The sequence below is a fragment of the Ictidomys tridecemlineatus genome, unplaced genomic scaffold (genome assembly GCF_052094955.1).
Source record: "Ictidomys tridecemlineatus isolate mIctTri1 unplaced genomic scaffold, mIctTri1.hap1 Scaffold_44, whole genome shotgun sequence".
Taxonomy (NCBI): Eukaryota; Metazoa; Chordata; class Mammalia; order Rodentia; family Sciuridae; genus Ictidomys; species Ictidomys tridecemlineatus.
In genome coordinates, this window is record NW_027522848.1 from 1,273,740 (window position 1) to 1,562,097 (window position 288,358).

Sequence of the window (288,358 nt, forward strand, 5' to 3'; positions counted from 1 at the left end):
TGACAGACTGTATTTATTTACTTTGGCTATTACTCAGTAGAGGAATTCCTGGATCGTATGCTAGTTCAATTTTCAAATTTTAAGGACCTCATACTGTTTTTCCTAGTGGCCCTATTATTACCACCTATAATTAATAATTAGAAAACACCTATCATTGTGTTCATTCATTGAAGAATCTAAGAACAGGAAACTGAGATAGAAGTGGGTTTATTGCAAAAGTGAGAGAGATATAGAGAGGACTTCTCTGAGAAAAGGGGGCCTCAGAGCTGGGAATCCAGTGGGAGTTTTGGCCTGTTCTTTTGATGGTCTCTGGAATTCCTCCTTTTCTTATCTCCTCCCTTGTCTACATACTCCTAAATATTATTTATTGGTTCCCCCTCTGTCCATGCATCTGTTTTAGTTTCCCTTTTGGATCTCTTGCTTGGGAGTGCTAATATGGAAGTGTCTATCTGATTGGGTCCCCCACTTGTGACCACCAGCACTTAGGTCAAGCAGGAAGTTGACCTCATCAGAAGACCCTCCCCACGCTCCTTTGTTTGGGCCCTGCCCAACCTCCTCCCTTGCCATCTTGCCCTGGTTGCCTAAGCCCTCCTACCTCTCCCCCACTATGAATCTACATCCCGCTAGCAATATACAGGATTCTCTTGCAGGCACTTTTTGTTTGTTTGTTTGTTTTATTGTTAACAGTCATTCTTACTGGAGTGAGATGATGTCACCTTGTGGTTGTGATGTGCATTTCAAAGATGACTGGTGATACTGAGCACAGTTTTGTGTGCCTATGGGCCATTTACTTATCACTTTTGAGAAATGTCTTCAGATTTTTTTCTCCATTTTGCAATCAGGCTATTTGTTTTCTAATTATTAAGTTCTTTGAGTTCCATATATAACCTCTTACCTGATACACAACATGCAAATCTTTTCTGACATTCTGTAGGTTGTTTCTCCACTCCCAAAACTGTTGCCTTTGATGTGCAGAGGATTTTTTATTTTGATTCATCTTGTTTATCTGTTTTTGCTTTTGTTTTCTCTACTTTTAGGGTCTTGTCTAAAAAATATTTTCCCATTACAATAGCCTTAAAATATTTAAAAAGAAAATTTTATTTTTTTCAATTAATCCCTGGTTCTCCTGCCTGGTAAGCAAGCATTTTACCACTGCCCATTTAAACCACTTTGAGACGATTGTTTCTGAGTAAAGAGCCACAGGGGTCTAGTTTCATTCTTTTTCCTGTGAATTCCCTACCCTGTTTTCCCAACACCATGTATAGAAAAAAATGTCTTTTTTTTTTAAGAGAGAGAGAGAATTTTTTTTTAAGATAGACACAACACAATGCCTTTATTTTTTTTTATGTGGTGTTGAGAATCGAACCCGGGTCATTCCTGTGTAGGTGAGCGCTTTACCGCTGAGCCACAATCCCAGCCCCCAAACTGTCCTTTTTCTACTGTACATTCTTACACCTTTTTCAAAAATAGGCTGCTGTAGGTGTGTGGGTCGAATTCTATGCTCTCTCTTCTGTTCCATGGGTCCATGCTTCTGTTTGAAATTCAGCACCATGCTGTTCTGATTACTCCAGCTTTGTCCTGTATTTTGAAGTCAAGTCATGGAACTCCTCTTGCTTGGTTCTTTTCATGCAGGATAACTGTGACTCTTCAGGAGCTTTGTGGTTCCATAGAAATTTTAAGATTGTCTTTTCTAGTTCTGTGAAGAATGCTCTTGGTGTTTTGGTAGTGATTACATTGAATCTGCTGATCTTGTTGGGTAGAATAGACATTTGAACAATATTGGTTATCTTTTTATTTGTGTGTGTGTGTGTGTGTGTGTGTGTTGTTGTTGTTTTCAATTTCTTTCCTCATTACTTTATAGTTTTCATTTTAGAGATCTTTTACCTCTTTATTTTAATTTGTTCCAAGGTTTTATATTTTTTGCAGTTATTGTAAGTAGTATTGTTTCCTTGATTTTTATTTCAGATGATTTGCTATTTGTATATAACAACTCTAATAATTTTATTTTTTTGTATCTTGCAATTTTGCTAAATTCATCTATTACCACTACTAGTTTTGGGTGAAGTCCTTGGAGTTTTCTAAATGTAACATCAGCTCATCTGCAAACAGTGAGAATTTTATTCCTTTTTTCCCAGTTTGGATGCCCTTCATTTTTTCTCTTGCCTGATTGCTCTAGCAAGCACTCCCAGAATTCCATTGATTAAAAGTCGTAAAATGGGCATCATTCTTCTGTTTCAGATCTGAGAGAAAAAAACTTTCAGTGTTTATCCATTTGATATGATGCTTGCTGATGGCTCATTTGACACACCTTTTATCATGTTGAGATGTATTCCTTCTATACCTAGTTGTTCAGCATTTTCATCATGAAGAGATGTTGATTTTATCAAATGCATTTTCTACATCTATTATATCGGTTTTGTCCTTCATTCTGTTAATGTGGGATATTACATTTATTGATTAGATAGTGTTGAACCATTATTGCATCCTTGAGATGCATTCCACTTGGTCATGTTGAATAATCTTTCTAGTGGGCAATTGAATTTAGTTTGCTAGTATTTTGTTCAGGATTTTTGTATCTTTATTCATCAAAAATATTAGCTGTGGTGGCTGGGGCTGGGGCTCAGCAGTAGCACACTTGCCTGACGTGTGTGAGGCACTGGGTTCGATTCTCAGTACCACATACAAATAAATAAATAAAATAAAGTTTTATCAACAATTAAAAAATATTTTTAAAAAATAGCTGTGGATTAGTTTTTGTGTGTGTTGTCAGGTTTTGGTATCATGGAATTGCTGGCTTTATCAAATGTATTTGGAAGAATTTCTTTCTCTTCTATTTTTGGGAATTACTTAAGGAGAACTAGAAACTGTTCTTCAAATATTTGGTAGAACTTTTAGCAGTAAAGCTCTCTTATATTGGAATTTTCTTTTCTGGAAGGCTATTACTACTGATTCAATCTTGTTACTTATTATAGGTCTGCTCAGCTTTTTTATTTATTCATGATTCAATCTGGCTGGGTAAGATATATATGTGTACGTGTTCAGGAATTTTTCCATTTATTCTAGGTTACCAAATTTTTGCAAATAATAACAAACATGGGTATCTTTGTTCCTAATAATCTCAAATGATTCTTTGTACTTTTGTGGTGTCAGTTGCAACCTTTCCCTTTTCTTGTCTGAATTTGAGTCTTCTCTCTACTTTGCCTAGTTGTCTAGCTACTGACTTTTCACCTGTGTTTAGTTCTTTGAAGAACCAGCTCCTTATTTCATTACTCTCTCGTGCTCCTTTTTAGTCTCTGATTCATTATTTGTGCTCTGCTCTGAACTTATTATTTATTTCTTCCTTTCCACTAATTTTGGTTCAGGTTTGGATACTAGATATTTTTAATACACTTGATAAACAAGAGTCTCCCAGGCTTGCTTAAAAATCACAGTGGACTGGTCATTTTTCTGGCTTTTCTAGTATATCTAACCTGGCATATACAATTTTCTGAGCCACAAAGCACATGCTTCTGATTCCTTCCTTTACTACCTTTCTTCAAACTATGGATTTTTCATTTTATTCAGATTACAATATCACTTTCCAACCTAAAAAAAGGCAATCTCCTGGGACAGTAGTGCCATCTCCTAAGAGTCAAGCTAAAAGCTATGAACCATAATTATGAACTCTTTCTCATGCAGCTGTGATCCCATCCTCACTGCACCCACCATGACTCAGCATGCACAGTCCCTTCTCCTGTGTCTGATCGTCCTCTGCCAGGCAGGCCCTTCCCTCACAGCAGGCCTGGCACCACCATTGCAAGGTGATGTGCTGCTGCGTGTAGGCATTGTTCAAAGGGCAGAGGGGAAGTGGGCTATGTCCTGGGACATGAGGTTGTTGTCCCCTCCACTTCAAAGGAGGGGAACATGCTCACCTTAAACAGGTGAAGCAGAGAGCTTGGGAAGGGCCATTATTGCTCTGCCAGCTCAGCCCTTCAGAGGGATGGAGAGGAGATGCCTAAAGGGTCCTTTCTTACCAGTCCAACCCGCCTTTTTTCCTCACAGGCACTCACTCCCTTTGCTATGACTTCTAAGGCAGCACCTGGACAGCAATGGTGTACAGTCCACGCCCAGGTGGACCAGAAGAATTTTTTCTCCTATGACTGTGGCATGGACAAGGTTAACTCCTTGAGTGCCCTGGGAGGGAAAGTGAGTGCCACAGTCACCTGGGAAGAGCAGAAAACCTCACTGAGAGATATTGGGAATACACTAAATCAGAAACTAGCTGACATTAAAGCAGAAAATGACATGGCCAGAGGTATGTAAGGATAGTCCAGGGACATGAGAGAGCTGATATTGGTTGAAGGAAATTGATTGTGTGCATATAAAAAAAAAGAGTTAGATGTTGGTCCCTCTAAAAGCCCAGACATAGCTGTTTTGGAGGATAGAACACAGCCAGATTAGAAGGAAAACAGGGAAGGTGGTACTGAGTTGGACAAAGGATTTGTTAAGAAAGGAGGATGATTTCTCTCTGATGGGGGCAGGTGTGAACACCCTGGAGGGCAGGATGTGTTGTCAGCATAAATCCAACAGCTCCTGGAAGTTTGGCTTCAATGAACAGATGTGGCTCCTTTTTGACTCAGACAACAGAAAGTGGAGAGAGATACATCCTGGGTCCAACTGGATGAAAAAAATGTGGGAAAATGACAAGGAGGTGACCGAGTTGTTGCACAGGTCCTCGATAGGTGACTGTAGAACCTGGATTCAGAACTTGAAGGAATGGGAGGCGGAGTTGGAGCCAACAGGTAACTGGCAGGAGGGGGAAGAAGTGGGATTCACATGAGATGCTGCTACGTGTGTGTGTGTGTGTGTGTGTGTGTGTGTGTGTGTGTGTGTGTACAATCCATCAAGCATGAGTCAGACCTGGGTTAACATTCATAGTTATAGTCTTCCTATCTTTTTCCCTTCTCACCTCCTAATGTGTCTTTTTTAGTGCACATTCTTTGGGTCTGACATGTGCTCGTCTCTTTTTGGAAATTCCTCTAAATCACTTCACATGTCAGCTTCTCCACCACCATCCTCATGGGTCTCCTCATATTCTGCCACCAGGAAGGATGAGTTGTATGGTCACCCAGGCTTCTCCCATTAGCTGTATGAGCCCCTTAAAGACATGGCCTGTTTCCTGTCTCCCTCACTTCTCAGGACCTGTCACAGCAGCTGCCACATAGCAGAGATCTGCCTTCCTGAATGACTTGGGGCAGCAGGATCTAAGCAGATATGTCCTCATATTTTGGTCTGAAGAAGGGCTAACACTTTTGTGTTTTCATTTCAGGACCTTCAACCACCACCCCAGACACAGTCACTGAGAAGTCCTCAGCCAGTACCTTTAATCACTGGAATTCAGTACCTTTAATCACTAGAATCCTCATCATAGGATGCATCATAATTTTTTTTCTGACAGGTATTGTAGGCAGATTGAAGAGAGGGATGGGGGAGATGGGGGAGCAATGAGGACAGGCAAGTAAATTCCCAAGATCCTAGTCTGTACCTTGACTGGTCCTTCCCATTCTGAGGTGAGACAGAAGAATCAGGCCTCCAGTCACTGGAAGCAATAGCTTGACCATGCTCAGCCCTGAGTTCTGAGAAATCCTCCCTGTCAGGGCCCAAGGGAAAGAGGAGTGACCATACCAAGGCCGCCTGTGGATTCTAAAGGGTTTTAGCTTATGCAGGTCTGGTTCAGACCAGATTTCTATAAGAGGGACACAGTGGGGCATGGTGTGGAGATAACAGGAACACAGGAAGAAAATACCCAATCCTGAAAGATGGCAGCATGGTATCTCCATTCAGTGTGTACAGAGAAAGGAACTTCATACCCACAGTCAAAGAAGAGGGTCCTGGGACCTCGGTCCTGGCTCAGTGGTAGAGTGCTTGCTTAGCATGTGTTAGGCACTGAGTTTAAACTTAAAATAAAGTTATTATGTTCATATATAAAAGAGAGGGAGAGAGAGGGTCCTATGGCTAATGCCAGGGTAAGGCACAGGGAAGGCCTTTCCCAGCCCAACCTGGAAGGCTGGAGTTCAGGGCTGCATTTCCACAGGAGGCTCATTTCCAGAAGCTGAGTTGAAAACAGAGTGGAGTCTGTTCAGGATGAAGGCAGAGGATGCCAGTTCTCTGGGGACTCCTACAACACCAGGATTGGGCTGTGGCCCTGGAACCCAGCCTCCTGCAGACTCCAGATCCTGAGCCAGCTCAGCAGCCCCTGCCTTGAGCAGAGCCTCTGCAGAGACTGGTGGGGCTGAGCAGCTGCTGGGGTCTGATGCTCCAGCTGACTTAACCAGAGTGGAGGGAGTAGGCAGGGCCAGTCACTTTTAGAGCTCTGCTGCTCCCAGGTAAGGAGAGGTTGAGGGAGAAGGGGGAAGAAACATGTCATCTGCAACCCCACCCAAAGTCTGGGAACTAGGTTCCATATCCCCTCTCTTTGGCCGGACTCTCCGCATCCCCAGGTCCTATGGACCCTCCTATCGGGGGAGGAGCAGACTTCCAGTCAGGGAGCAGATCCAGTCATTAGGGCTTCAGTCCTGAGACCAAAGCCTATAGCAGGGCAGGAACTGATTCTGGCCTGTGGGAAAGAAGGGAGGAGGGTGATAGAGGCTGTTGGATCCTTGGGTAATGGATGGAGGGAAATACATATCCCAAAGTGAGCACCCAGAAGAATTGAGATAGAATTTCTTCAGAGAGTCGAAGTAACACCTGTTTCTTTTCTAAAGGTGCTCCCAAGAAACTTCTGAAAATGTGATTCAGTTAAATAACTGGCCTTAACGGTCTTCTGCCCATCTACTCCCTGCTCTTCCTCCATAGAGCAGATGAAGATTGAAGTACAAATCCAGAGGCCTCCAGTACGTCATCATGTATTCTAACTTAGCCTACAGCTCTCCGTTCATATCCAGCATGGGTGAGGTACCCATGGGAGAGATGGGCTGGCTGTGAAATAAAAACTGTGAAAGTAATCTATCAAGAAATAAATACAAAATGGCAAGAATCATATTTTCAAAGCAGGGCATGACCTGTTGGTAAAGTGCTTCCCTTGCACAAGGCCCCCGGTTCAATCCCTAACACCACACACACAAAAAAAATTATATACTTCATATTGTTAACTTTTAAATAAGCCAGTGTGTCTTAATTGTCTTTTCGAAATATAGTTTACTTCTCAGTGTAGAGAGTAACGTAAAATTTTATAACGTATTTATTTAAATATAAAATATTAAATAACACCATTAATTTCCAATTAATTTGTTATTATTATATAGTTTAAGAGCTATTGTTGTAGAAACTTTTGTTTGAAGAACATCAGCTTAGTAAAATGTTCTTTTAAATCTTGTACTTTAATGACGTGTATATTTGGGAAATAAAGATACAATTAATATGTTATTAATAATTATCATAATTACACTGATTTTTTTATATTAACCAAGTTTAGCTTTTAAAGAAAAATTTGAAATATGGAATGTAATGTGGTACTTTTAAAATAACAGTTATTGTTTAAACAAAATTTTATATACCTTAAATCCTTTAAAACTAGTTTTTTTTAAAATAATAAAACTCAACAGACATAAAAAATTATTTTATTGGAATGAGAGTAGATTAATGTTTTCAGTATTTCTTATTTCTTTTATCCTTTAGTTAGAATGCCCAAGTAATAAAGGTCTGTGAAAAGATCTTATCTATATTGGTAAATAGGCCTCATGTCAGAAACTTAGCAGGATTTAAAGAGTAAAAATCTTTCAATAACTTCAGCTGATTGTGTTAATTTCATGTAACCAATTTAGCTATATGTAAACATTTTGAAAATTATTTTGTACATATTTTGTTTTAATTTACTGAGACATTTATAGCCTTTTACTTTACTGGGTGAAATTTTTCTTAAACCTTTCTATATAAATCACACCTGATAGAAGTTTAACTCCCAGCCCCTTGGTTCTCATGAGGACATAGAAAATAAAGGAATTTTAGATCTTATTTTATATTAACCAAATTACAAACACATCTAAAGTTTAAGTATATTTTAGTTAATAGGATCTGATGTTTTTATATTTAGTAGATGATATTTTAGCATCCAATGGATGACATTCTAGCACTCTAACCTTGCAAATCAATAAGTACCTGTTTTAATAAAGACATATAATTACTCCCCTTTACCTTAAATGTATTTATTCTTAACTGTAAGATACAAGACATCAAACAAATGTAGATAACAGTATTAATTATCTTTTTCCTGTTAAAGAAAATTGTTAGAAGCAAATAGATATAAATTTTAAATATCATAGGGATTAACAACTTTATTATTATTATTATTATTATTTTAATATCTGTATTTTATTTATTTATTGTGGTGCTGAGGATTGAACCGAGCGCCTCGCATGTGCTAGGGGAGCATTCTATCACTGAACCCCAACTTAATTATTTAACCAGCTGGAAAATTTTGAATTAATAATTTTAAAGATATCTTTATTTTTATCTCTCTACCCTATTTCAATTGAAACTTTTTAAATCAAGTGAATTAAAGCTATTTGGGTCCATTTTATGTTAATTTTAAAATATGAGCATGCTTATTGATTTATAAGTCAATTTTAATATCATGTAACATAGACATAAGCATTATGTACACACATTTACAAATCAGAAAAATAAAATAATTTTTATAACTTTCTGTAAGTGGAGCTCCAAAGGTAGTATGGAGTGGTACAAATACTTATCAAAGCTTTTATTTGATTTAACCTGTTTAGGAATTACATTAGAACCAATAAAACATTTATATGATTTAATTACAAGGCAGGCCTGCTTGGATGGATAAGCCACATTGAAATCTGACAATTATGAGAACACTGAAATAAATTATTTCAGATTGCCAGCTTCTTGTTCTAATAATTTTCAGAACTACTGTTAGCATCATCCCTAACAAACATAATAATCCATTAAAATAATCCATTAAAAAGCATAATTTAAATGTTCTTTATTAACTTTGGAATTTTTCTCATTTAACTTTGGCTATTGACATTTTAGTTGTTAAGAAAATGAGAGGGTTCCTGTCCTGAAGGCTATTGATGAAGCAATGAATTGTAGCTTGTTAGCTTTAGAGGGATTCAGATTTTGAGTAGAGGATCACCATAGTGTAATGGTTACCATGCCTATCTCACAAGGGTGAAGGTCACCAAAAACTATGAAAGTAATATATCAAGAAGTAAAGTCAAAAAGGCAAAGGTTATATATTTTCAAAGGTAGGTGTGACCCATTGAGCTGATCAAAGGGGTCTGACTTCTAACAAAGAATAGGCCCATGCTTGTCTTATTTATCGTGGTACAGATCAAGGGGGTCAGTAGATAGTTTTCAATGTGGTAGGAGGGTTGTTTTGGTGCTTGTTTCTTGGTGTTGCAAGGATCTTGAAGGAAATAGGTTGTTTGGTCCTAAAGCTGTGAGCCAAGACAAGGGCCAGCATGATCTGGGCTTTCTTGAACTGGGGAATTTCACCCAGGAGTTCCCAGAAAAGTGGCTTCTGTGCCTTAATGGCTCAAACAAACCCCTAATTTATATATGGTTCTTTTGCTTATTCACATCCAGTCAGGATTTAGAAGACCCTCAGGTATTTCACTTTTAGGGACACAATGGGCCTATACCCTCTTTTGCAAGAGATGGACTATTCTGATAGCTGCTTTCACTCTCCTGTCCATTGCAGCAGCCACACCCACTTTTTCTTTGCCACCTATTGATCCCCGATACCCCAGGATATGATGACCCTCATGAAGATCCTGTAACTTCAACTTTGAGCTTTTTTTCAAAAGACATTTATTCAGCGTCATGATCAGACTATTACATTTAGCAATCAACAGCCCGGGTGCCAAAAACAAAGTAGATTAATACCCTTTGTGGAATGCTTTGAACTTTTCACAGAACAGAAACTAAAAATAACCTGTTATACAATTAGTCGCAAGTACAGCCCTTGAGTTTTTTGCCCATACATATGAGTATTGTCTTAACCATGTCTTCTTTGTAGCAGCTAGGCCCTGCCAACACTGCTTGGCTGAGTTCACAAATCTATTGTAACCTTTAGCTTCCCTGTCACTTCTCTGGCTCTCCTCTCCTGCTAAGCTTTGTTTCCTGGCAGTATTAAAACCTTCTGCCACTGCCATGGCTACTGCTGCTGCTGCTGGAACCACCATTACAATCATGGTTTCATGATTTGGCAAATATTGGCCTCTACCACCATAAGGTCCAGAGCTTCTGCCTCCAAAGTTTCCACCCTTCATGGGTCCAAAATTTGATGACTGATTGTTATAACTCCCAGAATCATTGTAGCTTCCACCATCTCCAAAATTGCTTCCATCATTACCAAATCCATTGTAGCCATCCCCACTGCCACCATGTCCACCACCATCATGGCTGCCACCAAAGTCACCATGACCACTGAAGTTCCCTCCATGACCAAAATTGTCATTTCCACCAAGACCACCTCCACGACCACCACCAGTTTCCAGAACCACTTTGACCTCTTTGGCTAGATGAGGCACTAGCCACCTCTTGCTTTGACAGGGCTTTCCTCACTTCACAGTTGTGGCCATTCACAGTATGGTATTTTTGAATGACAATCTCATCCACAGAGTCATGGCCATCAAAGTTACAAAAGCAAAGCCCCCTTTTTTTCCACTGCCTTGGTCAGTCATGATTTCAATAACTTAGATTTTCCCATATTGTTCAAAATAATCTCGTAGGTGATGTTCTTCAGTGACTTCTTTAATGCCACCAAAAAGATCTTTTTCACAGTTCAGTGGGCCCCCAGTCTTTGAGAATCTTCTCTTGAGACAGCTCTCTTTGGTTCCACAACTTTTTTATCTACCTTGTGTGGTCTTGCATTCATGGCTGCATCCACTTCCTCCACAGGGGCACAAGTGACAAACCCAAAGCCTCTAGAGCGCTTGGTGTTTGGGTGTCTCACAATCACACAGTCCGTGAGTGCTCCCCATTGCTCAAAATGGCTTCTAAGACTTTCATCAGTTGTTTCAAAGCTCAGCCCTCCAATGAATAGATTCCACAGCTGTTCGGGCTCTTTAGGGGACACTGATTTAGACATGATGGCAGCAGGAAAAGAGACTTTAACGATGCTTTCTATGCTGCATCCGCGGGCAGAAAAGCCAACTTTGAGCTTTTTTATTGTGTTTTGTGATAGTTCAATTCTGCACTTTTCGTTAATGTGATAAGCCATGTCCTTCGCTAACCTGTGGAAATATACACTTAGCCTCTGGCTATTGGAACAAGAAATCTCAACAGTTTCCATCTTGGTTTGTGTAACCAAATATTTCTCCACACCTTGAGTTGACCTTTGTTATCGTTTAGAACTGGGGTGTCCCCCAAAGATCCATGTATTGACTATGGTGCTATTGAGAAGTGAGGAAAACTTTATGAGGACAGGAGCTGGGTCACTCTCTGAAGGGCTCTTTGTGTCCCAGGCCCTTTCCTCCCTCTCTTTCCTCTCTTCTCTGTCTCTCTTCCCCCCCTCGTATCTACTTTCAAAAAGAATAAATTATTTAACATTGCTACCATAAAGGGAGCAGTCTCTTTTGCCACAGATCCTACTGCTAGGATATTCTTCCCTACCTCAGACCCTAAAGCAATACAGTCAACCAAACTTGGACTAAAATTTCTGAAGCAGTGAGGCAGAAACTAATATTTCCTCCTTTAGTTTACTGTCTTCAGTAGTTTCCTCACAGTGATGGAAAGCTAACAACCTTGATGGTGCAAGCAATATTGTTTGTAAAATACCATGGCAGACTTTATTTTTAACTTCAGGGACTCTCTTTATATGTTTTGTTGTACTTAAATAAACATCTCTGTTTTTTAAACAATTTTTAATGAATTGACAATTTTTTTAATGCAATGAATGTGGTGGTTAATTTTATATGTCAACACACTGCCTAAGGAATACCCTGATAGCTGGTAAAACATTATTTCTGGGTGGTGTTCTGACAGTGATTCTGGCAAAGATTTGCTCTCAAAGCAGTAGACTGAGCAAAGTCTCCCTTCTTAGTAAAAGCAGGCATCATCCAGTCCTTTTAGGGGCTCATCAAAACCAAAAGTCATAGTAAGGGCAAATTCCTCTGCATGATCTGAGATGTCCATCTTTCCTGGTTCTGGGATATGAAAAACCTTCACTATTTCTCAGTCTCCATGACTCAGATCAGGACTTAAACTATCAGCCCTCAGTCCCAGGTCTTTGGTTCAAACCAAATTATACCCCTTGCTTTCTTGATTCTCCTGCCTGCAGACAAACACTAAAATTTCTTGGCTCCATAACTCACAAGCCAATTTCTACAATAAGTCTTTTGGTTCTGATTCCCTGCAGAACTCTGACCAAAAAGTCTTGGTAGAGAATGAATGATATTTTATATTTCCTTCATATTGTAGAGTAAAAACAAAACAAAACAAAACAAAAACCAGTGATTCTGCTAAATTGGTTCATATAAGTAGAATGTAAGGATCACTCTTAACAGGTAGTCTAGATTGCAATCTCAAACATTTTGCTGGCTCAAAACAAATGTTCTTGTGCTTAAGGTATGAAATTTTACCCCAGTGAACTTCACCCTTGATAGTGATTTTTTGTTGTTGTTGTTTTAACCGCAAAAACCTCAACCTGACCTCACTTTCAATTACTAGTCCTGCTGCTTCCACCCGCACCCAGAGGTCCATTGCCAAGTTGCCTGCAGATTTGATTGCACATAGCCATCTCCATCTTGAGACACTGGCCAGTGCCTGGGGGATGGGGGGCAGGATGCTTGCAGGTTTGCTGCCACCACCACCTCACCTCGTGGTGCAGCCAACTCTGTCTGGGGACACCAGCCAAGACCTAGATGTCCTATGCCAGGGTGCCTAGTGTTTGGCTGCCCTAAGGTCCTCCTGCTGGGAGTGCTGGTGGCCACCATCTTGCCAATTCTTTGCAGGGTCCCTCCTTTGAGCACATCCCTCATGGTCTTTCTGCAAGGTGAAATGGTGTTCAGATTCTGGGACTGCAACATGGCTGAGCCTGGGGTATCTTACATCCTTATCTGTCAGATAGTGAGTGGGTCTGCATGGGTCATTCATGTCCAGGCAATCCTGTGAAACTTCACAGACTAGGGGCATTTTGCCTGGGGGAAGCATTGGTTGGAAATGCTGAAGAGAGCCAAGTTTCCCAGCACCACTAGTCCTGAAGTGTCCAGCGACAGATGGAGCTGGTCAGAAGGTTGTAAGAGGGTGTGAGAGCATCTTGCTATCAACTTGCCCAGCCAACCAGTCTGGCCCCCACCAGACTGGAGCTATCATCAAACTCTAGATAATCCCACCTATCACAACTCTAAATGATCTCAAGTCTAGCCTATTTTGCAGTCATTCTAACATGTAGTAAGGTGGGATGCAGACTCTTATTTCAGGTAAGATGGGGATCCTGACAAAAAAACACAATACAACATTACATCTGAAACATAAATTAAACAAAGACTAAGAGAAATTTTAACTTTCTTTTTGTGAAAAAAGCAGCAAAATGCATCCCTGTTTTACAATTTCACCTTTAAACAGATCAGACTCTCATTATTAGCTTCCAAAAATGTATTTAAATTCCAATTCCAATGTGAAGATTAACACCAAATTATATATATAACTTATTCAAAATGTTACTTGATACAGCTATAAAACCTCAAATTACATGAATAAATACCAACCAAATTTGTTATTTTTATACAAATAAGAGATTTTGCTACACATAATTTTAGTTTGGAGAACACTAACTTTGCAAAGCTTTGCATTCAACTAAGTTTAACTTTAAAGTGCAATTTAGAATCCAGAGTGTATAGTAACAGTAATCACAGGTCTCTATGGATTAACAAAATCAATAGCCTTAAGTTTCTTATACATTTAGGAAACAGGGTTAATGATAAGAAATTGACTTACTCAAAGCAAACATATATAAGACAGGTCTTCAATTGAGAGCATGGTCCTTCAATGTCAGATACAATGTATAAAAGAGAGCACTTAGTGTTTATCTTGCCAGTAAACTTGCATATACTTTCATTTTATAAACTTTTAAAAAATATTTTTCAGTTGTAAGTAGACACAATACCTTTATTTTGTTTGTTTATTTATTTGTTTCTTTGTTTTTATGTGGTGCTCAGGAAAGAACCCAGGGTCTCTGTTCTACTGCTAAGCTACAACCCCAGCCCCTCATTTTATAAATTTTTACATAATACTTATACAAGGCTTAGATAGCCATAGTTCTCAGTATATGTGACTAGGTATAATGAATACATTATACCTAGTCACATATACTTAGGGTGACATCTATATTGGTAGGTTTAAGTAACAGTTGTTTGATTAACAAGTTACAAAGTAATTATTTCAGACTTTCAAAAAGATAAAAACCTTAATTACTTTAAGACTTAGTTTCCACAAGCCCAACAAATAGAATAAAATTATCTTGATAGATAAATTATAGCCAAATTAAACAAACACACACCTTCCCCTTCCCCAAACTTTCTGTAACTTACTTAGACATTCACAACTTTACATCCTTAGTTTTGTCACCTTTAATCTGGGACGTTAGCACAAGAATATTACTTTACCAGACAAAATATTTTCTCATTCAGAAACATTTCTCTTACCTTCTAATTTTCCATACTAAAAAATGTATTTCTATACCTGTAATTTTCTTTTATATTTACTATTTTGGGAACCTTTTTAAAATTTATATTCTGAAACAATCCTTATGAATGTTATCTGTGCATTTAATTTACATAACAAATTTCATCCCAGGAGAGGGTTGGACAATCCAACATATACAATAATTATGATTTAATCTTTTTCTCCTATGTTGCTTTCAATGACATTTTTGAGCCTGACCTGTCTCCATGAACACTATCACAATGCCATCAACTTTAAGTGAGTTCCCCACTGTCACTTGTACCCAGAGGCTCCATTTGGGCCTTTTCTTATACTAGCAGACTGATATGCAATGAAAGAAGCCCTTTCCATTTTTCTCTTTAGGAATTCTTGAAGATCCCTTTGCAGAGGCTGCCTATGGAACACAGGTTGTCCTTAGTTTCTGTCTTTTTCTTTTCTGGGTGCAGTTATTTGTCCTGCCAGACTCCCCAGGCTTTTAGTTTATGGGATAGTGTTGTAGCAAGAACACTGCTTTGTCCCAGTGATGAATTTGCCCTGGCCAAATGGAGTGTCCTGTCAGATCTTAACAATGGAGACTATTCCTGTCCCCAAGTCATAAACTGACAGAGCTGGGACCTACTATCACATCCTTTGTAGCCAGCGACCTCCACCCCCCACACACACCAGAACAAAATGGGCAGAAAGGCAGGACAGAGTCCAGGCTTTCTTTGGCTATTGTTCTAGAGCCCAGGCAGTTTTCTGTGATTTTCCCCCAGGTTTAGGGCTGGTGTCCATGACCCACAGTGAGATGACCTGCAGCTGACAGGGGCCAGGATGAGGAACAGTGCTAGGAGTTCCAGCTCTGGGTTTAAAGACTGAAATCTTTTGACCCTTTCCTCTGGTGTCTTGCTATCCTTGCACACCAGCAGCAACACCTTTGGCACCTTATGCTTAGTTCCTGATGGTTGAGAACCCTGATCTTCTTAAGTGCCTGCCCATACGGGATCCTTCATATACTTTACTCCTGATAGGCCTACTTCAACTTCTGAATTGTATAATAATCCAGAAAAACCATTCAAAAGTAAGACTGTGTTGCAGTAAACTGTCTTTCTCTTAGACAGGTTTATACCTATTCATGGTGAAAGAAAAGTAATCACTGCACTCGGAGCAATCAAGGGATCTTTATTGCAGCAGTGTCTGATTGACTCGGAGAAAAAGAGGAGAGAGAGAGGGCCCAGCAGGAGAAGGTTTTTAATAGCTCTTTACTGTGCTAGCTTCCTTGTTGGTGTACAGTGATTGGGTCACACTGTAGTTGATAAGGGTGTCATCTTCTGCCTTCAAGCAGATTGGGCATGGGCTAGGTGTGGGTTTCAAATTAAAAAACAACAAGAGGAAGTAAAGGGAAAAGGTGCAAAATAATCATCCCAAAAGGAAGGGCTAATGAAGGGTGGGAACCAGACAGGTGAGCGCTGAGTGTTCAGCCTGCCCCACAGCTAAAATTTGTTCAGCCTGCTCTGCAACTAACAGTACTTCCTTATATGTGAAAGGCACTGGGTTTGACATTTAGCACCACATAATACTAAATAAGATAAAGGTATTGTGTCCATCTACAACTATAAAAACTTATTTTAAAAAATGTAAAACCACAGAATGGTGCTGTAATTTGGTGGCAGAGCACTTGCCTAGCATGTGCAAGGCACCGGTTTTCATACTTAGCATCACATAAAAATAAAATAATTTTAAAAAGTAAAACTATGAAAATGGTATTACCTAATATTTTCCATAAGGTTAGTCCACTATTCAAGTTTGTCTGAAACATGAATACTGTTCAGTCTTACTGTGTGCACATTCATCATAGCCCAGGAATGGAACTTACTTGAACGGGAAATTAGAACTCACTGAGAACACTGAGGACTGTCTTTATCCTGGCTCTCTGCCCACACCCAGCACTCCCATTTTCCTGTTTCCAGGTCTATTCTCTTCCTCTAAGTCCAAGATTCACTCCACTTAGCTGAACACTAGAATTCTTGTCTCTGTTAAAGTTAGGCAGAAAATCATTCAGTACTTGAAGCTACCAAACATGAATGGCAATACAAGAGTGGCACCCAGTCTGAAGCAAGGGATGGTGATCAGAAAAACATGGAAAGGACCAGACATTGAAGGGAGGTTTATAACCAATTATTTTAATTTCTGACTGTAAAATTGATTCATACTGATCACACACCATTTGAAAAGTAAGAATACATAAATAACAAAATTAACTTACATGTACATTAACAACCCAAAGATAATTAGTGTGAGTGACATTAGGAAGATAGCCATGTAGGAGTGCTTCAGCTTCATCCTGCCCCTCCCATAAAAATTCACCCCACAAATATCCACAGACAAGAGTGACCGGAGACAAACATTTAAATCCAGAAAAGCAAGGTTCAAGTGGTAAGAGAGACCATTTTTTTCCCAAGTTCTCCCTTCCCCAGCTGGAATGAAACCACACATGGCCCATCCCCCTACACACCAGGGTTTCTACAGTGGAAAATGTGAGGTGGAGGTGGACATTCAGCTTCACCACCATTCTGGAGCCCTTCACAAGAGGCAGGCCCCTGTCTCTCCCCACTAAAAACATTGAGAAACCTTTCAAAACTGGATCAACTGTAGCATCTATAAACAAAGACAGAAGAGAGAGAGAACTCACAGCAAAAGATGTGTAGATATTGGTGGATGCCCTATGCTCTGGCCCAGGGCACACTGCAAAATTCTGACCTGGCCGGGCAGTTGTGGCAATCCTGGTCATATAGTGGTAACTAGTGGTCCAACAGGTTCTTCAGAGAGACCAATCCAGATAGTCTGATGGGACTTTCTGAATAGGATGCCTCTTGGAAAACCTCACAGGACAAAGTTAACTAGGAAGAATGGAGTAAGTATACATACTTCAAGCTTTATAGTGTACATGACAAATATACACAATATTATCTGTCCATTTTTTAAAATAATAAAAATTTAAGTTTCAGCCAATTAAAAATAAAACAGAGGTCAGTATGGTGGCTCATGCCTGTAGCAGCTCAGGAGGCTGAGGCCCTAAGTAAGCAACTTACTGAGACCCTGTCTCTAAATAAAATATAAAAAGGGCTGGGGATGTGGCTCACTTGTTTAAGTGCCCCTGGGTTCAATCCTTGTTACCTCCCCAATATATATATATATATATATATATATATATATATATATTTTCACATTTCCCAATCAATTAAAATATAGCCCATAGGGCTAGAATTGTAGCTCAGTGGTAGAGCACTTTCCTTGCAAGTGTGAGGCACTGGGTTCAATCCTAGGACCACATAAAAACAAAGGCATTGAATCCATATACAACTAAAAATGTTTTTAAATACTTATTTTTTAGCTCTAGGTGGACACAATATCTTTATTTTATTTTTATGTGATGCTGAGGCTCGAACCCAGTGCCTCAAGCATGCCAGATGAGAGCCTACCACTTGAGCCACATCCTCAGCTCCCAAAAAAATTTTAAATAGAATAAAATATACCTATAGACTACATAAATTTATCTCTCATGCAAGCCTGCACCCTCTGGCCTTAGCCACACACTCAAGATAAAAAATTTTATGGGATTATTTGTTATCCTCCCAGGGAGTCTTAACTCAATTTCAACACATGGGAATCTATTCTCCACTGGAAATTTTGTTAATTTTAGGCTCACTATGAATACTGTCACATTCTTGTTGAGAAAAATTGGACCGCTTTGCATTCCTACCATAGTAACAATTTCACTTCCCTTGTCAACGCTGGGTCTTAACAATTACAAGTTTTTACAAAAAAGTTGCCCTCGATGAAATGATGCACTTTTAAATTGGATCAATTTGCACAGCATTTTATTCTAGGAAATTGTATACAGGTTTAAACATGTATGATTATTGCAATGTTCTCTTTTTGCTAAAGTAACTAATGGGAGACCATCTTCATCTTCATCAAAGAGCTGGCTGCATATAAATCTGATGGACAGTCCATAGATTGCCATGCAGAAGGAAAAATAAAAGTCCTTATAAAATGAGCTAGTCTGGGAGGATCTTTAAGATGTAATATTTTAAGATATATACTGAGAACAGCTGAACGTATATGGGCTCCATATTTGCTTTGAAAATAAACATTAATACTAGACACAGCTCACCTTTCCCTAACGAGAAGTGTTCCCAAACTCATTCCAAGTTTTCCTGTCTGATGTCAAAAAATAAATGTATTTGAAAAGCCACTAGTATTAGTTATCAACTCCCCTGATTCTGCAGTGTCCGACAATCAACCTAGTTTATTGTCAAATTAGAACAAGAACATGATCCCAGCTCAGAAGCTTAAAGGTGTCGCTTGCTTTGGTAGCAAAGAAAAGCAGAGTGTGCTGGACATGACTAAGCTGGGCCCACTTCTCTGCCCCCTAGCTTCCCTGGGCCAGGTCCCAGGATCTGAGTGGGCGCCTGCTCCTCACCCACCTCCCCACCAAGTACAGCAACAGCTGCCTGACAGGACGTTACCACTAGACAAAAAACTGCTGTGCTTTTTTAAACACACATGTAAGAAAAAAAAAGAAAGAAAAAACAGCACAACTTGTTTGGGACGAAAAGACTTGCAAAACATGTTTTTGATAAAATCATTTAAAAAATTTTTTTAGTTTATTTATTTTTATTTTGTTATATGTGACAGCAGAATGCATTACAATTCATACTACACATATAGAGCACTTTTTTCATATCTCTGGTTGTATGCAAAGTAGAATCACACCATTCGTGTCTTCATACATGTACTTAGAATGATGATGAAGTACATGAAGATGTATGAAGGCACGAATGGTGTGATTCTACTTTGATCAAACCATTTTTATGGAAAAGAAAAGGGCGGAGACTAGAAACGATGATGCAGAAATCAAGGGAAAGCAGCCTCACTCCCTTCAGTGAAAAGTCTCGGGCAAGAGGAAAAGAGAAATTTCAGTAAAGTACTAAAGCGGAGGCCTAGAAAGTCTCCAGGATGCACGCCCACCACAGTGCCTAGCCCGGCCCACACCCCCGCGCCTCCCCCGCACCCAGAAATTCCCAGCACCCCCTGCTCACCCTTACCAGCATGCACAAATTCCCTGCTCCCCGCTCCCCACTCCGTCCCGAACCCCGCTCCCCCCTGCTCCGGGTGGATCCCAGAGCCCCACTCCAGGGCCCCAGCCCCGCCCCCTGGCCCCAGCTCCGACCCCTGGCCCCAGCTCCTCGGGACTGCCCGGCACCCCTCTTCAAGCTGCGCCCACAGAAGGTCTGTGCTATGGGCCACCCGCCTAGCATCCAGCTTCCCGCCTCATCCTGACTCCTGCCTCCTGCCTCCAAACCGGTCTTAGCCCAATGTATAGAAGTCTCCACGCCCAGCTCCGCTCTCTGCCCCCGCGCCCGCGGATCTTTTAAAAAGCAGCCGGCACACACAGGCACCCCCTCGCGCTCCAGTGTAATCCACACATGGCTCTGGATACCCTCACCTGGCTGCTCTTTTCTGTCACCCTAGCTCTGCTTCTACTGCCCGAGTGTTTCTGGCCGGCGCGGACCGGTGAGTTCAACTGAAGAGGACTTGGACCAGGTGGGACTGAGCCTGCGGGGGCGGTGGAGGGGCCTGAGGAGGGGACCCAGGCTCAGTCCTGCCATCAGGTGTACATACGTGATGCCTGTCACATGACTTTCTGCCACCCCTTAAGTTTTATCTTGTCTGGTTCTCATCCTCAGGCCATTGAGAGGAGCTGGAAAGAAAAAAGTAAGGGCAGGAGATGGGAGGGGCAAGAGGAAAGGAGAATGCAAGCTGGCAATCCCTGGTGATGTCTCCCAGCCTTACCGCTGTCTCCCCAAAGCATGCCTGAGCCACAGCGACCAGGGCCAGGTGCACAGAGGCGTGACCCCACAAGATTAGGACAACAGATATCCCTAGGCCCGTCTCTGCTCTACAGACTCTCATCCCAAGGCTCTTCACCCTTGAACTTCCCACCACACTTTGCCTGGGGATCTCAGAACATGCGCCCACAGAGCCTCAACTGCCACCAGCCACAATCACTTTTCTGTGATTCAGTGAGCTACCACCCAGCTCACCTCCCTTCACAGCTTTTCTCATCTAGCCATGCCCCATCCAGGGCCTCCCTACCTTCCCATCCACCTAGGAGACCCTAACCTCCACCAGGACCACCTGGCACCATATACCCATGCCTGAGGACATACCCTGCAAACATCCCCACCTCACCCACAGATCCTAACACAAGAGGAGGGGGCCCCATTTTTCCAAGTATGACCTTGGTAATGGTATAGAGCTGGGGTCATCTAAGAAACAGATAGTGCAAAGACCTCTTCAAACCCCAATTCTTTTGATCAAGTCCTAAAGATTTCAGACATTTTGCCAGAATAACAAAAATGAGTTTATTGAAGAGATAGGAAAAGGAAAAGGCAGCACTCTCAAGGGAGAGAGTGGGTTCTCTCAGAGAGGAAAGAGACAACCTGCCTCTCCTGTGTTCCAGTTGTATTGGGGATCCCAGGAAAGTTTCCTGCCCAGGCCCATCTCTTGGCATATATATATATATATATATATATATATATATATATATATATATATATATATATATATATACACACACACACACACACACACACTTTAGGTGTAGTGGGACACAATACCTTTATTTTATTTATTTTTATGTGGTGCTGAGAATCGAACCCAGGGCTCTGCATATGCTAGGCAAGCACTCTACCTCTGAGTCACAACCCCAGCCCACCTCTTGACTTTTGACTGACATCAGGGTGACATCAGATTTCAAGTTAGCTTTGCCATGACAACTCTCTCTCCTTGGCCCATGCTGACTGGTTCTAAATGGAATTTTAATCATTTTTATAGGTTTTATGGTTAGAAGGAATTATCTTTATATTCCAAAATCTGTTCTGTGAAACACCCTTCACATAGCTCTCCCTTCAAAGTAACTTGGGTTCCTCTTATCAACATTATTTTCTGCCTAAATTTCTTCCAGATAACAGGTACTTTGCTGAGGAATGTGACATATCCTGTCCAGCAGAGTTAGATAAATTGCTTTTTAGCAAAGAAAGCATATGGGGGTCAGCACAGTGGGACATTTTATAATTATTATTAAATTATTCTCTTGACATCATGTTCCCACCATTGTCAACTGTCTAACAGCAAAGGTGCTATCTATACGTTTCTGTTGTGGGAGCATCTATAGACTCCTGACCTTGGATCCTAAGCCTATGTAGTCTACCTCTTGGGGAGCCAACATCTTATAGTGGTATAAAGTAGGCACAAGTTGCAGACAGTAAAGGCAGACAGTAAGCACTTTCAACTCTTCAGAACACACTATACCTGTCCCTATATCAAATACTCAATTCTGCTTTACTGTGAGAGGAACTAAAGACAACATGAAAATGGATGGGGCACTAGATTTGCCCACTGTCCTAGTCATCTGACCCTAGATAGAGTGTCTCCAATGTTGGTGCCCATTCCCAGGTTGTCTTCCCCAAATAGTTGCTGGTTGTCACCCAGCAAGCACTTTGGCCCTTACCAGTCATCATCAGTGACCTCCTAGACAATGTTGATGCCCTTCTTGCCAGGTTTTTCATTTTGTTTTATTTTTAATTGCTACATATAAACATAAAATTATATATATTAAAGGAGGTGCCATGTGAAGTTTTAATACTGTGTGAGATTTAAATCATGTTAAATGTGTCTGTTGCTACAAGCATTTATAATTTCTTTATGGTGAAAACTTTCAAAATCCTTTCTTTTAGCTACTTGAGATACACAGGACTTTGTTGTTGTCTATACTCACCCCACTGTGCCATAGCACACCAGAACTTCTTACTCCTACATAACTGTAACTGTAACTTAGGACCCCTCAGTCAACATTTTCCCAGCCCTCCTTTTTCAATTACCATATACAGCCTCTGGAACCATTCTCAATTCTCAACTTTTGGGATCAACTTTTTCGGATTCTATCTTCAAATGAGATCATATGGTACTAGTCTTCCTGTGCCTGACTTACTTCCTTAACATAATGATCTCTATTTCCATCAATTGTGTTGAAGATAACAGGATTTTGTCCATTTTATGGATGAATAGTTTTCCAGTGTGTGTTTTGTATCACATGGTCATTATCTGTTCATCAGTAGATTGTTTCTGTTCTTTGTCCTTTGTGAATAGTGCTACAATAAACATGGGAGTGCAGGTGTCTTTGGCCTTTGTGAATAGTGCTACAATAAACATGGGAGTGCAGGTGTCTTTGATAGACTATATTTATTTCCTTTGGCTAATACCCAGTAGAGGAATTCCTGGATCATATCCTGGTGTTATTTCTTAATTTTTGAGGACACTCCATACTGCTTTTCCTAGTGGCTCTATGAATTGACATTCCCACCAATAGTATATAAGGGTTCCAAGCCAGCACTTATTATCTTTTGTGTATTAATAATGACCATTCTTAGTGGAGGGAAATGATATCTCATTGTAGTTATGATCTGCATTTCAAAGACAATTTTTAGTACTGAGTACTTTTGCATATGCCTGTTGGCTATTTGTGTGTCTCTTCTGAGAAATGTCTGCTCAGATTTTTCTCCATTTTTTAATCAGGTTGTTGGGTTGTTATTTTTTTTAGTTCCTTATGTAGTCTGGATGTTAACCTCTCATCAGATGTGCCATTTACACACATCTTCTTCCATTCAGTACAGTGTCTCTTCACACTGAAAATTGTTTCCTTTGATGTGCAGAAGCTTTTTATCCTGGTCTAAGTCCAGGCCTTGTGTAATGGTATAGTGAGGATGCCTAAAAATCTGTTCCTCATAGAACTTTTGATAACAAGTACAAATGTTTTCAACAATCAGCTTTGTCAGGCCTCTGAAAATCAATCAAAACTTACACCAACGTGAGGAGAATTTATTCAAGAAAAATGGCCAAATTTCAATAAGAACAATGAGATTTATGGCATGTTAACATGACCCATTCCCATTCCCCACACCCATCTTGGAAGTGGCCTGGAAATGGAGCGAGTGCACAATGTTCTAGGAAAACTAGCATCCCAGCCCAGAAGGTGCACTCTGGCCTTGGTGCACTCTGGAGTTGCCCCATTCATAGGTCTCATCATTATTTGACTACACAGAACTCATTCTTGGCAAAAGTGGGCAAGGGGAATTCCTACAGCAACTTTGTCTTATATATATATATATATATATATATATATATATATATATATATATATATATATATATATATATATACTTGTAGATGGATATAATAATTTTAATTTAATTATTTATTTTTATGTGGTGCTGAGGATCAAACCCAGTGCTTCACATGTGCAAGGCAAGCATTTTACCACTGAGCCACAACCCCAACCCCTACCTTCTCGTTTAAAAGCAAACTAATTTTATACTTAAGGGACTCCATCTTCATGGCCTAATGCTGCGACCTGCACTGCAGTTAATTCAGGAAACCAGATGAGGGGCAATAGGGGATTAGAAAAGACAAATAGATGGTAGAGTGCTTGCATTGCATGCACAGGTCCTGGATTTCATACTTAGCACCATAAAAAAAAAGACAGACACAGAGGGAGAGAAAAAGCTTGGACCTGGTAGATATTACACTCTGGTGGAGTGCAGTGACCATGAGTCAGCTCAGCACATTTATTATATGTTTTATCATTAAAAGGGTTTTGTGAGAAAGTTTCTTTAAAGCAAGCAGAATCAAGATCATAGCTATAAGCAGCCCAATTATGATAATTAGCTTGCACCCATAACTTTCTACCCTTGAACAGCTGGCATCTGAACCTCAAGGTCAAGAACTGGATAACTCTGTGGCTAACAACCTCCTATTGAGCAGGGTGTCACCACAGCAACTGGGCTATCTCAATAGCACCTTCTCCCTGAGAGTTCCCAAGAGAGGCATCACCTCTGTCACAGGACAGTTCAAGACTCATACTTCAGTCACCACTCCCAACAACCAATGACTTTGTCACAGGAGAAGAAATTTCTGGAGAAGGGGTCTGAGGATTCCATGAAGCAGGCTGACTCAGCTCAGGACTAGCTGAGTCCTTGGCATATGCATCAGAGAAGAATTTCAGCATGAGCCAGACAAAGATATAGACTGGGCTTTATTTAGGAAAGTAGATACACATCCAAGGGAGAACGCAGCTGACTTGAGTGAGGAGCAGCCCTGACTTGGGCTGGGGGCCCAATATTTAGAGATGAGCTGTACTAGAAGCTGGAGTGGAGGTGGATCCAGGGTGGGGCTGCAAAATTTCTCCCAAGTTTTTCTGCACTTGTGTATTTCCCTCATTTTACAAGGGCACGGGCCAAGGTTTGCAACTGTGTCTTCTGCATCTCGGTGGCATGATTCTGCACTTCAGTGGCTTGAGGGTGTTTCCCTTAAGATTCCATATTTCTCTCTCTTTATCCTAAATCCCTAATACACATTGTTGATTAGGTTTCAACATATAAATTTGAGGACAACTCAAATATTCAGGCTATAATAATCCTTCTGCTGAATTGTCTCACCAAATAGATGAAGAAACTTGAATAAGGCACATAGCCCTTGTATTTGTCACTTGAATATTATCAGAGTAAAAACCAAAGGCCTAGGTATCTCTATAGTCAGGCCAACCATTCCCTACTCTGTCCCCTGCTCACTTAGTCCCTACCCCAGTGCTTACTCGCTGGTCTTCAGCATATTGCAGAATTCTCTAGCCTAAGAGCCTTTGCACTGCCATCCTTTCAGACTGGACTGTTCTTCCCTGAGGAATCTACTTGTGTCATTCTCACATCTAGTTCTCAGGTGACACACCCTTCTATGCCTCCCCCTTTTGAATCCTTTATTCATTTATTCTTTATTTAATTTTTAAAATTGTCATATAATATATATATATATATATATATATATATATATATATATATATATATATTTCCCCCTTTAACCATTTTGTTTGTAAAGGTATCTATTTAAAATTGTAATACCTCCACCTGCTGGAACAGTCCTGAACCTTCTCAACCTGAGTTTTTCCCCTCCCCTCATTCTGTGACCTATTTAAACACACTGTGCCAGATTTTGATTGCTACTGTAATAAATTACATATATATATTCTTTCATTGTTCTGAAGATGTAAACACCAAACTCTCACAGGGTTATAATCAATAATCATTTCTTTGTAAGGCTGTATTCCTTCAGAAAACTCTAAGAAAGAATATATTTCCTGGCCTTTTCCTGATTCTATTCTTTAAGTCTATTGATGTGATGAATTCCAAAATCCTAAATGGAACACTGGACATCTTTTTTGTTTTAAGTTTAGTTTTAATTTACACTTCTCTAATTGCTAGAGATGTTGTCATATAGTTTTTGACCATTTGGATTTCTTCTTCTGTGAAGTGCCTGTTCATTTCCTTTGCCCATTTATAGATTTTGTTTTTTAAGTTTTTTGAGTTCTTTGTATATCCTGGAATATGATCCTCTGAGGTACAAGTTGCAAATATTTTCTCCCATTCTATAAACTCTCTCTTCATGTTCTTAATTGTTGCCTTTGCTGAGAAAAGGCTTTTTAGTTTAATGCCATCCCATTTATTGATTCTTGATTTTATTTCTTGTGCTTTAGGAGTCTTCTTGAAGAATTTGGTTCCTAAGCTGACATGATGAGAGATGGGCCTATATTTTTTTCTACTAGGCACAGAGTCTCTGCTCTACTATCAAGGTCCTTGATCCACTTTGAGTTGCGTTTTGTGCAAAGTGAGAGATAGGGGGTCAATTTCATTCTGCTATGTATGGATTTCTAGTTTTCCCAGCACCATTTGTTGAAGAGGCTGTCTTTTCTCTAATTTATGTTCATGATGCCTCTATCTTGTATGAGATAACTGTATATATGTGGGTTTGTCTCTTCTATTTGTTTGTCTCTTCTATTCTGTTCTATATATTCCCTTCATACTGGACTGTTCTTCATAAATGTTTTTATGCCAATACCATGCTGTTTTCATTACTACAGCTTTGTAGTACAATACAAGGTCTGCTATTGTGATGCCTCCTGCTTCACATTTCTCACTAAGGATTGCTTTGGCTATTCTGGGCCTCTTATTTTTCCAACTGAACTTCATGACTGCTTCTTCTATATCTATGAAGAATGTCATTGGAATTTTAATAGGACTTGCATTAAATCTGTATAGGACTTTTGGTAGCATGGCTGTTTTGATAATATTAATTCTGCCTATCCAAGAACATGGAAGATTTTTTTTTCCATTTTCTAAGGTCGTCTTCAGTTTCTTTCTTTAGTATTCTATGGTTTTCATTGTGGAGGACTTTTACCTCTTTGTTAGATTGATTCCCAAGTTTTTGTTTGTTCTTTTTTTTAGGTTATTGTGAATGGAATAGTTTTCCTAAATTCTCTTTCAGCTGATTCATCATTGGTGTGTAGGAATGCAATTGATTTATGGGTGTTAATGTTAAACCCTCTTACTTTGCTGATTTCATTTATGACTTTTAGATGCTTTTTGGTGGAGTTTTGGGTCTTCTAAATGGAGAATCATGTCTTGGCAAATAGGAATAGTTTGAGCTCTTCTTTTCCTATTTATGTTCCTTTAATTGCTTTCTTTTGTCTAATTGCTTTGGCTAGGGTTTTAAGAACTATGTTAAATAGGAGTAAGAAAAAGAGGGCATCCCTGTATTGTTTCAGTTTTTAGAGTGAATGCTTTCATTTTTTCCCCATTTAGAATGATGTTGGCTTGGGTTTAGCATGGATAGTTTTTACAATGGTAAGCTATGTTCCGATTATCCCTATTTTTATCCTGTTTTGAGCACAAATGGATGCTGATTTTTGTCAAATGCTTTTTCTGCATGTACTCACAGAATCATATGATTCTAGTCTTTAGGTCTATTGAATTACATTTATTGATTTCCATCTGTTGAAAAAAACCTTGCAGCACTAGAATTAACCACATTTGATCATGATGCAGTATCTTTTTAATATGTTTTGATATGCTACTTGCAATTATTTTATTAAGAATTTTTGCATCTATGTTCATCAGGTATATTGATCTGAAAGTTTCTTCCCTTGAAGTGTCTTTGTCTGGTTTTGGTATCAAGATGATATTAGATTCATAGAATGAGTTTGGAAGGTCCCTCTTCTTTCTTACTTCATGAAATAATTTGGTGTAAGTTCTTCTTTGAAGTTCTGGTATATTTTGGCTGAGAGCCTATCTGGTCCTAGGCTTTTCTTTGTTGATAGCATTTTGATGGTGTCTTCAATATCATTGTTTGAAATTGGTACATTCAAATTTTTTATGCCCTCCTGATTCAATTTAGTAGATCATATGTATCTAGAGATTTAAGACAGAAACTTTTGACAAACTGGTAAACTGTTTCCTTAAAGAAACTTCCTCCAATACCAGAGATCTTGAATAGCCTCCAGATCAATCATCCAGAAACATCTCTCCACATAATTGAAGAACTTGGCTTCCATTTTGGGAAGAGAAGGACCCTTTTGTACTTTCTTTCATTTCTGTTTTTTTGCTTTGGCAGAAGTGGGTCTTTGGTTTTTCAGGAGTTTTTCCCTGTGTTCTGGAGGATTCTTGACCTCTTGATCTAGGTGTCAGTGGTTTTTCATCTTCCCTGTTCTTATGTCATTGTTGTGCATTTTTAGCTGGAGAGTCACAAAGAGGTTTCCTCACTAGTGCTTTTATTTAGTTTCTTCATCAACAAAATCATCATCTTTAGTAGCAACAAGTTTTACTGCTTTCTGTTGAACCTTACTACTGCTTCTAGGGTCCAACTGCTTTTCACATTCACTAAAGAGCTTGACATCCTTCTATGCTTCTGACCTGGGATCTTCCTCCACAGTGTGCATAGACCAGGGACCACACTTCATATCAAGACCATACATGGTATAATTTTCAAGTCTCCAAGGGAAATTATTTACTGCACAGACATTTTTCAAAACTGCCACCATTGCCTTACTGGGACTGCCTTCATAATCCATTGCCTTTGTTTCAGCAAGGTGCAGTTCATTCTTTGCACCACCCATCAAAAGACCATTCTTAAAAATTACTTGTGTTCATTTTCATCATTATCCACCTGAAAGTGATCATCTTTGTCAGCCTCTATTTCTCAACCAAAAAGGTAATTCTGGGGCTCTAGGGCTCGTGTCTGTATTGACTGAATCTCTCATTGTGGGGTATTGAATGCAAATGGATCTCAGTCTTTAAGAAGACGGGTTTGAAAGGTTAGAGGTAATGGGACAGAGGAGAGTGAGGTTGGGAAAAAATACAGACATGGGAAGAAAGCAGATAGCAAAAGAGGCAGGGAAAAGAGAAGAAGCAGTATGTAGAAGGAAGAAACTCATATAACCTCCAGCAAGCTCTGCTTCCCCTACAGAGACTGGGTATTCACAGTGAATTTTGTTTTTTAACATCTGCATTTCTAATTTTTAGAATTCTATTAATAAGTAATTCTGTTTTGCATCACCTGCTAAACATGCCTTAAACAACCTTTTTCTTCATTGAGTTTCAATAGACTGGTCCTTAGTCCTCCAATGGTAGGTTTGGGGCATGCCCACACCCTAGAGGCTAATTTTGCGCATTTCTCTGAGACTTATTCTCAATAGAAAGTCTCCAGTATATTCCAGTAGCTATCTTCTTTTGCTACTTATGCTGCTAGTAGAATCTTGGAAGACTGTGAGTCATAAGTGTTAGCAAGAACTGGTTAGGGGTTGGGTTTGTAGCTCAATGGTAGAGCACCTGCCTTGCATGTGTGAGGTACTGGGTTTGATCCTCAGCACTACATAAATAAATAAAATAAAGGTTTCGTGTCCATCTAAACTAAAAATAAAATAAAAAATAAAAAAGAACTGGTTGGGAACAGAGAGAAGAGATTGGGGCTCCATGCTGGGCACAGATAAGTGGATACCTCTTCTAAAGAATGGGGAAAGGGTGTGGTTTGGCTAGAGAGGTTCCCTGGAATCTGATGATCAGCTCATAGGGCACCAGCCTAGGACACCAGACTAGGTTCTGTGCTCCTGTGTGGCAGCTCCCTTCTGCTGCCATGTTCCTGTATCTACTCCATGATGATCTGCCTGAACACCAAGACCATGATGAATTGACCTGTGATCCCTGATGCCTCCTTTTTCTCTCTGTTGGAAATACTGACTGTTCAGCTAGGTTTTAAGTTTCAGGAGGACAGATACCATCTTGTATTTTTTGTAACCAAAAGTTAGTAGAGGTCACTGAAAGTGCTTTCAGATTTTCTCCTAGTAACACTGTGCCTGTGAGGGGTCCCTGATAGAACAAGAGCATCCTACAATCTCAGTTAAATGTGACACCAAAATAAGGATCTAGAAGATTAAGGGGGTCTAGGATAAAGAGTCCTCTATCTGCCAGCCTGGCCCTTCAGAGGGAGTCTGAGAGTCACAAAAGGATGGAAACTAATGGCCCTCTTCTCCCTGTCCTGAACCTCACATCCATATTTCTCTCACAGTTACCCACTCTCTTTGCCTCAACTTCACTGTCAAATCTCAGTCCAGACCTGGGGAGTCCTGGTGTGAAGTGCAGGGCTCAGTGGATAAGACTGCTTTCCTTCAGTATGACTGTGAGAGCAATAAGATCAAACCTTTAGGTCACCTGGGAAGGGAGGTGAATGCCACCAAAACATGGACACAATTGACCGAAATGCTGAGAGAACTGAGGCAAGATCTCAGGATGATCCTGCTTGACATGGACTTGGAAAAAAAATAAGACCATGGGTAAGTATGGAATGGGGTGAAGAGATAAAACAGGAGAGAGGAAGGGATGGAGTGTACATGTGGAGGAGGCTCTGGATGTATTTGTGTAAAAGAGATTAACATTGGCCCAGCCTTAGAGGGATGTGGGGCTTAATGGGCAAGAAAGGGCAAATCTGGAAGAAAAGAATAAAGGCCTCTAAATGTGCAGAGAAATGCTCAACTTATTGGGAGGTGATGAATCTATCAAGAGTGAAAGATGATAGTTTTGTTGTGTATTGCAGGTCATCTCACCCTGCAGGCCAAGATGTCTTGTCAGTTTGAAGGAAAAAATCACATTGGTTCATTCTGGAATTTCAGCATTGATGGACAGCCATCTCTCTACTTAAATGTGATGCACATGGAGTGGACAGTGATTAATCCTAGAGCCAGAGGGATCAAGGAGAAGTTGGAGAATGAGAAAGAACTGACAGAACGTTTAAGGAAGGTCTCCATGGGAGATTGCAATCAGTGGCTCGGGGAATTCTCAGAGCACTTGGAGGAAATGCCAGGTAGAGAGCTGAGTTACTATGAAACTCAGCAGGATGGGAAAGATGTGGGAATTCTCTTTAAAGGTCTGATGACTTCCCTGTGGGGTGTGAGCATGTGCATATAATGGAAAATTTGATGGGCTGAATGACTGACTTCTTCATCGGCTTCTTGACTGGACAATCAGTGATAGCCATGTGGATTTGTCACTAGCCTCCTTTCTCATCTCACCTCCCAAGGTCTCTTCTTTACAGAAGCCCCCATTGTCCATTAATCAATGATGCAGTCATTAATGGTCGGCCAACTAGTTCCCAGGTATATATATATATATATATTTCTGTAAACTTCCAGGCCTTCTCTTGTTACAACAAATTGGATGGACTTTTGCTGTCCCCTCCAGTTGTAATGTGAGCTGTATAAGGACATAGCACAACCTCTGTTCATCTCTGTAGCCCCAGGACCTGGTAGAATAATTGTCCCATGATGAGTCAGTATATATGAGTTGAATGCACTGTATGGGGAAAACAGGTGCTGAACAATGGATATTTTTAATTTTGACAGGGATTTTGCTCTTTTGTTTGTTTTAGCACCAACATCAACAGTCCCAGTTACCAGTGGGTCTCCACGTACCTCATCTGTTTCAGTGACCAGCTTAGGGATCATCATTGTCTTAATTTTAGTCGTCAGTCATCATCATCTTCATGCCCATCAAGTTGTATAGGAAATCAACAGACACCATGAAAGGTGAGGAATAGTCTGTCCTCTGGCCTTTGGGTGGTGCTGTCTCAGTCTGGTAGGGCCTTAGGACAGGTGTCCCACCAGTTTCACCCAAGCCCCTGGCCACTGATATCTCTCCACAGAAGTAATGCCCTTCCTTAGCCTTGAGCACTGCCCATTCCACAGTAGTGCTGGAATGACTGCTGCTGAGTAGAGGAGGCCACTGTAGGTAGCACAGCAGTGCAGTGAGAGGAGGGACACATAGGAGTCTCCTCCTGAGTGGGGCAGTGCCTCAGATCTGGAGAATCTGGTGGGTGTTGGCTCCAGATCTTTGGTTGAGGAGTTATTTGCTCTCTGGGAAAATATAACACAGGTTAATAGTTTTCCTTAATGTGTAGAAGCTGTTCCATAATCTACTATGTCTTCTGTGGACCATGGGAAGGCAACATCATCAGACCACCCTTGGTGGCAAGAAGTGTCCTTAGATGACTGTCTCTACTCTGCCACTCTTTCCAACAAACTTTCCTCCATTTGAGTGGAATTGGAAAGCCTGTACTCATTTTCCTTATTTATAGAGGAAGATGATTTAAAAGGATATTTATCTTGGTTTAATGAGGTTTATCTATGTATTCACACTTATTTTTGTATATAATTAAGTTACTGATGGACAGAAACCACAAGTCAACTCTGCTAACTCACTAGATATTATGACACAAATGATTAAGGCCATAGAGTGAAGTGACATGTGGATATATTAACATCTTGTTGTGACACCTGGCACAAAAGCTCTTAGCAACCTTCATTGCAACCCAGAGGAACAAGGCATGTTCTGTCCAAGAAAGATTGGATCTGAAGCCCTGGAGGTGGGCAGGAGGCTCTTTCAGATATTCTTTCCTTAAGGGCTCTGCCGCAGCCTTGGGGATAAGGGCTGCTCCCCAGACACATCATCTATGAATCTTTAGAGCTGTTTCCCTCTCAATAGATAATCACTGTTAGAATTAATAATTCCTCATACTAAACATTGCCTCTATAAGTTACTTTAGTTTTAGTTTCACAATTGGACCTAGAGTGACACCACTGCTCTCCAAATCATTATTCTGTATTATTTTGGCATGGCCAGTGAGTAACTCACCACACAAATGCCCCTTCCCAATGCATACTTCTCAGTCTTCTCTAAAACTACCAGTGAAGTTCCCAGTGACTGAATACGCTGAAGCAGAAGGATCACAAGTTCAAAACCAACCTCAGAAACTTTTTTTTTTAATGGCATCTTTTTTTTCTTATAATATTTTTGTTTTGTTTTAGTTATTTATTTTTAGTATTTTTATTTGCTCTTTTTAATTATACATGATAGTAGAACGTATTTTGACATATCATACATACATGGAGTATAACTTCCCATTGTTGCGGTTTTTACATGATGTGGAGTTACACTGTTCATGTATTTATATATGAACATAGGAAAGTTATGTCTGATTCATACTGTTTTTCCTTCTCCCACCCCCCTCTGTTTCCCCATTTACCTTTGTCTAATCCCGAGAACCTCCCCTTATTGTGAGTCAGCCTGCAGCCTCAGTAGCTTAGTGAGGCTAAGCAAGTTCGGAAGACTGTATCAAAAATAAATAAATTTCAAAACACTGGCAGTATAGCTCCGTGGTACTGTGCCTTTGGATTCAGTTTCCAATATCAAAAATTTCTATTTCTTAATAAAAAGTAAAATTGTATAAGTAAATATTACCTAATATTTTCAAAAGATTAGTCTACCATTCATGTCAGTATGAAACACATGAGATCATCTGAACAGGTAAATGTTGTTGCCCCTGTACACCCAACATAGGAAGCCTATTTAAGAGCTGGAGGAGCACACTTGTTTCCTCTTGGAGTTCTCACAATTTGTCTTGAAAACTGGTTCAAGAATCTTTTACAAAAAATTATATTTTCCAAGTCTCATAACAAGAAGACTTAGGTAGTCCTTCTAGAACTCTCCTCTAAACCAGCACTTCTCAACTACAGATGATTTTGTCCATCAGTGGAACATTTGGCACTTTCTGGAGGCAAATTAGGCTATTACAACTGGGTAGAGGGTGTGAACTATCTGGCCCAAATGGCAGTAATTATCAGGCTAAGAAATCTCTCAGAATTTGGACTGGCCTGTGCCCATTGCCCATAACACATTACCACACGTCGCTCACATCCTCCTTGGGTGAGGAAGTGGGTACCCATCAGAGGGATGGACTGCTGTGAAATAAAAGCAAAAGGCAAGAATTATATATTTTCAAAGCAATGTCATGACCTGTTTAGCTGACCAGAGGGGTCTGACTTCTAACAAAGAAAAAGCCCATGCTTGCTTATTTATAGTGGTACAGAACAAAGGGGATAGATAGAGATTTCCTTGGGGCAGGAAGGTGGACAGGATGAGAGTGGAGACAAACAGGTTGTTTATCCTTGGCAGGTTATGCCTATTTCCAGTGGCTGTGTTTGAACAGGAGCTTAGAGCCAGGTCAGGATCCCAGCATGATCTGGGATATCTCCAACTAGAGAATTCTACCCAGGAGTCCTGGAAGACTGACTTCCCTGCCTTAATGACTCCAACATTGTACAGTTTGCATACAGTTCACACATGGCTCCTAACACATAACACAGTTCCAACAGTGGCCAATCTTATTGTCTGCACATTCATCAAAGCCCAGGAATGGAACTTATTTGCACAGGAAATTAGAATTTACTAGAATACTGAGGACTGTCATTATCCTGGCTCTCCCCAGGGGCACTCCTATTATCAGGTCTATTCTCTTCCTCTAAGTCCAAGATTCACTCCTTTTGGCTGAACTCTAGAATTATTGTTCAAACTGAAGTAAGGCAGAAAATCATTCAGTGCTTGAAGCTGACAAACATGAATGTCAATACAAAAGGAGCACCCAGTTTGAAGCAAGAGATGGTGATCAGAAAAAAATGGAAAGAACCAGACACTAAAGGGATGGTTTATAACTAATTATTGTAATTTCTGACTGCAAAATTGATTCATACTGATCACAGATTGTTTTAGTCAGCTTTTTCACTGCTATGACTAAAAGACCCAACCAGCACAACTGTAGAGGAGGAAAAGTTTATTTAAGGGCTCACAATTTCCAAGGTCTTATTTCACAGAAGGCCAGCTCCATTCCTCGAAGCTCATGGCACAAGAGTGTGACACAGGGAAGCAGCTCTCATGTTATCAGAAAGCAGAGAGAAATATTTGCCAGAAACAAATATATACCCCATAGCCACACCCCACTGTCCTTCAGTAATCACTCAGTAATCCCATCAGGTATTAATTCGCTGGCTGGATTAAGGCTATAACCCAATCATTTCTCCTCCAAACCCTCTTGCATTGTCTTACACATGAGCTTTGGGGGGATACCACATCTAGACCATAACACAGACCATTTGAAAATCAGTAATATATAGCCAGGTGCAATGGCACCTGTAATCCCAGCAGCTCAAGAGTCAAGGCAGGAGGATTGCAAATTCAAAGCCAGCCTCAGCAATTTAGTGAGGCCCTAAGCAATTCAGTGAAACTCTGTGTCTAAAGGGCTGGGTATGTGGCTCAGTAGTTGAGTGCCCCTGGGTTCAATCCCCAGTACCCCAAACAAACAAACAAACTTACATGTATGTTAACTACTCAAAGATAATTAGTATGGGTAGCATCAGGAAGATCGACAAATAGGAGTGCTTCAGCTTCATCCTGCCCCATTCATACAAATTCACCCAGCAAATTTCCAAAGACAAGAACATTACCCTGGGAGTGAGCCTAGACAACGTTTCTCAAGAAATGCAGGATTCAAAGGGTAAGTGAAACAGCTTTTCCCATGCTGTCCGTCCCCCAGCTGGAATGAAACCACACACATCCCCCTACACATAAGAGCTTTTACAGTGGAAAATGTGAGGTGGAGGTGGACATTCAGCTTCACTGATATTTTGGGGCTCTTCACAAGAGGCAGGCCCCTCTCTTGCCACCCCCCCCAAAAAAAAATTGGGAGAACTTTCAGAACTGGATTAACTGTAGCAACTGTAAGCAAAAAAAAAAGAGCCCACAGCAAAAGATGTGCATATCTTGGTGGTTGGCCTATGCTTTGGCCCAGGGAACACTATAAAATTCTAATATTTACCGGGCAGCTGTAGCAATCCTGGGCATACAGCGGCACTAATGGTTCAACAGCTGCAGCAGAGAGACCAATCCAGATAGTCTGATGGGACTTTCTGAATTGGATGCCTCTTGGAAAAACTCACAGGACAAAGTTAACTAGGAAAACTGAAATAAATATACATACCTCAAGCATCATATTGTACATAAAAATACATACAATGTTATCCATTTTTTAAAAATTATAAAAATTAAAGGCTCAGCCAACTAAAAATAAAAAAGAAAGCTGGGTGTGATGATGCATGCGTGTAATCCCAGCAGCTCTGGAGTTGAGGCAGGAGGATTGTAAGTTCAAAGCCAGCCTCAGCAATTTAACAAGGTCCTAAGTAAACAACTTAGTGAGACTCTGTCTCTAAATAAAATATTAAAAGGGCTTGGGATGTGACTTAGTGGTTAAGCGACCCCTGGGTTCAATTCCTGCTACACACACACACACACACACACACACACACACACACACATATATATATATATATATATATATCACATCCTCACATTTCATGAGCAAACAATTAAAATATAACTTATAGTATGCATAAAGTGTCTCCCCCATGCAAGCCTGTATCCTCTGGTATTAGCCACACACTCAAGATAAAGTTTGATTAGATTTTTGTAATCCTCCCAGGAAGTCTTAGCACATGAGAATGTATCACCCCTCCCCCCGGAAGTTGATGAATAATGTCACTTTTGTGTTAAAAATCGTTGTACCAGTTAGCACTCCTAGCATAGTAACAGTTCCACTTCCCTTTCCAAAGCTGGGCCTTAACAATTACAAGTTTTTACAAAAAAATTGCCCCGATGAAATGATGCAGTTTTAAATTGGATCAATTTGCACAGCAATTTATTCTAAGAAATTGTATAGAGGTTCATACACATATGGTTATTCCAAAGTTTTGTTTTTTGTTTGGTTAAAATAACTAACAGGAGACTTTCTTTATCTTCATCAACAGACAGCTACTTACATATAAATTGTCAGTCATTCCATTCATTGCCTTACAGAGTTAAAAAGAAAAGTACCTGTACAACGCAATGGTCTGGGACTATCTTGAATATGTATTATTTTAAGATATAAACTGAGAACAACTGAATGTATATGGGCTCATATTTGCTTTGAAAATAAGCATTAACCCAGCTCTCCTTTTCATAGTGAGAACATTGTTCCTATAACCTATTCCGAGTTTGCCTGTCCGATTGCAGAAAAATAAATGTACTAGTCGTCTACTGCTCTGATTCTGCAGTGCCCAACAGTCAATCAATCTTATTGTCAGATCAGAACAAAAACACAGTCCCAGCCCGGAAGCTTGAAGGAGTCTCTGCTTTGGTGGCAAACAGCTGGGAGTGTGCTGGACCTGACTAAGCAGGGCCGACTTCTCCGCCCCAGCTCGCCTGATCCAGCTTCCAGGCTCGAAATGAGCACTTTCTCCTCGTCCACCCCCCCCCCCAGTACAGCAGAGGTTACCCGACAAGACGTCACCACTACACACAAAACTCCTGTGCTTTTTTAAACACACGTTTAAAATGAAGGGGAAAAAAAGCAGCAAAACTCGATTGGAAAAAAGTTGCAAAACATGTTTTTGATAAAACCATTTTCTATGGAAAGAAAAGGGGGGAGACTTGAAACTCGGGTGTAGAAACCTAGGGAAAGCGGCCTCTGTCCGTTAAGTAAAAAGTCTGAAATTTATCACCAAACCTCTGCAGCAAAGGCAGGAGAAGCCTCGGGAAGCTCCGCTCCGCGACCTGCCCCGCCCTTAGCAGGCCTCCCAGACCTGCGACCGGCCCCGCACCCTGCTCCCGCCCCTGTCCTGCGCACCAAGGGTCTCCGTGCCAGTCCCGCCTCACCTCACCCCGCCCTGTCAAGCTCCCCGTCCCGCGCGCGGTCCTCGCGCCTCACCTCCGCCCGCCCTTGTCCTGGGCGCGGTCCCTGCGCCTCACCTTGCCCCGCCCCTGTCCCTTGCGCGGTCCTCGGGCCTCACCTCGGCCTGCCCCTCTCCCTCGCACAGAAGGATTACGCGCCCCGTTCCGCGCGTGGACCGCACACCTCGGCACCCTCTTGCGCTCTGTCTAGTCCAGATATGGATGTGGGTACCCTCACCGCTCTTTTCTGTCAGCACCGGTGAGTTCCCACATTACAATTTAAGGGGTGTGGCAGAGGATCACTGGGACAGGGTTCCAGTCCAGACACCAGATCACAGGACTGAGCCTGGGTCCCTCCCCAGGCCCCTCCACCGCCCCCGCGGGGTCAGTCCCACCTGGTGCAAGTGTCTGGCTCTTCTCCTGAGGCCCTCGAGAGGAGCGAGAAAGAAAAGGGCAGGAGGTGGGAGAGACAATAGGGAAGGAGACCACAGGCTGGCAGTCTCTGGTGACATCTCGCAGCCAGGAAGCGGAGCCAGAGCCACAACCCCCAGGACCAGGTGTGGTCGTGCACAGGGGCGTGATCCCCCCAGGGTCAGGACAACAGACACTCCCAGACCCAGCTCTGCTCTACAGACTTTCTTTCACCCACTGCAAACCCTCAGCATCCCAAGGCTGTTGACTCTTGAACTTCCCACCACACTTTGCCTGGGGATCTCAGCACATGCGCCCACAGAGCCTCACCAGCCAACAGCCACAATCACTTTTCTGTGATTCAGTGAGCCACCACCCAGCTCACCTCCCTTCACTCCTTTTCTCTCATCTAGCCACGCCCCATCCAGGGCCTCCCTAGTTCCCTTCCTCCTAGGGACCCTAACCTCCACCAGGACCACCTGGCACCATATGCCTCTGCCTGAGGACATACCCTGCAAACATCCCCCACCTCACCCAAGATCCTAAAGCAAGAGCAGGGGCCCCATTTCTCTAATGACCCTGGTGATGTTATACAGCTGGGGGTCTTCCTAAAAACTGAGGCAGCTGGAAGACCCCCATCTTCAAACCCTGATTCTTTTGATCAACTCAGAAAGGTTTCAGACATTGCTCAAAGTAGGAAAAGGGACATTCTCAAGGGAGAGAGTGGGTCCTCTCAGAGGGGAGAGACAAAGAGCACTCTCCTGTGCTCCAGTTCTTTCTTTGGGGGGTGGGGGCAGGAAAGTTTCCAGAGAGTCCCACCAGGCCCACCTCTTGGCTCTTGACTGACAGCAGGGTGACATCAGAATTTCAAGTCTGCTTTGCCATGACAACTCTGTCACCTTGGCCCATGCTGACTGGTTCTATCTGGATTCTTAATCATTTTTACAGGTTTTATGGTTAGGAGGAATTATCTTTATCTTCCAGAATCTGGTCTGTGAAGGGACACATAACTTGGGTTATTCTTGTCAATGTTACTTCCTGCCTGAATTTCCTTGTAGATAATAGTTTGCTGAAGAATAAGACATATTCTTTCCACTTTGGTTAGTCAGGGCTGCAGGTAAATTGGTTTTTGGCAAAGAAAGCATGTGGGGGTGAAGAAAGCATGTGGGAATCAGCACAGTGGGACATTTCATAGAATTATTCTCTAAACGTGTGTTCCCACCCTCCTCATCTGTCTGTCCCCTAACAGCAATGGTACATCTATACATTTCTGTAGTAGCATCTATAGACTTCTGACCTTGGATCCTAGCCTCATCTAACTCTTGAGGATCCAGCATCATATAAGGGTATAAAGTAGGCACAAGTTGTTTACTTTCTCCATAAAGGCAGATAGTAAGGGGTGGCAGGCCTCTGCAGGCCACACTATAACTGTCTCTATATGAAGTACTCATGAGAGCAACTGAAGACTACATGCCAATGAATGGGGCACTGGCATAGATTTCTATGCCCTAGTTTTCTCACCCTAGATTAGGGTATCTCCTGTGTCTCCAGTGTTGGTGCCCATCCTTATGCTGTCTTTCCCAAGTGATTCTGCAGATGCATATTTTATGCTCCTGTGGCTTCAGATGGTCTGGTGTTTAGGAGGGGTTCCTGTAGATTGAGGCCTACTGTACCCCCACCCACACTCACACCCTTTGCTGCCCAGTGGATTCTTCGGTTCATGCGGATTATAGGGTACACTTTCTAAAGCCACAGGTGTGAGCTCAAGGTGAAGTGATACACTTAGTAGAGGACAAATGTGTGTTCTCCAGGATGGGATACTATTTTAAACATATTGGTCTGGGGAAAGTAGTGTCAGAAGATTGTACTTGACCCTCTCTACTAGGGTATCCCTGATTCCACAGGTGACTCACTAAGTCCATGGATGATTCATTTCAGTTACAAATTCAGAGAATTTGAAATAACCATTGAATGGATCTGTGGCCCCAGACATCTAGGAGAAGAACCTGGGACAGGTCCATTCCTCGCCCCATGTGAACCTTGTCAGAACCAGGGGGCCATCATGATGCTTCTTGAGACAGGGTCTCCCTATGTTGCTTAGGCAGATGAACTTCTAGTCCTCCTGACTCAGGCTTTTGGTACCTGGAATTACAGACACATGCTACCATAACAGGATCAACTTTTAAAAATTTTTGTTATATACATTTTTAATGGTTGATTTTTTTGCCCATTTCATTAAACTCTTATTACAATATGATCATTTCTGTGCTTTTGTTTCTGATATGAGTGAGACATGATCTTTTTGTTACCTGCTCCCCATTCTTGGTATCTATTCCATTGTTGTGTAAGTGATCAATATTTATTAATATTACTTATTAATATTGAGTTCATTTAACAGTTTAGTAACAATGATCATGCAGAAGTATAGAAAAGATGTTCTTATATTAAAAAATAAACAGTACTTCTTAGTGAGATAAGAAATATTAGGATTCTAGTCAACTAGATCAAGAAGGTCATGGAGAGAGTGAATGTCCATTTTAGATTTTCCCTTGCCATTTTGTATAAATTTATTTAGGCTGTAATTCTCTCATTAGCCTGTAAAGGAAGTAGCATTCTCATTTTAGAACTGGGAAGATTAGAGTATTTATGTAAATGTTGAAGTTATTGTTGTAATTGTAGGGCTAGGTTTTGATCTAAACCTTCTACTTTGATCTCCTGCTGCTTCCCCTTTGCTTGTCAGACTTAAGTTCCCACAGTCCTTTCTGTGCCTTGAATAAGACAAACTGTTTCCTACTTGGAACCTTTGTTGTTGCTCCAGCCTGTTCTCTAATACCTGGGAAGCCCTTATGCTAGAGCCACTTGTGGATGATTCCTCTCATCTCAGGTCTTGGCTCAAATGTCTTCTTACAGTATAGTTTTGAAAGGCACCCTGTCTACCTTAGCTACTCCACCAAGTTCTCTCTGCTTTTACACAGCATCCTGTTTGTATCCTTCATACCACTAATCAATCTTACATTATCTTGTTTATTTGTTGGCATATTTATTGTCTACTTTTCCTTAGTAAGGTCTAAGGTCCAGATATGAGTTCTTGATAACTATGTGTATCTTTAGCACCTAAAACAGTGATTGGAACATTGTGAGTACTCGGTATGCATTTATTGAGATGAAGAAAGAGATAAAGGATGAGGAAGAGCTAAAGGGAGAGAGAATAAGAGTGAGTAATGAGAATCTAGGTACAAGTTTCCAACTTTTTTCTCACTGGATGATTGACTCCTATTGGAATAAGTTATGTAATTACAACCTGTTCTTTTTGAATTTCCTTATTTAGGAATCCAATATGCCATACTCCTTTTAACTCAAATCTGCAAGACTCCAAAATTAAAGTCTGAGTAATTAGAGTAAAAACCATGGGTTGCACAATTAATAATGCTAAATATTCACCTTGAAATAATTGCAGGTAGTCACTAGGAACCCATAAATTGGGGAATGAAACAATAAATTTCATAAAATACTTTTCCAGATACAGATAGAATTGTAGAACATCTGTCTGTAGGCTTACATGCCAGAAAGTAATCAACCAGGACACAAGAGGTAATAGCATTATGTTGTTTGATGACTTCCCTGAGGAGAAAGTCTGCTGTGTGTGTGTGTGTGTGTGTATGTGTATGTGTGTGTACACACGTGTAAAAAATATATATATATGCATGTATATATGTATTTACACATATACAATAAATTTCATCATAAAAGGAATATTAGAATTATAACCTTGCTTCTACAAACCTTACCAGTGTGATAAGTATTGAGGAAAATCTACTGAGGATAAAGAATAAGATGTGATTATCTATTTCTCTTTAATTAGTCATCTTCAGTATCAATCTTTTAATTAAAATACTTCAGGAGAAGAGGTATTCTCTTTCACTGGTACCTCATATCACCTAGGACCTTGTACATTGGAGAACTATTTTATGGTTCATTTTCTATGAGGGCTCTGAGACTTTCCTTGGAGATCTTACAGTACTCTGAAAATACTGGTACCTGCAGTCCACAATGGACATTTTTATTTTGCTATGACATTCAGTAGTCAATTGCAGAGTCTTGAAATGATAGTGAAGCTCGGAATTTAAAATACATATATTAATGTGTGGTTAATACACTATAAAATATGATTAAAAGTATCAATTTAAGATATAACATATAAGACTAACTAATATATAAGTCTAAGATTATGATATAAGTCTAATGTTGGTCTATGTATTTTTTCTAGTCCTAAAGAATATTCTCACATATAATAAAGAATTTCCATTTGATGTTCAGCCTGTCCCATTAAGGTAAATAAATAAGCATCCATATTTTATCTTCTGATTTTATTATCTATTTTATGCCTGTTTTTCAAATATTTCTGTATTTTTTCCCTATCAAATTTGGTATTGGTGATATGGCTGATACCATTGGTAGCAATGAGATGATTGACATTGACATTTATATCAACATTAACCTAATAATCAGCATCTTATCTGGGAAGTTAGTGGCTATGAGGGTTAGCTGGTGTATTAAGTGGAGTAGCTCACTAATTTTTCTGTCCTTTTTTATATAGGAGAATTTCAGCCCCTGGTGAGGAAGAGCATTTGGAATTTGAAGAAGATGAAGAAGAAGGTGGTGCTGGAGCAGGGTCTCCTGATTCTTTTCCTGCTAGAGTGCCTGGTGGGTACAAAAAATGTACATTATATAATTCAAGGTCAGGTGTTTGGAACTTACTTTTGTACTTGTTAGTGGCGGGTAAAACATCTCCAGGTTTGCCAATCTTAAGCAAATTATCATGGCCATTCTGATAGCAGTAGCTAATGGTTTATTGTGAAAGTATCTTACTATTTGTGTCAGGGATCCTCAAAACATCCCGGGTTTAGTGATTGGCTAGGAAGACCCACAGGACTCAGCATATAGCTGTACTCACAGTTGTATTCTGAGTCATTACAACAAGAAAACACAAGAACAAAATTAGCAAAGGGTAAAAGCACACAGGCAAATTCCAGAGGAAACCAAACTTCTAAGAGTCCTCTCCCAGCAGAGTCAAATATGTACTTGATTCTCTCAACATTATTTCACACCTGTAAAATGAAAAATATTGTCTATTGGGGAAACACTGTAGAGATTCAGTGCACAAGACACTTATTGGGGTTAGCATGAACCAAAACTAAAGACTCCAGGAAGAAAGCAAGTGTTCAGCACAAACCATATTGTTTGCATGGACGGTTTAGGCACAGTGATCTTCTTAACAGGGCATGATGGGAATCCTGCTGAAATCCAGGTTCCCAGATGCTAGCCATGGACCAACATTGTAAGTAGGCTTTCTAGAGTAACTGTTTGCTATGTTAATTCTTTTCTTTATATATCTAGCTGTTCTTTAAATAATCATACATGATTGTGAAACCTGGACCTGGAGGAACAGATACTATACAGTTGCCCTTAACAGGGAAATAAAGAATACATAGCAAGTTCTTTTTATTTGTGGAAGATTTGACAAGGTTGTAAAATACCCTAGTCAAGCACCCTGAGTGAATTTTTTGCCTCTTCCACTTCTATAATTTCTTCTGTTCTTATACAGTGCACAGTTTTTACTTCTGATGAACTAGTTCATTTTTTGGAAGTGTGGAAATAACACTGTACTATTGTGATGCATTTTTTATGCTTTATGGTATAATTAAATATAATATACATATCATCCAGAAAACTTCATAATTAAAGTCATATTCCAGTAATTTAAACACTCTTTGGTAGAAGACGTTTGAAATATAAACAGTATAGGCTTAGACAAACAAGATACCTGCGCTTTTGAGTCTAACATCTGCCAATCAGTAGTTGAGTGACTGTACTTTTTTCTTTATAAAAGGAGATGTTGACAATGCCTAATTCATAGGGTTACAATGAAAATTAAGGCACCACATACAAAGCATTTGGCATGATACTTTTCATTTGCTGGGGTAGTGGTGGCTACTGTATTTTCATTATCACTTCTAAATGGTGCTAACAGTCCTACACCATAGGGTTATTGGAAAAATTACAGTCACTATAAAATGTTATTGTTAGTGTTTCTTTGATACAAGGTAATTATTTCCAATCTGTTTGTCCTTATGAAGAAAGAGCTATATTTTACTTGTCATATTTGTAGGAAATTTCAAGATTGCTGAGATGATGAGGTAAATAAATTTGCTAAAATTTTTCTGTATTTTTTATTTCCTTTTCAAACCACATGCTGTACTTGAAATAGATTCCAGTTCTATAAATTTCTGGTTTGATTATTTGTTCACTAGCTATACTTCTGTAGCAAACAAGATCCTTGAAGCAGATGATGTAAGTCATGAAATGGACAGATTAAGGTCTTTATGGGTTTCAGGTTGCTGAGTTGAAAAGAAACTCTGTAAATTAAGTCTATTTGCTATGAAAGATTAAGCCCAAAGTAATTAGATTTTTGTATTCTGATATAGCATTTTGGTATTTTATTTCAGAGATACAGAAAGCTCACTAAACCTTTCTATTCCCTGAATTATTTTCCTCAAAGTAAGAAAGAGTACATATAGTTCAATTGGCTATATTTGATTTTCGATCATATTTTCCAGGGCCTGTGTCATTATAAAATTAAAAATGTCATTGAAGGACAATTTGACCTTTAACTTAATTGTAGAATGGGGAAAATTGTTATACTGTGGACATCCAAGATTTCATTCATGATAAGGCTGTTGTGTCTATATTATCATGGCAGGGTGCTCCTAAGAATTATAACATTTTTATTATCTTTATTTTATGTAATTTATATAATTGTAAGTTTGTTGTATTTTTTTTTTTTTGGTACTGAGGATTTAACACAGGGGTACTTTACCAGTGAGCCACATCCTCAGCCCTTTTTATTTTTCATTTTGAGACAGGATTTCACTTAGTTGCTGAGGGCCTCACTGAGTTGCTGAGATTAGTCTTAAACTTGGGATCCTCCTGCCTCAGCCTCCCAAGTCACCTGGATTACAGGCTTGTGCCATAGCATCTAGCTTATTATGATCTTTTGAAAAAATATTGATTAAGGTGTCCCTTACATATATAAAAGGCATCTTTTTTTAGTGTGCAGCTTTATGAGTTTTGACAAACACACATGCTAAACACTACTACTGTTAAGCTAATGAGATGAAGTATAATATATGACTATGGTATGACCAAGAGTAGTTTATTCCCATTTAAAATTAAAAATGAATTTTTATCCAACCTTTCTTGAAAAGAATAAAAAATTGTTAAACCTTTCTTTGACATTAATATCATTTTCAAAGCCTTCAATTCTCATAAGACAAACAGTAACTTTTGTGTACTGCTTTAAACACTAACTGGCTTAAGTACAAATAGTAGTTTAATTTTCTTAAGGTAATCTCAGTAGATTTCATTTAAATAGAGGATATAAATTTATAACCTATTATTTATTACCTGAAAACTTATTTATCATTTTGAATATTAAAGCTTCTAAATGATAAACCAAAGTAATACAAATAAAAAAAATAGCTGATCAGGATTATATGCTTATAATCCTAGCTACTTAAGAAATTGAGGCAGGAGGATTGCAAGTTTGAGGCCAGTGGGGGCAACTTAGAGAGACTTTGTCTCAAAATAGAAAGAACTAGGGATGTAGCTCAGTGGTAGGGTGCTTGCCTCACCTGTGTGAAGCCCTACATTTGTTTCCTAGTACCACATGCACAAATAGCCATGACACAATTTTAGACAAAATTTAAAAAAACATTTCTGAGTGACCTAAACATAAGCCTAGCAATCTCAACATTATTCTAAATTTGTATTGGTTATTCATCTTTTATATAGTCTTAGATATGTACAAAAACTGTTTTTTGAAACTCAAAATGAAGAGTGAATCTTACTTCTTTAATATCAAGCCTGTACTTGTTTCTTTCCTGCATAAATATTCAATTCTGAGTTGAACTTGAGAGTTAAGCAAATATGGATTTCATTTTCAGCTAAAGTGCAGTGTTTTTCTTACTCATGCATATAGGAAGTTGAAAACTGCAACAAAATATTCATTGCTGTTCCATGAATATTAGGGCATCCTTATTTCACAGAATTTCAGAATATATTTAGGGTTAAGCAGTAAATACTACCAAAGTGTGCAGTTAAACTCTGGCTCTCCGTGCACTTCCTTTCTCTCAAAGTCTCAAATTCTCAGACTGAGCCGAACAGTCAGAGCCAGAGTCCCTTATCCAGTCATGTACTTATATTGAAAGGAAAGGAAAATACCATTCAATGTTATCTGGAAGTTCTCCTAGCTATTTTTCAATAGTTTTAAGGCTTGTTAATATTCTATTACTCTCAAGCAGTTTTGGAAACATTTTAAGATTTCTTTTTTATAATTTGTCTTGTTTGTTTGTAGTACTGGGGATTGAAGTCTGGGGTGCTCTACCACATAGCTACATCCCCAGCTCTTTGACTTATTTTTTTTTTATTTTGAAACAGGGTTTTGCTAAGTTGCCCAGGCTGGCCTCTCCTGCCTTAACTTGCCAAGTTCCTGGGATTACAGGCATGCACCACTAAGTCTGGCTAAGTTTTTTTTAATCCATGAATCTTGTCACTTGAAGTCAAAAGGTTTTCTCCAGAGCTTTGCAGAAATTGGTTTATAGGAAATTTCTATTGAGTATGCTCTTCATCAAGGCTCTAAGCAACATCTGGCCTGCTTTGTCTTGAAAGTCCTCTGGCCACTCAAATTTTTAACCCAACACCTGTAGTAACTCTTCCTTGCATGCTAAATGGCATCTGTGTATGAAGCATATACCCACTGATTCATCTTAGGTTTTGTGAGAGTATTTATTATTTTTTCCAGATATGATGGTTACACTTAAGAATTCAGCCATTATCCAAATCACATATTTCTGAACACAGAAAAATACATATTTCTAGTACCAGTCAATAAAGAAAATAAAAACAAGAATATATTCATATAACTTATATACAAACAACTTTAATCAGGTATAATTTTTCACAGACCTAGAAATATTATTATTTGAATGCTAATGACCCCTAAGATTTTTATCAAACTTTTAATATAATTTCAAAGTGAACAAACTTCTTATGATTTTACTCTTTATCTTGAAAGGTTGGACCAGTTTCTCAACTACTAATCAGTTACCAACCAAAAGAAATTGTGCATGTGTTTTCATATTTTCACACAATTTGTATGTGTGTACAAATTGCAGATGTGCAGTACAAATTGCAAAATTTTTCTCTTGCTAGATTTTTAAGACCCATTTCATGTTTTGTGCCATTTACAAAATGTTATGACCAAATAATGATTTGATAATACCATTATTTTAAATTATGTTAAAATTATCCCAAAATAATAGAAAATATTATTTTATATATATCATTTTTATTGGATTTTAAAATTACAAAGAAATGTGCACTTAAAAAATGTGTGTGACAGACTTTGAATTTGTAGTATCAAACATCTGAATTTAATTACAAGTATGATAAATCTAAAACAAAGAAGACATAAATATATAATCACACACATATGATAATGCTTAGTTTACATTTTAGATATCAGGTTCATCTCTGTCCTAAAAGTATGGACAACAAATTTTGTACTCCTTATTCATGACATTTAATTTACCAAGCACCAAGGCAAAATGAAGACTGACTCACCTCTTATTGAAGTAAATGCCTGTGACAAACATTTGTACAATATCATGTAAAAAGCAAATTCAAATCAGTGTTTTAAAAAATATAATCTTTGGTAATTTTCCTCTTTTAATGTTCTGACCTAGAAAATGATGTACTATTTTGGAATGAAGACTGTCATGCCATTTCCAATTTTGGACTAGAAATTGTCCTTATAGTATGATATGAGATATAAACAATAGAAATTTTTAAAAAGCAAAAATAAAAAAGTTGAAAGAAAAGAATGACTTCCTCTTCTGCATGTGAGGACAGGGTCTTAAGGATCCCATTGACCTTCATATCCATGTCACTCCAGACTCATCCTCAGGCTGGTGGTCCTTTCATTGTCTGATTCTCCATGATCTCTATGGCCATCCTACTTGATACTTAGACCTTCATTTTTCTCAGCATCCTCTTGGAACAAAGAAGTTATGGGCAGGGGGTGGGGGGCTTCAGATGTTCTCCCATTGTTTTTCTGTACCTGTTGCAGGTAGAGTGGTGCTTCATTGCTTGGTCTGTGTCAGTGCTGTGGGGTGACCAGCAGAGGCCGAGGCCTTACTTGCACAATTCCCTTTCCTCTCCACAGTGGCAGTGGCTGTAACATTCTTGGCTAGGTCAGACGCTTTTACACAGTTTTTAAAACATTCTTGAGGGAACTTGTCTATGTTTAACAAACAGCCATTTGGGGGATCCATAGCTACCTTCACAAATTGTTTTCCACAGATGAAGCACAATGAAATAGAACAACTTGAGTTTTTACCCAAGTACCACCTGTTAATAAACAGTTTCCATCAACAAGATGGACTTTTTGGTATCCCCTATTACAGTAGTGTGGTAAAATGGTTCCAAACCTTCTAATTCATTGTCATTACTTTATCAGAGTTGTCTTTAGGTTTAGGCTTAGAATCTTCCTCTCGCAGAAAATCACACTGAATTGAGTAATTCCTTCCAACTCTTTTTGACACCAGTGAGAGCATGCTTGCTCTGGTTGGTGCATAAGAGGTGGTTGGGGGCAGATAAGTCAGAAAAAGACATGCTTTCTGTGTTCAGTACAACTTGGGGCTCACCAGCTATCAATGGCTTCCTTTGTCTTGCAGTAAAAACTGAAAGTGGAATTAACCAAATGAACACAGTCCTGCTGCTCACTGCTATATGAGTGTTAAAGACCTATCATATTGCTATCTGGGCTGCTCAGTCTCTGTCCATTCCTGTGAATGTGCATTGCCCAGTGTACAAAGTTCAAATGTTACTCTTTTTTAATCACTCCCTTACTTGGAGTTCTTAGTGACAGCTCAATAACATCCATGGGATGTTATTGAAAACTTGGTTTGGACAGCTGTAGCCATTTAGAATTTTCCATATTTAAAAGTATGAGGCATAAATAGTGGCCTCACAAAAATGTCTATATTCTAATCCTGGGAACCTGTGACTGTTATGTTTACATGGCAAAAGGAACTTTGCAGAAGCTTGAGATGGGGAGGTTCTCCTGCAGTTCCTTTTAAGGCTTTAGGGACAATTAAAATAAAGATGTTAAAATGACACATGATGGTTAAAAGCATGGACTCTGTAGCCAAACTTCTGTGTGATTATGGATAATTTGTTTTTCTATGCCTCACTTTTCACCTCTGAAAAATAGAACTAAACTATTGTTGTGAGGATTAGATGAGAGGATTAGGATAGTATGTGGCACATCACAAATACTCACAAGTGTTAGCTATTTCTTATTTACATAGCAATTCCATGTGGAAGAACATTTCTTCTAATCTTTGCTCTAGATCTGAGAGCAGATGATCTAGCTGGAATAGCACAGTTTACACTGGATTGTGTGTAGTGATTTCTTTCTTATCCTTGTTAGTCTTCGAATTTTATGAATGTAGTTGACTTGTTCTCATATTACACTATGTAATTGGATATGTTAATTCTTCACTTAGAAATCTTCCTTTTAATGCATTGGCTCAATTTACAACTATCATGGTTTTATCTTTGATGCAAAAACATGCATATAGATGGTATGGTATTATTTTAGCATTTGATCTTCTTTTATGTTTATTATTTCTTCACTCATTGATATAGATTCTCTAGCCATTTGTTTACTAGAGCATGATAACCTCTAGAACTGAAAATTCAGTCATTCATTCAATAAAATATTTCTTCAACAAAGATCTGTTTATTCCTTGTGCATACTACAAAAGGAACAGTTCCCACACCTTTCAGGATGCTTATTGTGTAGTCAGCAAGACAGAGCCAAAAGCACATGATTATGATTAGAGATGTGCACCAATGTCATAGGTTGGCAAAAAAGAAGGGCTGAGGGAATTCAATAAATCTAGCCAGATTTAGGACTCACTGAGTATGTAGGAGTTGACCATGCAGAGAGAGAGAGCACATCATAGACCATTCTGAAACACCTTAAATAGGCACCTTTCTATGTAATCTATGATCTTAATTACACTCAGCTTCCTTCATAATGGAACACAATGTTTGCTATTCTACCTTGAATTAAACAAGAAATTCAGACTTGAAATCACTGCCTCCATATTAAATTATTCGAAGCATAATGATTACATTAAACCTTACTGTGTAGTCTCAGGCAAAAAGATTGTTGGTAAGGAATGTAGCATCAGCCCTACCATTTCAACTGAAAGACCTAGATGATGACAGGTTATAAAATTGACTCACCCCAAAGTAACAACAAGTTTAATATCAACTTGGAAAAAAATAATCTTAACATCAAAAAGACTTTGAAAGTTGTAAAGCAATCATCTTTTGAATGTCAAAAAAGGTAGTAAAGAGGTAATACATAAAAGAAGTAACATTCTTGGGGGTTTTGGGGGGTGGGGTGGGGTGGGTTCTTTTTTTGTCTTTTTTAGAACTGGGGTTTGAATCCAGTATTTTGCAAATGCAAGGCAGACACTTTGCCACTGAGCTACATCCCAACCCAACATTCTTAATATATAAAGAAAAATTTTAATTGTAATAACCAAAGCAGAATACATGAGAGGAACAGACAATATGAGCGAGCGCACGAGCGTGCACACACACACACACACACACACACACACACACACACATTTAAAAAACATCCGTTAAACATAAAAAGATACTCAACTTTATTTTTAATAAAAAACAGAAATTAAAGCTACTGTTGGTGAGTCTTAGGGGAAATAGGTACTTATTAATCACTGGTGGGAACAGAAAAATGGTGAGGTTCCTTTGGAGGGGAATTGAGCATTCTCTAACAACATATAAGTACATATTTTTTCCTTAGCAATCCCATTCCTGAGAATTTACTTTGAAGATGCACCCCCAAAATACAGGAAAAAGAGGAGGAAACATTTGCATATACACAAGATTCTCTGTTTAGGTGTTTTTTATAATGATAAAAAGTTAGAAATAAAGTAACTGCCATATGAAGATTGACTGAATAAACATAGGATGCTGTAGAAAATAATTCAGAAAATCTCCATGAACTAATGAGTGATTTTTCAAATTATTGTTAGCAGAATTTATCAAGGTAGTTCACATTAGCAGATTAAGGGGAAAGATTTCATAAAGTTGTCAACAATGCAGAAAAAGTTTTCAGTTAAGTTTGAAATACAGCCTTGATTTTAAACAATTCTTGTCAAAGAACAGAAAAACATCCTTAACCTGATAAAACATGGCTACATGACATTTACAGCCCAAAATCGTTTAATGATGAATTTGAACAAAACAAGAGTGTCTATTACTTCTTTTCATCAGCATTGTTTTGGAAGCTCTAGCTACTGCACTAGGACAAGAAAATGAAATATAAAAGGGGGGATGTTCTTTATTTGCACATTTATGAATATATAGAGAATATATGCAAAAAACCTATTCATAACTCATTAATAAGATAATGTGGTTCCTGGATAGAAAATCTGTACAGACAAATCAATTTTATCTCAAACAAGTAATAATTGCTTAGAAAATGAACTATTATAATATTTATAGTAGTATTAAATAATATCAAGGACCTTATTATAAATTCAACAAAAGAAATATAAGAATTTTATGTAGAAAATAAACCTTTATTGAAAGAAATAAAAGAATATCAAAAGGAAAAGGAAACTGGAGCAATCTTGAAATTAGGGAAAAAGATGGAAGAGTGACTTAATAATTGTTATGGTTGGTGAGATGTTGAATTGTACATTCTCTTTTACTTTTTTCATTTCTCTCAATTGAATTGTTTATGAGAATGCATTTTATAAAAACAGTGAAGTCATTATTCTTTTTTTCATTTGTTCATAATAGTTATTCTTGACATTAGATTCATTTGGACTAATTATAAATGCATGGGATATAATTTGCTCCAATTAAGTCCCTTCACCCTCCCCATCCTCCCTCCCACTGTTCCCTTTCATCTACTTTACTGATCTATTTATTTACATTTTTTAAAATTAGTATGTTATAGATATTCAAAATGATGAGTTTCATTATAGTATATTCACATATGTGCATTGAAAAGTTAATTTGGTTTCATTCCACAGTTTTTCCCTACCCACTCCCCATTCCCTTCTTTTTCTTTTATTGATTTTATTTTTTTTAAATACACGACAATGGAGTGTATTACAATTCTTATTACACATATAGAGCACTTTTTTTATCTTTGTATAAAGTATGTTCATGCCAATTCACGTTATACATATACTTGTTTTTTTTGCATTACAATTCTTATTACACATATATACCACAATTTTTCATATTTCTGTTTGTATATAAAGTAGGTTGACATCCAATATGTGTCTTCAGACATGTACTTTGGATAATGATGTCCATCACATTCATTCCACATTCATTAGGAGGCTAATCCCCTGCCTCCTCCCTTTCCCTCACTCCCCTCTTCCCTATCTAAAATCCATCTATTCATCCCATGTTCCTCTTCCCTACCCTATTATGAGTCAGCCTCCTTATATCAGAGAAAACATTTGGCATTTGTTTTTTGGGGATTGACTAACTTCACTTAGCGTTATCTTCTCCAATGCCATCCATTTACCTGCAAATGCCATAATTTTATTCTCTTTAAAAAACGTTCATAGTGTATATATGCCACATTTTTAAAAATCCATTCATCCACTGAAGGGCATGTAGGTTGGCTCCACAGTTTAGCTATTGTGAATTGTGCTGCTATAAACATTGATGTGGCTGTGTCCCTGTAGTATGTTGTTTTTAAGTCCTTTGGGTATAGTCCAAGGAGAGGAATAGCTTGGTCAAATGGTGGTTCCATTCCCAGATTTCCAAGGAATCTCCATACTGCTTTCCAGATTGGCTGCACCAATTTGTAGTCCCACCAGCAATGTATGAGTGTACCTTTTTCCCCACATCCTCTCCAATACTTATTGTTGTTTGTCTTCATAATAGCTGCCATTCTGACTGGAGTTGTATCTTAGTTTTGATTTGCATTTCTCTGATTGCTAGAGATGTTGAAATTTTTTTCATATATTTGTTGATTGATTGTATATCCTCTTCTGAGAAGTGTTTGTTCAAGTCCATGGCCCATTTTTTGATTGGGTTACTTGTTTTTTCAGTGCTTAGCTTTTTGAGTTCTTTATATACCCTAGAGATTAGTGCTCTATCTGATGTGTGAGGGGTAAAAATTTTCTCCCAGATGTAGGCTCTCTGTTCACCTCACGGATTGTTTTCTTTTGCTGAGAAAAAAAACTTTTTAGTTTGAATCCATCCCATTTATTGATTCCTGGTTTTAATTCTTGTGCCATAGGAGTCTTATTAAGGAAGTTGGGGCCTAACCCACATGATGAAGATTAGGGCCTACTTTTTTCTTCTGTTAGACGAAGAGTCTCTGGCTTAATTCCTAGGTCCTTGATCCATTTTGAGTTAAGTTTTGTGCATGGTGAGATTTATGAGTTTAATTCCATTTTGTTGCATATGGATTTCCAGTTTTCCCAGCACCATTTGTTGAAAATGCTATCTTTTCTCCAGTGCATGTTTTTGGCACCTTTGTCTAAAATAAGATGATTGTAATTTTGTGGGTTAGTCTCTGTGTCCTCTATTCTGTACCATTGGTCTACCAGTCTGTTTTAGTGCCAAAACCAAGCTGTTTTTGTTACTATTGCTCTGTAGTAGAGTTTAAGGTCTCATATAGTGATACTCCCTGCTTCACTCTTCCTGCTAAGGATTTCTTTAGCAATTCTTGGTCTCTTATTTTTCCAGATGAATTTCATTATTGCCTTTTCTATTTCTATGAGGAATGCCATTGAGATTTTGATTGGAATTGCATTAAATCTATATAGTGCTTTTGGTAGTTTGGTCATTTTGATAATATTAATTCTGCCTATCCAAGAGCAAGGTAGATCTTTCCAGAAATAGTAAATGAATTCAGCAAAGGAGCAGGATATAAATCAACACCCATAAATCAAAGGCATTTCTGTATATCAGTGACAAAGCCTCTGAGAAGGAAATGAGGAAAACTACTCCATTCACAATAACCTCAAAAAAATGATACTTGAGAATCAATTAAAGAAGTCAAAGATCTATACAATAAAACTACAGAACCCTAAAGAGAGAAATCAAAGAAGATCTTAAAAGATGGAAAGATCTACACATTCCCTTCTTAAAAGGAGAAAAGGAGGAGGAGGGAGGGAGAGGGGGAAGTTGGGCAGGGTCAGATCAGAATATGATAACCCAAAGGGTGGGGTTTGGCCTGCTGAGAACTTCTAACTGAAGGAGATTGGAATCTCAAAAGCAAGCTCAGCAGCAAAGCCTTTGCTCTCCTCCTGCCCTCCTGTCCGTTCACCCTTCTCTCCCAAAGCCAGTCATAAAACCTAGAAAGTGCTCTCTCTCTCTCTCTCTCTCTCTCTCTCTCTCTCTCTCTCTCTCTCTCTCTCCTCTCTCTCTCTCCCTCTCTCTTTCCTTCCTTCCCTGCTATTCCCTTCCTGTCCCCCTACCCTCCCTTCCCCCCTCTCTTAAAAACCCTCATTCCAGACAGGACCTGCCTTAGGTCCAGAAGGAAAGAAGGCCAAGAAGATGACCAGACAGGGCTTGCTGGGACCCTGGCAGCCTTTTACCATTAGCTCACACCCCCTTTTCCAGTCATTTCTACATGGCCATCCATTCTTCATGGAACATAAACATAAAAACAGGAGTTTTCCCTGGATCTCTAGGTCTTTATTTCTGAAGGCTTTTAGGTCAAATAAAATTCTATTAAATAATTGTAATGATTTTTAAAATGTAAAGATATATACTAGTTCATAAATTAGAAGAAGCAGTTTATAAAGATAGACTCTTTCTGAAACTCATCTGAATTTTTATTGCAGCTATAGAATGAAGATACTGTATTAGTGGTAAGAGGATAAACAGTCCGGTAAGACAGAATAGAAAACTCAGAAAGTGATTGCCACATGATTTATGATTGAAGTGGGACTGCAGATCAGTGGTGGAAAATGTCAGTCTTTTTAATGAGTAGTGCTGAGACAATTGAGTATTTATGTGAAATTGAATGAAATTAAAGCCCCTACTATACACTGTAGTCAATAATTCTGTGTGACATATGGAATTAAGTGTGAATGGCAAAACAATAAAATGCTTTCAAGATAATACCTTTATGATTTTGGAGTGGGGTAAGTTGTCTTAAATATGACATAAAAAGCACTGATAGTAAAGGAAGATATTAAGAAATTTGATATTACTAGCAGTAAGTATTTATCATAATCAGAAGACACCATGGCAGAGAAAAGTCATTCTTAACATTCAAAACTAATACTTGGTGTTAGAAGTTAGCAATGGTTGCTATCTTTTGGAAGAGTGAATTGGATATGGTGGGGGGAAGGACACTCCCAGGAGGCTGATCATATCTTTCCTAGATCTGATACTAGTTATACAGGTGTATTAACTTTGTGGAAGTTCAGCAAACTGTACTAACAATTTGTACATTTTAAAATGTATATGCTCTACTTCAACAAAAAGTCTTTATAAAGGAAAAGTACTAAGAAGCTATTTGTAAAACATTTGTCCAGCAAAATAATAGAGACCTCCTACAGCTCAATAAGATAGATATCTCAATAAAAAATCGAGCAAAATAATTGAACACACTTCAGAAAAGAGGAAATCATATATTTGATTTATTCTAAAAGGTGCTCAACCTTATTAATCTTCAGAGGAATGCAAATTCAAATGATTGATTTCTTTATACCAAAATTGGCTAACATGAAGAATCTGAGAAAACAGTACCTAGTGAGGATGTGGAGCAATGGGAACACTACTGCACTTGGGCTAGGAATAAAAATTGGCACAACCACCTTGGGAAATGGATTGTCATTACATAGTAGGTATGGAGGTAACATGCCAGGTGACTTAGTGATTCCTCTGTTTCAGAAATGGGTGCTTATGGGAACCAGAAGATGTTCAGAAGAGTATTTATTATAGCCTTGTTAACTATATCCAAACACTTGAAGTAATTCAAATGTCTATCAACACAAGAATGTGTACATAAACTGTAGCATATTTATACAGCCATGTACTACATAATAGAATGAACTTTTCTGCAGAAAAATTCATATATGATATACATACATGTGAATATGTATGTATATAAATATAAATGTATACATATTCACATTTTTCATAAAATTTCAGAGGTGTTTTTTAACTCTCTGAAGTTCATCCCAGATGTCCAGGTACAAGCCCCTCTTCTAAAAGTACCCTCATTTGTCAATCAAAGAAGATGCATAAAAGGTATTATGTATATATTTAATGATATCAGCCTGAGCCCATTTAGGTTTGTTAATGCAACAGTGGACTGCAGCCTCCAGGCCTTCCCATTATTGCATTTGTCTGTATTGTCTTCATATTTGTTTAAATTAGAAAGTAATACATTTTTAACAGCACTGTTGAGGTATAATTTGCATTTCATAACATTTCCCTTCTGTAAGTATAAAATTCATCGATTTTTGACACCTCTATAGAGTTTTGCATCTGTCATCACTATACAAGTTGAGAACATTCCCATCACCTCCCAAAATTTTCTCAAGCCACATTTGCCATCAATCAAATGTGTATTTTCAAATGTAGTGTGTTTATTGCTTCATGTATTTCAAATAACTCATCATTAAAAGTAGCATAACACATTGTTGAATAGAAACTTGAAAAACATCAACCAAAATCTTTTGTTAAGTGTATTTTGAGGTTCTGTATACATACTTGATTAAAATCAGCTTATTTGCATCTGTTCTCTATTGCTAGTTTCAAAAAAGGGAACATACTGAACAGTTGATTTCTTCCTTCATATGTCCTTGGTGGGTGAATGTTGTCATGTTGTTCTGGGTAGGTTTTTAGTTTTAAAAATTTTAGTTGGTTTTGGGGAAAATGTTCAGTTATACAAATGGCCATTTTATATGGCAGTCTCTATAGTACTAATTTCTGAGAGAATAACTCATACAAAATAGAATGAAGAATAGAAGTTAGACTATATAGTTAAATTAAAACATAAATATCAAATTGTAAATTATTTTCTTTATTAGGAGTAACTAAAGAGAAGAATGTATTGATCAACTCTGATATTAAATGTCTCAGACTTTAGAACAGTATAACAAGTATTTTAAAAGCTTTTCTCGTCTTTGTTCTACCACTTCATATTAAGATGCTGAGTATAATATAGAAGTACATATGGAATATAAATATTATGTGAGCATATTATACAATTATGTATAATTGGGCTTCCTCAAGTAATCTTTTTAACATACTTTTATTATACATACTATATACTATTATTATAGAAATGATTATTTCTGCTTAAAGGTGATTTATGGTTGGGAAATGCAGATATATTATGTGTAAAATTAAATATTTTTCTAAAAAAGTATAACATCAGATGTTCATGAATTTCGGAAATAAAAATACATAATGCCTAGCTAGTTCCTAAGAGGTAGGCTATATCTTCTGTTTGTCAAAGTATTTACTCTGAATTGTTGGTGGAGCTAACTTTTACTGAGGTTTCTCTGTTGCCAGGTACTTTATTACCAAGGTTGCCATCAGAACCGGGAATGACATTACTCACTATCAGGATTGAGAAAATTGGTCTGAAAGACACTGGACAGTGCATCGATCCCTATATTACAGTTAGTATAAAGGGTAAATAACTGGCAAATTGCATTATGTTTTTTCTCATATGGGACAAAGTTTTTGACAGGGGATGGTCTTGTATATGTGACAACTTACTTTAATGCATTCTATAATGAGGCAAAATCCTAGAAGAGATCATAACAGAACATAGTTCGAAAGACTTACAAAAAATATTTCCTACTTATACACTCACTTTTGCTTTTGAGTTTGTATAGATTTTTGCTCTTCAGATTCCATCTAATGTGCAGACTAAACATACACATTGTCCTTAACAGCAGCTACAGTCTTCAGGATATAGATTAACAATAGCACCCCTCACCTTCTCCTATCCAGTCTATATTCATTTCTCTCCACAAAGCCCCATTTCCTATTTTCCCATCTCTCCTGCTTCAGCCCCTTCTTCTTCCTGTGCTACTGAGGTATCTACTTAGGTGAATCCTACAGAGGCAGATGAAAATCAGGGGACAGGGAAGTAGGGTGCAACCATAACATCCATGCCCTGAAAGCAATCCCGTGGGATGATGATGTGATTAAGGAATAAATTATACCATTTTACAGAAATAACTATAGTTAGTACAAACGGCTTATTTTAATCTGTAGTTTTGCACCAAAGGAACAGATCGGTGCTGAAATTAAATGGAGGAACTTTTATCAATTGCAGAAATAAAGTCAGATCCATGGGTTCATTAGTGCTAATTAAAAGAAAAATATGACCACAAAGAAAAACATTTATTTAAAGAACATAATCCACAGCACTAATACTGGTACACTTTTAAATTCCGAGGTTACCAGTTATCAAATATATAGTGTACCGGAAAATATTTACATTGTTTGATAGGCCATTTATAAAACTGCATACTCATTGAGAAAGTATACTTAAAACACAAAAATATTTAATGATGTTGTAAATGTTAAATTACCTTTGCATATGTTATACTGAAATATTTTTATGTAAATATTTTTTTAATTATTAAATGTACTAAATTGTTTTTTGAGCTTTTTGAGACACATAAATGAATAACACATAAACACTGAGGAGTTATTAAATGAGTCCATGTTGAATTTGACTAAACTGAGATTTTTAAACCCGGAAAATTAAAACTATATATAACGTGCCATCTGGTTGTTGTAAATTCAGGGTATGTTGTAAACAGTATAACCAGAATTTAGATAATATATATGAAAAATTATTCATTAACCAAAGGGTTTTTGTTGGCTGTTCTCATCCATTTTTGGTTCTTAACAGGGAAATTATGATAAGGTTAGGTTTAAAGGCTTTTCTAAATAAGTCATATACTTGATCAAAGTTAGAAATTGGTGGCAGAGCTCCATTGTGGCAAATTATATACTCCAGATTTTTTTGGCATAGAAATATATAGTGGGATATTCCCTATGAAAAAAAAAAACATGTTTGTTCTTTTTACCACTTCACTATGAAGATCAAGTTTTGTCCACTTGGCCATGTAAAGGCTTCCTACCACTTCACTATGAAGATCAAGTTTTGTCCACTTGGGCCATGTAAAGGCTTCCTTGTCCCCTTCATGAGGTCTCCTATCCAGTCTATATTCATTTATCTCCACATACCCCATGAACTTTAACAACTCTCACATACTTGCTCACACCAAATAGGAATCTCTTAGCCTGAGAATCTCCTCTCAGCTCTTTCCATGCCTCTTTAGGAACTGTAACCTTTGCAGTTTCTATATTTTCCGTCTGTATATGTGAATGCTCATAAGCAGAAACTTAATTGTTTCTCCAGATCTGAATGACATAGATTTAACTCCTGTGCAAGATACTCCTGTGGCTTCAAGAAAAGAAGATACATATGTTCATTTTAATGTGGACATTGAGCTCCAGAAGCATATTGAAAAATTAACCAAAGGTTTGTAATTATCAGTTACTGACTTCTTAAGGACACAGTACTTATCTGGGTTTGTGTTCATAGTATACTTAACACAAGATCTTATGTCACATAGTTATGAATATTGACTTAAAGTCAAATCAAAAATTTTTTTTAAATATGAGAATTAGCAGTTGCATTATCTAGTTGTGTAATAAATGTGGTTAAATATTATTTGATAGGGAAGTTTTTCTCATAATACAGAGTTAAGGAAGCAGGTTCCCTAATAATTACCTTAAGTCCTTTTAGGAACCTAATGATTACTTTCTAACAGTTAAAGAATTATTTTTTTTTCTTTCAATAAGATGCATTGGGTAAAAAGATACTATAACTGGCAGTTAGTTTGTAAGAATATGGAAAGGACAATCTGGGCGTGGTTTCAGGAGGGAGAGAAATGATATAAGGTAGAATTTTTTTTAAAGGAACTCTTAAATTTCTATTCTATCTAATACAGGTGCTTATTGAAACCATTTCTATAGGTACTGCTGATACTTAAGTAACTTCTGTTTTTCTTGTGGTATTTAATATTTTATATTCTTTGGTAGTTTATGATTCTACCTGTGTACATAACTTACATTCTTGCTATACATTTTTGTTGTACTTTGTAGAATTAAATGATATGGAGAAATGTCACTCAGACATGCTAGTACCAGAGCTTGGAGTGACAGCCACAGTGAGTTATCAACAGTTGTGTCATCAGACTGTTTGACACATGTTACTTTGTAAAATCATAGGCTTCTGGTGACACATAAGAAATGTGTGGTCTCTGGCTTATGTTGTTTGTTTTAATTCCTTAGGTGCAGCTATCTTCTTTGATTTCAAACACTACAAGCCTAAAAAAGGTTTACCAGCATCAAGTGTTTTGCTTTCATGGAGATGGATGAGATTAAACCTGGGCCAACTGTAATAGAACTGTAAGTGATATACATATAGGATTCATACTGTTCTAATGGTTACTAGTTCATGTTTCTTCTTAGTCCCTCTTATCGAGAATGTAACATTGGAGTAGATCAATCATCAAAGTATTTTAAATCTATTGTGGTTACAGATACAAGAAACCCACTGACTTTAAAAGAAATTGCAATTATTGACCAAGAAACCACTTTATCTTCATCTACATCAAACTTTGCACAAGGAATGATTCTGACATGAGTAATGTGGAATTTCTGTGAATTTTACCACTCAGTAGAAACCATCATAGCTCTGTGTAGCATATTCATCCTTCAGGAGGCAGGAAGTGAACCATATCTATAGGCCAGTGAGTCCATTGCAAAGCTGTACCACAGAACTAAAGTCCAGCACCTCATTGTTATGACTCCTTTAGATACAGATTTATTGTAGATTTTGAAACTTGTTTTTACTTTTCTATTAATTGTGCAATTAATAGTCTGTTTCCTAATTTACCACTGTTCCTACCCTGCTTCCTGGAACAATATTGCTGTGGTAGGTATGCTCATCTTCAAACTTAATACAGCAATAAGAATGTGCTAGAGTTTACACATTTGCTCACTTTTGCTCCAATATGGTCTTTTGATTTGAATTAACTTCAAACTTTTGAATTGAAGTGGGTAGGATAGTATTAGATTGCTTTGAAAGGAAATTGGATCAGTTATGGTCTGTCTTTTAGGCTGTTCCTTAGAGCTGGCCTAAATTCACCCTCATCTGATAGTTCTACTTAGAAATAGTGTGCCTTGATCAGATCAATATCTTATATGGGAGTGTTCCCCAGATTGTAGCTGTGATTTTTTTCCAGATGACCAGATTGTTTTTCTGAAAGTGAGCATATTTTTAGTCATGTTGATTAGTTGTTCTATATCACATTGCTATTGTTTCTACGGTTAACATTAAATGATTCTAGGGTTAACATTAAAACTATCTCTCTCAGAATAATTACAAATTTTTGAGTGGGTTTACGTCGTCTAAATCATGTCATCTAAAAATAATTGAGTCAGATGCTAATGAGATACTGCAGGAACAACTGCTGTTTTTCTGACAACTGATTGTGAAACCTTAAAACCTGCATACCTTGTCTTTATAAAGTGATGAGTATGCAAAATTTGGAAAGATATTCTATTTTTTTAATATAGGTAGATACGACTGCCATTTATTTCCTATTTAGATATATTGACATTCATATGAAAATATGCAGGTTATTAGCCTATTATAATTTCACTATTTACATTACTTTTAACTTGATGAGACATATATAAAACTGTCATAGTACACAAGGTGGATATTTGATACACAGAAAATAAAGATTTGTGAGGAGCTTTTTTGTGGGTTACATGTAGAACCCATGTATTTTAATATTCACTATTTTAAATGAACAATGCATGAAGGGAATGCAATACTTGACCTATTTTTAAACTAGTGTAAACCCTAATCATACCATCAATTTGCTTTTTAAAACGAATAACAGTTATTTTAGCCCTTGCACTTCAAGAGATCTAGTCTTTAATTTTTCAGTTGTCTGTTAGGTCAGTTTTGTTTACTAGATGAATGTTAATAAAACTATATGAGCCTGAAAGAATTCTCAACCAAATTTAGTCTTTTCTTTCATCTGGATTGGGTTAATTTCACAAGTGCAAAAATAGTTCAGTATACAGTAGTTCTAGGAAATGAAGAATTTGCCTTAATAAAATGTTCACTCAACCGAAACTCTGAGTAGTCAAAATTTCCAGACTGTAAACTTCTCAAGAGAAGGGCCTCATCTTCTCCATGTCATGTAAACTTTCCAAGGTGCTTGGCAGCACTCTACTCTGTACCCTGTGGAGTGCTCAGTACCTTTTTGTTTGATGTTACTGATGTTTGATGTTGCTTCCTTAAAATCTACTATTAAAATGTAGCAAAACTGATACATTGTTCTTTCTGTTTTCTCATACTATAAAATATGTATATCAAAGTGATAATTTAAAAAAAACAAACTTTTTTTGGTTGTAGATGGACACAGTACCTTTATATTTATATGTGGTGCTGAGGATCAAACCCAGTGCCTCACATGCAACCCCAGCCCCTCAAAGTGATAATTTATATGAAGAAATATTTAGCATCCTTCACATAAGAATGCTTTTTTTTAACCTCGATTTATTTATGTGGTGCTGAGGATTAAACCCAAGGCCTTGCCTGTGCTAGGCAAGTACTCTACCACTGAGCCACAACCCCAGCTGCCACCAAAGAATGGGGTTATATGGAAAAAAAAGAGGATGCTTTATATGAATGTCTTTCATCAGCATTAAACAAACTTAAATTGAACATTGTCGTCAGCTTAGCTTTAATTCAGACCTGATTGACCAACCCCCCCCAAAAAAGGTGATTTTATCTTGAAGCAGTTAACACAAAGCAATCTGTATCTCACAAATTAGTTGTTTAAATTTACTTTCTAGTGTGGGAGGGGATGAGTCACTGGACAATAATTACAACTATAGCAGTAATATTTTCAGGTTGAAACACTACTGCTTCACAAATTAAATGATTTTAGTAACTAAACTGAAACACAATTTGCTGGAGAGGACTTCTAAAACTTTTGAGATACAAAAGTATAATTGAATCAGGGGACAGTATTCTCCACACAACCTGTATATGGGCAGATACCTTGGGCTTTGCTACAGAAGTGGTACAATCAATCAGATGGATGTAAGGAGAGGCAACTATGGGTGGGTTCAGAACTGCTCAGATAAACTATGTAGAATGCATTATAACTTACTAATAGAATAAATACAAAAAAGGCTTTAGAGGGAAAACTACTGTTGCTTTGAATAAAATAATAAATCTGCCTTTCCTTGAAAATCTATCTTCCTAGCTGACATCACCTTTATTTAAATGCTATTTTAAAATTAGAAGTTTTAGTAACTTCAGCATTGCCTTGTGTCCTGTAGAGGTTTAAAGATACATTCAAAATTGGTGTTTGTGACTTAAATTTTATTTTACATGGTTAAAAATGGCATAAGCTATTATATGGTTTTCCTCTTACACACACAGCTGCTGCTTCTAATATTAAATGGAGGTTATGTAGATTGAATTCTTCCTAAAGGACTCAAATTCTTTTTATTCTGAGTTATCTTCAGTAGTTTAGAGATTTTGTTTCACACTGAAGCTTTTGCCCCTATTTTGAGAATACTTAGGGGACATAAAAAGAACAATGATATGTTATGTTCTAGGTTTTAACAATCCTATTACTTTCTAGAATTTAAAAGAATGGAAGAATATGGTCTAGCAGTAAAAAAAAGTACTAGGCTTTTATAATTTTATTTAAATCTTAAACCTCTTAAAATGTACTGTTAAAATTGCCGTAATTAATATTACAGTTCTGGAGAGCTAGTTCTTAGAAACATTGTTTTAAAGACAGTAGTTACAGATTCAGGATTTGCTTTAATTGATTTTTAAATAAAATATATTTGAGTATCTATCAAAAAAAGAATTTAATTCAGCCCATATTTGCTGATTATAGACATTATAAGTTTATGAGTTTCATTCATTCTTAGAGGATTATACTTTTCTAATTTTTTTTATCATATTCCTTGAAAATCAGTGGCAAGGTATGGGAAAGAGAAGAGTGTGTTGTGTACATTTTTAAAAAGAAATTTCCTTATTTTATAGACACAACATACCACCTTATATTTTACTGTTATAATGCAATAATGGCAAAAGCAGTAGAACTTCAGGTCAAACAACTCTTGCTACTAATGTAAACTCATTCTCAGAAAACCATTCTCACATAGACAGTGGTTAGAAAAAAGTACAGGAATGTGCTACAAAAATAGAGCCACAAGACTTCTCACAAGTAAAAGAAATCCTCTATAGAAGTCCACAGTTGACCAAGGTCCAGCCTCCTTAACAGTGAGCAACAGGGAATATGCTGCCAAGTTACCATCTTCAGTTCTGAGAGTGAGTTTACATGCTTCCCCAATGGCACAAAGTCTCATGACGATCCAATGAATCAACAGACACTTGGGAAATATTAATAAACAATTTTTTATGAACTATTACAACAAAGAACTTCAGCAAGAAGGAAAATGAAGTTTATGATCTTTGAGTAAACATTTTTAGTGTAACAGTCTCTGCGACCAGATATTGAAAGAGAAAAAAATCAAGCTTATAAAACACCATTTCTCTGTTATCAACTGCAATACACTAAAAATAGGATAATGGAAATACATGTTCTTAAAGCATTTCCACAAGAAATGTCCATAATTATGACATTCTAAATCATTTAGCAATTGTATATGCTACATTAACTAAAACAAAGATATTCCTTATTGCACATTTTAAAATTGGAAGAATACTCTAGCTTAAGTGGGGATATTTAGGGGGAAAATATTTTGGCTCAAAATGTATACTGCGCCAAGGCAGCTTTATTCTAAAAACATAAATCTTTTAAAATAAACTTTTATATTTTGAAGCCAATAATCCTTTAACTCGATGAATAGTTCATAGTCCATTTTCTGACTAAGTGTCAGAGGTTAAATTTACAGGCCCTGTTTTAAGGCCTGTGAACATCCCTCACACCTGAGAATCAGGTGTAGGTGGAGCTTCATCTTTAAAGCCTGAATGCATTAAGTCTTTTGCAGCAGGTGGTGGCCCATAGTCTTGGGGACCATGAGTTGGAGGTGGTAATGGGGCACCAGAAATGAAGTACTCTCTTGGTCCAAATGAGCCTAAAGTTCTAAATGGTGCTGGTGCAGGTTCTGGAAAAAAATCACGAGGGTCAAAAGGCAAATCCCGTTTTCCAGGTGAAACACCTGGTGCATATTCTCTGAAGCCTATTGGTGGATGAATACCAGGACCTGGAAAATAAAAAGGAAGTTATGTAAATACCCAGAAATTTCTGAACTAGGGTGATTTCAAGTATGTTGATATTATAGTCTTTAATTTCTCTCAAGCCTAGAACATCAACTGGTGAACATCCTGACTTGCCAGATGAGGCAAACTGAAATGGAACAAGTTTAGGTTATAGACTTTGGCCAACCAGCCATGAAGCAACATATTAAGGATTTAAATATGGCTCTACCTAGCTCCAGGCTTGTCGTTTTTCTTTTCCTACTATATAATTGCAGAATTATTTCTATCTCACAAGAGCTCCATTTATATTTGGAAGTACTATATTACCATGAAAAGATGATAGATTATGAAATAAGAACTTTACTACATCAAAGAAATTTTGATAAAAGGAAATCCCACTATTTATTACTCTATCCATTAAAAATTCATGAAGTATTTCAGCATGGACTTTACACATGCCATCAGAATCAAGGTGCAGGCCCTCCAGGAAAAGGCCTTCCACAGCCACCTAATTAAATCAGCAACATTTATTAGATCACTGTTAAATCCTCCTCTTTAACACTTCCCTCTGACTTTTCTCAAGGTAAGGAGGGTTTGACTTTTCCTTTTCTATATTCTATAACCTACTGCTTATGCTTCCATTATGGGTGATTACAAACTTTATGTTGTAGGATTTTCATATCTGTGACAAAATTTTAAGTTATGGCATGCATCTCATCCACCTTTCCATCTATTGCAGTGCATATCAACAGATTTTCAACAAACATCTGCAGAAGTAATATTTCTGGCTTTTCTGTATATAGCCCCTTATCCTTGTCTATGAGAGATAGCTATTGCCTATCTCAGTATAAGATTATGTAGTGTCCCATATGTGCCAGAAAACTGGAGGAAAAGTTAAAATGTACTCAGCTTTATCCTTTCATTGTTAAGACCTGAGATAGCAACCAACTGTTTTAGCAAGCAATAGAAGTGGAAGATGAATGTGATTTATAAGTCAATCACTACTATTCAGATCATCATACCAAAAGGTGGAGGAATTGGCTGAGGCCCAAAAGGCCCACCGAGCTGAAGTGGCAGTCCATACCGAATGGGAGGTGGTGGAGGCCATCCCATTGGGGGTCCCATGGGGGGGCCCATGAAGGGTACCCCTGAGAAAGGAGGGGGCCCATTCATAGCCATATGAACCTGCAATTTAAGATTTGAAAGAAGTTAAAAGTTTTAAAATTCCTATGTATTAAGACAAAGTACCAACACCGATAAAAGCTAAAACCCAAAACAGGCACCTGTCCAGAGAACACCATCAGTGCAACAAAACTCTACCCACCCCTCCTGTGTATTCCCACTGACAGCTTACAGAAGTTGGAAGGATGCCACAAGAGGGACCAGTTTGTTACTGATTATATCTGCACAGGAAAGGGAAAGGCAAGAGGACTGGCAGAGGTTGTTAACAGAGGTGATTTCTGACCAGTATGTCATGTTGTATTCACTACAATCTATTTCAAAGGGACTCCCCCCCTCCCCATCACTTCCCTTTCATCACAATAGCTCATTACTTCCATATTAAGAATGAACAGAATAAAATGAAAAATCCATTCTCTACCCATGTAATAATAGCTACTATTCAGAGTATCTTCGGTAAGTCTTTCATATATTATTCAACCTCTGAGATCTTTAAGTAGACTGTCTTGTTTTAAATAAGAGGGAACAAAAGCAAATGGAATATCATAATTTGTTGAAGGCCACACTGCATATTAAAGAAACTCAATCCCAGGTTTGCCTCCAAGCCATGCTTTTCCCACCTCTACTCCTCTCTAACAATGGGTCTTTGCTCTCTTTTAAATCTTCTACTACAAAGGGGTTTGGGGTCTTATCTAAGCTGCCCTTAGATTTCTCCAGAGATGTATATTCCTAGAATATATATACACTGGAACTTGAGAAGTATTTTCCATCACAGTGCTATATACACAAATTAGGAAGAAAAGGCTTTAATATTTACTTTCATTTACTGTACACCATTTGAGATATTGATTTATCATTTCATATGAGTAGTGGGTTTGAAACTAAACAATTAAAAATTTATTTTATTATAGAGCTTCAGAAGACCTACCAGATATAATAGCAACACAGTTACAAGAGAATACACTTATGTGAACAAATGAGACCATTGCTTGGGACTGGCTCAAGAGGTCATTTCAGATTATCATTGTTTCACTGAAACAGTATTTCACTTTCAGAAAATCTGATACCAATCTAATTCAAATCACTCAAAATAGGGTTTGCACAAATGGAGGAATTCTTAAATAACATTCTTCCAAACAAAAATAAAAATGATGAATTATATAATTTATAATGAATTTACTTTGCCTTAGAAGATTCAACACAAAACACCATATAAAGTTAGAGTGATAACTTTTTACATTCTGTAGTTCATTATAGTTGTACACACTTAAGCAACATTCCCAAGTTAAGGAGAAAAGTAAGCTCAATATTGCATGCAGTTTAAAGCAAACAAGATCAGTGTCATGCTCTGAATATCCTTCCCAGAAATGCACAGAATAAAACCCAATTCAGTTCTCAACCTCTAAGTACTTACTCCAACTGGATGCTCAGTCAAAGAAGTAATGGTGGAGACTGAGGGGGTCTCAGGTTCTTGGGGAACAGTTTGCTTTTTAAAAAACAAATGGGATAGTACAAATAGAACACAAAGAAGGATAAAGCAAAGAGAAAGTACTGTAGGAAAGCTACATGTTCCTGCATGACCACATGATTCACAGTAACTACAAAACTTACCTTGCCCTCATTCGTCACCTTAGCTGGAGAAGAACTTCTGGAGCTGCTGTTCATGTGAGCTGGACCACATCCTGGGTCTGTTAGAGATCAAAGAATGGATTCAGACTTATTCTAACATGAAAAGAATAAAAATCCTCCATCCACAATTACAGATTCTTTGAAATTACTTGGTCCTTTACCAGAGGCAATGGGTTTCCCAGATGCCTCAGAAGACCAGTACGAGGTAAAGGTCCATCCATTGACCCTTGGGAAAGAAAGATCAGAGCCCTTGTATGTATTTTTCAGAAGAAATAAACCACTGGTGGACAGGTCAGGGTTCAACAATAACTGGAAAGCAACATTAAAAATGGGTTGCCCAGGGGTTGGGGTCATAGCTCAGTTGTAGAGTGTTTGCCTAGCATGTGTGAGGCACTGGGTTTGATTCTCAGCACACATTTAAAAAATAAATAAAGATATCATGTCCATCTACAATTAAAAATATTTTTTTTAAAAAAAATGGGTTGCCCAATACATAAATCACAATTTATAAAGAGACTTAAGAAAAATAAAGAACTGCCTTGGGTTGATAGAACAGCAGATTAATAAGTACTGGTCCTAAACTTTAAGCTATAGACTTGAAGTATGTGTAGGCTGTTTTTTCTTTAGTCTGTATAACCTGAATTCCAATCTTACCAAGGCTACAGTCCTATTTAGAATTGGAAATAAGACTCAGTATTTCATGTTGGAAATATGTATGCTACATAAAGTTTAAGGCTACTTTTATAATATTTTGGAAAGGAACACCATAGAGATTTAATTTAAAGATAAAGGTTTACACTTCACAGTGTAAAATTTAAAAGAAAAAAACAATACAGGGACCTCCAGGAAAAAAAAAATGTTTTCTATTCTAGAACAGATTTTACAGAAAACATTCACTAAGATAACGTAAGAAATTATCTTCTATGTATTGTACAGGCCCAAATTCTATGTTTTTATTAGAATATTCAAAAGGGAAAAAAAAACAAAACCTTGAAGCAGTTTACTATAAAGCAACATGTGAATGCTCACCAAATCCGTTTCTGGGCATATCTTTTCGATTAAGAGTAGCAGAAGGAGGTCTTCCAGCTGGCTCTGCTGTCAGTGGAGGGGAACATTCTCTATCACTCACGGGGGATGGACCAAAAGAGCCATTATGGTTCAGTGGACCTAAAGACAACAATGCCGTGTTACTACTTTAAGGTAGCCTTCTCCCTGACACCAACCCTCACCTCCTGCTTTAGCAAATCATTCAGATTATTTCATAATCATTACAGACAGAAATAAAAAGTAATTTACATACATTCTGCACCAAGAAATAAAATAGCTCCTTTTACAAAGTGCCCCCTACCTCTCAGAGGAGGATTTTGTAAATTTGGTCTTCCCGGCATAGGTTTTACAATCATGGGTTCATCTTGCTGCATTGCCATCTTTTGGGTCATTTCCAATAGTCTTGAATATTGAGAAAGAATGGGCTGAATTATGAAACAGCAATCTATTCCTTCATAGATAATATCTAGCATAACCTTAAAACACTATAAAACATATAGTAAGATACCAAAATCACATACTTCTGTCTCAAATTAGCAGCTTCCCTTTTCTCTTCAGCTATAGCTCTTTCTGCAGAACGAGCTTTGAGCTATTAAAGAGAAAATATTCAAATTCAGTTGCGGTAGGCTATGCACAAAATAAAGAAAATGGGGAAAAAATCTTACCCAATTATCATGAGCTTTCTTCTCCTGCACAGCAATCTGAAAAAGACAACACATTAAAAAATATGTTTTTAGGGACTCATTATAATAGCCTATAATTGTCTGTATTAGATACAAAGAATTCTGCAACTATAGGACAGTATTAATTACTACCTGGTTTTTAAATGAGCGCTCGGTTTTCTGTAGTTCTTCTTCCAGTTCTTCAATTCTCCGCCTAAGAATTACAACAATTGAATAACATTTGAAACATTCTGACCATTTTCCCTTTATTCCATCAGCTATACTTTTAAAGACTTTATCATACATAAGAAAAACATTTCTATGGTTATATGAATCCAGTGTGATCAAAACTAATACTAACTACAGACCAGGTGCAATGCCACATGCCAGTAATCCCAATGATTGGGAAGCTGAGGCAGGAGGATCACAAGTTCGAGGTCAGTCTCAGCAATTAAGTGGGAACCTATGCAACTGAGACCCTGTCTCAAGGGAAAAAAAAAGGTCTAAGGATGTAGCTTAGTAGTAAAGCACCAAAAATAAATAAATAAATAAAATAAAAACCTAATACTAATAACTTCTTTATCATTTAATTGCTAAAGATTCTGAATGATAAATTATAATTTCTGTAACTGTTCATCAGTGTGTTCTCAAGTAATTCTGCTAGAAATATCTTCCTCCTTAAAACATTTTTTATTTTTTTCAAATTATATCCATAGAAGATTTCCAAGGTCTATCAAATGCCACACTTTTGTGGGTCTTGATACATCACACAGCAAACTGATTTCTTAAAGAATTACTACAACAATCAAAACCCGCAGAATTGTTTGCATTGACCAAGTTCCCTATGATCTTTCCCCCATTGGGTGTAAGTAAATTTTTTGTTAACATTTTTCATTTGTAAAGTTGAAATTTATTTTTTCTCCTGTGTGAATTGAATGTATTCATATCCTCTCGTTATTTATACTTCCATGCTATTTTCTTCTATCTACATAATGTAAAAAAAGATTAAAAAAGAAAGCTAACACTAGATCATTAGACATTGACACCCTCCTTTAGAAACTGAACTCACTTGTAATTTTTAACTTCCTGTACAGCGGAAACCACCATTTCATCTGCAGCTGACAGCCGCTGCTCTTTTTCTAGTCTCTCATATTCTTCGTGGCTTAGTTTCCTAAAATAAAGCCAGTTATCAAATCAAAAGTTTCTCTTTGTAAATATCACTTCCCACAATTCTATAAAATGCTTAGGCACATAAAATAGAAATTCAAACCTGCAATTTCGTAAATCAAACTCTGGCAAATCACTTACATTTTCTAACTTCTCCTCTTAATTCTCTACTTACCAGTAAATAAAATAAATGTGAAAACAACATGTGCCCCAGGGGCAAGTATCCTGTGTGTAAGATAATAAAAACTCACTTTACTTCAATGTGGAAGATCAGGACTGATCAACCTAACATAATTAAACATATTAGGATAAAGCAGGGGATAATTCTTTTCTCGTTTCTGCCATGGGTAGGACACTAAGTATATCTTTGTCATGGAGGAACTCTTTTCTCAATCCAAGACTGGTACCATAATAAAGATATAGTCAGTCAAAGAAAAAATCTTCTAGAATATGTCTTTTTAGCTATGCAATTAACGACAGAACATTTTTCACACTTTAGATATCTATTTCAAAAGAATTGCAATTAAGCAAAAAGACAAACCTGAGTTTTGATAATGTCTGAAAATAAGCCAAACTGACCCACGATCAGAGTATTATCTACTGACAAGTTTTAACTCTGATCATGAAACTCAAGATGTTCATCTACTGAGACAAAGGTAGCCACATTTAATGATTTAAAAAATACTATTTTCTGCTATCCTTGTATTACTTTAGCCATAGTTCCAATTCAAAAGATAATTAAATTGAAACTTAATTTTCCATAAATCAGAAGAACTATAGTAAAAAAGGATTATTGATACCAAATAGAAAAAGGGGATTATATATTCTTATATAGCTTCTCATTTAATTCTTCAGCAAGTATTTTATGAGTGGCTATAATATACTAGTTACCTTGTAAGATGCTAAAGAATAAAAGATCTCACTGTTTCAGGTATAAATGACACCTAAAGGAATATAATAATTTTCCCCACTGGCTTAAGAAGGAATATGGAGAAAACTGAATCTTGAAGGACAGAGAGAATTTTGTTTCCAATTATCAAAGAGTTAGTCTGAGAGCACTAAGAACAATCAAAACATCTTTATAAGAATATAAAAATGTGTTTGAAAGGATCCAAGCTAAAAAGGCAGTGAAGATATATGTATGTGGCCAAGATCCATTAGAAAAAGGAATCTCAGAATTACAAGTAAGGCTGGCACTTTAAGGTACTTTTCTCCTAGATTTACCCACATATTGAAGATAACACAAAGATATAATGAGTTTGAACTAAGCCTTCATCAAATTCCTGGGCTTAGAGGTAAAAACAAGTGTTTGGGGCTACAAATAAAGGGACCCTTAATAAAAGCCCTAGCCTTTGAGTTTAGATTAGAAAGTACTGCACACTTAAGTGATGAACAGGCAAAAAATCCAAAAGGAACAATACTGAAACATTGAAAAGACAAGTCATTTTTGAATTATCTTAATTGCTGACTAAGTTTAAAGTGACAGACAATCTTACTCAAGTAACCTCAACACTTTTCTATAAAAAGATAACTTCATCTTAGTCCTCAAATTTCATCTATAATTATCACAACAATGTTAGCCAATCAAAACTGATCAGGCACTCCATAAGACAAAATTCTGTGAGAAAAAAATCCCACAGAAAAGGAAACCACCTAATGGGGTTATCCGCACATGTTTTAAAATCACTGTGCTTTATATACTCAAAAAAGTAAAGTCAAGATTATGAATTTCAGGTTTGGGAATATAGTTTAGTTGTTAGAGTGCTGCCTTGCATGCACAAGGCTCTGAGTTCAAACCCCAGCACCACAAAAGAGGAAAAAAAAAAGATTATGAATTTTGTCAAAGGATTAGAAACTATAAAACCAAGAAATAGTTGAGTGTGGTGACCTACCTACAATCGAAGATACTCAGGAGGCAGAGGCAGAATGATGAGATTAAAGATAGCTTGGAAAGCAGTAAGACACTAGTCCCTTATGAGAAAGAGCAAGGAGTCTGGGGAGGTAGCTCAATAGTAGAGCACATGGCTCAAGGTCCTGGGTTTGAGCCTTAGTACTGAAATAGGACTGGGGTTGTGGCTCAGTGGTGAAGCACGTGCCCCACATGTGTGAGGCACTGGGATCAGTCCTCAACACCACATAAAATAAATAAAATATTGTGTCGGGCTGGGGATGTGGCTCAAGCGGTAGTGCGCTCGCCTGGCATGTGTGCAGCCCGGGTTCAATCCTCAGGACCACATACAAACAAAGATGTTGTGTCCGCTAAAAACTAAAAAATAAATATTAAAATTCTCTCTTTCTCTCTCTCTTAAAAAAATTCTATAAAAAATAAAATAAAATATTATGTCCATCTACAACTAAAATAATATTTTAAACCCTGAACTTTTTAAAATCCTAAACTCAATGAATGATTTTAGCAGCAGATTTGGGAAGTAAAATAAATCCTAGCGCTTTTAAGACAGGTCAGAAGAAAATATCCAGAAGAAGTAAATCCAGAATGTAGGAGGCAGGGGAAATCAAATTCTAATATGCATTATTATAATCAGAAGAGAGAATGAGGTAAAATCAACATTTAAAAAAAGACTCAAGAAATATTTAATGGTCCCAAACAACATAACTGCAAGAGGAAAAAGTGGGTGGGGTGGGGAAAACTACACCTAGGCACTTCCCAATAAAACTGATAAAAAAACAGAGAAATGACTACAGGAACTAGGGGAGGGATAAGACCAAACAACAATGATAATGGACTCCATAAAGAAAAAATTTAGAACAGATGGTAATTAATTGGATATTTTTAAATTGCTAAAACTAAGTAACAGTCAAAATTCAGTAGCCAAAAGAGAGATCCTTTAAAAATGGAAACTGGTTTTAACTCTAATCATGAAGTTCATGTCAACCTAATACAGATTATAAAGGTAGCAATATTTAGTGGATAAAATACTATTCTGTTTATCCTTGTACTACTTTGATACACTAATCAAATCTATCATTAAAGGACAATGTTCAAATAGAATGTAAATAATTTCAAATATGAAACCAACAGTGTAGAAGGCAGAACTACAGAAACTTTAAATATGTGTATAAATTGAATGAATGTCTTATGGAGTTCACAGTATATGAAGTACTAACATACAATGCCACAACAGTTATCTGATTCGGGAGCTACTTAAAGCCCATAAAAAAAATAATAAACCTATTAATCTATGTCAGGTTTTTATTAAATCCAGAATATATACCATGGCCTTTAAATTATGAGAAGATGAATAAAATTATAATTATAATTATATAATTACAATTATATAATTATAATTCCATTATAATTTATGATTACATCAAGCTTATACAGGGGATGAGGAAAATAATTAAAAATATTTAAACTATTAAAAAGATACAAGGAAGAAAAAAAGAACAGGTCATCAAATAGAAAGCAAATTCTTCATAAACCACAGGCACATATTGACATGGACAGACATATTTTAGAAAGTCCACTCAAGCAGCTATAGAGAAAATTACTAAGAATTTGAAATAAATTATATAAAAATATAAATAATGGAGAATGAAGACAGATGACCTAGGTTAGAAACAGAAAAGATGACACAGGCATGAACTAACATAGTACCTGGGGATGAGTAAAAAGAGTACAAACCACAGATGATGACTGAATGAATTTTGGAGGAGTTGAGGAAAATAGTGCTATAATTTAACTGCATTACAAAGAAAATTAATTGCCATTTAGGTCATTCATATTACTAGTAGGGACAGAGAAAACAAGTGTTCTCTTAAATAAAAAGTGATAAAATGAGAAATGTTTCTTTGAAACAGGCCAGGCATTTAGAACTGGCCTGAACAAAAATTTGAGATTCTAAAAAGGTCGCTTGGAGATCACAGAATTTTAGAAAAGTTAATGGGAAGGTTTCAATATTTAATGCATTAATTAGGCAACAGAAGTCAAAATACCTAAAAATAGTTAGGTCTATAAGAAGGTCTGTCTTTGCTTTAACAAGATATATATATATATATATATATATATATATATATATATATATATATATATATATATATATATATATATATATATATGCCGAAGAGTAAAATCAGGTGCAAACAAACAAAATCTGACACAAAAAAACCTATTTTTAGAGAATTCAAGTATTTTTGTGGATTAAAAACTTCAAATGAACTTTCAAAAAATAACTAGCTCCACACTGAGAAGATTAATATATAAATATATACTACAAACAAGTACTTCTGTAATCATAACTCCTAAGGTCCTTGCCACAGTTCAATTTTTAGTGTGAACATCTGAGATATTCAAGTCCAAAACTTGTACCATCAATAAGTAAATATTATTCCTTTTTGAAGTTTTTATTCTACTAAAACATGTCATTCCAAATCACTCAGTATTTTTAAAGGTCCAGAGTTAGAGATAAAAGTTCAAAACATTAGAATTACATAACTGATTACAATGAAAGGTAATTAAAATAAATAGTGGGATCATAGAAAGGGCCTAGATCTTTTGAGAGGTATTTCCACATCAGTGACTGTTAATACCAGTTTACCACTTCCTGCCTTCATATGAATTTGACAATTGATTACGATGTCCTCACAGCCTTAGTTTATGGTTCCAACTACCTCAGGACTCTTAAGACTGACGATGGAAAGAAAAATGCAACTTATAGGACACAAAACACAAAGGAAAAAAGACAAATCTCTACTTATTACAACTAGAAAAAATTGTAAATAATCTTAAGAAAAGATAAAATTATCTGTTAGTTCACACAGTGATAACAATAACAAACAATGAAAATCTTACTTTTGTAGTGCCATCTCATTTTGCTGGTAGAGTTCATTTAAAATCTCCACTTTCTGCCTAAGAGTTTTGCATTCCTCTTCCAGTTCAGCTTTAGAAGACCGTAGTGAATTGCAGTCACTTTCTAATTTCTTTATTTGGTCTGTAAAGGATAAAACAGCTTATCTCTATATGTGTACAAGGACTTAAGAACTTGTTTGAGGGAGTAGTGCCAAGAAAAGTAAGAAGCATGAAAGCAAGAAGCCATTCTTTATCTTTCCAATAAAATTTTAAGTCTTTTCATCATGGCAATTTCTTCTCAAGAAGAACCCACCTTCTAGATTACATATTGTGGACATCAAGGTGCTTTGCTTAAGTTGTAAAAGTTTTAGATCCTCTTCAACTACTGATATTGTAGTTTGTGTCTAAAAATTGCAGAAAAGAGAGGTATTCTTAAAAGTGAGGCATAGGAAGAATTCACAGGCACTATGGGACTCTTACAAAGAACTATACCCGAGAGACATCCATCATCTGCTTAATTTGATCTTTGATCTTCTCGTTCCGATCACCTAAAAAACAAAAGACTTTTAGCTTTTCCTTTCCTTACTTTTAACTCTATATTCTCCTAACTTCCCCAAACTAAAGAATGATTGTGTTCAAACACCGGAAGAAAAAAAAATCAATTAAATAATTAAACTGATTAGACTAATGACTTTTAAGAGAATTGCAAGCTTAGATTTAAAAAAAAAAAGAAAGAGGTGAATTTCAGACTGGGGTTGTGGCTCAGTGGTAGAGTGCTCACCTAGCATGTGTGAGGCACTGAGTTTGATCCTCAGCATAAAAATAAATAAAAGTACTGTGTCTGTTTTTTTTTTTTTTAAAGGTGAATTTCTAGTTTGCACAACTAAAATGTTATCTATGTTATTCTTGTAAGATAAAAGCTTTTCTTCTCTCTCAGATCTATCTTCACCTGGGCAAGTAAGTGTCTTGTTTTGAAAGATTCAATCCTCTATTTTCTCCCTGAATCTACTACCAGGTGTGGTTTGAAATACTTGCTATGTAAGCAATATCCAACTTGGGAGAAAACATCTGGAAATATTTTCCTCATCAGTAAACACTGTTACACTCCCTCTCTAGCTTTCTGATAGTCTCTAGCCTCTGTTCTCACAGCCTTAGTTTATGGTTCCAACTGCCTCCGGACTGACTGTGGACCTTAAAACCACAGAGCCATAGAGATGATGAGTATCAAAATCAAGTATCATCTGCATAAGTTAATAAATAAATTTCTCTTACTGTACAATGTTCAATACTTAGAGGTATAGGATGTGACTATTGTAGCTGCAGTGTACTTACTAGTTTTCAATGGGATAGGAAAAGTCAAGTGTTCTTCATATGCCTATTGCTACATTATACCCCAGCAACCCACCTCTGCCAATGCAACAGACATATCTATAGATCCAGTGATATGTGTCTACAACCCTGAAGCTTAAGAAGAAATTCAGCCAGCTGAAAAGTGGCATCTGTATACTTAATTAAAGACAGGAAAGAAAAAAAGGATTCAACCTCCCTGAGACTGATCTTACCTGCTAACTCTCCATTGGTTAATTCATCTGACTCATCTCGACTTTGATCCTCAGATTCAGATTCACATTGTAACCGATTCAACTGTGTGATGTAATTAGTTAGAGCCTAGAAAAGAAGCAAAAGGTTGGAAGACTCTCGATTTTAATTCAAAGATTTCAGGAGAATTCATGAGATGAAACATGTATTTGGAGTATAAACTTACATTAATAGTATCATCTTTAAGACTAAGCGTTACTTGTAAATCTTTCTGTAACTTCTCAAATGATTTCATTTGTTCACTGAGCTCAGCGTGTGATGTACTCCAGTCTTTCACTTCCTGCTGCAACTGAAAAGTCAAAACACATGAATTCCTATGGGTTAGGGAGGGGTTTCTGCACTGGATACATCAGGACTACAAGACTTAGACAAAGAAATACAGAGCCATACTCCTCGGTGGCCTCCCTCAATCGAGGAGGTTGAGACCTTGGTTAAGGAAGAGGGCAGAGTGGCCTCAACTCTCACAGCTGCAGTAAGAACATCAGAGCTATCAGGAAGTTGACCCTGTTTATTGCATTCCCCAGAAAATTGCTGCCAATTCAAATAATTTACCTCCAGCAGGAATGGCTGGGCACATATGACTGTCTCCTAAATTTAGATTCCTTATCATGTAATCTTCCCTTGGCCGGTGAATCAGTAACTACTCAAAAGAGGATCATAAAATACTTAATTTTCTGGTTTAAAAAGTTTCTTTGAGGCTATGCAAGTTAATAACTGATTGACATTTGATAAGAAAAGCAATAATCCAAAAATCCAAAACAGATGGAGACCATATATATGCACTCAATTTGGGGAGCATTGTTTAAACTTTGCATATCTAGAAAAGGTCCTACATGAATATTCCTTACCTCAGAAACAGATCCAAAAAAGATACAAGATAATGATATTCACTTCTCTAGTTTACATTATGTATGACATCAAATTTTATTTACCTGCTCTTTCTTCTTCTTAAGCATGGTATTTTCTTTCTGAAGCTGACAGCATTCCAACTTCACCTTCTCTTCACAAAGCTTAGCTTCATTAAGGACAATGTGAAGCTAATGCAAAACACTACAGTTAGTGAATTAATTCCAAAGAAAAAACAAAGTTATACTTTCCCAAACCACACATCATACAGTTCTCATTTTTTGCACATTTTAGCACACCTCAAATTTTTGGTCTGCAACAAAACTAAGATATAGTATTAATATCCGTTAGCAAGAGTTGGCAGCTTTACCTCTGAAAGTTCAGAAGTATTCACTGAAATGACATCTTTAAGCTTCTCTATAGTTTTCTTATTTTCCATTATCTGCCAGGTGAAAACAGAACACAAAATATGCATTAGGATTTCAGTAGAAATACTGATATATATGTGTGTGTGTGTGTACACACACATATATATACTAAAAAGATAAACACAACAAAATTTTTGTCAAGCCATCCCATTACATTTCAGGTAAATGCAGGGGATCCAGCTTTGGACTAAGCAAAAAATCAAGAACTGAAAGAGATGAGGGAAAATGAAGTCATAAATATTTCATGGCATCCACAACCTTACTGTTTATGAGATAACCAGAAAAAAAAGGTCAAAGTATAGAAAATCATAATGCAATAAGTAAATAAAATGTTTTAAAGCATAGAAAATTAACTAATTAATTACTGTTTCAAGTAAACCAGTTCAAATTAGTAATTTTTTTCTAGTGATAGAGAAAAAAATTTCCCAAGATCATTTTTAAAATTTTCTTATCTGAAGTAAAAAATGATAAAATTTAAGGAAGAATAGACTAATCTCACATACAGAAGAAATCCAAAAAATTTATAAATATACCCGCTCCTTAAGGAAGTGGATATAACTCTGCAATCTTTGTTTGCAATGCCTGGGATTGAATCCTGGGCCTCATGTATGCTAGGCAAGTGCTCTACCATGAGCTGCATCCTGAGCTTGTAACTCTTCATACTTTAACTGTGGGCTGTGCATGGTAACTTCCAAAGAATACAATATGAAAAGGATTGGAAAGAATTTTTACAGTGGAGAAATCTGATAAATACTACCTCAGCTAGGTGATCAAGCTTACTTGGGGGTAGGATATTTTAGAACACACTCTCTACTATCTTTTGCAACTTTTATGTAATTATAGAAACTTATAAAAATTGAAAATGAAACATGAATTGAAAATGAAATAAATTTTTTTAAGTACAGAAAATTGATTAATTCATTACTCTTTCAAGTAAAAAGTAAACAAATACTGTTCAACTGGACAATAGTTTTTTAGTTGTTCTGCATGTTTCCAAGGGCAGAGCAAAGCAATATGAAAATTATCCAAGGTTGAGAATAAAAATATTTCCTAGGCCCATAAAAATAATTTGTTGTATCAGTACTTAAAAGTTCCACAAAATGGGCAGAAGTGGGTTCAACTTCCTTGGCTCCTAATCTTACTTTAGTTAACAGCTAGACTAAGTTTAACTTAACCAATTTTACAAAATATTCCAAAAGCCAAATTGCAGTAACACTTAGCAGCAAAACTCTTACCAAGTCCTGATTCTTAGCTTTCTGTTCTTTCTCAGATTCTAACATAACATGAAGACTTTTAGCTCTCTCATCCAGAAGTTCATTAGCTTTTTCAAGAAGCTTCATTTTATCCTGGAAAAAATAGGTGTCAAGATTACTCACTCATTACATTTACTTTTGAGTTTAGAATGTAATTCCCCCCAAAAAAGGGATTTTTACCTTGTAATTAGTTGTTTCATCAGAAAGAATCATTTTTTGTTTCATGGTTTCTTGAACCTGTTTCTTTGATTCCTTCACCTATGCAAATAAAGCATTCAGAATTAAGATACACAAATTATAGTGCTACTATACAAGTTACTTCCAGACAAGTGACCCTTTCCAGAAGAAAGCAGTACTTAATACATGACTGCTTAGAATTTGGATGATTTGTAGGAAATAATGAAAAAAATTTTAAAATACGATTTTTAAATTAAAACAGGTAGAAATGATTCAAGCTAGAACCAAAGGAGAAAGAAACAAAAAAATAATTATACCTTCTGTTCATAATTTGACAATTTCTGCACTAGTTCTTCATTTTCTTTTATGAAATTGTTCACCTTTTTGGAAATTTGCTGTTCATTGACTAAAAGGGGGAAATATACAAGATTATTACAATCACTAAATGAAATTCAATTATTCAATCTACTAAAAGCAAAGACATGTTATATGGTACTATGAGGAAATACTTCTTAGCATAGCTATTATGCTTTTAAAAAGAAATCTATGCTTATTAGCAATAAGAGTATAAAAATTATTAAAATTTAAGAAAAATATAAGAACAATGATATTTTGCTTGGTGCAATGGTACACACCTGTAATCCCAGTGGCTCAGGAGGCTGAGCTAGAAGGATCCCAAGTTCAAAGCCAGCCTCAGCAAGAGCGAGACACTAAGCAACTAAGTGAGACTTGGTCTCTAAATACAGGAGGTTGGGGATGTGGCTCAGTAGCGTGCCCCAAAGTTCAATCCCAGGTACCCCTCCCATCCAAAATGATATTTAAATTTAAGCTTATTTCACAGATGGGAAATACAGTAAAGTGTTGTAGCTTGATATTCCTCCCTTCTCAAAACACTTTCTTTTCAGAAAATGGAATCATTTAATTCTTTGCAAAGAAAAACAGAAATGAAAACATACTGATTCACATTAACATTCTTTAAATTATCTACTCAATTACTTTATGCATGATTAAATCATTAGCATAGAAATACTCTTCAAATGTAATACATCTGCATTATATCAATATTCAAAGTTAATCTGCCCCAAATTAAAACTTATCATCTCCCTATCCACAATTTGTTCCTCCTCTTTATCTCCTATCTCAGAGTTGGAACCATCATCATCTACTCTATTATCCATGCTAGCAACCTAGGAACAGTAAAATTTTCAGGAGGTAAAAAAGATAATAGACATTAAAAGTCACTGTATCTACTTCTAACATACATAAAACACACATCAAACACCAATACAAAGGGTTATTACAAGTTTAAGAGACCTAAAAATTTACCTTGATATACTCTATCTTTTACCTAGAAGAGAGAAAAAAGATTAAATTTGATATCAAACATCTGCTCAATAGAAACAGCATTCCTAAAACAACAATCAGAATCATAACCAAGTGAGAATTTAATAACATTCTGGTTCAGGATAATAATTTATAGGATTAAAAATAAGTAAAGGTTAACAAGCCTTTTAAATTTAATTGGTAGTGATATTTCATAAATAGCCTCTGACATAAAAACACTAAGATATGCACCTTATTTCACAGTAAATATGTGTGTGTGTATGTGTGTGTGTGTGTGTGTGTGTGTGTGTGTGTACTCAAAATCATTTACTTGACAATTCTAAATAACCAGGATAAAGTCTAGAAACAATGACTATTCAAAAGGAATCTGAGGAAACAATATTAAAGGCATAATCTTTGTACTAAGATATGCCACTTTCACTCACAAGAAAACATCTTAGAACTCCAATTTAAATTTGGCTATTGGCTGAATTTAGAAACTAAGAGGCTACATCATCTTATTTCTGCAAACCACTAAATGTATAGCAAGAATTCTGAAAGGGAAGACTGCTAGAAGAAAATGCACAAGAAACAAGAGAAATGACAATTAACATATTCTGGAAAGGACAAAAACAATCATTTCCAAAAGACAGCAATAAACTACCTGATAATAAAACGTAAGCAGAAATTTTTTTAAAACATCACTAAATTTCTTTATAACTTAGCATATTACTTGTCCTTTCAAATGTTATAAATGGTGATGGGATACTCAGATGTGTCCATGGATCATCCATGGGATCTTCGTAATAGGAAATTGCATTCAGAAAACTCCAACACAGAAAGAAATGAACATTTCTTTAATGTCATAGCCTTGCTAACCTTTTACTCAAAATGACAACAGAGGAAAATGGGAAGTAGCATAAAAGCAGTCATCTAAGGTAAGGACTAAAGTTCCAAAGTCAAATGCTGAAACTGAGGAGCAACAAGCTAGGAACCAGATCCCACATAACCTAGTGAAAAGAGAAACAGGTACCAGGGTTTTTGAAATGAAAGAAACAAGAGAGAGAAATATAAAATGTTGTCATGTTTTTCCCTTCTCTTTATCCTTCTATTTCCTTTTTCCTTTTAGCTGAGAAAAAGTTCAATGAGATTAGAAAATTCCTCACAGGAATCCAGGCAAACGATTCTTCTATTTAAGAAGGGAATACTTTCTAGGAGATTTTACACTCAATTGTACAAGGAGAGGAAACTTATCTTAACAATGATATGTCTGATATAATTAAGAAATCAGAAAAAGAACAATCAGATTTGAAAAGATTTGTATCCAATGCTTTTGACCTCTTTAACTGTTAGGCTTTTCATATGCAAAGTCCATTTACCTAAAATAATTTTCTTCCAATTATGTTAAATAACTATGAAACAGAATGACCTACAGTACAAACATAAGTATGTATAAGCACATATATATATATATATATATATATATATATACACACACACACACACTTATACATATATGTACACATATACACAGAGATAGACTAATTCTGCTCAGGAAAAAAAAAGACTTAATGAACAAAACATTTAATGGATTTTTGGACAACACATAATCTATACTTCCAAATAAAAAGGTATGTTCTGAACATATGATCAAATCATAAAATCTGGGAAAAATTTATATAAAAGACTGGAAAAATTATCTCATCTCCTTTTTCTCATTTTACTGTATTTCTTTGCAGCATTTCCCCCTGTTTATATGTGTTTATATTAACATACAGTTCATCAACATTTAAATCTTAGTTTCTGCTTTTTTTCCCCACTTCACATTTAATTGTGAGCATTTTCTGTACCTCAAAGCTTTGAAATAAATACATCTGCCTACTATTCCATTAATTGAACATACAATAACCCCTAAATGAATTATGTTGTGCTAAGTCTTCAATCTAATACACTGTTCCATTGAAAAACATTACCAAAATCTTCAAAGCATAGTTATTTCTTTAAGATAGATTACTAGACATATATGCTACATAAAAGGATATTTATCTAACCTATCCCATCTTTTATCCCACTTTTAAGACTTCTGATACATATGAAACTACTGGTCAGGATGGCTGTAAGAATTACCAGTTCTACCAACTGCACCCACACTAAATTATTTTATAAGGTTAGTTTGACTTAAACCACTAATTTGTGTTTTAGCAACTGAAAAAGAAAAAAAAGGGGGGGGCAGTGACTATATAAAATAATCCTTGTGCTTATGTGCTGAGGTATAAGTAAGTTAATTTACTCACAACAAGAACAGTTCTCCAAAAAAAAATGACAAAGGATACAATCCCAAAGAAAACAGTGAAAACTACAGGCTTCCATGGTAGTCCATAAAAATCAGGCCCAGGTTGAGTATCATCAGGCAATGTAGTAAACAGCTGAAACAGACAAATTAGAAGAAATGGGAAACCTTAAATTTATAACAAAACAGTCACAAAGAATCATGGCAATTCTAAACCAACCTCCTCATCAGAAATCAACCTCCTCAATATTTTCCAATAGCTTCTTCAAGAGAGAGGATACTGGCAGTCTCACATTTTTTGTTGGCTTGCAGTGTTTTCAAGTATAATGAATCTAAATACTTTTTTAAAAAATATTTATTTATGTATCTTTAGTTTTAGGGTGGACACATTGTTTTGTTTTTATATGGTGCAGAGGATCCAACCCAGTGCCTCATGTATGCTAGGCAAGCGCTCTACCACTGAACCACAACCCCAGCCCGAATCTAAATACTTTAAATTGAGCATACATTTCCAGTTTGTAACAGGCCCTATATCATCACATTGTCTAACACCTGGCTAGAATCCCTCTGGATCATTCTTTTCTCTTAGATAACCTGGTTTTTATAATTTAAAAAATTCATTTAAGACAAAAACTTAAATATATGAAAGAACTAATTAATTTTATGGCAACAAATAAAAACAATGATGATATAAGATTTTAAATCTTACTTCCATTCCACTCTTATATAAACAGATAAGTGACATGTAATTTCAGACAACTCTTGAAAACTGGCTTAAACTTCTCTGAATTTAACATCCTTCTATAAAATTCAAAGCCTAATTTTAAATGGTTGCTCAAAGGCAGTGCAGTAAACACCTGCCTATTCTTCCCTGTTTTCACCGCCCTCTACACGTAATAGGAGATAACTGTCATTTGGGCCCAATTCCCCAGCAGTCTCCGTAGGGAAAACACCTGTAGTAACCTTAGCTGTTTGGATTGTTGGCTGCATTTCGGAACATACCATGAGGTTGTCACCTCTATTCCGTCAAAAAAAAAAAGTGCAAGTGGGGAAAGCTCAAGTACACTCTCACCGGCCTCGCTTAACAATACACTCAAGTCCTGCCTGCCTTGGGCCCGACACACTCCATTTCTCCGTTGCCATGACAGTCAGTGCACCCACTCCGCCAGAACTCAGCCACCCGCCTGCCAGAGCTGGGGTCCCTCCCTGGGAATGGGACCGTCACCTCCAGTAGCTTGGCAATGAGGGCTGCGTAGAGCACCGACAGGGGTCCCAGGAGCTCCGGGTCCCCCGGTAAAGCAGTGACAGAAGGCACAGTGGCAGGTACTGAGTCCATGGTGTAGGGACAGCTGAGCGGAAGCAACGCTTCCATGCAGAACAGCACAGGACCCTCTTTCACCGTTTCCTACTTCGGTAGGACCCAGCGCAGGGGGCAGGTACTGGGAGTGAACTTTGCCTTCCTCCACCGCAGGCGCTTTCCGCCCAACGCAAGTAAAACGCGTCATCAGAGGAAGCCCCTGGGCCCACAGCAGTGAGAGGACAGAGGATGCAGAGGGGCGGGCAGGGAGTGGAAAGAACCAACTGCGGAGCCCAGCGGGGGACAGCGCAAGGAGAGCCCAGCAGAAGAGTCCAAATGAAAGGACTCCAGAAGGAAAGAGGCTCACCTGTCCCCGGAACTGGGAGAGGACCAGCGATTTAGAAGGCCCTGGAGGAAGCCAGGGAACTAGCAAAAGGGGATTATAGGCAGAGACTAGGAAAAAGGAGAAAGTCAGGCCTCCCAGCTCCTCCCAGAGCAAAACCCTTTTGTCAACGTGTTGAGACACCAGGTACCTACCTGCCCCAAAAGTGCAGACAGAAGAGGAGAAGCTTCTCCTGCTCCCTTATAAAGGACTACTGCTTGGACTGGGCTTTCCTTCCCTGCTCAATCCAGTCCTGTTACTTTCTCCAATTGTGGATGACACTCTTTTTAAAAAGCCTTACCCTAAGGAATCATGTCATTATCACCCCACTCCGGTGGCTTCATTTCTGGATGCCACATTTTAAGGTTGCATGACTTGTGGAAAAGAACAGAATCATGAATAGCCCCCGAAAAGCACGTGCTAAAAATTGAAGAAACTGGGGACGTTTAACTTGGGGAGGGAATGAACATATGTGGATCTTTAAAAATCTGTCATCAAGTTGATTATAGTCAATTCAAAAGAACAAGAATAAGCAGGAAAGCACTGAAAAAGAAGAGCAATGAAGGGTACAGGGAGGGCAGACTATATAATTAATTCATGTACCCTCGTCCAAGCCCAAGAATACATAGAGATTGTGGGACAGAAGAGAGAATCCAGAAACAGAACCAACTGGACACTTGGGGTACAATAAAAGTTAGTTTGGGGAAAATAGACTTTCTAATAAGTAGCGTTACCACATGGAAAATTATAAAATTGGATTTTTCTCTACTTATTCAAAAGATAAACTACAAATGGATAAGAAACATGAATGTAAAAATAGAAAATAAACAAGTACTAGAAAATATTGGGTGAAATTTTCTATGTATTATGAGTGGGCAAAACCTGCCTCATTGAAAAAATCTTTCCTGGCTGTATCTAAACCTGCTACACACACACACACACACACACACACACACACACACACACACACACACAGTTTGACAATGACAACCTGAGAAAAAATATTTGCAACCTATTATTGTCCAAAGAATCATGTTCCTGAAATATAAAGAACATTATAAATAAAATGGCCAGCAAACCTATACAAAAATGGGCTGAAGAAATAAACAGATCTCAGGAAAAGAAATGCAAATAGCTATAACATATGGAAACATGCTCTGCTTAGCTCATAATGAACAAAATACAAATTAAACCACACCAAGATACCATTTCTCACTTGCATTGGCAAGATCCAAACGTTTGACCACATACTCAGTAGGTGAGAGAATGTGGGGGAATACAAATTCTCAGATAAGTATACAAAATGATACAACCCTTATGAATGAGATTTGGCAACATCTCCCAAAACTGCTTATATATTTACCTATTAACTCAACAATCGCACTTTTTTTTTTAACTTTTTCAGTGCTGGGGAAGGGTATCTAGGGCAAGTGCTCTACTGCTGAGCTATAGTCCCCCAGCCCTAACTTCTAAAGATACTGGGAATACAACAACAAATGTTTAAAACTTGTATTTACAAAACTATGTTATTCAAGCATTAATTATAATAATACAAGATGGTCACAAAAGGCTGAAACAACCGTCATCAATGAAAGTTGTTGAATAAACCAAAGAAGAAAGAAAATAATTTTAAATACTGCTAAGAGCTGGTTTCCAGAATATATATTTTTAAAATGAAGTAGAGAAAAATATTTGTAGAATACTAATTGTATCTTAGAAAGTGAAAAAAGATGAGTATATTATTTCTTATAGCTTTGAGGTAAAATTGACATGCAATAAATTACATGTATTTAAAGTGTGCAATTTGATAAATTTTAACATGAAATTATGAAATCACCATTATAATCAAGATAATATACACATCCTTTACTTCCAAAAATATTCTCATTCTCTAGGTAATTCTGCCCTTTGTCACCCTTCCTTCTTGCCCCCCACTTTCCCATTCCTCCAGCAAAATGTCTATCTTAATAGATTGCTTTGTATTCCTCAAGTTTTATGTGTATGGGATAATGTATTTTCTATGGCTTCTCTTATTCAGCATAATTTGAGATTCATCTACATCAGTTTATCTATCATCTATTTTTATTGCTGAGTAGCATTTCATTATATGTACATACCACAATTTGTCTATCATCTATTGATAGACATTTGGATTTTTTTCCAGTTTGGGGCTTTTACAAATATAAAATTCCTCCTATTGCTATATAACTTATCTTTTCTTTGGAAAAGAATGGTTGGATATGACTGGTATATGTTTACCTTTTTAAGAAGGTGATTCTACCACTTTATATCCCCACCAGCTGTGTACCCATCCAGTTCCTCCATCTCCAACCACTCAGCACAATTGTCTTTAATATTAGATATTTAATAAGTGTGTAGTGGTAACTCTTATGCTTCAAAATTGCATTTCCCTGATAATTATGTCAAGCATTTTTAATGTCTTTATTTACTATCTGTTTATCTTCTTTGATGAAGTGTTATTTTACAGGACTATATTTTTTCTAATGAGTTCTAAGAGTTCTTCATATATTCTTGATGCAAGTCTTGATAAATGCTTTACAGTAATTTCCTCCCAGCTTGTGTTTTGTCTATTTCATTCACTTCAAAGTGTATTTTGAATTACAGAGGTTTTAGTTTGATGAATCCCACATTGTCAAATCCTTTTTAATGCTTTTGTTGTCAAATTTAAGAAATCTTTGCCAAACCTAAGTTCAACAAAAATTTTTCTCTTATTTTTTTCCTAGAGGTTTTGTAGTTTTGAGTTTAATATTTAAGTCTGTGAGTTAATTCAGGTGTCTAATGCAAGGCATGGATCAATATTTTGCATATAAATATGCAGTAATTTCAGTACCATTTGCTGAAAAACTTCCCATTCTCTACTTGTCTTTCCATCTTTGTCAATGACTGTTGCCATATATATTGTGTATCTATCTCTGAATTCTTGGCTCTGTTCCAATGTTTTGTCTGCAATCCTGATTACTGTAGCTTTAGAATATTTTTTTTCTTTTTTTCCTCTTCGTATGGTACTAGGGATTGAACACAGGACCTTGCATATGCTAGGCAAGTGCTCTACCACTGAGCTACATCCCCAGGCCTAGATTAAGTCTTGAAGCCACGTATTCTAGGTCTGTTGCAATCAGTTTGTCATTTTCTACAAAACTCTGCAGGAATTTTGATTGGAATAATGTTGACTCTGGTGATTAAACTGGGATGAATGGACACCTTAGTCTTCTGACTCATAAATTAGGTATATCTCTCCATTTAGGTTCTCTTTAATTTTTATCAGCAATATTTTATAGTTTTTAATATATACATTTTAGTTTTTGCCACGTTTATGTTTAAATACTTCATATTTTTATTCTATTGTACATGGAAATCTTTAAAATTTCAATTTCTAATTATTCATTGTTAATATATAGAAAATATAATTGCTTTTAGATGTAAATTTTATCTGTCAACCTTACAATAGCTTTTTTCTAGATCATACCAGATTGTATCTATATATATTCATGTTATCTGAAAATAAAGAGAATTTTATTTCTTTCTTTCCAATCTGAGTGCATTTTATTTCTTTTTCTTGCCTTAGTATACTAGCTATTTCCTTACTGCACCCCAGTACAATGCTAAATAGATGTAATGAGAGTGGACATCTCTGTTTGGTTTCTGATCTTGGGGAAAAGTATTCAATTATCAACCATTAAGTATGAGGTTAGCTGCAATTTTTCAGAGGATATTTTAAGCTCCCTTCTATTCCTAGTTTGTTATTTGTTTTTCTACATCAATAATAAATGCTGAGGGGCTGGGGTTGATACTCAGTGGTAGAGCACTTGCCTAGCATGTGTGAGGCAATGGGTTCGATTCTCAGCACCACATATAAATAAGTGAATAAAATAAAAGTCAATCAAAATCTAAAAAAAATTTTTAAATAATAATCAGGGCTGATTTTTTTTTACATGTCGATGGGATTTATTGTCACCTACTTGTACATGCACACAAAATAACAATATAATTTGGCCAATATTACTCCCCAACATTTCCCCCCTCTGCTATATTTTTTAAATGCTTGTTTTGTATCTCTTGAGCTAAACAAGAGTATGGGATATGTGTATGGAATAATGTATTTTCTATGGCTTCTCTTATTCAGCTTTTAGGTACATCAATGTGGTAAATTTCATTGATTTTCAAATGTTAAATAAATTTTGGATTCTTGACATAAATCCCCATCATCAGTCTAGTTTTTGTCTATGATGTATTTTCCTTTTACATATTGTTGTATTCGACTTAAATTTTTGTTTAGAATTTCTGTACAGATTCATTGGAGATCTCTTGAGAGGTATGTGATTTTCTTTTCTTGTTATATCTTTGTCTTGGTTTGGTGTAGTGATAACACTGGCTTCATAGGAGAAATATTTCCTTGCTTTAATATTCTACAAGGGTTTAGTATTACTAATACTATTAGGAATTAGTATCATTTCTTCCTTACAGGAATTGGATCACCAATAAAGCTATCTGGGTCTTATATTTTTTTCTTTGTAGAAAGGTTTTTACCTATACCTTCAATTTCTTTAATAGTCAACAAGGTTTATGAAGTTGTCTGTTTTTCTTGAGTGAACTTTTGCAATTTGTGGCTTAAATAGAATTTCTTCATTTCATCTAAATTGTCAAGTTAATTAACATAAACTGTTCATAATATCCCCATTATCAGTCTAGTATCTGTGAAATCTGTAGTTATATCCCTTCTCTGATTGCGGATATTGGTAATCTGTGTCTCCTCTTTTATTTCCCTCACTAGATGTTGATCAATTTTATTCATCTTAAAGAACTAGCTTTGGGTTTCATTGATTTTCTCTTATTTTCCTTTTTTAAAATTTTACTGACTTATAGTCTTTATTATATCTTTTTTTCTTGCTTACTTGGAGATTAACTTATTTTTCCTTTTCTAGTTTCTCATAGTAGGAACTAAAGTCAATGACTGGAGACTTCTTTTTTAATAAAGCTATCTTGGGCCTGGTAGTGCTATAAATTTTCCAATAACGCTTTAGTGACATTGCACAAATGGATATGTTGTTTTCAGTTTTATTGAACTCAAAATATGAATTTATTCTTTGATTTATTTGACTCAAAAATTATTTAGCAGTGGGGGCTAAGGTTGTAGCTCAGTGGTAAAGTGCTTGCCTCACATGTGTGAGGCACTGGGTTCGATCCCCAGCACCACATAAAAATAAATGTACTGTGTTGTTCATTTATATATATATATATATATATATATATATATATATATATATATATATATATATATATATTTAGCAGTCTGGCACTAAAGTTTTCAAATATTTGAGAAATTTCCAGATTTTTCCATTATTGATTTCTCATTTTATTGTGTTAAGAGAACAAGCTTTGCCTGACTTTGAATACTTTTATATTTACTGATAATTTTTTTAAGATCCAGAATACAGTTTATCTTGGTAAATGTTCCATGTGCACTAAGCTCCTTGGGAGTTTTCTATAAACGTCAATTAATTTCAAATGGATGGATTGATTATGTCATTCACACTTTCTACAATCTTACTTTTATTTTTCATTTTCTGCCAATTGCTGAGGAGAGGATATTAAAATCTCTAAATGTAATCTATAGGATTCATCATTTTCCTCATAATTCTATCAATTTTTATACTTCATGTATTTTGAAGGTCTAATATTAAAAGTACAAGCATTTAAGTTTATTATATAATCTTGACTGATTCCTTTATCATTAGGAAATAACTTTCTTGAGTCCCGATGATATATTTTGCCCCACAACCTCTTTTGGTTTAATGTAGCTACTCCAGATTTCCTTTCACTAGTGTTTAACATGAGATACCTTTTTCAATCATTCTAATTTTGACTTCTTTGTGTCTATTTACAGTGTTACTCCCTTAGACATCTATTTGGGTCTTGCTTCTTTAGGCAATATGACAATCTCTGTTTTTAACTGATGTATTTAGATACTTTCCACTTAATAGGATTACTGCTGTGCATAGGTGTAAGCTTAATATAATCTTCTATTTGTTCCTTCTGTTCTTTGTTCTTTTTCTTTTCTTTCTGTCTTCTTTTGCAGAAATACCACTATCGGTATTTTTAGTGATTCCTCTATTGGCTTATTAAGCTATAACTCTGTTTTCTAATCTTAGTGCTTCAGGGTTTAGAATGTACATCTTTAATTTGTCACAATATACCTTCAGATGATACTGTATTACTTCACATATTCAATAAGAACGTTACAATAATTACTACCCTTCTGAGATTTATACTGTTGTCATGTATTTTACTTTACATGTTTTCTAAATCCCATACTACACTGATGTTTGTCTTTAAACAGTCAATGACTTTTTAAAATGTTCAAATAAGAAAAATTATTTTAAATATTTATGCACACAGTCACCATTTTCAGTGTTCTTTACTCCTTTATTCCATTATTTCCATCTGCTGTCTTGGTGCAAGTGTAGGGTGAATTCTTTCAGCTTGTATGTCAGTACAAGTCTTCATTTTAGAAAGATATTTCACTGGGCATGATATTATCAGCCAACATTATTACTCTTCAAATATATTAAAGGTATCACTCCACTATATTCTCTTATGCCTAATTTCTGACAAGAAATCTGATGTCATCCTTAGTTCTTCTCTACATAAATGTTTTCTCTAACTGCTAAGATTGCTCTTTATCACTGGTTTTGAGCAATTTATTTATGATATAATATACCTTGATATAGCTTTATTCATGCTTTTTGTACTCTAGTTCCTTTTAATATCTTGGATCTGCAGATGTACAGTTTTCACAAATTTTTGAAAATTTTTGGCCATCATTTCTTAAAATATTTTTCTGAATACCTCTCAACGCTCAACTTGAAACTGTCCCACAGCTCACTGATGCTCTGGTTCACTTTTCTTTAACAGAAGAAATTTTCCCTGTGTTTCATTTGGGGTACTTCTCCTGTTATGTCCTCAAGTTCACTAACAATTTCATCACAAATGCTTATTCTGACATTAATCCCATCCACTGTGTTTATCATATATTTTCAACTCTAGAAGTCTGATTTTCTTAAAATGTATCTTCTATATCTCTTTTTACCTTTTTAACACACGAAATATAGTAGTAATAACTTTTTAAAAAATGCCATTACCTCATTCTAACATCTCCGGCAGTTCTCGGTTGGCTTTGATTGGATGATTCTTCTCCTCATCATTGTGGATTGTATTTTTCTTGCTTCTTTGCATGCCTGGTAAGCTTTGATTCGATGCCATACATTACGAATTACTATTCTTAATATTTTGTATACAATTAAATTACTGGAAACAATTTGATTCTCTTGGGTCTGAATATTTGCTAGGTATTACATAAATTGTAATAGTCAGTCCGAGGTAACGCCCTTCTGATTATTCTACCCAACTTCCTTAGATAGTTTTTTCCAGGTGCTATTCTGGTCCCTGTGTTAGGACCTGTTCCTTCTAATCACTTAAGATTGTTTCTCTGACTTGCTAAGCAGTTTCATCACACTTATGTGCAGATCAATACCCTGCTGAACACTCAGAGAGCCTTTCACAGATTTCCAGAATTGTCTCTCAATGTAGCAACCTTCTTTTGGTACTCCACCCTGTGAATTCTAGTCACTTCGGTTTTCCTGGAATCTCAGCACCATCTCTCAATTCAAGGTATCCTCTGGTTCTGCCTGACTTCCCCTTCTTTGTCATGGCTTGGGAATCTCTTAACATAGTAAAAGCTGGGAAAACTAAAGAGCTCACAGCATTTGTTCCTTATGTTTCCAGAATCATTCTTTGTTGCTTGATCTTCAATGTTGCTGGATCTTCAAATTTTATCTGTTTGTGGGTTTTTTTTTCATATTTATTTTAGTTGTTTCAGTTGGGAAGGTGAAGCCAGTACCTATATAAAGCTATCATAGCTAGATGTAAAAATCATTTGCTTTTCTTTTTCTTTTTATGGTGCTGGGGATTGAACACATGGCCTCATGTATGGTAGGCAAGTGCTCTACCACTGAGCTACATATCCCTTTTCTCATTTGCTTATTTTTTTAATAACAGAATACATAATGAAATAAATTTTAAAAGTTAACTATAAAAGAGAGTAACATCAGGGTAGACAGAACTGGGACAAAAGCTAGAATTCTTTCAAAATCAGGCAGGAGAATCACAAGTTCAAAGCTAGCCTCAGCAACTTAGCAAGTCCCTACGCAATTTAGTGAGAACTATCTCTAAATAAAAAATAAAGAGGCTAGGTATGTGGCTCAGTGGATAGGAGCCCTGGGTTCAATCACCAGTACTAGAAAACAGAAACAACTTATTTTTACAAATTAACTTTGGCTCTTCTAAATATTTAAATAATTGTAAAATAAACAAAAAAATCTTTATAAAGTAATACCTAAATATTGAAAGCAAAAATGAAACAACCTGTGACATCAAGTTGGTGACAAACCACAGAAATGAATTAGTTCAAACATACCTTAGTGGGATATAGCTTAAAGACAAGAGAATTTCATTTCAGGAATACATTCCTGAAAGTATTTTAAATAACATAAATATAGTCTTGTGTTGCTTAATGATGGGAATAAATTCTGAGAAACACATCTTAGGCAATTTCAGCATGTAAACATCATTGAGCATACTTATACAAACCTAGAAAATATAGCCATTTCCACACGTAGGTATTCATATATGGTATATCATCGCTTTGGGGATAAAAACCTATAAGATATTATTATACTGAATTCTGTAGACAATTGTAACATTGTAAATGTTTATATATCTAAACATATCAAAACACAAAAAAGATATTAAAAATACTAGGTGACAAGAATTTTTTAGCTCCATTATTATGCACTAATGACCAAAATGTCATTAAGTGGCACAAGACTGTAAACAATTATACTGATGTCATTGAAAACTGGAACTCCAACATCAGAGAAAGAAAACACAAATCTAAGATAGATGAAGTGAAGTAAAATCTCTCCTGAATTTTCATGGGAATTATCTAAATGACATGATGAAAAATCCCCACATATTTCTGAGCTTCGTTCACTAAAAAGGCCTACAAATGACAGTCAATTTGAGCAATAAGCAATCCTAGTACTTGGAATGTAGCCTCTAAATATCATTTCCTATTGAAAGGAACCAAAGTTCTTTTAGAGAAATAGTTCCTTCAAGGTCTGGACAGGGAATGTTTAAGATGAACTTGGAATATCTCATAGTTCAAAAGCAAGGGAAATAGGTAACAATGACCACTAGGTGGTGGCAAAGGGTCCCAGGAGCCAAGATAAAGAGGCTTCTACAAGGCAAAAGGGGGAGAAATTGAGCATCAGGTAAGAACAATTACTATTCCTAACTGGATTAAACACACCAAATATTTTTAAATGCATGACGTCATATTGACTCTTAAATAAAAGTTAAAAAGATTTCAAAAGCCCCTTTGGGTATCATTTGATAATGCTAGAATACCACCTTACTATTCTGAAAAGTAATGAAGAAAAGGAATCAAATGTTTATCTCCTGCCTTAACTATACAAACCAAATATCTGTGTAAAGAATAATCAATCATAGCCAGGCGTCGTGGCACACACTTGTAATCCCAGTAGTTCGGGAGGCTGAGGAGGGAAGATAGCAAGTTCAAAGTCAGCCTCAGCAAAAGCGAATTGCTAAGCAACTCAGTGAGACCCTGTATATAAATAAAATACAAAATAAGGCTGGGGATATGGCTCACTAGCCAAGTGCCCCTGAGTTTAATCCCCAGTACAAAAAAAAAGAAAGAAAGAAAGAATAATCAATCATAAATTTTTATTTGTATAGGCATCCCAGCCTTTAAATGAAGAAAGAAAAATCCCAGCAACTCAGACCATTGCTATTTTGCAACCTGTAATATATTAGCAAATCTCACCAAGGTCACTGTTGACTAGTAGTCAACATCAAAGGAGAGGACATGCAGATGTCAATGCAATATTTTATTAAGTTTTCATAAGAAACAGAATTGAACCTAAACCTGACTACCAATTTCCAAGAAATATAAAGCAACAGAGAAAGGCTGAGGTTGTTAGCTCAGCACTTGCCTAGAATGCATGGAGCCCGAGGTTCAATCCCCAACACCACCAAACAAACAAACAAAAAAAAGGCAATAGAGAAAACAGGTTAAATTGTTGTACCAGGGGGATGTCATTTATTCACCAAAGCTACAATATATCCTAGAAGTCCCACAAACATATTTTTTTCAATTATCGCAAAAAGTTACAACAAAAGGATAAATCAATAGAGAGTAACTTATATGAGACTTGTTCTCCCACTGAAAGCAACCAGAAAGTTGGAATATATATATATATATATATTTTTTTTTTTTTGGTATCAGGGATTAAACTCAGAAGCACTTGATCACTGAGCCACATCCCCAGTCTCAGCCCCATTTTGTATTTTATTTAGAGACAGGGTCTCACTAAGTATAGCACCTCACTTTTGGCTTTGAACTCATGATCCTCCTGTCTCAGCCTCCCGAGCCACTAGGATTAAGGCATGTGCCACCATGCCCAGTGAAAATATATTTTTAAAGAGCTATTTTTCAGATAGAAAGCCACAAGGGACATGCAACTGTCACCCCTAAGAGCAGGAGAACAAATAGATGAGCATTTCACCTGGAGGCACCCTCTAGACCTCAGTTTGGGAAGGGGAACCCAAATAGGGCATAACAGTCTCACTGAGGAGAGAGAGACCAGAGTTCCAGGAGATTAAGCAGCCAAAAATATGTAGAGAAAACTACCAGAAAGATGGGAGCCACAAAGAAAGAGAGTTCCAGAAATCTGCATGGAGGTGGTCTTCAGTTTGGGGCTACATTCTAAGCAGTACCTGCGAGGGCCAAGAACAACTATAAGCTAACCAATCCCACAGTTGGCACTGAGCTGGGAGAAGTCTGGATTCCAGCTAGCCAGAGAGAGTTGACATACAAAAACAGTATGGTCAACAAGCTCATGAAGAAGTATTTGATCCAGGCATCATGGCACATGTCTGTAATCCCAGCAACTCAGAAGGTTGAGGCAGGAGGATCCCAAGTTTGAGGCTGGCAACTTATCAAGGGCCTAAGCAAGTTAGTGAGACCCTATCTCAAAAGAAAAAAAAAAGTTCACTCAATATCATTAATTATCAGGAAATAAACTCACAAAGACATACCCACTAGAATGGCCCAAGTGCTAGTGAAGATGAAGTCAAGTGGAAGTCTCCTAAATTGCTGGTGGAAGTATAAAATGATTATGGTCATTTTTTAGCATGGCTTGACAGTATCACATAAGATAAAAACATACATTAAACGTAGGAGGCAATTGCACTCCTAGATATAAATGAGTCCATTTATAGTGGCATATATATGAAATAGTACTGTAGGAAAAATGAATCTATAGTTTAAAAAAAAAAGTTATCAGTGGTTGCCTGGAACAGGTGGTGAAGGAACTCACTGGGAAGGATCCCAAGGAAACCCCTTTTCTAGTGAAAAAACTGTTCTATATCTTGATTATGGTAGTTTTTACATGGGTATCTACATTTGTTAAAACTCAGAGTGTGCTTGCTTTGGCAGCACATATACTAAAATTGGGACAATACAGAAAAAATTAGCATGGTCCCTGAGCAAGGATGACACCCACATTTGTGAAGCATTCCATAGTTTTGTGGAACCAACCCTTCAACAGATGAATGGATAAAGAAACTGTGGTACATATATGAAATGGAATATTACTTATAGCCTTAAAAGAGAAAAAAATTACGGCATCTGCGGGTGAATGGGAATATCAGGTTAAGGGAATTAAGCCAATCCCAAAAACCAAAAGCTGTATGTTCTCTCTGAAAGTGGATGCTGACCCATAATGGGGGTAAGGTGGGTGGTAAGAGGCATGGAAAGAATGGAGGAACTTTGACTGAGCAAAGGGGAGGTAGGACAGGTGACGGGGCATAGGGATAGGAAAGATGGTGGAATGAGATGAACCTTATTACCCGAGGTACATGTAGGAATACAAATGTGTTGTGTACAACTAGGAAAAGTTTTGTTCCATTTATATACAATGAATCGAAATGCATTCTGCTATCATGTATAACCAATTAGAACAAATTAAAAAAAACTCACTGATATTAGCTATCAAGGAATTACTGTTAAGTTGGGTGATGGCCCGTGGGTTCATTATACTACTCTCTGTGCTTTTCTTTAAAGCTTTTCTAATTAAATTTATTTTTTAACTAGTACATAGAAACAAACATTATAATTATTGAAGTAGGTAACATGACATTTTGATGCATGATTACACTATGTAACGTTTAAATCAGTTAAATATATCTACCTCCTCAAACATCATTTCTCTATGGTAAAACTTTCACAACCTTTTCTTCTAGTATTCTAAAATGTACAGTATGTTATGGTTACCTATAGTCCCCTACTATTCTCTCTGCTCTTATTTGAAAGTTTCCATGATAAAAATACTAAAAATAATTTTTAAATTAAGATATAACTTCAAATATTTAAAGGATTTCTATGTAGAAAAGAATTCAGTTTTATAGAGGAAATCATGTGGAGGAAAATTTGGAGTCAATACAAGGATGAACTAGACAACAGAAGAACATATAGCCTTGTAAGAGAGTGACTCATGCTAGGAAATACTGGTGTACAGGCCTCATAACTACTCGTCAGGGCCACAGTAAAGAAAATAACAGCAATGAGTGAGAAACTAGACTAACAGCCTTCCAAGGTTTCTTCTAACACTAAGATTCTACTAAGATTCCATTGATCAATGAACCTGATTGGTGCACATCTCCCAAACACATCAGAGCCTATTACTCTCCAGTCCTATCAGATATCATACTACTTGTTTAAGATTTTACATTGATTTGTTCATAATTTTTGCATATATTTGTTAAGTCCTTTTCTTAAGGCTTTCAAAAATCACAATCATGCCTTACACCTGTTAGACTCTTTTAGTCCTCACACAATGTCCTGTACATACTGGGCCATCAAAATGCCTTTTTGAAATCTCCTTTCAAATCAGTCTTTTAACATTGTGCCTCTTCTTTGCCACTCACGTCTATGTCTTACCTATCACCGTACAATCACTGACACACCTGCACCACATTCGTGTCCCCTGACCTAGACCTAGAGGAGGGCTCTGTGAATACCTAAAAATATGAATAAAGAAATCCTTTCCATATCGTGAGGCTGTTAACTTTCCAAGTGATGCTGATTCATTCTGATAATCAAATTATGACTGTGGAAGACTGCTTTAATCACTGGAAATATCATTATTCTAACTGCCTGGCTTGTACATACCCCTTACCCAGATGGCTGCCACCATCATGAACAAACATGGAGCCAACTGAAAAATGATTTGTTTCTCCCCACCACATCTTTTCCACCCTGGTGGTCTTTCCTCCCCAGGTATTCATTGATTTATACCACCTTCTGACTGCCTACATGAGAATTAGGGGGTGCGTAGGGGTAAAACCCTTCAAAATGCCAGACACCTCACCAGACATTTTACCTTGTCAAATCATTTAATTCTTATGATTGGAGTAAGCATTATCTACATTTTTCAGATGAGGAAAACTTTTTTCAAAAGTTTACTTATTTGCCCAAACTTCTAAATGATAACCTTGGGATTTGAAACCACATCTACCTGGCTTCAAAATCTATACATTTTACAAGGAAAACAACAACATCATCTTTCTTACACAAGCCTTGAAATAACACAATCTACAGGAAACAACTTCAGTTGAGGAGGATTACTGTCACAAAGGCCCTAGGACCTCCAACCTCTAAAAGCTTTCTCATTCCTATAATTAAATTCTAAAAGTCCAATATCAACAAATACCAATGGGGGGGAGGTAAGTCCTAAAATGCTTAGATAAGCTTCTAGACAGATTAAATGTCTTGTTTGAATCATGATTTTCTTTAGAAAGATCAGCCTTAAGTGACTCTTTCTAAGAAACAGATCTAACCTAATTCCTTTTCATTCTTAAAACTTTCTAAGGATCCCCACTATTAATGGTCTAATGCTACTTTGGCTCATGACTTCAGTTAAGATTTGCTGGCCTCTCCAACAGGCCCATCCCCCTCCAACTTCACACTTTACAACACCAACTATTCACATTCTCCTGCCCTCCCCAAATATCCTTTCTTCATGTTTCCATTTCTCTGAACACATTTCTTCTGACTGCCAGCTTCCCCCACCACCCCAGCCTGTCTAATCAACAACAAACCACATGTCAGACTCCTGTTTGCCCTTTGCCTGTGCTTCAAACACATCTCAACCACTTTCTGACCTTATTGATCACCCTTCCAACCATAATAAATGCATTTATGGACAATAATGTTCTACCATCGAATAAATACCTCTCTTTCTGTCATTATCTTACTGTGTTTCAAGTGAATGCTGTTATCTCCCTGCCAGAATGAAAGGTTCTGAGGGGAAGAACCAAGTTTTTATAGGTGTGCAAATGTCCAGCCTTGGTAGACAGCAAATCTTCCTCATGTGCTAAACCAAGTAGCCATTAAAGCCACACCCCTATGGCTTTTGTTTCAGGAGCTATCTACTCAAAGGATCAGGAGTAATTTTCATAAAGACATTTTAAGTTCTTCACTTCATGACCAGAAGCCACTTAAAAACTAATAAATAATCAACATTCTAATTGAAGAAACTATGTCAAACTTACCATCTTAGACAAATAAAGCAAGAATGAATGTAACAAGAAAAGTATGGTGGTGGCATCTTCTGGCTCTTCCACCTTTATCTCTAGTTGGTTTTCTGTATCAGCAGCATCAACAGGAGTACCTTCTGTTATAAGTAGCTCTAAAATTGAAAGGGGAAATGGCTATTTTATTTTATGCTATAGAATAAGAATTGTCTCTCTTCAGTTTCAATATTCATCGAGTGTTTCACTAAATATATGAGTCACAGTGCCTGGAATATTTGGCTCTCCTAAAGACAATTAACACAGAGAAGAAAACTTCATAATCCTAATTAGAGCTATTAGACCCTTCAATTATAAAATGAACAATCTCTAGTCTACTCTCCACTACTTCAATGGCCATAAAACTGCTACCAGAACAATATTCACTCAAGGGAAAATTTAAAACCAGAGATATATAGACCAGGGTCACATTCAACAAACATGGATTTAGTGCTGGTGAAACCTTGTGTTTAAAATTTTAGGAAAGCTGAAATAGAGGGAGTCTTGGTTTGCAGATTTGCAGGTGGAATGAGCCAAGGCTTAACACAGTATCTGGCACCTGGCAGAGATACTCAACAATTATTTATTGAATGCACAGATGACAGCTATTTAAAAAGAACACAGAAATATCAAGAGAGACTAAAGGGAATTGGATACAGACCTGCATTGAGGCTCTGTGAATGAGGTAGAATTCCAGTAAGAACTGAGAGCTTGTAGGGGTGGAATTTCAGTATGAGTTACAGCCTGGGGTACGTTTGATTAAACAGCAGGAGTCCAACATGCAGTTATTAAGAAGTTGGACCAGTTGCTTCTAAGGTCTTTCTCAACCCTGAGATTCCCATTCACTACTATTTTTTTAAGCTTTTGCCTAATTATTTTTAGTTTAGTTTTTGATGGACCTTTATTTTATTTATTTGTATGCAGTTCTGAGAATCAAACCCAGTGCCTCACATGTTAGACAAGCGCTCTACCACTGAGCTACAACCCCAGGCCCTCCATTCACTATTGGTCTATGAATTTGACTGCTGGTGAAGTCTGCACCATAGGCTCAGCATCTCAGCAACCTGAACGGGCTGGCTGAGGCACCGGCAGAGCCGGAGGGGACACACGCAGGGTCCTGAGGCTCTGTCACTCCTGCGCCCCACCCGTCATCCTACGACCCCCTAGCCCAGCCCACGGGGCAGGGGACCGGGGGATCAGAGCCCCATGCGGCCCCAAAGAGCCACCACGGAGACCCTGGGCTGCCCGCCCACCTGTGGACTCACTGCTGCATTCGTCATCTGCACAGAGTTTGTGCTTCCACAAGGGCCAGCCGGTGCTCGGGTCCAGTTGGCCCGGCACTCGCCAGGTCAGCCACAGCACGAACAGCAAGAAGAGCAGCACTGGCGCTGCAGCCATGTTGTGGTCACCTTGGGGAGTCGGTGACAGGGTGGAGTAGGCTGTGGCGGGCGTCAGGGGGCGGAGGCGGGGCTCAGGGGGGCGGGTGGGGTGGGTAGCAAAGCACAGAGGGGTGGCGCCCGGGAAGGCTTAAGCCTTTCCCGGGTGACACCTCAGCAGGGATATCTGGGGGTCAATCCACAGACTCTACTGGAGAACACACGGAGCTGGAGCTCCGTCCTTCTCTAGTCAAGACCTTCTCATGGACTGAAGACCTTCTCCTCTAGTCGCTGCCTTGGCAACTAGAACTCTCCTTCTCGTCCAATCACCTGCCTTTGCTCCTGTGACCTCACAAGCGACCCTCCACATGATTCTAGTAGTCACCCACCCATCCCCCCCCCCTGCCAACTGGTCCTTTCTGGCTTTCCTTAATGTCTCATTTCTGGTCCATCCTAAACTAGCCCACTCCACTTCACCATCACTCCCATCCCCCATTCCTGGTCTGGTACCTCCTTTTCTGAACTACCAAATCCCACCCATGACTTGTCACAGCTAGTCTATGGTTCCAGGCTCCCTCCCCTTCAATCTCTTTGAGGTTCCTTGAAGCCCCACCCCAAGATCCCTCTGATTAGGAAAGGGGAAGGTGAATAGAACTGTGAGTGAGGGTGTAAACTGGAGACAGTGGCCTGCTTTTTTTTTAAGGCGGGGACAGGTGGGGGCAGAGAGATGGACATTAGTCTTCAGGCTAAGATCTTGAGATTCTTATCTTTATCCGTAAGGGAAGAAATTATTTAATTCAAAAGCATATTTTTAATTCTCATTTTGTGCTACCAAAGCCCTAGCATGGTGTGGGAGTGGATGAAAATCAAAAGACAAGATATCTGGTCCTGGTCGGAAAAAGTCCACAACTTAGTGGGAACCAACTGACAAAACCGATTGTCAGAGAAGAAAGCTAGTAGCTAACATTTCTTGAAAGCTTTATGTCCAGTTGTTATTCTGAAGGAAATTTTATTTTATTTTTTCTGACCTCTAAGAGGGATCTTACATTTTTCTACTTCCCTTTCCAAGACTATTCCCTCTTTTGCACTGTGTAATCTTGAATTTAAATCTGAATTAGTTGCATTGATTTTCCCTTGTGTTAATAGTCAAATTATGATACAATTTGAATTATTGAAATGCATATGGAGGGGTTTCTTTTCTTATTTTTAATGAAAACTCACGTTTTTTAAAATTAGCACCTAGGGGACTATAGGTGGAGACTTAATATGTAGAGTCATCAGCATGATAATTGTGATTAAATAAACACAAATCAGTTCATGACAGATGATTTCACTTACTATTATAATCAGCTTTCTCCTCTATAAAACAGCACAATTAGTCCTAAATTGACATTCACTAATTGTATATTAGAGTTTCAAGGAAAACAATGAAGAGTTGGTAACTAGCATAATGATTGAGATGTGTTTTGACATCAGTAATTATTATTATTTTTAAGATGGGGGTCTTGCTATGTTGCCTAACCTGATCTCCAACACCTGGACTCAAGCAATCCTCCTGGCTTGGCCTTCTGAGTAGTTAGGACTACAAGTCACCAAACCAGCCCAGTAATTATTGTTTAGTAGATCTCTTTTTGGACACTAAAATCACTACTAATATGATTGTATATGTTTGAAATTGGTTTTAGGAGCAACATACAGATTTGATGCAATTCCCATCAAAATACCCATGAATTGGTGTGAATATACTTAGTATACAATGAGAGATATGAAAAATTGTGCTCTATATATGTAATATGAATTGTAAAGCATTCTGTTGTCATATATAAATTTAAAATAATAATAATAATAATAAATGTCATTTTTCCAGAACTAGAACAAACAGTCCTGAAATCCATTTGGAAGAATAAAATATTCAGAATAGCCAAAACAATTCTAAGTCAATAAAGCAAGCTGGAGGCATCATCACAATACCTGACTTCAAATTGTACTACAAAGCTATGGAAATAACCACTGCATGGCTCTGTCATAAAACCAGATACATAGACCAATGGGAAAGAAGAGAAGACACAGAAAAAGATCCAACACAGTTAACACTCATCTGATTCTCGACAAAGATGCCAAAAACATATTGGGAGAAAAGACAGGCTTTAAACAAGTGGTGCCAGGAAAATTGGTTATCCATATGTAGACAAATAAGATTAGACCCTGTACAAACTTGAAAGAGATCAAAAGCCCAGGAATTAGACCAGAAACTATGCAAATCCTTGGAAGAAAATATACATTTGAGACTCCAGCATATAGGTACAGGCAATGACTTTCTTATTAGAACTCCTAAAGCTCAGAAAATAATGACAAAAGTTAATAAACAGAATGGCATCAAATTAAAAAGCTTCTGCACAGCAAAGGAAACAATTAGTAACATGAAGAAAGAACCTAAGGAATTGGAGAAAATATATTTGCTAACTACTCTTTTTTTTTTAAGAGAGTGAGAGAGAATTTTTTAATATTTATTTTTTAGTTTTTGGCGGACACAACATCTTTGTTTGTATGTGATGCTGAGGATCGAACCTGCACTGCATGCATGCCAGGCGAGCGTGCTACCGCTTGAGCCACATCCCCAACCCTGCTAACTACTCTTTGACACAGGATTAATATCCAAACTATATAAGAAACTTTTAAAAACTTAACACCAAAACCTCAAATAACCTAGCTTAATTGGGCAAATGAATTAAACAGATACTTCTCAAAAGAAGAAATAAAAATGGACAACAAATCTATAAAAATGTTCAACATCATTAGCAATTAGGGAAATGCAAATCAAAACTACAGTGAGCTTTCATCTCACTTTAGTCAGAATAGCAGCCATCAAGAATATGAACGATATGGGGCTGGGGTTGTGGCTCAACAGCACATTGCTTGTCTAGCACGTGCAAGGCCCTGGGTTCGATCCTCAGCACCACATTAAAAATAAATAAATAAAAATAAAGGTATTGTGTCCAACTACTTAAAAAAAAGAATATGCACAATAATAAATGCTAGAGAGAATGTGGAGAAGAAGGGACACTTTTTTCTCTGTTGATAGGATTATAAATGAATATAACCACTATTGAAATCAGTATGGAGGTTCCTCAAAAGACTAGGCAGGAGACCACCATATAACCCAGCTATACAACTACTCAATGTTTATCCTAATGAATTAAAGTCATAATACTAGAGTAGTACATGCATACCCATGTTTATAGCAGCACAATTCACAGTTGCCAAACTATGGAACCAAACTAGGTGCTTATCAAGGATGAATAAATAAAGAAAATGTGGCATATACACACAATGGAGCTTTATTCAGCCATAAAGGTGAATTATGTCATTTGCTGGAAAATGGATGAAACTTGAGAACATTCTGTTACACAAAATAAGCTAAACTCATAAGATCAAGGGAGCCTATGTTTTCTCTCGGATGTGGAAGCAAGAGAGGAAAAAGGAAAAAAAAGTGAAAATCAAATGGAGATCAGTAGAGTGTAGGAAAGAGACCAGGAGAGGGAGGAGTGAAGGGAAAATACTGGGGAATGATATTGGCCAAACTGTAGTGTTATATTGTGCATGTGGAAATATGTAACGACAAATACTGCCATGATTTACGACTATAATGTATCAACAAAAAAATGGAAAAAATAAAAGAAAGCAAACAAAAGAACAAAATTGCTTTCATGTATATATGTATGTATGTATGTATGTATGTATGTATACAGCCTAGCCAAACATCTATTGTGAGCATAACATTAATACTCTGGAACAGTGTTGAGCAAATCATAGCTGTAAGCCTGACACTGTTTTTTTAAATTGTTCCCTTTATTCCTTTTTTCTCTTTCTTTCTTTCTTTCTTTCTTTCTTTCTTTCTTTCTTTCTTTCTTTCTTTCTTTCTTTCTTTCTTTCTTTCATTCATTCCTCTCTCTCTCTCCCTTCCCTCCTTCCCTCCCTCCCTCCCTCTCCCCCCCCCTCTCTCTCTCTTTCTTTCTTTCTTATTTCCCAGGCTGGCCTGAACTCCTAGGCTCAAGTAATCTTCCTGCCTCAGCTTTCTGAGTAGTTGTGACTGTTGGAGCACACCACGGTGTCCAACAATGACACTTGCTTTTGTAAACAAAGTTTTATTAGAACACAGAAGCTTATATTATTTACCCATAGTCTAGGCTGTTTTTGTGCTACACTGGCATTTGAGTGGCAATTAAGACTTGCCTACAAAGTCTAATATGTTTATTATCAGTCTCTTTTCAGAAAAAGTTTGTTGATCCATGATTAGATTATAGACTAAAGTCAGCAGAATGAATACATAAACATTTCTTTTCTTACGACTAAAATTGGCTGTATGAAATGAGATAAATGATCTATTAATTGCCAAGATATATGTCTCTTCCCTATAGAAAGTGTGTATTCAGGACTAGAAATCTTGGCACTGTGTCATGTCAAATGTAGGAAAAAACCTGGCAGTTCATTTTGATGAGACTTAAGAAATTTCTTTTCCAGGGCATTTTGAGGTGTATCTAAAATTTGTAGATAATACAGGGAAGAACATTTTAATCTGCAAATAGATTATGTTCATTATTAGTTTGTAATCATTTCACAACTATCATATAATATTAAAGCATCATTAGAGACTGCCTATCATAATAGAAACTTTTATGACTCTAGCCATTAACTTGTATTTTTCTACTTATTGTAGACCCATACTTTTAAGCTAGTGCTATTGGTAAAATATATGATTATTTAACTCTGATTGCCTTACTAATTTTGACCAGTTTATTTTTCAGATATCCATTTTGGGGTTTACTCTTTCAATTAATTTTGGGTTCCATGGGCAATGAAATTGTTGTTGAATATGTAAGATGTTGCAGTTTCTATGTAAGTTCACCTAAGTTCTTCTACCACTATTGATGGGCAAGGATATAACTAATTTAGTACTTTTACTTGAAACTGTTATAGTTCTACTGTACGGGATTTGTTTTCCTGACACAAAAGAGTATAAAACTAGAAAAACTAAACATTTTCAGGTATTAATTTCAGAGGGATGAAGCTCAAGTAAGATGGTGGTCATACTGAGTTAAGGAGAAAATTATCAAAGTGCAAGATTATCATAGTGGTTGGAATTTTGTGGACAAGAATGTCTGAGCTATTTATGGTGGGTGCAATGTGATTATGTGTGTGTGTTAGAGAGAGAGAATACTAAAAGCCTGGAGGAAATTTATTTTTGATATGAATGTACCAGATGAGACTCTTTAAGGCTTAGCAGAGTTTGACTGCTATAAAGGAGACTGAAGATGATGCTAAATGGCAATGTTGGAAGAAATTAGGTTTTCAGCAGAGTCAGGTTGCAGCAGCTTCACTAATATATCAGGTACTTAATTAAGAGTTCATAAATAAGCCTTAGCAAAAAGAACCACACAAAAAAGAGTAAAGGGAAAATGGTAGACCTAAATTTGAAACCAAAATTGATTCATGCTGAAAATGTATGAGGAAGCCAGAAAGGAAAAAGGAAAAGAAAGGTGTGTGTGTGTGTGTGAAAGGAATCTGAGGGCAATCAAAGGGAGATCAGTAGAATAGAGGAAAGGGATCAGGGGAGAGAGGAAAGCAGGTAAAAGAGAAATACTCAAGAATGATATTGGCTAAGTTTTATCACTATATTGTACATATGTATGAAAACATAACAACAAATCCCACCATTATGTACAAGTATAATGCACCATGAAATATGGAAATAAAGAAAAATACCAAACCTAGTGAGGCACGGAATATGCTTATAATCCCAGTGACTCAGGTGGATGAAGCAAGAGGATCACGAGCTCAAAGCCAGCCTTAGTAAATAGAGGTGCTAAAGCAGCTCAGCAAGACCCTGTCTCTCAATAAAATACAAAATAGGTCTGGGGATGTGGCTCAGTAATTGAGTACCCTGAGTTCAATCTCTGGAACCAAATAATAATAATAATAACAATAATAATAATAATAATACCAAATCTAATATGATCAAAACAATTCACCAGTAATTAGCCTGCATGACACATAAAACAGAATATCCTTTATAGGAAGAAAACATAATCCAGACTTCCTATGATGTATCATCTATAAATGACCAGAATATAATTAAAAAAATTTTTTTGGTACCAGGGATTGAACCCAGGGGTGCTTAACCATTGAGCCACAACCTCAGCCCTTTTTTGCATTTTATTTAGATACAGGGTCTCATTGAGTTGCTAAGTGCATCCCTTAGTTGCGGAGGCTAACTTTGAACTCTTGATCCTCCTGCCTTAGCCTCCTGAGTCGCTGGGATTATAGGCATGTAGAATATCATTAAATTTTGCCAGAATGCAAAGAAGATAGAAAAATGAGAACCACAAGAGAAAATATCACATATAAAAAAAGTTCCGTGAGCTGACCCAGATGTTAGGATTAGCAGAAAAAATTTAAATAGTTTTTATAACTAATTTCAAGGAGTTAAAGAAAAGCTTAATCATAATGAATACGTAGATATGGGTGTCAACATATAAATGAAAAATTTCTTTTAAAAGAAATAAAAAGTACGGTATTGGAAACGAAAAATTTATGAAACAAATCTATCATCAGATTGTATAGTGCAAAAACAGCAAAAAGTTAACTTGGAGATAGACCAATAAAAATTATCTGGTCTAAAAATTAGAAAGAAAAAAATAGAGACTTGGTTACTATCAATACAAAGTGACCTAACATACATATAATTACATTTCTAGAAGAATAGAGGCATAAATTGTACAGAAAAAAAATATTTAAGACAATGATGACTAAAATTATCCCAAATTAACAAAAAAGATGTCAAGAGATTTAGGAAACTCAGTGAATACTAAGGTTAGTTACAAAGCAAATCACATCTAGATGCATCAGAGTCAACTGTAAATGATCAATTAGAAGGAAAAAGGTCTTGAAGGCAATTAGAAAAAAGTGGTGTGTTATGCATTGGTAAAAATGACTAAAATGATAGCTGACTTCTTATCAGAAATGAGAGGTTAAAGTTAATGGAAAGGTTTAAGGTGCTAGAAGACAAAAACTGCTAATCCAGGATAAATCTCTTCAAAACTGAAAGCAGAATAGACATTTTAAAATAAATAAAAAGTAAGAAAATTCAATACCAATAGATCTCTACTATTAACAATGCTAAAAGAACCTCTTCAGGATAAAAGGAGATGATCCATCAGGTAGAAACAGATGCACTGTGTGTTTTAGTTAACTGTGTAATAAACTTAATGGTTTAAAATAAAAATTCTTTGTTATTTTTTCCTTATTCTATGATTTGGCTTTACATAACCTGATGAGTCCTTTGCTCTAGGTATTTATTACTGCTTATGTGGTTTCCTTTCGCAGGGATTGTTTAACCAAAGGTAGAACTGACAAAATCCTCCTACCTCAGCCTCCTGAGCCACTGGAATTACAGGTGTGCACCACCACTCCCGTCGGAAAGCGAAGCAAAATCCAAAGGACCACCAGGTAAAGTGACATCTTACTCCCCTAGTCCAGCCGCCGTCCCCTCTCCACAATCTCTATTTGCAATGGAAATCTTACACCTTCTGGATGGGACAGAATGATGCAAATCTCTGGCCAAACAAATGGGAAGGCAGCATCCTATAGTCAGTTCTTGGTTCACTTCCGTTAGCCGGTAGCGGCTCAAGGGGCGGGCAACTTCGTTCCAACCTTCAAAGGAGGAGTTGGGGCGGGGCTAGGTTTTGCGCATGCTCCCAAGGCAGGTTTTGGGGCATGCTCAGAGCAAGCCCACGCTCACAATTTCCGGTGAGAGCTTTCTTCTGGAGTGGAGGCGGTTTCCTGCGGAGCTCCGGCGGTAGGTGGGTGAGTGCCGCGAGTATAATTGCGAGCTTACTTGTTTAGAAGACAAAAAGGGTGTGCTTGGATTTACCCGTGTTTTCCTTCCGAGTTTTTTCCCCTTATGCTCTAAAACCTTGGGTTCTGGGAAATGAGAGCCAGCTGGAGAAGCTTTGGTTACTGTGGCAACCATGTGTTACTGATTCTGGTTTTTGAGGATTTTCCTTCCGAGTTTTTTCCCCTTATGCTCTAAAACCTTGGGTTCTGGGAAATGTGAGCCAGCTGGAGAAGCTTTGGTTACTGTGGCAACCATGTGTTACTGATTCTGGTTTTTGAGGATTTGAAAAGAGAATTTGTGTTATAACTCCTCAAAGTACATGCTGGGTCGCATTCAGAGTCACATATTATTTCAAACTTAGGTGTTTAACCCCGGAAATTGACTTTAAAGGATTTAATTCTGGTAGTAATGTGGAAAAGCAGTATTTTAGGCAGGGTAACTAGTTAGAAAGCTAATGCAGTGATTAACACAATTTCAGGGTGTTGTAGAATTCCAGAGAAGAGGAAATATTGTAGAAATTCTAGGTGGTAGGATCAGAAGCTTTAATGCTTGGGTCGATGTGGGAAATGAGGGAGAGAGAAACTGAGCCTCTTGAGGATTAATTCCAAACTCGCTTTTGCATTTGTATTTCTAGTTTCGTTTGCCACCTGCAATATCATTGCCTCCTACCTATCTCTTGTCCTAGTTCTAGTCATGCCTAGTAGTTTTATGTTCTCTGAATTTCCTTGTCCTCATTTTGTGTGTGTGTATGTGACCTTGGACAAGTTTCATAATTTCACTCCCTTAGTTTTTTCAACATAATGTGGAAGAAAACAATTAGTATGTAGTGTGAGTGTGTGTGATTCTGTGTGGGAGGGATAGAACCCAGGGCCTCATGCACACTAGTCAGGCACTGTACCACTGAGTTACATCCCTAGCCCCAAATTAAATAATAGACCAGGTATGTAGTAAAGATCCAATAAATATTAGCTACTACTATTTGTATTGTATTTGTTATTTGCATTTTATTGTTTCTTTCTCTAGGCTTGAATTTTTTAAAATTAAGGGGAAATATCTTTATGTGCTTGGAACATAGTAATAGTTGAGTAATGGATTATTTATTTTGGCTGCTTCTGACATAATTAAATGCTTTTTGGGTATGTGGGGGGGTACCAGGTGTTGAACCCAGGGGCACTTAACCACTGAGCCACTTCCCCCAGCCTTATTTTGTATTTTATTTAGAGACAGGGTCTTACTGAGTTGCGTAGGGCCCTGCTAAGTTGCTGAGGTTAGCTCTGAACTGTGATCCACCTGGCTTTAGCCTACTGAGCTGAACAGATTACAGGCCTTGGCAAATTTATTCTTTACTTTAAAAGAACTGCCAGTTGCAGGTTGGAGTTGTTAAATGGGTAGAGTGCTTGCTTAGCATGTGTGAGGCACTGGGTTCAATCCTTAGCATCACATAAAAATAAATAAATTAATAAAGGTATTGTGTCCATCTACAACTAAAATATATATATAATTTTAAAAAACCTACAATGCAGTTAGTTAGCTTGTCCATTTATACAAAAAGATTCCCTGTGGTTTTGATAGGAATGATAGGACTCTGTAGACTAGTTTAACAATAGTGGTCTTCCAACCTGTGTATCTGAGGTGTCTTTATATTTATTTGGGTCTTTTGAAATTTGTTTCAACAATATTACTTTTCAGATGGAACTTTTCATCTCTTTCGTAAAACTTACACCTTTTATTTTTAGTTTTTGATGCTTTTACAAATGGCATTGTTTTCCTAATTTCATTGTTTGCTTCTTCATTGTAAATTCATTTTTTGTATTTATCTTGTACCTGGCAACATTGATGAATTCATTTATTAATTCTAATAAATTTTAATGGAATTTTAGAATTTTCTAGACAGAAAATATAGTTTTCCTTTTCAGTCTAGATGTCTTTTCTATAATTTGCTGAAAGCCCTAGCTAAAACCTCCAGTATAATGAATAGAAATAGTGAGAGGGGACATTCTTATCTTGTTCTTGATTTTAGGGAAAAAAAGCATCCAATCTATCACTATTAAATTTCATGTTTACTGTGGGTTTTTCATAGATACTGTTTAATCAGATTGTGGAAAGTTCCTAGATTGTCCATGGTCACAAGATGATCATGTAGTTTTTGTTCTTTGGTCTACTGATTTGGTTTAGATCAGTAGATCTTTATTTACATTAAGAGATTTTCAGTTGTTAAGCCAACCTTGCATTCCTAGAGTAGATCCCACTTGAGCATGATGTATTATTCTTTTAACAATAGCTCAGTTTACTATTGTCTTAACAGAAGTTCTCAATACTAAACGACTTTTCTCTCTTTTTTGTTTTTTTGTGATGCTGGGTATTGAACTCTGGGCCTTCACCAAATGACTTTAAAAATTTTTTTATCTTCGAGCAGATGAAAATGATTATGCATACAGTTCAGCAACCCAAAGTATGCTCAGTGACAGCTGAAAGACATCTGTAAATATTTGTGGATTGATTAAAACTCCTGGAGTTTGGGACCCTTTTTTGAAGAGTTATGTAGAGGTAAGTAGACTTTTCATAAAATTGTATTGGTTTTATTTTTGTCTTAAGCCTATGCGATATTGCATTTCTAATTATCTTTATTGATCAGGAGGAAATTTAATGGAGAAAATTGTTAGGGTTAGGGGTTAAGGGTTAAGGGTTAGGGGGTTAGGGTTAGGGTTTAGGGTTGGTTAGGGTTAGAGGGTTAGGGTTAGGCGTGAGGGTGGGGGTGAGGGTGAGGGTTTAGGGTTAAGGTTAGGGTTATGGTGGTTAGGGTTAGGGTTGGGGGTTAGGGTTAGGGGTTGGTTAGGATTAGGGGTTAGGATTAGGGGTTAGGGTTAGGGGGTTAGGGTTAGGATTGGTTAGGGTTAGGGTTTAGGGTTGTTAGGGTTAGGGTTGTTAGGGTTTAGGGTTAGGGTTGTTAGGGTTTAGGGGTAGGGTTGGGGTTAGGGTTAGGGTTAAGGTGTTAGGGTTAGAGGGTTAGGGTTAGAGTTAGGGTTAGGTTTAGGGGTTGGGGCTAGGGTTAGGGTTGGGGTTGGGGCTAGGGGTTAGGGGCTGGGGCTAGGGCTATGGCTTAGGGTTGGGGTTGGGTTTAGGGTTTAGGGTGAGGAGTGAGGGGTGAGGGTTTTGGGTTAGGGTTAGGTTTAGGGTTTAGGGTGAAGGTGTAGGTGTTAGGGTTTTGGGTTGAGGGATGAGGGTGAGGGTTTTAGGGTTAGGGTTATGGTTATTGTTAGGGTTAGTGTTAGGGATTAGAGTCAGGGGTTGGGTTTAGGGTTAGTGTTAGGGTTCGGGGTTAGGGTTGGGGTTAGGGGGTTAGGGGTTTGGGTTAGGGTGGTTTTGGTGGTTAGGGTTAGGTTTAGGGTTTACGGTTAGGGTTAGGGTTAGGGTTGGTTAGGGTTAAGTTTAGGGTGAGGGGTGGGATTAGGTTTTAGGGTTTTGGGGTTGGGTTAGGGGTTATGGGTTAGGGTTTGTGTTTAGGGTTAGGGTTTGGGGTTAGAGGTTAGGGGTTCAGGTTAGGGTTAGGGTTGTTAGGGTTAGGGTTTAAGGTTTAGGGTTAGGGTTGTTAGGGTTAGGGGTAGGGGTAGGGTTGGGGTTAGGGTTGGGGTGGTTAGGGTTAGGGTGTTAGTGTTAGAGGGTTAGGGGTTAGGGTTAGGGGTTATGGGTTAGGGGCTGGGGCTAGGGTTAAGGTTAGGGGTTAGGGTTGAGGTTGGGGCTAGGGCTAGGGGTTAGGGGCTGTGGCTAGGGCTAAGGCTTAGGGTTGGTTGGGGATGGGGTTGGGGTTAGGGTTTAGGGTGAGGGTGAGGGTTTGGGGTTAGGGTTAGGTTTAGCTTTAGGGTTTAGATTGAGGGTGTAGGGGTTAGGGGTGAGGGTGAGGGTGAGGGTTTTAGGGTTAGGGTTTTTGGGTTAGGGTTTTAGGGTTAGGGTTTTTGGGTTAGAGTTAGGGTTTTTGGGTTAGGGTTTTAGGGTTAGGGTTAGGGTTTTGGGGTTAGGATTTTAGGGTTAGGGTTAGGGTTTTAGGGTTAGGGTTATTGTTAGGTTTAGGTTTAGGGGTTAGGGTCAGGGGTCAGAGGTCGGGGTTAGGGTTTAGGGTTTAGGGGTTAGAGTTTAGGGGTTAGGGTTTAGGATTTAGGGTTAGGGTTAGGGTTGGGGTTAGGTTTTAGGGTTTAGGGTTAGGGGTTAGGGTTATGATTTAGGGTTAGGGTTAGGGTTGGGTGTTAGGGTTAGAGGGTTAGGGAATACTCTCATGGACAAAGCAGATAGCAGGCAGTCTTTAAAAAATTTTTAAATTGAGTTATAATTAGTAAATTGGAATATACGGGCAGAATGTGTCAAAAATGCATTTTTGGAGATCTGTCAAAAAAGCAAAGTATAATTTATTGTATCAGTTTGAATTTAATCTTGATTTTTCAGATGATGTCTAAATGTTTATTTTCATAATAAGCTTATTTTCATAATAAGCTTCAGTTTCTCATTTTTTGTTGTCTATGTGAGGGGAAATGCTGAAATATTTAGTTAAGAAAAACACTTTCAATGGAAAAATTGTAGACAACCAGTTTGGATGGCATGCATATTTTAAAACCAATATTGACATGATTCTTGGACATAAAATGATTCAAGCATAGAAACCAGAACTGTTATTACCCAGACAAGGGATTTAAGTGCATACTTCCCGTGATACTTCCTAAGAAGTATGACAACTATTTGTTTTCAGCTCTGACCCAGTGTTCAGGAGTGCCTGTTTCTTCAAAAAAAAAAATCTCCCCAGCCCCTCAAGCAAGAGAATGTTGACCATGAAGGCAGCAAGCAAAGAGCTCAGAAACACAAATTCAGGACCCGAAAGCCCTCAGTTACATTACTCCCAGAGTGCTAAATACCTGGAGGCCTTTAGGTTACAGGAAGAAAGTTCAGGAGGGCTGCATCCTTTCAACAAGACTGTCAGCAGCATATTTATAACCTGGATTTCTAGTTACTGTAGACCAATAAATAGACTGATGATTTTTTGCAATTAATTATAAAGACCCTGATATAGAGAACAGAGCAGCCCCATATTAGACAGCACCAGACAAGAATGGTTTAAGACACACTGAACATAACCCTAGACCAGAGTCAGTTAAACAAAGACACAAATCCTAGCCCAACCAGAAAAGATACAAAAATATTAGTACAAAGATGTGATTGTATATCATACAGACGTCTCCTGAAGTGGAGGTATTGTAGTGCACTAGTCTGAGCAGAGTTGGCTCAGATCCCAGCTTTGGCATTTTCTAACTATTGAACCTGAGAACAGGAAACTAGCTATTGTGTGTCTCACAGTGGGACTTACTTTATTTGAAAGCCTCTACTCTGGTACCCACCAGGTTGCAAATGGACAGCAAGTAAGACCTATTTTTCTTATGTTCCTCATTCTCTTGTTGCCCTAGTTACTCCTTTGAGATGAACGAGTAAGATACTGTATATGGTTCTCATTCTGCTGTGTCACGTTCAAATAACCTTTATGTTTTCTTCCTAACCGCAGAGTTTAAAAATCTCCTCTGGTCAAAGTCAAGAAGCAGTTTGTGGAAGGATCTTCCCTTTGTATTTTCCATGAGAATGTGTGTGGTAGAAAATTCCTGAGCACATGCAGAGCACCAACTGCAAAGGAGTCTGAGAGATGTAGTTTTCAGCATTCAGACTATGAACCAATCCCAGGTATTGTCCACCAAAGTCTGTAAAGATAGGTCAAGTTGGAATGGTCACCAACTGCTGGAAAAAGATTAAGAAATTATTAGAAGTGCTAAGGAAATTAGAATCATGCTTTCAATGTCTTAAGAATTTGATTTTCCCTCAAAGATCACATAGATTGTATACTACTACCATTCTAAAAAATTATGTGTTTATTTTACATTGTATTACACTAACTGCCTGTTATGGTTTAGATATCAAATTCTCCCAAATTCCCATGTGATAAAGTGCCTTTTGAGGGGTAATGGAATCTTTAAGAGGTGAGGGGCCTAGTAGGAGGTCATTGGGGGTGTTCCCTTAAAAGATATACTAGGACCCCAATCACCTTCCTGCTCTCCAGCTCATCAGGAGCTAAGTAGTTTTGCTCCACCATGCACTCCCACCATGGTGAGCTGACTTGCCATTGGCCCAGAGTCTTGGGGCCGACTGATCATAGACTGGATCCTCTATGAGCTAAAAATAAGCCTTTTTTTCTTTATAAGTTGATAGTCTCCAATACTTTTTTATAGTGACAGAAACCTGACTAAAATACAGTCCTTTTACTTTTTTTATATTATAGGTCTTAAGAATGTGATTCAAGAAGAAAATTGAAAAACAACTACATGAATGCTTTATCTAGCTGTATAAGAGATTCTTTTTCACTTCATGGGTGAAAATGCTAAATCTGAAGACCAATGAGTCTTTAAGTCAAATAACTATTTTATTAGTTTTCATACAAGGAATGATGGACAACCTGTGGTCAATTATGATCAATTTAGCTTAAGCCATTTGGAAATAACCACAATTTCCTATTCAAAGTTATCTGTTCCAGAAATTATGGAATGACATTATCCACAATATGATATGAATTAGATGTCATAAACTTGAGATTTCATAACCTATGAGTAAACATTTGAGAGTAAGGCAGTTGGATTTATAAGCAGTTAAAACACAAAATAAAAATTTAAAGGCTGGTCTACAAGTTTTAGCTGGTCATTCACGTTTCCCTAATGTTTCTTTCTACTTGCCAAACAAACATCATAGCTCCTTTCTCATATCAAATGTCCTCTGCCATTTACTTAGCACTAGGACCACACAATAAACGAGCACTGCATTCTCACTTTCCAATCTCATCCTACTGTTATCACTAACAGAAATCCTTATTAAGATTGATATGTTGCTTCTGGGACCCATGACAAGCAATCATTTACATTTACTTAAATAGGGAAAAAGAAAAAAAAAAACTCTACTTATAAAACTAAGGAGTGGAACACAATACCCTCACCCCTCAGAATTGTGATTATTCTAAACCCTAGGTCTTTCACATATTTTTTCTTCCCATTTATGTACACCACTTTGTCAGGTGTTTTAGTCATCATTTTTACTGCTTTGACAGAAAGACCTGACAAAACAAATTTTAAAGGAGAAAGAATTTATTTAGCCTTCAATGTTTGAGAGGACTTCATCCATAAATGGCTCTGTTCATTGTTCTGGGCCTAAAGTTGAAGCAGAAGGGCATGGTAGAGGAAAGAAGCTCAGGACTTAGCACCAGACCTCAAAGAGACTTGTTTGAACCTACAAGTGTCTAGTGACCTACCAGTTATTTGTGCCCAGTCAGACTGCAGCACCCCAAGGGCATGAACCGGTGATCTATTTCCTTCAGCCACTCTCCATCTGATTATGGTGATAGCCAGATTAATCCATATCAGTTGTCAGGTTAAAGCTTTCATAATCTATGGGCTGGAGTTGTTATTCAGCAGTAGAGTTCTCCCTACCATGTGTGAGACACTGGGTTTGATCCTCAGCACCACCTAAAAATAAATTTATTATTTTTTAAAAAAAAAGCTCTCATAATCCAATCATTTCACCTCCACATTTCTTTGCATTGTCTTACATAATAGCTTTGGGGGGATACCTCATATCTCAAACATAACCTCATGCTTCTCTATTTGTAAAGTATCTGTGAAAACTAGAAACATAAGTGCATAGTAAAGAAACGTCCCCTCATCCTTAAATGTCAACAAACACAGACACACACACACGCACATACACAAATGAATATTTGTGCTTCTTTTTTAAAAATTTTATTTTTTAGTTGTAGGTTGACACAGTACCTTTTATTTTTTTTTTATTTTTATGTAGTGCTGAGGATCAAACCTAGGAGGATCAAACCCAGTGCCTCAAGCATGCCAGGCAAGCGCTCCACCTCTGAGCCACAACCCCAGCCCCTTGTGCTTCTTAATCTCAGTTTATTCAAACAACACTCATTTTAAAGATATATCTGGCTCCTAATTTGAATGTATTCCTGAATTTATTTCATTTAAAAAATGTGTTTACAAGGGATTCTCTCTTGGTAGTTGCAGAAATGGAAACTGGACATAGTTTCATTGGGTGTATAAAAATAATTCAAATGTCATGCAGTGATTCTGTTTTTAATTGGACAACTGGGAGCCTGGGATGAGGAACTTTAAGTAAAGATTGCTCAGCATCAGTTGTTACATAAAGCTGCCAGAGAAGCAAAGGAACATTGTAAATGAGTCCTACTACCTCAGGTCTTAGAGAAAATTTTTAAAATGTCTGATCAGGGAAAATTAAAGAAAATTAAAAAGAATGTATGGACAAATTACAAAAGAATACATGTAATTAAGTCAAGTCATAAGGAGTTTAATGCACATTGGTATGTTGCCTTATAGAGCTATTTTCCTTTGTTTAAATATCTGCTTTCTAGTGTGTAAGAGAAAAAAAAAGTAACACTTTTTGGAGCTTGCAATGTTTGCATAAGATTGCTCATAGGTTTCTTGCACCAAACCTTATAATAGCAAAGTATATTTAGTTTTATAAATTACTTATAAAGCAAAGTATAATAGCAAAGTATATATAATAGCAAAGTATACACAAAGTATAGTTTTATAAATTACTTATAATAGCAAAGTATACAATATCAAAGTATTGAATATTTCTAGTATTATGGTGGTTTACATCAAGAAATCAATGATTCTCCAAATTCTGAAATTTATTAAGATTTAAAATATGATTTTGGAGAATATTACTTCCTTAGAAGTTTCTCTGATAGTTGGGAAAATAGAAATTTTACAGGACATGAAAGCTATAAGTGTCCTTGGAAGTCATCCAAACCAATACACTTGTTTTATAGCAGAAAAACAAAAACAAAAGCAAGTTACAAAGAAATTCAGTTGATTGACTCAGGATTGGGCAATTAAGTAGCATAATTACATGTTTCAAACTTATGTGTCTAGATCAGAGTTTTACAAATAAACTTCACCTTAAAACAGTTTAAAATGTTTAATGTATTCTTAGCATATTCATCAAAAGTAATATGCATCAAGATTTTTTAAATTAGGAAAAATAATTATTATATTTTCTCAAAATATGATACATGTTTGAAATAAGAATTTAATACATCCAATAATGTATATATAACATCATACTGATATAATGCATTTTAATATGGTTAACATTTTGAAGTGATACATAGTTGCTACCAATTATTCATTGCCATTTTCATCTCTATTCATAACCCTCCCCAAACCACTTTCCCCACTCAGAATAAATTCCAAAGTCTTTGCAATGTCCACCATTCTCACTGCTCTGAACATCTTTAGCTTCATCTTCTAACTTTCTCTTCTCCTCCCCAAGCCCACTGGACTCCTCAACCATCCTACAGTTCCAAGGTCATTAACACTACTGGCCCTTATGTTTGTTCTTTTCTTGACTCGGCCACTAGGTAGTCCATGGCTCACTCACACGGCATTACATCTGCTCTAACAACTACTTATTCGAGAGACCTTCCAGTAATACACTGTGTAAAATTTTATCCACTCATGTCATTGCACTCCAACCTCCTAAACTGCTTTATCCTGCTCTCTACACTTATCATAATCTAACCTATTAAGTGTATGTTCATTTCTTTGAGATGGAAGTCCCTCAACATCAGTTCCACAAGGGCAACTACCTTGTCTGTTTCATTTCCTGCCAGACACACAGTGTTGCTGAGAATATATATTGATTCAATATATTAGGATTTCACCTAAACTCAAACACTTCATGGAATTCGTTTTGAGAACTGCATCTTCAAGCCATTTTCTAAAATAAATAAAACAATTTCAATTTTATCTTGTTTAGTCATATTTCCACTAAACAAAACTACTCATCCTGACTAGTGATACTTAATCCATATGCAAAATATTTGAACCAAAAAAGGTTGATATATATAAAAATAAACTTTAATTAAATTTTGATAAGAAATATTTGAACCTTAGCTAAATGGCTTAAACATATCCATGTTTATTTGTTTGAAAATGTCATCTAAATATACCCCACAATGAGGAATTATATTGTTTACCATATACATTAGCAATATTTTAGAAATATAAATACTTTATGTAAACTTAATGTCACTAATAATCCTTACCATAGGCAGATTCTGCTTCTTGTAGATATGCTCTGAAATCTTTCTTGGACATCTATGCTTTTAATAGAATAAAGCTTCTGAGCATTTAAGTATTTTGAATATTCTTGCTTCTCATCATAAATTACTATCTCAAAAGAGTTTAATTGGAATAGATTTTAACTACCAAATGTCACAGAATGGAATGATAATTTAGGAGCATATTTGTACCTTTAAATACATTTCCACTCATTATGTCCTCTATCCGATATTGCATTAAGCCACAGAAAAGGTGACTCAGACATGCCATTAAGATTGCCAAGGCTTAAAAAGCAGTACAATGGATAAAAAATGTATTACTCAAAGGTGTCAAAATGGAACCCAATTATGCTTGATCTTAATAAGTCCATTACAAGCTATATTAATTAATAAAGCTTGTCAATCATTAAAAGACATTGTTTAGAGATATTTAATGTGTTGGGTTATTTTAAGATATGAACAATTGAAATAAGCTGTCAGCATATGTTCAAATGACAGTCAATCAACTACTGTTTATTGAGTAAAGTGCTGAGTGAAGGACCATTATAAATATGAAGATGAATAAAGATAATTCTTGCTATAAAGGAACCAGAATTCAAGTTGACTGTTAGTCTTGAATTTTTTTTTATTTGTAATTAGGTAGCTAATCTAATTTTTAAATTTATTTTTGATTTTTCCTCTCTCATTTTTATATTGCATATGTATATTTCCTTCATTTACCAATTAAAAATAAATTATAAAACATGCTTTTCCTTTCTTTTCTACATCTACATAGTATTTTGTATTTATATATGACAGCAGAATGAATTACAATTCTTATTACACATATAGAGCACAATTTTTCATATCTCTGGTTGTATAATATTTTAAGTGTTTATTCACCCAAGCTCATAAACTGGATAGAGGAGGTGTAAGTTCAAGTTGCAGTCTAACCCATGTGACTGACAGAACAAATGTACAAAATAAAGGCTCAGACCACATCGGCATGTGATGTTCTCATTAATGTGCACCTTTCCTTGCTGAAATAAATATGAGAAGCAATAAGTTAGTGTTCCCAACTCTCAAGTAATGATTCTTATCATTTTCCGGGAATCTATTAAGGCATGAAGATCTTACACACATTATATAATTTTCAAAGTAATTCTGAGGCAGTCATTTAAAATAATTTAAAGCTGATTAAATTGATGGAGAGAGATATTAATAATTTTTGCCTAAATTACACAATTAGAAATTTTTATAAAGATCTATAAAACTCCAAAGAATATAGGCAGAGCTGCTCCCCAGATATTTCATGTACAAACTCATTCACTCTCACAAAAATTTAGTGAGATATGAATATGATTTCTAAGCTCACTCAATCTTTGAAGGTCTAGCTCAGTTTACTCAAATTCTTTACAGTGGCAGTTCTGTGTTCACTGATATCAAATGACCTGTGAGTTTCCACAACTTCTCTCTTTTCATCTTCTGATTGACACTTATATTTTGGGCCAGATAGAACAGAGGTATAATATAAGAAATTCTAGTTCTTCAGACACACTATAAGCATTATTTAATGTGGTAGTGATGTGATATCTCCAGAAAAGTGTAGGTCAAATTCAATCATATTCAATAAGTAATCATTGTGAACTTTATTAGTAAACTTCAACTCCCTGATAATTTTACTTTCTCATGGATAGTTCCCTGAAGTATATCCCCTGAGTAATTTTATAAACCTATACCTTGAAAATTGTTCTATGCAATAAAAAATTTTAACTATGAAGTAAACACATTAAATTACTCATATTTTCCATTATATCAAAAATTAAATTACTCATGTTTTCCATTATATCAAAACAATCCAGCTGTTATATTAGTAAGTGTACTAAAATGTATAATTATATATTCTAATATATATGTTGAACACATATACATTCACTCACATATTTTCAAAAGTTACCTCAACTTTAAAAAAAAAAAACATGGTAGTTGTCAATTGACTTTTATTTTATTTATTTATATGGCATGCTGAGAATCAAACCCATTTCCTCATGCGTGCTAGGCAAGCACTCTGCCACTGAGTCACAACCCCAGCTCCTATATGAGCATTTTTAAGATAATGCAATTTAAAATAGAGTTGTAAGTTTCATAGTTTAATAAAATAACAAAAGGCATGCTTTATACGGGTCTTTGTGACATATGTGTCATTAGGTAGAAAACAAGAATGATGAAGGAAGTCTTGAGACTCAGAATGTGGGTCCAGAGCCTAATGGTTCTTTGAGAAGTGTTCATTCCTTTCTCTAGGAATCCTCCATTCTCTGATACCCTAAGCCAGCAGATACACAGTATAAAAAAATGGCTTAACATGAAATTCTAAGATACAAGAGCTAGTCATCCTAGGGGCTTAGTATGGGCCAGCAGCACTCTAGTCTTTGAGACATTGCCTGTCAGGTCCTACTATGGTTTCACTATTAGATGTCTCAAAAAGCTCACATGTGAGACAATGCAGGAAAGTTTAGCAGTGAACTGACTGGGTTATGAAAGCCTTAACCTAATCAGTGAGTAATCTCCCCTGATAGGGAGTAACTGAGTTGTGACTGTAGGCAAGTTGGGTGTGGCAGGAGGAGGTGGGTACTTGGAGGTGTGCTTGTGGGGTATACATTCTGTCCATAGCAAGTGGAATCTCTGTGTGTGCTTCTCAGTAGCCATGTCTTGACCTGAATTCTTCTATCATATCCTTCTGCTGTGATGTCGTGCATCCCCTGGAGTCCTGAGGAATGGAGTTCACCATCCATGGTAAGAGACATCTGAAACTGTGAGCCCCCAAAATAAACTTTTCTCCTTTAATTGTTCTTGTCAGGTCTTTTGGTCTCAAGAATGAAAAAAAAAACCAACTAAAACAGTTCCTTCTGACAGCATTGGAAAAGCAGCCCATCCTTCATCAAGGAACAAAGAAGGAAATATAAAAGGAATTTATTTCCAGGTGTAGTTCTTGGTTCTCCTGTTAGAAAGTTGAGGGCACCTTGTGGACTGAGTGAAATGGTGGCTGCTGTAGTCAGCTCAGGCTGCCATAACAGCATACCACAGACTGTGGGACTTAAACAACAGAAATTCATTTTCTCACTGAGAATTCCAAGATCACTTTGCCAGCCAACTCAGCTTTTCATGGTGGTTTTCTTCCTGACTTTGGATAACCATTTTTTGCCTCTATCATCACATAGTAGAAGCAGGCAGGAGGGAGAGAGGAGAGAGAGGAGATAGAGAGACAGACAAAGAGAGGGAATTTTGGAGGCTCTTATTATAAATACACTGATCCCACTGGATCAGAACTCACCTTTTGACCTCACTAAAACTTAATTAAAGGTTAAATAAATCCACTCAACCCACAGAAATATGGTAAAAGATGATAAATAGTTGTTTTAATCCACTGAAATTAGAGAAAATTTTTTACAGTAATAGATAACTAGATACCCCTATTCCAATTTGTCATGTATATATAATAATATCAGACCTGGCCACCACATGGGTGACTGTGTCCATGAAGGAACAATTCAAAATTCCCACTCTTCTTTGCGCATCCATTTTACCATCTGTGAAACATCATAATAGGACTAAGTCAGATTTTTTTTAAAGAGAGAGAGAGAAAAGGAATTTTTTAATATTTATTTGTTTAGTTTTTGGTGAACACAACATCTTTATTTTTGTGTGGTGCTGAGGATGGAACCCAGCGCATGCCAGGCAAGCATGGTACAGCTTGAGCCACATCACCCAACGAGGATTTTTTTTAAATTGTATTGATTAAAAACAAATGACACTCTGGGGGATAGCTCATGTCATTGCAGTTAGATGGTGGCTGGGGTTGCAGTCATCTGAAGACTAGACTGTCCTGGTCATCCAAGATGGCAGCCTCTTGTGGCTGGCAGTAGTGGTTGTTGGTCAATCAGTATGCCTGCATGTGGTCTCTCCTCTTGGCTTGTAAATCTCATAGCACGTTGTTTGGTTTCTCAGATGGAACAAGTCAAGACTAAGTGATCCAAATGGAAGGATACAGAAGCTGCTAGGCCAGTTGATGGCTGAACCCAGAATGGACACAACTTCTTTTCTGCCATATTCTAGAGGTCTGTGTAGTTGTAGATCACCAGGATTCAAGGAGATTAAAAAGACTTCATTTCTTGGGAAAGCAGCAGAAAGTAGGTGACAAAATCACATTGTGGAAGTGCATGTGGGGTGAGAGATATTGCAGATGTCTTTGAAAAGGGGTAAGGCCTTCTGATATGCCATCTTTTATTATCTTCCTCTAAAAGAATTTGCAAACATTTGTGGTAACCTGCTGTGGGAAGTGAATGAAACTGTAGCCTTTCCTCTCCAACTCTGACAGTCCTGGGGACAGGAGGAAGAAGCATCTTAGTTTACAGAATCATAGAAAGGGTGAACAATGCTTCACTCTCTGGCAAAGCAGGAGTATTAAATATTTTTAAAAATATTGGTTACTGGAGCAAGCATGTACATACTAATAATGGAATTTTTAAAAACTTGTATTTTGGAAATGTTCATAATAAAACATCCTGTACTTGAAATTAAAAAAAAAGTAAAGCCCCTCCAAACATTGTCAAATAGCAGATTTGTCAAATAGTCAAATTTAGAACTTCATTACATGAATGTGGGAAAACACAAACATTCAACCCACAGAAGGAACTAAATTAATGGATGGGGGGAAGTTGTGTGAAGATGGAGGTTTGGGATTTCCTACTAGTTGGAACTGTGGGAGCAACAAAAGTCATAGAAATCAGAGTTATAACACTGTATTAGCATGGCAGGAAAATAGTATTACCTATACTATCTACATATTTACAAAAATTAAACAGACTTCAAAGTTATTAATTATAAGTTGATGAAATTAAACAGGTATTTATACAAATAAGTCTATTTAACTGTAGATAAAATACATAATGGGTTTTATAGTAATCCAATGTTTTCATTTGCATTAGGCTTTTGTTGTTGTTGTTAATCTGGAAATAGATTCTAAGAGTAGTACATTAACAAAATATTTTAACATTCACCCTTATAAAATGATAATAAAGGACCGGAATTACTAAGGAAGTAAAGACCTGCTTATTGTAAAAACAGACTAATTTTCCATGTTTATCTTTTCAGTATAACATCATCCATCATTGTTAGAAATCTTATGACCATGTGCCCACCAGTTAATTCATTGACATGCAGACCTTTGACATTTTTATTTTTCTTCACATAATCTTTCCATTCCAAATTGTCATAAACAGTTTTATTGGTGATCCTATCCTTTGAAGAGCATCTTTTCTCCCCCATAATATAATGAAAGTAAAGACAGATTACTGCCCAGAAAAGGTGGAAATACCCTGAAAGCCAAGAATGAATAAAATGATCTCAAAGAAGGAAAAGTGAAAAAAATACAAATGCTTTTTATAAAAATGTTTAGCTTTCTATAAAGTACTTGAATTCTATATAAATAAAAGAATTAATTATACATAAGTACAACCAAAACATTCAAATTAAATTTTTTTCAGGATCTATATATCCTAATATCTTCTACGTGGTCATTAAAGATGAATATCAAATTTTTTTAAAGTTAAAGGAGAAAGGTAGAAAACATAATGTCATTTAATATTCAACTAACATTGTCACCTATGTCAATCCTGTTTTGGTAATAATCATCAACTATATAACAAGAGAATTTCTATTCCAATGTTACATAATATTCTATTTTTTTATAAATTTTACGGAATCAATGAAATAATAATAACAGAAGTATCATTATAATAATAGAAATATCATTTATTATAGATAAATAATATTTATTTCATATTACTACTAAAGAATTTCAAACTTTTTATTTAACTTTGCTTGTGCTAATTTTACTAAGTGTAACAATTATAAGATTTTCCTTTTATGTGCTTCAACTTACTTAAGACACCATATGCCATGTGTATCTTACTCTGGAACCATGTTTATAGATTTTGTGCTCCGGCCCTAAATAACACTTAATGAAACTAAAATATGTGCTTTGCATTTGGCTAGATGTATACAAGGGTTATACTTCCATTGTACATGATTTTGAAAGATTATATAAAAAAAAACATTTTCTAAGTATAAATACTTTGTGATTTTTCTAGGTATAAATATTTTGTAATATTTATGAGCTGAACACAATGAAGATGGGATGATTCATTGAGCTTTGGTATTTTGAGGCTAAGAAAAAGCAAAGATAAAATAAATAAATAAAAGAACTCAAACCAAAGATTTATACTCTTACACTTATCCACTGAAATAAAGACACATCATAATTCAAATATGTCAGTTGACAAGAAATAAGCTTACACTTACAAAAACTGACAATATATTTATCTTAGAGAAGTGTAAATTAATTAAAAGTTTTAAATATGCTCATAATTATCCTTGACAGCTTCTTAAATGACTTCCAGTTATCCCTGCATAGGGTATTAGTACTCTGGTAATCTCTTGAGTATGTAGTGGACCTAATGATTTGCTTCTCAGGAATTAAATACTGCAAAAGTGATGTAGTCCCAGCAACTTGGGAGGCTAAGGCAGGAGATGATGAGTTTAAAGCCATCCTCAGCAATTTATCAAGGTTCCAAGCAACTTATTGAAACCCTGTCTCAAAATAAAAAATAAAAAGGGCTGGGGATGCGGCTCAGTGGTTAAGTGCTCCTGCATACCAAACAAAGAATCAAACAAACAAAATTTTTAAAAATGGTGTGGTACTACCTGTAATAATAGATAATCATTTTTTAAAAAGTGTCCTAATGTCTTGGAGCTTCTTTTGCTCATTCTGATGAAGCCAGCTGCTGTGTTTTGGCCTGTCCTATGAGGAGTCCACATGGCTAGCAGCATCAATAGCCACCAAGGAACGAATTACCTTACTCAGCCTGTGAGACATGAACCTGATCAACAGTCACTGAGAGAGTTGGAAGGGGAGCCAACCCATATTCAAGCCTGAGATGATGCTTCAGCTCAACTCTTGCATTGCAGCCTGTAAAAGAAGGATCCACCTAAGTCACATCCATATTTTGGATCCACAAAATCTATGAAATAATATGTGTGTAATATTTTTAGCAATTAAATTTTGAATAATGGCATACAGCCATTGATAGCTAATATAAATAATATTTTACGTTAGAGTCAAAATAATGTTCTATTTCACAAAATGGTTATAATCTGCCATTTTTCAATATTTCTATTCTCTAGTCCTTTGTTACAAAATCTGAGAATTTGGGAAGAATGTAAATATAAGATTCTTTATTATTATTTCTTTGTTTAAATTGTATCTCACTTACTTCATTGGATTACTAAATTAATGCCTAGATTTGATATTAAATTAGTAAATAAGAATTGTAAATATTACATCATACATGCATAGACAAGTACCTAGCTCAGTGCTGTTCACTATTAAAAATGTTAGAAAAGAGGAGGAAACAGATGTTTGTAGGGGATGGAATGCAGGGAAAGCAAGCCTGGAGTCTCAGCTTAGCTACTGTTTATTGGCCCATTTGGGATTTTCAGATGGACCAGAGGGGAGTGCTTGGGGGCTAAAGTTTTCATACACTCCAATAGAAAATGTTCAATCTCTCAGCATCTTTCACGATTTTTATTTTGTTTATACCAATTTATAAATTTTGTTCAAGATCAATTCTTAAACTTTCTGTAGGAAAATGTTTAGTATGTCAGAATAAAAATAAAAGTGTGAAATACACATTCACAGCCATACATTTTCAAATTTAATAAGCACATGATTTTGACAGGGCTATAATTTGAAAATCTGAAGACAAAGGTGTGGAATGATGAAGGAGCACATACTCTGAGTTTTGTATATTAAAATTCAAAAATTTAGGAGAAATAGAGAATACTGATATGAAGCATCATTTTGCCAAATTATCATAATAGATTAAAGATATTGGCAAATCTTTTGCTACTCCTTTCATTGAGAGTGCAGGAAAAATTCAATTCCCCTTTAAACAAGCTGGATTAATTAATTAGCTTGGCAAGTGGAATAGGGTGAATTGGTCTAGGATTTTCAAAGAAGAAAGGGCTCTTAGCTTTCACCAAAACCTCTTATAATGCCAACAACTATATGAAGCCAGCAGCTACTTAAGAAACTCTGAAACCCTGAGATCATATAGTGAAGAAGCTGCAGGTAGGTCAACAGTGTGAGCTGAGTCTAGCCTTACAGCTATACACATTGTGTGGGTGAAGTCATATTGGATGCTGCAGACAACTCTTAGCTAATTGAGTGTTATAGAGTAATGACATTAGAAGCCGAACAATTACCCAGCTGAACTCTCCCCCTAATTCTTGATGGGTCATAATAAAATGGTGGTTGTTTTAAGCTACTTAACTTTGGAATAGTTTGTTACATAATAATCAATAACTGGAAATATCAACATACTTGCCTAATTTATTAACATAGTAATTAATTTATTAATTAAATAACACCCCCAAAAAGAGAAAAAACATTTTGCAATATTATCTAGAAGTGACAATTAAGGCTTCTCAAATACATGAGATTAAAAATGTCATTGGAGATCTAGAAGAAAATCACAATAGATAAATAAATAAGACAACGGTAGTCTGTTCAATATGCTAATTGTGTGACTTTAGAGAAATTCTATATTCTGCTTGAATTCTATATTCTGCTATGTAATTAAATATGAAAATGAATAGAAAAACGTGTGAATACAAAATACATATGTGCTTGTGTTATGATTATTATATTTGGATATAGAAGTTATGAGTTAAAGAATACATTCATTTTGTTGTTCCATGTAGACTGCTACATTGAATGAAAAAAATTTCATGCCTGCTTCTAATAGACAGGATAGACATAAATAACCAGATCAAGAATGTTCCTGAAAAGATTCATAGCTCTTTATATAGCATGTATGTTAGTACAGAAATAATAACCCCCTGACCCAAGACGAGAAACATGAACATATCTTTCTTCAGGTTGATACTGAAAACTAACAAAGGTATTAGTTTGGTGTACAAATTCCTACAGCATTTTCTTTTTAAAAAACCTCAGTTCACAGAACTATCTTGTATACTGAGTAGGACCCTATGATAGATATATTCAACTTGATAAAACTCTATTGATGATTTTCCATAGTGATGCATAAACATGGTTTTCAAATAAAGGAAAGAAAAACCTAGGCATATAGAAGATTTAATGAGAAGGATCCATCTGGTAGCTGCTTCAATCACAGTTTTTCTTAGTGGCAACCACATTTACTTGTTCATTTCTCAAATCTTTTTGTGTTTCCCTCATGTCCCCAATATCAGGCTTATACTACTACTTCATGATTTATGTTTCTTGGATAATGAAGACATTTAGACATTTTCTGTTGACAGTTTTTCAGTAATGATTAGTGATGAGAGATAGATTGTGTTTCTCATACTGTTCCATTCCCTTGCCTTTCTCCTTAATTATTCTTAGTTTCTTAATTCTACTATTCAAATTCAAATGGTACACTTAATTTTTTTATCCTTAAACAAATAATATTAAATTTTAATACAAAATACTTACAAAATCCTGATTAACTCAATTGCAACAATTCAACATAATATTTAATAATTTTCTGAAAATGTATCAGTTTTAAAATTAAAGTTTTTAGGTATTTTTAAAATTATTCACATGTGATGACATCAGTTTTCCAGAATGTACTGATCAGATATGTGTATTTTAATCCAGATCATTTCCTTTAACACCCAGTAAAAATTTTTTTCAGTGAGGTGTTTTGAAATATATGTATTTTAGAAGAATCATATTGGAAAAAAAAATAAAAGAGATTTTACACTGAAGAAAATTCCTCGGTGTGGCTTGTTAAGAAAATATGTCTCCTCAGTCTCAGAGGCTGGCACATCATAGTGTGATACTTTCTCTCTACTTGTATGAATCAGCATGATGCCTCAGCACAGGAAATCTATAATGTCATAATGTTCCTTAAATACCACCAAAAAGGTAATTTTCAAGTTAAGAAAGAAACAGGCACTTTTTGTTAGGAAAAAAATAATTAAAATATGTTTAAATGTTTTTATTTTTATAGTAATTAACAATAGACAAAATGCTTAAGGTCATCTCTACAGAATTAAGTATTAATTACAGAATTTGCACAATGAAAGTGTTTTTGTTTTTTTCCTTATTCCAATTACCTTGTTTGCTTCCCAGATGTTATGGTTTAGATATGCAGTGTCCTCCAAAATACTCATGTATGAAACAACACAAGAACATTCAGAGGCTAAAGTATTAGATTATAAGAGATGTGGCTTAATCAGTGAATTAATCCACCAATATGGATTAAGTGGGTGGTAACTCTAGAAGGAAAAGTGTGGCTGGAGGAGGTAGGTCACTGGAGCCTGCCTTTGTGAATTATATTTTGTCCCTAGTGAGTAGACTTCTCTCTCTGCTTCCTGATTTCCATATCCCCTTCTTACCCTTCTGCCATGATTTTCTACCTTACCTTTAACCCAGAGTTATGAACTCAGAAAACCATGGATTGAGACCTCTGAAACCCTGAGTCAAAATAAACCTTTCCTTCTCTACATTGCAACCAATAGCTGATTAAAACACCAAATAAAGTTTCTTCAACAATCTGTAGAGATATACCCTTCTTTTCTTTCACATGAAAGGTGAACATTTAATTTTGAATAATTAAAGATAAGGCTTTGTCCATATTACATTCAGTGGTTAATATTTTTCCTTCTTTTCAGTAGATAGAGGCAAATGTGTTTCTATTTGTTGCTCACAAAATGAAGATGAGTTTCCTTTGCCAGATTTTCTTTCTGAGCTTTTAAATGCATGACTAAAGATAGTATCTTCTTGGAAAAGTTATATGTGTTTGATTTCTCATCTACCTGTGGTGAAACTCTTAAACATTTCTCTTGTTTTAGTTTTCAAATAATATATTTCCTTAAATATTTCTGTTATATCACCATTTCACACATGTTTTATAAACAAAATAATTTCCAGTTTTTAATTTAATTCATGAAACTTTAGTATCTAGCAATAAAACACATTATATGTCCTGAAAATATTCTCATTAAAAACACCAAAGTAAGATAAATGATATGGAATAGTCACAGTTTAAATGTGTAAGTAGATCACTAATAATTAAAATAACTCTATTTGGGGAGATTCACAAATCTTCCAAACGATGTCACATGACAAAGAGAAAAACTCATCCCTTGACACATAGAATTAAAACTATAAAACACAAAAGATGCCAGGGAGATTTTAAACAGTGACAGAAAGAAATAAAAGATGACCAGGACTAACACCAGAGTTTTGAAAAGTCATTTTCAAGAAAGAATAAATAATACCTTTCAACCTATGAGAAAAACAATAATTGAAAACCTATAATTTTGTACATGGTCAAAGTATTATTATAGAAAAAAGCAGCATATAAACATTCGCAGAGAGGTAACATTCAAATCTGAGAAAAATCTCAAGCATGTCTTTCAAAAGGAAAACAAATACTAAAGGATAAAAATGAGTTATAAGGAAGAAAGATCTTCAAGGCAATAATACATTAATTTCAATGCAAAAAATAAGAGAAATGTGTGATTCTGGGCAAAAATAAATGTAAAAATATAGGAAAAACATCCTCCCATATGCACACTGACATAAAGTTTCACTAGCTATACCGGCATCCCCTACCCAATCTGTAGACATGAAATTTGTCATTCATATTAAGGATATAGAAGAGATTTCAAGTGATATGAAAATACAATGACTTTCCCTATATGGATGAATGTAAAATTTGTATGACTTGGAAAATTTCTTCTAATAGTAACTGAAGAAAAAAAATATCATATAACAAGTAGAAAATGTTTCATCAGAACTTTCAAATCTATCCCCCAAAAATACACACCAAAAAAAAAACTATTAGGAAAAAAATGGTGATTTAATTTTAATTGTCAAAACATTCAAGAAATTGATAAGTACAAACTAAATAAGCCTTTTAAGAAAAGTAAGGGAAAGCTGTTACCAAATTAATTCTGTTAATACTATGTAATAGAAAATGTTTCTTGAAATAGCCAATTAGCTGATTGTTGTTGATCAGCAGTTGGATTAGAAGTTTATACTAGAATGTAAATCAACACACTGCTTATTTCCCTGAGAGAGGTTGGCTTCGAATGTCATTTCAACTAAATTGGCATGCTTAGTTATGTAGTTGATTTACAAAGGAAGGAAGGAAGGAAGAGAGAGGGGGAGGGAGGGAGGGAGGGGAGGAAGGAAGAAAGAATGATGAAAGTGGAGAAGGAAGCAGAGAGGGAGAGAAATGAAAGTAATCCAATAATATGAACAAAATACAGCTACAGAAAATTGAAGGAAGAGGAAACGTGATTTGTGTGTAAAAATATTTAATCTCAACAGTAATATGAGGATTGCAAGTTAAAACTACTATAAGAAACCATTTCACACTAAGAGATTGGGAACGTTTAAGTCTGACAATAACATGTTTTGACAAGGATATGGAGCAAAAATATTTCTGTGTCCTGTTATTGGGAATTTAAATGAATACAACCAATTTGAAGAGTAACTTTATGATATCTAGATAAACTTAATATGTATGTGTGTGTATATATATATATTTTTTTTCAAAACCCAACAGTTTTTCTCTAAAGAGGCAGCTGTACAAGGCCATATGCTCATAGAATCACTTATAATAAAGAAAATTTAGCAGCAACCTTTAAATTTTTATATTTAAAGGTAATTTATATTTACCTTTATATTTTCATAAAGTAAAAAGGTTCATACATAAGTGTGTGTATATTTATATGTATATACACACATATATGTAGAATTTATTCAATATATGTGAGATGGATGATCATTAGTAAGATAGTCAAGGTGTATTATTCTCAAAATGACATTGAAGAAAAATTAGCAATTTGGAAAACAATATAGACAATAAAACATTTGAATGGATTTTAATAAAATAGATATAAAGTATATTTTAGAAATAAAGCATAATGTAAGTTCTTACCAAACTGTAAGAATACTGAATTAAGCAAAATGATTACTATTTAGAGAATATTTCAATGGAATTGAAATATTTTATTTCTTAAGTGATTGAACCACACTTATTCTTTTAAATATTTTAAGACTACAATTTTTGAACAAAATTGCCATCAAATTATGCAATATTACACATATTGAGCTCAATTCAGTGGAAGTGAGAAAAGTTGGTAATATTCTAATGAAGAAAATGTTGATATTAAGTGGACTATGTATATGGGAAGGATCTTCTGAAAATTTCATCTGCCTAGTAACAGGAGTCTAATTATTGTGCTGAATCAGAATTTCAGTAGTAGAAGCTGACCTTTATGAGAGGAAAAAATCTGCTTATGACTAAAGCTATTGAGATCTTCAGGAAGACAAATAAAACAAGATTGAGAATAATGGAATTTGAACCTTCAAACTTGATCTCAGCTAAGCTCAGCTTTATTAATTTCAGCACTTACAAAACCTACACTACTAAAACTCAATATTTTATATGTATGCTGTATCTCTTTAAGTCTTTTAAAATGTTTTTACAAAAATTTCAATGAGAAAATTATTAGTATCTACATGTATCTGCATGTTTGTGTGTACATACATATGTATTATATAAGCACATATGTGTTTACTTTCTAAGAATGTCTAAGAGTACACAAAATTGTGAAATTAACTAAAATACATGAAAACAGAAAAGTTAACCCACAAAATTGTGAAATTAACTAAAATACATGAAAACAGAAAAGTTAACTAAGTTAGAGATAGAATACCTCTGTAAGTAACTTGAATCAGATCCTGTAACATTTGATTCAAATGTATGATATGTCAAGATCATTGTATTGTCATGAGCAACTAATTAAAAAAAGAAAAATAAATAAATAAATAAATAAAAAGAGTAGAAAAGAGGAAATGAATATCAGTTCTGCCTATTTAAGCAAAGTTTCTAAAGTCATCTGGTGCACTCTATACATTGCTAAGAAATCCATATGTAGTAGCATTTATAAATCTTTTACACAGTGTTTAATAAAATCAGTAGTTTTTAACCACATTATCACTGAGAGAATTGAGCCCAATGTAGGGCAAATATATGATCTTAGTTCTGGATAGAAACTATGTGTCACATTGTTAGTTGGAATTACCTACTGGTATTCCCAGGACAAAAGGTCTTGTCAGGGCATTGTTTCATCAGAATCTTCATCATCATTAGTACTACCACCACGATTAACACAAAAAAAGTTATGTACAATTTAGAAAACATTTAAACATGCTTAATAACTCTTATGTATGAGTGTGTGTGTGTCCAGGTGGATGGATAGGAAATATCTTTTTAAATTATTTTTGATCTGAGATGGATTGTATTGTTCTTGCAGCAGGATTGACTGACAGGTCTTTTAAGCAAGAAATCAGTAGTTACTTATACCTTTTGCCAAAGTCAGTCTAGTTGATTTGAGGAGAGTAGTTTGTAGAGGAAACTTAAAGAGTCTCAGCTGACAGATGATGATGGTTTGTACTTAGTTGGAAAATAGTTACCAAAGATGTTGATTTGAGATTTACTACCATGTAAAATGATATCTAGAACCATGGGATTTAAATGACAACACCTAAAACATAGGAATTGAGTGGAAAGAGAAAAAGTGAGGGATAGGATCCTAGTGGGTACTCCACTACTTACAGGATGATTCTAGAGTGAACCTCCAATAATGGTGCATCATCTTTAATGGAGGATGGTGTGGAGTAGCCAATTAAAGTGTTCTAAGAGGTAGATAAGAGTTGGATAATTTTAATACTGCTTTTTATCTACGTCCTTGGAAAAGTAGCAACCATTGTCTGATGTCACAGGTGCTGACTTTCAAAATACTGCTAGTCCAATGAGGTCCACATTGTTCTGGGAACAAAGCTTTCTACTTTGTATTCAGGGTATTTACAACTAGATACCACAGCATTTCCAATGTAATTCACTTAGAATTGTAACTGTCTGGGTTTTACTTCTTAATAACTTTAAGTCCAATGATGAGTCCTAAAATTTTTATTACAAGTATTACTGTATAACACATGAGAAAATTTTCAATTAATATTCCATCAACAGCTGGGGGTATGGCTCAGCAGTGCTCACCTAGCACATGTGAGGCCCTGGATTTGATCCTCAACACCACATAGAAATAAATAAATAAAGGTATTATGTCCAACTACACTAAAAAATAAAGATTTTTTTTAAAATCATTCTATCAAAAGTTTTGTGATGTGTATGTGAAATTTTATTTCTTATTTATATATCAATTAAATGATAACCTTTAACAACGTAATTCCTTCTGGAAGAATTTGTGCATAAATAAGAAAATAGGCAAGTAAATAAATCTGATTCTCATTATCTGTTCACACATTTTGGGTATATTGAATTTGTTAATGAGATTTATTTTCTTTAATATAATAAACTGTAATTTAGATAAGTATTTCATTACTATTATAAAAGTAATTATGGGCATATTAGTTTGTTTGGGCTACCATAACAGAGTGCATTAGACTGTGTGACTTATAAACAACAGAAATTTGTTTCTCACAGTTCTAGAAATACAGAAGTCCAGGCTAAGGCACCAGGCTTGCCTGATGAAGACTTGCTTCCTCATTGACATGCCTTCCCACTGCATACTCACATGGGGAAAGAGCTAGCTCTCTGGGGTCTCTCTGGTAAGGATAGTCATCCCATTCACGAGGTTAGAGTCCTCATGACCTAATGCTATCATATTAGCGATTCAGGGAATCCAACATTCAGACCATAGCATATGTAAGTATAAAGAGGGTAAGATCATATCCTTATCTTGATTATTTGTCTCTGTTTATATCAAATGTACAGTATCATTGTAATATTTTATAAATTTGAATAAATTTTTGATACAATTAGCAATCCTACTTTTAAAATTTGATCCAATGATATTATTCTTTTATAATATAGTAGACACCCCCCACCACCACACACACACACATACATAAATAATAAACCATCATGGCACACGTCAATGTGCTGAGAGGTAAACCACACTGAAATGATTTATTTTATTGAAGTTTAGATATAAATTGATAGAGCACTGATAAAGCACTCATTAAATGTCTATGCTTTTACACCTCCTTCAATTCATCTGACACTTCAGAATATCACTATTGCAAAGATTATGGTTGGATAAAACTCTGCAAAGTCTGAAGTGTGCTCTGTATAATCTTCCTTCTGATTCATTTAATGTAACCTTTATGCAGTTAATTAAAGATAGAACATGTTGACATGGAGAACGTAACATGATTCAATTGAGAGTGTTGCATATTATTAATGTTTAATATCTTTCTCTTCAGGCAAGAGCCATACTTGCCTTGCTAGACTAAAACTCTTATAACACTCCAAACAGTATGTGTGTGTGTGTATGTGTGTGTATATATATATATATATATATTTGTTTTTCTAATTTAAACAAGCATTTTATAGTAATTTAGGAACTATAGTTGTTAATTTAAAACTATGAGTTTAAAAACTACCATTTATTATGTGTATAATATGTGTAAAGTGAAAGTTTATTGCATGCATTATTTCATTGACTCCTACCGATTCTATAAGGTAGATGCATATCATCAAAATTGGTATATGAGAAATTTGAGTCACAAGTTTAATAACATTGTTACCAAGTTGGTAAGCAGACCACAAATCTAAATCAATATCAACATTACTTTAAAAAATAATCTTTTGTGTTCGCATGATTTTTGAAACAAATACTCTGCCAGAAGAAGTTAAACTTAAAAAAAAAGAAGAAGAAAAAAGGAGAGGGAAGCTTGTTAAAAGTATAACTGCGTTTGTGTATAGTAATAGTAAAAAAATAAAGTACACCAATTAATGTTTATTAACATCAAATTTAATGTTAATTAAATTGACCTATATTTCTAGATTACAATTGTTAAGGGAAAGATGAATTGCTAATACAGTCACCATTATAACATGGTTGAATCTTTCTGTTAGTATAAAGTTAGTTTTAGTAGTAGTTGAATGTCCATTAAAACAGATGATAATAACAATATTGTGTATTTTAAACACTCCCTATAGCCAGGGCAGTGGCACACACCTGTAATCCCAGTGGCTCAGGAGACTGAGGCAGGAGGATTATGAGTTCAAAGCCAGCTTCAGCAGAAGTGAGGTGCTAAGCAATTCAATGACACCTTGTCTCTAAATAAAATGCAAATTAGGACCCAGAATGTGGCTCAAAATCAAGCATCCCTGATTTCAAACTCTGGTATCCAAAAAAAAAAAAAAACAAAAACCTCCCCTTAGTGTTTTTTTCAATTTTTTCCCACCGTTTAAATAGTCAGAATGATTACTAACCCCATTTTTGAGATAGGATCTTTGTGGTTCAGAGATGTTAATCGTCCAAGGTCACATATCTAGAAAACAAGAGACCAAATGTAAATATGTAAGCTGTGTGAGTCATATATATGCGTGTGTGTGTGTGTGTGTGTGTGTGTGTGTGTGTGTGTGTGTGTGACAGGTAGGTCCCTATATTAGGTGCCTATATGTTTGTATGTATATATATATATATATATATATATAAAATATATGAGTGTATGTATATGAATGCATATATATATATATATATATATATATATATATATATATATCAGTATGAACCAGGAAGTGAGCCTTCACCCAATGCCTCGATTCAAGCCTCCAGAATTATGAGAAATAGGTTTTGCTGTCAAAGTCACATGGTCTGTGGTATTTTTCTTATAGCAGTCTGAAAAGATTGAAATATACATACACACATCTATTCACAAATACTAGACCCTTTTTTTGCTCCTTTTAAGTTAGTATTTCTGAAAACAATGATTACTGTGAAAGTGTCTTTTACTCCCATAAAGAGTAAATGGAAATCTTAATGGGTGATTCATTTCCAGCTACTAATACATTCTTTGAAAGACATATTGCTAAGCCTTTATTTGTTATATTTAGAACTTAATCACCAAAGTAAATTTTATGTATGAAAATTATGGATGAAACTCTGTTTTAGCTAGCATTGGATCCTCAAACATTAAGGAATTTGTTTTACTCCTGTTGGTCTAAAAAGATAAGAGATTTACTTTGTCAGTAAGTATAAATTAAAAAATATTGATAGCAAGGATATATTCTAGTGGTAGAATGAAAAATCTGCAGTGAATTTTAATAATATAACCATAAATTTTAGAGGATATTTTCTTTTTTTTTTACTTCTTAAATTCATCTTGTTTAAAAACCATGGAACACCTGATTTAGAGAGTAGAATGCATATGACTAATACTATGACCCCATAAAAGCAAGGGAAGAACTGTCAGAAGTGGAAAAAAGGAAGGAAGAATGAAGGGAAGGAGTTGGGACAAACTACAGACCTCTGTTCATTTACTCATGATCTGTAAGTCAGCATCAAGATGATGAATTGAGAAATACAAATTAAAGCATAACCTCCAAAATTATAAACATAATTTACAATGAATTAAAACTCTGCACCTATCAAATTCAGGTGGTGGTAGGAAAGAAGCAAGAAGGAAATTGAATTTAGAATAAATATAAAGATATATTATTTTCAACATTACAATGGCAAGCAAAAAAAGAAGTACCAAAATAAATATTTTAGTTCTAAAGGATAAACTAATTTTTCTGTTTATCTTAAGCAAACAGCTCATATGAAACTAAAAATTTCTTGGGTGCACAATCTACTGCATCCAGGTTGTTAGTAGTAAGCAATTCTACTCAAAGATTGAATTGTCAAAGGATATGTTTTGCAGTTAACTCTCCGTGGTAGACTCATTGATTGCAGTTTTGCACGAAAGTATCCTTTAGGAATCATATATAGGTTTCTTTATGACAGAGGCAGACTGGCTCCCACCCAAAATAACTCCCAGGATAAGATAATGTCTTGCATGCTTCTGGATCAGAAGTCTAGGCCTACATCAAAGTATGTGTTTGGAAAATAAATATAAATCAAACTGTTTTTTGAGAAACTGACAATGACTTTAGATATTCTTGTGTTTAACCTCCATATTAAATAGAGGACTCCATCTAGACTTAAAAGTGGTATTTTTATTTAATTATATAACAAAATGTTAAATTTGATATCTGTGTGCTTTTTACATAAAAAATATGCTTGGCTTTAAAATATTAAAAAGACTCCCCAGTTTAGGAATCTATCAAAGTCAAAGCCATTGATAATGGTCTATTATTTCTCCTGGAAAAACTCCACTTAGCCAATTGATAGTAAAGTGGGAATAATATAAAATATGTCAAGGCAAACATTCATTTCTCAATTTTCTCTACATCCCAGCTTTGTATCTTATCCAATTACCAGCAAAATATATTAGCAATATTTTTGCATATTAATGGTAGAAAAGGCTTCATAGAATTATAGATTTATGATTCACAATTATGAGTTTGGTAATTGAGACAAGTGAGGCTTAAATAATACTCATAAATAACACATGTGCAAAGTAGTTTTTTTCAAAATATCTCCTATTAAAATAACATTTGTGCAAAGTTATTTTAAAAAATTTAAAATTTTAGGTCATGTGTCAGATTATATGAGACTGAGTATATAATGTTTTATGAAGAACAAATAGGATTTTCAAATCTTCTCTCTTTATTAATTTTTAAAATGAAATAAAGCAAAAAATGATATAGCTCTGTCTCTTTGTAATGATTTACGGTAAGACCTGATATGAATATATTTAAATATGCATATACATATGTTTTTTTTTAAATATATAGGGTACATAGAAGCTTTGTAAATGTTCTTGCAAGGAAAATTAGTATTTTTAAAATAATGTACTTTCTTGGAAAAGTCTTAGGAAGTTCATAAAATATCCTATTCCTCTTCAATATGTGTGGTAACATTACTCACATAAAAGTTGTTGCCTTGGTTTTAGAGTCTCCTCACCATGGACAAAATGTATACACCAAAGCACACCCCCAATGACTCACATCCTTCAGCCACACTCAACTTGCCTACAGTAACCACCCAGCTAATCCCTATCAAGAGACGATTCTGATTAATTGGGTTAAGACTTCCATAACCCAATCATTTCACCTCTAAGATTTTTGCATTGTCTCACACACGAAATTTTTGGGAACACCTCACATCTAAACCATAATACCAGGTATATTCTACTTCAAAATCATTTTGTGGCTAGGAGTTTATCATCCTGCTAGTGAATGCCACAAGCTTGAAGGCTATGATATATGGTCACTAATTTGTTTACAAGAAAGTTTTGATTTCAACCATTCTTCTGACAGGTAGTTTTCAGTAGAGAGAGAGAGAGAGAGAGAGAGAGAGAGAGAGATGCAGACATGTTGTCAATTATGTTCTACTCATTTGGATTACAATAAATTTAATAATTTGTTTGCCTTAAAAATATTTAAGAGCGTGGTTACTCACTGCAATGACTGGAGAAAAATATTTGAAATGCATATATCTCACAAAAACTTTATATACAGGATATATGAAAAACAATAAATTAATTAAAAATGACAACACAGGAAAAAAATAAACATTCAAAAGAGACCACTAAATAGAACAACTAATGGATAATAAGCCTATGAAAAAGTATTAAATTGCAGAGAAATACAAATTGAAACAATAAAAAAATACAATTACACACACAAAACACAAGAATGGCTAAAATCGAAACACACACATAAAAATGCTAGTCATTTGTGAGAATTTAAGATTAGAAATCTCATACACTTGTGCTATTAGTCTATGCAAGTGCAACCACTTTGGAGAGCTGCCTGAAAGTATTTATTAAAACTGAACATATGGGGACTGGGGTTGTAGCTCAGTGGTAGAATGATTGCCTAGTATTTTGCAAGCACTGGGTTCAACTCTAAGCACCACAAATGAATAAATAAAATAAAAGTTCATAGACAACTAAAAATACATATACATATATTTAAAAAAACCTGAACATGTGTATGTCACCCAGTCTCCAGAATTCACTCCTAACATACACCCATCAGTAATGTGTGTCGATGTTTACAAAAAGCCAACAACAACTTGAAATTTCTCCCAAACCCCATCAACCATTAAATAAATAAATTCCTACAACGGAATATCAAATAGCAAAAAAAAAAAAAAAAACAAACTAAATATGTTAACTGCGTACAAGTAGCCAGACACAATAAAGCACATACTGTATGGTTATTTAGAAGAGAACTATATTGACTAGTTCTTATCTCTTACATATTTCTTTTAAAAAGAAAAGAGATAAAAAGATAAAGTTCATATCTACCATATTAATTCAGAGGAGTCATTAAAGAGGTAATGGCCAAAGGGAGAACATATACTGAAGCTTAGGTGATGTTCAGTTTCTGAATCATGTTTACCTGGTTTTGTTTATTTTGTGAAATCTGATACCATGTTTAAGAGTTTTTATTTAAAGAATACAAATGTCCACACATGGTGAAACACATACGTACAGTGCAGAAAAGCAAGTTTCCTTTGTGACAGCCCTGCTCTATCTAACCTAAGTCTCTGCACTCCAAGGGTAATATAAATAAATATCTCTTTATTACTGAATTTAAATTTATGTAACACCTTCTCACATTGGGGACACTTCTTAATAAGGTAGAAGACAGAGGATAAAATATTTTTATGGATATGTAGCTGTTTAAATTAATTGCCACAGATAGCATTGGGTTCAGGAAAACAACAAAATTTAGGGATTGTGTTTCCCACAGAAACTTAGTTTGAATTACTGTTTTCAAAACTCTGAATTATTTTTCTATTGAAATATCTTTTCATGAGGTTTGAAATCTACAAATCAGTCTTTCAGAGGCGGAACAAAGATATATTTTTTAAATGAGGGTCAAAACTAAAAAAATAATATACTTTTAGAATTTTAAAGAAAACAAAAGACAAAATTCACTAACTACAAGAACCTATGTCTCAAATGTGGTCTATAAAATCAAATGTTGCCTTATCATAGCTCTGGGTACAAATGAGAGAATATTCCCCAACATACCCTGATCTACTTAAGCAATTTAGGTTATGTTTAACTATTTTAGCCTAAAGAGCCATAATGATGCAGCTCCAAATTGTCAAATTCTTATCTTTGAAAAAACTCAGATCTGAGCTGAGGAAAAAATTTCACACAGATACCATGATTGCATATAGATCATGACATTAATAATTGAAATATTTCTTAGAAATTGTGGTTGAAAGCCAAAAGAATCTCTACTAAATTATACCCATGCCTCCTAAAAAATTACTTTCAATCAGAATGTCAATATAGCTATTAATAATCTTTCAGAAACTTCTTTATACTTATTTAGGTAACCAAGTAGCTGTTATTAAAAAAAGAGTTTAAATTCCCCTGCCCCATTCTTTTGCTATGACAGAGTAATCCAAGTCTCATTAATCAGCAGTGATATCTTCCTGTTGTCAACATGCATGGGAGAAATGGTTTTAGTCTGGGCTAATATTAGAAGGTGGTGGTAGAGACTGCTCCCAGCTCCATTTAGTTTATGTGTACCACCTTGGTATTTGTAATTGAAGGCTTGACCATTCTTTTATTAGAAGAAACATGAGAACCATCCATCAGTGCCAAAGGCAGGAAGTTGATATCATAAATCAAGTGTCATTTAACACTTGCACATCATAAAGAAAGATCAATTATTACAATATTTATTATAAACTTCTCAAGTTATATGCACAAAAGTAAGACATCCATCTTTATCAGTTACATACATACCTTTTATTCCTAACATTGTTAACTGGATATTGCGTACCACTGCCAGCCACTCTCTGAATTCTGAGAAAGTAATAATTTTTAATTTCATTTAGACATTTCTCAATTTATCTTCATCATTCCTCTTTTTGAATTCAATAAGTTCTTGTTTTATGAATCCAGTCTGTAAGGCCTTGCTGAATCAACTGTAATAACTGCACAGTGTTGTTAAGTGAGAAGTGACTCTGCTACCTCATTATGTAAAACTGTGGGGAAAAGGTTGGGTGGAATAAGTTTTCCTCAGTAAAATCACACTTGGACTCTTGGAATTTACACAGAATTTTTTGTTGACAACCAAGTCTTGTGAATAAGAACTAGTAAGGAAAGAAATGAAAAGCATTTGTAAATAAAGACTAAATTTCTAGTGACCGTGTTACCAGTTTCATTTCCTTAATCTATTTAAGCCTCCCCCAGTTGTGCTTTATGTAGAAAGTTGGGATTTGGTGCCAGGGAATTGCTAGATTTGATCTTAATGATTTATAGAAGTTGGCAATAGATATAATCACTCTAAGTGTTATGGGAATAGTGGCTATGAATAACTTAAAGTCTAGAATGAGGATTGGGTAGAGAGAACTAGCATTCCTATTACATATTCAAAGTATCCTTATTTACAATGCAGAATGAAATCTGTTCTCCTAAATCAAACAAGAGATTGGTGATGAATTTGCATTTAACTCTACCAAGGAAATGGACAGCTCATGGAATTTAAACTTAAACACTTAAATAACCGATTCAAAACAGAGAGGCAAATAAGGGATATGGGGGTAGGAAAGATGGTGGAATGAGATTGATATCATTACCCTAGGCACATATATGACTACATATATGGTGAGATGCTATGTTGTGTTCAACCAGAAAAGTGAAAAATTGTGCTGCAATTATGTACAATGAATCAAAATGCAATCTGCTGTCATATATACCTAATTAAAATTAACTAATTAATTAATTTTAAAAGAAGACATAACAACTTAAACAAAAATAAAATAGTCATAGAATAAGAACATAGATGTTATTGTGCAGTTATTGCTGCACATGAAAAAAATGTCTATTAGATGCAGTAAGCAACATTTTATGATTTTTCTGATTTCACAAGTTTCTTTTCAATATTTTCATTTTTCTGCACAATTTCTTCAAAAAATCTCTAAAAGTAATTGTACTTAGCATTTAATATTTATCTTCAATTCACTTTGAAGTGTTACTATCATTAACATTATCTTGACTAGGTATTAACACTATTCTAGTTTTGGAAAAACTCTCAAACTAAATCTTGAAAGAGATGAACTCATTGCACTAATATCATAAATATCAACCCAAGGTTTGTGCTACTGACCTCTACTTGCCAGTCCCTGTATTTCTCCTTTCTATATCAACTTGAATCCTACTTAGGTTCCAATCCCAAACTATTGTAAACTTTTTTCATTATCCTAACTGACTTTCATACTTTATTACCCAATAGTTTGGTTTGGTGTCTGGTGACTGAAAATTTGCTCTGAAATTTTACTGCCCATGTTTAAATTTTCCTCCTTCAATCATTGGCAATGCCAACTTGAATAAATAACTTTTCTTTATTTCACATCTCCATGTGTAAGATGCAGATAATCGTATCTTCTTACAGAGATGTTGTAAGTATCCAATGAGGTAGGTGATAACCCATATGAAACTCTCAGACACGGTGTACAGAAAGCAAAGAATAATATAAAAGTAACTATTTTTATGGCAATGTACACTTTATGGATTCTCTCCACTACACACATTTATAATTTTTTTTTATATGTGAAAATATTCAATTCCATATCCAACCCTATGAAACAGAACTAGTATTTCCATTCAGAAGCATTGGATTCTATAAATCTTGCCCAAGTCAGAGGATGTTTGCTGTTGTAATGTGCTTTAAGCTGCTCTACATTTAGATCTTTCATTTCATCATTTGTAACTAAAATACACAGAGAGAAATTATTAATAGAATTATATTAATAGAATTATAGAACCATACTTTCCCCTAGAGATGACTATATGATGGCTCATGTAACATTTGAGACATCATATTTAAAAATAATTTATTGATGATGCTTTACATCTATAGAGACATATTTCTGAAGATGATGTTTTGGTTAATAGGAAAACTGAATTGAACATCATATGTGTTTGTTTTGTTGGACGGAAGCGTAAAGATGAAAATAAGTGTAAACTAGCTAAATCTTTGCCTTTAAAAAAAGAAATAAAGATGAAAATAAGTGTAAACTAGCTAAATCTTTGCCTTTAAAAAAAGAAATATATCATATATAAAGCAAATAAATGAAAAATCGTGTGGAAGCATGTTACCTGATATTGAGGTAACAGCAGCAAAAAAAAAAATACAAAGCTGTACATGCTTCCTCTAGAGACAAGATTGGACAAGAAGGATTCAGAATGGTGCTGCTGGCTTACCCTATGCCTCTGATAGCTGAATAATACAGCAAACCATGAAGAGTTAAGTAATCAGGAGGTCACATTTTACAGAATATATTAATTAAGCAAAACTGCAATGATGAACAGGGAAAATTCTTGATAGTAAAATTGTGGGCAATTATAGATCGAAAATGAGGGTAGTTAGGACTAAGGATCCCAAAATTAGAAAAATGCTTTTCCAGAGTGTTCTATCAGGGACAAGAAAAACATAGGGCATAGAACTAAAGCAATAAAGCAGATACCAAATTCAAATCAGCATAGATTTTGGACCAAAAATAAAACTTTCCTTTAGACATACCTGGAAACTATTCACTGTGTTTGTAATGAGGATAATACACAGCTCCTCATGTGTAATTACAATTAGAGAATTTTTTGTAATTGGTATACACTTTTCATCATGTTTTGTGAATTCCGTCAGCCACCCTATAATCTTTCTCTTTACATAGCCCTGGATGAACATTCTATTGGGCATTTTTCAGGCAAATCCCTGACCTGAGGGAAGTTGGCATCTTGATGTGTAGGATAGATAAACCAGGTACCGATTAGAAGATTGCCTGTGCCAGAATTACATTGGAGCTACTCATAGAAGAAAGATGTTAGAAAAATTCTCCTTGCCTACTTTATTAATACCTGAATAAAAAGAATAGTATCAGTAATTAGGAGTCTGCCACAGCTATGTGCAATCCAAAATGTAGGAGTTCAGGAGAAAAAATTTTTAAAAAATTTGCAAAACTTACCTAAAGTTTCGAAATAGTTGAATTAAGGTACAAAATGCAAGCATAGCAATATTCAAACCAACACAGATTCTAAATTTTCAGCTCTTTTGGGGGCATACCTTCATTTCTATTGTAGATCATTGATGTGACAGTTTAAAAACATCCCCTCTTGTAAGATCAGGACTTCAGATTCATTGATACCTGTTCTACTTGGAGGACCTTATTGGATTAGAGAGCACCAGAGAAGATACCAACTGTAACAATCCCTAAAATTCAGGAAAGTTTTTAAGAAAGGCAAATAATACATATATACTCTCATATTATGTTTTCTTCTAATTCATAAATTGGTTTATTACTGATAGGTTTCTAATTTATAACTCATGTTATATGTCCAGATGTTCTGAATGTAGAAGTGACAGTATCAAGATCTTATTCTACAATACAAGAAGCAAATCAATCTATCATACCTACAAGGTGGATGATAGGATATAATACATGATTGTTTTTTCTTCACAATTTTATCAAAAAGCAAATAAGAGATTATACAGTGAGTCAGCAGAAGAAAAATATACCAAATGTATTTTTTAATTATGCAAGATAAAACAACTTCTACTATGTTAAAATAAAGAGGAAGTCTTCCCATCGTATATATTAATTGTCTAAAAACACATTTAGAAAATAGCTGCAATTTTCCTTTCTTATAAGAGAAAAGAAAATTATATAAGTACTAAATCAAGCAAAAAATTTGAAGGCAAGGGCAGCTGTACAACCACTTAGAAAAAGTTTGGTGATTTAAAAAAAATAAAATTAAGGATAGATATTCTATATAACCCAGTAATCCTACTTCATAGGTATTTATCTAAGAGAAATGAAAACATTGTTCACAAAAAGACTTGTGTAGCGAGAAGCTTTACTCGTAATGGACAAAAATTGAAGACAATTCAACTATCTTTCAGTGGATAAATGCATGTGCTATGGTACATCCACACAATGGTATGTTAGCAACAATAAGGAAAAAACCTATTAATTCACTCAATACACACATAAATGAACTTCAAAAACATTACAACAAGGGAAAGAATCTAGCTTCAAAAGATTATAAAATACATAAGTCCATTTATTCTGGAAAAGGCATACCATAGAAGAGAACAAAGATCAATGATTGCAAGGGCTTGGAGTGTTTTAGGGTCTCAATATAAAGGAGCAACCTGTGGAAATTCTTTGGGATAATGGAAGTATACTGTATTCTCTCAGTACTAATGGTTCCAAGAATGTATGCATGTATGAGATCAAATAGAAATTAATATCAAAAAGCAAATTTTTCTGTATTTTAGTTTTTAAAAAGTAACATCCAATAATATATTCTATCAAGGTGAAATTAAGGGTGGTAGGATAAGACAGCTTTCATAGAGATAAGAAAAGGAAGACCAAAATAGCAATATCAAGCAAGATTATGTTTGGAGAAATCTTCCTCAAATGAAAACATAGATGGTCCTACCTAGAGATAAATATGAGGCTAAACTAGCAGTGATATATACATATATATCAACATTCTACTATTTTTATGTATTACTTACTCCACTCAAGTAAAAGATCCAGAGAACCAACAGAGAGAATCATAAGTAAACATTGCTCTCACAGTGTGCACTCTAAGTGAAGTATTCAAAAAGTTGCTTTTTAAACTATGACTAAAGTTCTAAAAGCATGCAATTATCCATGCACAACAGAGATGTACCCCTGTGTAGCTAGGAGAAGCACTAAGAACACCATGCTTTAGTAGATGTGGTTAGCTGTTCAGAAAGGAAGACAGAGCACAAATGACAGGCTGCTCTTTATAAACCTCCAAGAAAAGCTAAGGAAGATGTAGGACAGATGGAAACCAAGATGTTCAATAATTAGTATGTGATAATTTAGAGAAAAAAATTATGTCCTTGACACCTGGCAAATTAATTTTCTTTAACAGTAGTGACATTGTTTTTTGAAAATGATACCTCTGCCAAATAAATACAAGAGTCAAGAACCTGGGCTTAGAGAAGGTCCTTATTTTCCTAAGGAAAAGGGAAGAAAAATTTAATATTTTTAAATTTTTAATTATTTTTACCTCTAAATTGTTACATTTTCTTTTCATTTTGCCCCCTCACTATTTGAATAAGGTATACTCTTAATCTTATAAAAAGAATTATTGTTAATAATGCTCCCTATTTTTTTGACTTTCAAAAATGTTGGCTTTCTTTTTTTAAACTTGTTTTTTAAAAGCTTGCCAGAAAACAAGAGTGTAATTAAATAATAGGAAGATTGGCTTGCCAGAAGGGCATGATTGTTTGTCCCTGTGGTCTAAAGGGAACTTTGAAAAAGAAAAGGTGTGTGTCTCATTCATATTTATTTTAAAGTGATCCTATACTTTATTTAAATTTTTGTTGAGTTATAACTCACATACAAAATAGCCACAAAATTCTAGAATACATGGAAAACTAAAAGACAGAAAAGAACTGTTCAGTACATCAGTTAGCATGAGGTTGAAACACAGCTGGCCCAGGAAGGCTGGAGTACAGCTGATGTTTGAGTTACCTAAATATTTGAATGGTTTCCGCCAACACTCTGAAAAAAAATCAATAAATAAATGACTGCTACAACATTTCTGTAAATTACTTTCTGCAGCTCTCCTGATGGATTGTACCAGGTGAAATATATAACCACTCTCTTTTGGAGCAATGTGGGGGTGGAGGGGCTTTTCCAGGAAGAATTTCACATGGAAGAGTCTCTTGTACTATTCAGAAATCCTTTTCTCTGGGGATAGTTCTTATCTTTCACCACCAAACTCCTCCAACAGCAGCTTGGGAGGCTAAAAGAATTTTGCAGCCTGACTTGGTCAGGGTATTAATCTATGTTTTGTCTTTGTTCCCTGTTTGCCCTTTTTATATTATAGTGCCCAACTAGGCAAAAAGAAGCAGCAAAATAATACAGCAAGCCTTCTTATTACCAATTAAAATGTGAGAAAATTGAGGGTCAAGTATCAATGCATTCAGGGTCACACTACTTGTTATAGGCAGAGGCACAAATTAAATTCAGAGTTTTTCCCTTTTTCTTTTTTTTCTTTGTTGCAGGTGTTTGCTCTGTTTTAGTCACATCAGAAGAACATTCAGTTATGGGCAAGCTTTTAGAAAACAAGTTTAAAGGAGAAAGCCAACATTTTTGAAAGGCAAAAAAATAGGAAGAGTTATTAACAATAATTCCTTTTATCAGATTAACAATATACCTTATTCAAATAGCAAGGGGCCAAAATGAAAAGCACATATAACAATTTAGAGGTGAAAATAATTAATGACATAATTATTACTTTAAAATAAGGAAAAATATCATGTTTGGATTTTAACTTAGCAAGCGAATATGTTTGCTGTTGCTTTCATTTTAACAGTGGAGCAAAGGATCTGTTTTTGTATAGGTAATTATTTAAATCAATATTAGAACAATTTTAAATTATTCTATGACTATTTCAATGTTACTTATTTTTTTCAAAAGAGTTCCTTTCAGATTTTCCTTGAATATATGCATTAACATTTATAATTGTGTTATTAAATATGAAAGGACATTATTAAACTGTCACAAAAATCCTATTTCAATTTGTTTTGTGCTATTTCATTGCCCCATTTTTTTTTCTTTTTCTTGACTATTCTAAGAAAATATGAAATATACTTTACTTGGTTTAGGTTTGGAGACACTTATTTTTTTTTGTCTTCCTGGATGCTACTCTCTGAGATTGTGTTTCTTTTGAGGAACTCTGTCTCCCAACAAGGTGGCTCTAAACCAGCGAGTTAAGTTCTCTCAGAAGCAGTCTTTGCAGAGATGTGGTAACAGACTGATGTGTCAAGATTAAGTCATTTTTTCAAAGAGAATCATGATGAGAGAGAAAAGGAGAGAATTTCAGTGGTGTGCAACTCTCTCAGAACACTTATAATAAATACCTTTCTGTTTGCTTCAGTCCAAAGCTGTGCTCCAATTATAAATAAGCAGAGAAGAACCAAGAAACAGAAAAATACAGACACTAGCTAGGCTTTGCAGCAAAAATGTAAAAACAGAGATAAATTATATACCACATTTAAACCCAAAAAGTTTGGGAGTGTTTATTTATTTATTTTTTATATATTTTTTTATTTTTATTTTTTTTATAATTAAGGGAAGGGGTGTGTGGGGTGAGAAGGATGGTGCAATGGAGTGTTTAAATTTAAGCTTTTATTTATAAAATAATCTTTTCATTTTTATTTGCAAATTTACTTGAAAAATTTTTTTCTACCTTTTTATTTTGAAATAATTTTAAGCTCTAATTAAAGCTGAAATCTAGTATAAACATCGAATATAACCTTCACATAGCTTCCAGTACATAGCTGGAGGCCCAGATATTGCCATGAGACTCTAGAGGTGGTTTTCTAATTCTTTAATTCCTTTTAGATATATGAATTGGAAATTTCCCTAAGAGGGACCTGTCCCTTTTCTCTCTTAAATGATCATTTATTTATTTATATTATAATTGATCATAGATATATTTTTGTATATTATCATGAAAGAATACTAAGTACTTTGGTGCTCAAATTACAAGAGCCTTGGCCATTAGAAATGCCTTTTGGACTGGATTGTGTCCCTTTCAACTTGTCCTTTATCTTTCAGTTACACTCCCTGACTATTTGGATATAAGGTGCCTTACATTACTGTTGGGTTTTTCCTTCTCCAGCCTTAGAAACCATCTAAGGGAGTTCTGTTCTTCTGATTAGAAAATGATTTTAGAACAAAAGTTCTGGCCAATATTTCTGGGGTGCAGCTGCTACTTAGCTTTCTCAATATACAGAACCAGAAAATATATCTGCACACCTACTCTATTCATGTGCACATTTATATTTATTTCTGTGTCCATATGTATTCTGTATCTCTATGTATTTGCATTTTAAAAATGAGCTGAGTCTCCAACGAAAACCACAGGTTTTATTCTAGTCTTCAAGATGTCTTTATTTGTATTTTCTTTTCCTGAGAGTGAGAAACTTAGTTCTCGGTTATCAACAATATACTTACCTAAGTCTTCAAATTTAACAAACAAAGTAATATTAGAATAGTTAAAATAATCTTAGTAATTATGGAGTACAGTGTTTGTGGGCTATAGTTCTTTTTGTTGTCATCTATAAGGATCCAGCCCAAATGTTATTCTCCAAAATTGACTCTCACATATCAATTTAGTATCTTATGGCTATGCCATTGCTTAACTCATTAATCTTTGTTGTTGTTGTTTTTTTATATACTTTGATATTTTCCACATAGCCAATCATGTTGTATGCCAATAGAGACATTTTTTTTTAACTTTCTGCTCTGTATGCCTTCATTTTTTCTTTGCCTATTCAATAGTTAGAACTATTTGTTAGGTTTAGTAGAATGTTGAATAGAATTATTTCCAGCCTTAATGAATTCACCTTGTCACTATTGAGTATGATGTTAGCTTTGATATGTGTGGACACCTATTACTGTGTTAAATAAATCCTCTTCTATAAAGATTATTCATGTTTGATATTTGAAGTGACTCAAAGATTATCACAGAATGTACTCAGGCAAAAGCTTTCCATAAAACAAAGCATATGATACAGGAGAAGAAAGTACAGACAAGCACCAAGGGTTTGAGAGACATCAAGGAGCGGTTCCTCAGGGTTCATTTTAGTCACACAACATGCACTTTGTCTCCAAATTACACATCCAAAATTTGTGCAAGGAATCCTGGCCTCAGGAGAACTCATGATGGAAGTTCCCAGCAGGGTCTCTAATGGCCTACTGGTCATGTAACCAAGTCCACCTGGCTAAAGGATTACACAAGTTAAAAGCCATGAACAAACATGCTGGCTGCCTGTGTCTCCAGGGTACTTTTGAACTTTAAACAGCACTTCATAGACCAGTAGGTAATTGGTTAGTGGGCCTGTGAACTTTATCTTAGCTAAGACTCAAAGTCAGATATCCAGGCATCCCCAGAGAACTGTCTCAGTCCAGGTGTAAAAGTGATGCATCCTACCATCAGTGTGTTCCTACAATAGACATTTTTAATATGCTGAATAGATGTTAAATTATTCAACCATATTCTAAGTCTATAAAGATGGTCATTTTTTTTCTTTTCTGAACTTTTTGTATAAATTATAATAATTTATATTTTTAGAAATTCATGGTAGTAGAAATCAAATCCAGAACCTTGCTCATGCTAAATAAGGCCTCCACCACTGAGTTACATCCCCAGTCCATGTTTGTTAATTTTTGAACAATAAAACAGATTTTAGTTGTTGAGATAAAAACTACTTATATGTGATATATTGTCAACTATAATATATGAATGTTTCATTGATGGTTTTATTATCTATATCCATGAGGATGTCAATCTGTACTCTCTTTTCATGTAATATCTTCATCCAATTTTGGTAGTGTGATAATCACATCATGACACATGGATTTGAGAACAAGCTTTTTCTATTAGAATTTCCCTTTTAAATGTATACTAAAATTCTCCAGTGAACCCATTTGTTTTCTTTTTTAAAAAAAAACATTTTGTTGTTACTGTGATTTAAATTTATTCAATAAATATAAAGCCATTCATATTATTTGTTTCTTGGGTTAGTTTTGGCATTTGTTTTTGTTTTTGTTTGCCTTTCAAAGACTTGTCCTTCTCTCCTAAATATTGGATCTATGGGCATAGAGTTGTTTGTAGTATTGACTTGTTATTCATGTAGTATCTATATGGGCTGAAATGATACCCACTCTTTTACTCATGTGATTGATAAATTGAATATTCTCTCTTCTTTCTTATCTCAGCTAGAGATTTATTAATTTCACTGCCTGGTTCAAAGAATCAGAGTTTGGTTTTATTTATAATCTGTGCTGTTTTTCTACTTAACTTTTCTTATTTCTATTCTTGTTTTCCTTCTTTCTTTCTTCATTGGGTATTTAAGTTTTAATTTAAATTATTTATTCATTTATTTTTTGTTCTTCTTTCATTACTTTGTTAAAATAGATACTTAGGTTACTAATTCGAGCCTTATTCTAATAAAATTATTAAAAGCTATTAATTTCACCATACCTCTATTCATCTTCTTGCCTCTAGTCTTATGTGCTATTTAATTTTTTTTCAAAAAAGTACAAATATATTTTAATTTCATTTGAGACTACTTATTTGTCTCTTCAGTTATTTAGAAGTGTGATATTTAATTTTCGGTTGAAGATATATGAATATTTCTCTATCACCAATTTCTAGTTTAATGCCCTTGTATTATAAGAATATATTTTGTGTAATTTCTATTATTTTAATTTGTTAAATTTTGATTTAAGATCCAGAATATGGTCTCCTTTGGTACATGCTCATTTTTAAAGTGTAAGTATTTTGCTCCTGCTGCATGGAGATTTTTATGTCAATTAATTCAAATTGATAAAGTTTTTCATTTACTGAAAAACTTTTATCAATCATTTTGAATGGTTTTATATCTATTGAATTTGGTTTTAATTCTTGCATTTAGATCAGTTATTTCCTACTGCTTTTGTCTCTCTTTGTTAAGTCAATTAATGAAAAAGCAGTTTTGCAGTCTTCAGCTATAATTGTGGATATATCTCTGTCATATTTCTGTCTTATCAGTTTTTGCTTTATTTATTTTGAAGCTCTGTTGGTAAGTGCTTATACAATTATACCTGTTATAGTCTCTTAATTGATCTTTTCATCATTCAAATTTCTACCTTAACCCTGTGATATTGTACTGAAATCTATTTCTCTGATATTAATCTAGTTCTTTTCATTACTATTTAAGTAGTATATCTTTTTATTTGAACTTTTTGAAACAAGTTTATTGAGATATGACTGTCATCCACGTAATTTACTTGTAGAACATCGAGAGTCTAGTGGTTTGAGTATACCATAAAACTGTGTGAATATTTAGAATATTCACTACAATCAACTTTATAATATTTTTGTTTTTCCTAAAAGAAAATCTGTATCGAATAGAAATATCTCCCTATTCCTATCCCCATAACTCAACCCCAACCAAACACTAACCTATTTGTTGGCTCTATGAACTTGCCTGTTATGGATATTTGACATAAATAATGTCATATAATATGTGATCTTTGTGATTGGCTTCTTTCATTTAGTATAATATTTTCAAAGTTCATGTTATACCATGCATATGTATTTTGTCTCCTTTTTTTGGCTGAATAAAATTCCAGTTGGTGGATATATCCCATTTTATTTATTTATTCACTGTGTGTAAAATAATGTATATTTGAATGGGAATATGAATATTGGGGATGTATCCATTTTCTGTCTAGTATGAATAAAATTTTCATAAAAATTTCATGTTTTCTTATATGTATGGCTATGTATTTTTTTTCTTGGACAAGGACCTACATGAAGAATTACTGAATTATGCAGTAGCTCTATGCATAATATTGTGAGAAATTTCCAAACTGTTTTTCAAGGCAGCTGTACTATTTTACAATCCTACCAGCAGTGAATAAGTTTCTGGTTTTTTTATATCCTCACCAACACTGGTTATTTATTAATTTTTTTTTATCTTGTTTTACCTTCCTGGTGGGTGAAAAGTGGTATTTCTTTTGTGTTTTTTACTTGCATCTCCAGTAATGTTGAATATCTGTAATAAGGTTATTGTATATATTGAACATTTGTCTATATCTTCATTAAAAAATATCTATTTCAATTTTTCCCTATATCATTATTATTTTTTTTAGTATTTGAGCTCTAAATGTTTTTGAAGTATTCCAGACGCAAGTCTCTTATCATATTTTCTTTTTTGCAAATAGACTCTCCATCCTTTGAGTTATCTTTTACATCACAAAGATTTTCATTTAGATGAAGTCCAATTCACTTGTATGTTTTTGGTTTTGTTGCTTTTGCTTATTGGCATCTTACTCAATACATTGTTACTAACCCAATATTGTGAAAAATTTCTTGTATTTTTTTTTCTTTTTCTTTTTTTGGTTTTAATCTTGCATTTAGATCTATAATCCATTTTTAGTAACTTTTTGTGTGTGATGTGAGTTAGGGATCCAATTTCATTCTTTAGCATATTATAGTTGAACTGACACCATTTATTTCTTTAAAGTATGTGTTGAAAATCATCCAGGTATAATTTTTTATATTAAAGTTAATCTAATGATACACTTGTATCATATTTTTCTATTCAGTCTGAAATATTCTTCATTCTAATTGGTAGATTTATTTGGTTCACATTTAATGTGACATTTTGATATTATAGAATCAAAATTTAATATATTTTAGCAGTTCTCTATTTATTCATTTTGCTTTTTCTCACTCTTCTACCCTGTTTTCTGTTTTTCTTTGGACTGATTTAGTATTTTTCCCTCTTACTTCCTCTATTCACTTTTTGCTTTTATCCCTTTTCAAATTTTATTGGCTATCCTATGATTAAAACATATATCTTTATTTAATACATCAATAATTTCTAATAAATGAAACACTTTATGTGTTATACGAGAATTTTGAAAACTATATGCTTAATTTCCCTTTTTAATCTCTTATGTGTTTCATAAAAAATTATGAAAAAAGTATACTTGGCCATTATTCTGCTTCACACACTCAGTTATTTTTCCGAGACATTATAAATATGAAGGCCAATAAAATTTACTTTTAATTCTCATTTATTGTATTTTCCAACATACATAATTTCATTGTGAATATTAAAATTCCAATACAGTGTAGCATTCCTTTTATGAAAACCTTTAACAACTTTGTAAATGAGATCCTCTAGTAGTGAGCTCCTCAAGTTTTTCTCTGATAATGCTCTATTTCTACTTCATTTTTTTTTAGAGAGAGAGAAGAGAGGGAGGGGGACAGGGAGGGGGAGAGAGAGAGAGAGAGAGAGAGAGAGAGAGAGAGAGAGTTAGTTTTTTTAATATTTATTTTTTTAGTTTTTGGCGGACACAACATCTTTATTTGTGGTGCTGAGGATCAAACCCAGGCGAGCGCGCTACCGCTTGAGCCACATCCCTAGCCCTCTACTTCATTTTTAAAGGAAATTTTACTATTTAAAACTCTAGATTAACTTTCTGCTGTTATTATTGTTCAACACTACAATTTAAAGGCATTTCTAGATTTTCTATTGTATTTTTTATATTTGTTTCTCTGTATGTTGTCTGGCTTTTCTTTTCTGGTTGCCCTCAAGATTCTCTCTTGGTCTTTATTTTTAAATATTTATATGATTTCTTTCATTCTTGCTTTATTTGGTGTTTTTATGACTTGCATGTATGATTTGATACCTGTCCTTCAATATAGAGAAACTTTGATGGGCTAAGCACAGGGGCTCTTGCCTGTAATCCCAGCTTCTCAGGAGCCTGTGGTAGGAGTATCACAAGTTTGAGGCCAGTGCATGCAACTTAGTGACACCCTGTCTCAAAATAAAATGGGTTGTGAATGTAGTTCAATAGGAGATTATTCTCCTGCATTGGATATCCACTTCTAAGAGAGAGAGAGAGAGAGAGAGAGAGAGAGAGAGAGAGAGAGAAGAAGAAGAAGAAGAAGAAGAAGAAGGAGGAGGAGGAGGAAAAGGAAGAGGAGGAGGAGGAGGAGAAGGAGGTGGAGGGGAGTGGAGGAGAGGGGAGGGGAGGGGAGGGGAGGGGAGGGGAGGAGAGGAGGGAAATTTTGAAATTTGGCCTTTATTTCTTCAATTATTTATTTTTTCCTCATTTATCTCCTCCCTTCTCATTCTTTCTTCTTGAGGAGATGTCAGTTATATGTGTTAGAACTTTACTATTAATATATGGCTATTGTATTCTCTTTTATTTTTCACTTATGAATTTGTTTAACCTTGTTCATTTTTTTTATTTTTTGTAGCTTTTCAAAGCTAATTTCTATTTCCAGTGTCTATCTTTGCATTCACTGGTTCTGCTTTCAGTTATTGAGTTTGCTCTTGAGCCTATAGAAGAAAGTCTTCATATCTGTGTAAGTATGGGACTTTATAATTTGTATTTGAGTTTTTCTTATAGTTTTCTTGTCTATGCTAAATTTAGCCATCTGTTATTCTATGCTCTTGCACCCCTCCTTTTTTTTAAAAAAATCAGAGGACTTCATATATTAATTTTGGTTATATAGGCCTTTCCATTTACATGAATTAAAGAGAAAAGAAAAAAATCTATAAATCGAAAAACATTGATTATACAATGATCACATTTTTATGTCATGCAAAATGAGAATTCAGCAAATCATACTCTGTAAATAATTGTAGGTGCAAGAAAAATAGGAATTATTTTAATTTTTGGAAAATTAGAAAGCATGTTGCATGGGTAAATCTGGAACTGGCAATTGTCACATGGAATATAGCTAATTAAGGTAGTTGGAAATATAAATCATGATTGCTGGGGATGTTTTCTCCCCAAAACTGTGAAAAATAGATTGAATAAGTCAGAAAAGCAAATCAAAATCATTGAACTAAATAAAAGAGAATACCAGGAAATTCTCCATACTCCAAAAATAAAAAATATGGAAGATAGAAAAGTGAAAAAAAAAAGAAAAAAAAGGAGGATTAATTTGGGAAATCTTTTCTATAGGAATCCTTATGGTTATTATAGAGGTAAAAACTGAGAAATATATTTTTTCCTGAAAGTTTATTATTTATAGTCTATTTTCTTTGCAAACTTTGTTACATATGTATGAATACTATATATATATATATATATATATGTACACACATACATACACACATATTTAAGTTTCTAAGTATAATTACTTTTTAACATAAAAAATATTAAGTGTTAAGTGTCTGGCAAATAAGTCACAGTCTTATGAAATGTGTAAATTGTAAGAGTGATAAAAATTGTCATAAAAATAGGTTATATATAAAGAGAAAATACTTGTAGACTAATTATCTACAAAATTAAAGCTTAGAAAAAATTGGGACAATTTCAAGCTTACATTAAGGCAAAAAGTGTGCCATTCACATTCTCTTTGTGTAAAATAATGTATGTATCAGAAAATAATTATATCTGCATTTTCCTGATTAATAATTTACACAATTATAATTCATTTTAGACCATCCCCTCTATGCAGTGCATGTAGAAAACTCTTGGCATATTACATTTAGATTTTTATCATTTTTGTATATAGACTCATGAGAGGTTTTCACATGTTCTGGAAGTGTTTTGCATTTATTATATATGGGGCATGTTTTATATTTTTCTTGTATATTTTGATATATAGAAATTCCTTTCAAAGGTAGCCGCCTCCAGCAATTCCTTTTTATGATTTTCATCTGTTTTTTTTTTGTTTGTTTGTTTTTTCAATAAAGAAATCCATTCCTTTTTTGCGGTTGTAAAACTATTTTGCCTTCTTAAAATTCTACGGTTTCCTTTCATATTTAGATTTTAAATCTATATAGAATTAATGTTTGTTTATAATATATAGAAAAAATTTAATTCTCACTTTACAAAAAAAGAATGGATGATAATCAGTAACTCCAAGGCAACATATTTAGAAATATCTTCCTCATTGACTCCCTTATATGTGATTGTGTAGGAGTGAGTTCCTTGTGTATTTGTTCAGCTACATTTGTCTATATATCTTTGACCAACCCTGTACTCTTAATAATTATAACTGCATCATAAATCTTGATATTTTGTACTGAGATTCCTCCCTGTGTATTCTTACATAAAATTAGCTTAGATACTGTTAGTTCCTTTTACTTCCCTTTAACTTTAGGTTAAAATAATTAATTTAAGTAAATATACATGTATACACATAAATTCACATACTATTGGATATTACTATTAAACAAGTTTGGAAGAATTTTTATTTTGATTATTATTGACTATTTGAGCAATGAACCTGTATGTCCACCATTTATTTAACTTTTTAAATTTTTTTAGGTATATTAAAAAATACATTTTTACAGCTTTTTATAGTAAGTTTTCTAGACGACTTGTATTTTTGCTGTCATTCAAACTGGGTTTTTTTTTCATTATTTTTAATTCCATATATTTTTGCACTAGTGGTTTTGATTTTTGTTAAGCCCATATCTAAACTCTGTGATTAATTCTAATAATTTATTTATGTATTCTATCAATGTGTCTTCATTCATAATGATCATGATCTATACAAAATAACTGAATTTTGGTTGTTGATATTTTTGCTTTCATGTGCGTATGATTTACTTCTTTGCCTTTGTACTGAATATCTAATTTTGAACAGTTATTGGAACAGTCACATATTTCTAGTTCTTAACATTAAAGGGAATATTGTCAAACTTTCACTATGAAATATTGCTTATTACAGTTTTTTGTAGATAGATTTTATCAGATTAATGTATAAAATATTAAAACATTTCTTCAAAGAAACGTGGAAGCCAAAATATAAAAATGACCAATAAATCTTGAGTAATTGTGTTTCAGCCAGAATAGAAATGATAAAAATTATATAGTTGCTATAGTTACTACTTTAAATGATAGATTGTGAAAAATTGTTCTCTCATTAATTGGTTTTTAGAAATGACATGGACAAATCTCTAGAAAGTATACCTGTAAGTATGGTTTCTAGTGACTTAAACAGGTTTTTCAAAAATGACTTCTCAAAGCCTCATTGAGATTTCTTTATGTTAAACAATTTAATCTATACAATTTCAGGTTCTCGTCCCTAGATTAGGGGATCTTCCCACTTGAATAAATGCTGGCAGTAAGCAGGAAACATCACAGAAACTCCGATATCCTCTTTTGGAACCTAACATTCCATATATTTACTAATTAAAAATACTTAGAACATCACTTTTTGTTTAAGTCTTTACAAGGTTTTGGGTGAAGTCCAGAATCTAAGAATATTTTTAAAATCTTTAAATAACTTACAAACTAAACTTCTTGTCTCCAAGAAGAATAATTTAAGTATAGGTGATCTCTAAAGGAAACACATTATTGAAAGTGGAAATTTCTGTTTGCCTAATGAAAATAAATCAGAGTGTACTACTACTAATTGTGTCAGTGATGACTGTGTCAAATAGATCTTTAAAAATACATAAGCAATCTACTCCTATTAAGATTATTTTTGAATACTTCTAGCAGGAGCACTTCTGTTTACACTTCTGTTTAAACCACAGATACACCCATGATTATTACTCCTAGCATAATTTTCTTTCTGTTTGGAGTCTTTATGAAATAGAGGTTAAATAAGTTAGTTATGGGAGCAAAAAGGAAAACTACTTTTTGGAACACAGTAGCAGAAAAAGAATCTGCTTCCAGCTACTTCACTTCTTAAATTTATTTCATATGATACTGCACTCTACTGAATTTCCTTCCCAAAAATGTTATTTGATGCTGCTTGTCAATTCTTTAGAAAAATCCCATCTCAGGTTTCAATTTGAGACAGAGTGAATTTCTGTTTCTTAAAAAAATAAAAATAAAGAAAGAAAGAAAGAAAAAGGAAGGGAAAAGCTTTTGGCAGAATACACTCTATGATACTTATTTAAAGTATATGCCATGTTGAAATTGTTCTTATTGTGCCTTGAAATTAGAATGAGTAGACTAAAATATATGTAGAATATACTTTTAATGATAAAATAAGTAAATGGTAGTGGGCTGGGTTATAGCTTAGTGATATAGTGATTTCCTAGCATGTGTGAGGCACTGGGTTTGATTCTCAGCACCACAAAGTAAAATAAAAATCTACTGACACTAAAAATTATTTTTTTAAAAATAAGAAAATAGTAGTGCCTGGTCAGATTTGGTATCTTATAAATTGATCATGGACTAATAAATAACAGTGTTTTATTAGAAGGAAACATTCAGGGAATATGATAGAAGCCAATTAAATTTATTTATTCTGCTTGGATACTAAAAACCCTACTTTTAATATTTCTAATGTTTTGATTATTCTCCTACAACCTCTCTGCCCTCTTCATATAACTCATCTGATGTTCTAAATAGTAATTTCTATAGCCAGGGTCTTAATCAATATTTAAGTTTGTTTAGACCATTTTCAAATTACAATGAAAGTACCTTCTTTACATTATTAGGTTTTTTATTTCTTTTTGTGATACTGGAGATTGAATCCAGGGGCACTTAACCAATAAGCCACATCCCCATCTTTAAAAAAAAAAAATATATATATATATCAATTTAAAGAGATCTCTGTATGTATATTTTAAAGATGGGGATGTATATATATATATATATATATATATATATATATATATATATATTTTAAAGATAGGGATGTGTGTATATATATATATATATATATATATGTGTGTGTGTGTGTGTGTGTGTGTGTGTATGTGTGTGTGTGTGTGTATATATATATATATATATATATATTAAACATGGGGATGTATTTATATATATATACATATATATACACATATATATTACATATATATATATATATTATCTAGAGGCAGAGTCTCATTGAGTTGCTTGAGATCTCTTTAAATTGCTAAGGCTGGCTTTGAACTTGTGATCCTCATGCTCAGCTTCCTGAGCCACTGGGATTATAGTAATGTGCCATCACTCCCAGGAAGTTATCAGTATCTTTTTAACAAATGGTTCAGATATTCATGCCATTGTGTTTTATCTAGCTCAAGAAGCCAATATTTACAATCCACCCACACCACCAGTAGCCTACCTAATCTTTTAAAGCATGATTCTATACAGACTTTCTTTAGACTGTTGTCAGCTCTTTGATGACTCTCACCCTTCTCAAAAAAAAAAACTTATAATGAGATTAAATAATGCCTGAAATACAGTAAGCATTCAGTAAACTGTGGCTATTAATAGTAATAGTGGTACCATTTTCTTCTCTTCTAATAAGTTTTAGAAAGTTCAGAGACTTCACCTATTTGAACTTTTAAACCACAGATACACCCATGATTATCCCCTTGTTTCCTCATTGGAAAGCTCATTTCATTGTGTTGTGTCCATACTCATTAAAAATGAATAAGTAAAAAAGAACTTTTGTGTTTTTTGAGTTAACTTGACTTCTTCAATATCTGTACTTTTGTCCTAAGTATAGGCTCTGGTATTGCCTGTTAAAATTTAAGGAATCTATTCTGCTCACTACATGGCTTTCTTCATTTGAAAACAGCCATGATCATATTCCTGAATCCCCATCAATCAAATACCAACAGTACGTACATAGTTTCAACATTGCTTGTTGAAAAATTCAACAATAAAGTTGACAAGATATAAATTCACCAGATTGTCTGCTTTCAAAAAATTAGGATCATACAGAAATAATAAGAGTGAATTTCCTTGATAAATGTGGGATATTTCATCTGTGCAGTTTGCTTCTCTATTAGGGAAAACCATGTGAATTATTTTCTGTAGCTTAGTTGTTTGTAGCTGTCTCTCACATTTGTGTTCCTTTAACTGTCACTCAAATTCTCTCTATTTGCTTCTACCATCTGAATTTTCAAATAGTATTCAGTCTCCATAACATTCTTCTATCCATTATTTCCCTCTGACTTGTACTAGTAACCTATTTTATTATAATCTTTCTTTTCCATTTCAATATAATTCATTTATTCATCAAATCTATCTATCGACCACTCCCTTCTCTTTTACCATTCAACTTAACACTAATTCAATTGGCAAAGTTTTCCAAATACACTCTTCTTTAAGATATGTTGTAATTCTTGGTTATTTTGTGAATTCTGATACTTTAAAGGTCAAACATCATTTTATGAAAAAACAACTCATGAATTCAACTAAAGTATGATTAAATAATCAAGCTTTTAAGGTGATACTACTTCACTTTACCCACCACAGGGTTTTAAGTTAATTTACTGAGCAGATAGTATGTGGAATTCAGCTGTACGAGAAGAAATTATAAGTAAGGTACTAGAAATTTTAGTCAAGCAGATGTGCTTCATCTCAAAACAACCTTGAAACTGCAAACAGGTTGATTTTATTTTTAAATTTAGGTTTGCATGAGTCTTTGGGAATCTGAAATGAATTTCTCAAATTAGTTCACAATTTACAATTTAACCTATTCTACATGTGAAACACTGTGTAATTCCAATAAGAAAAAAATAATAATTTAATTGTCCAGTCACAAAATTATTTACCTGAAAGTAATTAATGTAAGATTGATAGGTGTCTCATTTTTCTGGTGACTAAAATCTTTTAAGCCACAGAGTTATACTGAGATACATGCCTTGAACATTGAAATCATTTATAAGACAAACAGATCACTGCAGCAATGAGGAACTATGCACCATCTAAAACCAAGGTGTAGTAACAGGCTATCCTCAATATTGCAAGTGCCCTTTCAGTTATGTTCTTCCAGAGTGGCAGCAAAACAGAATCTCGGTGGTAACAAGAGACTTGGAATAAGAAGAGGAAATTTCCAGCATGCCTTGTACTCATGGGCTACTACATAGGCTGCTCTATGACTTACAGTTTAAGCTCTATAAATAAGGATCACACAGTAATGGGAGGGGTCTCCTGGGCACAGAATCAGAGGCTCAGAGTGAAAACTGAGCACAAGTAACAAGGGATGCAGAGAGAGGAGCCAGGTGTAAGGAAGGGAAGCCATATTCTCCAGCTCTGAGCTGCTGTGCTGCATGCTGAGGGAATGGGCTAAACTATTGCTGATGTGACCAAGGAGAAGGCAACCTTCTCTCACTAATTAGACTCCACCCTTGCGCTGAAACTCTTAGGAAGAAGGAATGCATTTTTCAAAACAAAGAGGCAACATCCTGTGCAGAAACAGAAAAAGAAGAATGAGAGAAAAAAAAATACAAGGATGTCCCAAGGTCCAGAATTGATTTTTAAACATATTTTAGTTGTAGATGGACATACTTTTATTTTGTTTATTTAGTTTTATGTGGTGATACAGATTGAACGCAGTGTCCTACATGGCTAGGTAAGCACTCTACCCCTGAGCTACAGCCCCAGACTTGAGAATTGATTTTTGAAAGCTGTGTGATGTTGGGAATATTTCTTTTTCTTAATCTCTACCACTTCCATAAAATATAACTAACTATACTGCTTCTGTGTAACTTGCAGAGTTATGAGATTCAAATGAGATGAGAAAATAAATACACATGTTATAAATGTAAATCACTATAAAAATATAAGATATACACCGAAGAACAAAGTTCACGTTTCTGATAATATCTTTTGATACATATATACACATATATATATTAAGCGAATTTCCTTATGCAGCTAAAACCAACACAATTTATTAAAACAATAATTATATGCATGTACATTTTAAGCATACCTATTTTATAAATTGGAATTATTACTGCAATTGTATAAAAGAATGATACTTATACGTTTAAAATTATTCACTTACTAATCTGAACTATGGCTCATTTAAACTTGATTATTTAAATACTAATTCTTAGCCATAAATATTAGTTTTTTATTTCCATCTCTCCAATACCTGTACTTCAGTCAAAACCCTACATGAGGCCAGTTGGAACTCAAGATTCTGAACTATTCTTGATTATAAGAAGGAATGAAAATCAAAACTACTCTAAGATATCATCTCACTCCAGTCAGAATGGCAGCTATTATGAAGACAAACAACAATAAGTGTTGGCAAGGATGTGGGCAAAAAGGTACACTCATACATTGCTGGTGGGACTGCAAATTGGTGCAGCCAAGATGGAAAACAACATGAATATTCCTTTGAAAACTGAGAATCGAACCACCATTTGACCCAGCTATCCCTCTCCTGGGTCTATACCCAAAGGACTTAAAAGCAGCATACTACAGGGATACAGCCACATCAATGTTTATAGCAGCCCAATTCACAATAGCTAAACTGTGGAAGCAACCCAAATGCCCTTCAATAGATGAATAGATAAAAAAAAATGTGGAATATACACACAATGGAATTTTAAAGAGAATAAAATCATGGCATTAGCAGGGAAATGCATGGCATTGGAGAAGATAATGCTAAGTGAAGTTAGCCAATCCCAAAAAAACAAATACCAAATTTTTTCTCTGATATAAGGAGGTTGACTCATAGTGGGGTGGGGTAGGGGAACATGGGAGGAATAGATGAACTCTAGATAGGACAGAGGGGTGGGAGGGAAAGGGAGGGGGCAGAGGATTAACAAGGATAGTGAAATGTGATAGATATAATTATCCAAAGTACACTATGAAGACACAAATTAGTGTCAACATACTTTATATACAACCAGAGATATGAAAAATTATGCTGTATAAGTGTAATAAGAATTGTAATACATTCCACTGTCATCTATTTTTTTAAAAAAAAAAACAATATTTTTTTTAAAGAAGGAACAGCCCTAATACATGTTTTTTGTTTAGATGTCTTGGCTTTCCTTTTCTGTCCTTCAGCTGTCCAGGGAGAATTTCTTTGTCAAGTTTTGGGCATAGAGTCCTTGGGACCTGGCTGTTTGCTCCCCAATCTCGGGGAGCTTGCCTCTTCCATTTCCGGGTGTTTTCTCCCAACCTGTTTTAAATGCATGCTTAACCTCCTACTCCATCAGAGCACCCAGTATCAAGCACTCCATAAATCCCCAAGCTTTCTGTACAATTTCCATAACTTCTGATGAGAACTAAAACACAGCATGTTTGCTAGAGATTTTCTTGGAAGAAAAAAGTTTTACCTGAAACCTAAGTTTTACACTTATTTACCTTGTACTAAATTTTTGAATCTTTTTGTGTAGAAGGACATAAATGACAACCACATAGATTCTGATGCCAGGTACAATCCCTGTTTTTCCATCTCAGACAGACATAATTAATGTTTCCTTCTGTATTGACCAAACTTCACAAAAGTTAGACTGTCTTGTCTTCATTTGTTCCAAATTCCACTGTCAGCATCTTTTTCAATTCCTTTGATCTCTTTTCTGATTCAGTGCTGATTCCTGCAATCCATCAGCCCAGTCTTTTCAAACAAATCATTATGCTCTTACAGTGTTATTAGATGTAATGCCTAAATCCATCTAATACAAAAGGGATGTAGGGATATGTATATATACATATACATTAACATGTGAATATACATGTCCATGCACATAAACATGAATATAATTATATAACTATTGCACATAGATGCATTTTTTATATTTACATATGTATGTATGTGAATAGATAGATATACATGTTATATTCTTTCCTTAGAAACTTAGAACTCTAAAGATAAAACATCATGTATTGTAATTACTAAGAGAAGCACAAAATTCAAAAATAAATTTTAAATGTCTGCTGACCCTTAGAAGAGCTGTTCTTGGAAAAGGGCCAAGTACAAGCCCACATTAGTCTTGGCAATGACAAATGCTGTCTGCTTGTCATTTTGCAAAAATTAGAATTGATTGAACCTGCCCTTTTATGGAAACAATAATGATAGTGTATACACCAAGGGCAGATGTATGTAAAATTGTAGTTTGAAATTAGCAAAACTCAGTTCTTCATTTTTACATTAGATACACATAAAAAAGTGAAAATATCTCAGTTTCTTCTCTGAAAGTGCTTTCATAGCAAAAGTTATCTGTTTTGCTTTTTATATCTGATAAATGTAATGTCATCAGAATAAAAATTTTCTGAATATTTTACATAGATTTAGCCATCTGTTACATAGAACACTACGATCTCTATTGGTCTATCAATTTAGTTTGCATGGTTTTAAAAATAAATAATTGTCATATATTTAAGCAATAAGTTCAACAACAAAAATAAGCAGAGAAAAAGTGTTGGAGGACACTAAAACGACTGTGTCTCAACCAGGCAATGGTCATGATTTATTACAGGGCTCTGTCAATCTGGAGACCTCTAGAGATGGAGTCACAACTCATCCATCTTCCTGGCACATGGAATGTGAAACTGCTCAGAGTGAGGCACTGGAGAGGGGCAGAGCCTATGGTGAACTGGACAATGCACACCCCAACAAAAAGATATTCATTCCCTTGATTGTTTATTTGTACATTTATAGGCAAAAACATGAACATGGAGACAAATACCAGTTGTTCTAACCAAATAAAATGCATCTGTGAACCAGATTCAATAGATTTGTAACAAAATTAAACAGAAAAATAACGTACGAAAACACAACAGAGTACAGACACAGATCCTTTTCTAAATTTGGTATTTTAAAATGAAGATGGAGCAGTAAGATCTATCATATTGTGATATTAAATTAATGATGAAAAATACAGTTATTTTTCCCAAGTAAATCAAAGAAAGTATGAAAAAATAATGAATACCAAAAATGTTCGGAAGGGTTATTTTGTGATTTGATTCAGAAGTGAATATGGCATAGGTTTGAAAATCTACTTTAGAGATACTAAACATTTTTTCATTAGGAATAATTTGTAAATCTATTAAAAGTACATCATGAGGGCTGGGATATAGTTTAGTTGGTAAAGTGCATGCCTTGCATACAAGAGGCCCTTGGTTCTAATCCCCAATACCACATTAAAAAAAAGAACATAATGAAATTATTACAAAATTGTATTATTTCTTGAGTTACTTTAATAATAATAACATATCAGACAAATAGGAATTTCTATGTGTGTATGCACAAATGCACATATTCTGTAATTCTAAGATACATTTTTTAAAAAAATGTTAGTTGTTATTTATTCATGTATTTTTATGTGGTGTTATTTATTTATTTATTTTTATGTGGAGCCCAGTACCTCACATGTGCTAGGCAAGTGCTATACCACAGAGCTAAAACTCCAACCCCTAAGAGATACATTTTAAAAGTCTAAATTAACTTTTATTTATATCCCTCCAATAACAAGATAAGTTTTTCACTAGCTTATGGAATTAAATAGAAAATAACACCTTTGAAAAGTTGTAACTATGCTATGATACTTTAATTCTTTGAAATGTTATATCTTGAAAACTATAAAAGCTAGTTTTTCTGAGTAATTCACAAGCCAAATCATTTCTGTAAGGTTCAACATACTGAACACATGGCAATATTATCCTATTTCACAGATGAAGAAAGTACTCTTTTGAAAAAAGAAGGAGTCCTAAGTTCAACTAGTAGGGAAAATGACTTGGACTTCAAATGGGATTTTTTTTGACTCATATACTTTGTCTACTCTATGTTCTAATATTTTTTGTTTTGTATTCATTATAGTAACTGATATTTATGATGCATTTATTTTTCATTTTCTATCACAGGTTGAATGATATTAATAATCATTAACTCAGACAAAAGGAATGTTCCAGGGTTGTTATATATATTATGTTCAAGGTCTTATTAATCAAACTTGATTTAACTCAATATCTTGCCACATTCAATAATTATTTAAACTTTATAGAGTCCACGTATTTCTGACATAGTTACACAAAAATAATTCATTTTGAAAACTTGAAACCCATGTTTAGTGGCAGGATACACAGCGGCTGTTGAGAAACAGAAAGATCACTGTCTCTAGTGTTAGATATGTCCAGATTAATAAAAACAAATTCCTCTTCTTATTTGTGTGAAGGCACACTGCAAATCTTGAGCGAAATTTGTGTTAATTTTTAAATCATATTAATTATATATTCAGTTCAGAATATTATCCCTCTGATTGATTTTATCTTTAGAATTGAAAGATATTTTTTTTCTTTTAATCTGAACAAAAATCACCTGCCTGCCTCTTTTAATAATATGATTGCTGATTTCAGGTGGTTAAATGAAAACAAAGGACCCTTCATCCTCACTGCTAAATTATAACTCAAGAGCTTCAAGACACATTTTGTTGTTTGTTTGTTACCTTCACCAAACTAAAGTCAGCCTTCTGGGGCACATGTGATCTTCTTCTGCACATTTCTTGTAAAAGACTGGCTAATGAAAAGGGAAAGATATATATTAAAGTTAATAGAATTTTAAAATCTAAAAACATTTAAAGAGTATATGAATATCAAATATGTGATATTTAATTATATGAGAAATATTTTGCAAATGAAGATACTAACCAGTAAACATTACTAAGCAGTAAACATTAAGTTGTACTATCTTTAATTTCTGTTTTTTTTATTCATTTTATTGAGAGATGAGTAACACTATTCTCAACCCTAAAGAAATAAAGGTTCAAAATTGGCACCATGAATGACCTGATTGACCAGATCATAAGTAAGTATTACATTATGATCATTATTGTTTGTTTCTGCTAGCCAGAGTCTTCTCATTTTTTCAAATACCAGTCTTCCAAGACTTTCTAAATGAAGAGTTAGAAATTTAAATGTGTATGTGTGTGTGTGTGTGTGTGTATGTGTATGAGTGTGCACTTGCATGCATGTGTGTGTGTGTGTCCTTCAAAGGCTCCTGATGACTCCTCTCTGGAGATTAACTTCAAGATTAATATTTTCCATAGGTAATTGCCACACATTTAGAATGAATATTTTTTAAAATAATCATAAACTGATCAGAAGTTTCCTAGGTTAAGATAGTTTAATAAAATAGAAGCAGGATTACATAAGTTCAATTCTTACATTAAAAATCACCTTACAGCACCCACTCAAGTGCAGAATTTCCTAATTAGACAAGGATCTACAAGCTTAGAGTATTCCTCTAGGACATGCAGCCAGATGAACAGCAGATATTTTCCTTCATTTCTCTATGTTTGATGCTTCCATAATCTCAAACCAGAAGGCAAGATGGACTTTGAAGTTTAAATCTGATATGTCCATTATTAGTATGCAATTAATTTCACTTAAATCTTAGTTCTACTTGTCTTCTGAATTAATAAACATTTCCATACTGCAACCTACAGACAAAATGTTATCACTTGATATGTGTTATGTGTTTAAATATTTAATATTTTATAAACAAATTAATATAATTTATTAGGGTTGATATTATTAATTATATTGAACTTTCTATTTTTTACATAAATATTTAATCTTACTCATTAAAAGATAATTATCCTACTATATTCCAATTTAAATTGGAGTATTTATTCCTAATACAATTTTGTGTCACATTGTGACAGGGATACTTTCTCAGAAATGCATTCTTAGGCATATTTTTTATTGTATGACCATCACAAAATATAGCCTTCTGTGCCCCTAGACTGTATGGTACAATCTACTTCTCCTAGGCCATAAATCTGTATAGCATGTTACTATAAAGAATACTGTAGACAGTTGTAACATAGTGGTAAATATTTTTATATCTGAAAATATCTAACTATAGGAACAGTACACTAAAAGTATCTGTGATGAGAATTTTACAGCTGTATTATAATCTTATGGGTCCATCCTCATACATGCCATCCTTTGTTGACTCAAAAATGGTTATGCATGACATCATTATATGGTTTGTGACTATCTATGCCACATGTGTAATAATTACTCTTTATTTATCTAAAAATATAAAATAATGGGGGCTCAGGTTATGATTAGTGGGAGAGTTCATGCTTAATATGCTGAAGGCCCTAGAGTCAATCCTCAATACCAAAAAAATGAATTAATACATAAATAAAATGTGAAAAAAATAATAACCTTACAACAACAGATAAGTAAAACTGAATCAAGCCTTTCTACAAGTATAGATTAGGTTTTCAGATTAAGAAAATACACTCTTAAAACAATAAGAAAGTAGCTTGTCAAATTGTCATACACCTGTCATGTCATCCCAGCTACTTGGGAGGCTGAGACAGGAGGATCAGAAGTTTGAGACCAGTTGGGCAACTTAGTGAGACCCTGTCACAATGAAAGTAAAAAAAAATTGCTGAGGGGGCAGCTAAGTTGAAGAATGCTTGTCTAGTATGTATTAGGCCCTGTGTTTAATCCCTAGCATGAGGAAAAAAATTTAATTGTTAGCTATTCAATAAATATCCATGTATATATTACTAAATATCCATGTATACAATATGGGATGCTATTTACATTATAAAATATTGACAAGCCATTTTGAGAAAATAAAGTTTAATTTATTGTTTATCATTGATAAAGTCAGAGTAGCATTTCAGACAGTTCAGTATGATTTTCCATTTCAATGGTTTTAATGTTTTCTTGCTTCCCAGCAGTCTGCTCTGTATTTATCATTTGATGCATAGAAATGTAACTGCACAACAGCATCTAGTCACCAATCATTTTTGTGACCTGTACTGAGGAAATACATTTTAATATGAAAGAAAGTAAGGAATCAGGGTCAATATTTCATGTGCCTGTATGATTCAGCAAATCTTACAAAGATGTGACATGAATAAAAAAGGTAATTGAAGAAGTAGTGAATAAAACAGCAAAAGGAATAGGAAAAAGATTCAAGAAACAAATTGGAAAAGACTTGTAGTGAAAGAAAGCAAAGTCAAAGTTGAACGTGATTAAGGACAGAATTCATTTAGCCCAGAGTAAAGGTCCTTAATAATTTATAAAAACTCATTTCTTTTTTTTCTTATCATAGATTCATTTGAATGTTGTCAGCAATTCATTTATACACACACACACACACACACACACACACACACACATATTGTAAGGGTCCGGTGAAAAGTCGGAGGAAGAGACCACCAAGAGACTGACTCATGCAATTGCAGAAGGGGATTTATTGAGGATCCAATTCAGCGTGCTGAGGCTCTAGGCTCACTCAAGAAGCGAGAGCAGCCCAGAGCCCAGAGCAGAGGCTAAGCAGTGCTTAAGTACACTTTTTGGGGAGGGTGGGGGCTTTGTATACATCTGAACAAATCAGCATGAGGCACGGGGAAATTGAACAACAACTCTCATACAGGATTAGCACATTCATTGGCGGGAGCAGGTCGGGCGGGGGTGATTGGTCACTCCTAAGCAGGGTACACATTCAAACTGATTGGTTCGGGCCCTGTATGCCTAAGTGACAAGCTGCACAGGGCCCTAGGCTAAATGGCCAGTAGGGCATTGTATTAACTGCCTCAGGAATTTCAGGTTCTGGGTGTGGCAGAGGAACTTAACAATACCTGGTCCTTCACTTTTTAACTCAGGCCTTGCAGCTTAGAAACTTTACCTTTTCAATATATTTATATATATATATATATATATAAATATATATATTTATATATATGACATACACACATATTTTCAAATATACTGAGTTCCTATCATAATAGGATATTGTCCTAAGCAAAGGGAATATATCATATGAAAATAACTGAAAATAAATAAACAATAAGAACTTAGAGATGTAAAAACAATGGTTGATAACTTTTTCCATTTGACCTACACAAAAGTTTTAAAGTGGTGTGTAGACTTAGAAGTGATTTAGGTATCTAACTTTATTTTATTGTTTAATTTCTACTGCCTTTTCAGTTAAAGGTATAAGAACCATAATAAAAGCTTCATACTAATAACTCATTTGTACTGGATTTCTACAGACAATTATGGATCCTCACCTACTGTTCTCTAAAGGACATTGTTTCTTTTATACCATAAACAAAGCATTGCTTCTTCATTGCTATATCTCAAAAGGAAAAGAAACTGGTCTTTCTAAGGTCACGGTTTAATAATAGTCAAAGAGAATAATATTAGCTAAAGGAGTTTCTGCTCTTTGTAAAAAAATTTCAACTTTACAAAGTTTCTTTCTGAAAAAAAGAAAATCTTTTAACTACCAGCTAAATCTGGAACACCTTTTTAAAAAGTCTAAGAATCTTCAGTTGCTATAAATTTGGAAGTTCTAGAAAGTCTTTATCAATCTTCTTTATAACAATGGACAAATCTAACTCTGATTTGCTATTAAAAAACATTGCTTAAAAACTTTTAAACTCAATGCTTTTCAAAGGAAGAGGAAAAAATTGTTGGAGTTATATCTTTATTATGAACTTGAATATAATTTTTTATTTTGTATAAACCTTTATGCTGAGAATTAGCATAGATTCTCAGAATATAGCTGGCTCATCTAAATAAATGGTGATATGTGCACATTTTTAAAATGTTTTAACTTCACATGTTGGTATCTTATGAGATCAATCATATGCATATAAAGTTTTTCCAGAGTGAAGTTGGTAACTCAGAGATAAAATCAGTAGTGTTCTGATAACAGTTTTACAACTGGCTGTTGGGGCTGGCATGCTAATTTCTAATGTTTGCATCTTAATGTATGCTGAGAGCCATAGCCAAGTAGGAATAACGCATGGCATTTTGGGTTGAAAGGTGACCCTGATCAGGGATTAAAGTGGCTCCGGGTTTAGGGTGGATCCTGCTGGGATTAGGGCATGTTCTGCTACCTTAGTAGCCCACTCCTTTGGAGTTCCCGTTGAGTTGGGGGGTGGGGGGTGGGGGGTGGGGGGTGGGGTATTCTGAGAATTGGTGCACAGAGCTGGATGGAGGCAGTGTGTTCACGGGAAGTGTGGGTAGAGTGTCAGTGAGAGTTCGGCAATAAAGAGTTGCTGTTTGAATCTACAAATTTGTGTGGTGGCTCAGTTATTTTGTGCCCAGCCAGACTGCGGCAAATGTAGACTTAATACTTCCTCCATGACTAAATTCAAGTTATGAATTCACATCACTGGACACACAGGAGGGAAGAGACACACATGATCTTCTTCACAGATCAGTAAGAGCTGTCTTCAGCGTACCACTGGATAATTTGATCAAATATAATTTGCTGCCAATTGTCTAATATTTTTATATATGTGTATATATATATATACACACACACACACATATATGCAAGAAATAATGCTGCCCATTAAACTATGAAAATTTTTTATCATTTATTTTTAATGTTTGCATTTATTAGAAAGGCTTCTTAAAAACATTCTCTGGCCTAGAAGATTTCCCTATCTTCTGTTAAACTTCAGAGAAAGAGAAAGAGATGCAAAGAGAAATAGAAGAGAAAGTTCTAGATGGTTGTGCCATCACAGTTTAGAAATATCAAAAATAAGTTTTGGTCTACTATAATATTAAATGTTTCCCAAAGGCTCATGTGTTAAAGGCTTGATCCCCAGCCTGCTGCAACCAGGAAGTGAGGAAAATTTTTAGAGTGAGGCCTTGTGGGAATTTTTAGATCATTGAGGGCATCGCTTGCAGGGGATTTGGGGACCCTGGTCTTTTCCTCTTCTGCTCTCTCTTTATTTCTTCACTAGGAGATCAACATGAATTCCACATGCTCTCCCCACATGATATGCTGCTTTACCATAGGCCCAAAGCCATGAGGGCCAACTGATCCTATACAGAAACTTCTCAAACCATTGATTATCTTTGATTATCTCAAGTATTTGCTACAATAAGGAAAAGCTGATTAACACAGGGCTCAGACATATCTTGGTGGGCTTCCAGTGAACCTGCCTTGTGTAAAACTTGGTTTAGTATTGTTACAGGCTGTACTTTATAGGGAGGCCTCAGTGGAATGGCACTGCATAGACTGAATCTTGGAGGTATAACATAAGGAGGGGGCAAATACCTAGATCTCACTCTATCAATAGTCTCTTAGCTTCTCTTTTGGTGGAGTCAGTGTCAGAAGCAAAATGAATTAAATACAAGTAAATGTAAGATACCATATCATAATTTCAGAATTGTTGAAATCTAAAAATATAGTTTTCAAAATAATAGGATATGATGCATTAACTATAGTAACATTGACAACTAAAAACGAGAGAAGACTTATAATGTACCAGACTCTCTGCAAAGCTCTAAATTTCCTTTACATTCAAAGGTACTCAAAGAGACTTCTGATATCTGGTCTAGCATGAAAAAAGCTTAACAGTCATCACTTCTGGCTTTGTAATAAGAAAAGGGCTGTGCAAACTAAAAATTGATAAGTTTTCCTAGATACAAATGAGAACTAAGGTCAGAGGGTAAATGCAATGCCCCAACAATCAGAGTAAATACAGGCAAATACAAAAATACACACCTTGCTGGAATAAAAACCAAGAAGCAAAAATTTTTGTTGGAACCACTGTTGGGGTAGGCAGATTAAACTGTAATTGATGAGTTGCTGAAGGTTCAATCTGGACAAGTGTGAGAATTAAAAACTCCAGTGGGACCCAGAATAAAAGAAACAGCTATATTTTTGTGGCTTTTACCTCTAGGAGTCCAACCAGGAAGTAATCAGAAGAAAAGTATGAGAGAGAGGGAAGGTAAAGAAAGAGATAGTAGGAAGATAATGCAAGGAAGTGAAAAAATGAAAGCATAAAAATAACCTATTTTTAAAAAACAATTCCAAAATTTTGAATTAAAAGTGTACAAGGTGACTGCAGCATTTGTGAAATGAGAGACCATTATTTAAGGTGACAGCCTCCAATCAACCACCACTCATTCATTCAGCTATGAGCCAACATTCATTCATTCAATTTTATCAATTTGAATTGATAAATTTCAAATTTTATCAATATAATTAGCGTTTTATTCAGCACCCTGTCTATAGGTTAAAAGAAAATGTTAGTAACAAGAAAAATCAAGGACTCATTTATTTTCTTTTTTTCTACTATAAGCAACAGTTACAGTATGTGCTTCACATGCAAAACAAAAAGTGATTTATAGGCAAATAGCAGTAATTTTTGTCTTAGTTTTAGCTTTAGCTTTTAAGAGAAATCAGTCTGGGGAAATGAAACAACAAAAGAGAAACAAAAGCACCCAATCTGACTTCATAAAATCAAAGGATTTTGGAAAGCAGTTTAATCAGAAGAACATTTAGAATCTTTATTAAAGTCATTGCTTACTGCTCTGCATGGATACCCTTGTTGGTGAGTTCAGATTTACCATCAGCCACATCAGAATAACACCACCTTCAGGGAGATTGTACGACCTATCCAGTTATGCCCTGAAACAATTTCGATATCCAGACATCAAAATTATGATGATGAATATAGGAAAACAGAGTACAGCACACTGATGGAAGAGCTCAAGATTTGCTTTCAAACCAATGAGCAGAGACAAACTACAGTGCCCCCAAGGAATTGCTATATAATAGAAGATGAGAGAAGAAAGCAAATTCCAAAAACAGCTTTTCTAGGGGAGAAAAAAAAGTTGTTTTATGTTTATCTCTTTTTCACTATTAATTATTTTATTTTTAAAGCACACAAAAAAATATGTAGGTTTTTTTTTCCTTTTGCCACTCCTCCACCCTAGTTCTCTCTCTCTTCAAAATGTTATATGCCCCCACAGGAAACAAATGCACAAATAAATGAAGGCTTGGTACATGTGGCAACAGTGTGCCCCTTATTAATTAGATAGAATTTTTAACAACAAAATATAAAGAGATAAACACAAGATTCATTAGTGTTTGGATATGCAACTACTTCCAAGTATATCATAAAATTAATTACTTCAAGTTAGCAGATGGAAGAGGTTATAGTAATAATTTGAATTAAAGGCAAAAGTTTAAAGGGTAAGGAAAGAGAGAAGGAGTATGTGTTAAATAGTAGATATTATAAAATAAAGCACTCTAGATTGTTGAAATCAGGTTAAATACATATAATTTGTGGTTCAAATGTACTTTTCCAAACACAGAGAGAAAGCATATCTATAAAAACAATTAATCACTTGTGCTTAACATGCTTTTGTTAGAAGTTAATGTTAAACAGACGAGTAGCCAAGATATGCACCTCCCTCATTAAAATCATGATGCAAGTTCCAGCTGGAGGCATTGTATCATATGCAAGGAACATCCATCATTGGCACATGTGAACAGGGGGAAAGAACTCACTCATTGAGATGGATTGGATCTCCATGGTCCCTGTATTCTTCATTGCTCATCACCATCACCAACCATCATTCTTACCATCTTACCATGCTAGAAAGTATACTTAGCATGTATTGAATATAGAATGTTAAACGTTTTATTTAAAATGACTGAATGTAGAATGTTAAACTACTTATTTAAAATCTGTAATGCAAAAAAAGAAAAAAACATTCTGCCTCTTCTGATCCTATATCTTGGTTTTTTAACAATCCCTTGATAGAAAATTTCTTTTAAAATTCTAAATTCAGTGATTGTTTTTTTTCTTTTCTGTATGCAAACCTTATTAATTGTAGAGAAAGTTTCAAGATTTAAATATTGGGCCTAAGAATACTTATGACACTTTTAGAAGGAACTGGGTGATTTAAAATGTGAAATCTTGACTACAGATGTGTGACTAGGTCAATCCTACATACAAAGAAAACAAGGAAAGGCTGAGTCTTTCTCTATTTCCAAGTCTTCCAGTAAAGACTTCAAGTCTTTCAAGGCTTTATTGACTTGCAAAAAGTATGCCTTGTTTCTTTGAGAAATTTGAGCAGATATATTTCTCCAGAGAAAGAAAAAAAAATAACTGAAGAAAGGATTCTTCTTTAGGAAATAGATGGATCAAGAACTGCTGTAGCAGGAATAATTTTTGAATGCTAAACAGTACTTTAGCAACCACTGATGAGAATAGATGTCTTTCCATTTGAACATGTGCTGGATACACACACACCACCGATTATACCATTTGACATCTAGACCAGATTAGGAGTTCTAGGATAACTCATTTTGACATTTGGATGAGAACAGACACCAGCCCAGCCAACATCAAAGGGTAATGCGACTGATGGACATTGGCTGATGTCATGAAATCAGTGTATGAGAGTCTTTCACAAAGCCTGGTGTCTGATCCATACTGAGCTACATCCCTCTGCTCCCGGGTCTCACTGTTTTTTCAGACAGGCCCCTCTAGGTTGTTGAGGGTATTTCCAAGTTGTTGCTGAGGCTGTCCTCAAACTTGTGATCCTCCTCCTTCAACCTCCTGAGTTGTGAGCTTCTGTGCCTGGCCAACATCTGTCAGATCATGAGGATGAGAAAAAGCAGGGCTTATCCCAGTAATGTGAAATTTTACTACATATTCTGGATAATTTTGATATATGCAAAAGTTGGATAACCAGTGTATGATACCTATGGATCAGCTCAATGAATGAATCAGGAATAAGGTTTTCAGGCAAGTTGTTTATATAAACAAGGAAGGACAATTGGTGTTATAAGTGGAACTGATGTAACCATCAGAAAACAAAAAACTATATAAGTTTGAAGCTTTGCCTTAAAATGATTAGAATGAAAGTATCTACTGCTCCCTGAGAGTTTTTTTTCCCTCAAGGTATCAGATACCTCCATGAACTCTCTGCTTAGTTTGATAATTTAAAATTTTCTAGGAATAAACTTTAACCCAATTAAAATATGAATTCTTAAGTCAATTACAAGGCTATAACCAGTGCATATAATTTAAGCTCATTCCTATTTTGAACATCTGTGAAACTGAAATATATATATATATATATATACACACACACACACACAAACACATGCCACATGCACACACAGAGCATCATTTATTAAATATACTTCTAACTTTTCCAACACATCTGATTTTAAAACATTTTCTATTTCTGGAGACATATTCTTTGTTATGCTACTGGTTAATTCATAAAAGATATAAAAAGAATATTCCTAAACCTTCTACTTCCCTTGTTCTGATTTCAGCCATAACAAATTACTCTATAGTTGCAGTTTCAAGTTTTCCCATTCTGTAACAATGAGAAGGTCTGTGTAGTAAAGGAAAAGTTTATAGTTAGGAAAGTGATTAATCTCCAATGTAAGACTACTAATTAGTATGTTTTATATATGAGTCTCCTGTAATATAAGTTTATGTTAACTTTCTTACACTAATCAGCCTTGATGATCAGGAGTCATATTTCTAAAACTCTTCTTTAGAATATGAAGTCCATTTGATGATGCAAGAAATGTACTTCTAGGGATGATTTGAACTGATCACTTAGGATACTTGGATAATGTCATTAACTCTTCAGTTCCTAAATGCGCTATCTTTTCTATTGTTCAAGAGATTGGTAAAGGTTTTATTGGCAAAATTTTAACAGTAGAAGAACCAAACTGTATCTTGAAAATGTCACATGAGTCTCAAGTTTCACCACTACATAATACAATGGACCTTCTTAAGAGGATACACTATCTCTCTGGGACTCTTACATATTATTTGTTTTCCAACCTCTTAACAGATATACCAATATTAATTTGTGTAATCTTATTATAACATATGTGAGGTTTTGAGATGCAAACATGAACTTATTTTCACTATCCTCCTTTTTAACTAGAAATCTTGAACAATTTGAAGGATATATATTTCCTCTGTCTAGTAATATTTTTGCCCCACCATAATGTAATTTAATATTCAGAATACAACAGCTAGTTTTTAAATTTACTCGTTCTTTAATTTTTTCACAGTGAACATTAATTCATCCAGTAAACATACCCAAACATTTCATTGAGGAATACCCTCTGTCATCATGAACAAAATGAATAATACTGAACTTTTCAAAGTCATCACCAGAAGCAAGATGGTGCTGAAAGGGAAGAAGGAAACTCTTGCCTCTCCCAAAGCAAAAACGAAAGCAAATGTTTTGAAGACCAAGAAGGCAGCTGTGCTAAAAAGCATATACAGCCCTGGAAGCAGGGGGAGAGTAAGTCCATATATTTCACCCACTTTCTGGTAGTCTAAGACATTGTGTCTCCAGAGGCCACAATGAAAATGAGAAATACCATTAGGAGAAACAGACTTGACCACTGTACTTTTATCAAGTGTTCCCTGACTACTGACCCTGTCATGAGAAATACAGAAAACAGTGGCAAACTGATGTTCCTTGTGAAGACTGGAAAAGACCAGATCAACTGTGCTGGGAAGAAGCTCTGTGAAACTGATATGGTCAAGGTCAATCCCTGATCAAGTCTGATTGAGAGAAGGCATATATTCAACTGCCTCCTGATTATGAATGCTTTGGATGTTACCAAATAATCATTTGATCATACAAACTGCTCCAGCTAGCCAATTCTTTTTTTTTCTTTCTAATAAATGGACAGAATGCCTTTATTTTATGTGTTAATTTTTAGGTGGTGCTTAGAATTCAACCCTGTGCCTCACATGTGCTAGGCAATCACTCTACCACTGAGCCACAACCCCAGCCTGCCCATTCTTAATGTATATTTTTTTCACCAAATAAAGAAAAAGAAAAATATATATATAATTAAAGGTTAAATGTATTAATTTGGTCACCCAGAAAGCATTTCTTGAATACTTACAGGTTACAGGCTGTGTTTCAGGTATCAGATATATGTTCTATGTCTTAAGCTCACATATTTAGTATTTCTACACTTTTGTTTCCTAAACAAATGGTAGATTCTAATTCTCTCTAGGAAATCAGGACATTTGGCCTCTTGCATGTGTCTGGTCTCTGGCATTTTTATAGTATTATACAGAGTTTATATAATATTTATATAGTATTTACACATGGTGTGCTTTTGGAATATATTTTTTTTTGATATTTTACCAGTGACAACCACTAATATATGGCTTCTTATTAGAGAAATCGATGCACTTAGTGTTGAAAACATCATTCTGGCTATCCAGAAAGAAGAGATACAGATCTTAAATGGTGCCATGAAGAAATTTAAGATTTAAAGACAATAGAAGAAATTGAGCCTGGAAAGGAGACTGAGAAGAAGGTTAAAATTAGGAGATGGGAACAGCAGGAGAGCATGGGGGCCACACAATGTGAAAATGGTCTCTAAAGCCTTAAAAAAAAGTTGTTTCAAACTTTTTTGAAGTAGGTAGAATATCTAGCAAGTAAAGAAACAAAGCTGTTCTGTTTTAGTCAGCTTTTTCACTGCTGTGATGAAAGAAGCCAACCAGAACAACTCTAGAAGTTTATTTAGGGGCTCACATTTTCAGAGGTCTTCATCCATAGAGGTCCGGCTCCATTCCTCAGAGCTTGAGGTGAGGCAGAACATCTCAGAGGAAGTATGTGGCAGAAGGAACCAGCTCAAGTCATGATCAAGAAGTAGACAGAGAGAGAGTCCACTCTCCAGATACAAAATATATGCGCCATAGCCACGCCCCCAATGAACCAATTCTTCCAGACACACCCCACCTGCCTCCACTTACCACTCAGGCAATCCCATCAGGGCTTAATTCACTGATTAGACTAAAGCTATTATCCAATCATTTCTCCTCCAAATCCTCTTGCATTGTGTAACATGTGAGCTTTTGGGGGACACAACATCTAAACCATAACAGGCTCATTATATTTCCTGACATAAAGATTATTGGTGACCTTGTTTAAAAAGTGTCTGGAGGTATAGTGGAGGTGGTAGTGATTCTAGGTTGGAATGGATTGCAGAGTCATGGGGGATAAAGCAGACATCATGGATAAAGAAAATTTGGTAAGGGAGGGGGAATTGCAGTGGCCTCATGGGAACAGGTTAATGAATAAGTTCTGCTATGGTGTTTAATAGGGAAAGATTTGCACACATTTAAAAATGAATAATAGATTGTTCTTGTAGGGCTTGGGTAGAATACATGTTCTCACCAGTAGATTTTTTTTTTTTTGATTCAGAGTCTCCTATTTATCCTACCAAATGTTTCCAACAAAATTCTTTTAATTCATGGAGGCTTTCTGAGATTAAAGGCAGAGGGGTGCCATTTCAATAAGATCCATTTCATACTCTCAAAAGGGTTAGTGACAAATCCTTAAGTCCAAATGATTTTAAACACGGAGATTGAGAAATTCATATCACCCTAAAAGAAGAGAGACAAGCACCAATTCAAATTACATCATCAAAATCTTCTCAGAGATGTTTCCATTTCAAGAACAAGTGACTTAAATTGCCATGAAAAGGGCAATCTAGATAAATGAGGCATACCCTGAGTAAAGGCACTGAAACTTCTGCAAATGTCATATATTCACAAACTGGAAGTAGGTGAATGTAACTTATGTATGAATCTATCTGTCTCCCATGTGGAAAAAGAAAAGTTTTGTCAAGAGAAGAGGTGAAATTTATGTAGGCCACTGTGGCATGGGCTTTGGAGTTTGACCACTATCATGAAATGTCTGGGGGATCATTAAAGCATCTTAGAGAAACAATATCATAATCACCCTTATCTACTCTGCTCCTACTCCTCCCTCTTCTCATCCTCCTCCTTCTCCTCTCATTCTTCTGTCTCATAAATTCTAACTTATACTGAGAACTACTTCTGTGCTAAGAACACTTAAGTATGATAAATGAAATATCTCATTTAATCTTTTAGTCACCGAAACAGATCAGTGTGAATTTTATCCTCATGTTAGCAAGTTGGAGATGAGTCTACTGCTTATACAATCAGTGCTTAGAATCAAATGCCAGAATCTTTACTAATATCACCCACACAAGTCAGCCACAATCCCACCATGCTCTCTCTCATGAACAGGTTCCATGCCTTCCTCCGTACATTGCTCCCTTCTTAATAAATTCTCACAGCTGAGCTCTAGGACTTGGCATGCACTATTGTGCTTAACACTCAGGTAGACTCTAAAGCAAGTTCTCCTTACTGCCTTAAAAAGGAAGGATTTATAATGAGGAACAATATCCAAACACAGCAGCATTTTCTGAACACACTGAGAGGCCACACAATGTGGCAAATGGTTTCCTAAACCCTGAAAAAAATGCTATATTTTGTTTATAAAACTAAAACTGTATGAAAAATCATATTTGTAGTATAATTCAGAAAGCAGTCTGTGGTTTAATGCCGTATAGTAACTATGTGATAGATGAAAATTACATAAACTTGCTAAAGCTTTTCAAAAATAATGTACAAGTGGTAAGTGCATTGAATGATATATAGTAGACTAGGAAAAAAACAATGCTGAATTTAAAAAAAGAAGCAGCAGCAACAATAGTTTCTGTTTTCTAGGATCTGTCTAATATCTGCCCTGCATCTTTTGTGTGAGTAATTAGTTGTATGTATGTCAAACAAGGCCCTATTTGCAGATCTATTTAGACAGTATGAAGAGATGGATCAACTACAGGTACATAAATGAAATTGGAGACTGTCAAGATTTCTTTTTTTGTATGTAAGACACTATGGTGGTCTTTCCTTTCCCTGGAGAATTATAATGTCCCTTTAAAAATATTCTTATAGTCCCTTAAATAGGGTTTATTAATGCACCAGTTAAGAGGAGTGTTCTTATTTATTTAGGCCAGGGAGCAGGTTAGATCTCAAGAATGTGTGTGTGTGGGGGGTGGGGCAGAACAGATAAACAACCAAAGAGATTTTCACTCTAATGAATAACAGAACCAAGAGCACTTAGGAGCTCTTTCAGTTCTCCTTTTCTGCCTTGTAAGTCAGTTGTGTTATCAAGGCAGAATTAGGTCCACTCCATTCACAGCTTTGCCTTCAGTATTAATTGTGATTAAAGAGAAAGAAAAGCCTGGGACCAGTCTTAGGTTTATAGCTGACCACTCTGAGAAGCAGGTCACCAAATGATCCAAGGGCCCAGGGGCAGACTGTCTCTCAGAAGTCAGAAGGAAGGAACAGGTAACAAGCTACTGCTAGGAGATAGACCCTTGCTGGGATTTAACAGAAGTAACTCAGGGAGACCTGGACCCTCTGTGCTTAGGCAAAATGGGGCTGTAGCAGACATTCGTAGTACCCTCAGACCCCTTGGCTAGTCTCAGGGCAACCATGTCTGTCCCTCAGAGCACTTTACAGCATACTTCTTGTTCCTGCCACTCTCAGGCACTTTGTCCTGAGGGAAAGACATAAGAATGGATGAACTGACCATGGCTGCCTAGCTAGGAACCCAGCAGTGACTGAGGAGTGAAGAGGCAGTTTCCCTGGCCTCCAGTCTTGACAAAGGCATCTCCTGAGGAGCTCCCTGAGGGCTCCAGCTGTGTCTGGACTCTAGGAAAATCAATTGTTGGCTTTCTCCTGGGGATCTTCCTTAACAAATCACTTGTACCTAAATTCTTGCATCAGGGCCTGCTGCTGAGAAAGCTAATCCAAGATTGTGAACAGAGGCTCAATGTGACTGGGAGAATGAAGGGAAGTTAGAGCTTTTAGTTAGAGAATTCAGGAATCTGGGTCATAATTATGTAAAGGTGTTTAACATACAGTGGACTTGAGGATGGCTTCCATGTAGTGACCCTCAACCTACCTCCTAAGTTTCTGTGTGGAATATTAAATTCATTAACCATTCCCTGCTCTCTCTCTCTCAATAAAATAGTGATAGGTTTTTGGATTGTTCACTGTTTTATGGGAACAAAAAAAAGGCTGTATCTGCAAAAGCTTTTCTTAAGTGCTTTTTTAACACAAAGAATTTTACAAATACAAATAATTAATGAATGCTCAAGTAGGTTATTGACATGACTCTTTAGAAATAGGAATTTGGAAGAAGAAGTTGTGCTCCATTTGTGTATGATGTATCAGAGTGTATTCTGCAATCCTGTATCACTAATTAGAACAAATAAAAAATTTAAAAACTAAAATAAAATGATGTAATATTTTCATGTAAACTAGGAATATTCTCCTATATATTTAAATCATCTGTATATAACTTACAACATGTAATATAATGTAAATGCTTTGTAAATGGTTACTATATTGTCTTGTTTAGGGAATAGTGACAAGGAATAAACTCTGCCCATATTCAATACAGATATAATTTTTTTTCCTAATATTTTCCAGTTGTAGTTGGTTGAATCCACATTTGGGGAATCTGCAGACACAAAAGGTTAAGTCAACTTTAAAAAATATATTGTTCATTTCTTGGAAAAAAAAGAAATTTGGAAAATGATTTTCAAAATTTAAAAAGGATTAATAATCCAAATGTTCCTCCTACTTTTATGGTATTTACTATGTATTAGTTGTGTTTTTAATTATAATAGTCCTCCTTTGCATGATGGTTATGTGAACATCTAGACATGAAGTTCTTTATATTTCTAAGAAAATAAATGCAGATGTTTGCCAAATAAAGAGACATGACAGTTAATAGATCATTTTATACCAAATACAGATATTTTTCTTTTTTTCTTTCTTTCAGAACTTGACTGGTTCTTATATTAATCATGTATGAATATCCATAGACAATATATATATATATATAATATATATATATACTTTTTTAAATAAATGAGTAAAATTAAGTATTTTACAAAGCTGTAAATTATTTTTCAAAGCTGAAATGTAAAAGTACTATCCATAATATATTGCCTCCCTCCTTCTTTTTACTTCTTTATCTCTTCATGCACACACTACAAATCTTTTAAATATAGATTATCGAGTGATATAATATTCCTCTTTTTTTAATACATTCATTTGGTTTTACTTATTATTAATCTGATTACTGAAAATCATACAGCTTTCATTTCAACCTGATTATCATCCAATATTCTGTAAGAGCTGGGGACTATACCACAAATATTTTTAATATTATTAAAATATGACCAAATATGGTATTATAAATTTTCATCATACAAGGGAAAAAAATAAACATTGCCAAACACTTTTAAACAAACAAACAAAAAACCAATAATATTGATTGTATGTGTAAATGTTTTAATAACACTCCACAACCTCACAAGTTGGTCTTAGAGTTTAAAAATGATTATAAAGTCACTCAAGGATTATTGTGATGTCCTACTTTATTAGGATACAGTGAGAAAGGAAGGCAACTATATCACTAGAGATGGCATTAACAACACAATATTATTATACCTGTGATGTTAAGTAGTTAATACCACTGTCCGTGCTGTTAGCTACTGGTTTGTCTGTATTATGGTATTCAGTGATACTGGCCAATGGTATTACTATAAAAACATACTTGCTGTCCTTGATAGCCACTCCTGCTGTTCCTGGAAAGAACATTTCCTGGATTGCCAAAATAGCACATGGCTGGGTGACAGATAGAGTGGACTACACAATTAAGCCATCTGTTTGCTGGCTTCTCTAATTTCTCTGCTTCTCCCTCTGCTTTGCTGCACAGCTCAAATATGGCTTCCATTCGAAGGAAGACCAGATGAGGAAACAAATACCTATTGTATTTCCTAGATAATTTTAACTAACCACTTCCCAAGCTAAAAGAAGAGATTGGCACATGGTATCCTTTGCTAGGAATATATCACTGTTTTATGGGAACAAAAAAAAAAGGCTGTATCTGCAAAAGCTTTTCTTAAGTGCTTTTTTAACACAAAGAATTTTACAAATGCAAATAATTAATGAATGCTCAAGTAGGTTGTTGACATGACTCTTTAGAAATAGGAATTTAAATGTAGTGTGCTTGGAAGACACTACATTTAAACAGTCTGATACACATAGAAGGAAAAAAACTGGGCTGGAAAATCAAATAAAAATTCTTCTTGGAGGAAAAAAATCACTGAGTCACTTAGATCTGATTCTATGATTGGAAATGTCTGTCTGTCTCAAGGGCCAATTTATAACCATCTATGACTAGAGGAAACAGAAAAATAACTCCTTTTATTTTCTGCTCCAATTTATTTTCTGGACTGAACTACACAAAAATACACACAAAAAATTAGAAAATGTTTACTTTGTTATATTGACTTTCTGAGAGTTGGCAATATGATGCCTGAAGATTGAATTTAATATATCTCATCATTTTCTCTCATGCAGTGGAATTACTTAGCTGGTTGATTGCCTTTTTTTTATTCTTCTCTCTTTTTAAAACATTTTTCTAGCCCACTGGCCTATTCCTTCGTTGTTTCCACAGGAAAGCTTGGCAGTCATTGATGCACTACGGAGTAGTAGCTATCAATCCATTGGAATTCAGTAATTTCACGCTATGATTATGTATTGATTTAGAGATTAAAGTAGAATTACCTCTTTCTGTTAGATTTTTTTTTTCCCTATTGGCAAAGAAAAAGTTCATGGCTTTAGAAAAACACCGTAGTTTTAGCTATTGTTTGAAATATTTTTAAAATATCTATTTACTCAAAAGGAAACAACACGGGTTCTTATATTACACAGAACAAAAAGTATATCTGTATTTTGGAAAACTATAGATTTTTTAATGTCATCAAGTCAAAAGTTCAAGTTAAAGGTTTTTTTTTATAGATCAAATGAAAATATATTCTAATTATTGTCTGATTTAGAAAATGGAAAGGTTGACATTGAATTCATTTAGATCACAAACACTTAATGCACACTTACTTTGGTTTAAAAAGTTACCACGAGGTTGAGATTCAGAAGAATAAATTGGGCCCAAGTTTCTCTTTTGCCCAAAGTACATGCAGGTAGTAAAATAATTGAAAAGGAAATGTTATACAGTTGAAATGTAAGGAAAGAAAAGAGGATGGTATATCTCACATGTTCTTTATCAGGAAAGAGTAAAACCTAGTGTTCAGATATCCCCGTTTGGACACAGCCCTTTGTTAAAAAGGATTCACAACAGATCTCAGAGTTTGAGAAAAGGAAAATTGGATTATGCAATTGTGCTTTATTAAATACCATAGTGATATCTGAAGTAGATACGCTTAGTAATACATTCCAAATATTCAACTCAAAAGACAATACGAAAAATTAGAGACTAAAAGGACATTACTCCAAATGCATATTGTGTAGCACTATTATGATATAATTAATCAGCGATAATGATACCCAGAAATTAGTGTGTTACACTCTAACAACATTGAAAGGAAGCATCCAGTAAATATGTACATCACCAAGTCAAATGTTAGACTCTTATAGATTCAGCTCTCTAAAATGCCTATTCATTTTGTCATATTTTTTTTATTTTACTTCAGGTGTATTACTTGGTTCACTGTGCTACCTAATTCCTATTGTTAACATCCTATTTTTAAATATAGATTTGTCATAAAAATCAATTCACCAGTAGCAGTTTTCACTATACCTTTCATTAAAGATATACAACTTATTTTTAATTTTCAAAATCAATAAAAATTTTAAAATTTTATTGACATAAATTATATGAAAAGTTTCCATCTAAAAAGCTAAATACATTTCATAATGCCTCAAAAAGTGTATATACTGATTTCCAAAATATTTGCTAAGTCTCTTCAAGGCTGAGCAAGTTCTAAAAAAGCTCAAAAGCTATATTTGAAGCAATTTTCATGGACCCAAAAGGCAAGAAGCTATATTAAAATTCCATATTAAAATACCATTATTCTCTCCTGGTGAACTCCTGCGACTCACCTCATTCAAATATAAATAAGGGCACTAGACAGGAAGCTTTTCCATTGTTGCAGAATATGCTAAGTTATTGTCTGGTGCACAAATTCTAAGACTATGCACCTTTCTCCATATTTTTATTCTAATTAGGTTTTAGGCAATTGTTTATTTTATCTATTTGGAGGAATGTGTTTCATGCTGTGTCCTTCATTAAAAAGATTAAGTACTTCATCAATCCTTAACCTCTTAGTGTGTCTCATTAGTTTGGTAATTTATTCATCAAAATACACTCTGAGAGATGTTGGGATTGAAGAGCTGGTATTGATCCAAGAAAGCATGCTGTGTGGTGCCATGAACCCTATCACTTAGAGTAATGTGCCTGCCCAAGGAGAGGGAGAGGATTCCTCCAGAACAGGAGAGAGACAGGAATGTTTGTGCCTTTCTGCTTCCAATCCACATAAAATCGTTTGAGATATGCCCACCTGTAAATATTTTAGAGGTTAAAAAATGCTATAGAGCTGTAGCAAAGGGTGAGCTATGTTTATAGAAGCCAAGAATTCCAGGAACTCTTTGAAATCAGCATTTCTTTATATAAGTCACTGCTACAAATTAAAGGAATATGAAAGAATCATTCTCAAGCTGGAGAAACTGCATTAATACTGAAAGCATTTCAGACATTTTAATAGATTGAATTACCACTCACAATGGGAAAACAGCTTATAAAGGAGTTATATATTTTACATACGATTCTTTTGTGTTATGTGTGAGTTAGAGAAAGAGAGTGTGTGAGGCAGTGGAGAGTGAGAGCCAGAAAGAGTGAGAAAGAGAGTGAATAAGACAGAAAGAAATTGTATATATTGCATAAAATGGAAACGAGTTAAAATTCAAACGCAATGCACAATGTGCGTTCATACATTTACTTTTTTTAAGTTGGCTCTGACTAGTTTGGACCTCAATTATTCTGAGGAGCTTATTAATGAAAATTTGAAATTCAAGCCTTTGTAATGATGACAAAAAATTCTCTGATAAAAACTGTGTGCTGTGTGGCCCTTACAACGTTATTCTGTGGATCAGTGGTAGAGCACTTGTCTAGCATGTGGAGGCACTGGGTTTGATTCTCAGCACTGCATATAAATAAATGAATAAAATAAAGGTCCATCAAAATCTAATGCTATTCAGCTGAAAAGCATTATTATTATTATTTTAGTAAACATTTGATCTCCTGTCTCATTTTGGTAGATATGTGCTCATCTGCTACTCATCATTCTTTCTGGCTTAGTGAGGCAAGGTAAGTGTCTGATCTGATTCAGGTCTCTCCATGGATAAAATCTGAGAAACCCTGTGGTTCTTATAATCTAAAAAATTAAAGACAAGAAGAAGAGAAGTGAAAACAACGAATAAGAGAAGAATGGAAAGCAGCATAAAACACAAAACCCCCAAAAGTATGGAGATTAATTTTATTTTAGTTATTGAGATGGGGAAATAAAAGAAAATCATTGTTTCAGCAAAAAGAGGTTGACAAGTTAAAGTAGAGAGATGACAACTGGATTTTTTTTTTTTAATCAGGAAAGACGGCTAAAATGGAAATATTTATCCTTGCATCTAGCTGGTTTCCTAGGGAACAATTCTAAACTCGGTATTCATGAGACAATGAATGAGATGCAGAAGGTCAGTCTAGATTTGTTGGCAGGTTCGGACAAAAGAGGTGAAGTTACATGGCTGACTTTGTCACAGGTGAACAAGGGAGCCATCTGCAAATCTTAACAAGAATCATAAAACAGGCTGGACAGAGATTCACCTGCAAAAGGATGGTTCTTTGAGATATGCTGTTTTCCATAAACCCCAAAGATGAGGATTTAGGATAACAAAAAGTTGGGGTTGACTTCTTAATCACTGTTGTTTTCCGGAGCATGTATCTGAGATGAAATTTAACATTACCAGCAGAAAGGCCAAAGATGGGAAAGAAAAAAAATCATTTTTAAATTTAGGAACATTGCATTCTTTATGTTCAATTTGCTCTAAATAAAATTCATTTTATAAACTAAAACTTTTTCAAGTTTTCTTAAATATCCAAATCTCTGTTGTTTTTAAAACTTTATTTCTAAATTTTAACTTTGTTTTGATATTTATATTTTCTTTTATAAGCAATTTTTTATTCTATAAGACATTTTTCTTACATAGGGACCAGGTAAAAATAACCTGGTTATTTTCTCCAGGAATTATTTGTTCCTGGAAGATATGACAGTAAACTGATAACTCAAATTTATGATGAATATGTGCTTGAAAATCATTTTCTTAATTTAAATCAATTTCTTAATTTAAATTATTATTTATATGTAAGAGCAGTATATTTCATATAAATAATTGGACATGAACAGCATCATCTTTGGATCTGTTTATTTTTTTAACATTCCCCTCAACATTCAATATAATTTACTGTGGATATTTTATGATTAAAGATAAATTCAACTTTCATAGACAGAAAATTTATATTGATTAAGTAACCCAACATCTCCATTTTATTTAGATAAAACTTTATGCAGAGGACTTTCCTTAATTTACACAAATAGTTGTTTTGAAGTCCAAGACTAAAATTTAGATTTATAGACTCCTAATGTAAATTAATTGCATTGCAACATATTCATAGTCATGTTTTGGAGACGAATGGTGAAATTCTCTTAATATGACCATTGGCATAGATTGAATTTAGAATAGGAAGACTAAAAAATACCAAAAAGCTATTCATAGGAAAAAAGAAAATCTAAAAGTTAACATCATTACTGGAAATATGCAACAGAGGAAAAAAAAAGAAAAATGTTGCTGTCAATAAGAAATAGTGACAAAACAAGATCAAGCCAAAGGTGCTATCATTCTTAACAGATTAATAACAGCTTCCCTTTCTTAAATGCCTATTCTTAATGTTTTTACAATTCAGGCTAGTATTGACAATTGCTCACCTAGATTAATATGAAAGTGTAAATCTGATGTCAGTTTGCTTTGATAAAAGTTGGAAAGCAGATAAAGTTGATCCAGGTCTCTTAATGGCTTTGCATACCTAATGCTGATTTGCTTTGTCAATGAAGGAAATGGCAATTGTTTTTGGCATATTAATTTCAGCTCAAGGGTAGCCTCTGGTAGTTTTCTAAAACTGAGCCTATGAGGCAAACAAACATCTTTTCTCCTTTAAGACAGAAGGTATTCCAATGGCAAGATCATACCAAGTCAAAAGTAGAAACCAAAAAAATCAATCACAGATTTGAGAGTTCTCTAGATTATGCTCTTTATCATTGATTTTGTTATTTTTTTTTTGCTTGCTCATAGGTTTTCTAGGAATCAAGACATTAAAGAAAAAAAGAGAACTATTGCTAGAAATACTAGTGTGATAAGTAGAAATGAAAAGTTAATTAAATTATTCAATTATGTCAGCATCATATTTTCATATAAATGATAAGAGGATTATGTCACAGTGTAGACTTAATAACTTACAACTTCTCTATAGCAGCAACTCATTATAAAGAAAAAGTGGGGTTCAGCTAAGAAATGCAACCACTATACTTTCCTCTTTCCATGTTAATCCATTGTGGGACAAAAGGTACACTCCAGTTTTAATGATAAATAATCTAATCAATAGAACAATATTTAACAATAAGTAATCTAAGCAATAAATAATTGAAGCAATGTTTATAGTTTGACTCTGGAAGGTTCCCAGAGGTTCTGGAGGTTTGGTTCCCAGTGCAGCAATGTGCACAGGTGGAGCTCTTAGAAAGGGATGGATCAGGAGGGATCTGACATCTTCAAATGGATTAATCCATTGATTATTTATAGCTGATGGCTTATTGGGAGGTAGTAGAAACTGCAGGGTGTGGAACCTAGTTGGAGGAAGTAGGTCACTGGGGGTGTTCCCTGAAAGAATATTGCTTGTCCCCAGCCACTTTCTTGCTTGCTCTCTCCACTTCCTGGCTTCAATGATGTGACCACCTTTGCTGATGATGTGACCCTTCCTTCCATGGTTTTCTGCCTCATCACAGATTGATCAATTGATCATGGTCTGAAGGTTCTGAAATTGTGAGCCAATGTAAATCCTTCCTCCTGTATCTTGATTTTCTCAGGTATTTTCCTCACAAGCTTACCTCGGTAAAAATAACCTGGCTATTTTCTCCAGGAATTTCTTGTTCCTGGGGAAGGATCCACATCTTTGGCTAGTGAGGGAACGTTATGTAAGAAAGATATCATCTGTGACCTTATCCTTTCCTGTTTTGCTTGTATTTTTGTTGTCCACTTTTATGGTACCTCATAAACTTTTCCTAAAGTAGACTACTTAAATGTAGGATCAAAGCAACCAATCTATGGTCAGCATACTTTCTGATCATGCTTCTGATTTCATTCCTTTATGCTTTTGTTCTTATCTAAAAGTTTATTAGTCAGGATTTTAATGTAGTTTACTTAGAGTTGCTGAAAGTTTTCAAGGTTTTTAATCTACTCTTTCAGAAACAAAAAAGATTTAAAAAATCCTCAGATTATTAGACATATGATTCATCATCCTCTAGAATCATTTGTCCTATTTTCTGGATAACTCAGTAATATTCAACTCTCAATTTAGATACTAAACTAAACATTCCTGAGGTGCTGTTTCCATTATAAATTAGGGAATCTTATAAAAAGTCTTTGCTTGAGTGACTGGATATTTCTCACCATAAAAAAAGAATATGACTTGACACTGTGTTGGGCACTTAGATATTCAATTATTGAAAAGATTTAAATAAAATCTGTATAATTTGGTTGAGCCCATAGATATATATCTTTCACTTCATATAAACTCTACCCCAAAATCTCTGAAAGTCACATGTTTTAAAGGAAGACACAGCATATTTTTTTACCATTTGGTAGAAAAATAACCTAAACACTATTCTTAGTTTGCCTTCATATTATATTATGTTTTTTGACCTGAGTTCATGAATCTTAGTATACAAATGCTAGATTAGCATGATCACAGTCATGCAGATGTCATGGATTTAATTCATGTTACAAAAACAACATCCTGATGAAAAGAATGGAATGTATTTAAAAAATAGAAAATGTATATTTGGAATTATCAATTGATGAATCAATTGCCATTATTTTCAAGAATATTTTTAGGTCAGTAAGTATGTCTTAATTGCTTATTTCTAGTGTCAAACAATTGATAGTGGAATTTTCAAATAATTTCAGTTGTTGCATAGATTTATTTTTCTAGTGAGTAGAATAGTATTCTTACTAATCTCTTACTTAGAGGTCTTTATTTGAAGATTCATATATTTCACTTAAAAATGTGAATATGAGATGGAGTTTTTTTTACCAATATCTTAATGTTATTTCTCCCAATAACTTAAAATAAATGTACTTCTATAACATTCATGATTAACATTGAATGTGAAAATATCTATTCTGGAATCATTATTTAGAATAACTTTGGATAAATGAGTTTTGCTCAAGACTAGAGGAATATTTTAGATTCTGAAAATAATCTATGTTAAAACTTTAACCTGTTTTAACATAGATATGATTGAAATAAAACCTGAAGAGAGGTATATACACTATCAGTAGCACACACAATCTGGGCTTTTCCAAATATAAATTTCAGCAGATATAATTTTTGGTTCATAAGTCAAAATTCAGGGAATCTTTTTAGATCTGTAAAGCCATGTATTGTTAGTGATAAAGAGCTAGAAAGACTCATCTTGCTTCAATTCTCTGATTAAACCATCTCCCCATAACACTCTAAATAATTGACTCACAGATGATACTATTTGAAATTAAATATTTCCATTTATTCCCAACAACAATTATTTCACTCAGAAATCTGACAATAAGAATAAAAAAGCGTCTCAAATTCTAACAAAGGACATTATTGTAGTAACTTGGCTTGATTTTCCATTAATGATTTAGGCTATTTGAATGTCATTTTAAACATAAAGCCTAACTATGTGCTTTGGTAAACAGCCAATGTTTCCAACAACCTTTTAATATTTCTATATGCAATTTATTATGTTGCATATGTCACATTTTAAAAATTTGAGTGTAACCGGTATAATATGATTAAGTAAACAAAACTCTTTCTTATATTTAAATAAAACATTGTGATATTTTTAAAAGCTGCTTTAAGCAGTTGAAAGGTATTTTTATTGAAAATGTATAGAAAAAAGTTTTTTATGTCTTTTTCCATTAGGATGTTGTAAGAACTCTGTCAATAATGTGCCACGACTTTTTAAAAATTTTAGTTTCTACATAGTTAATAAATTACGTAAATATTTGGTTCCTTGATTACAATTTAGTCTAAAATTGCTACTTAATTCATTTTATGAGATCCCATGGAGAGTTTCATTTAACATCATTCTTCATCCCTTTTGTAGTCATAAAATGTTGTTTTGTTTTCCAAGATTGAAGTAGTTATGTCCATCTAAGTGAAACTTTTTAGAATCAGTAGCCCCTTTATATTCATCGATGTTTTAGAAGGGAAAAAATAGATTTTATAAGCACTAAATTATGATAAAATTATTCCTAAATGTTATAGAGAAAATAATGAGGATTTGTTTTATTGGTCATGCATCAGAGTTAAAACAGTTCCTTAGCACCTACAGTAGGCAATCTCTTTTATTATTTTAAATCAAACTCTAGAGCATGTGTCCTTAAATAAGACATCAGGTCTGTGTTGCTGCCTCTTTCCTTTGGTATAACTCAGAGACCACTTGTCACTAATGTAGACCGTGATGGGCATCCACTGGTGCTATGTCATGTTAACTGTAAGAGTTGTCTGTGCCTTCATGAAGAACCCCCAGATTCACTAAAGCATTTTGTGTTATGTGTTTTCAACAAACACTTTTTATCTAGGAAATGTTGTGTCTGTAATGCTTGCTCCTCACATGCTCAGCTCTCTGTTTAGCAATCAACTTATCAGAAAGGCCTTTCTAACCCCTCTGATCTCAAATAGCACCTACCACTTCCCATCCCATTATCCTTCTTTATATTTCCCTATAGCACTTATTTCCTCCTAAGCTAGTAGGAGGGATTTAAATTTATCATCCTTCACAACTTGGAGAACTGCCTGTAGAAATTATCTGCTTTTTGCACTTTCAGCTAAAAATTACATAGCATTGTTAAATATGTAGAAGGTATTATAAATAAACATTTTTTGGGTAAATGAATGCATGAGCTCTATGAAATATTTGTTTATTTTGGAGATTTCTGTTTCTCAGTTTAGAAGGGGAAGGGGTTTAGCCACATAAAAGCGCATATTTTATTTTGGAAGTATGTGGGTATCTTCATGAGCAGTATACCTTCAGCACTGATTCATAATGTCTCATAAGTCCACATGAAAATAATAGAGATTTGATTGTACATGATTTAAATGTACCAAAATGTACATATCTTAAAGTTGTATGTCCAGTTCAAGTTCCTCGATCCAATATTTAAAGTGCTGCATCTGAAAATATTAAATGAAATGAGGTGACTATGTTATGTACTTCAATGAATTTTCCTGGTGACTGGCCCATATCCTCCTTGTCAATGGGCACACTAGTTCCATAGCTGCTGTTGCATGTTAGCTGATAACCAACCAGATACCTTTTACCCATAGAATTTCACTCAACAAAACATAATCTCAGAGATGTTTCCCTCCTCCCCAAATAAGCTGATGACATACTGATAGGGAGTCCACAAATGTGGTCCACGTTACCTCAAAGTGGGGCTAAATTTGCCTTGTAATCTGGGCTACAGAGTGCTGCATACAGGAGCCACATTCTTGTTTCATTTTTATCCTGTTCTTTATTCCTTTTCTCCTAAGAATAAGCCCCAAGAAACAAATACTTGTAATTAGTTTGTATAACTCTGACCCAGTACACCCAGTCTGAATATCTTTGACTGATATTAAGGACTCCTGTATTATATATATATATATATATATACTTGATTATTTTAAATTCTCTTATGAAAAAAATTGCTTCCAAGTTAGATCTACAAGTCAAAAGCAGATTGAGAATGAATTAGTTCTCCTGTTAAATCCAGGGCCATTTGTGTAGCACAGATGTTGAAGTCTGAATAATGCTAAAAATACAATACCTAGCTTTCTATTTTAATTTGTACAATGTCAGAATCCATACAGAGTTATATCCAATATTGATAAATAGAACTACATAGATATTTAAATTACCAGTTTATCAGAAAGTACCCTAGTCTGTAAATTTTCTTTCCAAAGTTTATTTTTCTTAGTTTATTATCAACCAGTGGTGCAATGGAGCCATGATGTTGTAACTGAACCACTGGAGCACTTTGTCACTGGGCCTTCTGTAAATGATGCAATTCTTGCAAGCTTATAAGTAGTAAAGCAGGAAATCAGTTGTGATAAATTTTATATACTCTTGCATACATTCCTGGGCTTGATTTGGGTGAATTTTCAAGGAGATTCACTTCATATTAGTTTATATCAATTTGCTATATGTTAGGATCCCTTAGCGGACTTTAAAAAAAATTGTTTATAACATTGTATTAGTCAACTCTCTGTCACTATGATAAAACACCTGAAATGATGAAAGGAGAAAAGATTTAGCTTGACTCAGGATTTCAGAAGTTTTAGTACATGGCCACTGCTCCAGTTGCTTTAGGCTCATGGGGGCAAAGTGTCATGGCAGAGCTCATGGAAGATGTGGCCTGTTCACCTCATCCAAGCCAGAAAGCAAAAAAAGAAGAGAGGAAGGAGCTTTGCTTCCAATTGCTCCTTCAAGTTCATGACCCCTTGACCTAACTTTCCTCAACTAGACCCCCTGTCATTATGGCTCTATCAGCACCCAGTATTCCCATGGCCTAGAGACCAAGACTTTATCACATGGACCTTTGGGGAACATTTCAGTTCCAAAATATAGCAACCACCAGAATTTTTAATGTAATTCATCAAGAATGTGGCCTGAGAATCAGTATTATTTTAAAAGTCTAATGTCTTAATATCACTGTGCCTCCACAGTTAAGAATCACTTCCTACCATGGCTTGCTAAGTAAAGAGTATGCATGCCAATTTCCTAAGGAACACCAAAACTGAAAATTCTTACACTGGTAGAAATTTGTCCTCTTAACCTTATTGAGCACTGTGAATGGAATGTGTTCTACTAGTCCATTGTCAAGAAGTCCCTCTTTTATCTACCATGGTAGGTCCATTCAGTGCCTTTCACCACAGTCACGTGTCACTTAATGGTGGGATAAAGCCTCAGGAACATTGTTGGACAATTTTGTTATTATCCAAACACCATGGAGTGTGCTTACACAAACCTAAGTGATGTTGCCTGTTACACACCCAGGCTCTCTGATACCACTTATTGCTCTTAGTCAATAAGCCTGCTCAGCATGTTACCATACAGAATACTGAAGGCACCTGCCACCCAGTGCTAAGTATTTGTGTATCTAAATATGTCTAAACATAGAAAAGTAACAGTAAAATTGCTAGCTGATAGAAATTTTCAGCTCTGTTATAAGATTATGAGAACACCATGGTATAATCATATACATGGTCCATCATTGACTGGAGAACATCATCATGCAGATATAAATAGCAGATCTCTAGAACTTATTCATCTTGCATAATGGAGTACTGGCAATATTTCTTCCCTTGGGGATTATTCAACAATAACTGGAGATATTTTTGTTGTTGTTATTGCAACATCTTTAAGGATGCTACTGATATCTCTTAAGTAGAAGCCAGAGATGTAAGTAAATTTTCTACAAGAATTACATAAGACACTTTCCATACATTAAGCAAACAATTATCTGCCCTCAAAATTCAGTAGTGCCAAAGGTGAGAAATTTTGTTCTCACAAAACATTTACTTAAGAGGCTTATCTTTAAATTTCTCTAGTATCTATAATAATATGTCTAGTCAAAGTCCTTCTTAGGGCACATTAAATAACAACATGATCCAAATTAAAAACCCCTTAAAGCTCATAAAATAGATGACACCAAAGTAGCAGCAATTTAATTATACATTATATTCTGTTCATAAAATTTAAACTTCCGTGCAGTGACTGATAGTACCATAAGAGTGGTACTTTCAAAAGTTACCAGTTTGACCAAGCAAAAAAAACAATATTTGAATCCTTCAAACTCTCTGGAGTATACTTCTATGCAGAGTCTTTCATTTGATTCAAGATAGAAAGAGAAAGAGCCACTTAGAATGAATCTGAGATAGACTGTTACCCACATGAGAACCCTCGAATAATCTTGAAAGCAGAGAATTTGTTCAGGTTCCAGCAGCAAAATCAATCCTTTCATTACTGTGGTTGTACATTTACACTGCCCGCTGCCACCTAGCTCTGCTCTTCTCCTCTAAAGAATTGGGGTCTTAAATGGACACCGAATTTAATTCTTTTTGAGCCCCTTTCCCTGCCTAATTCTGCTTGCCCAATCAATCCATGTATTTGTAGTGAGGCTTCTAATCAATGATCTTCCACTACTTTCTCATGCCAATGAAAAACACAGGAGTAGACACTTGCCCCAAGCTGCACCAAGATAGTTTATCTTCCAAACTTTGAAGGTAAAGACACAGGAGGGAAAACCTGAAATAATCTGAAGATTTCTCTAGGGGGCCAGGTGTCACAATTCTTAAGGATTCCTAGCTCCTGTAACTCTTCTCGATTCCTACCTTCTATGTTCCAATCAAGCTTAATTTTGTGATCATGTAAGTCAAATTCCTAGAAATTAAATATTGTATTTTGTATGAGAGTAGAAATATTTGTGTACTGTTCATGAGTTACTTACCAGTGTTGTAATCTTGGACTGGTTTCATGATTTCTCTTTGCCTCCATTTTCTTATCTGTAAAATGAAAATAATAACATCATAAATATATCATAATACTGCTTTGAGATAATCTATGCAAAGCACTTTATTAAGTAAAAAGTAAGCACATAGTAAGAGCCAAATAAATGTGATCATTATCATTTTATGGATGATATTAAATCTTTAAAGTATTTTGAAACTAGAAATTTAAAGAAATTTTCTTATTAATTCAAGTATTCTTGGTGTTCTAAGTAGAAAAATCATATTGTATATAATTAATGGTAATTTAATTCTATTTTTAACTTTTATTTTTTAACTTTTCTTGTCTATGTGTATTTTTGAGAATTTTAAAAGTCAGAACTTTAACTGATATATTTTAAAAGAGTCTTCCTGGGGCTGGGGATGTGGCTCAAGCAGTAGCGCGCTTGCTTGGCATACTTGCAGCCCGGGTTCAATCCTCAGCACCACATACAAACAAAGATGTTGTGTCTGCCAAAAACTAAAAAATAAATATTAAAATTCTCTCTCTCTCTCTCTTAAAAAAAAGAGTTTTCCTGAGTTCTTTGTTAAATTTCATTTTCTAAATTTCCCAGGTTTCTTTAAATTCTTTAAGGTTTTAATTGAGGTAATTATTATTGGTTGATTGCTACTTTTTCTCCATATATCCTGACCTATCACCCTACATTGGGTAATAATATTAAATTCATAGCTGTCTCTTCATCTGTTTCTCAAGTCTGTTTTTCACATTAATATGATTTAGTTTTATTTTTATTATAAGAACACTTAACATGAGATCTACCTTTTAAAGATTTTTCAGAGTACCATGTAATATTTTTTTAGTAGGAACACAATCCAATTGAGTTATATTCACTACCTTCAGGTGTCACATAATGATAAAAATGTATTATTAGATGATTTTTACTGTTGTGCATACATCACAGACTGTACTTACACAAACCTACATGGTAAAGCATTCTACACACTTAGGCCATATGAAATAATCTATCACTCCTAGGCTATAAACTACATAGCATATTACTGTACTGAATATTATCAGCAATTGTAACACAGTTACATAAACATGCATGTTTATTTTTCTAAACATGTCAGAAAAATACAGTAAAAATACAAGGTAATAGAAAATTTCAGCTCCATTAGAATTTTATGAGATCTCCATTGAATATGTGATTCATTATTGACCAAAATGATATTGTACAGCACATGACCATTATTCAGTAGTTGTCTAACTTATTCACTTTGCATAACTGAGACTGGATACTCTTAAATTATCAATTCCCCATTTTCTCGTTTTACCAACCGCCTGGTAATTATCATTATACTCTCTACTTCTATAACTCTTAGAAACTCACTTAGAGAAATCATATAGTATTTGTTTTTCTTTGACTGGATTATTTTACTTAGCATAATATCACCAAGGTTTATCCATCTCATCATATATTATAGAATTTTCTTCTCTTTAAAGTAGAAAAATTTCATGTATGTATATACCATATGTTTTTTTTTAAAAAAGAAAATGCTTTTATTTTTTAAATACATGGCAGTGGAATGCATCACAATTCTTATTACACATATAGAACACAATTTTTCATATCTCTGTTTGTATATAAAGTATGTTCACACCAATTCATGTCTTCATACATGTACTTTGGATAATGATGTCTATCACATTCCACCATCATTGCTAACCCCCTACCTCCTCCCTTTCCCTCCCACCCCTCTGCCCTGTCTAGGGTTTGTCTATTCCTCCCATGCTTCCTCTCCCTACCCCACTATGAGTCAGTCACCTTACAGCAGAGAAAACATTCGCCATTTGTTTTTTGGGATTGGCTAACTTCACTTAGCATTATCTTCTACAGCTGCATTCATTTGTGTTCTTTTTACTTTGTTGGGAAATGGAGAGTAAAATGGTTTCCACATCTTGACCATTGTGAATAGTGTTGCAAAGAACATAGGAGTGCCAATATTTCTTCAAGATCATGATTTAAGTTATATTTTACATAACCCAGAAGTGGCATTGGTAGTTGATATGGTGTTCTATTATTTTGAGAAAACTACATGTTGTTTTTATAGCATACATATAATTTTACATTCACAGTACAAAAGTATACACAGTTTACATGTCCTCCATATCCTCACCAACATTTGCTATCTTCTTTTTTTCCCCATAAGATAGCTAACCTAACAAATGAGAAGAGATATCTTATTCTACAATTTCATAACAATTCGTGAAAAGGACATCTTTCCATATATTTCTTGGGAATTTATTTCCCTTTGTAGAAATATTTATTCAACTCTTAGACCATTTTTAATTGAATTATTATTTTTTTGCTATTAAGTTGTGGGATCTTTTTATATAATTTTGATTTTAATAGCCTACCATATGGTTTGCAAACATTTTCTTCCATCCTATAGCTTGTGTTTTTGCTATATTTATTGTTCCTTTTGCATTGCAGAAATGATTTGGTTTTATGTAGTTACACTGGCCTGTTTTCTTTTCTTTTTTTTTTTTTTTTTTTTTGCTTTTTTTAAATCTGTGCTTTTGGTGCCATATCCAAGAAGTCAATACCAAGACCAATGTCATAAAGGTTTTCCTCCATATTTTTTCCAGAGATTTTGGTTTCTGATTGTAGGTTGAAATCTTCAACTCATGGTGAGTATTTTTTCCACACAATATAAGATAAGTGTATAATTTCACACTTTGTATGTGGATATCCAGTTTTCCCAACATTTTTTGTTGGAGACTATCCTTTTCCAATTGTGTATTCTTGGAATCTCTCCTGAAGACTTACCATGTAAGTATAGGTTTATTTCTGCTCTCTGTTCTATTCCTTTGGTACATCTGCTATTAACATACTCTTTGGTTGTTGTAGCTTTTAAATATATTTTGAAGTTATGAAGTACTATACCTCCAGCATTGCTATTCCTTCTTAAGATTGTTTTGGTCATTTGGGATTTTTGTGATTCCCTAGGAATGTTAGAAATTTTTTTTCTGTTTTTACAACAAAAACACAAACATTATTTAAAATGCCGAAGAAGTCCTCAGCATTTTTGTGGGGGCGTCTGTAAATGTCCTTGTCTTTCCTTTCATTATTGAAGGACAATTTGGCTAAGTATAGTAATCTTGGTTGCTATGTTATTTTTTTTTCTTGAGGTGCTTTGAATAAATCATACCACTTCTTTTATCTTGCAGGATTTTTGCTGAAAATCTGCTTTTAGTCTTAGGACAATCTCCTTATACGTGGGGGTTTGGTGTTCTACTACTGTTGTTAAAATTCTCTGTTTTAACTACTGGCGATATGATTATATCTCAGTTTGGACTTCTTTGAATTATCCTTCTTTCTAGTCCTTTGGAATTCCTGGATTTAAATGTCATTTCCTTCCCTATTTGAGACAAATTTCCAGCCACTATTTTACTTTATTCATTTATTGTTCTCCTGTTCTCATTGAACAATTTAATGGTAGTTATTTTAAATTCTTGTTTTGGAGATTCATATATCTTTGCTTAATTTGGGTCAGTTTCTGTGATTTTACCTTCTTCCTTGTTTCAATTCTGTTTCTCTTTCTTCATTGTCTTTTACTCTTTGTGTTCATATGCACACAAGAGAAAATTTGCTACCTTTTCTATTCATAGATTGGTTTTTCACAGGAGAAGATACATCATCGATTAAACCAGCCAGAGATTCTGTGGACCCCTCAAACAGTTGTGATGGTCAGAACCATAGATTTTGTTCTTAGTGGCACCTAGTTATCTAGAGCAGGCCATGTTGTCATCAGTGTTCAACAATAGATAATACCAAATCCAATCCCCCAGGTATGACTTGGAGAAATTGGAGTGTTTTATGCTACGTTCCACACTTTTCCTTCGCAGGGAGCATTTTGATTATTTGTTCTCTCTTTGCTTTGTATTGGGCTATGAACAAAAGCTATGATGAGTGCCATGCTCCTTTGTTCCCTGCTGATGGATCCTGTCAAAGGCCCAAGCCAATCTCTCAGGCAGCACTAGGAAAAGTTCCAATATTGGATGTGTAATCAAAACCTTTTCCTCCTTAGAGAGAAACCTGGAGTTGAGGTTTTCTTCTGTTACATGGTGCCATGCAAGGGAAAGGGACCACAGGGTGTCTCCAGTCTCTCTACTACTTTTGATGTGGTTGATTTTGCTTTCACCTGGATGCAGGGAAATTCTGACTAGTTTGTGGATTTCTCACAAATGGCATCAATTTAATTACCACTAGTGAAACAGTTTGTGTATCATGGAAAGGAGAGTCCAAGGCTTTATATTTCATCATTTTCCTCCTTGTTATAAATTTTCCTAAGTTTATTTTCTAACCCCTGTAGTGTGCATTGGAATTCTCCAATAATCACTTATTTGGAAAAATATGTTGTTGTTTCAACATGCTTTTTTTCTGATAAGTTATTGTTCATGTTACATAATTCCTTTGTATTCACCCATGTGCTGTCCTTGAATAGTCGATAGAGAGCCAGATTGTTCACTATTTTCCAGTAGAAATGAAGTCATCCCCCATTGGTGGTAGTGGAGGAGCAATAACACGGCACTCCTGTTTTTCTTAATCACTGGTAGTATCAAAGGGGCCCAGAGGAAAACCAGGCATTCTTCCCACTTCAGATTGAGAAATCTGCATGTCTACTCTACCCTGCATATAATTAGATAGGACAACCCCTTCCTCTGTGAGAGTAGAATCTGAGAAAAACAAAATAAACTTTAAGATTTAAATAATCTCAGGAGTATAATTGTATAATACCCACATATACAAATTTTAATTAAAAAATCTATGACCAACAACTCAAATAGTCAAACTAAGCAATATTTCAAGTAATTACCAATATAAGAAAATGACATATCAATAGAATTTCAAAATATACCCAAAGGAAAATAAAGCAGTACAATGAAGAACCATACATTCATAAATTGGACAACAGGATGAAATAGATCAGTGTTTTTTAAAGGACAACCACGCCCATCCAATATGAAATACATAATTTGAATACATCTGTAACTCTCAAGGCCCAGATGGTTTACTGGAAAATACTACCAAATGGTCAATGAAGAAAGAATAAATGCCTTATCCCTAAGGATAGCAATACAATAAGGATGACTTCTATCACTAATCTTATTTGACATAGTTCTGAAAGATTTTGTGATAATGCAAGAAAGAAAATAGTAGGAATGTGGATCAGAAAAAATATTTGTACTATTTTCAGTTCACTATGTAAACCTGTCTGATGAATCAAAGAGATAAAATCTTCTACATCTAGTAACTGAGCCCATCAATGTTTCAGGATATAAGACCAATATATACAAATTAATTCTATATCTATACACTAGCAATAAACATGTAAATATAAAGGTTAAACATACAGGGCCATTAATAATCTCTCAGAATAAAACTGTAAATCAAAATAAATAGACAGGACTTATATGTTCAATCAAAAAAATATTGATGAAACAGAGATAAACCAAAGAAAACCTAAATAAAGGAGACAATATACAATGTAGAAGGATTGGAAACAAGAGAGGAAATATAGCAATTTCCTACAAATTTATATACTTGTTTCATAAAATTTCATCAAAATCATAGCAAGCTATATAAATACGGGCACAATTATTCTTCTTTTTTTAAAGAGAGAGAGAATTTTTAAATATTTATTTATTTATTTACTTTTCGGTAGACACAACATCTTTATTTTATTTTTATGTGGTGCTGAGGGTCAAACCCAGCGCCCCATGCATGCCAGGTGAGGGTGTTACCACTTCAGCCACATCCCCAGCCCCCAGGCACAATTATTCTAAAATGTTTATGAATAAACCAAAGAACTAGGATAGGCAAAATAATTTTGAAAAAGAATAAAACAAGAAATCTAATCACTTTCAAAATTTATTATATCTCTACAACAGTCAAGACTGTTTTATTATTTGCAGAACACACATAGTACAATAGAACAGAAAAGGGAACATGGAATTAATACAAACTACAATATACTCCATTTTTGACAAATTAAAAAATCAAAGCAATAGAAGAAATTTAAATTTCCCAATAAATGGTGTTGTGATATTTATACTTCCTTAAACAAAAATAAGACCTTAATATAAACTTCAAATCTCATATAAAATCACCTCAAAGTAGATCAGAGGCCTAAATGTAACAGATATAATGATATAATATTTAGAGAGAACTATAGGAAATTTGTCACAACTATGATTAGGCAGAGTTCTTAGATTTGACACCAAAACCATGATTCAGAAAAGAAAAAAATAGTAAGTTAGACTTTATTGAAATTAAAACATTTTACTTAGAAAAACATTCTTTAAAGAAGATGAAAGGACAGGCTACTGACTTGAAGAAATGTTTACCAATCACAAATTCAGCTTAGTACTAGGGTTGAGAATACACAAAGAATGCTTAAAACTACAGCAACAGCAATAACAAACAAAGGTATGGACAGAGAATTTATATTAAAAAAAGCTATACAGCCTACAAACAACCATATAAAAAGATGTTTCACATCATTAGTAAATGGAAAATGCAAATTAATACCACAAATCAAATATGGCTATATACCAATCAGAATCACTAAAATAATCAATAGTGACAATGCAAAATGCTGTTGAGAATGTAAACTGTACCACTTATGCATATCTAATGGAGATATAAAATGGCACAATTACTTTGAAAAAGAATTTAGCATTTGCTTAAAAATTAAGCATGCAAATATGATATGACTCAGCAATTGCATCCTGGGCATTTATCCCAGAAAAATAAAAATTTATGCTCATTCAAGAATCTGAATAAATGTCAAAAGATTTATGCTGAGGGAAAAAATAGAAACAATCCTAAAAGTTATCCTACACTGTAGAGTTCCATTTATATAATGTTTTCGAAGTGACAGATTTATAGAGATGGACAATAGATTAGTGGTTGTCAATGGATATGGTGAGGGGATGGTTATAGCTATGTAAAAGCCACAGGAGAGATCTCTGTGACTAGAGAAATATTCTGTATCTTAACTGCATCATGTTGTGGTTTAGATATTACGTGGTCCCCCAAAACTCATGTGAGATAATGCAAGAAACTTTAAAGGTGAAATGATTATGTTATGAGAGCCTTAACTTAATCAGTGCATTAATCCACTTGAATGCATTAACTGGGTGGTAACTAGGCAGGTAGAGTATGACTGGAGCAAGTGAGTCATTGTGGGAGGCATTTGGGGAATATATTTTATCCCTAGAAAGTGGAACTGCTTTCTGCTTCCTGATGGCCATGTCCTGAGCTACTTTCCTCCACCATACTTTTCTGCCATTTCTATTGGGCCCAGAGCAATAGAAATGGCTCTCTATAGACCGAGACCTCTAAAGTTCTAAAGGTGAAGTTATATTTAGGGTTTTAAAGCCATGAGCTCCAAATACACTTTGTTCTTGTCAGGATTTTTTGGTTACAATATAGAAAAACTGATTAAAACAAATGTCAATATTCAGGTTGTGATATTGTACTACAGTCTGACAAGATGTTACTATAGTGGTGAGTGGATAAAGGATAGATAAGATCTATTATGCATTAGCTTTATAATTGAATATTGCTGTTGGTTAGATGTGAGGAGTCCTGAAAATGCTCATGTGCAAGACAATGCAAGGTTTAGAGGTGAAATAATGGATTATGAGAGTCTTAACCAAATTGGTGAATTAATCCCCCAATAGGGAATAACTGGGTGGTAACTAAATACAGGTGGAGTATGACTGGAGGAGGTAGATCATTGGGGTATGCCTTTAGGACATGTATTTTGTCCCTGATGAGTACACTTTTTCTTACTCTGCTTCCTGGTTGGATGTCCTGAACCGCTTTCTTCTGCCATAACCTTCTGCCATGGTATTCTTACATCTGACCCAGAACAATAAAGTTGGCCATTTGAAATCTTTGAAACCATGAGTGCCAAATAAACTTTTTCTCCTCTAAAATTGTTCTTGGCAGATATTTTGATCACAGCAGCAAAAAAGCTGACTAAAACAAATGTATGCTACTATTATCTCAAAATAAGTAGCTTAATGAATGAAAAGTCATGATTTTTAAGGAATATAAATAATAAATAGAAGTGTCGGGCTAGGGATGTTGCTCAATGGTACATACTTGCCTAGAATATGTGAGACCTTGCACTATATCCACAGCACTGCAAAACTAAAACAAAATTAAATTAAAATGCCTTGATTTTTCTCAAATACAGACACCATTTATCATGGAACTTAAGATTAGTGAAAATATACTTTCATAAATTTCCTAAAGTTCACAATCTAATGACTAGAGGTAGTTTGTCCTGAAATAAGCTACATTTATATCATAGACCATAGGAATATACTTTTCTAATTTGGTTACAAGAAGAAATTCCTTGTAACACATTTATATATATATAAATAATCACCATCCATGTATATGTTTTACCAATGATGTGCTATTTATACATAAATAAGGAGGTAATCACAGACTTGTATCTGAAATTTCAGCAGAGTTATTAAAATACTGTTGACAAAATTCATAGCAAAAACTTGATATTTAGTAGAACAAGGTAAAATTAGAAAAGTGAAGGTACATTGTGCTTCTCTTTCTTCTATAGGGTTCAAAATACATTTATTTTTTCATTTCCTAGAGAATATTTTAGCAAGGCTAGCTATTGAATGTTTCATCTACTAATATTTACAGACAGAAAATATAATTTTTGCCTGAGTATTGCTATATGGGAAAAAGATATTGCTATTTTACAGGGCTTTTTATAAATATGCTATTGCTAGTTTTTAGCAATAGCTATTTGTAACTAATAAAACCTATAGCATCCTTATAGTTTGCAACAAAACATTACCAACATCTTATTGACTAAAGGGGCTGCTCCATGATTATATATAACTGAAACAAATTGTAAACCAATAATGGAGACATGAAAGCCAGCTGGATTTATAAGGAATTATTTCCAATGTGCAAAAACATAGTTAATACAACATGAAGGACTGGTGGGGAATACCAAGTGATAGATAATACAGACATTTTTCCTCACATGTACCCCTCCTCCCAAAAAAACAAATCTAATTTCATTTGTATTCCAAAGAAATTTTCAGAAAGAAAAAGCAAAATTGCCAATTTGACAGAAAGCATTTATCCAAAAAAAATATTATAGACATCTGCACAATGCAAAACAAAAATGATTTGGCTGCAACCAGAATTTATTTTGTTATCACTGGAAACTTTGTCTTTGGCAAAATTATCAGGTTTTTTTAATCAAATGTCCTCTAAAATATGGCTGTTTTATATGATAGGCTATTGTTACTTTCTGGCTAAGCATGATGAACTAAGAACATTTATCATATGGAACATTAAAAACCAAGAAAAGGGACCAGAGGGCACATCTCAGTGATGGAGTACTTGCCTGGCACACGTGAGATTCTGTGTTTGATCCCCAGCAATTGTGCACGTGTGTGTGTGTGTGTGTGTGTGTGTGTGTGTATTCATATATATACCACAGAGGAGAGAACTACAGATTTCCGTGACTTCGGGGTTACATCCTGATAAACCCATTGTGAAATTAAAATAATTGAAGAAAAAAATGCATTTAATATACTCAATCTAATGAACACCATAGCTTAGAAATGCAGTGTAAGCTGGAACAAAGTGTAAGCTGGGGCATCCACAGTTTACCCTTGTGATTGTGTGGTTGACTGAGAGTTATAGCTTGCTGCTTCTACCTACAGGATAGTATTGCATTGCATATTTCTAACCTGGACATGATAAAATTTCAGAATTCAAAGTATTCTCAAAATATTACATATTCCATTTATACCCCATAAAGGTAACCTGGAAAAATTATAATCCTTCTTCCACTTTCAAATAATGTCCCTTTCACAATTTTTATACTATTGTTTTTTAAATGTCAATGATTGACTTTCAGGGTTAATAAGCATAATTTTTAAAAAATCTATTATAATTTGTTAATCAATCTCTAAATACGTATACAAAACCTAATTTTCATGCTCTATGGAATAATTTCCAAAATAGGTGTAAATACAACAAAAGCTTAATAGTTAATAGAGGAGAATAATCATTTCCAAATTATACATTCACGTAAACTTAAGATATAATTATTTTCATAATATTTAAAATAACCAAAAGTTAATTTTTCTTCCTGCTTTTGACCCTTCATTCACTCAATCAAAAAAGTATTTTGTATGCCTTTAGTTCAGACACTGCCTTGTATTTGGAGAAACCTATGGTTTCCAAAATCCCCTTGATCTAGTCCTAAAGAAGACCAAGTGTCGTTTTTCTGTAATGTTACAGGAAAAGTAAAGTCACTTAGAATAGGCTCTCGGCAGGTGAGCACATCATTTTTCAGCTGATTTTTACTATCTTCTAAGCAAATATTTCACCTAACTATAATGTATGCACAACCTATGGCTTAGTGGAAGAAACGATATAATGAAGTAAAATGTCATTTATGAAGTACAACTTTCTACTTACTGTCTAGAAGACAAAGGCCCAATTGGAAGTTTAAAAATGCTGAACAATAACTAAGTTTTCATACTGAAAGATAAGACCTGAATACTGAAAATCACTCTTTCTATGGAAACTGCACAAAGAACAAAGCTTGCACATACAGGAAGAAATCAAGACTAATTTTACCTTCTATAGAGAAAGGATGTGGGGTTTGGGTAGAATTTCCAAATCCTACACAAAGAAAGTATGTGTTCAGATAAGTATAACTCCTGGCAGAGCCAATTTAATCAACCATTCTTCCTAAGATGTTTATGTGACTTCTGAGAAAGAGGGAACTTTTCTAACAAAGAATACATTGCTTCCACTCTGAGTAGCACCAGTTTGTCAAATCCTGATGTGCCATGGAGGACAGGCACGGACTAAGACCACTACAAAGGGAAGGAGAAGAAAAAGAGGAACATTGATGATCAAGCAGTTAGTTGTTCACAGCAGTGATTTAAAAAAAAAATCCCCTTCTACATCTAAGCAATGGGATGAGTCGTCTCCTAAGGATGCACAACAAAACTGCAGAAAATCATTTACCTTGAAACAAACAAAAAAAGAGGATCATTCATTTCAAAACAAAACTGTAGTGCACAGCATTCTACTACAAAATTCAAATAACCATGTAAGCATTAAAGAAGATTTCTTTGCACAATAGGAAGAAAAAAATATTAGCTAGAGAGTTCCACTTCTGGCCTACAAAGTATAAACATGTATTAAAGGCAAGAGAACTCTGAGGGCAAGAAAAATTAAAAAGCAGAGACCAGCAATATTTGACAAGAGCTTAATTCCTTAATCCAGTTCCTGTAAGATTCCATTTAGATTTCCATATGAGCCATAAACAGCCTTGGAAATGGTTTTCAAAAATCATTAGGTCTACAAAATTTATGTACAGCTCACAAAATTTGCATTGACCAAATCCTCATTTAACAATTCTCATTTACTTCTTTAATCCTGCCTAACCAATTTTAATATCTATAATTTGCACATTGTGAAAGAACATTCACATATACTTTACATGCCTATGCACAGTAAATTCATAGTGTTTTACTAGTTGTGTTTATGAACAATATTAATAAAGCTATGATGTGTGTGAGCATATATATGTATATGTAGATGTATTCCTGAACATACATATGCTAATTATCAGACATTGTATATAAATACAGTGTAAAATATTACATACATATACAAAATATTCATAGTTATGTCTACTTATGATTTTCTATAGAAATGCACATATAAAACTTGCATGCCAGTACACACTACATGTACATATATGTACATATATATTATACAGAGAGAGAGTGAGTCTATGCCCATTGAATAAGATAGAAATATTTATTTCTTTAAGATGTCCATCACGATTCTAAATAGGCACTAAGGATGTCATCATGGCAACATAAATATTTAAATTGTCACACTGTGATTTACAGCTATAGATGTTTATTCTTCTGCCTCCCTATTGTTTATATATTGTAAGTAAATTTTGTTTTACTTATACATGACCTCTTCCAATATTAGATAATAAAAACATTAAAACAAATTTTAAATAATCAAATAGCATTTTGAAAAGGTATAATTATTTTTTCTAGATCAATTTTTCCTCTTTTGCTCCACTGTGAACAGATCAGATGTGTCACCAGGAAAAAAAAAACTTTAGCCAGATGAATCTCGACCTGCTATCATGAGAGGATCTAAGGTCAATTTCATTTATGTCAAAATTGTTTATAATTTAAACTTACATAGTGGAAAGTCAATAGAGTAGATTGACAAATCACAAAAGAATTGAATAGATATACAAAAGAACTTACCATTGAAGGAAAATGTAAAATATATATTTTTTGCATTATTTAGGTACATTTAGAATATTAAAATATTAATCTAGAGAGGCAGATTTTAAGAGTAATACTTACCCAATTGACATTATTGGATTAACAGGGGAAGATTAAAATTTCTTTACAACATTTATTGATAGCATTTTAAAAATCATTATGGCTACATAGAGCTACCAATTGTAAGCAGGAGGAATATATAGCATTTAAATAATTACCTTGGGCTTAGATAATATTCTAAATATCTTAATTTCATTAACTCATTTAATTTTCAAAACAACTTTGTTAAATAGGTGTCATGTTTCAAAACCCTTTGAAAACGATAAATTTGTGTCATAAATATGTGTGTTTATGTTTTGACCCATTTTGAAAATTATAAAATTATGTCACATGAATATGTATGTTTGTGTGTATTTTCTAACTTTACCAGGGAAGCAATTTAATATTTAATTTTAATGTTCAATTTTTGAACCTAATTCATATATATACATATACATAAACCTATATAAAATACATATATTATACACAACCACACACACACACACACACACACACACACACACACACGAAGTGTGTGAAGTAAGTCTCAACATCCTTTGCAAATTGAGAAACACAAATTAAGATACCATTACATACCTATTAGAATTCCAAACTTTAAAGAAACTGATGAAATATGACACACACACAAATTCATTAATTGTGCATAAGTAGAAAAGAGAATTTCCATATATATAGAAATTATTATAGTGTACAGTGGATAAATTTTGACATGTGTACACATCCATGAGAGCATCTTTCAAATGGCAGGGGGGAAGAGAGCTAAAATAGGGGTGTTATTTACAACCAGTTGTTATATTCAAACATATATCCAAACATAAATATATCATATATATGTTCAGGTATGATTTTCCTGATTTATAAATTTATCATTCTTCTTGAGGTAAGAAGATATGTTCTTGGTCTCTCGCTGTAAACCTGTAAACGTTGTAATGAGCATTCTAAATCAGGGTTAGCTGGAAAATATCTACTAATTCACTCTGGATATGTTTAGTAGTCAACTTAATTATTAACATAGATACATCCATGAAACCATAAATACAGTCAAGATGAAAATCAATCCATCACACCTAAAAGCTTCCTAACATACCTTAAATTTACTCCCTTCCCTTTCTCCTTGCCAACTCATAAAAATTAATGATTGCATTTTATCACATTTTGTTAATTTTTAACTATTTGAAATTCTAATGGGAATGTCTGTAATCTTGTGTTTTTAATATTTAAATTTCCCAAATGACAAAAATATTGAGCATTACTTCAATGGCATTTCTTTCTGTAAAAGTTAAGTTAAATGTCTTGTTGGTAATTGTTCATAATTGACTTTTTGTATGTTTGTAACTATATATAACTTACTATTATGTATGCTATTTTGTTTTATTTCAATGTCTAATTGTGCCTAACTTAAATGCAATTTTATTGTATATTTATCTTGTATCCTGCAATCATAGTAAACTAACTTATTCATTTTTGAAGTATATTTGTGCAATCCATGTAATTTTTCTCCATAAGTGACAATCTTCTGGGCAAATAAAAGTAATTTGAATTCTTTCTTTCTTATGCAAATACCCTTCCTTCCTTCCTTCCTTCCTTTCTTTCTTCCTTCCTTTCTTTCTTCTTTCTTTCCTTCCTTTCTTTTTTGCTTTACTTTCTCAAATAGAAGCTTCAGTAAAACTTCAGTTGCTTCAGTTGAAAACATGTGAAAAAGTGAACATACCTTATTCCTAATTCTAGAAGGAAAGCAGTTAGTGTTTCCTCATTAGGTGTGTGGTTGGCTGTAGGTATTTTTATCATTTGTTTGTTTGTTGGTGGTGCATGTTTTTATTCTTGCTTGTTTGCTTGGAGACAACCTTTATCAAATTGAAAAATGGTTATTCTCAAATTATTAATTTTCTTATCATGAAATATTTTCCTATATTTTAATTAAATGTAATTAATTTTAAAATAAATTAATGTTATGCACATCCTTTCTACTGTAGACATATAATGGTTTTTAAATGCATAATTTACTCCTCCTAAAATGTATTTTGAATCTTAATTCAATTCACATTTTTTAAATTTTTTTGAAAGCTATGGTATAGACTATCTCAGAATATACAAAGTTTATTTTAGGACCACAATATTACCTTCTAGAATATCATCTTTTTAATCTTGATATTCCATGGAAATAAATTTACATGTACTTTGAAATTAATCACGTAAAGACTTTTAACTAATTCTGTGAAGTTTTACTTATATACTGTATATTGGAATTTGGAGTGAATGAGTAATTGAAGAAGATAAAATCACATCTTTGAATGTTCTATATTGCACTTGATTTAAGGGATCATTATAGAAACAGAACTGTCCCTAACAAAGACTTCAGAACCACTTAGCACAGAAATAGCCATCTGACAAACTAAAGGGGAAGAGCTAGATGACAAAAAAAATTCAAAACTTAAGTAATACTGAAAAGCAATCACAAATACTGTCTTCTATACCATGCCCTGGCTCTTCTTTACATTTAATCCAATAAAAAATGCTTAAAATGATCTTACAAAGGAGGATGCCAAGGTTGAAAGAGTCAGAGTGAGGAGAGCCAAGAAGAATAATACTCAAAACTCAGAGCTGACATTTCTAAAATGGGATCTAAAGTCAGAAGTAAAATTATGTTCATGAGTTGGAAGTACACAAAAGTCAAATATCAGGATGAATTAAATGGTTGATTAAAAGTGCAGAGATAAAATGACCTTGTAATTGTACCACTTTTGACTTCCACAAAGAAACATTTCATGCTCTAGCCAACTGGCACATGACCATTGTGAAAATCAACTGTAGGAAGCAAGTGAGTAAGACACAAATATAATAAACAAGCCATGGTGATAAGAGTGAAAAATTAAAAACATGTGTGGACAAAAGAGAATTCGTCCATCCATAGACTGGCAGGATACCTTCTATTTAGGCCCATTTGCACACTTCTGATAAACAACATTTTGGCCAAAGTGTCTTCTGTCTGTCCTTTAAAATCCTTTTATACCTGCCTGCTTTTCCTCTCTGTAATTTAATTGAATTAAAAATAAAATATTTGAGCATCAGTTATCTGTTTATCCATCTATCTGATGTTGGTCTAAGGGGAGAAAGAATACATATCTCAACAAGAAACTGTGTTCCTTCTAGGAAGTTGAAAAGGAGTGTGGGCAATAACACAAATGGATGTCACAAGGTGAGAAGTGAGATTCTTTACAAGGGCAGTGGAAGGAGAGATTACGTTCAGTTGAAGAGATTTAGAAAAGGCTTTATGAAGCAGGTGACATTTCAGAAACAACCTGAAAACATGTAAGATTTTGGTTAAGTGGAGCAAGGGAAGGGTTATTTTCTAGGTAGCATACAACCTATGAATCTGGTTGAATAATAGATAGGAGCTGGGTGTCAGAAAGGAGTCACCCATATGTGGCCAGGGTTTCACAAGCAGGAGCTAAGAAACTGCCTCAACATCTCTAGTGTCAATTTTATTCATTCCAAACAGAGATTTTGATGCACTTTCTAATGCTTTTTAATTTGTTCCCAACAGCTCTCACATTTGGAAAACTGGGAATCAATCTTATGAAATAATGTTTTATTATTTCTAATAATAACTAGGATGTTCTTTAGGATCACAGAAATCGAAATACTTTTTCTTTGTTGGCATCCTTTGGCTATCATTGGTTTAATAAACTTTCTAGAGCTATGCCTCTTTTACAATGTATCTTTTTGCAGTTCTTTCAAAAATTATTTATGCACATCAAGTAAGACATGAAGCCTTTTCTAAATCTCTTCAACTGCATGTAATTTCATGAAGACTTGACAATTTTCCATGTCAGAATTTAATCTTGCATTTCCTTATGTCATATCCTAAATGAAATATACAAATCATGTGTGTGTCCATGTGCTTATATTGACATGTGCTGTGATTTTCCAAGTCTTAAAGTCATGCATTGTGCTAGATTATTGAAATATTTAGTTATACATTCTAATTCATTTCCCAATTGAAAATATTTTAAGTCAATTAGAAAGTAAATTACATTTACCAGATATAGCTTCATAGGAGATTTTGGAAAGTTCTCTGCTTATAATTTTCTGAAGTATCTAGAGTGCCTCTCTGACTCTATAGAGACACAATCTTCTGTCCCTCCTAATATGAATTAGATAATTCCATTGCTCTGTAGATGTTCTGAAGGCTAAAGACTCTTAATGCTAAATTTATTGAGAGAATAAATCCCATTTTAGCTGTCTTGTCTCTGCCCTTTGGGTGAACAGAGACCAAAGAAATAAGAAGACATGTATTTATTCACAAAGGATACCCTCACATAGGAAATGCTATGTATTCTTGGAATCTTCTTTAGTTAATTGAAGAGATTATTTATTGAGGAAATAATTTATTGAGACCTGGGATTAAATACATAATTGATTTAACATCTCCAGAGTTACTAGCCATGCATGTTGTAAGTGCTACAAATCTAGGAAGCATAACTCACACAATCCTGCTTCAGAATGTGGGCAAATCCAGGGAAGCATCTCTTTCCTTCCTCATCTCAAAATGTTACTCCTGCTGCCAGTTTTTTCACCTGTACCCTCTCATCTGATTTTTTGTCCTTGGCATACAGTTGAGTGGTTTCTCTGCTCTCCTGTATTGCCAAAGCTATTTTGAGCTTTGTGTTCACATTAATTTGAAATACTTGTTGACCTGTTGTTTACCAGATATTGTTAGGGAATAGAGGAGAAACTTTATAGTTTCTTCCTCTTTCCTGTCTTCATTGACACCAGATTTTAACTTTGTATATGTTGTCTCCCATACTTAGAAGTTAAACTTGAAGACCTGAATCAAAGAGCAGATTCTCACTCTGGGAATACATTTTCCTTGATGTTTTTAATTGCTGATTAATTTGGTGAATCACGTAAGAGATGCTACAAGGTTTGGTTGCTGTTGCTTTAAAATGAATTAATAGTTTGATGAAAAATTTCAAACTATAACCCCTGTGACATGAATCTAGAATTGTTAATAATATGTTAGAAAATAACATTCTGAATTATACCTTAACATAATAAAGAAAATACAGCTAATGTCCTGAAAAAAAAGATTTGAGAAGGCAGTTTTGTCATTTTTAGTAATATGGATTTACTAAAATCAACAATTTACTGAAATAATGATATGGAAGTGGCAAATAAAATACACCCATTTCTCTTCCTTTTCATAAAAATGATCAATTGGTTTTGTAACATTTAGAAAATTAAGTAGATGTTTTTGTGATCAGTATACTTTTGGTTTCGTTCTGTTTTCTCTTTCTAAATGAAATCACTTTTTTAAAAGAAAAAAATTAAAATGCCACCTCATGATGGCCATTATGCTTTTTTAACATCAAAATTAAATGGACAATTGTAGAGGTTAACCCCCTTGACTTCTTAATCACTTTTAACATTGACTCCTTCTTCTTGAATAATCTTAAAATCTTAAAATTATTTTCTCTATCATCTCCCAAGATTCTGATAATTTTCTTTAATTCCTACTACACTGATATTCTGTTTAGTATCCTTCAGGTTTTATTTTTCCTCCTCCCTGTAAATATGGGATTTTCTTCTTATGATCCCAGTTAACTTTGTCCTGGAACATTTTAGTCAATCCTATAACTTCAACTACTGTCTGTTCAGCAATGAGCTTCAAATCTTTGTTTGCCTATCAGATCTCTCTCTTGAGCTACAGTCAATATGTCCATATACTTTATACATTATCCATCTCTAAATCAATAGATTCCCAGGTACACTCAGAATTTTTCCTATCTTATTTCTGAACCTAACCCTTCAACACACTGTAATATGGTCACCTTCTACCCAAAAGGCTGAGTCAGAACCTGGGCAGTCAACTTGAACATTTCTATCTTTTCCAACCCACATTCAAACTTTGACCCAGTCCTATTGATCCAACCTCTTTAAGTATCTCCCATACCAACCCTGCTCTCTCTGCTCTTACCACTACTATTTCAATTCAGGCATTTATCATTTTTACGTGAAGTACACAGTAAACTCCTAACAGATCCCCTAAGTTCATTCTGAAAATTATCTATCCACTAACCACACTGATCCTAAATCTTTTATTTTCAACACAGTGACTGCAAAGAAATCATATAACAATTTCATCTAAGAGTTGGGGGGGTATGGTAAAAGGAGGGTGACATCTTTAATTAAATAAATCATTCACCATAGAGTAACTGGGAAAATATTATCGACAAAATCATAATTGTTTTATAATGTTTATTTAGAATTGTCAAAATCTTTTAAAGGAGGCCATATTCTTTTTGTGAATATTGAACAAGAGTATGTGGTGTAAAGAAAGAAAGAGGAAAGGAAAAAGAAAAGCTAAGAAGCAATTCTGAATAAAATCCAGTGGGTTCACGTTATCCTTAGAATAAAGAGTCATTATGGCCCCGGTTTGTCTGCCACAGCATCTCATCAATGATTACTAAACAGAAATGCTATATAGAATGAAAAGTGAGAAACTGCTATATGAAATCTTAATGACTTTTCACATGCTTTGAACACACTTGAAATACCAATTATACCCCCCCATGAAGATACTGCAAACACACACACACACACACACACACACACACACCCTCTGATTCCTATTTTCTTTTCCTTCAAACAAAGAAACTCTTACAGTTGCCTTACAAAATCTCCTTTGCCAAAGTCAATTTTGAAGCTAAATAAAATGCCTCTAGCCTTTGTTTGCAATTTTATACGTTGTGTGAATACCTCTATTATATTACTTATCACAGTGTAAAGAAATGCATGGTTTGTGCATCTCTATTTCCCATGTACAATGAACTTCCTGGGGATAAAAATCAATTTTTTTTATCTTAGTAACCCCAACATCAAGCCTGACATGTGAATAAATGTTTTCTAAAAACTTGGACTTTTAAAAAAGTTTAGTAAATAAGAGGCAAAAACAAATTCCTTAATTCCTTACCTTAGACAAATAAGCTTAGATTTGTTCCTGATGGATATACAATTAAAAAATACCAAGAACTTTGAAGAATTACAATAATGATATATTGATGACCACTCTGAAAATCTGCTTTAAAATGTCTGTTTGTCTGCTTTCCTTATCTATCTTCTATTATGCTAAAGAACTGCACAGGGAGCTGAAGAAATGAAAACAGCCTTTATTTAATGCTCACATGCTTTGCACATACTGAAAACCATCCAGTCTGAAAACCAGTCTTTGCACATATAGTAATTGTGTGACAGATGGTCTCTGGCTTGTCACACAATTACTATATACACAGTATGGAACTAGAATCCAAAGTAAGCTAATAGATCGCAGCCAACTACACAATCAGGGAAAGACTCCCCATCAGGTCTTGTGATGAATGCTTCCTATCCTTGATCAGCTCCTGGGCACTGTGGGGCACTAGGATCCAACAGTCTGTCAATCAGGGCGCATGGTCCAGTCTTCAGTCTTTTGTCAACCCCTCCCTCTACAGCATTCTTAAAATTACTTCCTTGACTCCACTCAACTCATTACTTCTTCATTTACTTTTTATTTCACCTATTTGAAAGAAATTTATTTATATATTCTTTCAAAAAATATAGTCACCTTTGGCAAGCTCTATGCCTGGTGTGTGGGAGATTCAAATTGAGAACAAGTGATATCCTTGTCCCTATGAATTTTTTATCTTTTGGGGGTGGGATAAGCATTTTTCAAAAACTCACTTAAATCTGCACAATGCTGTTGTGGCTGAGTCAGAGAAAGAGGCTGGCAGGATCAGGAGGGCGGCACAGGAGCTGTTAAGGCAGGGGCATCAGCAGAGCAGCTGGGCCCAGGCCTTGAGTCTGCCAGTGTCCTGTGGATGCGAATCACTGCCGCACAAACACCAAAGGCAGAGCAATTGATGGGCCAGTCAGGCATGAGCGCTCAGGATGAGGCCTCTGCAGGGCGCTCCTGGCCTGTCAGCTTCTGCTGCACTGCTGCTGCTGCTGCCCAGGGCCCAGGCAGAGGAGCATCAACACATGTTCCCAGCAGAGGCTCCATATGGTAGTCTTTTAGGCCACTTCTGACCTTAAAGTCTCCAGTTTCCCAGTGGAAGGCCTGGCCCCAAAACAATCTCTTGCATTTGGTCTAAAGTTGATCGGTGGTTTAATTGCATTTTCACATTCAAGATTGGATGTTAAGAATTCTAGGAGTGGCTTTCACTTAGGACTGGATGGTTTTCAGAATGGTGAACTGGAGCAAGGCAGGAAAGTCAGTTTCAAGATACAGAAGAAGTTGTCTTATGGATGAAAACTGCTGGACCCTTCCAAAATTGCCTCGAAACATATAAGTACTTTTCACTTCTAATCTGTGTGGGGTCAAAAAAAGTAACAGTCATTACCATGAAGCTCTAGGAGAAACATTTCAAGGAGTTGAAATGGAATTTAGTGGTCTAGATATTAAATTTAAAGATGATGTGATGCCAGCCAGTTACTGTGAAATTGATTTTGATAAAGAAAAGAGATGCCTTTGTTTATGCTATCAAAATTCACTACTGGTACCAGATGCACATAGTTGATTTAGCAATATGGGGTATTATTGGTGAAGCAGATGAAAATGTACAAGTTTGTTATCTTTGGACCTACAAAAAGCTTGAAATAGATTTTAATGGAAATTTAATTGTTGGAGGAAATGTGAAACTGTTCCCAATACCAAAATACAGATGTCATATTTGGTAAAATGGAAAAATTCAGATGTAAAATTTGAAGAACGATTGCACAAATATCTTGTGATCCATCCTTTTTTCAACAGGGGATTCATTGGTTTTTAATTTTCAACTCCTTCAGGATGGTGATCTTCTTGATAGGCTTAGTTTCAATGATTTTAATGAGAACTTAAGGAAAGATTATGTCTGGTTCAGTAATGAAGAAATGGCTGACATGGATAGACTTAGGAGATGGATATGGATAGAAACAGGTGCATGGAGATGTATTTAGATCATCAAGACACCAGATAATATTTTCCTCTCTACTTGGTTCTGGATTTCAGATATTTCCTGTGTTTCTCATTGTTATTATTATTGCAATGATAGAAGATTTATATATTTTTCTATGCTGCTACATCACCAATGAATGATTATTTTGGAAGAAGTCTGTATGCTAGACAAGGAGAAAGGAGATGGGTAAAACAGATGTTCACTGGGGCATTCCTTATCCCAGCTTCAGTGTGCTGCAGGCCTTCTTCAATTTTATATTTATTTATTACCATGCTTCAAGAGCCATTCCTTTTGGAACAAAAATCTAAATCTTATTGGTATAATACTTGGCTGAAATTTGTTAGGTCAGCCCAACTTCCTTTGTTGTGCCAATGCTGTGCCTTGTCCTATACTGGAGAAAAAATATTTTATGTAACCTGCAGTTATTGTTTGCCTGGGAAGTATTTTACCTTTTGGCTCTATCTTTATTGAAATGTATTTCATTTTCACATCTATTATGTCTATGACTTCATAATGCTGGTTCTGGCCATCCTTTGCATTGTTACCATCTATGTGATATTGTGTGCACATACTTCTTGCTAAATGGGATTATAGGTGGCAGTGGACAAGTTTTCTCTCTGCTGAATCAACTTCAATCCCTGTTTACACGTATTCGTTTTACTAATATTTTTTTTTGAAACAAAGATGTATGGCTTACTTCAAACATCATTTTACTTTGGATATATGGTGGTATTTAGCACAGCCTTGGGGTAATGTGTGGAGCACTTGTTTACATGGGAACAAGGGCCTTTGTCAAAAAAAAATCTATACTAATGTGTAAATTGACTAGAGACACAAGAAAACCTGGAAATTTGGATCAATTTCTCTTTTATATGGGTAGAAGTCAGTGCTGTTTTCATCTAAACCCTGAAAGGAACTGAGAAAGGGAAATGGCCTTCCTGATAATAGGTGGCTCGTCCATGATCTCCACAAGTCAACAAAAGCACTCCTAATAGAACAAAAACCTCAGGCAGGACCACATGGTGGTCATATCAAAAACTGACTCTGAGGCAACAGAAATTACGGAGCCAACCTTTTTCTTACCAGGCATTACCTACCCCAGGTTTGCCCAGAACAAGGGGAAATGGCCATTTAGCGAGCAACCTCTTTACCAACATGGACTGTGACTCTCCAGTAATCTTCCCACCCCTGAGACAAAAGTACAAAAGTGATTGAAGATGCTCAATCACCAAGCTGCCTCACTTCTTGCCCCTGTCCTGACTCACATCGTGGAGTCATTGAATAAAAGACAGAATCTTCTAAGGGTCACTGCTCCATGTTTCTTTCTGAAATGCTTCTGTGTGGCTGTGGAGCCACCAGAAATCTAGGTAAACTGACTCTGACCACAGGTGACAGCCTGGTGAGCTTCAATTGGTGGACATTAGCATCATGATCTTGTTTTTAATGTTATTTGCCTCAGGTCCCAATATCTACTTTAAAATTCAGAACTTTTTTCAGCATCACAGATTACTCTGAACAGGTCTCTACATCCAGCTGCCATTTTGCAAGAGATATGGAAGAAAGAGAAAGAAAGATGTGTGCAATATTCTAAATATGAATTAGCAAAATCCAGATGTGAGGACGTCCATGGATCCCAGGGCCTGCCACTATAACAAAGAGACCAAGGAAAAGACACACAGGGCGGAGAACCTGCAAACCAAGAACTGCACAAAGACATACCAAGTGGTGTATGGGGTGTCTGTCTTAGCCCTTGAGCTTGTGTGCCCTGGTGCTGGTTACTTCCGGAGGAAGGAGGGACTAGGTCTAGGATGCAGCCATGTGGGATGCTGACAAGGTGCTGTTGTTGACTTGGTTCTAGGGTGTTCCACATAATTTTTCACTAAGTTACACTTTTTTTCTCTGTGGTCCCCTCCCCTGCTTTGTACTTTCATTGCCTTCCATTACTGTGACAAATATATGAGGTAATCAGCTTTAAAAGACACAGGTATGTTCTGGCTGACTTTTGCAGGCTTCACTCCGTGGTTGGTTGCCCTGTTGTTCTTGGACCTGGGGTGAAACCACATATCTACCTGGCAGTGCATGCTGGCAAGTGACTCACTTAATGGTGGCTGGGAAGCAGAGAGTGGGAAATTAAGAGACCAGGATTCCTCAGTCCCATGAAAGGAGGCCCTTAACAGGAAGCTCCCCACTAGCCTCCCCCTTAAAGATCCCACTTCCTCCCAATAGCACCTGTGGCTGTGATCAAAGCTTTCTCACCTGGGCCTGTAGGGATCATTCCAGATTCAAACTTTAGTAGTGGCAGTGCTTCATTTAAAAAGGAAAGGATTGGAAGTATACCCTCCACTGGTCTTTTCCTACAGATAGAAATCTAGAGGTGGAGAAGCCAAGAGCCCACTGGGGTCATCCCAGGCACCAGGAGAGGCCACAGCTTGACCAGGGAGGCCAGAGCAATGGAGGCATAGAGTGGAGGCCAGGTTCTGGATGCACTGGAAGTAAGAACCAGCACAGCTGCTGACTACTGAATGGAGCATAAAAAAAGATAAGATGGCAGCGGGGTGGAGCTCAGGGGCACAGTACTTGCCTGGCATATGTGAGGCCCTGGATTCTATCCCTTGCAGAACAAGAGAATTTTTTTTGAAGAAATAAATAGGAGACACAAGGTCAGGCCTCTGTTTCTCCTTCCTTTGTTGCACAACCAGACAATACAAAACTCTTTCAGCCTAGGATGTTATTGGTCACCACTGGGGAAAAACAGCAAAATGCAGGGAGATGTCAGAGAAATCTGCTTTGCAGCAATAACAGCCCCAGTTCCCCTGGCCTTCATTCTTGTCCCTGACAGGGGACTGTAACTTTGTTTCTGTTATCCCATTAGCTGAGGATGCCTGGCCAGGGCCCAGCAGGCAGCATTTACCTGGTCCAGGGAAACTGTCAGTCTAGACCCCAGAAGAGTCCTGGTTCCCCTGTGTCACCAGATCACCCACTGGGAAGGTGCTCTTGGAAGGAAGGCTGTCTGAAGCTTCAGTTGTTACAGGGTGGGGACTGGGGAGTCTGTAGCCACCTGCCCTGGGAGTGAGGGAACTGATCCCAGTGACAAATGCAGATGCCTCCTCCCCCAACTCACATGGTTAGTTGATTGGTGAGACCAGAAATCTGCTGCTTTGGGAAAAGGGGGAAAGTGAAAAAGTTTGCTTTAAGAAACTGCTGATTCCCAGTTATCTTATTTGTTAAGAAAAGGGGATTTACTTTTCCATGTACTTCTGCATTTAAATCTACATTCAGAGCCAAAGAAAAGAGTAGCTCAGATAGGGATATACACCTTGCCTTGACCTTTATCCCAAAAGACTTGCCCCTGAGGTAGAAAATCTCCTGTTAAAGTTAATTTTGCATGAGTCAATGAAGACTAATCCAATAATATTTCTGAAGCATCCTTAGCATCAATATGTAGCCTGTGCTTCATGACGCTTTCCTTACACAATCTCTCTTACTTGCAGGTCACCTGGCAGAATTCCTTATCTTTATTCACCAGATCCACATTTTAGAGTTGTAGTTAGTTTTGCATTCACTCACACAACCATTTATACTGTAACCACTATTTATTTGCCAACCACTGTTTCACAGTAGCTTATGATACATCAATAAACAAGAAAAATAGTCACCTGCCTTGTGGGTGCCATTCTGATGAAGAGAAGCAGACAACAAATACAATAAATAATCCAGTAATTCAGTAAAAGTAGATCTATGGGGGTGCAGAGTATCACAAGGGATCTGATGCAGGGGAAGGGACTTACTGTATCATCTTAACATCTTATCATAGGAACACAATCTCCAGAACCTGTCTTATATGTCTGCTGAAGAGCAACCTTCACTTTAATTTCATTTAACAGTGTGCCAAAATATATTAGATGAGAATACCAAAAGCCTAGAGAAAATACAGAAGTATTACTGAGCCTATGGAAAATGAAATGAGAGTGCCTAGGATTCTCAGAAGTTATTTATTAATAAATAACTTTTTAATCATGTTTTGTTTACAAAACTTCAGAGAATATGGAAAATATTTTAAATTTGTCGCTGATATATAAAATGTAAAAATTCTATGTATTTATAGAGTACCATGTGATGATTTGATACACCAAATAAGGTACAATGTTTATATCAGGTTAGACACCCACCTCCTTAAACATTTCCCCTTTTTATATGGTGAAAACATGTGGGATCTTTTCTTCCACCTTGTTGAAATATACCATATCTAAATGTTATCAATACTCACCACTTTACTGTGCAATAGCATTCCAGAAAATGTATGCTATTGGTTTTCATTTATTTATTTATTTGCCAATGAGCCTTAATTTTATTTATTTATTTAAATGTGGTTCTGAGTTTATCAATTAAGTCTAAATCCTCAGAGAACTGAGAAGAGTTCTCTTATTTTGACTTTCCAAAAGTATAAGTATGTTAATATATACCTATATTTGTTTCAAAAATATGGAAATGCGTATCTCCTTAACAGATATTAAATTCAGCACAATGGCCTATGGTCAGAGAAATGAAGGAGGTTCTCATTCTCTATTTTGTTTGTATGTTGACATTGAGGACTTTACATGTGTAAACTTAAAATCTGATTAAAATGAGAGATATGCAGTGATATTTTATAAACTAACCAGTGCACACTATGATAGTTAACACCCAGTAAGCTAAATAGTAAGTACTAGTTTTCCCCTCCAAACTCATGAAAGAGTAGAGTTTGAAACCTAGTTTGAATATCCAACTAATTACCTGGGGATTGCCATTAGGAAAAATTCAGACTTCCTTCCCTCTATCAATGTCAAGAAGAAAGCACTTTTTCCTGATTCTACCCACCAGGTATTGGTCTAATGCATCTTCCATGGCATCTCACACAATGGTCCAACCCAACCCCAGCCAGGCTCTCCACCATCCCCAAGTCTTCACCTGTGGTGTCCTCATGCAGGCCAATGTCAAAAGCCAGCTTATCAGTTAGAGACCACCAGATGCAGAGGCAGCACAGATACTAAATCACAGAACCAGAAGTGATTGCTCAATATTTACAGTCATGGTGGAGTCCTGTTCTGACAACTGATTTGATATGTGTCTCTCTCTCTGCTGCTTAGCCTTTTTCTAAAAATCTGGGACCCTCTGAACAAAGCCCAGGTCTTTATTGGCTGAGGCAGAACAGCCTTAGCATAGCATTCATTAGGAGCAATATTTAAAGGAAATGTGTAATTTTTCCCTCATAAAAGACTAAGGAAATGTGCTGTGTCGCAACAAGACAAATAACTGAATATGTGTTTCTACATCTCTCACTTCATGTGATATATTCATGATCCCCAGCTAGAGCACAGTGTGATCTGACAGTGACAACCGGATCCCAAGCAGAAATTGAAAAACTATTCAATTTTATGTTCTACTTCTGTTTTCCCTTCATTTTTTTAACTCTCCGAAATCCATCCAGAATTACTTGGTTTTAGTGTGCAGGATGTTGTTTTACTAAAATGAAGTTTGATTGTGCATGTGTTTCCCTAGGAGGAATTGGTTTCTCTCCAGACTATCATTGCCTCCAACCCCTAGGTTTTCCTAACCATATGGTCATGAAGTTTTGGGTCATTTTTCAGACCAACTCTCAGCACCTTGCTAAGTGCTATAAGGAAGAGGACACAAAATGAATCTGGTATGAGCTTGCAGTACACCACCATCTGCAAAAAGCACACTCACAGCCAGTAATAACAGGACCATGAAGAGGACACACTGTTCTGGGGATTAGGAAAGGCCAGGCCCCTCTCCAAGAGCTCTGAACAATTAAGGCAAAGTCTAGAACATTCCCATCATGGAACAGGGCCTTCCAGCTAAATGGCAGCCAGTGAGTATGTGAAGGCAGGAGATGAACTGATTGGGGGGAAGTCAGCACCATAGGGATATGTCATCTATGTGAGCTGGAGACTCGGAATTTGCCACCGACTATGAAGCACTGGCTCTCATGGTTATAGGAGAAGCTTCAAGGGTCTCCAAGCCTGTACTGAGTAAGCACAGAACTGTGTGTCTGACCTGGAGACAGGCAACTCACAGGGATCCCTGAAATTCACAGGTTTCAGATATAAACTGTGTTAAATGTCTGTTTTTCTCATGTGGGGGCAGGCCCCAAATTCCTTAATAAGACACCTAAAGCACAAGAATCAAAAAATGGGATGAATTCAACCTAAAAAGTTTTTTTTCTCAGCAAGAGAAATAATATGTGAGGAGAATAGGGAGCCTACATCCTGGAAACAAATTTTTACCCCTCACATCAGATAGAGCTCTAATCTCTAGAGTATAGGAAGAACTCAAACATTTAAAACAACAACAAAAATTAAATTAACCAATCAACAAATGGGCCAAGGACCTGAAAAGATACTTCTGAGAAGAGGATATACAATCAATCAACAAATACATGAAAAATGCTCACCATCTCTAGCAAATAGAAAAATGCAAATCAAAACTACTCTAAGATACCATCTCATTTCAATAAGAATAACAGCCATTATGAAGTCAAGCAACAATAAGTGCTGGGGAGGATGTGGGAAAAAAGGTACACTCATGCATTGCTGGTGGAACTGCAAATTGGTGCAGCCAATTTGGAAAGCAGTATGGAGATTCCTTGGAAATCTGGGAATGGAAACACCATTTGACCAAGCTATTCCCCTTCTCGGACTATAGCCAAAAGACCTAAAAAGAGAATACTACAGGGACACAGCCACAATGTTTATAGCAGCACAATTCACAGTAGCTAGACTGTGGAACCAAACTAGATGCCCTTCAATAGATGAATGGATAAAAAAATGTGGCATTTATACACAATGGAATATTACTCAGCACTAAAAATAACAATATCATGGCATTTACAGGGAAATAGTTGACATTAGAGCAGATTATGCTAAGTGAAGTTAGCCAATCCCTAAAAAACAAATGCCGAATGTCTTCTCTGATATAAGGGATGTGACTCAAAATGGGATAGGGAGGAAGAGCATTGAGAAGAAGGTTACCACTAAATAGGAAAGAGAGGTGGAAGGGAAAAAGAGGGAGAAGGGGAATTGCACGGAAGATGGAAGGAGACCCTCATCATTATACAGAATACATGTATGATGTTGCGAGGAGAAAAAAAAAAGGAAGTATATCACATTAGATGGGGTAGAGAGATTTCAGGGGAGGGGGGAAGGGGGGATAGGAAGGGCAGCAGAATAAAATAGACATTATTGCTGTATGTATATATAGGTGAGTGTATGACCAATGTGAGTCTGCAACCTGTACAATCAGAAAAATGAGAAATTATACCCCATTTGATTCAAATGTACGAATTGTCCAGAGAATTGTACTGTCATGTGTAACTAATAAAACAATGTCTGTTTTTATTACAGAAAAAGTAACAACTTTATATTGCTCTGACTTCCCAGACAAAAACAAGGTGGTGCCTGATGAAATCGTCTGTGAATTTCCTCAACAATATTACAGTCCTCAGCACTGCAGTTATTAACAGACATACCGTCTTCTAAGTTTCACAGTAACATTGAGGTAGATATAGATGCTATGATTATCCTACAAACTTCATTGAGTGCCATGGCAAGGACTTGGCCTATTCACTCTGTACTCCACACCTAGTGTAGTGCCTAGCACACAGACGTTGATCAAGCAAAGTGGTTAAAGGACCCAAAGAAATTTTCAGACACATTTAAGTTTAAAAAAACCAGAAAAGTATCCCAGGTTGTGTGGTGGCAAAAGTGTGCCTGAATCTAGAAGTCAGCACCAACATGCAGAGTAGACTCAACTCTAAGACACCATTAACACCGAAATGCAACAAGTAACCTCAGCTTAGCCACCACCCAGTGTGCAGGAGATAGTAGCTGGCTCAACAGACACCAGTGACCAGATAGCTGTCAGGTCCATAGTGAACTGGGATTCTTTTTCAGTTTTAACTAATTTGTGCTTGGGGATAAATTTTAATGGAATTCATATTAAAATCCCAAAGACAATTCTTCACAGAACTAGAAAAAGCAACCATGAAATTCATGTGGAAAAATAAGATTCAGAATAGCCAAAGCAATACTTAGCAAGAAGAGTGAAGTAAGACACACCATAATAGTATAGCTTAAACTGTACTACAGAGCCACGGTAACAAAAAACAGCATTGCATTGGCACCAAAACAACAGAGAGACCAATGAACGGTACAGAACAGAAGACACAGAGACAAACTCACAAAATACCGTTATATCATACTAGACAAAGGCACCAAAAACATACATTAAATTTAAAAAGTCTATTCAACAAGTGGTGCAGGGAAAATTGTAAAGCCACATAAAACAAAACAGAAAGTAAAGCCCTCTCTCTCACTCTTGACAAAACTCAATTGAAAATGAATCAAAATTTAGGCACTAGAACAGACTACCTGTGCCTAATAGAAGGAAAGGTAGGCCCACATCTTGACTATGACAGCCTAAGACCTGACTTCCTTAAGGAGACTCCTATATTCCAAGAAGTAAATTCAATAATTAATAAACAGGATAGATTCAAACTAAAAAGTATATTCTCAGCAAAGGACACAATCAATAATGTGAAAAGAGAGCCTACAGAATGGGAGAATCTTCCCCACATGCACCTCAGAGCATTAATCCCTAGGATATATGCAGAACTCACAAAACTTAACACCAAAAAAAACGCCAGGGTTGTGGCTCAGTGGTAGAGCACTTGCCTAGTATGTGTGAGGAACCGGGTTTAATTCTCAGTACCGCATATAAACAAAATAAACAGTCCATTAACAACTTAAAAAAATCTTTAAAACGGATTTTATAATTTAAACAACCAATAAGTGAAAATTAATAAAATCATATTTAATAACACTCAAATCAACATCAAATGAATGGAAAGTAAAAGGGCTTTTAAGAGTGGGTATACTCTCTCCCACTTTTCTGCCAAATGATGACTCAACTATTGGGACAGACTTTTTCTGGCTTCTTACCTCCAGAACTGTGGGAAATAATTTTCTATTCTTTATAAATCTCATAATTTTCACTATTGGAAATTAAAATTAACAAATTTCAATATTTAGACTAATTATCTAAAATATAACAATACCTTTGAAACCGGAGTTCGAAGACGAAGCTCCATGGCTTCTGCTGGCAGGTAGGCGCTGCCCGCGAGGGGCAGGGAGGCCTCGGCAGCAGAGAGAAGTCCTAGCTCTTCATGGCGGGCCATTCCACACAGGGCTGCAGCAGACCCCAGCAGATCCTCAACCATTTCTTCTTCTTTCGGCAGTCTCTACAAAGTCGAGGAACCATCTCCGGGAAACAAAGCAGGCTGGAACTTCCTCGGGACTCCGGAGAGGCTCCGGAGAGGCGAGGCGAGGCTCCGGAGAGGCGAGGCGAGGCTCCGGAGAGGCGAGGCGAGGCTCCGGAGAGGCGAGGCGAGGCTCCGGCCAGGCTCCGGCCAGGCTCCGGCCAGGCTCCGGCCAGGCTCCGGCCAGGCTCCGGCGAGGCGAGGCTCCGGCCAGGCGAGGCTCCGGCCAGGCGAGGCTCCGGCCAGGCGAGGCTCCGGCCAGGCGAGGCGAGGCGAGGCTCCGGCCAGGCGAGGCTCCGGCCAGGCGAGGCGAGGCTCCGGCCAGGCGAGGCGAGGCGAGGCTCCGGCCAGGGGAGGCTCCGGCGAGGCTCCGGCGAGGCAATCTGGATGGACTGGCAGCTTCTCTTCGCAGAACAGCCTCCAAGGGGTTTATATAGCACTTGGTCCAATGCTATTGGTCCAAACTTATGCTAATTAGGACTTGAAGGAAGTACCACTGCTATTGGTCCAAACTTATGCTAATTAGGACTTGAAAAAAGTACCAATGCTATTGGTCCAAAGTTATGCTGATTGGGTCGGACACATACTAATGCCATTGGTCAGTCTCTTTTTAATATTCATAGTAGATTCATTCATAGAATCAGCCCCAAATTCCCACGCTGACAATGAATGAATGGCCTGGGAAGCGATCAATGGCAAAGCCGCAAAGTGCTTGCCTCTCATTCCCAAAGCCTTGGGTTGGATCCCTGTTCCAAAAAGAAAAATGAAAAACAAATTACAGATAAATCAACATCAGCAAAAAGGAAATAAACAAACTATCAATACATAAATCTTATTCAAAAACATACCTGCTCTAAATTCTGCAGATCTCTGTCAAGTGTCGCCTTACCCTTTACCTCTTCAAAGCAATTTTTCCCAAAACTTGAGAGTCATGGACCATGTCTTAGTTATCTCTCTTTCGCACCTATGCCAGAGGTGATGTGGATGTGTGGGATGTAATCCTGCTGAGGATCAAGGTCTGATTTGGGGCCAGCTTGGGAAGCATTGCTGGTGATATCAAATAATAGCTATTTATTAAAATTCAAATTCATGCATGAAAAAAATGATATAGAACAAAAATATGGTATGATTAAAGGTCAACAAGAAGCAAATAGGGCTGAGGTTGTGACTCAGTGATAGAACCTTTGTCTCCCACGTGTGAGGCACTGGGTTTGACTCTCAGTATCTTCTATGAACAAATGAATAAAATAAAGGTCCAGAGATACCCACCGGAGCTCAGGCCCTTTCCAGATGCACTGGAGCTGCAGTGGGATGCTCAGGCCCAGCCCAGAATGCTTCTACTCACCTGCAGACACCAACCAGAGCTCATGTACAGTCCAGATCTGCCCCCGCTGACCTGGGCAGGAGGCCAGACACAGGGTAGGCCAGTGTCCATCCCTCAACTGGGAGACCTGCACCGAGCTCAAGTCTGGCCCAGGACCACGTCCCCACACTGGCAGACACCTGTTGGAATTCAGGCTCTGCCCAGATCAGCCTCACAAACCTGTATGGAGCCCAGGAAAGGGTAGGTCCAGGTCCATCCCAACACTGGCTGACCCTCCCCAGAGCTGAGCCTTGGGCCGTGGTGACTGCCTCTGCCCACCAGCAGACCACTGCAGGAGCTCAGATCCAGTCCAGAGTCACCATGAGGACCTGTGAGGACAAAACCAGTGTCCAGGGTTGCCCTGTCCTTCCAGTCATCAAGAGGCTTGCATTGGAATTCAGGCTCTGCCCAGGACCTACTCTGCCCACTGACAGACAGCTGCAGAACTTCAGCCCCAACCAAGATCAGCCTCACTGACAGGCACGGGAGCATAGTCCAAGGTAGACCTGGTACCAGCTGAAATAAGCAGGCCCCAAGAAGAGCTCAGGCCAGACACGGGACCACCTCCGATCAACAAGTGGAGCTCAAATTCGGCCAAGATTGGCCCGGCTGACCTGCTTGAAGGCAGAGGCAAAGATAGGCCCAATGTCATCTCGCCACAGGCAAAACCCCACCAGACCTCCAGCTCTACCCAGATCCAACTCCATGATATGGCAGGAGATGAAGTCCTAGCCCAGGGTAGCCCAAGGCAATCCAGTAACCATGAGACTAGCAGTCTCTGCCCAAAGGCCTACCCTACCAAAAGTCATTTTGGCAGCCACCCAGATCAGCCTTGCTGACAGGTGCAGGAACTTGGCCCAAGGTAGGCCTGGATCCAACTGCCACAAGCAGGCTCTGAGCAGAGATCAGGCCAGAAACAAGACAGTCTCTGCCCAAAGGCCCACCTCTGCCAGAGCTCATCTGTGCCCCAATCCACCTTGCTGATCCACTGAGAAGTCCTGACAGGGTAGATCCTGTTCCCTCCTGCCTGCCAAGGTCTCGGCTTGGCACCAGAATCACGAGCCACCACACACCTTTGTAGGTTCAAACAGCGATTCTTTATTCCCGATCTCACACTGCCTCCACACAGGTACAGGGGCAATCCCCATCTCCCGCACAATTCAAGTCCTAAATACTTTCTCTCCAGGAGAACTCAGCGGGAACTCAGGCAGCAGGCACGCCCTACCCTCAGCAGGAATAATCTTCAACCTCCAACTTCCCTAAAACTCCTATTGTCACGCCCTAAACCCAAGGACGGGGATACTTCCTGCAAAATACACCCTAATCTTGGATCCACCCTGGTGATTGAGCAGGGTCACCTTTCTCAAACACACAAGCAAGGTCGCAGCAAATTTCCAAGGCAAGTCCATTTAACATGGGGTACGCTGGCAAGGATTTTGATGCGTCATTCCTACTTGGTAATGGCCCTCAGCACCTGCCAACAGCTGACACCCTGCTGTATCTTAGCATTCAACCAGTTAACCCTTGCAGATGTGCACAGGAGCCCTGGCACAGGGTAACACTGGGAACACATGGCCATCACCAGACCTCCACCTCTGCTCAGGCTTGGTCCAGGACCGACTCTGCCCACAGGCAAGACACTCTCCAGAGCTCATTCCCAGCCCAGGTCTAGCTGGAGCATCTGCACCAGAGCCAGGGAAAGGTTAGGAATGTTCCATTCCTCTACTGTCTGAGCCCTGCTGGAGCTCAGGCTTGGCCCAAGACCACCACTACCCTCATGCAGTCCCCTGCTGCTCATAAATAGCCCATATTTTCCTTTCTGACCTGCACAAGAGCCCAGGCAAGGGGAGGCTGAGCTCCATCCTGACAGCTGCAGACCCCCACCAAGCTCCAGCTCTGGCCAGATCCAACTCGACAATATGGTAGGAGACAGAGGTAGAGCCTAGGGTAGCCCAAGTCCATCAAGTCACCTTCAGACTGGTACCTGAGCTCAGGCTCCTCCCAGAAATGACTGTCCACTGTCAGACAGTCACCAAAGTTCAGCCCCAGTCCAGATCTCCCTCTGACAGGCAAGCAAGCCTGCCCCAAGTTAGGCCTTAAACCAACTGCCACAAGCAGGTCCCAAGCAGCCCTAAGGCCAGACACAGGACCGTCTCTGCCCACAGGCAGAGCTCAAACATGGCCAAGATTGGCCTTGCTGACCTGCACAGGATCCTGTGCAAGGGAGGCCCAGTTCCATCCTGCCACTTGCAGAATCCCACCAGAGCTCCAGCTCTAACCAGATCCAACTCAGTGTCCTGGCAGGACACAAAGCCAGAGCCCAGGGTAGCCCAAGTCGATCCAGTCATCATGAGACTGGCACCAAAGCTCAGGCTCTGCTCATGAATGACTCTACCCACTGACAATCAATCACCCAAGTTCAACCCCACCCAGATCAGCAGTGCTGACAGGTGTGGGAGCCTGGTCCAAGGTAGGCCTGGGATCAACTGCCACAAGTAGGCCCCTGGTAGAGCTCAGGCCACAAGCTCTATAGCCTCACCCCAAAGGCAGACACTTTCTGGACTCTGGTTCTTCTCCGATCAGCCTAGTCCACCTACTTGGGAGCCTACACATGGATAGACATAGTGCCATCCCACCAGTGTCTGATCCCCGCTGGAGCTTAGACTCGGCCCAATACCACCTCTATCTATGGTCAGATGCACACCAGACTCAGGCCCGGGCCAGGACTGCCTCTGCTCACTTGCTAACTCCTGCTGGAGCTTGGGCTCAGCGCACACTATCCTAGTACACCTGTGGGAGTCCAATAGTAGGCCTGAGTTCATTTCTCCACTGCTAGATAGCAGGTGGAGCTTAGGCTTGGCTCAGGATTGCCTCTCCAACATGCACGGGAACCTTGGCAAGTGTAGGACTGGTTCCATCCCACCACCTGCACACCTCACCTGGACCTCAAGCTCTGCCCAGGAGCCAGGCCTCAGGGAAAGCCCTGGTTCTACCTGCCACCACCTGACATCTGTGGTTCTTAGGCTCAGCCCAGGACTTCCTCCACTCATTGCCACACATCTTTGGGAGCTCAGGATCACCCCAGATCTGTGAGGACGACCTGCAGTGGAAGCCTGGGCACAGAATGGCCACAGGTCCATTCCCCCACCAGCCAACCATTGCAGGAGCTTATGCCTAGATCTGATCTGCCTGGCCAAACTCTCCTGAGCTCATGCTCAGGGTAAGCCTAGGACCATCCCACCACTGGATGACGTCTTCTGGAGCTCAGGCTCTGTCTAGATCAGCCTATTGCAACTGCATGGGTGTCCTTACCTAGGGTAGGCCTGAGTCCAGCAGACCCTCACCAGATTTGAGGCTCATCCCAGGACTATCTCAGTCCACTGGCAGACACTTCCAGAACTCAGGCAGGGCCCAGGACTGTATGCACCCATCAGCAGACTCCCAATGGAGCTCAGGTAAGGCCAGATCCTCCTCATGGATCTGCATGGCTGCCAGGATCCTAATTAGGTATGGATCAATCCCACTAGGGGAAACCCCCCAGGAGCTGATGAATAAATAAATAGCCAAAACAATAAATAAATAAAGGAAGGAAGGAAAAAGAAAGAAAACTAGTTCATTCATATTCTTGATTTTATTCACATTTACTTTCAGTAGGACATCATGGATTGACTCTATTCTTCAATGCAAGAGACTTACTTATATTACCTAAGCCTGATTTGGGTGACCCAAATGTTATCCATGTAAAAATTAAACATCATTGTAAAATATTGAAGATTTCTTCCCTGACTTTCACCAATATCAATCATATTCACCAGAATACCCCATCTGAAAAATTTGATTTCACATCTGAAATTTGGAAATAGAACCAGAATTCCCAAGCTGGCAAAGGGCTCTCTACATGAGGCAAAATTGTTCCCAGTTGGTAGAAAACAGTACTTTGATGATGTTCCTTTGGGTTTCTGAACAGCTCACTAGAGGTTAATCATATACGGAGCTCGTAAAATTCAAGAAAAAGAAACAAACACCTTAATAAAAATGCGAAAAGACAAATGTAGGCTGTTTATAAAATATCACATACCATACACTTGAGATGGCATTTCATGTCAATATAGTAATCCAAAGAATATATAAAGTACATTTGTGTGTGTGCATATCACATAAAAAGAATAAAGAAAATGAGAAAACCTAATGTTGACAGTGTTGGAAAATGGAATTGTCATGCTCTGATAATTGCAATGAAAAATTGTCATAACCCTTCTGCAGAGAAGTTTAAAATATATATCAAAATTTGAAGTGCACACTTTCCTTTAACCCAAGAATTCCAACTCAAATAACTTATGTATAGTTATTATGGCAAATTTTTAAATTTTACCATGAAATTGATCATTGTAATCAAGGTCCCCATTGGCTAGGGATCAGACCTCAGGTCCCTGGGGAAAGTCATTGGGCACCATTGCATTGCTCACACCCATGCCTTTCCTGGGGGTTGCTTACAATCATAAACAGCCCTCCTTCCAGAGATGTCTCTCTCAGCTCTTGGGCCATAGTTTCACTGGATTGGTAACATTTTTCCCATTAAACTCTAGGACATTCTTATATATTTTGGAAATTCAGACTCAAGTGTTTCCTCACATCTACAGGTTGTCTCCTGCACTGATTTTTGTCCCCTTCTGTATTATGGGCAGATGTTGTCCATTATCTATTCTTGCTTTTGTTGTCTGTGCTATAGATGTTGTATCAAGAAAGATAGAAAGAAAGAAAGAGAGAGAGAGAGAGAGAGAGAGAGAGAGAGAGAGAGAGAGAAAGGATGGAAGGAAGGAAGGAAGGAAGTAAAAAAGAAAAAAGAAAGAAATCATTGCCAAGACTAATGAGAATGACTGGACAATGAAGGGTTTTTTTCTCCTGTTTTTTTCTAGGAAATTTGTAGCCATAGGTCTCACACAGGTACGCCTTGCCGACCTGCACAGGAGATGGTGCCCAGGGTAACACAGGGTCCATTCCTCCACCAACTGATCCCTGCTGGATCTAAGGTTCTGCCTAGATCTACATTGCCAACATGCCCAAGAGCCAGGGGACAGGGTAGCCCGGGTCCATAAAACCTCTGTGAGACCTCCACCAGAGCTCAGGTTTGGTCTGGACAACCTGCACCCACCAGCCAACCATGCTGGAGCTCAGGAATGCCTTCGCCCACTGGAACTCTCTCCAGAACTCAGGCATGGCCCAGGATCTCCTCTGGCCACAGACAGACACCAGCTGGGGCTCAGTACTGGCCCACATCAGCTTCTATGACCTGAACGGGAGCAGGAGCACAGGGTAAGACCTGGTCTTTCACACTACTTGCAGACCCCAGGAGGAGCTCAGTCTCTGCCCAGATTGACCATGCAGATTTGCAAGGGAGCCTCAGCACAGGTTAGGCCCAAGTTCAGCATCAATTTCTATCTCTATTCATGCAAACCTACCCATCATTAAGACCCATCACAAATTGTTCCTTCTTTATCAAATCTTTTCTTACTTACTGATTAAATTTTGATGTCTCGTTTCAATAAATATACACCAAACTTTACTTATAGTTTTAATCAGTATTCTTTATTTATAATTATATAAAGCAATGTCAATATGACTGGGTTTGATTTTATAGGTTCCCATCAGGTTGTAAGATTCTCAAAGGAGTGTCTCTAACACTTGTCTCTCTTGTGTCCACCAGCATAGTGACTTGTGCATAACAGACTGTTAATAACATGTGTGTTGTTTTATTCCCAGCTTTGTTTCAAATACTATTGAAAAAACATTTCACCAAATTGTTTAGCTTAATTGAACTGAATGAAGAATAAATTATCAGATACAATAATCTGTTCTCTGGGAAAAAATAATAATTGCTTTTTACAAATGCTGTAAGAAATAATGTTTGTGAATTAAATGGTATCTTAATAGGTGTATTTTAAGCCCAAACTGTGATAGTTTTGCTTATTTTAATTTACAAAAATCAATTTTTTTACTATTTGCTTAAGGCATATTTAACACTGCCTTGACACATCTTCTAAAAATATTCATTAAAAATAAAATCCAACTGTTAAACCCATGCCAGTTAAATACTACAATTAATTTCAAAGCCACCATCATAAATGAAAACATTGGTTAGCTGTTATATTTGAATATTAGGGAAGAAAATAGTTATTATAAATAAAGCTGGCAAAGTGCCCATTGGGCAGATAGATCCAGGACAGAGTTTGGGGCCTTAACTAATCAAGTTCTTTTTTTTTTTTTAAATTCTAATCATCAGTATAGCACATTTTAGTCCATGATAACATATTAATTCCAAGAGACATATACATTTTTACAGAAATGTGTAGATCATGCTGTTTTTAATAGTAATTTAAAGGACATTTGTATTTCCACAGGCAAAGGTGATTTTTCCAGCAGATACCTATAGGATGCACAGAAGCTTCTGATGTACTATGATTTAAACTAAAGATTTTTTAAATTTATTTATCATGTGAAAGCCAAGTACAGTCAATAGAAACTGTGCTTTCGCTTTGAATTTTGCTTTTTTCCCCCAGGTAGTGACATGTACTACAATACTCCCCATAATGCCAGGCAGCCACAGCCCCCAGTCAGCCATGCATGTGCTGTGTTGCTGAGCTATGATCCCTGTGTTGCTAAGCTAAGCTTAGGGGTGTTGAGGTTCAGTATGCTTGTTGAAGCCCCCTAAAGCCCAAGGTTGTGCTAAAGCAGTGGCTAAGACAAAGGTCAGCTGAAGGCAAGCCAAGCTAGGAGGAGAAAATGTTCTCTTCCCCTTATCTTAAGTCACAAGCTTTGTACACCTGGGCCAAAAGGGAGAGGCTCTTGGCATACTTAGCCTGGGAACAGTACATAGTAAAGAAACACATGCAGCTTTAGGGTTTTATAAACTCTATAAAACTCTATAAAAGAACTCTTAGCTTTACTGTGCAAATAAACAGGAACGATCAGAGTTTAGCTTTGTATATTTGCTGAAGCATGTTATTAGGGCAATGCGGGCACTATGTAACTAAGGAATTGTTTGCCTTATGTCAAGAAATGTATAAAAGGAGCTGAGAAATAAACGTCAGCATGCAGTTGCATTTGCAGCCTTTGCTCTGCATCCCCTGTGTCCTGGTTTTTTGTGACCCTTACCCAGGGACCCGAACGCACTAGACGTTCACATAGGGGTATCAAATACATTGAGTTTATTAGGATGTAACCCCATCATAAGTCAAGGAGCATCTGTAGTCTGTAGTACATCAAGAATCGTGAACATCTCCATATATATTAAAACTAAGTTAGGAAATTGATATGTAAATGTGTAACATAGCTCTATGATCACATTCTGGTTTCAGACATAATGACAATAACTGGATGCACTGGAAATGCTAAACATGTTGTCAACATGACATTATTTGTATGCATCTATCATAAGATAGTGAGCATGGAAACCAGTATGAGACCATTGCCATAATTGAAGGTTTTGAAAAGATCTTGTCCAAACACTTTGTTTTAGCCAACACCATGAGAAGAAATACCTTCTAGATCCAACCACACAGATCCACATTGGGCCCTTGTGTAAATCATCTTGCAAACAACAAAAGGCTTTTATCTAATTCAGCGCCTTGATTGGATATATGGGTGGAGAGAAGCCAAAATAGAAAATAAATAGATCAATAAAATACTTCCAGGCATTGTCATTTACATATTCTTATAGACAATCATAATGAAATCCATAATGCTTTTCAGTGTTTGTTAACTTTTGTGATTTTTTTCCCTTGATATTGGAATGCTTTCTGGAAAATGCACTTTCACTGCCACAAGAAGAGTCACAATCTGCACTAAATGATAACCTTTCTTCACATCAGCAGCCAAGAACAGTGTGTTATCAGTGACTTTTCATCCATTTCAAAGGATGCCAAAGTTAATAAATTGGCCATGTGCATCTTCACATATAGTAACAGGGCATTAAAACTTTTGCACATGTGATTCTTTCCTTAAAGCTTACTTTATTTTTTCTCTTAATATATTCAATTTGGTTTCCATTAAACTATTTATACTAAACTGAGACTAGCTTCTTAAACAATTGATAGCACATTGATTTACTCACCAATGACATTGTCCATGGTGTGTACTCCATTCCTTGCTGGAATCATCCTTCCATCTGGCACTTACCCATCCTCATTCTGTCCAGGCTCAGGATGTTGATCTTTATAGACACCACCACCATATCTCAGATACTCTTTTTCAAACAGTTTTTATACTATTCAATTATAGGGGTTTGAAGAATTGTTAAAAAATATTATTTTCAAGTATTAAAGTCTTTATGAAATGATTCTTTATAAATACAATCAGGGGGTTTTGTTGTTGTTGTTTGTTTGGTTGGTTGGTTTTGGTACTGTGGATTGAACTCAGGGGCACTGAGCTGCATCCCTGGCCCTGTTTTTTATTTTATTTAGAGACAAGGTCTCACTAACTTGTTTAGCACCTCCCTTTTGCTGAGGCTGACTTTGAACTCATGATCCTCCTGTCTCAGCTTCCTGAGCCAGGAATTACAGGTGTGCACCACCTTGCCTGGCATAAAAACAAGGTTGCTGTGATATAAAATGGCTGATAACTCATTGTAGGAGTGCACTGTTGAATTTTTTGAACTTTTAGATTATTTCAGAAATTAGTATCTGCTCTAGGATACCAAGGCATAATAAAGGTGCTAGCTCGTAGAGTCTCTGTTCAACCAAAGTTAAACATCTAAATCAGCATGAAATAAAACATCCTATTAAAGGAAAACAACTAGGTAAAAGTTTTATATAGATAAATGCAAACACATAGTGATGTTGTATTTTTTTAATCACAACTTTTTTTGTAATGAGAAAGAATTCCCCCTATTTTCAAATCAATTAACTGTTAGCTCTCAAGCTTGCTACTCTGCTTCAAATGAAAACTCAGCCTGTTCATCAAGTGCATTATCTGCAAGGGTGCAATGCTGTACAGTTAATTTATGTGTGATGTAAACACCAACACATATCCACATCCCCAGATTCAGTGCAAGGCTGCTGTGATATCCATGTCTATCATCTTTCCACTCTTGTTTGCATTCTGGAAGTTCCTCTTGTATCTGTTCACTTGTTGCGTTGGCAATAGTGTACAGAGAGATAGAAAAAAAGTCAAATTCATTATGTCTAAAGTTTTGAAAAGCACCATAAAACCTACTTTCCATCAAACAGAGCATATGATATGGAGAGTCAATTTTTGACCCCTAACTCTTTCAAATATAATTATTACTGAGGAAATATTTAATTGTAACACTCAATATTTTATCCCTGAATAACGACACTAAAATATAATCATTATAATGAAAAATATTTCAAAAAATTTTATGCTTCTAAGTGTGAAAAATAAAATTCTAATGGAAAAATTATTTTAAAATATTTCAAGGTATAAAAAGTTTCATAATTTTATGATGAAGAATTAAGTAACAACATCAATTTCAGATATCCTTTTGGAATATCACAGTTTATTTAAAAGCATCTTCATCTTAAGGAAATATCTGTGAAACTATTCAACTGCTTTTATGATTTTAGACATTGATGAATACTGAATTTAAAAAGAAGCATTTATTATTAAGAAGTTTGATTTACTTTTTATCAAAAAAGTAGATTTGGTTAAAGTATCTTATTGACAAGTTTATATTTTTATTCTGTAGTTGTAATACCTAAAGCATGTATACGTGCATATACATTAAAATACTACTGTAGAGGTTTTATATCATAATAACTATTGTATTTCCATCACTAAAATATTTAATTTTTCTATTATGTTTAATTCTCCTCTCTTCCTCTGCCTGGCTATAGATCCACTCATCTGGGTGGCACAGTACACATGCTCCTACTCAAGGTTAAATCCACTTTTAGATACCAGCATTTAGATTTATATCATTACCACTAGCATAAAGCCCTGGTCATTCTTTGGTAAAATGCTTGTTTGTGGTTGGTGTCCTCTTTCTGCATCCTAGGTGCCTTTTCTTAAGATTTTGTCTAACATGACTTTCATCATGATATTTTTCCAGAAAGACATTTTATCTCCTTTTGTGAACAGATCAAAACCTCAGACTCAAAAATGCTGAAATTGCTTCATTTATCTGTCAGGACATTCAAACCTCACCAAGGCCAGAAGCCAAAAAGAAGGTCTAAAAGGGAAAATGCTGTCAGAAATAGATCAGCGTGACAAGGTTCATAATATTAAATCTCTCAGTTGCTGCAGGAATGTCCAGGGTCTGGGAACCCCAGTTAATCTTGTAGAAGAAAGACCTAGAAAATGCAGATGGTGAGAGAAATCCACGAGTAAAACAGTCTACTTTGTCAGTGGAAATCAGTCATGTCCCTTTGCTTTTGTTCCCTACATACCCTTATTCATAAATAATTTATGATTAATTGAGCCACGTCAACCAGGTGAGGAAGGGGTTTTGCAAAAATCTGACTAGTGGTTGCTGGGTCATCACTGTTGCAAATTTCGTCCCAACACTTGGACTGCCATCACAACACCACACCTGAGCAGCTGTAAAAGTATTAAATTAGGTCAGGCAATGAGCATAGGCACCTTCCTGAGTCACTATCTCTGATATCTGTGCTTCACAGAACTCTTCTACTAATCCGTTACTGCTTATGCAAGACAGCCTAGTGACCTCAGCTCTATTCTCTACTTCCATGAGATCCACTAAATAAGTGAGATATCTTATGAGAACACACTCTTGAAATAGTTTTAATTATAAAGTTATGAAGACTTTTTGATCACTTTGGATGTATAACATGTACATGAAAGAATATAAATTGTGTCATTGTGAGATGCAGTTAATTTTTTTTAATTTTGCTAATCAGCCCTTATAGAAAATGATTCTGTTGATTTTATCATCTATTTAGACACATGGGATGATTCTACACAACTATTCAAAGATTTTTTTTATTTCTCTTTTTCACTGAGAAAAAAGTTGTGTTGTATTTTGAAATGAGCTTATTGGGTGCATTCAGAATTGGAAATGTGATATAACTCCAATATTTTAACTCCTTTATCCTTAGGTTATTCAGCTCTTTACTAATGTCCCCTGTTTGAAAGGCAATACTGCCTGATATTTGGAGAGCTGCATCAATATTTCCATGGTTAAGGTTTGCAGGTTATACCTTTTTATAAATTTCTTCTACTTTAACTTTGGTATGCTTTTCATTTTTTCTCATATTTCTGTGTTTTCACCTGGGATCATTTTCCTTTTGTCAGAAAAATCTTCTTTTAATATTTTCTAACACAGTTATATCTGTAATATGCCCAATTTGTTCTTTGAAAATTCACTTCACCTTCATTTATGATGGATTTTATCACTGGGTTCAGACTTTTAGGATAACAGCTTTCATTTTTGTTTTTATTTTGTATAATGGTTGGGGGCTTTGGAGATACCATTACCTTTTCTCCTGGCTTTTATTGATCAAACTCATTATTGTTTTTTTCAAGGCAATGTTTTATTCTCAAGTTGTTGATAACTTCTGTTTAAATATTTTCTTTATATAGAGAGTTTCTACTGCTCAAGTGTAATACACCTAGAAGCGATTTTCTCTGTATTTATCCAATTTAGATTTCACCTCAATATTTGAACCAATAAGATCATGTCTTATGTTATGTTTTTTGTAAAATTATCAGACACATCTATTCAAATATTCCTTTGGGCTTATTCTCTCTTTATGAAATTTCAATTATACATATATTATGACTATCACTTTTGACTCATATCCTCTCCCTTTTTTTTCATCTTTCTTTTATTTGGTGCTTTAGTTTGAGCACTTTATATTGATCTGCTTTCTATGTCACTGTTGTATCATATATGTGTTTCCAGAGCTCTATTATTTATGAAATCTCTGATTAATATAATCATGATGCAGACATGTTTAGACACAAAGTTTTTCAATGTGATAAGTATGTTCAGAGTTCCTACCTAGCATTTTTTCATGTTAGAAGCAGCTATGAAGTTTTTACATTGGTGATCTCTAATTTTGATTTAGTATGAATTTCATATCATGAAACACCATTAAGTGTATTACCATATATATGGCAATATATTTATACAATTTGAATGAACAACTAAGATTGTAGAAACATTTTCACTTAAGACATGCATCACCTAATATTGCTGGATAACCCCTATTGGGTCCCCTCTCACCCTGCAGGAGTTCTTTCTCCTCTCACTTGACTGAATCCTACATTTTTATGCTCAAAACAAAACAAACAAAAAACAAAATTGTTTTTTAGAAAATAAGACATTTTATTTATTCATGAGAAAGGAGAATTCTCTTGAGTTTACTATTCATAATTACATATTTACTAGTTGTACTTACAAGAGAATAGAAAGCAATACAATGGATTATTTTTAAAAGTAGTTTCTTTTCACATTATAACAAATGACTCAAATAGTGATTTCAGTAGAAAAATATAATTGTCAATTATTTGCACATCTGAGATTTACTGACAACTTTTAGAAATCTCAAAAATGGCCTCAATTTTTATTTCTTGGTGAGAACTTTATTTATTATATACAGTGTTAATTTTGTCAGGTAATTGCAGGAGAAGACTTCAATGTGGTGAAGGACTTGACAATATAGAGAAGAGTTTAGCCTTCCTCTTTAGTAAATGTAATCTACCCACAAATACCTCTGTTACTTTTATATTAATATATTTTCTCTGAACGCCTTTGAGCTGTGTGGTCATGACTCATAGCAGGTAAGAAAATGCTAAAATAAAAGACTGTTTTCCCAAAAAAGAATATAAGAAGAATTACAAGAGGTCATGTACATTTTACTCTCTGCTTTAAGAAGCAAAAATCATGTACACATATGAATAATCTTTTTCCAAGTGTTGACATTGATCATCTTTCCATAGTGGTTATCACTGTGGCTTTTGTTTCTATTTATTTTCTTACTTGTATTATTCATGTAATAGAGACATTTTTACAAGAACAATAGTACCAAAATGAAATAAATTTATGGCATCTCTGTATATCACTACATGGTTATTGAATGAGTGTGACCTCTATGAACTATAAAATTTCAAGTGAAAATGAGAAATCAAACTAAGTAGAGTTGTACAAAGGTACCCGAGACATTATCTGTTAGATTTTTAAACATGAGCACAGTTTTTTCCGTTTACAAATGTATTTTGCAATGTTGAAATAAATACCTTACATTCAACCTTGCAATTACAATAACCATTTTTCAAAGTGCTATTATTTCTTATGACAGAAGTTGCAGACTTCTATTTCAAATAACACAGTTATCATACTATAAAATTTCCAAAACTGATGATATAAATATGGGTAATGATATTTTATTTTTAGAAAGTATGTAATTACTTATAAAATAAATTATATAAATATGTGAATATATTTATATTTGTTACATATTTGTTCTTTGCAGATATGTGTATATATGTATGTGTACATATATATTTTCATTCTTTGCAAAATTGCCTGTGTGTATATACACACACACACATATATATATATATGTGTATACATATGTATACACATACATATGCAGCTAAATGTAGTTGGTGACTCTATTTTTATTTTGAAATTCAACCAAAAGCAAGATATTTGTGACTTTTTAGAACTATTTTGAGTCAAAAGAGAAAAATCCATTGAATTTCTTTTCACTTTTAACTAAAAAAATTGAGAAATAACAAAGAATATAGTTTACATATAAAAGGCCTCTACCAAAAATTCATGATTGCTATAGACTACATAAATGTTATCATATACTACTAAATGGTTGTTGATATAATTTAGACTTATGAACTTACTCTATACCCAAAACTGTGTTTTTGTTAGATAAAGATGTTTATTTCTGCTAGTTTCACATTTTTGTTTCAATCTACAAGATGTATCAAAAAGAAAATAGCAGACTGACATTAAAGAAAATATCTTTGTTCCTGTATATTTTTGTTGATTAGACCTAATTTGAGCCGGGCATAGTGGCGTGCACCAATAATCCCATCTACTCAGGAGGCTGATCCCCAACTTCAAGACCTGCCTGGGCAATTTAGCAAGACCCTGTTTCAAAATAACAAATAAGAAGGACCCAGGAAGTGGCTCCGTGGTAGAGGGCCCCTGAGCTTCATCCCTAGTACAAAACATAATCCCAATTTGAATTTAAATTTAAAGATAAATTGTCTTGTCCTTGATTTAAAACATAGGTGCTCTTTTGTCAGCTTTTGCTTCTGCATAACTACATCAGTTGTCTTTATGTTATCTTCTTTGACAACCATGAAAAAAAAAATGTAAGAATTGTGTTATATTGCATTGATTCTGTCACATACACCTATGCTCAGTTCTCAGGTGCTTTTACATTATCAGATAAGAAAACCATCAAAATTTAACAGGCCTTTGGAAAAGGGTATTTAATGAGGTGTCCTTTTTATCTACAGATTTTGACAACTTCAGTAAAGAAATACAGAATGAACACCACATACGGGTACATCCTAGGGTTAGCTCTAAGCAAGTTACAAGAGTATTAATCCACTGTTAATGAATGCAAGATCACAGATGAGAGAATAAAGAGCTCTGAGAGTGGTATCCTCTTTAAAGAAAGCTCAGCTCACTTCGGGCAATGGCATTCCCATTTCCTGGAGGTAAAAGAAGGATGTGTGTACCTCTAGCCAAGTGTGCTGGTGATAGGTGTATTGCCAGATCCACCCTCCTTTGCCTGGTTTCACGGTAGTTGAGCTGGAGCCACAGTTATTTCTTCTCTGCCAGCTGGCACACTGACAGACTTGTCAGAAGATACTGGAGGGAGAGTACATAAGGAAGGATACTCTTACTGGTTTTAAAAGTTGCTCCTTGCTTGTTTTCCTTTGGCTCCTATGGCACAGCTACCAGCAGAAGGTTCCCCTCTAGCTTCCTTATCAGCAAATAGGTCCTTCCCAATGAGTATTTTCCATGATTGAACTATGCAAGAGACACATCAGTGCAAACTCTTCATTTTGCCTGTATCTCATCAGAAGAATCTCCAGTCAGTCCTGCTGCCCTCTCAGTATAGAGTTGCTCAGCCCTTCTGGCTGGCACATAGGCAAGCTCCTTGTTCATGAGTTTCTCTGGGACTCCAGGAACAGATTCCCATCAATGCCCTACCCATCAGACTGGGTTGATGGCACTTCATCAAAGTCTCCACATCCTAGTAGCCCACAGTATCACGTTCCCCAACTAATTCTGAATATCAGCCTTGAAGGGGTTTCTATTATATATTTACTCCATAAGCCCTAGAGTTGGTGGATGCTTCCTGTATCTGCTCCTTTGGGGATATTTTAAGAGTTCTCTTTGTCTTAACAGGCACTCTCATGTTAATAGTTATTAACATTTTAATAAAAATTCCTGTTCACATTATAAATGTGGCTTCTGTTTTCTGACCAATGTACCAAAACAGTAAGACTCTAAGAAAACATTCGCTATTACGGTGTCCATGAAAAACTACAGATTAGACATTAATTTCTCTCTCTTTCTCTCTCTCTCTCTCTCTCTCTCAGAATTATGGTGGTTCACTGTGCTTTGCTTCCATGTGATGTATTTCCTCCACACAGATGCTCTTGTTTACAATTGGCTGATATATGAAGACAATTGTAACTAGAAGGTATTTTGCCACCTTTTTTGCCCTGAGGAAAAATCTCTGAGTTAGACTTAGAGTCCCTGTGGGATAATGAAAAGGAATAGTAGAGGCAGACATCCTTTCTTGATCCCGGTCTTAGGGGAAAGCATTTGGTCTTTGATCGTGAAGTATAATCTGAGCTACAAGTTTTCAGAGATGCCTTTTATCAGTTTGAGTCAGTTCCCAAAATATTCCTGGATTGAAGATTTTTGTTATTATTCTTGTTCATGGTTTTATTATTTTTATTTGTTTTTATGATATATACATGATAATAGAATGTATTCTGACATACATATATGGAGTATAACTTCTCAGTCTTCTGATTGTATATGTTGTAGAATTACATTGGCCATGTAATTATATAGTGCATAGGGTTTTTAATTATAAAGTGTTATTGATTTTGTAAAAAGCTTTCTATTTATTCAGAACATCATGTGAATTATTTCTTCTTAATTCTCTGAATATGCTGAATGATGTCAATCCAAACTTATCCAAACTTAGTTTCCTGAGATAAAGCATACTTTATGTATTATTATTATGTATTATCATTCATAAATCTTGTGGTACTTAGGTGTTAACTTGTGTGCCTGACTATTGCATTTATATTACTCGTGAGATTCATACAGAGTATTCTTGCTATGTATTTGTTGGTTTTTACTATCACAATAATGCTAGCCTCATAAAATAAACTGGCGAATTAATCTCCTCCTCTATTTTTAAAATTTTTTTGCCAAAAATTGTTATTAATTTCTCCTTTATTATTTCAGAGGTATTACAAATGAAGCATTTTTGATATCATATTTTCTTTATAAAAGTTTTTTATGATCAAATGAAACATTTACATTACATAAAAAATAGGATAGTACAGAGTTATTTAAATCCACAGTAATAATTTAAAAGCACCATAAAACATACTTACATACTAAAATTTGAAGTGTGTTTTGGTATGTAATTTTCTCTATATAATTTAAAAGAAAATTTTATAAAATAGTAATTATAAGTTTTTTTTGATGAATTTATAATTTTAAAATTTGTAGTTTGTATGTCAATAATATTATTGAGGGCAGTGTTTTAGCCAGCTTATTTTTACTGCAGTGATGAAAAGACCTGACAAGAACAATTAGAGGAGAAAAAGTTTATTTTAGGGTTCACCTTTTCGGAGGCCTCAGTCCATAGAGGGCCAACTCATTCCTTGGAGCCTGAGATGAAGCAAAACATCATGGTGGAGTAAGTGTGTGGCAGAGGAAAGCAGCTGGGGACATGGCCCTAAGAAGCAGAGAGAGCTCTCCTTATCATAGTAAAATGTATACCCCAAAGATATGCCCCCAATGCCAACCTCCTCCAGCCACACCCTACCTGCCTTCAGTTATTCCCTGATTAATTCACTGATTAGGTTAAGCCTCTCCTAACCCAATCATTTCACCTTGAAACCTTCTTGTGCTGTCTCACAGATGGGCTTTTCGGGGGACACTTCATATCTAAACCATAACAGGTAGAGAGGAAATAGCATTTTAATGATAAATATTTTGTAAAACATTGAAACTAATTGTGAGCATAAAATTCTGAAGTTTATTAATTCTTTTGTGTTTTTTTTTTTCTTTTCGCTCCTCTTTCCCCCCCTCCCTTCTTCCCTCCCTGTCTTTACCTCCATTAATTTCTTGCCACAAAGATGAGATCCAGTGCATAGGAATCCTAGCCTAAATCCTACTAATCTATGTGGATTGTTATAAAATTAGATTTAAATTTTACACCCTGGAGTGAATACTAAAAAAGTAGTTAAAGAAGTAAGAAAATTGAAATGATCCACTGGAAAATATCTATTTAATACAAGTGAATGAAGTAACAAAGGATTAGAGAAATAAAATATGACATAAATCTTAGCTTATCAGTAATTGCATTGAATATCAATGGATTAAATATCCAGTAGGAAGCTAGAGATTGGTAGATTTGAGGGGTTGACAAGATTCAACTACATTCTGTCTACAATAAACCCCCTTTACTCTCAAAGCAATAACAGATTGAAATCAAAAGTCCGTAACTGCCTTCTTTCCATTCCTCTTACCTCCTTTTATTTTCTTGTTCCCTCTCAAAAATATTTAGCAATAAATTTAACAAAAGAAGTACAAGACTTATATACTGAAAACTATAAAATTTTATTAAATTAATTAAAGGAATGGAAAGAAAAGTTAGTCCTAAATTTCATATTGAAATGTGTTCTACTCAACTTTTTCATAGCTGCAATCAAAAGACTTGACAAGAACAACTCAGTCCATAGACAGTCAATTGTTTAGGGCTCTACATGAAGAACAAATTCACAGCAGAGGGAAGCAGCTCAGGACATGGTACCAGGAAGCAGAGAGAGCTCAGCTCAAAAGGAGCAAAATCTAGAACCCAAAGGCAACCCCTCTATAATGTACCTCCTTAAGCCACCCACTACCTGTCTACAATTATTGTTTAGTTAATCCACATCAGTAGATTAAGGCTAAGGCTCTGATTATGGTAAGGTTCTCATAACCTAATCATTTCACCGCTGACCTTTCTTGCATTATCTCACATATGGGCATTGGGGGGGACAACTAATATATAAACCATAACAAAATGCAAATGAACTAGAATAGACAAAACAATCTCATAATGAATAACACAATTAGAAGTTTCACACTTCTTATTTTAAAACTTACAAAGCCATAGTAATCATGAGTATGTGGTAATAACATAGATAGATATAGAGATCAATAGCATTCAATGTCTAAAAATATACTCCTAACATTCATTTCTATGATATCTTGTTTTTTTTTTTTTGACAAGAGTGATAAATCAATTCAATGGAGAAAAACAAAATTTAATAAATGGTGCTTGTGAAAATAGACATCCACAGACAAAAACACTGAGTACAAAATACTTAACATTGAATAAAAAAAAGTAACCCAAAGGACTAGGGGTGTACTTCAGTGGTAGAGTGTTTACCTGGTGTGTGTAAGGCCCTGGGTTGAATCTGCTGTACCACACACAAAAATATTTACTCAAATGTATCAAAAACAGAAATGTAAAACCAAAACTATAACATTCTTAGAAGAAAACATGGGAATATGTTTTCATGTGTTTAGATTTGGCAGCTATTTCTTAGATGGGACCAAGTGGTGAGAAGAACATTGTCTCCAGCTTTGAGATCTCTCTGATCTCATTGTCTTCTAGTTGGCCCTCCTCTCAGCTACCCACACTACCATGCCAGTCAGGCTTCCCTAATGATTTTGCAGATGATTTTTCTCCATTCTTTATTTTCAGTTCGACACTTTCTTTATATCCGTTTTCAAAGTTGCCCTTCTCATCAAGACACTCTTTGATCACCTTACTAAACAAACTACACCAACCCTGACCCAGTCTTTTTTCTCTCTTTCTTTGCCTTTGTCCCCAATAAAACATAAATACATAATGTGTTATATCTTAACAAATGCTATCTATCACATTGGTGCATACTAGTTGCTCAATTGAAATTACGTGAATAAATAAATCAAATGTCCAGTGAAATATCAAGCTCATGTTTGGTCCCTAATGATATGCTCCTTGTTGTATCTGTCTTCTGCAAGTCCAGAGGGTCTTCTCTCTTCTGTATTATGATGAGGGATTGAAAATATTCTGCTTCTACCCACCTGTCATGGTAATTTCAATAACATAATAAGAGTCCTATTAATTTTATATTATAGCATATACCATTCTTAAAAAAAATCTTATAATAGTTTTCTTTGTGGTTTTGAAAACATGTGTAGCATATTGTTATTTCCATGCAGGAGTTTTGAGAGAAAAATAAACTGCAGAATATTTCTTTCCACAATTCCTCAACATCTTTACTCTTTGCCCCTTTGCCCTTTAGCTCATATACCCTGATCTTGAGAGAAAATTTTTCCTGTTTCTATTTTTTTATTTTCAAGTAAGCAAGCAAGTACTCTATATATGATCCTACACCTCCCATCTCCCTTATTTTTCTATTCTCCTCCATAACAACACCACCAAAAAAAATCAAAATGGCAAAAATAAAAATCTAATTGCTAGCCGTGCTTTTATCTGAAAATCATATTGCAAAATTTTGTTAAAATTGAATTGTAGTATATGGCCTATTTTCTATAATTCTGGGCCTTCTACTGCCCTACATTCAAAATAAAATCACAGATGCTATCATTTGATAACTAAAGGCAATGCAATGCTCATCCAGTCAGTGACAAAAGAAATGGAGACTTGGAAATGGAGTGAGAGTGCATTTGACGCTCGTGCCTGTGTGGAGTGGTCCTCCTTGCCTATTTCATCTTGACTTTCTTGTAGTGAGATGTTATTAGGAGGAATGGGCAGTAGATTGGTTGGAGGATGGTGAAAGCATGCTGTGTTAGCTTTGTATCACTGTGACCAATATATTTTCTATATTAAAAACCTAAAGAAGGAAACATTTAGTTTGTCCCATAATTTCAGAAGTTCTGGTGCATGATTGGCTGCCTCCATTGCTTTGGGACTGAGATAAGGCAGGACACCATGCAGAAGGGCAGGGCAGAGAACTGCTCATGTTGTGGCAGCCAGAGAGCAGAGAAAGAAGGAGTGAGGAAGAGAGGGAAGGAGAGGACTGGGAATAAGATATAAACTCCAAGGGCATGCTCCCAAGGACTCACTCCTTCTGCTAGGTCCCCCCTCCTGGTTTTCACCATCTCCCACTAATGCCATTAATCTGTTAATCCACTGGGGAGGTGGGAGCCCTCATGATCCAGTCCCTTCCCCAGGGCCCTACCTCTGAACATTAATGCTCTGGGGACCACATCTTCAACACATGAGAATTTGGTACATACCTGATCAAAGCCACAACAGGAGGCTAGCAGATTACCCTTCAAGCCACACAGGAGGCAAAATAACACAGACCAGAAAGCCAATTGAATTACCAGGCTATATAAAAACAACAAGGTGAAAAGTGAGAAAGCCAGTCCCTCATATTTCCAGAAATTTCAATGAAAAGTGATACCCAGAATTTGACTTTAAAAATAGCAAAATTAGAAAATTTTCCTTGTGCTTGCTAAGAGGTAAAGTATGTGATAGAAGAGATATGAGATTAGAACAATCATCCCCATTTTTCTAAACTTTGGAATGGCATGAATTGTGCTTAAAATTTCTCTTTTTGGATTAATATTCCTCATGGAATATTACATGTGTTTATTCGGTTTAGACTCAGGGGTATCTAATTATCCAACAGACTTTATATAAATCTTATTTGCAATTTTAAAATATTTCATTTACCAAAGACATACATACAGCCTTTGATATCCTTCTCTGTATTTAATTGTTCTATTTCCTCTTCTTTTGTCTTCCCCCAAAAAACAGTCACTAAAACAAGAATCTCAATGTGATTAGTTACTTACAAATAAATTTCAGAAAATACTGCTAGGGAACGGGAAAGTAAGATAAAGAGAAAGGAAATCAAAAAAGTGTCCATTATCAAGGAAGTTATTCACTGTGGGCAAAGGAATACCCTGATGGTACTGAGGATTCTAGGAAACACTGTACACATCATTTCTCAGAATGTACCATGATGGGCAAGAGAGTTAGGTTTTCAGATGCCAAATCCTCACCCATCATGTCTTACTTGACAACTGTTTCCAGGGGCATTAAATCTAAGGCAATTCTCACTTTCCTTCCTTGAGCTAAATTGCCCCTGCAGTGAAGGAAAAACTCACCAACAGAGATCTACTCTGACTCCAAAATGCATGGGTGTGAGGTCGAGTATGGAGGAGGCCTGGGCCTCTGTGACATTTTCTTTACAGAATAGAGGAGTAATTTTTTTTTGTCTTCATAAAACTCCATTCCACACTTTGTGCAAAAACCTGCTTAGATCTTTATTCTTCTGCTGATTTCTTATTTCGTTTGTCAGCTTTTAAGAAATTCTGTACCTACCAATCTCATGTAGAATTTCTGTGGATTTTATTCTTGATTTTAGCAAAGAATCTGTTGGAGTAGCTGGTTATGCAAACATGATGTTTCCAAACAGAAAGTGCAATGCATTCAGGAAGAGTATCCATATGGATTTATAGACTTTTCTTCCACCATGAAGCTACTAAGTTGATACCATACTCCATCTTGGGGCAGGCTAACTGCAAAGAGCAAACCAAGCATGTCACTATTCTCTGAGGAAACTGTGTGTAGGCTGTAATTCATTTGCGTAAGTATTACCATATGTTCTCACATATTGCAGTTTCTAGTCCCTTGCCATTTATACTGTGGACCTTTCAATTAAATTGATAGTTTGTGGTGAAGTACTCAGGGTGTGAAGTGGTTTGTAGGAAATGCTGAGGGTAGTTTTTTTCACCCATGTTATGAGTTTGATAACTTAGAAACAGGCTGGCAACTTAAATTAGAAGAAAATGATAAAAATGATCATATGCTTAGGTGGTAGAAAAATAAGACAAGTGACAAGAGAACTTTTCCTGAAGTTGAAAGTATTTGAAGAACTAAAATACTACCCTTATGAGTAACTAAGCAAGAGAATAGGGGGAAGACTGATAGAAAAGGAAAAGAAATCTGGTACAATTTGATATACTTTTTTTTTTTTACAAAATTTTAAATATGTACATGGATAGTAACTTGAACCTATCTGAAAAAAAGGAAAATAATCTGAAGTTAATGAGCATCTTTTTATAACCATTGACCAGTTGTATAACTTCATTTTTGAATTTTTATTAAAAGTTTAAAATATATTTTCTATTAAAAAATTCTCTAAATAATTTTCTTTTAAAATTCCTCTATTGACTTTGCATCACACAACATTGAAAGATTTACTTATTCACTGAAGTTTCTAAGATGCATTAAGAATTTCTATGCCAGAATTTTGTCATTTATAAATAATGGCAACATTACTTTTTTTGCAATCTGCAGGTTTTCATTGCCTTGTTGTATTGTATGTGATGACCAAGACATTCCATAAAATATTGACTCATAAATTACTTAAAGTGATAAAAACAAACTTTGTATTGTTCCCACACTGAGGAAGAAAGCAGTGTGTTTTGTAAAAATTTTTATAGTAACAAGTTTTCATAAATGACTTTGTCAAGGTAATGATATTTCTTTCTGTCACTAGTTTACTAAAGCCATTCATCATAAATAGGTATTGAATTCTCTCCAATACAGTTACTCTGCCATAACCTCAAGTAGAAAGTTCTTAGTGAAATATTTGTAAGAACAATTCAAATGTTAATTGACTACTATAAACTGAAATCTTTACTGCCCTCATAATTGTGTCAAATTGATATATTTTTGTAGATTAATAGCTGAACTATCACTCTGGAGGCTTACCAGTTAGTTTGAAAAATTACCTGTACTTTGAATTAGATTACCCTCAGGTGTTCAACTTCTGATATAAATGTTTTGGCTCTTTCGATATCTTCTTCAGAAATTTTTCCATCCATTTGCCATAGATAAAAGAGTTGTATTTGAAAGGTACCTATTGTCAGTTATTGACATGAGTTTGACATTGAAGAAAGGAGACAATTCAAGGCTGAGTAGGTTTATATTTTGGCTGGATTACTTACAATCGCTTGGGGCCTAATGTATGTTGTTAATGCTATTTTTAATTGCTTGACTATGTTGCTTCACTCTGTTTGGTCCTTAAAATACAGCACACTATAAAATCTCTGCAACCTTTTGCAGAGCCAACGATTCTAACTTGTTTAAAATTTTTTATGGTAAATTTTTTGACCATACTAAAATCTTTACATTGGTATTTTTTTTTACTCTTTTTCAGTAATAAACCTATAGTGAAAAATTAATTTAAAATTAAGAAGGGTTAAGGTGTACAATCAGTTAAATTATTCTTTTCCCAGGGTAGTGTCAATATTACATCTCCAGTCATTATGATGTATATGAAGAGTTGAACCATGACAACTTATATGGATATTTATTTCTGAAAACAGTAACTACATTTATGTTGCTTAGATTTCTAATAGAGCATGGTAATGTTTAGTGTTCATGGATATACATTTTCTAATTGTATGCTGTTCAAAAATTTAGTACAAAATAAAATATAATTTGCATATTTCAACTTCAGAGTAAATTGATTATGTTTTGCTTTCTGATGCCTTTGTTCAATTGTATAATTACCCCAATAATTATGCCAAAGTCACTTTTAGGTATAAGAGTTCAATTTGGAAAACATTGTCTATTTCTGCCTTCAAATTTGAAGATGATTTCTGAATAATTCTTCCAGTTCTTGGAATAATTCTCAAATCCTTCTTTTTGCACACTTTCTTATTTCATTGAAAATTTTAAGGAGGTTCTGATTATCTTCATCATTGTTCTGAGTTTATGATATTTTATTTTATAATGTTTTGAATGTTGATATAAAATCAAGAAAGTTCTTGGGAAATATTCAAACCATGCTACACTTATTTTTAATGTGCCAGCCTTTGGAGTCTCATATTAACTTGTCCTTTAATAGGCAAATACATCATTGGTAAAGATAGTCTTGTTTTGTTTGCTTACATGCTTGCTCATGGAAGAAAAAATGAGAATGTTTTAGGATTAGGCGAAGCACTCAAACATGCCAAGATAAGTCATGTTTGGTCTCTCTTTTGTAAACTGAAGCAGACAAACTATTCTCTGGCTAGATTTGAGTCTACTCAGGGGGATTGACCTTGGGCTTCATCAGAATTCCAGACACCTCCACAAATGGTTTTGTAGAGAAAAACAGAAAGACATGACAGCTCTTAATCATATATTGAAAAACTTGATTGTAACCCCTATTGGAATTTGAATGGATCCGTATAATAAGAATATTCACTGATTTGATTTTTGATTCTTCATTTAAGTTCCCTGGCATTGAACAAGCCTTTAAGATGGTTATAGATTTTAGGGGTATGGACAAAGCTTACACACACACACACACACACACACACACCAATGTTTCCAAAGTGTTATGGAATATATTAATGTTGAATATAAGTAACTTGGGTAGAAATTTTAGCCTTTTATTAAAAAAAAAACTCTTAGAAGGCATGATATTTCTATTAACTATTTCTTTCAGTGATAATAACATTTTATGAGATTCTCTTTTTAATCCCAGTGGAAGTGATTTTCATTATCTCGCTAGACAGAAGTTTACTGAATAATCTCTGTCAAATGCAAAACCAACTATGAGTCATTTGAATGTAGTTTAACAAAAGCTAGAAAAGTTGACTGCTGCCTCAATAAATGATCATGATGTAATTTTAGGATAAAAAATATTGTGAGTTAGTGGAGATATTTAGAATGAACTCAGTTTAAATTTAGAAGAATAAACATATACAAAAAGTAGTCATTTCATAGTAACTATTAGGTGTATAAAATATATAAAAGATGATACCTGTGTATTACTTATTTTTTGTGAAGTTATGAATAAAAATATTTTAAAAGTATAAATATAAAAAGTTGCATGGAATAAAAAACCATATAAATAAAAAAGATAACAAACATCTTCTGATTGATAGCTTCTTTGTGGTAGTTGAAAAATAAAGGTTTACAATGATATTTCTACTGTTAAACACCATTTAAATGAGAATAACTGATGTTCAAAATTGGAAGCATTTAAAATTAGAAAGGAAGAAGGCAAATACAAAATTCATCAGAGTAGCACCTATTTTGTATGAAATAATGTTTTATATTAACAAAATATAGGCATAGTTTAACCAGCTTTTGCATTGCTATGACCAAAATACCCAATATGAAAAACTTAGAGGAGAACAATCTTATGTTGGCTCACAGTAGCAGAGGACTCTATATGTCTATGGACTACCCACTTCATCACTCTGGGACAAGGCGAGGCAGAACTTCATGGGGGAAGGCCCAGTGGAGGAAATCTGGTCCCCTCATGGGGGATCCAGGAAATGGGAAGGGGCCATAGGAGAGAACCACATTTCCAGGGCACATCCCCAGGGACCCATCTTCTCTAGTTACACCCTACCTACTCAGTTACCATTCCAGTTAACCTGCATCAGTGGATTGACCCACTGATTAAGTTACAATTCTCACACTCCAACTCTTTCACCATTGAACATTCCTGCAGTGTCTGGTACATGGGTTTTTAGGGCCTACCTCATTACTAAACCATAAAAGTGCATTATAATTATGGGGTTTATTGTTACATATCCATAAATACATACAACATAATTCGATCAATTCTATTCACTACTAACTTTCTTCTCCTACTTCCTCCCCTTGGTTCCCTTTCGAATCAACTTATTTGTTTTCTTGCTATTGAGCTCTTCATATGTTTTGGATATTAGCTGTTTCAATGATGCATGGTTTCACAATGTTTTCTCCCAGCCCATGTGTTATCTCTTCACTCTAATGATCATTTTCTTTGCTGTGCAGAAGCTTTTATTTCTAATGCAATACCATTTGGCAATTTTTGTTTCGTTGCTCAGGCTTTCGAGGTCATATCCAAAACATCTTTGCCTAGAAAAAATACATGGAGTTTTTCTCTAATATTTTCCTTTCAGCTACACTTTCAAGTCTTATATTTAGGTGCTTGATCCTTTGTGACTTAATTTGTGGAAGACTCAGCTTTTTCTTTGATGGCATATTCAAAAATACTGATTTATTCTTATTTGTCATTGATCTTTTCAGGTGTTCTGTTTTCATGATTTAGTATTTGTATGTTGTAGACTTCCCTCAACAGATGACAATATAAATGACCAAAAGGTATAGGAAAGGGCACTCAACATCAGTAATTGTCAGGGAAATGAAAATCAAAACCTACCTCCTAACTGCTAGAATAACTATTATCAAAAACATAGAAAATAATGAGTGTTGCAAGGATATGGAGAAAAAGGAACCCTTGTGAACTGTTGGTAGAAATATAATTAGTATATCTGTTATTAATATCAATATAGAATTTCCTCCAATAATTAAATACAATAATCATATGATCCAGAAATTCCACTATTGTTCATATACCCAAAGGAAATGAAGTCAGTATGTTGAAGTGATGCCTACATTCCCATGTCCATTGAAGTATTACTCACAATAGCCATGATATGGAGTCCACCTAATTGTCCAGTAACAGATCACATATATATATGTATATAGAATATATATATATATATATACATAATATATATATATATACATTATATATATATATATATATATATACGTGTACACATATATATATGTATATGTATATCCATTCCCATTCTTTTTCCTACCTAGCAAGAATAAGTCATAATAAGCAATAACACAGCTATTTGAAAGTGATCTCTACATCTTTGTGGGGGGGCAATCAATAGTAGCGTTAATTTCTTCAAAGTGAATAAAAGTAAACTCTGCTTGTGTGGAAGTGTGTTCAAAAGTTTTTACTAGCATTAAATATCTGTAATTGTACAGCAGGAAAAAAATGGAATATCTTTAGGAAAAACTGAGAGCTAAAATAGATCTTCATACTGAAGATATTTCTTCAAAAGGGTGCCCTCCTCACTGAAGAGATGGCTTCACAATGAATCATCACCATCACCCATGTATAGCTTATATGTGTGTTAGAGTGCACCTGTTTCATCCCAAGGCGATGATTCACATGTTTAATTTACATAGTGCAGTGATATATAACTTAATGAATGTTACCAGTAAAATCATAATTTACTCTGGAATGTATGAGAGTTATAGTAATAAGTATATTATGTAATGATAATTTATAGTTTAGTCTTAGCTGCATGCTTCTTTGAACCAAGATGTTAACTTTCATGGCTACATCCCATAAGCCATGGTTTTTAAATTTCTTTACATAATTCCAGGTTTTCTTTCTTTCTTATCTTTTTTTTTTTTGGTATTGTAGATTGAACTCAGGGGCACTTGACCACTGAGCCACATCCCGAGCCCTATCTTATATTAGATTTACATACAAGGTCCCACTGACCTTAGTGGGAGGTGCCTCACTTTAGCTGAGGCTAGCTTTGAACTCCTGATCTTCCTGCCTCAGCCTCCAAAGCTGCTGGGATTACAGGTGTATACCACCACACTGGGCTTCATATTGTTTTTTATATCATGTCATAGAAGCATAGATCTGTGCTCTGGGAAAGAAAGATGGATAGAAAAAAATAGATTCTAAAAAGTATATATCATATTAAATACTTAAATTTTATTGTAAGAGCTTAAGTATTTCCAATTCTTTCTATTTTTCTATCAAATTTTCACAGAACATTTGTATTATCTTCCTTTTTTTCCTCATTTGTTCCACCGTCTTAAAATCAGAGGTAAGAAGTGTATGAAAAAAAATATTCTATGATGTGTACATCACTCAAAATCCTACAATAAATACTATGTAAATTTAACACTGCTTTGAAATGCTTTTAGTGACCATGGACACAACCCATGTGTGTTGGAAATAATAGCAAAGACATCAATTTACAACTTTTTACACCATATTTCTATTTTTTACGTCATGAATCCCAAAGAATTTCTAAATCACAACATAAAAATATTCTGATCCTAATTGATCAATAGAGGATCTAATAGCTAATAGCTTCCTCTTCCCTGTGACACACTCTTTAGCATACTCCCTATATATTTGAGAGGTGCTAAGTTATTTTTATTAAGTTATTTCTATTTGTTTTAAAGACAAATAGCTTTTATCACGATGAAACAAACACAATACATTTCTCCAAGCAGCCACATTTATTAAGTCATCTTTCAGGAATGTACTGAATGACCTTAGTTTCATTGCTTGAATTTCACTTGCTTGGCCACCAAGATTATTGCTCAGGTGTGTTTTTCTAAGATATGTTTTTATTTACTGACTCTGTTATGTGCGACTTTTAAAATGATTTCAATAAAAAATAGCAAGCTTAACTAAAATTGTTTAAGTCATCCTTATCATTACTCCTCTTAAAGATGAAAATACAATTTTGAGAAAAAGATTGAAATCCATCAATACTTTTTGCTCTGTGAATGATACAACTAAGAAACACCTATTATCCTTTATAGCTTTGAATAACACAAAATGCAACCATGATGATCAAACTTTTAGTTCTTAGCAAAAATCCAGGTAGTGTGATGACATTGTCTCCTGATCTTATTTCAAAATATTATTGAGCTGCCTTCTGGATATTAAGTTAATTTATCTCCTTATTCTCCACTTTATAATTTCACCCAAAGTCAAATATCCATTTTCTTCACAAAGGCATATGAATTCTGTATTGAATTTCTTTTCTTCTTCTCTGACATAAGCAGGTGGAAGCTTTTTAAATTTATTACAGGATACTTGATAGTCTAGCAAAACCATTGAGCAGGGTTTGGAGGTCTATCTGGGTTACTTAAATTTATTTAGTTTCAGTACATATGCTCATTTTAAAATTCAACTTTATTTACTGAATTTAAAAAAAACCACATTTTCATTTTAAGATATCAAAACTTTAGAAACAAAATTACCTGTGCTAATAGATGTTGTTCTTTTTTCATTTTAAGTTCAGTGCTTCAACAAAATCCTGTTTTGATCACCATTTTGCTCATGTACACATTCAGAGAAAGGTGATGTAAGGTGATGAGAAAATTCAAAGGAATTTACACAAAAGTTTATACCTAAATAAGTTGCTAAGGTGACTACAGAGTCATCTTATAAGCTTGAAAGTGACTAATTTAAGGGAAGAGGAGAGTAAACAACAAAATTTAGAGAGGAAGTCATGCTTGTATGGATCTTCTTGGATAATATAATCTGTTGAATTAGGAGAGAGTCAGATCTTTTAATCAGAGAAAGGAGAAGATTTTAGGAGGTTTGAAAATTTACCAAAGTCTTACAGAAGAAAGGCAAATATATTGGGACTAAGAAAACCTACTGAGTTTGGATTAAGAAAGGTACTGGTGATCAGTTAAGTCATTTTCAAAAGATTCATCAGAAGAATAAGGTAGAAAGCAAGGACAGACAGTGTCGATCATAAATTCAACAACTTTGTGGGGATTGACAGAGCAAAGTAGAATACTGATTGGGTGAACCTTAAGCTTAATTAAGTGTTTGATTTGTTTTCTTTTCCATTTTGAGATAATGAAGTGTGAGAACTTTTGGAAAAAAAAGAAAAATCAATAGGTAAATATGTCACTTAGGATACAGTAAGTAAACAATATAGTTAACTGAACAGAACATATGAGGAAGGAGAAAGAATAGAACAAAACCAAATTGCAACAGAGTTGCCAAGATGAAACTAACAGTAGAAATATAAAGGAGATATCATTATTAGGTGTGGTAGCAGCGATATTAATTTTTATCTTCCAATTTTCAACCCAGAGACTCAGCAAATGCTTCATAAAAATAATCAAAGTTAGAATTATCTAGTAAAACGTTCCAATTAGATATGAGAAAGCAGAAACACAGATGTCTAATTGATCTCAAGCCACCTGAAAAGGCAAATCTGAAATTAAAAAGCCAAGGAACAGTAGAAGAATTGGCTTCCTCACCTCATCTGTAGTGGACAGCCAGTGTCTTGAGAGTCCCACTTTACTGTAAGGAGTACATGCATCATGAGTCCAGGGTCTCACAGTCAAGAGCAGCACCTCCATATTTATCAAAGGGCATGCTGTAAGTCGTTTGTGACACTAAACCCCTGAGAACACACTTCTCCTTCCAAACAAATTAAAAATCCTGTGATTAAGTTTAGTAAAGTATAAAGCATATACTTTATATACAATGTTTATAGCAGCTCAATTCATTATAGCTAGACTATGGAACCAATCTAGGTGTCCCTGAATAGATGAATGGATAAAGAAAATGTGGTATATATATACTCAATGGAATATTACTCAGCTTTAAAGAATAAAATTATGGCATTTGCCAGTAAATGGTTGGAGTTGGAGAATATCATACTAAGTGAAATAAGCCAATCCCAAAAAACCAAAGGCTAAATGTTTTCTCTAATATGCAAATGCTAATTTATAATAAGGTGGGAGGCATTAGGGAATAATAGTATTATCTTAGATTAGGTAGAAGGAAGTGATGGGAGAGGAGGGGAGTGAATGTGTGGATAGGAAAGACAGTAGAATGAAACAGACATTATTATTGTATGTATATATGTGACTACATGACCAATATGATTCTGCAACATGTACACTCAGAAAAATGAGAAATTATATCCCAGAAAAATGAGAAATTATGTCTCATCTATGTATGATATATAAAAGTGCAAAAATGCATTCTACTATCATGTATAACTAATTAAAACAAATAAAAATTTAAAAACCAAAAGAGGGAACAGTCACATCATTATAGACCTAAGTATTCAGATTCTCTGGCTCTACCACTCTCTTGCTGAGACACCAGAAAGAATCTATCTTGTCATATTTGCCAATTTTACATCAAATGGTCCCAAATGGTGATACTAGAAAATCCCAGAGCAAGTGCTCATATTTCTCTGGTTTATTATGGAAAGTGGTACATCGGTGGCAATGAATTAACTGAGTTTATGAAGACTGAGTAAAAATATGATGCTGAACTTCCATAGTGAATTAAAAGCAGTTAAATGTCAAAGGCATGTTTATTTTGTAACTCTAAGTGAATGTATTCAATAGTCAAGTGTTTTCTAGATTTTTGAGATATTGTCAAAATGCATTTCAACTGGAAAATTTCCAACTACTTCTTAAATTCTCTCTACAATCTTGTCAATTGACCGTGCATTATCATATGGCAGATTTCCTTTAATGCATTTCATATTTCCCCAGCTATCTTTCAAGTAAGTTTATTTTTTTTTCTAGCCTTAATTCAGCTCTTTACCCTGCTATTGAATAGTATTTCTAATGATTTTCAGAATGGCTGTGTCTGTGAGTTTATTCAAACTCAGGGCAATCTAGTTTTGGCAAAGACCTAGAAATAGATACTAGATTCAAATAAGCAAGCTTGCTCTATCTGGCCCCATGGTCCCTGTGCCACCTTGGGACTCCACAGAGAGATACAACCAACAAGAAGGCTTTTACCAGAGGCAGTCCCTCAACCTTGAACCTCCCAGCCTACAAAACTTTAATTGCAGCTAGCATTGATGCAGGAGGATACATAAGCTTTCACAGAAACTGGAATGAATAAAATATTCTCCTCTAGCATCCAAGGAGTAAAAAAACATGGATGTCACGTGGTTCTGCACTAAATTAAATGATTTTCTGCTCCTTTGTGTAGAAAAAAAATTGACAATCAAGTGATAGCATAGGCAGCCTTGGTGATCACACAGGATCACCTTCCATTTTTTCTCAAGTCAGTTTTGCTTTGGTTTGAAGTCTACTTCATCTGATGTGAGGATGGAAAACCTTGCTTGGTTACACAGTCCATGGTCTCACCGTGTTTCCCAGACTGTCTCCAATTCCTGGGCTCAAGTGGTCTTCCCACCCCATCTTCAGAGGAGCTGGGACTACAGCAACATGCAAACTATGCCGAAATGGTAAATAAAGGCACCAGATGGAAACAGACTGAATCCTTGAGAAAGGGTATATGGAAAGGAGCTGTATTTATGTTTCCTTAGTCAAACCTTGTTAGGTAACAAGAAACAGAAATCAGACAAAATATCCAAGTGAGACTGAAGAAATAGGTTCTAAAACACCAGAGACTCAATAACAAGAATCAGAGTCCAACTCAAGCCACAGGAATGACCCTGCATAGGCACTGCTGCAGGCCACGCCCTCTCTGCTCATTGTACATCACCACTGGACTCTGTTTACTGTGGTAAATAATTTCTAAGTGGTCCTTTGGTCTTTGTGTCACTGGTTTTCAGGGTAAAGTTTTTCTCTTCAGGGGACAAATGACCTCTGCCTACATTATACATCCAAATGCTAGCTACAAGAAGGGTAAGGAGGAAGGGACATTGTCTATTCTTATTCCATCTCATGTGAGCTTCATATGGGAGACTTCCTCAAGCAGGAAGGAACTTGAACACAGAGTCCATGAAGAAAAAAAGTTCTAAAACTGCCTGCTACAGTTATATGCTCTTTTATTTGTGCTATACAACCTGGTCATTTCCTTCATTGCCTTTATTTTAGTAGTCAATGAATTTCCTTTATTTTAGTAGTCAATGAATAAATATCTGTGACTGATAAAGAACTGGACAGTTTAGATTTGTTTAGAGGACATCAATAAGAAGTCGTAGAATCTCATACCTAAATATTGAGGTATTTTATTTTTTTCTGATGAACAAAAATGAAGATGAAAAAAGGCAATAAAATTTTGGACACAATAGTTATTACCAGCCTTCCTTGTAGATAAAGCCTTATCATTTCTTCTCTATGTATACCTAGGTAGTATCTTCCTCCCTGTTTCTGAAGCTCCATTTTCTGGGGAAAATAGAAATCACCAGATCAGAATGTTTTTCTTTTTGTGTGTTTCATTTTGTGTGTTGAAATAAACACATGGCCCCAAATATCACCCCTAGCTCAAGCTCCTCTGTCATATATGCCTTAGGTAACCGATTCCTCTTCTCTATGGAAAGCTTGAGATGTAAAAAAAAAAAAAATCCATATTCTTTCATCTTTTAGGTGCTTCCTACCCTATGGTATGCCACTATCTATCTCAAGAAATCACTCTTAGTCGATTTGTAGATATGCGGAAGTTCTAAGAGGTAACTAAGCCATTTCCATAATTTTTGAGACTCCTCATGAAGCATTCCTTGGTGTAGAAGCCAAATAACAGTATGAATGGACACACAATCTGATAAAGTCAGTATGTCTCATATCTTAAATTCTCCAAAAGCTTAACCAAATCCTGAGCTCAGAGATTGAAGATTGTTCTTGTGATTCATATGGAATGAAGTGGAACAAGGTGAGTAGAGACAGGTGGAAAAGACCAGGGTACAGCTTGTGAAAATTAAAAGGGAAAGCATAAGTCTGAGCACCTAGTGTCTGCTCCAGGTGGGTTTCCATAACAGATGCCAGGGGGAAATGATACCCTTTTCCAATAGGCAAAAATCCCAGCTTCTGTGAGGAGCATACCATGTTACCCCCAGGGAGAGCTCTAGGACAATGATCACCTTGGCCATAAGCAGCAGGACAGCATTCAAAGGTAACATGTCCCTGGGGAATAAGACTACTTCACTTTTAGCCCTGAAAACATGTAAAATGGCTTCAAAGTAGCCAAATTAGAGGCAACTAGGGAAAGATTTGACTTCTTCCTTTAGTAAAAACCTTCAATGAATGAGTAGTCACTATATGAGAACCACTAGATATTTGACATTAACTGTCATTTACACTTATAACTGTCTTATAGACTTTTTAAAATATGAGGATTAAAGTTCAGAGAGGTTCTGTAGTTTTTCTAGGATCACATAGCAATGAATGGTAGATCTAGAAACTGAACCTAAGGATGCCTGATTCCAAGATGCATCTTTTACTTAGTAGAGGACAATAGCTCAAAATGAATAAGCTGCACTCACCAATAACCAAGATATGGAATCAAGTTAAGTGTCCATGAATGAAATAATAGACAATGAAATTTAAATATATATACAAGGTGGAGTTCTATTTGGTCTTGAAAAAGAAGGAAATACTGTCATTGGCAACAGCGTGGAAAAATGTAGAGGACATTGTATTAAGTGAAATACACAGATACAGAAAGACAAATACTACAGATTTCAGTTATGTATGGAATCTGAAATAAACAAACTGGTGAAATTAGAGAATAGAATGGTGGGTACAATAATCTGGAAAAGGAGGGACATGGTGAGAAGGTCACAATGTTCTAGTTAGAGGAAATAAGCTTTCCAGATCTATTGTAAATGGAATTTTATTCAACCATATAGAAAAATAAAAGTATAGAAAAATAAAAGTATTTCATTTGAAGGAAAATGGATGGAACTAGAGACCATCATGTCGAGTGAAATAAATCGAACTCAGAAGGTCAAGAGTCGTATATTCTCTCTCATATTCAGAAGCTAGACAGGAAAAAGAAAAAGAAAGATGAGGGTAGATCTCAAAAAAATTAAAGGGAGATCAGTAGAGGAAAGGGACCAAGGGGTGGGTGGTAAGGAGGGAGAAGGGAGTGCTGGGGAGTGATATTAGGTAGATTATATTGGTAGAGTGTGAGCATGAATGAATATGTAACAACAAATCCCATCATTATATATATATATATATATTTATAATGTACCAATTTTTTAAAATGTGGGGAAAAATAAGAGAAAATTAGAGGCTACACACCAGAGACAGACAATAATGCTTTTGAGGATAAGAGTGAACAACTTCTATTGAATGTCTTTCTAACATTTTGGATCAAAAAGTTCTGTCTCATAGAGTGCTAATGTAGTTTTTCTTGTCATAATAGGCAATAAAGGGCTTCAGGAAGCAGATGTCAGAGAATTAAATTAAAAAATCTACTGTGTATCAAGGTTACTATAGTAAAAAATGTGTTACATATTTCAAAATTGCAAAAAAAATAGATTTTGAATGTTCTCACTACAAAATATGATGAAGGAGTTGATGGGTATGTTAAATAGTCTGATCAGTGGATAAACTTTGGCATATATACACAAAATAGAATATTATTCAGCATTAAAAGAGAATAAAATTATGGCATTTGCAGGTAAATGCTTAGATTTAGAGAATATCATGCTAAGCAAAGTAAGGTAATCCTCAAAAACCAATGGCTGAATGTTCTCTCTGATAAGTGATGCTGATCCATAAATGGGGTGGGGAGCATGGGAAAAATGGAGGAACTGTGATTGGGCAAAGGGGAAGGAGGGGAGGAGAGGGACAAGGGGGAAAGAAATATGGTGGAATGAAATGAATATCATTGCCCTAGGTATATGTATGACTGAACATATGGTGTGACCTTAAATCATGTACAACCAGAAAAATGAAAAGTTGTTCTGCAACTGTGTACAATGAATCTAAATGCATTCTGCTGCCATATATACCTAACTAAAATAAATAAATAAATTCTTTTAAACAAATAGTTTGATATATGCTACTTTATTTGTGCTATACAACCTGGTCATATATGCATATATCAAATATCGCATTGTACCCCATAAATACACAGAATGAATGTTTTTCAATTAAAAAAAATAGATACCAAATTTTCTGTTTACTTTGAATCACTTTGGTAAGGAAAATAGCTCTAAATTAAATTGCATGAGAAAAAAAAAACAGCAATGATTTCTATTTTCCCCTTAGGGTCAATATGTCCATACTGTCCTATTTTATTATTATTTTCTATTTAAGTGATCTATTAATTATTATAATCACATGATGGGTTTTTTATCATTTTTGCAGTTCTCTTTTTATTTATTATAATACATATTGCTACTTAGGTTAAGTATCTCTTTTCCAAAATATTTGAGAATAATTTTTTTTTTAGATTTTAGAATTTTTGGATATTGCAATGTTTCCATACATTTTACCAATTGAGGAGCATACCTAATTCATAAATCCAAAAATCAGAAATGCTCCAAAAGTCATTGCTCAAAAAGTTTCAGATTTCAGAGCCTTCTGGATTTTTAGATTTTTGATTATCTGCAGTGGCAATTTGGCTAAAGATGTTCTTTTTGTATTGCTATGGCAAAATGTCATAGACTGGATAATTTAAAAGGAACAAGAATTTATTCCTCATAGTTCTAGAAGTGAAAAGCTCAAGATGATGGCAAAGTGATGAAAGTTTCCTTGTCTGGTAAAGGTCTAGTCTCTGCTTCCAAGATGACATGGCATCTGGAAGGGAAGAATGTTAAGTCCTAACATGACAAAAGGAGGAAGAGTAAAGGTGGAAAACTCTCATTATCAAATACCTCTTTAAGAGCAATTAATCCCATCAAGTCACAATTTGTTACATTGGGGATTGTTTATTTCAGTAATTTCCTGTTTTCTCATATGGTCATCTAAATTTCTCTATATACTATCTTAACTCATTCCAGAAGTTATTATATACTGTGTTTTCTTCTGAAAAAAAAAATTATATATTTAAAAAATACATATATGTCTTTCTTTTGTTTTTCTTTGTTGTTTGTTTTGTATTAGGAATTGAACCCAGGGCCTCTTAACCACTAAGCCCCATTTCCAGCTCCCTAGCTCAGTTTTATTTTTCATGTTGAGAAGGTCTCTCTAAGTAGCTCAGGGCCTCACTAAGTTGCTGAGGCTGACTTTGAACTTACAATGCTCCTGCCTCAGGCTCCCAAGCCACTAGGATTACCTTGACTTAATGAATTTACACTTTGGTTATTATAAAATGTTTTTCTTCCTCTCTCCTCAAGTTCATATTAGCTGGTATGGATATAGTCATTCCAGTTCTCTAAACGTTAGTAAACTTGCTGAGTAAAACCTAAACAGTAGTTCACTTCTAATTTAATCTTAGGTAATTCTTTCAGCTTCAGTTTTCTAAAATGTCTTTATTTCACATTAATTTGTAAACAACATTTACACAGCATACAAAATTCTAGTTTGCCACATTTTAGCTTCTGTTTTGTTTTGTTTTTCTGTTTCAGCTCATGGGAGACATTCTTCTTCTGTCATTCAGACTACTTTTTTGTTTGTATGTTTAATATTTTTTAGTTGTTCATACACCTTTATTTATTTATACTCGGTGCTGAGAATCAAACCCAGTGCCTCACACATGCCTGGCAAGTGTGCTACAGCTGAGCCACAGCTCCAGCTCTATTATTTGTTTTGGATGAGAAGTCTGAAGTTAACCTTAATTCACTCTCATTTGTCCTATTTCCTTTCTCTGCATAAATTTATATTTCTCTTTATCCTTGGATTTCAGAAAAATTATTAGCATAGTCTTTGATACAGTAATATCTGTGATTAGTCATGAGGGTCACTGACTATTTTGATTTATAAATACTGGTATCTATTAAAATTTATTCCTTCAAATGGTTTCTCTTCTCCCATTAGAACTGCAACTGTGTTTATGCACCATGTATGATATTGTACCACAGGTAACTAGGGCTATCTTCACTTAATTTCAGTTTTTTTCAATATTTATTTTTTAGTTTTAGGTGGACACAATATCTTTATTTTATTTTATTTATGTGGAGCTGAGGATCAAACCCAGGCCTCATACATGCTAGGCATGCACTCTACCACTGAGCCACAACCCCAGCCTCTCAGTTTTTTATTTTTATTTTTTTAAGCTGTGTACCTTGGCCCAAATCACGTCTAGTTCTAATGCCTTTAAGTTCTCTTGTATTGTTGACTGCTTCTTTAGCATCTTACATTGTCTTCTGCTCACTCAGTGAATTTTTCATTTTAAGCATTACATTTTTCATTTTTAAAAATCCTCTTTGTTCTTTTCCTACATATCTCTCATAGTTACAGTATTCCTTCCCTTTAGATCTCTGAGTATGTTGTATTTATAATCTGGTTTAAATTCTTATTTAAAAATTCCATTATCTCTGTTATCTATAGGAATGTTTCTATTAATCTATTTCCCTCTTTGGTTATGGGTCCCTGTAGTCCCTTCTATGTGTTCAGTAATTTTGGATTGCATGCTTGACATTGTATGTTTAACATCTAGTGTTTAAGGCAATCTCCTACCTGGCTGAAGGGCATGCAAATATTTTCCAGCACAATGTGAACAGTATGAATTATTTAATTTATAGGTTCTTGGGAGTTGTTCTTGCTGGGATTGCTGAAAATGTGCAGGCCTAGATCAGTAAATAACCTGAGTCAATCTGCCCTGTAAATTTCAGCTGCTTCAACCTCCCACAACCTCTCAACAGAAGAGAAATTTTCATAGCTCTGCTTGTGTCCTCTTTTCTTTCAATTAAGAAGCCCAGTGCAATTTTAAGACTCATTTGTGTCTTTTCAATTCATGTTTGAAACCCTGGTTGCCTGTTGTACCAATGCCTAAAAACAGACATTTCATATATTTTATCTGTTTTTCTTTGCAGACTGTGAGTTCTGTACTAGGAATATATGAACAGAAGCAGAATTTTAAACATAATATTTTAATTGCAAATGTTATCTACTCAATACTCTTACTTATACTCTTACTTCATTATCAAGATACAACAGTTTGTTTTAATTGCCTCATGTTATGAGGCAGAATTCTGAACCAAACTGATAGTTAAATCTGTAACAGACAAATTTAACCTATTTAATTTAGTAAAGACCTATTTAATCCTCCTGGTTTCCAAACTTACTAATTCTTTTGTATAAATTTCTACTAAGTTTATCTCACTCCCTCAATCTTGCCCTTCCTGAATAAAACTTAATTAACAGTTCAAGTTCATTACTGAATTCATTAACACACAACCTTTGTTTCTAAGTTTGTCACCTGGGCATGTATCCCTGATCCGTAGATTTGTGAGAGAACCCTAAAATATGTCAAGTCCAAATGCTATTTTAGGTTCACTGTACAAGTTTATTAGGAACAACAGTAGCAATGAGAAAGACAATATATGAATTCTTAAAAAATTAGACAAATTTCTTTGGTAAGTGATATCACAGGGATTAATACATTGGCTATAATAAAATATAATAAATCATTCAGGTTCTAGTGATTGCCACAAAACAATTTAATATCAAAGAAAAATATCTAACAATATACCACATAGACCTGAAGATGTATTTAACAACATTTAAACAATTTATATTTATTTATAAAATGTCCTTTAATAAGAAAACAGTAATTACTAAAGGGTTTCTTTGGAAGAAATATCTTCATATTAGAATTTATTACACCAGCAGCAGATAGTCCTTTAGCTAACCGACTTTGTGTGCTTTGGGGAAATTTTATGAGTATGAAGCATTGAATGTGTTTAAGTAAGTTTTTAGCAAACAGAAGGCTTTCAGAGCACCTCAGAAGGAACATGTTCTCAGTGTTGGCAACTTAGCTAGCTTGCCATGCATAATTTATTGGAGAAAAAAAAAGCCTGTTGGAATATGAAGACTACTGTGATTTTCTTTAGCTGAATATGTATTTTTTAAATGAGAAGGGTTTGAAACCATTTGAATTTTAAAGACTGTCTTCATTAGCAAACATTTATGACAATTGTTGAAATATTTTGACTTCACTTGTATGTTTCCATAAGGATTCACATTCTGGCAATAATTTCACTAAACATCTAAGATAACTTTGTCAGTCTTGCATCGAATTAAAATAAAAGTTGATTTTTAACAGCTAAAATATATGCTCAAGCATAGTGTCTGTGATAATGTTAAGAAAAGAAACTCAAATATGAGTTGCAACATTCAAAGTAGAGTAAGAAAAAGAGAAGGTTAATACCATAAGATGAAAATCTTTCCAGCACAAACATTTATGAGCATATCTTATCTCTACATTAGCATTGTATTAGCACTTACACTAGGCAGGGTTGGAGAAATGATTAGGTTTCAATGAATTGAATATCCTGAGACATAAGAATAAGATTTGTGCCAGGCACAGTTGCACACATCTGTAATTACAGCGACTGGGGATGCTGAGGCAGGAGGATCCTGAATTCAAAGACAGCCTTAGCAACAGTGAGGCACTAAGCAACTCAATGAGACCCCGTCTCTAAATAGAATACAAAATAGGACTGGGGATGTGGTTCACTGGTTAAATGCACTTCAGTTCAATCCCTGATACCTCGCCTTCAAAAAGAATAAGATTTGTGACATAAAAAGATAAATAAGGAAATAAAAATTGGCAACTTATATACAAGCCACCTTAAAACCTGGGACTAAGTGTATGTTAGTTTACACAATGAATGAGTAAATTCAATTCAATGATAGTGTAAACAAAGCTAGAGATTGTCGATACATATTAGTGATTTGTTTTTAATTAGAATATAACTGATTTTGTTTCATAGTGGCACATGAATCAGCATCCAGAGATCCATCTATGAAAATGCATATATTAATATAAAGGAATAACTGATATATAAGCCAGATAGCTTAATGAATTTCATTTTGCATAATCAGAGCAGAGTATCTATCACATAACAGTGTATTCTAAACGGAAATAAAAGCAATTTTGAATTTTTTCTTTCAGTATAAATTTTTAAATTTTATCTAGTTACAACAAATCTTTTATATGAACAAAATGTTGAATTTCTTATGGCTTCATTGCAAGTAAATATACAGTTGCTAAGCTAAGTGCAAAGTGTAATAGGTTAGAATCACAAATAATTTATAATTACCACCATTCCCTTTAATCTATGAAAGTAAATTTATTTCTTATAAGTTTTGAAATTATTTAATAAGCTATGTTTTTCATTAAAATAAAACTTGTGAAAAATTTAGTTTAGTGTCCACATTGTTGCACACATGTTATTAATAGTCATAATAATAATAAATGATCATTAGGGTTTTTTTCATCTCAGAAACAAATATGTTAAATTTAGCAGAAACAATAAGTGTATTTATACTTTTAGACAGTCTAAACAGATAGCTTAAACATAAACTACTATGTTATAAAATTAACTTCAATAGAGACTCACTAATTTATATATTTGGGGAAATTTGGGGAAAAGAATTTATTTGAAATTTTTCAGCATTTCTGAGGTATTTCCATATGTTCCTCATTTAAGCTTTTCCAACATCTGGGAACTTATTTCTTTATAATAAAATAATACAAGTTCAATAGTAAGGAATGGATTCATTCTTCCCTGTGGCCCATATGCTGTCTCCACTCAAAGCAATTCTTCCTTTTCTTTCAACCAGTCAATCCAAATCAAATAGCAAGTGATTCCATTTTCCTGACATTTCTCTTCTTATTAAGAGTTATCATTTCTCCATTGTGTATATATGCTAATTATTTTTATCCATTCATCTACCGTAGGGCATCTAGGTTGGTTCCACAGTTTAGCTATTGTGAATCCTGCTGCTATAAACATTGATGTGGCTGTGTCCTTATAGTATGCTGTTTTTAAGTCCTTTGGGTATAGACCAAGGAGAGGGATAACTGGATCAAATTCTGCTGTCATGTATTTTAAAAACAAAATCAATTAAATCAAAAGAGTTATCATTTCTCCTCTTTGTACAAATTCTTCTAAGACTCTAATTTTCCTTTTATAATTCCTGAAAGAGCATGAAAGTTTCTTTTTATACTAGTGTTTTTGTTCTGAATGCACCCCAATCTGTCTTCTGTTAAGTAGTATCAAGAATTGTTTCATTCCTAAATATAGTCCATTAGGGTTCTTCAGAAAAACAGAACCAATAGAAAACTCTAACCCAGAAGAACTAGTGTGTAACATCAATCTGAGTCTGAAGACCTGAGAACCAGGGAGCTAATGGTTTAAGTTCCAATTTGAAAACCAACAAGATGAAGAAGAGTGAATATACTGTCATACTTTGAGTCTAAGAAGACCAGTGTTCCAGTTTCAATAATCATTCAGGACTTCAACTGATTGGATGAGGCTCTTCCAATTAGGGAAAATAATTGTTTTACTTATCTGTCAATTTAGATGTTAATCTCATCCAGAAACATCTTCACTCACATAACCAATAATATTTGATCAAATGCCTGAGTACCCATGATCCAGTAAAGTTGACACATAAAATTAACAATCAAATTTATATGACCTTGAACTTTTATAATAGAATTCAAACTTTTTAGACAAGTTTTAATATCTCAAGTTATTAAATTAATACCATTCACACATATATGAAATACATATATATTTTCAAAATATATTTATATATTTATATATAGCTATATATATATATTTATATATAGCTGGGTCAAGAATACAAACAACAATACAAACAACAATAAGTATATTTGCAAAATATATTAGTAATTTTGTAACTGGAAACTGTTTGAATCAATTTTAACTTATACAGAAGGAATTGAAATTGTGATTTAACATTATACCCAAACAATGGAGTAATAATTAATTGTAAAAAAAAATATAAAAAATAACCCTAGAAAACTATATGTTGGAAATTATACAATATGATTTTTTAAATAATAAATTTTAAATAAAATCAAGGTAAAAAGTACATATATTGGCACCAAAATAGACTGGTAGACCAATGGTACAGAATAGAGAACACAGAGACTAACTCACATAATTGCATTTATCTTATATTAGACAAAGGCACTAAAAACATATTGGTGAAAAGATAGCCTCTTCAACAAATGGTGCTGGGAAAACTAGAAATCCATATGCAACAAAATGAAATTAAACCCCTATCTCTAACCATGCACAAAACTCACCTCAAAGTGAATTAAACAGAGACACTGCACCTATTTGAAGTAAAACTGTAAAGTAAAACCAAATCTCCATCATGATGGATTAGGCCCCAACTTCCTTAATAAGTCTTCTATAGCACAAGAATTAATAAATGGGAACCAATAAATGGGATGGATTCAACTCAAAAGCTTCTTGTCAGCAAAAGAAACAATCAGTGAGTTGAATAGAGAGCCTACAGCTTGGGAGCAAATTTTGCCACTCACCCATAAGAGCACTAATTTCTAGGATATATAAAGAACTCAAAAAGCCAAAGAGCAAAAAACAAATAGCCCAATCAATAAATTGGCCAAAGAACCGATCAGACACCTCTCGGAAGATGATATACAATCAATCAACAAATATATGAAAAAATGTTCAACATCTCTAGCAATTAAAGAAATGCAAATCAAAACTATTCTATTTCATCTCACTCCAGTCAGAATGGCAGCTATCAAGAATACAAACAACAATAAGTGTTCACAGGGGTTAGGGAAAAGGGCACACTCTTACATTTCTAGTGGGACTGCGAATTGGTGCAACCAAGCTGAAAAGCACTATGAAGACTCCTTGGAAAACTTGGAATGGAACCACCATTTGACCCAGCTATCCCACTCCTCAGTCTATACCCAAAGGACTTAAAAACAGCATACAACAGGGACACAGCCACATCAATGTTTATAGCAGAACAATTCACAAGAGCTAAACTATGGAACCAATCTAGATGCCCTTCAGTAGATGAATAGATAAAGAAAATGTGGTATTTATACACAATGGAATATTACTCAGCATTAAAAGGGAATAAAATTATGGCACTTACAGGTAAATGGATGGAGTTGGAGAAGATTATGCTAAGTGAAGTTAGCCAATTCCAAAAAAAAAATGTTTTCTCTGATATAAGGAGAGTTGGGACGGGTAGCATGGGAGAATGAGATGAACTTTAGATAGGGCAAAAGGGTGGGAGGGGAAGCAGGGTCCATGGGGGTAAAAAAAAATGGTGGAATGAGAAAGATATCTTTGCCCTAAGTACTTGTATGAATACAGGAATGGTGTGAATACACTTTGTATACAACCAGAGATATGAAAAATTGTGTTCTGTATGTGTAATAAGAATTATAATACATTCTGCTGTCAGATATAACAAATTAGAATTTAAAAAAATGTTAAATGTTCATGATTTATCATGACTTTAAAAAATCAGACTCAGGGTGAAGCTGAAAGATTCTCATTATGACCTCAAAAATATAATTTTATCTGCCATTTCACTGAAAAAATTTTTGTTAAAGAGTCTTAAAAAATGCTCCCAGATCCACTCTACTCCATTATATATGCAAGTTTTCAGGAAATTCTTTCACAACATAGGACCCGCACCACCACCAAAACAACAAATGCCTTTCTCAAAAATATTTTATGGGTCTTTTTGTCCATATTTATTGATAATAAATTAATATTCATATGTTTTAATCCCATAATGTTTTGAAAAAAATATCAGATTTTACTGAAAGAAACAGGAAGACTGAAGATAAAAACACATCTTTGAATCCCCATTTTTTTTTTCAACTGGCATATTGTTGGCTGGATAATAACTCACTTCGAAATACAAGCCATTTATTATAGAAAATAATGGATGATTAGGAAAAAAGAATCAAAAGTCCAGGGAATACAGCCATAATCCAGAGAATACACCTCATCCTATGAAAGACCAAATCCTAATAAGGGAATGAAAGACTGTTGTCCCTCACTGACTTTCAGAACTGCTATGGACAAATACCTATTGTTTGCCTCCCGTTTCCTCAATTTTTTGAGAAGTATATCCTTGTTCTGACATTGTATGTTGGGCATGGGCAGATAAGTCTTTTTAGGTTACTAGTCTTTAAAAGAGTGTCTTTAAATAAAAAGAGAGATCAAATGGAGAATTCATCTGAGGATAATTATACAAGCCTAGGCCGATTTGAAATGATGATATCCTGGACCACAAGCCTGAGCCTGATTCAGTTAAAACTCATGTGTATTATTGAGAGGAAGCATGTGGTAAGATGTGAACTACTATGGCTAGTGAGTAGTTCATAACTCATGTTTACTCTTGTGTCTAGTGGGTAGTGTTAGGTGCCGGACAGGCTGAGTAAGCTGTCTGCAGGGCATGCCAAACAAAGTTAGCTGCAGGATGACCTGGCCTCTCAAACCCTCTGGTTCTTTATCAACTATTTGCTTCAAGCCCAAACGCCCAAGCCCCCGCTCAAGGCTGAACACTCAACCCTCTGCTCAAGGCTGAACACGTAACCCCCCTTGTGCCAACAAGGCAGCTTGAAGACCCAGAGACCTCATTAGATTTGGACTATAAAAACTCCCTCCTGCCAGGCCCCTCTCTCTCTTGCTATCTCTCTCGCTTTCTCTGTCTCTCTCTCTTGTTCTCTCTCTCTCTCTCTCTCTCTCTCTCTCTCTCTCTCTCTCTCCTCTTTCTCTCTTTTCTCCTCTGTTGCACTGCTGCAATAAAGATCTCTTGGTTGCTCTGAGTGTTGTGGTCACTTTTCTTTCAGGTAGTATATTTATTTCCCATGGATATATAACACTATTTTGCATCCAGTACCCTCTTTAAGAAACTAGCTATTCTATCATCCAAGAAGTATAATTGCCCTCATCTTAGAGTCTAGGCAGGATTGTGATTCACTTGTGGCCAATAAAATGTGGCAGAAGTAATGTTTTGTGGCTTTTGAGGTTAGTTCTTAAAAAGTGATGCACTTTTGTTGTTTTGTGATGGAACATTCAACTTTGGATGACTGCCCCACCATGTATGCAGTTTTGGCCAACAACCCCAGTCAATACCCAGAGTCATCAAAATGCAGATTTAAGAAGCCTCCGAATTATAATAGAACCAGTCATTGTGAATACCATTATTCAAGACATTCCAAGCCAGAATCCAGACATCATGGAACCTCTCCATGAGCCCTGTCTGGATTCTGGATTTATAGGGTCAATAGACATAATTAAAGGAATTTTTATGCTACTGTGATTTGGATGTTTACTTCAGTTGGCAAAAATAGAAGCTGAAACAATATTGATAACTTTCCATAAGGAAAAAAAGGCAGTTATCATAAAAGAGAATATCAAATAGTAATAAATGAACCAAACCATACTTCAAATAAATACACAATGTCCACACTGAAAAGTGAAGAAAGAACTAGTTCAAATAACATATTTTGTCCAAACACAAGACAAAACTGAAAAAAAAAATACTGACTTCTGGTTAACAGACATCTTTATCATAGTGCCAGTGGACTTATCTGTTCTGCATATTTCTGCAGAATTAATCAAATGAGGAACCATGTTACAATTATGGAGGTGAGATTTCATAAAAAAGAAAGTTACTCTTGGAGAAATGAGTTTCAAGTATGAAAAATTTGGAACTAGAATTAACTGTTAATATTGGAATTGAAAGTCTCAGAATACATTCATTTGTTTTTCTTTTTCTGGATAACACAGATAGATGACAGTCTCCTACCATTGTCTGCAAATAAGGCTTAGAAACAATGATACCCTAGGAGATATAGTTATTAATATTGGTTCCTAGATACTGTTTCCTCAAAAAGAACCGAGGGCCTTTGAAAAAACGGTTGATTGCCAATCTAAGCACAATTCATATAAATGAGTATGAAATACTTTGTGACTTAAGGAAGCTATCAAAAAATGATGGAAAGGCTGGGGATATAGATTGGTTAATCCTACCACCACAAAAAAATAAGATTAAAGAAACTAAAATGATGGAGAATTATGTAAAGCATAGAAAGCCATCTTCAAGTGGCTTTTACTGATCAAATTGAGAGCAAGGCATCAACCTAAATTAAGTATTAGTAAAATAATCCATAAGTCTATAATTATATAAAGAAATGGAAAGACTCCTAAAATGTCAAGGAAGAGAGAGCTGTGTAGAATTGCCAGGCAAAATAAATGTAGAATGAATGAGGGAATTAGAAAATGACAGTTTACCCACAATGTTAATTGCTTTGAGGAAAAATCACCAATGCAGGCTGAATCTAGGAGATCAATGTTTGATGAGAAACAGGCGATTTATACGCATATCTCCGCAAATAGCTTATTGATTTCAAAGGGAAAATAATAATTTGACAATGAAGAAATTTGGCAAAACCCCCCAAGTTATCAAATTTAACAGCACAAGGAACAGGAGAAACTGAAATCATGTACTTCCTGATATGATGCATTGCAAAAAAAAAAATGTCTGATGAAATGTTGATCTTCTGAAAAATTATGAACCCCCAAACACATGTCAAAAATATTCAATAAATAATTGGCCTAATGTCAATGTCATAAAACACAAAAGTCTTAAAACCTTTTTTAAGTTGAAGTAGAATTAAAAAGATGTTACGATTGAAAACAATCTAGAATTCCAGATCAGGTTCTAAGCAGAGAACAAAAATAACCATAGATGACATTAGCAGGATAGTGAGCAAAATTTCAAGTGAGCCGTGGGTTACATAACAACCTTGCAAAATATTAAATTTCCTGATTTAGACTATTGGTTCAGAAAGAAATTTTTCTTTACTCTTAGGAATAAAAGTAAATATTTACGGTTAGAAGTGCATGCTTTGATGCTGCAACTAATTATTTGTGTACTCTCAAATGATAAGCGTGCATGTGTGTATGTGTGTCCATAGAAAAATAGAGAACAGGAGAGGATGAGAGAAAAAAGAACAAAGAAAGAAAATAAGAGAGTGAGCAAGAGTGAGCAAATGCTAAAATGAAAAGGACAAATGTTAACAAATGATAAGGACAAGCAAAGATGATGTATAAATTATTTGTACTCTATTATTCTTGTAATTTTTCTCTAAGTTTAAAGTTATACTGAAATAAAAATTTCCCCCACTAAATATGTTAACAACAACTTAGAATTTTCAAGTCTTACAGGCTAAACACATTGCAAGCTTAAAAGAATAAATTCTGCCTTTATAACTTAATTATTATAGGAAAATAACCTTTCTCTGCACATTTAAACTACTATAATCATAAGCTTATGTGTCGGCATACAATGTAAGCATGTTACCAAAATAGAATTCATTTTTACTCATATACTGCAAGAGTATAAAATTCCAATTCACAATATACAAAGTCATTACACAGACTTATTTTGCTTCCAAAATATTTTTTTTCTAAAATTTAAGTGCCCACAGTAAATTTTATGTACTCAATAATTTTGAAATGTAAATATATTTTATGCTAAGCTGACAATGAATTGTTGAAAATTGTTCATTAGACATTGCATCATTTGGAAATGGAAGATTTTGAGAATTATGGAATACAAATGTAATGATATACTTCGAAATATAACAGATATATTAATCACTTTATTGAAAATGAAATATGAAATATATTGAAATGTATCTTATTATAAATAACACTAAAGAAAGATTTTGAATACCTTAGAAGATGGAAAGATCTCCCATGTTCTTGGATAGGCAGAAGTAATATTGTCATAATGGCTGCACTACCAAAAAGAAACAATCAAGATCATGAAGACAGAGCCTACAAAAATGGGAGAAAATCTTAACAAACTGCACTTCAGATAGAGCATTTTTATATATGGTATAGTTATATAAAAACTATTTTTATACATTTTATAATTATATCTTTATATTATGTCTTTAGTTCGGCTATTATCTTTTTAATTATGTACTTAGGCTTTTTTTAAGATAACCAATATGAAAAGGTTTTTAAATTTTACATATATATATATGTTATTTATTTGGTGAATTTCTATTCTTTTAATGACTGAGCTCATTGCAATGAACTTTACTATTAGTCCCTCTTCATAGTGCCCCAGAGATTTTGATATGTTTGTTGATATTCTCATTCTCTAATTAGTCAATATTCTTTCATATTTTTCTATTTTATCCCTGATTTTCTCAGCTATTCATTGGTCATTCAATAGCATATATTTCATTGCCAGGTATTAGAGTAGCTTGTATTTTTTATTTTATCATTGATTTCTAATTTCATTCTGTTATAATACGATAGAATGTGGATTATCTCTATTTTTTGTATTTGCTAAGAGTTGCTTTGTGGCATAATGTATGGTGTATTTTATAGAAGGATTCAGGTGCTGCTGAGAAGAAAGCATATTGAGTCATTGATGGATGAAATATTCTATATATTATCTCTATAGTCTAAATTTTTAATTGCATTTTTATTCTATAGCTTCTTTATTTTGCTTTGTTTTGAAAATCTATTGATGGGTGAGAAAGGTGTGTTGATATTATCTAGTATTATTGTGTTGTGATATATTTGATTCTTGAAATTGAAAAGATTTGTTCAACGTATGTAGATGCTTCATATTTTGGGACATAAATATTTAGAATTTTTATATCTTGTTGATATATAATTTCCTTAAGAAGGAAGAAATTACCTTCTTTATCCTTTCTGATTAACTTTGACTTCAAGTCCACTTTATCTGATATGAGACTAGAAACCCCTGCTTGTTTATGAGATCCATATGTATGAATGATATGTAATTTCCCATCCATTTACTTCAGCTTGTGGATGTTTTTGCCTATGAGGTGAGTCACGTGGAAACAGCATATTGTTGGGTTTTGTTTTTTAATCCAATCTGTCAGTCTATGTCTTTTGATTGATGAGTTTAAGCCATGTACATTCAATGTTATTATTGAGAAATGGTTTTTGTTCCCTGTCATTTTGTATTATTTCTGGTGTTTAATTTGAATTGGTTTCTTTTTTGATTGACTTTTCTTCTAGTGTAGTTTCTTCCTTGCTGGTTTTCAGTTGTATTTTTGATTCCTTCTTTATGAAATATCTTGTTCAGTATGTTTTATAGTGCAGGCTATTTAGTTGTAAATTTTTTTAAATTTTGTTTATCATGGAAGGTTTTTATTACTTTGTGAATTCTTTAGCTTAATTTTTCTGGGTATTATTCTTGGCTGGCATCTATTTTCTTTCAGGGCTTGGTGTATATTATTCTAAGACTTTCTACTTTTGAGGGTCTGGGTGGAGAAACCAGCTGAGACCTGGATTAATTTCCCTCTAATTGTGACCTGTCATTTTTTCTCTGGAAGTCTTTAAAATTCTATCCTTGTTCTTTATGTTAGGCATTTTCATAATAATGTTCTGTGGTGTGGTCCTGTTGTAATTTTGTATATTTGGGGTCCTGTAAGTCTCCTGTATTTGATTTTTCATTTCATTTTTTGGGATTTTGAAAATTTTTCTGATGTTTCATTGAAAAAAAATTTACATTCCTTTGGTTTGTATCTCTGAGCCTACATCTAGCCTAATAAACCTTAAATTTGGTCTTTTCATGCTATCCCATATATCTTGGAAGTTCTGTTGGTCTCTTAACATCTTTTCTCCATGGTCAAATTGTAATGATTAATTTGAATTGTCAACTTGATTGGATTAAGAGATGCTGAGGACTGAGATGCTATTAGTGTGTCAATGAGGGTGTGTCTAGGAACGATTGGCATGTGGGATAGCAAAATGAAATGGAGACACTCCCTAAGCATGAACAGCACTGTCCAATAGGATTATGGCTTGAATAAAATGAAAGTTGAAAGAACAAGGAAGCTGCAGCAGATGTAAGCTCAATTCTTCTTGAATGGGTTCTTGATTGTTACTTTGATTGTCTGAGGATATCTGACTCTCGATTCTTCAGTCTTTCAAAGTGGACTCTCCCAGTGATTCTCCAGAAGCTTTCAGTCTTGGACTAGGGTAGCATCATTGATGCTTCTTGTTCTGGGTCTTTAGCCTCTTGATCTGCTCAGCTACTGGTTCTTCCAGCTCCCCAGCTTCAGACTACTATTGTGGACTGTCCAACTTCTGGTCATGTAAGCCAACCTGATAAATCTCCTTTTTATAATTATGCTTCCTGTTGATTCTATTCCTCTAGACAACTCTGATTAATACAGTCAAGCATAATTTTAATACTACATATTTTGTCTCCATTGCCTGAAACTCTGTGTTCCAACAGTTCTAGCCTATTGGTGATGCTTTTCATTGAATTTTTAATTTTGTTTATTGATTCATTTATTTCAGTCATTTCTTCTTCATTTATTTCAGAATTTCTCTTTATTGAAGAGAAATTCATCTTCCACTTCCTGTATTTTAACTCTGATTTTACTCCTTATATCATCCTTTATCTCACTGATCACTTTTACTATGTGTATTCTAAATTTTTTCTCTGATACTTCTTCCACTATGACTTGAGGAATTCTATTATTGAAATATCTTGGTTTGTTTAAGGTGATTTGTTCTCTGGTTTTTCATGTTGTTTATAGGTATACTCATCTAACAGTATAGATCGAAGCCAGGAGAATTTCTACCCTGTGGAATTATAGCATCCCTGAAGGTTTCCCCTACCTCACCATTTAAGGGTAGACAAATATTAACAATCATTAAAACAAACATTTCCTGCTATGATGCCTACAGTGTTAATTATCACAATAAACAGAAATTAAGGGAAACTGGTAAGTGAGAAAATATATATATATATATATATATATATATATATATGAAAATAAAATATATAACAAAAATAATAAAATTTAAAATATAATATAATATATAATATAATATAAAATAAAAGAATACAACACAAAACTGAAGTATATTATTCAAACATCCTAGAGCTCAAAATGACTAATCCATGAAAAATAACTGGCTGAAAAAATGCTAGAAATGATTAAAAAAAACCAAATATGAACATGTATAAATGTTCACGAACCACTAAGGTCACAATTAAACAGAGAAAAGAAAAGAATTGATGAAAAGTTAAAGAATATTTTTTCCTGGTGTCTCAACTTCCCTACTCATCAGTTTTATGTGGGGTTGTCTGGTGTGTGATGCTTGATTCACCTTCAGGGTGGGATTGCTGGAAAGAGGTAATCCTGTAGGTGAAACTCCAGAAGGTGGGGTTGGGGTTGAAGCTTAAGTAGGCTCCAGGCTCTTCACTGAATGCCAGATGGTCTGGAAATTTTAAATCCGTGCACCTCCAGGGCCCAGCAATTGCTGGTCCACCCTGGAATACTATATATCAGGGATATCCTCTGTATTCTACTCATGTAGTGGAGGAGCCAATTCTTAGTACATTTTGTTACTTGTGAACCTCATTTTTCCTGGTCTTGGGTTCAATATCCAAATGAAATCTCTCCTACCATCCCCCTTCAAATTCCTGGCCAGGCATGTCTCTCCCAGCCTGTCCAGCAAACAGCCTAGGTGGAGGGGAAAGGGGATAGCAGCCAGGTGCATTTCCATAACTAGTAGTATCCTGTGTGAACCTCTCTCCACATTTGATTTTCTCCTGGTAGCTTAGGCACATTCTATGTCATGCAGTGTGGGTTTGCCAGGCCTGTGTTTCAGGCCAAACTTCCAGGAATCTGATACCCCAGCTGCTGCCCCTGCACCTTGGCTGAAAATTGATTTCTCCTCTGTCTCCACATGCAGCTGGAAGAGATGTGGTCTCTTTCCTGAAAAAGGATATTGTGTAGCATGCCTTTCAATTTACTTGGGCAGTTTCGTTGATCTCTAAACTCTCCATACCCAGACATGCCTGAGGCCTCCTAAAAATTCAGGTTCCTTAATCCTCTTACTTCTCCACTTGACTCATTGGAAACTCTGATTGGTGCCTTGACCATGGCAACAGCTATGGCTCTGGGGAGTTCTTCCTTATTTTCTTATATTCAACCTGCTGAGTCCCTTAAGTTTAGTTTAAATTAATTTATAATCAAGACTTTTGCTCAATTATTCATGTTATTAATGCCAGTGACTTTCTTTAAATCTTTATTTGGATGGGATATAGTATTAACTTTTGGTATCTAAATGATTTATATATGAAAATTCATCAACTATATGTCTAGAAATAATCAAGAGGCCCACATACACCATAAGGAGGCATTGAGTTCAATGAATTTAAAGAGCCAAATATAATTTATATCCTTCTCATTTAAATTTCTACTGTAAACAAATAAACATCCTAATTTTTTTAAGATTCAGTTCACCTTCCCCAGTGTTTTTTAAAATAGATATTATACAATATGTTAAATATATTTACATATTAACTAGCTTTATCTATTTAGCATATATAATGATGAGAAATTTCTCAATGTATTTGCTTTCACATTTTAAATACATTCTGCATTTTAAGTAGGTTTCAATGTGTTATGTATGCCTACAGCTCTGTTTAAGTTACATGCCTTTCCTTCATACTTTTAAATTACTTTTATAGCAGTTACACTCTGCTTTGACAGCTGTTTGCTTATAAAACATATTAAGAAAATACCTTTTTTCCTTAATTTTTACTGTCTCTTTGGCTTTGAATTACATTTCAGACAACACATAATGCATGCAATTGCATGCTTTTTAGTAAATTGACACAGTTGTATAACCATCCACAGAATTCACCCTAAATATTTCCATCACTATGAAGAGGTCCTATGTGTCCCTTGCAATTGGTAGCCTTTCCACCTCTGTCCTATCCTGCCTTCTCACTCTCTGCATTCCTACCTCAACACTAAAAGTCATCTTCCCAAATACTGAAAATCATACGCTATATAATTATTTGAGTCAGACTTCTTTCATCTAATCCTTTTGAAGATTATCTATGTCCTACCTTGTCCCAGGAGTTTATTTCATTTTAGTGCTGAATAGTGTTCAACTGAATGGAGAATCTTGTTGTTTGTTTGTTTTTCTATGTAAAAGTTGGTGGACCTTTTAATGTTTTCCCTTTTTGATTACTTGAATATTCTTTCTACAAAAACCCAAGTGTAAGTCTTTGTGTTGATAGATGTTTCCATTACTTAGGAGTTAGAGACCTACTCATGGAATTATTGGAATGTAAATAATATTTACATTACATATATTTCACAACTTTTAAAAACTGCTAAGCTATTTTCCAAGTGGCAGTACCAGTTGACGTTTCCATCAGTAATGTGCAATATCTTTATTTACTCATATCATTGCCAAATTTGTTATTGTTCTTTTCAATACTATTAGTATAGCCACCTCAGGGATTGTAAAGTGATACTTCAGTGTGTTTTTAATTTTCATTTTCCTCATAAATAATGAATATCTTCTCATGTTTATTTATATGTATCTTTTTTGTGGAAATACTACTTAAATATTTTGCTTTTGAAAAAATGGCTATGTTGTTACGATTTATTTCTCAGAGTTTGCTTTATGTTCTGTATACAAGTCTTTTATCAGAAATCTATTTTTCAAATATTTTCTCTGAAAATCTGTATTTTTCATCTTTTTAAAAACATATTTTGAAGGTCAAATATTTTTAAATTTTTATGTTTAGTTCATTTTTTTCTTTTTTGTTATGCTTTTTATTAGCTTAACCTAGGTCTTAACAGGTATATTTTTTCTGAATTTTATAATTTTACCATATACCAATTATTCAGTGAGATTTGGGGGTTTTGTTTTGGTTTGGTAAACACAGGTAGTCTGAAATACAGTCTTTGTGAATGTGGGTGTCTAGTTGTTCCTGTACTGTTTGTTAAAGGGACTATCCTTTTCCACTGAATTATTTTTGTTTGTGTTGGAAATAAATTGAACATGAACATAAATTTTAATGGATGATTCTATTCCATAAATCCAAATATTTATGCTTATGTTAGTATAACACTGTCTTGATTAGTATCACTTCATGATAAAAGAAGAAAGTGTAAATCTTCCTGTTCTCATCTTTAACTGTTGTAGCTGTCTTGGATCCTTTGCATTTCCATAAATGTTAATATTGGTATGCCCATTTCTGCAAAATGGAGTTTTTAAGAGATAGTCATTCTTAACAATACTAAGTATCTTCAAATACATGAATGTGAAATACCCCTTGATTTATTTATATTTTTCTTAATTTCTTTCAACAACATCTCTAATCTTCAGTGTACTAGCCTGGCACTTTTTGTTGAATTTACGCCTATGTATTTTACTCTTGATGCCAAGGTAAAATCCCTAGTGATTTTTGGACATTCTTCTTGTGTCCTGGGAGCTTGCTGAGTTTGTTTATTAGATCTGTAAAAGGTGGTATGGATTTTTCAGGTCTTTCTGCATATACAGTCACACCACCTGTGAGTAAGGACAAGTTTAATTTTTCCTTTATAGTCTAGATACCTTTGTTTTCTTTATCTTCCCTTATTATGGTAGTAAAATTGTCAGTTCATTGTTGAATAGGAACAGTGAGAGCAACTTTTCCTTGCCCTTAATTTTATGGGAATAGCTTTCAGACTTTCATCATCACCAGTAAGTACAGTGTCAGCTGTAGATTTTCATAGCCACCAATTAAAATGGTGAGAGATTTCCTTTATGTTCTTAGTTTGATGGAAGTTTTTTGTGTTGGATATTGTTAAATGATGATAATATAGTGTTTGTCCTTTATGTTCTTAATACTGTATGTTAGTTAATGTTCTGATATTAAACCAGTCTTGGATTCAGGTGTAAATTCTCCTTGGATAAGGTACAACATTCTTATCATGTGTTGCTGGATTTGATTTGCTTATATTTTGTTAGCAGATTTTATAACTATATGCATGACTAATATAGAGCCCAATTTTTTTCTTGTGATATTTTTGGATTTTATATTATCAGCATCATAAAATCCGTTGATAAGTGGTTTCTCCATCTCTATTTTGAAGGGCATTTTGTGAAGTACAGCTATTACTTCTTCTTTAAAGATTAGATAGAATGGTTTCTCATTCCTCTCAAATGTTGATGTTCCAAAGAATAGGCTCCAATTCTGTTCTAATATTGTTTTTCATATACTTTCTTCCAATAATCTAGCTATACCTATACTGCAAACTTCCATTATAACCTGAGGATTTCCAAATCTGGATCTGCCTCTTGAATTTTATATTTCTCCTTCCATCTTCCTACTGATTACTTAGTCCTAATTGTTTACTGGCATTTCAAATACCCAAATTATACTCTCTGTGCTGTTGACATAAAAGCCACCTAGCTGCTCCCAGAATCATGGACTTTTCCACATATTGTACCGCCACATATTCAATTATTATCAAATTTTGCAGATACAACCTCCAACATATCTCCTGAACTTTTTCAACTTTTATCTTCTGACATTGTCATTGTCACAATTTCTTGCTTTAAAGTATTCACTCAACAGTATTTTTTGCCCCTGCTTTTCATGTAATTCCAATTAAGTTTTATAAGCAGGAGGCATCATTTGGACTATTAGAGATAGTTACCAAAAATCCTCTAATTAATGGTGAAATCTTTGATACAATACCTGTATTAATACTGTCTGTATCCCCCAGAGTAACCATCTCTGACAGTTGGGTCGTTGTTAAGAATATTAACAGATACCCTACTGGTATATATTTTTCTGAATCTTGATAATGTAAAAGCTTTGTAGAAAATTCATACTTTCATTTCCCATTCAAAAATGCATCCTGTCCTTAATTATGTCCTAGAAGGGGGTTTTAAATTTCTATGCTCTTCATATAAAGACTTATATCCATAAGGAAAGTTATCATGTATATATTAATGGCAGAAACATAAGCAATATATAGCCTTTCCTATAATGATTTCTTTAATTTGCTCATTTGAAAGACAGCCTATACCATTTCCCTAAAATATAATTTCCAAAAAGGAATAGTTTAAAAAGAAAAAAATTTTAAAGCTAAGTATAAATATAGAGAGATGAAAAAGTCAGGAAAAGAAAAAATATGAAGAATAGAAAAAATAAATCTTTATATCCATAACCCTCAGAAAGTTAAATACAACATATGTATTTGCTTGGTGAATGGATATTGTAGTTAAAAAGCAATTACAATAACACTTTTTAGTCATCTGCATGTACAATTCCAATTGTGCTGAGATGCTCACAATTATATATTTAAAGTAACTGCTGTTAATAAAAGTGCCGGCTTAAAATAAAAATCAGTCACATTATAAATGAAACAACAGTTAATACCAATTACCAGTTGTCAAGGTAATGGCTGAATACTAAAAGGCAGGTATTTTGCTCCTTTGGCTTATTCAATCTGCTTCCTAAATAGGGCACAAGGTATAAAGTTAAACATCTATGAGATTACAGATCTAGGGTCAGATATTTTTCCCTTGGCATTTACACACTATCATTAAAGTTATACTGCAACACTATTAATTATGTCTGATTACCTCCTTGTCTATATTTGAAAGCAAATAATTGCAGAGCATTTATATCCTGAAGCCTTCCTTTATTGCTAGTTAGAAAAATATTCTTTCCAATATTTTGAGAGTTCTTCAATTTTTAAAAGAAGTCACTTTATTTAAAATTAAAAAGGATGTTCAATGTAGCCATTTCCCTTTTACATAAATCATATACAAAATTTAAAAATCAAAACAAAGTCTATACATGAGACCTTAAAACAATCACTCTGGGGTAATTTTTTAATATTTTATGATTTTTTTTACTTTAAAGATTTGTTTATAAGAAAATAAATTATGCAACCTAGTTTTTTTGTATGATGTAAATCCTTTCATATAGTTTTAAATTTTAATTGTATAAATAATGCATACTTTGTAGCACTGGTATGACAAAAATAAATATTTCAGTTCTAATTTCCTCAAATTTACTTATATTGAATGTATTTTATATGTTGCCTTTTAAAATCCTACTTACTAAAAATCTTACTAAAATCTAACTAAAAGTCTTTAGTAGGTGGCAAATAGCTTCATTCATTATTCTCATTGTGTCACTGTGATTGCTATGATTAATTACAGAATAATCAACATAGCCACAAAATTTGTATGGTAAGAATATTAGAAACTACCTAGACTATGGTTTTTAAAGCATGGTCCAAAACAAGTAGCATCAGTATCACCTTAGAACACAGTAGGAAATACCAATTCCCAAACCCCAAGCAGACATATGGAAACAGAAATATCATGGGTGGAGCCTAGCAGTCTGTTTGAAATGGTCCTAGTAGTTATGTAAATGAGTACAAAGTTTGAGAACCACAAGTCTAGGCCATTTGTAGAATGGTAGGTATTCATAGCTAAATTATACCTTTAGCATTAGAGGGGAAATAAGCTAGTAGCAATTGCTAAGATAA

General features: G+C 35.2%; 2 protein-coding genes, 4 long non-coding RNA genes, 1 other non-coding gene and 2 pseudogenes across 15 annotated transcripts; 7 read left to right on the forward strand and 2 right to left on the reverse strand.

The window, feature by feature from the left end:
• The first annotated feature begins 3,109 nt into the window (after positions 1-3,109).
• LOC144373583 (uncharacterized) lies at positions 3,110-7,096 on the forward strand. Of its 2 annotated transcripts, XR_013433195.1 has the most exons (3): positions 3,110-4,781; positions 5,309-5,437; positions 6,744-7,096. It is a non-coding gene; the product is annotated as an uncharacterized LOC144373583 (long non-coding RNA). The 2 variants fall into 2 exon arrangements; XR_013433194.1 differs by having other exon boundaries at positions 5,309-7,096.
• Positions 7,097-9,978: 2,882 nt separating this feature from the next.
• LOC144373584 (heterogeneous nuclear ribonucleoprotein A1-like) lies at positions 9,979-11,111 on the reverse strand (annotated as a pseudogene).
• Positions 11,112-30,147: 19,036 nt separating this feature from the next.
• LOC144373586 (uncharacterized) lies at positions 30,148-33,280 on the forward strand. The gene is made up of 3 exons (XR_013433197.1): positions 30,148-30,430; positions 30,691-30,957; positions 31,522-33,280. It is a non-coding gene; the product is annotated as an uncharacterized LOC144373586 (long non-coding RNA).
• Positions 33,281-42,341: 9,061 nt separating this feature from the next.
• Positions 42,342-59,909, forward strand: LOC144373590 (axin interactor, dorsalization-associated protein-like). Its single transcript, XM_078036621.1, has 4 exons — positions 42,342-42,430; positions 42,697-42,803; positions 57,777-57,899; positions 59,650-59,909. Exons 1-4 carry the CDS (start codon positions 42,342-42,344, stop codon positions 59,778-59,780), a joined length of 450 nt encoding a protein of 149 aa, XP_077892747.1. The 3' UTR covers positions 59,781-59,909.
• A 92-nt stretch (positions 59,910-60,001) lies between these two features.
• LOC144373593 (uncharacterized) lies at positions 60,002-105,139 on the forward strand. The gene is made up of 2 exons (XR_013433211.1): positions 60,002-60,704; positions 103,628-105,139. It is a non-coding gene; the product is annotated as an uncharacterized LOC144373593 (long non-coding RNA).
• Positions 64,746-229,234, reverse strand: LOC144373589 (transport and Golgi organization protein 1 homolog). 6 transcript variants are annotated; one of them, XM_078036615.1, is made up of 24 exons: positions 228,958-229,234; positions 198,410-198,464; positions 100,367-100,503; positions 83,980-84,111; positions 81,689-81,710; positions 80,680-80,768; positions 80,366-80,443; positions 80,168-80,278; positions 78,875-78,946; positions 78,591-78,695; positions 77,825-77,947; positions 77,622-77,727; positions 76,552-76,607; positions 76,373-76,463; positions 76,063-76,201; positions 71,155-71,256; positions 70,239-70,299; positions 70,089-70,124; positions 69,945-70,012; positions 69,725-69,825; positions 69,406-69,543; positions 68,359-68,435; positions 66,591-66,753; positions 64,746-65,573 (listed from the first exon to the last, which is right to left on the reverse strand). In XM_078036615.1, the coding sequence occupies exons 1-24, from the start codon at positions 229,117-229,119 to the stop codon at positions 65,290-65,292; spliced, it is 2,508 nt and encodes an 835-aa protein (XP_077892741.1). In that variant the 5' UTR covers positions 229,120-229,234; the 3' UTR covers positions 64,746-65,289. The 6 variants fall into 6 exon arrangements, with proteins under 6 accessions (XP_077892741.1, XP_077892744.1, XP_077892742.1 ...); XM_078036617.1 differs by having other exon boundaries at positions 65,350-65,573; positions 66,653-66,753; positions 228,958-229,233; XM_078036618.1 differs by lacking the exons at positions 198,410-198,464; positions 228,958-229,234 and adding an exon at positions 109,185-109,325.
• LOC144373597 (U6 spliceosomal RNA) lies at positions 97,235-97,341 on the forward strand. The gene has a single exon (XR_013433215.1). It is a non-coding gene; the product is annotated as a U6 spliceosomal RNA (small nuclear RNA).
• On the forward strand, positions 109,473-125,224 carry LOC144373592 (uncharacterized). 3 transcript variants are annotated; one of them, XR_013433209.1, is made up of 5 exons: positions 109,473-109,623; positions 112,071-112,201; positions 115,197-115,369; positions 115,962-122,600; positions 123,813-125,224. It is a non-coding gene; the product is annotated as an uncharacterized LOC144373592 (long non-coding RNA). The 3 variants fall into 3 exon arrangements; XR_013433208.1 differs by having other exon boundaries at positions 109,473-109,619; XR_013433210.1 differs by lacking the exon at positions 115,962-122,600 and having other exon boundaries at positions 109,512-109,619; positions 122,665-125,224.
• Positions 218,797-220,671, forward strand: LOC144373591 (transmembrane 9 superfamily member 3-like; annotated as a pseudogene).
• Positions 229,235-288,358: the final 59,124 nt, after the last annotated feature.

What these genes read in the sequence shown, in the direction of transcription:
- LOC144373589 (XM_078036615.1), bottom strand. Translation starts at nt 229,119, where the DNA reads ATGGTTGAGGATCTGCTGGGGTCTGCTGCAGCCCTGTGTGGAATGGCC. An exon ending in AGTCCAAGATTACAACACTG is followed by an intron (nt 100,504 to 198,409) that starts GTAAGTAACTCA and finishes TTTCAATTTTAG; the next exon opens with AGCTACTTATAACAGAAGGT. An exon ending in TGCTTTATTTGTCTAAGATG is followed by an intron (nt 84,112 to 100,366) that starts GTAAGTTTGACA and finishes TGTCTGTTTCAG; the next exon opens with CTGTTTACTACATTGCCTGA.
- LOC144373590 (XM_078036621.1), top strand. Translation starts at nt 42,342, where the DNA reads ATGTTGGTCTATGTATTTTTTCTAGTCCTAAAGAATATTCTCACATAT. An exon ending in GTTCAGCCTGTCCCATTAAG is followed by an intron (nt 42,431 to 42,696) that starts GTAAATAAATAA and finishes TTTTTTATATAG; the next exon opens with GAGAATTTCAGCCCCTGGTG. An exon ending in TTTTCCTGCTAGAGTGCCTG is followed by an intron (nt 42,804 to 57,776) that starts GTGGGTACAAAA and finishes CTCTGTTGCCAG; the next exon opens with GTACTTTATTACCAAGGTTG.